The sequence below is a fragment of the Lissotriton helveticus genome, chromosome 6 (genome assembly GCF_964261635.1).
Source record: "Lissotriton helveticus chromosome 6, aLisHel1.1, whole genome shotgun sequence".
In the NCBI taxonomy this organism is placed as follows: Eukaryota; Metazoa; Chordata; class Amphibia; order Caudata; family Salamandridae; genus Lissotriton; species Lissotriton helveticus.
In genome coordinates this window covers 1,821,044,899-1,821,333,256 of record NC_136067.1, presented here as the reverse complement: position 1 = coordinate 1,821,333,256, position 288,358 = coordinate 1,821,044,899, and the positions used below count along the sequence as shown (strand labels likewise).

Sequence of the window (288,358 nt, the reverse complement as noted above, 5' to 3'; positions counted from 1 at the left end):
TCCCGGGTGTGCTGCGACTCCAGATTACTGAGGAGCTGGTATGCTTACTGAGTGTGCAGTGAGTAGTGGGTATGAACGTGATGTTAAAAGCTATGCAGGTGGTCCCAGTTCCCGAGGGTATAAGGATAATTTTAATTCCTGGGCCCCTGTTAGCAGATAAAAAAGGCTTGCGGACGTTGTGGAGTGTATTAAGAGCTGGTCTACATGTTTCAGCCAGGCCTTTTGTTAAAACTGGCTTTCCTCAGGACCAATGAGTATGTGTGGGTGAAAAATAAACTATATTAAGTGATTTAGTGTGTGATAAAAGTGTCGCACTCGCTAAGGTGCTGTACGTGTTAGAGGGGGATTCCCTCTGCTTTACTGTACATAAAACACAGAGACATGAACAGACATACAAGGGAGAACCAATGAGTATGGTGTTTTAGGTAACACAACATAATGCCGACTTCTAAAGTGCGTGAACGACCTAGAGCGGCAGTTTGAACGTGGCCATGAGCGTTTTCATGGCTAGGGTGATTTATAGCGGGGATTTTTATAGCGCAGTGGCGGTGGTGGGCTACACAGCGAAACAAGCATAGCGTGAGGTACAGGTAAGTATGGTACATAATTCCTCACACTTGCTACTTGCTGTTAAAGCCTCCTGGGTCACCTGGCAGGGAGAGAAGACCCTAGGCGTTGTAAAAAGGCATGAATTAGGGCTGACCCTGTGGAAGGAAAATGCTGCTTACCCAGAGCGTCGTGGTGAATCAGCATGGTTACTCACGGTATTTCCAATCAGAGTGCTCCTGCGACCTATCGTCCTGCTCCGGTGTCCCGAGTGAGGCTGCAGAGATCGGGCGCGGGCTTAAATAGCCTGTTTCATTGGCTACACCTGGAGCGGAGAGAGGAGGGTGTGGTCGCGCGGGCCCTATAGCTGTCTTACTTTTAACATTACTCTCTGTTTACTTCCCTTATACTTACTCTTCTTTTTTGTTCGCTCCCGGTTCGCGTACCGGGGAGCGAACGGGGAAGCGAACCAAAAGAAATAGAGGTTGCCAGAGTGCTAAACATTCTAGCAATTTTTTTATAAAGGGGAGGTAGTTCTGAAAAGAACTTTATTTTTTGTTGTTTTATATTTTTTTTGGTTTTTTTGGAGGGGGGGGAAACAAAAATGATTCAGTACAAAGGGCTCAACAGGAGCAACCAAAAAAAAAGAAAATTTAGTTTCGGGGACGTTTTGAACATTGATGATGTTCATATGCTGTATTTATTAGAGTAACACTCATCTGTCCACATGAAATTAATTTGCCACAATCTAAACATGTCATTTTAATTTTTCCAAAGTTCTTCTGAATATTTGGGACCGTTTCCCTTGCCTCTGATGCTGTCAGTGCCACTTCATTGGTGGATGTACTGGCAGGTCGGGGGTTGTCCACCAAATCTCTCATTTGTGCAGCACTATAATTAAGCGGGTGCCACCTCTCCATGTGTCGATGCATGGTATAATTACCATAACTATATTTTTTTTCGGTCCCTCTGGAGAGTTGATCGTGGCAGATCAGGCAGGTAACGTATCTAGCATTTACTTTCTTTTCATGTGGATGCAAAGAAAAAAATTGCCAAATAAAATTGACTTTAACATGGGACGTCCTTGGCATTTCTTTCAAAAACCCCCTCGTCCCTTGCTCCTGTTCCTCGTCTTCCTCTTCTTCCTCCTCTTGTTGGAAGATGACCTGGCCAGTTAGACCTCTCTTCTTTGGTTGTGGTGGAGGTGGTGGGGAGCCACCAGCTGCAGCTACTACAGATGCCATGAGTAAGCACGCAAAAACAGGTCTTTCTCTCATAAAAATGAAAGTCGGAGTGAAGAAAAAAAGTGGGACTTTCATCATTTGGGAAAAAAAAATGTTGTAAACCAATGAAAAGTGATTATTTTACATCATATGATCAAACGTTCCATCATTAGGAAACTAAAAGTAAAATGAACCAATGAAAAGTTTTATGAACTAGTCACATGACCTGTTATGCTTACGTTACGCGCTCCACGCCGCGCCTCGGATCGTTTCCGGGGCTCTGCGTTTCGCGCCTTGGTTCGCGTTCCAGAGCGCTTCCGGGTGCGCTAACGAAGGGTGTCATAAGGCGCATTACGCAGTAACACGATACGTTGTGATTACGCGACGCGTCACGATGTGGCTTTCTAACGTGGTACTTGCACTAACGGGACGTTTACCGGTTCGCGTACCGGCTGGAAAAATAAAAAATTATTTAAATTATAATATAAATTAAATTAAAAAAATATAATACAAAAATATATAAAATATATTTTTCCTTTACAAGAAGAATACATTTTACAGCTTTTCATATTTGCTATTAAAAAACCATTGAAATTCACTGAAAAAACCATAGGTTAGAGACCATATATAGTTAGGAATTAGCATTTACAAAACCTTGAAAATTCACTGAAAAAACCATAGGTTATAGACCATATATAGTTAGGGATTAGCATTTACAAAACCTTATTTTACTCGCACAAAACGATTGAAATTCGCATATATAGTTAGTTGCGCTAACTATATATCGCGCACCCGCAATCCACTGCTGATGATGTCACATATTACATCATTCATGACATGGTCAGTGACATCACTGATGACATCACTGATGACAACCCAAATGACATCACTGATGACATCAATCATGTGATAATACGATCAACCTCTTCAGACTCTAATATAACCTTAGATACATTCAGAGTAAACAGACACTCACAGACTATCACTCATCCATGGAGTTACTCACACACTTAGTCAGTCATGCACTGAATCAATCACACCTCCATTTCCTCAACTATACAGTTATACACACCTTACTTATTGAAACATATTCTAACACATATTTACTGTCTTATACAATCACTGATACAAGTTCACAATGATCCATACAGCCACTCACACATTCACTGGCTCTTATGCACAGTTATTTATATATGTCAACTCTCACATGTACTGTGTTTTACATATGTACTTACTTTGACATGTAGCACTGAGATATCCATTCACTCACCAATACACTCATGCACACAGTCAACCACCCATACAGCTGTTTCCACATGCACCTTTGAACCCATACATCTAGTGAATCAACTGCTCACACATCTATGCACAGAGTCACACACTTCCCAGCCACCCCCACACACACACTCAGTCTCCCATACAAATACTTGGGCAACCAATCAATAACCCATATAGTTACTCATATAGCTACTGATCAACACATGCAGCAGTTTTCAGAACAACAGACATAATGATGCACAAATTAAGACAGTTTAGTCACCAACCCATGCTCTCAGTGAGACACATTTAATCACTCACTCATACAGTCAGTCATGCACCTACTAAATCCTTCATCCAGACACTTATACATCCACTCATTTTTCAATATGTAAGACATATTTTAACTTTACAGAAACATACAGTCACTGGATGTCGTCATCAGTGATGTCATCAGTGATGTCACTGACAATGTCATGAATGATGTAATATGTGACATCATCAGCAGTGGATTGCGGGTGCGCGATATATAGTTAGCGCAACTAACTATATATGCGAATTTCAATGGTTTTGTGCGAGTAAAATAAGGTTTTGTAAATGCTAATCCCTAACTATATATGGTCTATAACCTATGGTTTTTTCAGTGAATTTTCAAGGTTTTGTAAATGCTAATTCCTAACTATATATGGTCTCTAACCTATGGTTTTTTCAGTGAATATGTATATATATATTCACTGAAAAAACCATAGGTTAGAGACCATATATAGTTAGCTGGACATTTTATTGACATAAAACCAATGAAATTCCATATATAGTTAGTTGCACTAACTATATATCGCGCACCCGCAATCCACTGCTGATGATGTCACATATTACATCATTCATGACATGGTCAGTGACATCACTGATGACATCACTGATGACATCTCAAATGACATCACTGATGACATCACTGATAACAACATCCAGTGATTTTTTGTTTCTGTAAAGTTTAAATATGTCTTACATATTGAAGAATGAGTGGATGTGTAAGTGTCTGGACGAAGGATTTAGTAGGTGCATGACTGACTGTATGAGTGAGTGATTAAATGTGTCTCACTGAGTGCATGGGTTAGTGACTAAACTGTCTTAATTTGTGCATCATTATGTCTGTTGTTCTGTAAACTGCTGCATGTGTTGATCAGTAGCTATATGAGTAACTATATGGGTTATTGATTGATTGCCCAAGTATTTGTATGGGAGACTGAGTGTGTGTGTGGCTAGCTGGGAGGTGTGTGACTCTGTGCAGATCAATGTGTACTTGTATCAATGATTGTATAAGAAGGTAAGTATGTGTTAGTATATGTTTGAAAATGTAAGGTGCTCTATGTTTAACTGTATAGACAAGAAAATGGAAGTGTCATTGATTCTTTACAGGACTGACTAGGTGTGTGAGTAACTCCATGGATGAGTGGCAGACTGTGAGTGTCTGTATAGGTGTATGAGTGCATATGATAGTGTTGTAAAGATGAGTGATTGTATGTATGAATGATTGTATGGGTGAATGAGTGAAGGTGTGTGTAGACGTAGCAATCAGTGAGTGCGTATGTAGTAACTAGTATTGGTGTGTCAATGGTTTCAAAAATTATACTCTGTATTTAACACTGGGTGAAACAGAGGTTATATTAAAATGTGAGGAGATGCATTGTATTGTCACATGAATGATATCATCAGTGATGTGGTCATTGATGTCAAATGAGATGTCATCAGTGATGTCATCAGTGATGTCATTTGAGATGTCATCAGTGATGTCATCAGTGATGTCACTGACCATGTCATGAATGATGTAATATGTGACATCATCAGCAGTGGATTGCGGGTGCGCGATATATAGTTAGTGCAACTAACTATATATGGAATTTCATTGGTTTTATGTCAATAAAATGTCCAGCTAACTATATATGGTCTCTAACCTATGGTTTTTTCAGTGAATTTTCAAGGTTTTGTAAATGCTTATTCCTAACTATATATGGTCTATAACCTATGGTTTTTTCAGTGAATTTTCAAGGTTTTGTAAATGCTAATTCCTAACTATATATGGTCTATAACCTATGGTTTTTTCAGTGAATTTCAATGGTTTTTTAATAGCAAATATCATAAGCTGTCGAATGTCAAGTACGTGGTAAGTAAAAACATTTTCGTGTTTATGCACACTGATCTGCTTTGAATGCTGCCCCCCACCCCTCATTTCTATTAGGAGTACTCTCTCTTTGCAGATAGTGAAGGGTAGTTAACGCAGGCCTTTGCCCCCGTTGTAATCCGTTGTGCCTGCTTCTCTCTCCATTTGATTGATTGTTCTCTTTGGTTCATTCTCTATTTACAAACAAGCACAGAGTCGCAATACTCTGTTTAGTCTTTGCAGATAGCGAAAAATCGTGTAAAAAAACAAAAGGAATCGAGCAAAATCAGTAGGCCACTAATGGGATCTCTTTTTGACCTCGCTAAAATAGAAACATTAGGAACAACCTGTTGAAAATAGCAATGTGTATGTACATAAGCGGCGTTCATTTGTGTTCACAGTACCCCTTGTTGATTGTTTGAATCGAGCATTGAATTGTTCGAAGTTGGTTCTCTTAAGGATCTTCTCTGCCTGCAAACGAGGAAGAATAGGAATATTCTCTCTCCCTTTGCAGATAGTGAAGGGTAGGTAACGCAAGCCTTTAACACGTCGTACCTATTTCATTCCTCATTGATTGATTGATTGTCCGAACATTGACTGTTTGGGAATTAGTTCTTTTTGGAGGTATTCCCTGTTTGCAAATAAACGTAGGAAAATCTTTGCAAGTAGTGAAAGGGTAGGTAATGCGGACCTTTCTCCCCCGTTGTAATCTGTCATGCCTATCTACTCCCCACTGATTGATGCACCTGTTTCACCCGGACCATTTACTAGAGATAGGTCATCTGGCCCAACAAGAGAGCACCCCTAGTGAAAAGGACATATGCAATAATAACGAAGTGATCACTGTATCCTGTTAACAGAAACTTTAGCATGAAACAACCTGGAAAGAAAAGAATAGGAAAACGAAAATCAGTAGGCCACTGATGAACTTTTTATTAAATAACAAACAAAGAAACGATAACAATACGTAATGATAAAACCTATTATTGTCCTAGAAACAAGAAACGTTAGAAGTAAGCCCGTAATAAGAAACCTGAAAACATCGCCCCTCACTGCCCCAAAACGTGTCTGTCCCACCGCCTGCCACGGCCAAATAACGGCAAACTGGGAAAGATAGAAGTCAGCAGACATCCGCCCCATTCTAGAAACTTCCTAAGGGCAACAGGTTTTCGGCTACGCCCAGCCGGAAGCAACACATATAAGGCGGGTCCTGCTGCCACGCCTCGGAGATCATCACGTAGGGTGTAGCCGGAGGAGAGGCCGAGGCCGAGGCCAGCGGGACCCGGCCAGGGGGATTGACAACGCTGGAGAGTTGCAGGGGGGGGAATGTCCGTGTCCTCGACCCTCCCCTCTCTCTCCCAGTCCGGCCGCGGTGGCCCTTGACAGTTTCAGGTAGTCCCGCCACATTCTCTACCGGTCCGGCCACCAACGGCCGGGGCCGATGGGATCCGGCTGCAGCCGATAAACCAAGGAACCCGTTCATGGGGCCAGAGCAAGGGGCGTCCGGCCGACATCCACCGGAAGCCCGGCCCGAAGACGGACGGGACACTTCTTCTTTCTTGAATAATGGCTTTGACAACACTGGGGGGAATGTCTTGCACATGCCTCCGACCCCCCCCCCCTCGTCCTCATCGCCTGGTCCGGCCATAACAAATCTCAAGCGAGACGCCGTGGGGTGCACTGGGAGGGAGAGACGGTGCGAACAGGCCTCTCCCGCCTCCCCAGTGGAGGCTTCCCACCTGCACCCTCAGCGCTCCAGGCGCCCGGAAAAGGGTTCTTCCACTGTGGCGATGCTGCAACGTCTCGCCCGGCAGGGTGGAGCCCGTCCGCTCATTTGACCCCGCGATCGCCAGTAGCTACCGAACTCTCAAAATGGCGATCGACCTGGCAAGAGCGGGCCCAGCATAAAGAAATGGCCCGGTCACTGGTTGACTCCACCACCGTAGTCCTCCACGACCTTGAAGATTCTAGAGGAGCCGCGGGAGTCTCCGACCCCCGATGGGGAATGACTGCCATGATCGCCCGTGGAGTGACGAAACTGTATCCGCGGGACGTCGGCGCTCCCATGCTGGCGCCAGCCTCACTTTGAATTACTAGAATCCTGCAAACCTCAGTTCCGGTGAAAGCACACTGTGACCCGGTAGGAAAAATTGTTGCACCCCCTCCCCTTTTTGACTGATAGTTCAAACCACCGATCCTTTCCTTTGCCCTTTGGACTGCCTCCCCCTCTTTTACATTTTCTAGAGAAAACAAAACATTAACCACTACATTAGCATAGCAGTTGACACCAGAACTGTTTTCAAATTGAAAACCAACAACATCTTCAACAGAATCCTTTTTCTTTCTGCTGTGACCCTGCTACAGCACAGGCATTGTCCCCAGCAGTAATTCTGCAATGCCGGTAAGAATAGCTGTGGTGCCTACTGGACTCACTCACCCCCGCGGCGCCCCACGCCGTTATTTGCTGGGCGGCAACTTACTAGACATCACCTTCGTGCCATCTAGATTTCAGCGCGTTCTGCTGCCTTGGAACTATTCGCACAACAGACTGCTACTGACGACCCACCCCCAGGCAACATCTTCTGAATTTTCATAATTTGAAAGAACTAGTAACATGTCCTCATCAGGAATTTCCTCATGAAAAGTCTGCAATGATGATTCTTGTAACTCTATGGTCTCTAAACATTCGATAAATTCGCCATCAAGAGATTGATCAAAAAAATCATTCAAGTCATCTCCTCCTTGTGAGAATATTTCATTATTGGTGCTGTCAATTTCAATAAATGTATTGGATAATTCAAAACAAATTGCCACGGTCTCTTCGTTGTTTAAATGTTTTTACTGTTTTTGTTTTGTTGTATATATTTATAAGTTATTAAAGTTTTATAATCCTACTACTTTGTTGGAGTGCTATATATTTTTAATGTGACACATAAATGTAAAAACTTTGATGTACAAAGAGTCATCCCTGGAATCTTCCGCTTCAGGCTCGGTCCCCTCCCCAATCACAATACAGGATGGTTTTCAGATAGTAGGAACACGTGTGGTGTGACGGATCTCATCGGGTGTGGGCCTTGATCTACTATAACTCCTTTGAAGAGGGGTGATTCTTTACAGCTGGGGCCATAAACTACATCTGCAGGGCTAGCTGATAGCCTGGACAATCGGACACAGAGGAAGAGGAGTGTCAGAGGGTGCGGTAGTGAATAGGGCGAAAGGGAGGTGTCGGGCGGGCACAGAGTGTGATTCTCAGGGAAGAGCAGCGCAGATGGGGAGAGGTTTATTGCCCATGCATAACACAGAGAGCGGGGGTGACCAGTGCCTGGGGAAGATGCTTGCGAGGGTGGGGAGCCATGCTACGAATCGACAGCGTGCAGAGAGTGGGTCTGGTCAAGGCATCTAAAATGGCTGCCGTGCACGACAAAAGTGTGGCATTTCAAAAAAGGCAAGATGGCGCAAACAATGTTTTTCAACACTTCCTCATTTCCTTCGAATCGAACGTTAACAGACGTTGGTGCATATTACCAAAGTTAAGCGATATTTATCGCTAACGATGCTTAGCAACGAATTTTTTACCGCTAAGCATCGTCAGAAATTATCGAAGATAAACCTTGCTATTATCAAGGTTTATCGCAAATGCGATACAAAACGACCGCAATGCATTAATATCGCTGAAAACTCAGCGATATTCATGCATTACCGAGCTAATGCTCTTAGCCATGTTATCCACCTCCCATTGGATAACATGGCTAAGAACTGCTCAGGGCAGGTGTTAGTTTTTGGAGATATTCGCGCTTAGCGCGAATATCTCCAAAGGTTGGTAATAGGAGATATATATCTTGCATGTTGTAATGCAAATTATTGTGGTATATGGAACTCATACCATAATCTCTCAGGAAAGCAGAAACTGATCCTTTTGGGACCGCCTGAGAAGGCCTAGGGGGTGAGGGGTACTCTACTTTGCCCCCTTTTCACGTTCCAAACTATTTTATTTTACTCTCTTCTGTAATTACACAAAATAGCAGCGATAAGATGCATCAGAGACGCACAGTGAGAGAAAGGAGGCCGGAGATGAAGAAGAGATGTCAAATACACATTGGAGATAATATAGTGGGAGAAGGGAAGTAAATATGAGTAAACTTACCATGTAACATAAAAATGTTGCACTCTATTATATAAGTCTCATTTTATACTACAATCACTTCGCTACAACCTCATAAATTAAAAATAAAAATGAATAATGTCTCAAACAATTTTTGATTTCTAAATATAAATTTATTCTTCTGAATTTTCTAAATTTGAAAGAACTACTAACATGTCCTCATCAGAAATTTCCTCTTCAATCATCTCATCTGGAATCTCCTCATTAAAAGTCTGCAATGATGATTCTTGTAACTCTATGGTCTCCAAACATTCGATAAATTCGCCATCAACAGATTGATCCAAAAAATCATTCAAGTCATCTCCTCCTTGTGACAATATTTCATTATTGGTGCTGTCAATTTCAATCAATGTAGTGGAATCATTCAAGTCATCTCCTCCTTGTGACAATATTTCATTATTGGTGCTGTCAATTTCAATCAATGTAGTGGACAATTCAAAAGAAATTGCCACGGTCTCTTCATTGTCAGCCATTTTATTTTGAAATTGCTTGCTGTAAATTGCAGAAAAAAATAATCACTTTCATTTATCGTTTTTAGTAATACATAATATAAAACTAACTTTATCAAGTATTTAGTATAACAGAAGGACTGCAAATAAATAACAGAAAACATTTTTCAAATTATCTTCAAGTGTACAACATAGTTCCCCTTACAAATTAACAACTCACCTTTTTAAAAGTAGGAGAAGTGTTAGTACTGTGTAAATCAAACACCAGAAATTCACCACCAAAAATTCCTCACAAATGTACCTCAGACAGTAGTATCACAAAATGGCTGTGGTTTCCTCTCATTTGAGATATATACATAACCAATTAACTTTCATCACACACAAATACAAAACCAAAGTAACATTTTAATTGGTTCTAAATTTCAACACTTTCAAATGTGTTTTCCCCATGCAATTTTCCATAGGACATTTACATACGTCTACAGCCTGAATGGCTGAACGGAATTACACCAAACTTGGCAAAATGGTACATCAAACCTAAGAGGTCAGGAAGGATCTACTATGCCCCCTTATGGTCATTTGCCCCTTCGCTTTGGCCTCCTCTTGTCTCTCGATCCTACCGAGAGACAAGATGGCGGCCGCTACGGACTGTTTGGAATGTTTACAGACGCCGGAGAACCAATCAGCTTCGCAAAGCTCCGTAACGCGAAAAGTACGCGAAGCGGAGCGCTGTTACAGATATATATCTTTTTCTGAACATTAATTTCTCAAAATCCACTGGAGCACATATATTGAGACCTAGCAAAGGCACATCGGGCTACCAGTCCCTAATATTTTGCCAAGTTTCGTGCAAATCCATTCAGCCGTTCGATTATTATAATTTTTTTTTTTTTTGCCCCGCGGGGCCCTTTTAAAACCTCCACATCAAACCTAGGGGGTCAGCGAGGATCTACTATGCCCCCTTATGGTCATTTGCCCCTTCGCTTTGGCCTCCTCTTGTCTCTCGATCCTACCGAGAGACAAGATGGCGGCCGCTACGGACTGTTTGGAATGTTCACAGACGCCGGAGAACCAATCAGCTTCGCTTCACAAAGCTCCGTACCGCGAAAAGTCCGCGAACCGGAGCGCTGCCCGGTCCGCTGTTACAGATATATATCTTTTTTTGAACGTTAATTTCTCAAAATCCACTGAAGCACATATATTGAGACCTAGCAAAGGCACATCGGGCTACCAGTCCCTACAATTTTGCCAAGTTTCGTGCAAATCCATTCAGCCGTTCGGGCTAAAAGTGAGGCCAACCGCCCTATGGAAAACTCAATGTTAAAAACACGTTTTGGGACCCCCCTTTTTTCTCGGCCCCCCCTTGACGAACCCCCCCCAAATTTTCAAGGGCTACTCAGAAACAAAATGTGCCATTTTCCTGACAATTTCAGCCAATTCCGTCCACAAACGCCAAAGTTATTAGACATAGAATTTTCAAAAATCCCATAGAGAAAAAATCCTAACTATATATACCTACTGGCGACCGCCAGTAGGTAATAGGTATATATATATATATAGGTATACTATATCTAAGTAAGGGGTGATTACACCACCTTACCCAGGCTGCAATTGCAGACCTGTGGTGTCAGTTTGGAAGGCTAACCAGGGGTGGCATAATACATGCTGCAGCCTCTGGTAGGCCTAGGGTGCACCTATGCCCTGGGTACCTAGGGTACCATATACAGGGGCTCACAAGTGTGACCCAGTAACCAATCTGGTATGTACCTAAAGTACATGGAGTCCATTTTATAGAGAAAGCAGATAGTTGGACTGGGACCCTGCTATTCAGGGCCCCAGTCTAAGTCGAAAATCAGCAAAACACCAGGCAAAAAGTGGGGGTAACAATATAGTCAGATTCCACCTTCCTACATATAGCTCGTTACGTGCTGGGTAGTTGTGGTCACCTTCAGGTTTCTGCCATCAGTGGTACATATGTACATGTAGGTGAAATTTCCTTGTGCAGAATGAGAATGCCTGGGTTTCGCCCGAGGTGTCCTTCTAATGGGGTTGCTGCGCTCTCCGTCAGGTCTGACCTGTTGTCTGCGGCCTGGTGTCGTGACTCTGGTGCTCCTTTTGGGTCATGTGTGAGTACCCCTCTCTGTGGTGTGTCAGGGCCTTCTTCACACTCATGGTCGCTGGCCTGGGGGTTAGGGACTCTGTTATCTTGCGAAAAAGCTTAACAAGTATCAGCCAGGAAGACAGTTGAGATCTTGCTCAAAATCCCTTCTGACCCCACTACGAATCCGCACCGTACAAAGTGGGGGACGATCCTTTTCTTTTCTTGCCCCCACCTTTGGAATAAGCTTCCGTCTTACCTCCTCTCCATCACTGATCACAAACAGTTTCGGAAGAAATTAAAGACATGGCTATTTGATCAGAAATAATGCTGGTCAGTCCTTTGGCGTTCTGCAAGCACATAAGACCTTTTGGGGTGATTTGTGCACTCAATAAGTTCCTTTGACATTGACTTTTTTTTTTTTTTTTTTTAAAGACCTTTATTGCACATTACCATCATAACACAGCTCAGGGCCTACAACCTCTGGGGCCGGCCGCAATATTAACATTAGCAAATTATCAATTTAAGGTTGGCACAGCCGTGTAGCCGTTAGCCTTGGGGTCCGGCGGCAAATGAAAAGAATTCGTGCATAATGCAAATGATACAGGTATACGAAATGACTTAGGTCTACGTTTTACTTTTTTTAAAACAAACTGTTCGTTAACTCAAAGGCACAATAAACATTTCGATCTTTGATGACATTGACTTTTGACGCGACGAGGGATGCGGGTGGTGCGGCTCCGCGTGCGTAGCCCGATAGGTCGACTCCGGGCTTCCCTCCCTTCCCAGGACCTGGACGACCCCTGCCCCGCTTCGTCAATTTTATGAAGCGATGCATGCCATCTTTGGGCAGCCCAATCCACCTGTGCGCCTTTGGGCTCGGTGGACTCAGCTCGGGGCCCTGGGCCTTCGATGATGGCTGCTTCGGCTCCAGCGCCGCAGGGTCCCCTTGGATCCAGGCCTGGATCCGGATAGGCGCCGGTCGACCTTGTTACACCTCCCCCAGCGCCGATTACACCGGCACCACGTCTGTAGTCGGTGTCGGCTGTGTCCCCAGCCAACGTCGACCCTGGCCTCCACCTTGATGAAGACACGGAGCCGGATCCGGCGCCAACGGGTACTTTTGTAACCTTGTTCTACCCTGGCTCTTTTAGACCAGATTGGCAGGCGGAAGAGGGTGAGGAGGACTGGGAGGGGTCTGGAGACCCCCTAACTGACCAGTTGGGCTACGAACCGGACAGGAGAGAAGAACTGGGGGAAGCCAGTGGTCTGGATACCTCACCAGATCGTGGTATGTTGTCTCCTACTACGTGGCTATGGAGTAGGGAGCGTCTTACGCCGTGGTGTTGCGTAGGGCGGCCGAGGCACTCCACCTCGAGCTGCCTACGGTGGCAGTCAGGACTAACCTCCTGACAGAGGTGCGTCAACCGGTAGCAAGCTCTTCGGAGCCCCTGCTACCGTTTAATGAAGCCATCACTGACATCCTTTTGGGCACCCGAACCTGTCCAGCCTCCACCTCCTTGCGTGGAGATTGAGCGGTGGCTGTTGACATCCCTTGACTTGCCTCCCGAAGTCTGTGATGTTATCTCGGCAGCCAGGCGTCCCTCCACTAAGACGGTATACGCCTGTAGATGGAACAAATTTGTGAAATGTGCGCAGCAAAGGCTGTGGATCTCCTTTCTGCCCCTCTTTCTGAGGTTCTCTTGTTCCTCCTTTCTTTAGCCCAGCAGGGCTCTGCTCTGAGCACTCTAAGAGGTCACCTCTCTGCCATTTCAGCCTTTCTAAGGCTTCCTGATCAGCCTTCTCTTTTCAAGTCCCCTGTTGTAAATCGATTCCTTAAGGACATTACTCCTCTTTTTCCTCCTGTTCCCTTTGTAATGCCCCAGTGAGACTTGAACTTGGTCCTTACATATCTTATGTGCACTCCCTTTGAGCCGCTACATAACTGTCATCTCAGGCATCTGACTTCACCCCTGCGCGCAGAGTGAGTGAGCTCCAAGTACTTTCTTCTAAGCTTCCTTTTCTGGCTATTCATCCGGACAAGGTTGTTCTTCTAACTCGTCCATCCTTCCTTCCCAAAGTGGTTACTTCTTTCCAGACTGGACAGACCATCACTTTGCCCACCTTCTTTTCGCCTATGCATCCTTCCAAAGAGGAAGAGAGGCTCCACTGTCTGGATCCAAAACGTACGCTTTCATCTTATTTCTGTGCACAAACAGACCATCTCTAGATGGGTCGTTTTGTGCATCAAAGCATGCTACTCCTTGGCAAAGAAGGAGCCTCCAGTGGGGCTACATGCCCATTCCACCAGGGCGACGGCAGCTGTCAACCGCTTTGAGATGTGGAGTCCCCCTCAATAACATCTGTCCGGCAGCTACGTGGGCATCGCTGCACACGTTCACAAAACACTGCTGCCTGGACAGCCAATTCCAGAGAGACGGCTTCTTTGGCCGTTCTGTTCTCCAGGATTTTCTGGTGTGAACTTGGTTCGCAGACCCACCTATGGGGTTGGTATTGCTGAGGTTTCTATTCTAAGGTAAGGAATCTATAACAAACTGTTTCTTTCAGATGAACTAGTTACTTACTTTCGGTAACAATATATCTGTAAGAAACATAGGTTAGTTATAGATTCCTTACCGCTCCACCCATCCTCCCTGTTCTGCGAACTGACTTCTAGGGTTAAGGATTTCCTTTCAGGGCCCTAGTTTTGTGCACCAGTGGTTTGTGTCTTGCATGGCTCTGTGCTTCTGGCGTGGAAAGTCGTGTACAGAACTGACAGCGCGCGAGGGCGGCATCTAAGTAGCTACCGCAACGTCATCCCGGCGACCACGACGCCAACGACGAACGTGGAGCCGACCGACTGCACCGATCGACGCGCAGGGGTACTGCTGCCGAAAAACTTTACGGATCCAGTATGACGCATAGGGGTAATTCCAAGGTAAGGAATCCATAACTAACCTATGTTTCTTATAGTTATATTGTTACCGAAGGGAAGTAAGTTGTTCTTTAGGAGAAAATACCAGTGACTTGACATTGATATTTACTGGTCTGTGTCAATTCTAGCAAGTGCCATGAATGGGTCAGCCAGCAGCGATGACTTCTCCCAGGACAGATGTGCATGGGCCATAGACGGTCCAGAACTCTCGACTCACACAGCATGCATTCATGTCTGTGCACTGCCATACTACAGTGCACTCAGGCTGAGCTGAGGCACCATTCCGCCGGTGGCTGGGTCGCGGTGGGTTTGAAAGTAGTATCAATTATGCCACGCGGCACAACGTGATGCGAGCTGGATATGTGCTGTTTGAAACTTAAACTGTGCACTGCAGGGGCCCGCCCATAGGTGTGTCCCTATGTTACGTGTATCTGAAAGAAACACAGTGAAAGATTCCTTACCTTAGAATTACCCCCAGGTGTCAGAGTGGATCCAGAAAGTTTTCGTCAGCAGTACCCCTGCATGTTGTTCGGTGGCGTCATGCAGCTCTGCATCCGTCGTTGGCGTTGTGGTCGCCGAGATGAAGCGGGTGCTACTTAGCTGCCACCCGAAGAGCAGGTACCCCCAGTCATTTTTTGACTGACTTTTGAGGCTTTTTGTCTCTCTTTTTCATCGAGTCTTCGACTCCTGGTGCAGTTAGGATGCCCAGTTTTAAGTCCTGCGAGGACTGTCACCGCATGTTGTTGGTGACTGATCCCTACCGAGTGTGTCTTTTCTGCTGGGGCGCGTCCACGACTCCAGTCCAAGCCTCTGCTTCCCCGACCGCCTTCCCTTCCGCACCACCAGATAGGGAATCCAAGAAACTGGATCAGTTCGGAAAAAAGATTTTCTCTTCCGCCAGTTCTGCGTTGCGGTCCATGAACACTGCATGCCTCTTAGGACGTTATTCCCACTCTCTGTGGGATACGGTGGCGCAAGTGCTGCCTCAGTGTCTGCAGGAGGCCAGGACAGCTCTCTCCCAGGCTGTTGCTGATGGGAGAGATGCAGCTAAGTTCATGATTTGTTGTGGCTTAGACACCGCCGACTCACTGGGCAGAACGGTCGCAACGACGGTGGCGGTCCGATGCCACGCCTGGTTGAAGATAACTGGATTTTCCGGGGATGTCCAAAACACACTTATGGACATGCCTTTTGATGGCAGTCGCATCTTCGGCGACAAAGCAGACAGCGCATTGGAGCGGTTTAAGGACTCGCGGGCTACGGCCTAGTCCTTGGGACTTTATGCAGTCTGCCCTCCTCCACCTTCTGCTTTTCGTTCCATTCGTGGCATCGGAAGGGGCGGCCCACAGCGTTCGCAACAGAGCCACAAGCCTGCGCAGCAACAATCCCAGCACGGACGCGGGTTCCGCTGTGGCGGACCAAGGAGCCAGCGGGCGGGTCAGTCAACCTCCACCTCCACCCCGGCCACCAGTGCCTCCAAACCTTCACAGTTCAAACTTTCAGGACCATCAAACGCCATCACCTCCCCCACTGGTGCACCATCGCATCGGACAAGTGTGTTTTAGAGATAGTCCGAAGGGGCTACTCCCTCCACTTCGAGAATACCCCTCCAGCGATACCACTGCATGTCGGGGGATCACTTGGTGCTTCTTCAGCAGGAAGTTGCGGCCCTCTTGGCCAAGGGGGCTATTGAGCGTGTTCCTATGCCAGAAGTAGGTTGTGGTTGCTATTCCCACTACTTTCTGGTACCCAAGAAGGACAAGGGCCTGCGTCCTATCATAGACCTCGGGAACGTTAATTGCTTCCTCCACAAAGGGAAGTTCAAGACGCTCACTCTGGCTCAGGTCTTGTCTGCTCTCGATCCACAAGTCTGATGGTAGCGCTGGACTTACAGGATGCTTATTTCCACATCCCAGTCCTGCGGGCCCACCGGCGTTACCTGGGGTTCACGGTAGGCCACGAGCATTTTCAGTTCACTGTGCTCCCTTTTGGCCTTACCAGCGCCCCTTTGGTGTTCAGGAAATGAACGCCAGGGCGGACAAACTCAGCCACAGGTGCATGATGGATCACGAATGGCGTCTTCACTCTGAGATGGTGCAAGGTCTCTTTCAGCGGCAGGGAGAGCCTTGGTTAGATTTATTCGCCACCGAAGAGAATGCGCAATGTCCTCTGTTCTGCGTGTTGGAATTTCCAAGGCAGCACTCGCTTGGCGACGTTTTTCATCACGAGTGGAGTTGCAGTCTGTTGTACGCCTTTCCGCCTATACCCCTTCTGCCCAGAGTGCTGAAGAAGATCAGTCACGGCCAGGCAAAACTCATCCTAGTGGCCCAGGACTGGGCTAGAAGGGAATGGTATCCCGAGCTACTCCGTATGAGCATCGATCTTCCAATCAGACTGCCTCTTCGGGAGGATCTTCTGTCGCAGCAGCAGGGGACGGTCCTCCAACTGAACCTGTCCAGGCTCCATCTCTTTGCGTGGAAATTGAGCGGCGGCAGTTGATTCCTTTCGACTTGCCTCCTGAAGTTTGTGATGTCATTCTGGCAGCCAGGCGTCTCTCCACTAAAGTGGTATACGCCTGCAGGTGGAACAAATGTGTGGCATGGTGCACAGCAAAGGCTGTGGATCCTCTTTCTGCCCCTCTTTCTGAAGTACTACTGTTCCTTCTTTCTTTGTTTGGCCCAGCAGGGCTCTGCTCCGGGCACTTTCAAGGGCTATCTTTCTGCTATTTTGGCCTTTCTCTGGCTCCCTGATCAGCCCTCTCTTTTCAAGTGCCCTGTTGTAAAAAGATTTCTCCAATGCATAACACACCTTTTTCCTCCTATTCCTTTTGTGATGCCTCAGTGGGACTTGAACCTGGTTCTTACATACTTGATGTGCGCTCCCTTTGAGCCCCTTCACAACTGTCCTCTTTGTCTCTTGACCTTGAAGACTGCCTTCCTGGTGGCCATCACCTCTGCTAAGCGAGTAAGTAAGGTCCAGGCTTTTTCTTGTAAGCCTCTTTTCTTATCAGTCCATCTGGACACGGTTGTGCTCAGCCCCCGTCCTTCCTTTTTGCCAAAAGTTGTTACAGCCTTTCACATTGGGCATACTATTACCTTGCCTACCTTCTTTCCGCATCCTTCCAGGAAGGAAGAGAGGCTCCACCATCTGGACCCAAAAGGTGCACTCTAATTTTATCTCAACCGCACTCAACAGTTTCAGGTGGTTGACCAATGCTACGTTGGCACCAAGAACGGTCAGGCGGTACACAAGAGGACTATCTCCTGCGGGGTCGTCTTGTGTATCAAAGCCTGTTATTCGTTGGCTAAAAAGGAACCTCCGGTGGGGCTGTGTGCGTATTCCACCTGAGCTACTACAGCCACTACTGCATTGGGACGTGATATTCCCCTGCAAGACATCTGTCAGGCAGCCACGTGGGTCTCGCTGCACACATTTACTAAGTATTATTGCCTGGACAGCCAAGTCCGGAGAGACGGCTTCTTTCTGGTGTGATCTTGGTTCGCAGACCCACCACCGGGGTTGGTATTGCTGGGGTATCTATTCTAAGATAAGGCATCTATCACTAGGTGTTTCTTTCAGATGAACCAGTTGCTTACCTTTGGTAACTATATATCTGTAAGAAACATTAGTAGTGATAGATTCCTTTCCGCCCCATCCATCCTCCCCGTTCTGCGAACTGATATCTAGGGTTAAGGTCATCCTTTTCAGGGCCCTAGTTTCAATGCAACAATGGTTAGTTTATTGAATGGCTCTGCGTTACTGGCGAGGAAAGTCATGTACAGAACTGACGTCAGCGCGCATGGGCGGCGTCTAAGTAGCGCACACAACGTCATCTCGGTGACCACGACAGACATGGAGCCGCACGACGCCACCTAATGACGCGCAGGGTTACTGCGGATGAAAACTTTCCAGATCCAGTCTGACGCCTGGGGTTAATTCTAAGGTAAGGAATCTATCACTACTAATGTTTCTCACAGATATATTGTTACCGATAGTCAGTCCTCGTCTCACTGGGCAAAATCTGACTGACTCTCATGACGTCAGTGCTGAATGCAGTACTGTTCGGGTGAATGGGTTACTTTGTAGCCAGAGCGAGCTCAGCTGAGCCAGCCCGAGCTCAGCTGAGCTAGCCCCCAAGCCTGCCACTAGCAGTGCTGACTACGCACTGCCACTAGCTTGCTCAATACACAGTGATGCTAATTAGACCGCTCCTGCTTGACAGCTGAAGAGGCGCTACAAATGGGTGACTATGCATTTCAGTGCGGTGATGAGGACCACTATACTGAAATGTGTTAGTCTAATGCCTGATGCATGGTACTTGGCAGGTCTGGTCACTAACCCATGCATGCCAGTAGACCCAATTCTGGCAGTATACTCCTGATTTTCGAACCCAAAATTGCTTTATTTTGGCTGTCTCCCACCTGAAATTGCCTCTCTTGCAATAGAAGTCAATGGAGAAATACATTCTCCTGATTTTTTATTTTAATCTTCCACTTTCCTCTTCTTAAATGCTGGCATGTATGCTAATCTACTACCCCTTAATGCCCCTGCTGATACAAAAATTAGCAAAATTGCCAAAAGTTATTTTTTCCCTTATCTCTACAGACTTTTAAAAGCCTTTCTAAAAAGAAGGCACTTTAAAATGTTTTTTTTAAAGCTAACTTAATCATCCCTAACTGATAATTAAAATAAACAATGACAAAAAGCCATGAATTCATGTCGCTTGAGTCGAGAGTCCTGGACCTCCTACGGCCCGTGCACATCCGGCTCAGAGGAAGCTGTCATGGCTGGCTGACCCCTTCATGGCGCTCGCTCGCTAGAAGAAACACAGACTAGTAAGTGTCACTGTCAAGTCACTGGTATTTTCTCCTAAATGTACTTTAGTGTGTGCAGCCTACGCCTCTCACTCTGTCTCTCTCCTGAGGCATGGCTTGCCCGGTGCTGTGGCGGGCTGGGCAGCCGCGCTCTGAGTCAGTTCGTATTCGCAATTTAATGTACTTTTGTGTGCAGCCTCGTCCTCACTCTCCTGAGGCTTACCTGGTGATGCAGCTGTACTCCGAGTCAGCAAGTCTATCGGCTGTCGTGAGTAGTAGTATCATAATTTATTAGCAGGCTGAGATCTGCGCTGGGGCCTCTCTCACATCCTGTTTCAGTTTGGGTACAGTCGAGTCCTATGTGGAGAACCTGAACAGACTCACGTTAATGCCCTTCCATTTCTGGTGCTTTGCAGCAGTTTTAAGGTCTTAGAGCTCTTGGTCCTCAAATGGGTGTAATTTCTGCTATGTATATGTTGACCACGTCTTCATTGCTTGATTATTGCTCTCAAGAAGGTGTCACTCATAATTACACTGAAATTATTAAAATTTCACACATAAGCAATCTAAAACCTAGGCAGCTATGCACCAATATACCAAGGAATAGTCTACATGGAATGTTGGGCTTGAGTATAAATGGGCAATTCAGCCAGTCGAATGGATTTAAGAACAAGCTCATGCTGTGCAAACATTCTTCATTAATCAATAAATACATAATTCAATTACTGTAATTCTACTCTGCTGAGAATGTTAGGATTTCAAGTGAATTCATGCTTAATAAGAAGGATTACTGTGAGTGGTAACATTGATGGCGACGAGGATGGCTAAACAACACACTGGGAACCCACAAAAAGAATAAAAGAATTAAAATTGAAAGACTTCTGTACTCTAATTTGAATTGGACGCGTGAGGAAAAGCCGAAATTACCTCAGCAGTCAAGTGCGCAGTTCTACAAGCGACATCATTGTGTCAGCACGCACAAAGGCGCCATATTGGAGTTGAAAAAAACAGCAGTCTAGTCTATTTACGACGCAAAGTAAATGTGCGTGCAGCGATTTTGGTGAAGTAAAAAACAACGAGACTGACAAAATAGCAAAGGACATAATTGAAGCATGAAATAATACAGCGAAAGGAAGTAGAGTGCAGCGCTGTAACCCCTGGAGAAAGTAAACAAGTGAGACAATTGAAAACAAATAATAAAATAAAAGAGACTTAAACATTCTGGAGGGGATGTGTAAAATTACAGTTAAAAAATGCTAAATAAAGCTAAGTAAGGAAAAATTTTGAACGTATAAAAAAAAAGGATAAATAAAAATATATATAAGGAGTAGCATTGCCAGAATACATCCCTCACAACATGGCTTCAGGGAACATATAGAACTTATCACCCCCACAGTCATTTTTGACAGGAACCGGAGAACCACAAATAAAGTGGGAAGAATGGCGTCAGTTCTTTAAAAATTACATATGTACATTCGATAAACCTGACGAACCCATACCAGCAGGAGAGAAAAACAAGCATTTACAATGCAATGGTCTCTGCATCATTAAAGGTAGAGCTATTGGCATTGCTCATGACATTTCTTTAAATCATAAATAAATGGCATTGTCATTTACATTGCCAATAGCTTAATCGTTAAATAAATGGCATTGTCCTTTACAATGGGCAACTGCAAGACTTTGTTTGTTATGTAAGCCATGCTTTCGCAGTACTGTTGAATTTCATTATTCTCGCCTAGTGCTATTTTTCAGCCGTATATAGCGTGAGTTTTGTGGAGGTGCACCCTGCACGCTCACACACTGCTCACCCTACACACTCACACACTGCTCACCCTGCGTAATGCGAAAAGACCTAGCTCTGCCCTTCGTCCTGTGTTGTAATCGTACAGTAGGTTGTGAGTAGCTGCGCTTGATTGGTTGAGGCATCCACTCCTTGCTGCTCCCTTCACAGAGGGCTGGCTGCCTCAATGAAGCTCCCACGTGTTCAGCTGTTCTTTGTTTTAGCTCCTGTGTGTCAGTGCACCGTGTAAGCGCACAAGCATACCCTGCTCTCTCTGGAACAGGCACTCGGCACTCACCACTCTGCACTCACCACTCTGCACTCACAACTCTACACACTCACTTTGCACACTCACTCTACACACTCACTCTACACACTCACTCTGCACACTCACTCTGCACACTCACTCTGCACACTGCACTCACAACTCTGCACTCTGCACTCACACTCTGCACTCACTACTCTGCACTCACACTCTGCACTCACACTCTGCACTTACTACTCTGCACTCACACTCTGCACTCACACTCTGCACTCACTACTCTGCACTCACTACTCTGCACTCACTACTCTGCACTCACTACTCTGCACTCACTAATCTGCACTCTGCACTCACACTCTGCACTCACTACTCTGCACTCACACTCTGCACTCACACTCTGCACTCACACTCTGCACTCACACTCTGCACTCACACTCTGCACTCACCACTCTGCACTCACCACTCTGCACTCACTAATCTGCACTCACGACTCTGCACTCACGACTCTGCACTCACTACTCTGCACTCACCACTGCACTCACTACTCTGCACTCACTACTATGCACTCACTACTCTGCACTCACTACTCTGCACTCTGCACTCACACCTCTGCACTCACACTCTGCACTCACACTCTGCACTCTGCACTCTGCACTCACACTCTGCACTCACACTCTGCACTCACACTCTGCACTCACACTCTGCACTCTGCACTCACTACTCTGCACTCTGCACTCACTACTATGCACTCACTACTCTGCACTCTGCACTCACTACTCTGCACTCACACTCTGCACTCACACTCTGCACTCACACTCTGCACTCACTACTCTGCACTCACTACTCTGCACTCACACTCTGCACTCACACTCTGCACTCACACTCTGCACTCACGACTCTGCACTCACGACTCTGCACACACACTCTGCACTCACACTCTGCACTCACTACTCTGCACTCACACTCTGCACTCACACTCTGCACTCACTACTCTGCACTCTGCACTTTGCACTCACTACTCTGCACTCACACTCTGCACTCACTACTCTGCACTCACTACTCTGCACTCACACTCTGCTCTCACACTCTGCACTCACTACTCTGCACTCACTACTCTGCACTCACTACTCTGCACTCACGACTCTGCACTCACGACTCTGCACTCACGACTCTGCACTCACTACTCTGCACACTCACTGCTCTACTCACTCCTCTGCACTCACTACTCTGCACTCACACTCTGCAAAAATTCACAACAGTGGAACATTCAATTCTACGAAAAGTCCGCTATACTTAGGATATGATATGCAGTGTGAAATGCAATTTCATGCAGTGAGACAATTCACTGCCATAGTTATCACTAGTGCTCACGCTACCTCTACACAGTGCACCTCAGCCTATCATCACGTCAACCAGTGTGAAGACTTCTGTGGGCAAAGCATTCCACTACGACATGAAACGCGCGAAATCAGCCATCGTGTGAAATTTCGCGCTTGGACCAGATTTACGCGGCGTTTCGCGATCGCGGCCCCTTCGTGGTTTGTCAAATCGAGGAAGTTTGGTGATCATTTTTGCGTTTCATTCTTTTTAGGTGGCTCGTTTCATGGTATACCGTTGACCGTTTTTTAGTTTTCATCCCTGTTTCGCAAAACTCGCAGCCCTTTGGTGAAAGTGTTCCTCAAAACAGAAAAGTAGTTCTCCTAAGCCTAGCAATGAGCAGATGCATGACTGGGTATACACACTTGTTTTTTTAAGTCCTACACTGGATAGTAGGTGCCATTGGTTCTCGTATTTGGCATCACTGGCAGTGGCCTGAAGTAGGGCAAGCAGCAGTGGCCTCCTCCGAAATATCTTGGGCCCTGGCAGTTATTATGGCACAAATTAAGCACTGCTAACAAGTGATTTTGCTTTCTAGCAACCACGTCACTGCCTCGTTATTTACTGCTCTGTTTTCACTTATTTTCATGGACACATCATTGTTTTGTGCTTCCGCGCCAGTGGCGCTTTCCGTTAATGTACTTGCACGCAAAACGCAACCTGTTGCATAACTTGCAGATTTCAACAAAAAACATATTGTGCCTGACCCGGCAGACTCCTGAGCAGCCTTCGAGGCACGCACCTCTGCCGAGCCGAGGCCCAGGAGGAGAGGCTGGAGTGCACGAGCGCCCAGCATCATCCAGTCCTGACACTAAATGCACACGCTCCAGGAATGCCAGATACAGTTCAGAGGCTTCCGAGAGCAGACAGCAAAGAATGGTGCACACGCGCCGAGCATCTGGCTTCAATTACCGTGGCCCCTGACAGCTGGTAATTGATGAATTATAGCCTTCTGCTGCGCATCTCCGCACGGAATATGCAGAAAGTGGAGAAACTCTACAGACTATGGCCTATTGCGTGCTGACTTGTAAAAACACAGCCATGAGATGGCCAATTGCCATGCAGCTGCCATAAATAATGAACAGAATTCACGCGCTTCTCTGGAATTCATAGGTTAGATTTTCGAAGTCCTCTCTAAAGGACTCTGAAGGCACACCCACTTCGTGGGATGTAGGCCGAGCCCTAAAAAGTTACTACTGCATTGCTTGGGTGCTGGTGGATTGAGAGTATATAACAGCATTCACAAGAAGGTACGTGAAGGAGATCAGGGTGATGTATATGCTAATGCCATGGAAGATTTAGATAATTATTATAAACCCACCATATGTGTAGCGGTAAACCGGTACAATTTTTACAGACGTAAGCATGGAAAAGAGGAGAGTATTGAGGACTACGTCTCTGCGTTAAAAAATGTGGCTATCACATGTAAATTTGGAAACATGCATGATGATTTAATAAGGGACCAGATAGTGATGTGCGCAGCGAATTCAAGCATACAGGATGCATTGTGGGCAAAAGGTGAGAAACCTCTTCAAGAAGTGATTGAAATAGTTAAAAAAGCAGAAATGACAGGCCGATGTGCAAAAGCTGTGTTAAATGAAGGTAAAAGCAAACAAGAGGAACCCAGTGTAGTGACGAAAATAAGTAGCAAAAAAGAAACTGCACATAGTCAACAAAGGTAAAGTCAATGAAGAGCCTGAATATAAAAGGGCAACGAGAAATTTTAGGCAACTTAAATGCTATCGCTGCAGAAGCGAAAGACACTTAGCTAATGACTGGAAGTGTCCTGCAAGGAACAATAAATGTACACAATGTGGACTGGTGGGGCATTTTCAGAAAGCGTGTTATAGGAAAATAAAAGCAAGAGTGAAATTAGTAGAGGAGGATGAAGAAAACGACCTGGATTCATCTGACGAGTCTGAGTACAACTTATGTGTGCTCAACATAAAGGAAGATTCAGAAAATGACACTGAAGAGAAAGAAGGAGCCACCCGGACCTTACGTCATTGCGGCTGACCGCAGCACGCAGCCCAAGGGCCGGGCGCGACCGAGGCGTTAAATAAAGCGGACATGGCCACTTCCGGCTCACTCCGTACTGAGACCCCACTGGTGTGCATCCTTCACTGCAAGACACCCAGCGTGTGTGCTCAGCCGCCGTGCGCAACATCCCACTGTTGTCTGAAGAATAATTACCCTTTATTGACCTCCGATAAAAAGGAAAGATGTGTTCTGCTGAGCACTGCAGGTGTAAGCCGACAGTGCGCACTTGTCCCACATATGTCATAGTTAAGTACAGGATGATAAAAATACTTGGGAGAAACCTTTGTTAAAGGTAAAGGTGATTATAATATTAGTGTCTGTTACTTTAATCTGCTTAGTCTGTCCGCCTTGGGAGAGCCTGGCATCATCTGTAGAGGAGTACATGCAGAAAAAAAAACAATGCCTGCTGTAACTGTAGCAAGGGGATGTAGATTAACAAAGAATTGTATGTAACATTTACCACAAGCAGGAGTTTACTATGGTTTTGCGTAACTCAAAGCCTCGCATCGATTTATGCAAGGCTGTAAGCGCCACTCAAAATAGCACATCACCGCGTGACTACACGCTTATCTCTTAGTAAACAACCCCGGTGCCTTAGAGGACATAATAGGACTGAGTCTGAAAGACAGCCCATATTTTGCTACTACTTGGGCAAATGAGTTCATTCTTTTTAGGTCACTGGCACTGTAACTTAATTAGTACTTCTCTACAGGTATCACATGCAAGTGGTCACCTTTCAAAATGTTTTCTGTACTGGCATCCAATTTAGTGCATGCATTACTATAGTAGGCAGGTACGTGTGGAGGAAAAGTCACAAAGAATGTTTCTGTGCAAAGAAAAATATGCAAAAGTGTGTGTTAATGTAAGGTTTTCTAAAGTATCTAACTTATTTTGTAAAGATTTAAGTAAAAAAAAAAGATGAAATACAGAAATGCATATAAATGATTAAAAGACAACACCTTTATTAATGAGTCGTTGATGGGACCACACTGTAGGTAGTCATTTGTTAACACACGTTTCGTTTGTGGGACATGATTTAAACGTTAATGTTTACAGTTGGATTCAAGAGTGCTTAGGATGGTCCCAGCTTTGAAAAGTCATTTACACTTTCAAACATATTTCGAATTACATATTCAAAGCAGCACATTTGTCCTATTTGATGTCACTTAAAATCCCTTAGTGAACAACATTCCAGTAATTCACTGTTATCCATCTGTAATTCTATCAACTATGCATGGCTTTCATGGAAAGGCTCTATTTACACCAGATCCTAATTCTGGTAATTAACTGCTATAACGTAGCAACAATTAATAACAAAACTTGTTACCCACTATTGCTACTGTCAGCTAAGGGATGGTGTCTGCTTTGACTGAAAGCAGAAAGGCCAGCTGCATAATGGGGAAGCAAGGCAGGAAAGGTGGTGGGGGTTGGTTGAAGATGGCTGGTCAGGTATTTTTTTCACACTTGGGTGAGTGAGGTAGGAGCGGCCATCACTCATTTGCCCCTCCGTAGCGGTTGAAAGCCAGGGCAGATTATTTGGGGGAGTGGGGGGGCATGCATAACAGAATTATAGATGGGTAACCGTGAGTTCCAGGAATGTTTTTCATCATAGGGTTCTTAGAGACACTACAGACAACTCTAGCTTCACACACATCTATTTGATGTCGCTCAGAACTACTCAGGGGAAAAATATCCCTTAACTCACAGTTACCTATCTATAAAACTGAATCTTTTTATTTTTTAATGCATGTTTTGAATGGGTGACAGCACACTTTGTAAGGGAATATCTTTACAGCAAGTGAGGAGCAACAACAGTCCAAGCATCATAATAAAAGTGAATTGCATTTGAAACTGTGAGATCTAGGAATGTACAGAGATACATAGGAAAGTATAATCATTTTTGATATAGGTAAGAGTAAATATGTGCAGTATACATAGATATAAATAAGGTTACATTAATCCTTCTTGAGGGGTTGGGAAAGACATATTTCAGAAATCATGTTTCCAAAAAGAGATGAGCATTGTATACAGAAGAAACCAACAGAATACTGATTCAGGGAGTAGTGACGCTGGAACAATATAAACCATTCCGTTCTTTTTTGATAGTCTTGATAGCCAAGGTTTCAAAATCTGGGCTCACTTCTAAAGAATTAATCATTCAGTGTTCTTTTCTTTATGCAGTGGGGATTACTGATGGATGCTTCTAGCCCAGATTTCTCACTTTAGAATGCCTTCCAGGTGCCAGACAGGATCTGGAACCTTTTTTCTCCAGCAATGATCCCGCCTGCCTCTAGGTGGGTCTATGCAGCTCCACGCTTGCTCCGCATCTCTTCAGAATTGATGGAACTGAGGCGCACACAAGTGCCACCCCTGCGCATAGACATCAGTTCCTTTTTTCCCGTGGATCCCGAGATCTGCCCCAATTTTGTCAGTCTTTCAGTGACTTCCAAACTAAATCCAGCTTTCGTACACTCAACTATAGCAGTACAAGAAGTGGTGACATTCCAGTTCACCATTTGTTACCCACCATGCCCCTTTAGACATAGTCCCACCTTATGCAAATCAATACCTTGCCTGCTCCTCATTGGAACAATCTGTACCAAAATGTCAGGCGAGGCTTCTTCCAGAAGGGACAATAAGCAACCATAGGCACGTTTTGACCTCTTTAATTCTCATTAGTGAGGTATACCTTGAGTCGTCTGGCATAGTGAGCACGGCACCTGTGTCTGGGTGTGAATGAATATCAGTGGCTAAGATAACTTCAAGCAATACATCCATTGTCTTGTTTTTGTTGCAGTTTATGCTCTAAGTGTGATAGGGATACCTAGGCATAGGTCCCACACTCACCATGCCCTAGAACTCGAGCTATATTTTACTGATGAGACCGAAGTAGGTTTATACCGGTCTGGGGGTTGCTCTTGGTCCCTTCTTTAGAGGCTTATGATTTGCATAAGGCAGGTTTATGTCTAGGGTGGTATGATGGGTGAAAATCGATGAACTGGGATGCTCCCGAGCAACTGCCAGATTAATTCAAGCATTCCATCCATGACCTTTTTGTTGTTGCCGTTTACACAGTCCTGTGTTTACTTTGCCATAGGTCTCAAGCTGTACCTCACTGATGAGACCTAAGTAGGTCAAAAGTGGCCTGGGGGCCTCACGAGGCAGTTTGAGACACACTGGGCTCATGAGGAGCAGGAGCGGAACGGATTTGCATAATGTTGGCCTTTGTCTAGAGTGGCATGGTGGGTGAAAGACGATGAACTGGAATGCAGTCCGAGTGATTGCCAGTGATGCAAGCATTCCAACCATCACCTTGTTGTTGTTCCAAGGCTAAACGGCAGGTTTCAAAACATGCCATGCCATGACTAAGCATGGGCGGATTTTGCGGATTGGCAATCCGCGAACTTGCGTATTTACGGATTCGCAATCCGCGAAGATCCGCGAACTCTAGCGGACTTGCGGATTTTTCCATTTTTTGTGTTGGCGCGTGTTCGCGCCGATTTTGGGACAAGTTCGCAATTGCGAACTTACTTTTCGCCTTGCAACGGCCGCGACTATGTTGTTTCTACGTCTGGTTTATCATCACAGGTTCACAGCACCCTCTGTTTCACCACTGCCACCCTCTGGGACACCCATGCCACCCTCTAGTACATCCTCACAGGCACCTATTAGGTTTATTTATTACTGTAGATTATGGTGGTTGAAAAAAGCTAGCACACCTGCCCTTCTTCAACTGCCATCAATTAATTTGTGTTTCATTAATGTGTCAGTAATTTTGAAAGTTCCAGTCTGGCTGGCACCTGCTTCCTTCCTTATCTGTAATTTGCTTTTTGTTGCAGTGAAATTTTTTTTTTACAGGACCTTTATGGTGCTATTCTATGAGCCTGCTGTTTGGGTCATAGCAGGGTCATAGAATTGTTGCAAACTCTGGAGGGGCCCATCAGGAAGCACTACCTTGAATGTTACTAATGTTAAGTTTGAACTTTTGCACCTGCTCATTGCTTTCATTTTAGCTAAAATCGTTTTTTTTGCAATTTCGCGCGTTATTTGGGGCGCGAATCCGTGCGAGATCGATTTCGGAAGCCGCGAATACGTGCGAATACAAAATTGTTTTTGTTGCGACGTGTATGTTCGCGTGATCTTGCGCGTGTTCGCGAGGCGCTTCTAGCTATTCGTTTGCCAAGTTACCCTATCGGTCGTACACGGGCGCGGCCATCTTGTTGGCGTGACGTAATTCCGTTTCCGCCCGCTATGTGTAATCTCGCAAAGTGTGCTGCTCGCGAGTACAATTTCGCGCGTACTCGCAAGGAAAATCTCGCGCGAACTTACCCACGCGGTCGTGAACTGGCGCGGCCATCTTGTTTCTCATTCATTGCTATGGTTCTGGGCATGCTTTCTGTATCCTCTCTCAATCTCTGCCATCCTTTGCTTGTTTGAAGTTTTTTTGATCTAATTTTACTTATTATCTAACCCTCTATTTTTCTAGCTCTATATTTTTGTGTTTTCTGCAGCTTTTATTTACTTTTAAACTACTTTTTTAAACTCTTTTCTTTTCTTTTCTTCTTCACTATTCTATTTCTTCTTTATCATTTAAGTTTATTTCTGCCCAGACCATGGTAAAGGGAGCCGGGAAGCACCCTGAGAAGGGGAAGGGTCCCGCACCCCGTGCCCGGCTCCCGTGCGGGCGTTTAAGGGGGGAGCAAGTGGTCCCGAGGGAGATCTTCAGCGCGGAGGAAGTGGCGGCACTGATCTTCCATGTCCAGCGCCGCCTCCCCAAGACGATCCTGGGAGGCGGCAAGATCGCGACCGGCTATGGCATCCGGGAGCGCCGCCAGCGGTGGGAGAAGGTGTGCCGGGCCATGTACAAGATCTCTGGGGTCCGGCGCACATATAACCAGGCCACCCACCGCTGGACCGATGTCATGGACCGGGAGCGGGACTTGCTGGACGCGCTCGGCGTAGAGGTCCCCGGGCTTGGTGAGTAGTTGTAGTAGTACATTTACTACTCTGTTTTATCCTGCTCTGTTATTTGCAAATCTTTGTTCTTTACCAAGAGCAATAATGCTGCCGATTACATTGAGGTAAATTATATTTCAAAATCTTCTATGCATTTCATTTTCAGGTGCACTGCTCTCCTTCTCAGTAGCCTTGCTTGCTACTATGCTTCTTTGTTTTGTATGTTGTGTTCAGAAGCATTTCATTGGCCTGAGAAATTATGTATCAGTGTACTGTAAAGAAAAGAACTGCGTAATGCTAGACAGTAAGGGTCATATTTTCAATTACCGGCGCAGATTCCCTGCAAAGTAGCAGGGATGCGGCAGTAATTGTGTGCCATGCCACCACCACCCATTGGCCCAAAACGTCACAGAAGCCTTACGCATCTGTGCCGTAAAGGCAGCGCATTGCTGGAGTTGCGTGCCAACGATGGCGCAGCTCCAGCAATGCTCTGGGGTACCCTATCTCCCCAATGCTGCATCAAGCCGTACGTCGGCTTCAAGCGCGCAGGGTTTGAGTCATGCATCATTGTCCTAAAAATGACTGATTGACATCTTGTAGATTTCCCTCAGCCACTTTTAGGATTCGTTCCTGCGCAGGTACGCCCTCCCTTGCGCCGGAACGCCCCCTGATGGCGCAGGGCTTTACAACGTGATGCATCGCCCATATGCCCATATGTGTTTTTTTTTTTAATATATACGCCGCACCAACACCATGGCGAGTCTTTTGTTCTGCCGCTGCGTCAGAAAAGGCACGCAACAATGGAGGAAAATCAGCCGCAACTTCCGCAAGGGACTTATAAATCAGCCCCAACAGACTGAAGTCCAGTGTCCTTCCTTTAGACAGTCACATGGCTATCAGAAGAAATAGTGGCGGTGGTGGCGGGTGGATTGATAGTTTGAGTATTCACTGATCTGCAAGCAGGATGGACTTTGTCTGTCACGTGTTGCGCACTACTGCCTGCAGTGCCAGGCCTAGGCAAACCTCTTTAGTAGTCTGTTTATTGAGTTACATAGGAACTTTCTAAGTCAACGTTCCGCAAATCAGGCAATACGAATAACGTAGTATACCACATGAGATAGATCCCGTGGAATAGTTGTCTATCTATTTGCTATTTTTCCAAAATATGTTGTTATTGTTCTTTTGAAATGTTTGATTTGGTTGAAAAATCTCATCCATGTTTTATGGTTTTTCTTTCTTTCATGTTGTACATCAGCTCCCCCCAAGGGCAAGAGGACACAGGAGGAGGGTGCTGAGGATGCAGGCCAGGATCGGGCAGGCGAGGGCTCCTTTGCTGGCCCCAGTAAGTTTACATTTTACTAAACAGTACCTATTTTTTCCTAGCGTTCCTCATTCGATTTTTTCTAAATCGTCTTTGATCTTCTTGTAGACTGGATATAAATTCTTATCCTGCCTCGAATATGACTCCCTGTGGTATTACTAGACTATTCTTATTAGTCTGTCTGTGTAGCTAACTAAGATTGGACATTTGGCAATTCCATTGGACTCCCATTATATTCAGCAATACCTCTATGCACTGTCTCCTTACTGACTAGATAGTGTGGCAGAGTCATTCAGCTCCCGAAGTCACCGATTATAGATCCCCAATGATCTCTAGATTATCGTACGCAGGACAAGAGAGTAGTACGGAGTCACAGCACAGTCAAGAAGTGTCAGAGGCACTCATGCTTGCAAAAATTCCAAAACCTTTAGCTCATCCACTCTAGTCTAGAGGAACAAAAACCACAGAGTCTATTTAAGTGTAAAAGCTTTATTAAAAGTAAACACATTTATTAAAATCTACTTTGTCATAAAACTATTTAACTGTAAACGGAAAAGTGGTTAGTGCTGACGATTAATTGGACACATTTCTTGTGGTCGAGCCGAACTCTCACCTACTTTGAACTTGATCCTGGTCGTGTTCTTAGGACTCAGGAGTCAAGCTTCTGTCTGTTAGGAGAAAAAGTGGTGCGTGTTAAAAATCAAAAGCAAGCATTCATCAGTTGTGCATAAAAGTGCAGCAAGACAACAGCCTTCCCTGGAAAATGGGACATTTTTACTATGGAGTAGACAGTCACAAATTATTACATTGTATTCTGTTTTTTTAACATTTCTCCTAGACCAAATATTATATAGTAGTGAGTGGTGTATTCTAACTTTCTTAAATGTACTTTGTAGGTGTAACATCTGGTGACGGGGCCAGCGCGGAGGTGGCTGTGTTGGACTTGGACTCGGAGGCCTCTGGGGAGGATGCGGCGTTAGAAGAGCTGGTGGCCGTTCCTGTGGGGGATCAAACGGTGGTGGCGGAAACAGGTAAGCTATATATTCCTTACTTATTGAGATTGAAGACTGCATAGTGTGCTTTCTGCAAGGGTGTATTACAATTACAAATCAACCAGGTAGTAGCCTCCTCGAAATGTACTTCGACTTAGCTGTGAAGTTTTTGGTGAGAAGAATCCCAATAAGTTCTTAGACGAACGTGATGGTGGGATGAACGAAAAGCGAAAGAAGGGTGTAAGTAAGTGGGACGCGAACTTGTATGATGGCTGGCAAAGAAGAACGATATGTGTTTGCTTGGACCCAGAGGTGGCTGGGAAGGAAAGAATATGGTATGGTGCATGGCTGGGTCAATGATGAAGCAAGGATGGGTGGAAGGACAGCAGCCTGGGTGGGTGAAACAGAAACTCTATGTGTGCGTATACTTTGAATGAATGGATGCCTGGAGCATGGTATTCTCTGACTCTTACATAGCAAATGTGTATCTAGAGAGAGTAGATGGTCGCCAGGTGAAGTAAGTGTTACCTTGAAGAGCATGTACCACCGCACCCGCACGTCCGTCCCAGTGCAGGGAAGGCAAGGAAAAGAAATTGTAAATGTGTCCAATACTACCATGAATAGTAGCAGTACTTTGTATTGCGTTTGCATTCACAGCATATATCTGGTTATTACGGTGGACACTCCGTACCTCTCTTAATAACTTTAGTTTACTTGTAGTACGTCATTCATGTGTGGGTGTATCACTGTGTTCACTCAATATTAAGCAAAGCACCTAAAGTCATCTCATCTGTCATTAAATACGTCCCATGTGAAGTGATAGATAATCAAATTAGTTAGCTTCTTCAGTTTCCTTTTCTAGTACTCATTTGCACTGTAGGGTGAAAGGTAAATTAATTAAGCAGTAGCCCTTGTAACAGAGTATTCTCAGTGCCACCCGTAATAGAAAAGTAATAGCTTCACCACCTGCATGTACTGGACCGGTACAGTAACGCAAGTCTGTCTCCATCATCATGGTGTGCAACTTTTTTTCTCGGGTGCAACTTCACTGTGCTGTGTCCATGTCATTCTGCCGGCTTGCATAAGATAACGTACCCATTTCCCTAAACAAGAGAGAAGAAGAAGAATAAGACTGGTGTACTGTCATAGTCGACTGTAATGGAAGTCCATAGTGGTCGTAGAATTAGTTCATTAAACTACCACTACTGTTAGAGCAAGGATGCAGAAGTGGGAGGTTACATAGATACTGTCCTCAATAGTTATGTACTGTGCTTTCAATTTGCTACTTGTACTCTGTGACCCAACTTTCGGCTCAATCACTTTGTGTTATTAATAAGGAGCATTGGTTACAGACTATGTCTTTCTTTCTTCATATAGTTGCTCCTTCCAAATCAACAACAAGGAGGGAGCAGGCTAGATTGGCCCGGCAACGGAGGCTGGAGGCCACAGTCGCCGAGTATCGGCGGCTGGTGGCCCTGGAGGAGGAGGAGGACACGCAGTCGAGCGGGGCAACATCTTCGACTGTGACCACTGCATCCTCCTCCGTGACTAAACCAGCGGGACCGAGCCGGGCTAAGAAAGCCGACCGCCACCGCCAAGCACCCGAAATACCAGCTGCCCCCCACAGGAGCTGCAAGGAACGCCAACGCCGCCTACGAGTCCGCATGTCCAACCTGGAGCAGGAGGTCCTGAGGTATAAGACCTTGGTTAAGGGCCTCCGCTCCGAGCTTGCCACCCTCCGCAAGGAGTATGATGCCCATGCCGCATCATGCACCAGCACCAGCACCCTCCAGTAGTGGAGTGTCCCTTGCCCTTTTTTTATAGACTTTTGGGGGGTGGGATTTGGGAGTTGGGATCGTTTTGGGACGTTTCAGAGACAATCGTTGGGGTTAGGGTGGGTGAGGGAGATTATTTTGTTAGGGATAAATAAATATATTTTTCAACTTTATCTGACCATACCTGTTTTTTACTGCTTTTCAGTCTGGTGGGTGGGGGGCGGGAGTGTAACAGTAACTTTGTTTTCCTGAACAGTCGTAGGACTTTAGTAGTACAACCGTCAATCTCTTGTCTACTCCGAAATAATACTCCATTATACTACCTCCCACCAAACGCTTATCTTACCTGTAATTTGTGTTAGAAATTAGGGCTAGGCCCAGGGCTGGCTCCAGGTGAAATGGGGATTAACGTTGTCATTCCTGGGCGGGTGACATTTCCTCATTGCGGTGTTACTAGTGGTGTGACACAGTGGCAGTTGCATGCCTATGGAAAAAAAGAAAACGAAACCTTGTTTGTACTCCTTACTGTAGCATTACAACGGTTACGGTACGATCGAGAAAATAGCAGGTGACAGTACACTAGAACAGTGCCATAATGTAGCCTAACAAATGGTAAAGTATTGCAAGTATAACTAGTACTTGCGTTGAATTTATTTGACATTGGCTACTACTACTAGAAGATATAGTACTGAAGCTGAGTAAGTCTAGAAGATATCCTCGTATTCCTTCACCAGCCTGTTGCTGCTATCACCTTATCCTCCCCAGCAAGTGTGTGGAATTATTGATGTCATTTTAGTCAGACATCAAGCAAAACAACACAGCCCGGGGGAAGAGGGTTAGGGTTTGTAAAATGGATGGGAATGGGGGTTTCTTTTTGGGTAGGTTTTGTTGAGAGAAGAAAAAAAAAGCAGAGCATGGACAAACAATAATTGAAGATACAGAGTTTACAGACAATCTTTGGTTACAAAGTAAAGGTAAGCACATGCAGTCACACTCATAGAATAAAATACAACAATGGATACTGTATCTGTATTGCGTATGTTGTTGGAGTTGTCCTGTTGAAATTGGTAAGTAAGTTGCATGCAGCAAACAATTCCTCTTATTGGCGGCACTCCTCCATTCCAGCTGACGCTTCGTCCATCAATGTGGTGGTGACCACTGACAGAAGAGACACCCTGTCCACTGCCTGCCGGCGGATGTTGACTGAAACCCGGCCTGTAATTATTGAACGGAAAACAGGAAGTGCTATTACAATACCACTGATAAATAAATAAAAGGTATGTACGCTGTGTGGTTCAAAAAGTGACACTTTGATTTCCCTAATAGACAGTACAATATTTTTGAAATTGCGTGCTCTGTCTGAGTCACCTTTTTAAGGATCAATAAGTATGGCCAAAATATTATAGCGGATCTTTCCCCTCAAGGTGGGTGTACTACTGTGTTTTAGAACAAAATTTGACCTTCCCAGCAATGCTCCCACCAAGACCCTTACTAAAGCCAGTCGCAAAAATGTAGAAGAACCCAATCATATCTCCAAAAACGATGCCTAGCAGAAAAATGGTTACAAAACGTACTTTGAAAGTAACAGTAGACCCAAATACAGACCGTGGATTGTATTCAAACCACTTGCCTGCAAGCAAAAGTATCCATAGCCAGCATCGCTCCAACAGTGCTCTACAACAACAGAACCGCGTTGCAATAGAACCCCCCTAAACACATGCAATCCTGCTGCTAGGGCTAACCCTAACGAACCCTAACTTACAAAAAGTGCAAAAACTGGTGTTTCCTTATGGATTTTGTCCAACAAACTTCTAGCCGGTATTAGACCTTCCCAGGAATGCCCCAGGCAAGACCCGCCAACCCACCCGCAAAAAAGCACGCGACACAACACCACCAAACAGCGAAAAAGCTAAATCTCATACTTACAATGTCTCTCGGCCTTCGGTCCAAACGCGGCGCTGTGCAGCTAGGTCGTCATCATCATCAATCATCATAACTCCTGTTTTCCACCACGGATTTCCTGAAAAGCAAATGCAATCAAGATTAGACTGTCGCAGCAGTGCTTCGACAGAGACCCCGGCCGCAACCCACCCACGAACAGCAGGAAGCCCCCCAAAACGCTACATTGAGCAAGATGTCTGAAGAAATGGCAAAAAATAGGCTTTTCCTTAAGGATTTTGTCCAAAACACTTCTATCCGGCATTAGACCTTCCCAGGAATGCCCCAGCCAAGACCCGCCAACCCACCCGCAAAAAAACACGCGACAACACCCCCAAACAGCGAAAAAGCTAAATCTCATACTTATCTCTCGGCCTTCGGTCCAAAGTAACGCGCTGTGCAGCTAGGTCATCATCAATCATCATAACTCCTGTTTTCCACCACGGATTTCCTGAAAAGCAAATGCAATCAAGATTAGACTGTCGCAGCAGTGCTTCGACAGAGACCCCGGCCGCAACCCACCCACGAACAGCAGGAAGCCCCCCAAAACGCTACATTGAGCAAGATGTCTGAAGAAATGGCAAAAAAAAGGCTTTTCCTTAAGGATTTTGTCCAAAACACTTCTATCCGGCATTAGACCTTCCCAGGAATGCCCCAGCCAAGACCCGCCAACCCACCCGCAAAAAAACACGCGACAACACCCCCAAACAGCGAAAAAGCTAAATCTCATACTTACAATATCTCTCGGCCTTCGGTCCAAAGTAACGCGCTGTGCAGCTAGGTCATCATCAATCATCATAACTCCTGTTTTCCACCACGGATTTCCTGAAAAGCAAATGCAATCAAGATTAGACTGTCGCAGCAGTGCTTCGACAGAGACCCCGGCCGCAACCCACCCACGAACAGCAGGAAGCCCCCCAAAACGCTACATTGAGCAAGATGTCTGAAGAAATGGCAAAAAAAAGGCTGTTCCTTATGGATTTTGTCCAAAACACTTGTATCCGGTATTAGACCTTCCCAGGAATGCCCCAGGCAAGACCCGCCGGCGCCAACCCACCCGCAAAAAAACACCCGACAACACCCCCAAACAGCGAAAAAGCTAAATCTCATACTTACAATATCTCTCGGCCTTCGTTCCAAATGCCGCGCTGTTCAGCTAGGTCATCATCATCAATCATCGTAACTCCTGTTTTCCACCACGGATTTCCTGAAAAGCAAATGCAATCAAGATTAGACTGTCGCAGCAGTGCTTCGACAGACACCAAAAATTACACACAAACCCCCGGAACCCCGCCAAAGAGCACCTCAAAGGCAAGCAAGTCAGCAAAAACGGCAAGAAATTTCCACCTCATATTTGGTCCAAAACACTTTTGTCCATTATTAGAGCTTCACAGCAATGGGCCCAAAACCGTCAACTCACCCGCAAAGAAGTACAACACCCCCACAAGTGCTGAGTCTTTCTTCATTGTGCGTAATCCAGCACTCTGCTTGGAGGGAAATCGCAGTCTGGAGGAGGAGGATAGAGGAGCATGTTCTTCAGAACTTGTGAACCTGAGGAATGTAGACTGCGGCACCTTCAAATCAATAAGCAAACAAGTGAAGACAGTTCTGATGATGGTCTTGTTTTTGGGATTAGGTGATTAAAGTTTGAATTAAATTAACTGTGCAAAACAAAGAAAGAGAGACACAAAGCACACAGGAATAAAAGTGAATAAGGACGAAAAAGAAAGTTCTTGATTGATTGTCTCATTTTCAGGGCTCGGTGTCAGGGAATAAGAACAAGATTTCGTCATCATACTCTGCGAATTCAGGCTGGATGAGGTCAGTGGCACCGAACAGAGAAAAAATCCCCTCATCTACGTTGCTGTCCTCATCGTCTTCATGTGGCGTGCTTTCTCGCACTTTGTAATCTGGTGGTATGAGGTGCTGATTCATCTTGATCATTGTCAGCCGCTCCACATTTTTGGGCGATAGGCGGCTCCGTTTGGCAGTTACAATGCCACCAGCAGCACTGAAAACACGTTCAGAAGACACACTTGCGAGTGGGCAAGACAAATAGTTTATAGCCAGGTTGTAGAGCTGTGGCCACAATTGTTTTTTGCCATGCCAATACTGCAATGGCTCCTCATTAAGAAAGACCACTGTTGAGTCATTCAGATAGTCCTGCACCATCGACTCAAGGTCATCAACTGTTCCTCCACTTTGCTTACTTTTAGCTGTGCCTGTGACATTTTTTCGAGAACCATACCCCATCAAACTTAGCCAATCCTCCTCCCCAGCCACTGTTAGTGTTGTCATTGTGTGTGGTGCAGATGATCCAGTTGCCGGTGTCTTTAACGGCTGAGAGGTCACTTGTGCCCCAGCCACAGGTGCAGAAGTGGATTCTTGTGACTGCGGATGGCCTGCTGATGCTGATGCTGATGTACTGGCTTCTCCTTCAATAACCTGCCGTTCTTTTTCAAACCTCTTGGCTGACCAGGCTAACCAATGTTTGTACTTTTGAACATCTGCATCAGCGAAAGGAAAGAATGCGTTGTCTGCCAGCGCCTTTTTGTAGCGTGGATCCAGAATAGTAGCACAAATGTAATGCTGATCTGAGTTGATGTTTTTAAGACGTTCATCACCACGTAGGCGATGTAATAATTTCTCAGACAAAATGAAATGGTTTTTTTTTTTCATCTTTTTCAAACTCAGAAGAAACCGCCATCAGTTGGTGCTCCAGTATGCACAACAATGGGATAGCTTTTCCCAAATTACAGTCCTCCTGGCTGACTGCACGCGTGAAGAACTCAAAAGGACGAAGCATGTCTGTCAGGCTTTTAACTATGGCCCATTGCGCCTTACTCATCCGCAGGTCCTCCTTCTGAGATGTAGCCTCTGTCAAGAAATAGTGATCGAGTACCGTATACTGCTCATGCAGACGCTCAAGCATGTAGAAGGTTGAGTTCCAACGTGTTGCCACCTCCTGGATGAGTGCTTTCACTGGCATTCCACGTTGAAGTAGCAGTCTCCGCAGATGCTTCCGGGCCTTAAAAGAATGGCTGAAATGGTTGCACATTTTGCGGCAGGTGGCCATTACCTCGAACGCTGGACTCTCTTTATCACTCAAGAATTTTTGAACTACCAGGTTGATACAGTGCGCCAAACACGGCACTCTAACATGGTCACCCATGAACATGGCCTTAACTACATTGGCGCCATTATCCGTGGAAACATAACCAATCTTGCGTTTTAGGGGGGATAGCATTGTCAAGACCTTTTTGTTAAACTCTTCCAAAAGGTTTTCTGCTGTGTGACTTTTCTCCAAGGCAAACATGGCTAGTGTTGCATGTTTCCGAGCAGCTTTGAAAACTTGGTCCGGGTCAACACCTGCGTTTAGCTTTGCTATAACACCTGAAAAAGAGACCCAGTGTGCAGTGATGCACATGTAATCATCGCCTGGGCCACTGGTCCACATGTCTGTTGTCAGATGTATTGTGTGAACAGCACTCTTCTGCAAAGCTGCCCCAATCGCCTGCAGCACATCTTCATGTAGTGCTGGAACCGCAACTCTGGCAAAATAGAACCGGCTCGGAACCTTCCATTTAGGGCAGAGCGTTGCAACTAATTCAAGAAAACCTACCGCTTCTACAAAAGAAAAAGGTAGAAGGTCCACAGCTAGCATTTTAGCCAGCTTAGTGTTATACAGACGCGTCAGTGGGTGGTTGCGTTCATATGGCACGTCTGAAGTAAGCATTGTTCTAATGTTGGCCTGGACCAAGCATTTACGGGCTGATAATGACTTCGTTGACCCAATTTTGCTCGCTGGTGAACTTTTGTGCGTTGGTGTCTCACTCGCTCCAACACTCTTAGTGTGCCTCACATTGGGTGTGCTGCTGACAGGGGTACTGGGTGTAAGGGAAGTGTTTGACACGTCTTCTTCCTGCTCGTCAACATCAGATGAAACATCAACGTTTCCTTGATTTTGGCCTTTCTTGATCGCAGCTAGGTGCGCAAACCATTGGACAGCGTGCTTTCTCTCAAGATGACCACTCTGGCCGCCGGTACCATAGTTGGTACCTGACTTACCACGACTAACTGCAAGCTTACAAAGGGTACAAATGGCAAACTTTGGATTTTTGGGACAAACAGTAAAGAAGTCCCAAACTGGGGACTTGAAGTGTCTGTGGGACCTGGAGGAGGCGGCGATACTGGTGGTGGTGGTCATGAAGCTAATGCCAGATGAAGTGGAGGATCTGGATTGCCCAACTTTTGTACGTTTTCCACTTTCACCGCCACTAATTAAGGTCGAGGTTGACGCAGGTCTCTTCTTGCCAGAAAGAAATATGGAAGCGGGACGAGTTGGTGTACTACTTAACTCCAATGATTGTGGTGTTTCCACTGCCTCCTCATCGACAACATCATCATCATCATCATCACGCGCAGCAGCTCTTCGGGCTAGGGTCAAAATGTCTGTTTGCTGCATGCCCGCTGGGGCTGCAGTGACCTTTATGATGACTGGGTCGTCGTTGGCAGAGTCTTCATCAGCAGCAGTATCCGCCACTTCTTGTTGAGCCTCATCACACTCCATAAGTCTGAGACTTTGGACGAGCTTCCTTTTACGCTTAAGTACCTTTGTTGGATCATGGTGTGCCTCACTCTCAGACGGCTGTGGTGCTGGTTCCCAAGTTTGATCCGTATCATCAGAAGGAGGTGTGCTTGAAGAGGATGTAGACACCACCCTTGATCTCTTCCTTGCTAGGGTTGTGGAAGACAATGAAGGATCAGCAGGAGGAGTGGCTTCCTCAAATGATACCTCGCCTTGATTGTCGATTTCCTGATGTGCCCCTACTTCGGGAGGAACAACTATTGTGGGCACTTGTGACCCTCCATGCACCTCTGCTTGCGCATCTCCTTGCGCTGCCTCTCCTTCCACATGTACTTGGGCTTGTACTTGCACATGTGATTGTTGTTGCGGCTGTGGTTGTTCAACACTCGTCAGATGAGCTACAACAACCTGTGTTGATTGAGGGACATTGCTGCTGCTTTCTTGCGATGAGCCAACATCACTGGTCGATGGTGATTGAACAACTATACTGGCTGCCTCTGCAGCACTCAAGGGCTTGGACTTAAGTTGGCGTGGTGGTGGTGGTGGCACTGAGCCCAATGGAGCGGGGGTGCTGCTGCCAGCTTGGTCCCCAGCAGATCCCGCTGCTGCTGCTGCAGGCATACTTTTTTTTTTACTCCCAAAAAAAGGGGCGGGCGGCACACCAGTCTCCTTGGTAACTTGCTTCTTCTGCTCCTTACTGGCACCTTTCTTGCTAGAGGAGCTACGGGTTACTTTTTTTGGGGCCATCCTCTTCAGAGCAGGTCAGCAGGCAGCAGTTGCACGAGTTGCAGAGGGTTCTGTGTCCAGACGTGACGTCGCGTGACGTTATGCTGCACACACCGCTGCAGGACTTCTTCCTGGCACTGGTGGTTCTCTTGAGTCTTCTTGTGCACCTAAAAGCAATGGAAGACAGAGGAACATCAGTTCAGTTATACACCCCAAAAAATCGACAAAACACAGAAAAATGAGCACAATCCCATGCCCTCCTTGATGTTTACATTGAAGACACCCCACAGAAAGACTACGGACATGCAAGTATGCAACACTCACTACCCCTGGGCATAATGGATGAAAAGTAGGCAAAATAAGTGCAGGCCTCAGACACTGCCTCTCCTCAAAATGGCCCACTTACACCCCAAGCACATGTTGCCTGTACCAGCCAGCACTCAAGATGGCCACCACCACCACCCACATGGCCAGTCCACATCAACAGTACACCCCCAAAAAACAGAAAAACAGCCAGAAATCACCACAATCCAATGCCATCCATGATGTTTACATCAAAGAGAGTGAGACCACACCACAGGCACACTCAGTCCATGCACCACCACCACCCCTGGGCAAGCAAAAGGCCACACCAGCAGCCCCCCAAAAACGACAAAAAACAATAAAATAAGCACAATCCCAGCCCATCCATGGCCTCAATTATGTTTAAATTCAAGAAGACACCACACAGAAAGACTAGGCCCATGCAACTCTCACCACCACCCCTGGGCAAAGGGCCACACCAGCAGGCCCAAAAAAACGACAAAAAACAATAAAATCTGCACAATCCCAGCCCATCCATGGCCTCAATAGAGTTTAAATTCAAGAAGACACCCCTCAGAAACACTAGGCCCATGCAACACTCACTACCCCTGGGCATAAGGGATGAAAAATAGGCAAAATAAGTGCAGGCCTCAGACACTGCCTCTCCTCAAAATGGCCCCCTTACACCCCAAGCACATGTTGCCTGTACCAGCCAGCACTCAAGATGGCCACCACCATCACCCACATGGCCAGTCCACATCAACAGTACACCCCCAAAAAACAGAAAAACAGCCAGAAATCACCACAATCCAATGCCATCCATGATGTTTACATCAAAGAGAGTGAGACCACACCACAGGCACACTCAGTCCATGCACCACCACCACCCCTGGGCAAGCAAAAGGCCACACCAGCAGCCCCCCAAAAACGACAAAAAACAATAAAATAAGCACAATCCCAGCCCATCCATGGCCTCAATTATGTTTAAATTCAAGAAGACACCCCACAGAAAGACTAGGCACATGCAACACTCACCACCCCTGGGCAAAGGGCCACACCAGCAGGCCCAAAAAAACGATAAAAAACAATAAAATCTGCACAATCCCAGCCCATCCATGGCCTCAATAGAGTTTAAATTCAAGAAGACACCCCTCAGAAACACTAGGCCCATGCAACACTCACTACCCCTGGGCATAAGGGATGAAAAGTAGGCAAAATAAGTGCAGGCCTCAGACACTGCCTCTCCTCAAAATGGCCCCCTTACACCCCAAGCACATGTTGCCTGTACCAGCCAGCACTCAAGATGGCCACCACCACCACCCACATGGCCAGTCCACATCAACAGTACACCCCCAAAAAACAGAAAAACAGCCAGAAATCACCACAATCCAATGCCATCCATGATGTTTACATCAAAGAGAGTGAGACCACACCACAGGCACACTCAGTCCATGCACCACCACCACCCCTGGGCAAGCAAAAGGCCACACCAGCAGCCCCCCAAAAACGACAAAAAACAATAAAATAAGCACAATCCCAGCCCATCCATGGCCTCAATTATGTTTAAATTCAAGAAGACACCCCACAGAAAGACTAGGCCCATGCAACACTCACCACCCCTGGGCAAAGGGCCACACCAGCAGGCCCAAAAAAACGACAAAAAACAATAAAATCTGCACAATCCCAGCCCATCCATGGCCTCAATGGTGTTTAAATTCAAGAAGACACCCCTCAGAAACACTAGGCCCATGCAACACTCACTACCCCTGGGCATAAGGGATGAAAAGTAGGCAAAATAAGTGCAGGCCTCAGACACTGCCTCTCCTCAAAATGGCCCCCTTACACCCCAAGCACATGTTGCCTGTACCAGCCAGCACTCAAGATGGCCACCACCACCACCCACATGGCCAGTCCACATCAACAGTACACCCCCAAAAAACAGAAAAACAGCCAGAAATCACCACAATCCAATGCCATCCATGATGTTTACATCAAAGAGAGTGAGACCACACCACAGGCACACTCAGTCCATGCACCACCACCACCCCTGGGCAAGCAAAAGGCCACACCAGCAGCCCCCCAAAAACGACAAAAAACAATAAAATAAGCACAATCCCAGCCCATCCATGGCCTCAATTATGTTTAAATTCAAGAAGACACCCCACAGAAAGACTAGGCCCATGCAACACTCACCACCCCTGGGCAAAGGGCCACACCAGCAGGCCCAAAAAAACGACAAAAAACAATAAAATCTGCACAATCCCAGCCCATCCATGGCCTCAATGGTGTTTAAATTCAACAAAACAGTTGTATCATGCACCCATAACCAACCCTGGTCCTACTGGATACTGTGGCTACCCACAATATAATTTATTTAATTTTCTGAAAAAGTTCAAAAATTGTACTTGCAGCAACTGTAATGCCCCAAACAAACTTACTTGTGAAAGTTGATTTCTAATCCAAAAGTGATCCAAAGACAGTCAAAAAGGCCTCAAATCCAAATATCCAGCAGCACCCACAAAAAGTAATCCTTCCAGCTCCAGATCCAAATGAAAGTGACCAGGAGATGGACAAAGCACTGGGAGGAGCCTGCTGGACAGGAACAGGAAGTTGGAGACTGTGGGGCACTTCCTTACTCCCCCCCCCCCAAAATGGACTCCTTGCAAAAAAAAAGGCCATGCAAATGTCAACCTGAGGAGTGATTCTGATAAAAATCATAATTTTCTGAAGGTTTATCCTGTTTGCTGGTGATTTTCTTGTGCGAAATTGCAAAATCTCTATTTCGCAAGTGCGAGATTGTTCCTTTCCGCCGCAACTACGTGTTCGCAATTGCGAACTCTCGCGAGGTGTGCTGTGCAAGGTGGCAAGCCGCGAGTACGTATTCGCGGGCGACAAACTCCCGCGGGAACACGCAGCAAGATCTAAAATGGCGCGTCACTCGCAAAGAAAAACAACTCGGCAAACGCTAATATGACGGAAAGTGAACGCCGTGCACCACGCCGCGCGCCGCAACCAAGCAAAAAATCCGCCGCGAGCGGATTCACGGATTTTCGACAAATTCGCGAGCGTTCGCGGATTGCGGATTTGCCGAAAATCCGAAAAATCCGCGAGCGGAGCGGATTTTACGCCCATGCTTAGCCATGACCATAGAAAGCAGATATTGGTCGGGGGCCTACATGAGGCGTGTTACTGATGTCTTGGCTTGCGGCACGATTGGAAGTTGTGCAATATATGCACTCTCATGCACCCAAAGGCAATTTCAGGTCGAGAAATAAAGCTTTATGTCGGCGAACATAAGTTGCGGGCCTTGTGTACGTCACACGCCTTTTCCATGTCATGGACATTGACTTGTTCCCACGAGAGGTCCACTTCAGTCAAAGTCCTCCGGTAAGCATAAGTCAAAGTCCAAAGGCAAGTACAAAAATGCAAAGCAGGATTTAACCCTTTCCTGACTCTCAACGATGCTGCAGCAGATTGAAGGCTTCAAGGAGCCCCTGCTGCAGATTTTTACGCACTTCCAGCTCCCTCTGGAATGTCTTGGGGCTCCAAGGTACCGTAGGAGCCTCACGTTGGACTGCCCCGGCAACCCTTTCCTCAGAGCCGTTTGACCGTTTGGAACCCACTCCGGACCCTTACAGACTAAAGTACAGACTTTCAATCCAGATCCAAGATCTGTGCCAGGCCTTTCCATGTCGATGCCAGTAGCGACACAACTGGAAAAGGATACGGTGCGGATTCTGATGTCTAAGACAAACAAACTTCAGTTGGATTACAACTGATATTGCGCTACGAAATTACAAAAGCACAATCGGTAGTTATACTGCACCAGTGCCTCTTCCAGGACGGATGCTTTTAGCTCTGACTCTGAACAGGTACACCCCAGGAAAGAGATTATGATGGGGTAGGGGATGGTTTGCTCCCTGCTCATTACACAGATGACAACATTTACATGGATTTACAAGAAGCCAGTGTACTTGATACTTTTGCAGAGAAAGATTTTGACATGCCACTTAAGCCAGCAATGGAAGAGAGTGCATCATTTGCAAAAGTGTTCCAATGGGCTGCTGAGGTCCAGGATTTGTGACTGACTTCATTTGACACCAAAATGAATGTCCTTACTGACATTTTGCAGCCTGGTTTAGCCACATTTGAGCCCTTGGTTTCCTTAAATAAGGCCCGCACCAATACCTTGATGGGCGCTTGTTCAAAGCTTCATTCCTGCCCACTGATGAATAGGCAGGCAGCCTGGCATCACAGACTGGCTCCTGGTGACCTTGGTTTTCTTAGAAAACATCCTACTCCAGACACCCTTGTGGTTTAGGTCTCCACCAGTACCAGAACCCCCAATTAATTCCCATGGCTTGGACAACCTGGCATTTCAAACAGTGGAAGCTGTTTGTTTATTACGTTGCCATACTCATGCTCTCTGGGACATGGACAAGGAGATCTTGATGGTGCTCCTAGAAGACCTTAGGGTCTCCAAGGCTCAGGTAATTCATTATGGACAAGATGAGGCAAATCTGTGATTTGTGCTGGCCTAGATACTCCTGACTGCCTGGGATGGGCAGTGTTGTGCTCTGCAAACACATGTGGATACGTTCACAGGAGTTTCTGGAGATGTACAAGCCTCCCTCATGGATATGCCCTTTGATGGCTCATGCTTTTTTGGCAAAGAACCTGATTCTGCTTTGGAGCGTTTTGAACAAAGTAGAGCCATGGCGTGCTTCCTAGGTCTTTTGACCCATGTCAAGCAATACTCACATCAGTTCAAAAAGATCAGAAGCTACCATAGAGGGCTGGCATGTACACAAAGACTGTCTCCACAGCCAATACAGCAGTCAACCCCTGTTTCTCATGCACACGTCCTTTGAGCTGATGCATAGCTACGCACTACCTTTCCTGACTTCAAAGACTGACATCCTCATTGCGATTGCTTGAGCTCACTGGGTGTATGAAGTTCAGGCACTGTCAGTGCAACAACCCTATTCCCAGACAAAACTGGTTCTGTGGACTCGGGAGGCCTTCTTACCTAAAGTGGTAGTGCCTTTCCACGTTGGGTAATCCATCATCCTTTTAGTGTTCTTTGCCCCCTTTCATCACTCGCAAAAGGAGGAGAGGCTTCATCAGCTGGACTCCGAAAGGGCTGCAAGCTTTTATTTTGATCGTACCAAGGAAAACCATGTAGACAATCAGCTTTTTCTGAGATTCACATGGGCGAAGAAAGGGAAGGCCGTGCAGAAGAGAAACTTGTTGAGGATAAAAGTCCCCTGTATTAAAATCTGCTATGCACTAGCCAAGAAGCAGCAACAACCCTATTCCCAGACAAAACTGGTTCTGTGGACTCGGGAGGCCTTCTTACCTAAAGTGGTAGTGCCTTTCCACGTTGGGTAATCCATCATCCTTTTAGTGTTCTTTGCCCCCTTTCATCACTCGCAAAAGGAGGAGAGGCTTCATCAGCTGGACTCCGAAAGGGCTGCAAGCTTTTATTTTGATCGTACCAAGGAAAACCATGTAGACAATCAGCTTTTTCTGAGATTCACATGGGCGAAGAAAGGGAAGGCCGTGCAGAAGAGAAACTTGTTGAGGATAAAAGTCCCCTGTATTAAAATCTGCTATGCACTAGCCAAGAAGCAGCAAACTGAAGCTCTTAGAGCTCACTCTACCAGGACTTAGGCTGATACCACCATGCAGCATGCCTGTTCTTGACATCTGCCAGGTTGCGATGTCGATATGTTTACAAAGCACTGCTTTTTTGATAGCCAGTTCAGTGGGAAGGGCATTTTGCCCGCTTGGTTCTAAAATGCTTTTTGGTTGGAGTCCAATTGACAGACCCTCCACTGGGGGAGATATAGTTTTTGTGTCTATTCTAAGGTGAGGAATCTGCAGTTAGAAGTATCCATCAAAAGAACAATTTACTTACCTTTGTTAACGCTTTTTATGGTGGATACTGTAACTGCAGGTTAGTTACAACCCTCCCACCTCCGTGTTCTATGGCATGGTCTTGTTTTACCATCCAAAAAGATTCCTAATTAAGAATCCTCACACTGGTTCCAACAATTGTTCAAGCCCTGCATCTGATGGTGCCGACCCCTAAGTTACCTGGGCCAGTCTTCTGTCTGGTCAAGACGCTCCTGGACCCGGCTGCAGCGCCTTTAGGCTTCTGCCTCCTCTCCTGTGCATGTTCTATCCTGTTCCTCTGTCTGCTACTTTGCCACTCCTGGACTTCCACCTGCTGCCTTTCTTGCCCCTTCTACCTCTCTTGTCTTTTGTCTTTCTTGTTGCCAGCTGCTTTTTCATTTCCCACTGCCTCACATCCGACACTTGCCTTAGGGTCTCTGCTGCCTTTTGCCTTTCTTGCTTTGTCTTTTCTGTTGCGTTTGCTTTTCTTTTTGCCAGCTGCTTATTCGTTTCAACTCCCTCTCATCCTACAGTTGCCTTAAGGTCTCTGCTGCCTTGTGCCTTTCTTGCTTTGTCTTTTCTGTTGCCTTTGCTTTTCTTGTTACCTTCTGCCCTCTTTTGACTAAGGGGGGGCGGAGCAGGCGTAGTGCCTCTACGCAAAGTTCCACAGAGTTGGAAGACAACTGGAATGTAGAACTTCGCCCTGCTATGCGCCCTCCCAAAGTAATTATAAAGTAATAAAAAAGGCACTTACCTGCCGTGGCTGCCTCCTCCTCACCATGGCCGCACTCCTTCCTCGTCATCGCCGTCCTTCTTCTTAGATAACCTCTACGTTGTACGTCTTGTGTGTCCAGCGAAGAGTAGTGCCGGTGTTCACGGACAACACCACAGCCATGTGGTAAGGCAACAAACAGGGCAGGGTGGAGTCGTGAACCCTGTGTCAAGAGGCTCTTCGCCTATGGACATGGCTGGAACATCAGGGCTTATCCCTGGTGTTTCAACACCTGGCAGGTTCACTGAACGTCAGGGCAGACAAACTCAGCAGCAGGTGCATGATGTGTCACGATTGCGTCTTCACTCGGAGGTGGTGCAAGGTCTCTTTCAACAGCCGGGAGAGCCTTGGTTAGATCTATTCGCTACCGAAGGGAACGTGCAATGTCTGCAATTCCACGCATCGGAATTTCCAAGGGGGCACTTGCTAGGCAACGCTTTTCGTCGCGAGTGGAGTTGCCGTCTTCTATACACCTTTCCGCCTACCCACTTCTGCCCAGAGTGCTGAAGAAGATCAAGCGCGACCAGGCCCAAGTCATTCTTGTGGCTCCGGATTGGGCATGAGGAGTTTGGTATCCTGAGCTGCTTAACATGGCCATCGATCCCACGATCCGACTGCCTCTTCGGGAGGATTTTCAGTCGCAGTAGCAGTGAATGGTCCTTCACATGAACCTGTCCAGCCTCCACTTCCTTGCATGGAGATTGATCGCCGGCAGTTGACGTCGTTTGACCTGCCTCCCGAAGTCTGTGATGTAATGTTGGCTGCCAGGCGTCCCTTCACTAAGACGGTATACACCTGCAGATGGAATACATTTGTGGAGTGGTACACAGCAAAGTCTGTGGATCCCCTTTCGACCCTCTTTCTGAGGTTGTCTTGTTCCTCCTGTCTTTGGCCCAGCAGGGCTCTGCTCTGGGCATTCTTAAGGGCTACCTCTCGGCCATTTCAGTCTTCCTCAGGCTTCCTGTTCAGCCTTCTCTTTTCAAGTCCCCTGTTGTTAATAGATTTCTTAAAGGCATTACTCATCTTTTTCCTCCTGTTCCCTTCGTAGTGCCTCAGTGGGACTTGAATTTGGTTATTACTTATCTGATGTGTGCTCCCTTTGAGCCGCTACATAACTGTCCTCTCAGACTCCTCACTCTGAAAAGTGCTTTTCTGGTGGCCATCACCTCTGCTCGGAGGGTGAGTGAGCTACAGGCTCTATCTTTCAAGCCTCCTTTTCTGGCTGTTCATCTGGACAAGGTGGTTCTCAGAACTCGACCTTCCTTTCTTTCAAAGGTGGTCACTTCTTTTCGTATCAGCCAAACCATCACTTTGCCCACCTTCTTTACGCCTCTGCAACTTTCAAAAGAGGCTCTACTGTCTGGATCCAAAACGTGTGCTCTCTTACTTGAATCGCACCAAACAATTCCGTGTGGATGACCAGCTCTTTGTTGGTTACACGGGCGCTAAGAGAGGTCGGCCGTGCACAAGCGGACCATCTCCAGGTGGGTTGTTCTGTTCATCAGAGCCTGCTATTCTTTGGCAAAGAAGGAGCCTCCGTGGGGCTACATGCTTATTCCACCAGGGCGACGGCAGCTACTACTGCTTTGGGACGGGGAGTCCCCCTAAAAGACATCTGTCAGGCAGCTACTTGTTCATCACTGCACACGTTCACCAAGCACTACTGCCTGGACAGCCAAGTCCGGAGAGACGGCTTCTTTGGCCATTCTGTTCTCCAGGACTTCCTGGTGTGAACTTAGTTCGCAGACCCACCTCCGGGGTTGGTATTGCTAGGGTATCTAATCTAAGGTAAGGAATCAATTACTAACTGTTTCTTTCAGATGAACAAGTTACTTACCTTCGGTAATGATATATCTGTAAGAAACATAGGTTAGTTATAGATTCCTTACTGCCCCACCCACCCTCGCCGTTCTGCAAACTGACTTCTAGGGTTAAGGACATCCTTTCAGGGCCCTAGTTTTGTGCACCAGTGGTCAGTGTCTTGCATGGCTCCGCACTTCTGGCGTGGAAAGTCGTACACAGAACTGACGTCAGCAGGCCAGGGCGGCGTCTAAGTTGCTACTGTGACGTCATCCCGGCGACTACGACGCCAGCGACAAACGCGGAGCCGACCGACCCACCTTTCGACGCACAGGGCTACTGCTGACGAAATACTTTCCGGATCCAGTCTGACGCCTGGGGGTAATTCTAAGGTAAGGAATCTATAACTAACCTATGTTTCTTACAGATATATCGTTACCGAAGGTAAGTAACATGTCCAATACATCTTTAGGTAGGAACCGGTTTCCCTCTTTTCTCCACACATCGATAAACATAAGGAAAGATTTGTATAATATTGTGCTGAAGTGCTTAATGCAATCAGTCTATGTGCAACAAACCCTAGTGCTACAGAATGAAACACACACATTTTTGCGCGAGTTGCAATATTACAAAAAATTGAGGTTGCACGCAAGAACGTCACCCAAACTGTTATGTTTTTTAATTAATTTGAACCAAATTCAGTACACTCACCAATATTTAGGACAATACTGAAATAACAGCAAATATTGATCACATTAAAAGATAATATCCTTGGAAAATGTTGTAACTACAGGTTTACTTGTGACACATCATTTCAGCAATACATTCTCATTTTATTCAACAGCCCTTTTTAAGTCAGCGCTGGTCGGACGACATCCATTACTTTCCAAAACATAAACACTGCTCACCAGTATCACCTTCCTCTTCAGATCCCCTGATTGGCCGGCTCGGTTTTAAAATTGCTGCTCAACTCATTCCACTATTCTCAACTTAAACTGCCCATCTACGTTTTTAATGGCAGTTTATTATTCCTACTAACACAGTAGCATAATAAAAACTCATGCACGTCAGCTCTCGTAATTCCAACAGTTTTTTACATTTTAAAAATGTTTGGTACTGGTCCTAACGCCAGACCACATCTGCACCTCAATAAAGTTGTTCCGAACGTTCTCCTGAAAAGTTATCAGGGAAATCCATTCCCTTAAAATATTAAGCAATCTACCTCTTCCTAGCAGCCAAAGCACCTGTGATTCCTGTTGTTTTACTTTGCCAGTCCATCATGTGTAAAACTTTATAAAATATAGTTAAGATGCTGGACGCAGAACTTTATATAACATTTTAATTTTTGATCCAGCAATTTCTATCCTGAAATCCGCTTCCTACTCTAAAATGACCTTTTATGACAACTTCTCATTGTTTAAAAAAGTTTGAAGATATTTAAGATATATTATTTTGTATAATATGCTTAAGAAATTTGATAATGGGTGAAAGTGCTTTCCATTTGAGAAGTATCTCTACAAAATGCTTTAGGAAACAGTGCAAGAAGTTAACCTGGCAGAATACACTATCCATCGAAACCTTGAAATAAGGCGAGCTGTCCTGTGCCATTGATCTCTTGTTGATCCAGTGTTGCTGGAATTCTGTCAGTGTATTCGGAGATTCTCAGCCCAAAGAGAGAACTGGGTTCTCACATGACAGTGTATGTAACCTATTAACGGGACTGCACATCTCTTTCTGAAAGGTCTTCATTGAATTGGGATCTTGAATAAAATCTTCTTTAAATAAAAAAGGGGATCGGCGGAGGTATACAAAATAAAGTCTCCTGCTCTAGAGAAATATGTCATTTTAGTTTTCAGTTTCAGATAAACTTTATTTCGGCTGAAAGCCATAAAAGCACAAGCAGAAAATGTATCAAAAAACACCAATACATCAATTTCAGAAAAATGTAGAAATAGTTGTGTGTACATTTTTGGGGGAGACTGCAGGAAAATGAGCAATGCTAGGGAGATGTTGAATGTATACACAATACATGGACAAAGTGACAGGGCAAATATACACATATTAAGATGTATAAGAACGGTTCAATAAATAGAAGTAAAAATCCAGTAAAAAAGTTAAAACAATTAAAAAAATAAAAATAGCAGAGTAGGAATTCCAAATTTAGACGAGGAATAAAAATAAATTGTATTCCTATATAGGGATAGCAGCATAAACAATTTTATTAGGTGGTTGCGGAGCTCTACGCATGTGCCACTTCGCTAGCAAGAATCTAGAGGTTGCAAAAACAAGTAGTTGACTGGTATTGTATTTTAATAACCTGTAAACCTCAGTGTAGTCTCTTATCCCCAAGTTTTTACAAAGCTGGAGCACCCATTTGGCCCTAAGTCTACTATAAGCTGGACAGAAGAGGAGAACATGAAGGTCTGTCTCTTCGTTCGACCAACACCCTGGGCAGTCCAGCTTGATGCTTCCCTTCCAGTTATTTGTAAAGACTCTGAGAGGTAGCACCCCATGTCTGAATTGCAGGAATAGTTTCTTGGCAAGGAGTGGTTGTATATTATTTAACGCAGGTTCTAACATATACTGCGATTTAACACCTAAAAAGATGTGGGTCTGGGAGCTGGTGTTAGTACTCTGATGTAATTGTGATAAGTTATATACATTAATGATGTGCTTCAGGGGTTTTTTTTAGGTAAGGGAGCAGGTCTCCTCCGGGGCAGACCACATGGTTGACAACCCCATTAGATGGCATCTAGATCTAATATGTGATATCCAAGGTAAATTCCCCGCTCCCAGAATAGAAAGTACTTCCTTCAATTCTTTACTGTAAATTAGGAGCTCAGGCGTGCTCCATAAACGATGCCAAAATAAAAGCGAGCGGGAAGCAATTAATTCACTTACTGGGCCAATCCCCAGATCCATCCTCAAAGGTGTTAAAGGAGTACTCTTCGGTAAATTCAAAAGTTGTCTAAGAAAAGAGCTCTCTGTAGTTGCGAGGACTTTCGGATAACAAGGGCCCCAAAGTTCGACTCCATAGAGGGAGGCTCCCTAGCCTTGATTTTATATATTTCAGCAGGTGGGCCTACAGCTTTTTGTGAGCAGCTTTTATAAACTTTTAAAATGCCCCCAATGGCTTGAGTAAGTTTTAAGTTTGCCTCCTTTCATTGAGTTCCCAATCCATCTTGTCATTAAGGGTGAGACCCAAGTAATCAAAGGTAGAAACCCTTTCCAGGGGCTTTCCATTAATTTGAGGCTGTGGGCAGTTTGAGGTTTTTGCGTTAAAAAACATATATTTTGTATTTTGGATGTTAATTTCCAAATCCCTATTCTTACAAAATTTACAGTACTCCTCTGGGAACCGCTGCATGCCCATTGGTGACCTAGACAGTAGCAGCGTGTCATCTGCGAACATAAGCGCGGGTATTTTGTGGTTGGCCAACCTTGGTGAATCTATATCTTTTATTACCATCAGGGCATCTATTAAACCATTTAAAAAGAGGGAAAACAGGGTCGGTGAAAGCACACAACTCTGCCTCACCCCTTTCTCCACTGGAAAAGGAGCTGACAAGTTCCCTTTTTTGCCATATCCAATTTTCGCATACGTATCCCGGTGCAAACGTATCAGTAGGTGGCATAGATACGTTTGAATGCCCATATCCCGAAGTATATCCCACAGCTGATCACGTTGCACCATGTCGAATGCGGATTTGAGATCCACAAAGGTTAAGTACAGGCTGCCACCGTCCAGAGTGATGGTTTTCCAATGGATCAGTTGAAGTCTGAATAACTGGTCGATTGTTGAGATTTTACTTCTAAATCCAGCTTGGAGTGGGGTTAAGATGTTATATTCATCGATCCATGACTGCAACCGGCCCAAAAGAACGCAAGCAAATAACTTTTGCGTCACATCGATTAAGCTTATTGGGCGATAGTTAGCAGGGTTCATTGGGGAGCCTTTCTTGAAAATAGGGATAATTTCCGCACCTGCCCAAGTTGGAGGGAGTTCCATACCTTGAAAGATGGCATTAAATAGCTTCCTTAAATAGGGAACCCATACAGAGCTTTCGTTCTTAAATAGGTCCCTGGGGATTTTGTCCAGGCCAGGCGCTTTGCCGGGTAGCATTTTAGCCAGAGCTGCAATAACTTCTTTTGCAGAACAGGCGGGAGCATTAGGAACCGAGGGAGTGTTATGTTCTATGGCATGCTGACCATAAAAGCATATAAATGTCCACAGTACATAAAAACTTGGTAAAAACATTAATACAGTTCCTCCATTCAATTTCCGTACACATAAGCAATGGGCATAAAGTGCTAGTGCAAATAATTTGTGCAATTGTTAGAACAAAACCATACTAGAGACCCACACACATATAATAAAATAACTTATTAAAACAGAAGCTAAGGCTTCATTGTTAATAAAATTACAATTAAATTTGTTCAATCATGGGACATAATTAATACATCTTATTTTGTTTCTAAAAAAGGGGAAGGACCATATACTGGGTTCAACCGTTAGGGATCGGGCTCCAAAAACTTCCTTCTTATTCACCACATGGAAAATAAATAATGGGAGACTGAATAGACAATTGGGGGGTGCAACTCAGTTTTGAGTATTCTAAAAGCCTAATTTGAGTGTCTTGTGCCCATATTCTTACACACTTGTACTAACCAGTGTCACCTAGGTGTCCTGTAAGAGTGGCAGCGGAAGAAAACGTGCACCTCCGTTTCCTCTACTTCACCACAGGCAGGGCATTCAATCGCATCATGGTCCCCCCAGCTTTTAACAAACAAATGAAGCGGGAGGCACCCATATATAATCTATAATAGAAGTTTGGCCTATCTTATTGTAGGTAGAAATACCCAGGCTATCTGAAGGAAAACGACCATTACATGCCGTAAGCAAATGTGTCAGAGTAAAATAATTCATTTGAAGAACTAATGGAGATCAGACCCTGGCCGAATAAGTATTACAGTCAGGTATTGACCATACAGAGTCCTCCTCACTGGTGATGGGGATGTTTAGGCCTTTTAAAGGTTCGAAACGGCAATTCAAATCCCCCCAATTATTGTGTGGGAGTTCTCGGGCAGTGTGTGTAAAAGTTGTCAAACAATCTAAAACCTGCAAAGTCAACCCCTGTTTCACTGGACGTGAATAAGTGTTTATAAGAGCTATTTTCATATCATTAGTAAAAGAAAGAAGGGTACACTGGATGTCGGGGGACAATGTTTCTATCACTTTAATTTTACGCCCCAAGTGTGTACCAACCCAAATGCATAAGCCACACAAAGGTCTCCCCCAGGACACTTGTATAGCTGGGATGGAGTATGCTACATACCTCACTCTATGTCATTTTAAAATGAATGCCTAGAAATAAAATGTAATGCTTGGGAAAGTTCAGTCTACCTTCAACTTGGGTCTATGCAGTTACCTCCACAAAACAGTACTTTTTATTCTACCCTACGTAATGTTTCAATCCAACTGTAACTTCATAAATAATGATTTTGGAGTAACAACTGGCAAAGCTGAACAATTTAAAGATCACTCTCAAAGAATGCTAACATTTCATGTTGCTACCCAACCAACCCCCGGACAATGAAGGTTCTACTGCATAAACAGCTATGTTTTGACTCTCCTAAATAGTTGTTGATAGCTGTGCCAATCCTGGTTTCGATTTAATATAATGTGTGTTTAATATTTTGAAAACTTCGTCACTATAACAATCCTGCTCTTGACAGTACTGTATTTTACTGTGCTTGACATAAGTAGGCCCAAACTAGGCCTCAACTCCGTTTTATTTCTAATGCAGCCAAGCTGTGTGTTGTTTCATTTTTCTGTTCATGGCACGTCAACAAAATGTCCACTTGTAATGCTTTGTATTGATTTTGGATCAACATGGATTAATATGCTGTTCTCCAAGCATCATAGCTAAAGCCTTTGTTACATTCAAGGCTTTTCCTGCCAGGAGCTGTTCACTTTTGTGACTTCCATCATTTTGTGATGAGTTTGTACTGCCACATCTGATGACCTTAGGTTGGAATAGGGCATATGAATGTTCAATTAGGGGTCGCTGCTAGGATGATGGAACTAGGTGACGTCTTATAATTCTGAAATGAGATTCGTTTAACTTTGAACACCTTATGCGGACTGTGTGCTTTCCATTGACTTCTGTGATGAATTACCCTATAGAGACTGAGAAATCGGAGTCCCTGACTTTAGAGGCTGAACCCTTGTTGGTCCGTCCTATGCTTTGGACTTAGGGTATTTTTACTAATACGTCTTTTACGTCTGCATTTTGATCATCTTCTTGCCTTCAGCATTGTTCCTGACATTATTTGAATAAACCTTCTTCTTTTACATTTTACTGCTGACTCTTGAGGATTTATTCCCATGAAATAATATTTATGTGCATGGTGCTTGAGTGCTGCTTGTTCTTAGCAAACCACAATATGTCTTGCAATAGACAGCCCATGAGCTGTCTAGTAGGCCTGATCTAAAAAAAATCAATGACTCATTCTTGTAGCAGAAGAAAAATTGTCTGCTTAGCGTGATAGGTTTAAGAAAACATTTTTTCCAGTTAAATCCATTGATAGACTTTTCTAAATTAATAATTGGGGACAGTTTCTACATGTGCTGCAAAAAGCAGGGGGCATTCAGTTCTGGTCATGCTTGGGAGTGGAAAACACATGGTAGTCTGCTTTTTCACTATAATCTTTGCTGCAGTGAAGCGCGTAAACCGAGTTCTGTTAAGGAAGTACCAATTCTGAACGTTGACAACACTGCAGTGAGATTATCACATTCACCTTGATCAGAAACTTGACAGAGTCTAAACAAGCAAGGATGAGTGAACCGCCTTCTTTGTCCCTGATGTCCAGCAGTGATACAATAGTGTGTTAAAAAATGTCAATCTCTCAGGCAGTTTTTTTCCTACTGTAATTAGCTCCCAGTACATTTTACTATTAATATGCTAATAATTTGGCATTAGAAAATATTTTAGGATGTGCATTTAAGAGGAAATAGCCTTGTAAACTCTAAGGAGGAAATAGTTGCTGCTTTCTTTAAAAACAGAATTTAGGTCACAGTTTGTAAGACACGTTATACTTTTAAAACTAAATAGTTTCAAAAACATTTCCATTTTATATATCGTTTGAATGTTTTGTGAAAGCCATATGATTGGCAACTAGTCACATGGCTCTATTCATTGTCATAATTGTCAGGCTAATTCCTTCCTTCGTAACCACTGCATCTACGTTTTGATTAGCCACCTTCAAAATTGTTTGGAAAATAAAGCTCTTTAGAAATGTATCAGGTCTTTCTTGGGATTTATCTAATTCTCACGTATGTATTGCCAAATGTTATTAGAAATGTTTACTCTTAATGAGGCTCCCCTCTGTTCTATTGTTTACGTTCTCTTCTTAATGGCCTCTTCACCTGGCACTGTCTGCCTGCTTCTGTATTACCTATAAAAGTTCTTCTTCATCTTTCTATTTCACTTTTGTTGTAGTAAGAATAACTATAGCTTGGAATATGCTTGTTATACAGTTTGAAGTAAGGATGCTATAACCCAGTTGATGGCTAATCCATTAAATGTACAACAAAATGAAGATTTTTGACCTGGAATGTGAACATGTATCTGTAGTCACTGCATGGGTACTTGCGTGTCATGGTGGCAAAAGTGAGTCTAGCTGTTACACCATACTAATGTGCCATCTGGGACGTTCCTTTTCGTTTGCTGTTAAAAACTACGTTGTGCCTTAACAGAATCAAATTTGGTGCAAGCCATTCTGAGTTTATAATGGCACCCGATAGCTATAAGAAGGTATTTCACAGTGACGTAGTGGGTCATATATCCCTCCGTGTCTCCTGGAAATGTGAACATATAGTAATGAAAATATCTGAGTGGAAAGCAGATGAAAGTATTTATATTGGAGCAGGCAAAATCCTTCCCCTACTTTTTACAGGGAGGGAGTGATTGCTTCATTTTAGGGTGTCTGACCTCAGGGCTTGAGCTAATGTTAGTAACCATAAATGCATAATTAATGGCAGTCTTTCATTTTCTTACCACCACCATTTATACAACCACCACTTACCTCCGGGTGCCTCTCTGGAACAGCTATGAAGCATGAACTACCTTTTGAGCCTCTGTCCCAGCAGGGCAGGCCCACTGTGGAAGAGTAAACCCTCCTAGAGATGACCTTTGGGAGGTAGACAGAGCCTTACAAAGGCATTGAATGATAGACAGACAGACAGACAGATAGATAGATAGATAGACAGACAGACAGACAGATAGACAGACAGTCAGTCTTATCTGTTGAGCACACATAGAAGCAGATTCCACTGATGCTTCAACCAACATCTTGACTTCCCACCATTGAATTTGCTCTGTTTCTTTATTTAGATAAGTCTTGAAATTTTTAATTTGTAGAAGTGTCACTTCCTTCAGGCTACTGTTCATATAATGCATCAACATGTACAATTACTTCCCAACGTTAAGAGTGAAACTCTGCAACAAAACAACATTATGCTACTTGATATCTAAACGTCCCCGTTCTCCATTGATGTTGCTTTGGATTCTCACAAGCTGGTGTTTTTAGGTGGTGTTTGTATGGTGTTTTTGGTACCTTTACAGTAGAAGTATAATGATTGTCAATTCGCTACAATGGATTTGCTTCTTCCCACCACACTGGTTTTCCCATGCATATCTTCACTCTTGGTGTTGATGCAATCCTCTTCAGCTGCATCAGATAAAGTCGCCTAATGATCCATGCTTGACTTGTTTGGGTCAGGGTCACAGAGTGAAAGATGACAGGTTTATTGACCTGCTGACACCAGTGATGCTCCAAGAGATATTGAATAGTATAAAACTAAATAAGTAAAAACAGTTGGTTCCCCTTAAATATAGTAAACGTTGAATAATGAAAACTGACTTTTATTTTCAGGATCAAACCTTGAGAGGGAAATCAGCAGACACTTTTCATTTCGGGTTACCATCTCTTGTGAACTATGGTGAGCTGACTAGAGAACGAGCATTATAGTTTTACCTTAGATGAGCTACATACGGCATTGTTACCACTTTGAAATCAGTAGCAAGATCATTACAGCAGGAGATGCTTTGGAGTGCTGGGTAGCTTTGTGAAGATTCATAAGGTTCCATCTTCATCTGTCCTTCAACTCCACAGCTTTCCCATGACCTACAATTCCAATGTCTATTCGCCTTCAAGAACCTGAGGAAGTAGCTTACTACCTTTTGGTAAAGGACATCAAATGTAGCTCTATCTCTGCTTGTTTCCCGCCTGCCTAGGACCTTTATATTGTGAAGGATTCTGATCCTGGGCACTCCATATGAAGTTCTCCGATAAGCCATTTGTAAAATGTGGAAAATAAACTTAAGATGAAACACAAAGCCACAGTGACCTTGTAAGCAGGAGCGTTTACTGAACATGAGGATTCATCAGCAGTGCCAGGCAAAATTGCCACAATGAACATACTCCAAATTCACACCTGCACATTCTATTAGATAGCATTGCAGCTGGCAGAATAAATCCCTCATCTTTCTCCTACACGATTACGTAAGCCTATAAGACAATCTTAGATTTTTTTCATCCTGTGGATTCCTTCATGGAGAGCTGCATACGGACACTTCACAAAAGATTGGTCATAGAAAGTCTCCTGCTTGGTCAGCTCCAACAGTAAAGTGACAACTGTGTTTGACTAATAACCATGAGGATCACCAAAGGTCGAATCAAACCTCTCACATTTTTCTTATCACCTTTTAAGAGAGGCTAACCCCACTTCATCCTTTTTTCACAAAGCAAAAGTTTCCTGGCTCTGGAGCTAAACACTCTTGAAAGTCTATGATTTTTCCCATGGGTCTCTTCAAGGGCCACACTTGACCACCTTAAACACTTCGCCACTCAAAGATGTAAAATCCTTGCTTAGATTGCCAACAAAGGCTTCTGGCCCTGCAGGGCCTACAAGGTATAAGTCTTCATAGAAAACTATATTGGAGCACCAAGGCACTGACTTGGAGAAGGAGGTCTTGCTGTTGGACCTGCCCTGTGATTACTAAGCAGAGGATGTGCAAGAGGCAGAATCTGTTGTAATTACCTTCACATTGGCAGAAGATAACATTTTCATTAAACAGTTGGAGATTGTTTTTCCCTGTCCTACTAGAACAACACAAAATACAGCCATTTAATATTTTAAGCAGCAGGCCAGACAGAGTCAAGTGAGAAAGTTTTATTGTAAAGAGGTTTATGAACTACAGGAATTACAGGCTTCCCTAGAAAATGCAGCTGTAATCTTGTATCTCCCCCAGACCAGCAAGCTAAACATTGTTTGAGATAGCTAAACATTGTACTAATTTATGCTAGAATGTGTAACTCTCTGCAAGGTATCATGGAAGAGATTCCCACTAATATTCCGGAGGTGCTAATGCATGAGGTGAAGGAGGTGTGGAATTAGCACCGCATCAGCTTACGCTTTTGAATTTTCTGACAATGTACGGGTCGTAGTTCTTTGTTTCAACCATGTACCTTTATTAAAGGGTTTATGGAATACAGTCTGTTTTCTTTGGCTGTTACTTTTTCTTTTAGAAATCAATTACATTCTAAACAAGTACAAAGACTCAAAAAAAGAGAGTTAACGTTTTTTTTATCCCCAACAAATATTCCTGAAATTCCTTCTTTTCTAAGATATTTCAAAACTGCCACAGGGTCTCATTCTTCACACAGAAGGCCATTATCCAAAAATCTCTACTAAGATCTACATCAGATCTTCATTACACCAAGAATGTAACTAGAGAGCGGACAGAAGAGTTATAAAACTGCCAGGCTGTTGCCTCTCACAATCAAGTGAAAGCTTTATCATTCCCTAATAAGGGTTCAGAAGCTGAATATTTCCCATGCAGCGCTAGACAGGAGTGCTGAGATGGATGGAGCAGATCTCTAGCTTCAAACACGTTTCTGCATGCTTCATACAATAAGGGTCAGAGGTTGAGCTTTTTGGGGAAAGGATTTATACTTTTACTTTCTTATAAATGTGATAAAGGGAAAATGTAGGTATACCCCCTGCTTAACCAAGGTCACGCAACTTCTTCAAGAATGTTTACATAATGCACAGGCATGAGAGCTGCTGCTCTGGCCTGTCTGTGACAGAGGGGATATTTAACATGGTATTTTGATTCATTTAAAGAGGCAAACCTTTATTGGAGTAGTCTTAGGCACCTCCCATGGCAAGAACTTCTAAATCGGGGGTCTCCAACCTTTTCAGTAATAAGAGCAACTTATGTTCAATGAAAATCATTCTGAGGCACTAAATCTTATTAGTGTTGTAATAGTGACCACATCAGACAAGATTTCATTATTAGCCACCCTATGCAAGATTGTCATCATTAATCACCTCAGTGTATTAGGCAGGGTTGTCAGCAGTAATGTAAAAAGGCATTGCATATTTGGAATGGCTCTACATGGGTAATACATAACGGCCATAATTGCAATGCTCCTTGCACCAAGGTAATAATAAGTCTCCCAACACATCAAGCTTTATTACGCAAATACTAGATTTAAATATATATTGAAAAGTATGACTTCTGAAAATACAGCCAAGCAAAAGTTTGTAATTTGGTATGCTGGGCTATGTACTGGAGAGCTACTTATTGGTAGCTGGAGAGCTACAAGTAGTACACAAGCTACTCATTGGAGAAGCCTGATCTACCTGCACATTCAATTAGCTAACATGGCGGATCTTAGTTTGTTTTCATTCTGCTGATTCCATTATGGACAACTGCATTCACACATTTCAGAATAGGGTGGCCATGGGAAGTACCCTGCTTCGTCATCCGCAAAAGTAAAGTAAGGTGGCCAACACTTCAAATACTATCCTGCCAGGATTTTCTCCCTTCTACTGGATTTGAGGGTGCATCCTGGTGGCACCCTTCCCAACACAAGAGATGAGGTCCATTTAATGTTTCCTAGAGATATGGTCCCTTAACGTGGAATACATGTGAAAACTTCCTGTTGTTGATTCAGGTGGCCGAAGACTTTAATGATCGTGATGGAAGCTTAGGAAAAGGAGGGGGGAGTACTTCATAATAGCTGACAACACAATTGGTGATAGCTCCTTCACAACATGAATTGGGAGCTCATCTAGGAAAAATGGCTTTAAAATGTCTTGAAGCTGAGAATAGGCTAGAACTAGGAAAATGTGTTTGCTTTTTATGTCTGTTCTAAAATATAAGGGAAGAATATCCTTATTTTGACAGGCAACACTACTGAAATCTTCAACAAGCACGGAAGAGTGGGTCATGGCATCTGTGAAAGGAAACAATTCCTCTGTGGAAATGAGCCTTGCACCATTGTTTTTTTCTCAATTTGCTGTACACGTAACAAGCCACAACACCCCGGCACATCTCTAGGGTCAAATGATGCGAGACAACGTTTTTGGGACGAGATCTCACAATTGCTCTAATAGCCAGAGATAGTCCTCTTTGCTTACTGTAACAAGCACTGTCTTTTCTACCGGTTGGCCAGGAAACTTTGGGGACCTGTGTCTCTAATTTTATAGAGACACCATCCTACCTTTCAACTGAACGCCAATAATTTCGGAAGGATAAATAACTACTTTCCAATATAACTTCCACAATGCCTAGTGGGTCCTGGGATGTTGTTCTCATGTGCCTGCCAGATGTAGCAATTGTGATTTGCTTTGTGTGGATCTCGTAACCAAAACAGAAGCAAGGACTCGTCTCCTTTTCTACAAATTTACAGGGTTACCCCTTCATGGATATAATGTTTGAAGTGCTTGGCTTTACTGAAGAACTTATGAATGTGAAGAATTACAGAGTACATAAAAACAGGCAATCATACGGATATAAACATAATATGTTCTACCTTTGGCTTTCTATGTCTGTGGATCCTCATTTCTCCCTATCATGTGCTGCATTGAGGTTGGGTCTGTGTGTCACCATATTTCCTTATAGCAAAAGAACTGTCCAGCCTGCTTATATTCTTAAATTCAGACATTCAAGCTTTCAGGAAGGGTTTCAGACACTTCTTTTATTCTACTGATGAACTTACTCCCACATTGCAGTTCGTATTATGCTGGTTAAGGAATCCTACTTTTAACACAATTGATCAATATTCACTAAAACATTTATGGACATTTTTAGGTCTGCGTTTCAGCACAGCTGAAAAACCCAGATTGGGTTTTGGATCAACCACTGACTTCCTTCGACCACTATCTTTCAGCCACTGGCTTGAGACTTTGTCAGTCATGTCTTGGGTCAAACCAGTGGAGTATTCGTCTCTCACCTAATGCCATTAGTTGTTTGCGTGTATTATTCCGTCTACTCCCCAGTGCTTTTATTGATTTGCAAAAAGACTACCTCACAACTACAGCCCTATCTGTGTGAGCTCCAGTTGGCTCCCTCCTGTGTGTCTTTCTCTAATTTGCTAATGCTTCATGCATTATTGCATTAAATCCAGAAATATTGGTTGTGCCATCGCTTGTTCTTTTGGCTATTTTGTATGTTGAATGGGTTGATGAGAGCAGAATTGTCTCCGGATCAATAGCTGTTATATTTTCTTTTTTAAATGGAACTCTACACAAACCAGAGCATGGATCTGTTCTAATCGAATATTCTGAAAAGAGCAACCTAATTATTCATCCTTACAAATTATTACACATTCTTTACACACATTTGCTTGTTCCCAGTTGTGTAAACTCCATCCACTTCCCACCCCATATCAATGCAAGAATTTGTGTGCGTGGGTATGTTTTATTAAATAAAAACGTACTTGATTGAATGATTGTATTCTGCAATAGGCGCACACTTTATAGTACATTTTCTTGAGGATTCTGATAAAAGTAAGCTCTCTATACAGGCAATATTTTCTCACAGTACAACAGGTAAGTTTCAGTATTGTACATAACCCACATGAATGCATATATTGAGTCTGAACCACATACACATACAGCGCTCCAGACATGATGTTCCTCTCTGAGGTCTTAGAAGCCGGCTATATCGGGTACTTTAAATAAGAAGATAAAGTGCGTGTGGCTATACCAGAGCTACTTTAATCCTAAGTAGGCTACATGCTGACGCACATAAAACGCAGCAGGGGGTGTTCGCATTAGTCTACTTAAGCATACTCATTCGTTATAGGCATACAACTCAACAAGTCGCACAATTCTCAATTTCTTTGTCTAATACAAGCAATTATTAAATTTAGGTAGAAAATATATACACATATTTAAACCTATAGTTTTAGCAAGTTATTTTTTCTTTGTGCTACATGTTTAATATGTCTGTCTGTATTTCTAGCATCAGAACACTGCAGATAGTGGCTGTGCGTGCTCGTTTCTAACAGAGAATGGACAAATGTCCCTTGCATTAAAGGTTTCTTAGTGCAAATCAGTCGCAATACAGTCAGTCGCCAGTGCTGCTATGAACTGGTACTATCACCTTAAAAATTGATGGTTCCAAATCTCATTCATTTGCGGCCATACATATATTTTACTTTTTGTCGTAAGACACATTTCAGACCTAGAAACCCCAAGTTCTGTACACCGATGTCTTATTACGGCCTATCTTAAATAAACCTTATTTTTCTATTTAAAAAGAAATGAGAATTTTTATTCTATAGGGAGCTAGTAGTAGGAAATGGATGGAGGAGAGAGCTACCATAGTACCGCGTCAATTAAAGTCTATAGCCAACTAGACTTAGTCTGATTAATTAAACCGTACATAAAGGATGACGTGGCTTGTAAACAAAAGTTAGGCTGATAAAAGGATCAGGCTGCTTGAGGTGGAAGGCCGTGTAATGACTGTGTCACCCAGGGTCCTGTAGCTGGCAGCACTCCCCACCCAGTTTTACATTCCGGATTTAGCCTTGGGGACACATTCTGTTTACATGGACCCCAGAAGCTCATAAATCCATTTATGGGCAGGAAATACAGCAAATTCTGGTTTTCTACCATACCTTCTCTGCTTGTTGTGTGTGCAGACAGCCGAGTGGAGCCCATCGAGTTATAATGAAATGTGCAGTAACACCCTTAGCAATGTCAATTTTGAAGGTATTTTGAAAAGTGGCCACTTAGAAAACAATTTAGTTTTTATCGTTAACAACCTGTCCTCAACAGATAAACAGAGCTCCAAATGAACTTTAGGATTATATATGTAGCTTGAATTGGTTAGCCGGTGCAGTTAAATTCCTTTGACTGTTGTATTTTTTGCAGGGATTGGTTGCTACCTGAAAATATTTAACCATAATCAACACGATGACAAATGAGAGCAAGGACCATTGTCGCCAACAAGTGTTTGTTCTTAAAATGATGCTTTTCAGAAGATGTTTTTGTGGCATGCTTCTGTGAGAACCAGTGTCCTAACAAAATATCTTAATTTCTCTACAAATCCTCTTACAATGTTAAAAAAAACCCACATATTTACACAGACAGTCATGGGGATACATACTTGCACATCAAGCCTTTAAAAATTGCACTCTTCGAGAAGTGCCAATAAAGGTTCTAAAAAAAAATTTACAAAAAAAATTGCACTCATTCCATTTTCTTTGTTCTAATTGCAAAAGATCTAAGTTAGCATTACTATAATTTTAGCACACAGTTAACCTACCTCATTTTATCATGCGTTTGCCTAGATTATTAGCTAGATATATTCTAGTTCATTATTTCATTTACAGATTAGCATTAGCATCTTGCTTCATGTGGACAGTCCTATAATATTATATCTGTGTTGAAAAGTATACACTGTGATTTTGATATGCAAAATATACAATTTAAAGTTCCTGAAATGCAGAGGGTTTACAAATATTTGACCTATGTGTTTATTTTTTTATTGCAAAATCTAATTATGTCTTTTTAAAATTCCAGTGCGTATATTTGACTTTCCTCTAGAGTGTAGTCTCTTTCAAATTTACTTTCAATGATGACACAGATGTTGGTAATTCTGTATTTCCACTCAACGGAGTCTAAACATTTTAAAAATGTTGCACCTCCACAGTGTCCTTTCTATACAATATTCATGCATAAATGCCTGCCACGCTGACTTCATACTTTAAGTTGATTTATTCACATATCTTCATCTTACTGATTGTACAAAAGTCAACATCGCCAAGATGTTCAGCTGACTGTAGCAACGGTTGGTGTCTTCCCGCTTTCCTCGCCTTCACCGGCCTCCACCTGGTTAGACTTACCAAAGCCTTTCACTTTTTCCAAAGTAGATTTAAATGTCTCTTTCATGCTTTTCTCTAGTAGCCATCCTTCACTCTCGCATTCTGGGTCTTCAGGGTTTGAAATACTTCCCAGGGATGTGTGCAGCAAGCGCAACCCGACCATCACCGTCATCTGTGGAGGACATAGGTAATATTGTTAGTAGCGCAACATGTTAATGAGTCCTCTCCTTGTTCAGATATCAGAGAATGCCAAGTCTTTTGATATCTAATATTCCGATACTTCTGTACAATGTTCTCTTCAGTCTTACTCACACACCTCAAATTCTAAACTGATTGAAAAATTGAACGTCTACAGCATAAAAAATAATTTAGAAAGCCCAGAGTGTTAAATTCACACATAAGTAGAAGGCATTTTCAAGAGTGACCAGGGTCTTTACTGAAGTACAAGATTCTTGGGCGTTCATAGTACCTGCTTTACTGAAAAAAACTTCTACATGATTTTCTTAATTGTTGACTAAACCAGGGCAAAATATTTTTGTAAGGGAGGTGCCCTCCTTAGTGAATGACAGAATTCTAGTAGTCCTTCAGACATCAGTCCACCTACTCCGCGATAGTAGAATCTCCTCCAGGGAGATTCTCAGTAGGTTCACTGTAGGGCTACAAAGTCCATCAATCCTGTAGTACCATTCTGCTATAAATGCACAGTTCTTGCTGGCCACTAACTAGATCATTTTGAACATGTCACTCCAACCAGGGACAACAACTATTACAAAAGGCTATACCAGGTCTACAAGGTTTCTAGGTCAGAAAAACATAAACAACTTCTCAAATACCAGTTGTCCCATTATTTCTTTGTTATCGGGCTAAAAGAGTTTGCGGATAGTAATCCTTCTCTTACCCAGAGTGAAAGGCATAGACTAGGCCGAGGCCCTGAAAATTATAATCTTGTGGGTCACCACCTCTCGCGCTTTTAGATTCCCAGAACAACTACATTATAGGCCAAATAAGCTATCCTAAATTCAGTTTGTCCTCGAATTATAGCATTTACCCCTTATGTACAAGGTCACAGTTTTGCAAAAAATCCCAAATGTACCATTTGTAGGCAAATGTAGCCTTCTCTTACGTGTATGTTATGGACCTGTTCTGGAATACCCAAGTTATTGGAAACGGGCTAGGAGCATGCAAAATATTTTCAACAGTTAATTAATTTTGGACCAGACGATGATCTTACTTTCTCACAATACTGGATTGCATCTTACTGAAAGGACACACTTCCTATTACCCACCACCAGATGGCAGATAGAAGTATGAGCTTACAGAGCAAAGTCAAGAACCCAGGTTTCTATGGAGGTGCCTGCAGAGCAGCACTGTTCACAGGAATCAATCCGCATTGAGTGGGCTTGTCTCAATCGCGTAAGCTGCAGACCTTGTGCACAACAGAGCTTGTGCCCAACCATCTCATGGTACAATGCCTTCCTAATACTCAGCACAGAACTGGACCATAAGACACCCCCCAAGCACCTTACAGCAAGTAGGGAACGGGGAAGTTTAATGGCTGCTGGCCTCAAATGTGTCCCTCTGCGTTCTCAATTCCACCTGCAGCTACCACCAATAGTGGGAACAGGATACACCCGGCGCTCTCCTCCCACCAGTGCAACGCCTCGTCACCAGTGAAAAAATAGGGCATTGAAGAAGACGAAGACTTCTTATATGAAGTCAGTTCTTTATTTAGAAAGTCTGTTGGGAGGGAGCTTGCCGTAAAACCGCCGTCCCTCCATCTTCTTCTTAAATCCCCTTCCTCGCGCACACAGAACACTCCAACGTTCTTGTGCTGATGGTGGAGGAAATCCACACTGACTTTACATATTGGACGAGTGACTTACTATGCTGAAATGAGATAGAGGGATTTTACAAGGGCCTATTACTTCTAAAGGAAGCACAAACTAATTACTAGTAGGATTTTCATCATCATCCCAGAGTTTCCAGGAGTATGGGGCTAGAAGACAACCTGATCACTCTATATGAACCTGAAACAGAGGAGCAGAATTCTTAAATGTTAAGTGGTATCAATTTTCTAACTTTCGACAAGATGATTTCCACTCCATTGGCCACTGTGATGATGTATGCTAATTACTGTACATTATGCCAATGCTGACTTCTTTCCAAATCCTTAATTGCTCATCTGGTAAGAACCGGAATATGAGTGATGTTGCACCTTTGTTAGAAGATGTATGGTCAAACTGGCACCTCCCAAGTCAACACCCAGGACCACTGGAAGTAGCAGGAATATACATCCCCAACTAATGCTTTCACAAAAGTTGCCTTGATGTAGACAAGACTGATACCATTATGTTCTGGGCCAAATTATTTAGTCATGTGGGTGTAGGATTGCACTAGGCCCAGCTCCTTGTACAATGGAGGAAGGAATACGTGGGAGCTCTTGTGCTCTACCCATGCTATCAGGATTCTCACATCACAACTAATTTTGCCTCTATCTGCCCATCAGAAAATGTGATATGCGTCAGTGTACTACACTCAGCGATGGGAATAAAACTAGTCTGCAAGCCAATGAGAGCTGCTGATGTGTCAATCTGGTAGGCATTGCCTGCAGTATTGGATTTTGAGATGCGCCCTTCTTTAAGTCTCTAAATACAGGAATAGTTTTAATGCTGCACTTGTTCCTAGGAGAATTGTACAGTTGTTCATTGTCAAATCTTCCAAAAATGATTTTTCACAAAGCTAATTTTCTGTGAACTAACATAGTTATCTTCGCTCTTACGGATCTCAAAAGCACCCCTTCCATCTCATCCCCATTTTAAAGTAGAAAGAAATACTTGTAGGAGAATGCTCTTCCCAGTCCATTGCCAACTGAGGTTTAGCCTTAAGCCTGGGGCCTGTCTTTGAGAGTTATGTTGAGATTTTAGCATTGTAAGGGGAGATCTGTGTTGGTTGAAGGAAAATGAAAAGGGAAATCGGAGGAGGCGGGAGGTCCCGCCAACGCAGGGATTCAAAAAGTGCCTGCACCATAAGTTACAGGGTGTCAGAACTGTAAAGGTGTGCTTCCCTTTACAGGTACTTCTGAGCCTAGCTACTAGGATACTGGCTACCAAACTATGAGATAGTCTTCTTTTTCAGAGGCACTGCTGTCTCTCATGCTTCCTCTGAAAACAAATAAGATATTGTATTGATGATATTCCAGATCCTTTTGAAGTTCACAATGTCAATATTCTCTTCCTTATTCTGATGAATCAGGGAATTGAAAAATTTACCCTCAGTCTAATAATGTGTTCTTTGTTTCTGTACTACTTCGACCTGAGGTATATATTTATGTGCAATGGCTCTACTTTTATGCATGATTTTAGTGGTTCCAGGATCCAGCTAGAGACAAACGCAATAGGGCTCGCCTTCTCCGGAAGGTATCATAGTCTTACCTGATTTCCTGTCACTCTGGGGTGTTTAGGGAAGGAGTGGTGCCAGAATACTAAGGAGGGCAAGGATGGATAGGAATACCTAAGTTCCTATCCTCAGCAGCTTGCTTTACAAGCAGCTCCAGATATGGCCCATAACTGGACTGACCAAAATAAAGAAGCTTTAATAAAAGAGTGTTTTGAACTGGTTCAACCTTTCATGCTCTAAGCCAGAAATTTCTATGAACATCAACATCTGATCGCACACCTGCAGAAGAGGCTTTAGGAGTCAAAACTCCTTTTAACAAAGTCACTTTCTATAGACAAAGCAGATCTCAGCAAATGTGTACCACTCTTTAGGGTTGCACATTGAAGTCCCCCTGAAGTGACACCACCCTGGCCAGGAGCTCTCGAGTCACGATTAAACCGCCATACCTCAAAAGAGATAACCTAAGGTAACAATGGGCGTGGGCAATTCTTATCACTCTATAAAGCCCCCACGCACAGCAGAGAACTTAGGCAATTATAAATGAGAATATTAGTGAAGTGACTGCATCCCCCAACAGTGGTATGAAATGGAAAAGGAAAGAAAAAGAAAGCATTAGTAGAAGCCTGCCTTTTTTAAAGGGGCAGGTGCCCAAGCACACCAAGATTTGTCTTGTAGGAAGACAATAAAACACCAGAATGTGCTTTGCTTGAGAGGAAGTGATGCCTTAGGCCTCCCTTAAGCTGAGGTCTTAAAAAAATAGGACTAGTATAGGCCTGTTCTCTGGAGATGGGATGCCTAATAGGTTTGGAAGAGGGATTAGTAATAGACAAATATATTTCTGCCACACAAGCTTTTCTGAAGCGAGGAATAAATAGGAGTGTTTTCCTATAATAATGATAATAATAATTCATATTCATGTGCTAGAGCGAAGTGAGCGATGGAGAATGTACGCCCAGAGACAAGTTCCAGTAAAATACTTAACCGTGCTAAAAACTGACATAGGCACAATGTACAGAACTTAAATTTGAATGTGAACTCAGATTAGGAGCTTTGAACAGAGGCTTCAGAGGCAGAACCAGCAGCAGTCAAGTTCATGTGAGCTACAATGTTTTGTGCTGAATGCCACTTTTGAAGAATATAATGTGGCAGGAACAAGTAAAGTGCATTAGCTTAATCTATTAAGAATCCAGTGATGGATTGATTATATGGCTGCTTGTCTTCGTGGTTTGTAAATGTAATCAGATCCCCTCATTGGCAATATTGTCCCATGTATACAATGTAAACGTAGAATTCATTTATTATTTAATCACTTTAACAGTAATTCCTATGGGGTTCTAGTTTAATCATCTCTCTCCATTGTTTTCTATGGAAGTGTTCTGCAGTACCAATGGATAGCCATGTGTGGTGCTTCAATGTATCCAATGGAGGGCCAGTGAAGCTGCCTCCAACCCGAGCTGCGTTGTCAGGTTGGAGACAGCAGGCGCAGGCTCCCAGTCTCCCTGGGAGCGCAAATCGAGGGCGCTCAGGCCAATCCTGAGGCTGCTCTCATAGCATGAGAGCAGCGTCGGGATTCGCCTCAAGGGAGTCTGGGAGCTGGCTGTGCCTGCAGTGGAGCCTGAAGATCGGATGAGTGTCGATGCGGCAGGTAACTTCTTATTTGTATTTATTTTTGTCATCCTCCATTGTCTGTCATCTCCCCTCCCCCTGCCTCTCTCCCCTGATACCAGCCGCCACTGTCACCTGCTTAGAACAGGTGGTAAAAAGCAGGGGTAATAAGCAACTTATAATGTCTGAGGATTCCAGGTTTTATATCTGTCCAGAGGATTGGGTCAACTACAAATGCAAAGAAGATCATCATATGCCACTTATGTATGCCCTGCTATGGATATACATATGTCAAGATTGCAATCAATTAAAGTGAACTTGGCATGAAGCTCGCCTTGCTTGGCCGGGGAACGTCCCTTGTGGGGCTCTGCATCGCTGAGGTCCCGGAAAGTCGCGGTGTTCTTCTAAAACAGGCGACGTGGGTGTCAAAAATGCATCTGCTGTACACATACTATTATTCAATACCGTACGGAAGCATTATGCTATATGGATAATCAACTTCCCACAAGCCAGCAGCACTGCATTCTTTGAAGAGCTCCGTACAGAGAGGGTATGGGTTATCAGTTGCATTGAGCCAAAATGTAAGGAAGTGTATGACACGTGAAAGTAACAACGAGCACAATGCAATGCAACTTGAAAATGTGGCTAATGAAACTCCAGCAATGAGGCAATCAATAAACTGTGAAAAAACACAACTTCAACGTCCGCAATGCAATGGGAGACAAGAAAGCGAGAAAAGCTAAACAAAACTATATTAGAAAAAAACGATTATAAAACGAGAATCGCTGTGTATGAAAGTATAAAATACATAGATTGCGAAACCAGTTCTGACAATAATGATAATATATTTATGAATCGTATTAAGTGACAACGGCTTACTTTTTTAAAAAAAGCAGCAGTCATGCAGGTGGCCTGGCTGGTTGGATGGCTCCAGCAGAGTGACAATCCAAAAAGAGGTGGCACCCAGGCATTTCAAAAGGTCGAGGTAAGTGCATGTCGGGAGGTGGCAGGCAGGTGCGCTCCTCCATTAGGGCAGAGGCACATCGCCCCACTAAATAAAAATGCCCCAAAAATGAAAAATAAAATGGTAATTTTTTTAAATTTATTCCCATTTCTTTTTTCACAAACCCGATTCTGAGCTGAGTGTCAGGGCGGGGCAGGGCATTGCTGCTGAGTGGCAGCAGCAGGGAGCAGTGGTGGGCTGGATACTGCACTTTAAATTGCAAGTCACTCTGGTTGGCTGACTTGTGACAGCCAGCTAGACAAGCGCACTTTAAACCTCTCCTACCTATTGCCTTAGACAGCTGGGTGGAGAGCAAGCAGAGGTCTCAAGTGCCCTTTGGAGCGCTGTGAGAGCCCCATCCAGGGGCGTCTCTAGGCTCATGGTGGCCCTCGGCAGGGAGCTTAGGTAGGTGGCCCGGAAGAGGGGGTCTGGGCAGGGCGGAGCGAGGAGGCCAGTGAAGAGGGGGGGGGGTCAGGGTGTTTGGAAGTGGAACAGAGCCGAAGGCCGCCAAATCCCTTCCAGGGGCTGCCACGCAAATATGTATCCATCCTCAGAGGGTTATTATATTAAGGATATATATTGGCATGGTGGCCCCTGGGGTTTGGTGGCCCTGTGCAGGTGCACAGCTTGCACATGCCTAAGGCCGCCCCTGCCCCATCCAATCGTGGTGCTTCTTTCATGCTGGTTAACAGCATGAGAGCAGTGTCTGGACTGGTTAGGGGTGTTGGCTGGGGCCCACGCTGAGCGAGAAAAGAACATTGGGACCGGTGCGAAGACTTGCAGTGAATAAGTGAGGTAAGTGAATGTTTCATTTTACTCTACTTTATTTAATGTGCACTAAAAAAAGATAATGTAATGCATGTCAGCAATTTAGTTAATGTTAAGTGCATGCATGCACCCGACCTTTTGCCCGCACCACCACTGTCAGTAGTTGGCAGCCGCATCTGGTGGCAGGACAAGTGTCCTCGCTGGCACCCACAGCCTTTCTAGCTGCTCTGTGGACTTCCGGTGCGGAGAACAACAGGGGAGTCTTGCAGATCAACCTTCACCAACATTTCACATGAAGTAGATAGGAGCTATGTTTATAAAACTTCGGAGATACATGAAACAGAGTCCGGGTGCCAGCGCGCTCAACCAAAGGAGGTCTCACTGCTTACTATAGGAAAACCAAGGTGGCTGTCTGTCGCTGCAAAAAAATAGAGGTGACTTTTGGGTTATAGGAAAAGAACAAGAAATGGGGAAGAGGCATTAAAGGATTAACTATGGATATTTGTTTATGTTCATTAGAGAATATTTTTAAATTTTACTTGCTTCTCTAAAGATTTATATTGACATAAATTATATAAAAAATAATAGTTTTTTCAATGCTCTTTATTTAACAATTTCCTGTATGTTGGTTTGTTAAAATTGTTACTTAAAATCATTCTTCTGAATATTTCTATCTAGTAATAGTTCTCTCCAGTAACTTAATTTCCACATAGAATAATTCCTGTCATTGCGCACACCCGGTAGACGTAAGTGCAGGTTTGATGGCCTGAAGTGCCGGGCAGCACAGGCTTGCTGCAGCCAGCGACTGCCTTGTACTGCGGAGTGGGGCCACCCGATGTGGGCGTTCCCGCGGTCGGCTTCCTTTCCAACTCAGACTCTTGAGTTGTATGTACCGTCGCACTAGTAAACAGGATCATGTCACACCTTTATTTCTTCACAAAGGATACATAATGAGCTAAACCAACACACTGATAATTACCGAAGTGAGAAAGACGGGAGGAACCAAAGTGTGTTGCACGTGCGTGAATACCATGTCGGGCGAGATGGATCAAACTAATAATCACTGACCATATAACTATGAGAATGGCAGCTTTATGAGACAGGTGTGAATTACATGTTCATTTTCCTCTGTGATACCAAACATTTTATGCATGTAAAATGTCACTAATACATACTTTTTCCTCACCATCCATCTGTCCCTCCCTCTCGCTCCTCTGAAGACCACCCTCTTAAACTTCTTGAACTCTAGTCTCCAAGCAACCTTTTCCCCTTCAGAGGTCAATCTGTTATGCCCCACTTAACCAACATGTTAACATGTAAAAAACTGTGAACTCAAAAGTCCCTCCCCTCGTGCTGATCTACCCCATGTTGCAGTGTAACCAACCTTGTTTCTGTCCTGACGGAGGGTCTCGTTTATGAGGTTTTTAACGTAGGACAGCGCCGCAAGGAATCTTCCTCCGCTACTCTACATCAAAACAAAAGGGCAAGAGTGCATCATATCTATAAGATACGGCGCATTCCTGTCCTTTTCCCCAGTGCTGGCGCACAATGGGCTGCCATGCAGGGCACAAATCCTAAAAAAAGAAGTGGGGGGGACTCCCCAAGTTAGGTGGTGTCACAGGAAGTGTCACCACAGCAGGAAGTAACATCACGGCCGGTAGTGACATCACAGCAGGGAGTGACATCACAACAGGAAATGACAACACATGTGCAGCAGATCTATAATGTGCACGTATTGCAAGATTTAACAATTGAAGCTGCTCAGTACTTAAGCCTGTGACTTAAGATCCCTGTATGGAGGAATTAACAGCCCAAATGTGGATGAAGTTTGGCGTACATCTACATTAGTCAAGCCATTAAGTGCTGTAAGCTAAGCATACTAAAACATGGCATGCCAAGTTTTCAGGATGCCTATGTGTAAGGCTCCCCATTTTCACGGATTTTTTACGGATAAATACAGACAGAAAACAATGTGATTTCTGTCTGCATTTATTTTTAAAAGTGGATAAATACAGAAAATTGTCCTACTTTTAAGTGACTATCCGTGCTGTCTTTCATGAATTATAAGCCAGCAGCTGGACAGCAAGGAAATTAAAAAACAGGATGACATTACTTTAAATAATGGCATATATCAACATACATTTATGGTATAATGATAGTATTTAAAGTGGATGTATTGTTATGTAATATTTGCTAGCTTAAATAGCTCAAACTCGACTAACAGCAAAGTATGAGTGCACGTCTATCAGTTAAATAAATATGGAAATGTAGTTTGACAACTTCATTTATATGCAAAGCACAAAATAAATACAGATAAAATGGCCAAAAGATAAATATGGATAAATACAGACAGAAATGTTAAAAGAATTAACATAAAACCGGGAGACCTACTTATGTGTGACATTTTCATGGTTTCAGTGTGTATGTGTGACACTTAGAAAGACAATTTCCACTCAGTGAAAACCAAGCTACAAAGTGCAAAGTAATAGATCGCAGTCATTGCACCCTATTCAGCAATGAGAAGCTCCACAATATTTTGAAACTGCTGCAAAACACATAAAATAAAAAGTTGTGTTTCACACCATGTTCACACATTCAAATGCAATCTATAGTTGTGATAAATTGGAGAGCAAATACTGATTAGCCTACACATGCTTCAAAAAACGAAAATGTAACTATCTAAAAGCCAGCCAATTAAACGCGATGGTAAAGTATCTATGCTTCATGGGAGGGTTGAACAAGATTGTCAAGTCGAGACACAAGTACTGACCACACATCTTACTCTTCAGATTTGTGTTGCTTTCTCCATCATGTGCTTTCTTCACCTTCTGAACACCCCTGCACTCTGTGTTGCTCTCTCTCCTGTGTGCTTTCCCTTGCAAATCCCTGTCTTGCTCATTTCTCCCCTGCCCTTCTACTGTATTTCTCTCCCTCTTGTGTGCTTCTTTCCCCTTCAAACCTCCCTTGCCCCATGATCTTGGTTCCGCCCTATCTATTCTGCACTTCTTCCCCAGGAAGATACTCTGTCTGCTCTGTGTTGCTCTCTTCCTCGTGTACTTCCCCTTGCAAACTCCCTCCATGTTTTGTGTTACTCTCTCCCCCCTCTGTGTGCTTCTCTACCCTGAAAACACCCCCTGCCCCACACTCCTTGTCACTCTCTTCCTTTTGTGGTCCCACAAAACCTGGAAAGCACTTCCCCTGCTCCGTGTTGGTCTCTCCCTCATGTGCCTCCCTCCTCTAACCACCTAAACCCCCGAAACAGCATTGGCAAAAGCAGTAGCCCATCTTGTTGGGAGTTTCTTAGTTTTGCGTACAGAAGCATCGGGCGACATACAAATACTGGAACTAACACATGACGAAGATGTGAGAAAGTTTAGAGAAGCTTGGCATGTGTATAACCTTAATTCGAAGTACAGCAACTACACACCATGGGCAAACACAGGAGAAGATTCCAGTAGATTGACAGAGATAACACGAATAAGCAAATCAATGCAACCTAAGACAAAATTAACAGAGGATCAAGCTGGCCAAAAGAGGTACACCCGATGCTTCCCAAATATTAACAAAATGATAACGCTAGAGACATGTCACAAGGTACCCAAAACAAGGACTGAATACATGGTTATTGCACACACACGTTGGCGTCACTGGAAGCAGCTGCGCAGAGTGCAGTGTGCTTTTGAACAACTGGAGTGGCACAGGGATAACAGTGTGAGGGAAAACTGAGGAACACACAATCTGTGGGAAAAGAGGACCTAGCACAAGAACTGCTGAAGCTAGACACCACCGTGGACCATGTCTTAAACTTCTGTTTCCTTTTCTGTGGCCTCTGATGTGTGCTGAATTTGTCCGTGGATTTCTTTCCTGACACATCTGTATTTCCCCTATATCTCACTTTTTTTGTCACTTATAATTTTAAGACAAGTATAGAGGATCATGGGGTTTAGGGGTAACTACTTGGTATGCATACACCAAGTTTGGCCTCTTTATGAATGCCATGCCACTTACTCAGTGTGCTATGCTGTCATAACCTCACCTTCATGCATGCTTGGGCTTTGAATTTAATGCGCACAAAGTGCACACAATGAATATCATCATAACATTCCAGTTCGGCTTTTCCTGTCATAAATGGCTTTATTCAGAAATGTATGTTTCGCAGACTAGACTAACACTCCCAGGACTCCTTCAGATATTTTCACACACACGTGGCTTGTGATGAAGCAAGGTGCAGAGCAATATTTTGTTCAAACTTGCGAAGTTAATCTCTCATAATTATAACAGAATTAACAAGCATGTGGTGAAAATACTAATCAACATAGTATAAAAGTTTTGCATCACTACACGTGGGTTAACTAATGTGCTTTTATGTCGCAAACGCAAAGAAGAAATAATAAACTAACCTTGTCTATTGTCTTTGTCAGTATTAAATGCGGCTGTTTAATTAATGGCATGTGCTTATTTTGTGTGCTTATGTTATGTCTTTTCTGTGACAAAAACACATAAAAGAGTTCCTGTAATCCTAAGGAATGGTAGATATAATGCTGCCTATTTGTGCTTCAGCTAGGTAACATAATTAATGGGATTAAATAGTAAAGGGGGTGGGTAACAGAATGGGTTTCAATTCTTTTATTAATTGATGTCTTGTGTTTGTTTAATAATAGTTTCCGAAGTGAGGCCTAGAATTGATTTGGCAGACAGAGTCGCAGTCGAAAACTTGTCCAGAGCGATGCTTTGCACATGCGCAGCTGTGAAGACTTTTACTGCATATTCATCATAATTTGGAAAAGCAGACATCCAGCTGAATTAAATGTGCTCTCGGAGAAAAGCTCAAGGACAGGAACTTGTTATGACTGCCAAGGCTAGGAAGTGAATTTTGAAACTCCAGGAAAATGTATCAGTCCTGAGGAAGCTGGAAGACGTTTAAGTGAGAAACAATAGGGCTTATGTGAAGCCTGAACTTGGGCACAATCGGAGGTGACCTAATAGTGGACTGACATGGCTCAGCCAATGAGAGGATCGGATTTTTATGAAAGAATGCAAAAGTTGTTAGTTTAGCTAGAAAGAAAGGTATAAAACCTGACACTTGGAGTGGAGCAAAAACTCTTGCTGCTTGCCATTCCTGATTGACGTGAGATGCTGTCGGACTATTGGCGCACGTAAGGACAGCAGACTTTAAATGATTTTTCCTTTCTAGGTGGATTGAGAATTAGACAGGGAAATAGATTTGGGGAATGGAAACTGTTATTTTGCTATTAACTCATGATTCTGAACTAGCTTTGAAAATGTCAGATTATTAATTCATTTCCGCACTGCTGCTTTCTTGATTGCTTTTAAATAAAGATTTTAAAACGAAAATGCTTTTTCCTTATGAAAATAAAGATAATAAAAATAAGATTTGAAATGACAAGCTGGTCTTGTTTATTCATGATCTAGTTACCATCAGTTGATTCAATCGCCTTAGTGGCTTGATTAAAGTTATGAGATGTTTTTAAACCATGATGAAAATAGATAAACTGCAGTTGTATATAATTTTGTAGATAATATGTGAATAGATCTTATTAATCAGGCTACCTGATTCAGTCGCTCAGAAATTGTCTCATTGGTGTTATGGGCCGTTATATGTGATTCATGATTAATGGTGAGTATTGAGGTGATAGTTAGCGTTATTGAGACAGTTTTTCAATAGGAGCGCTGGATCAATAACTTGGTAGCAGAGTTCGGTTACTATGGTAACTGACATGTTACATGGTAAATACATAGGATCGATGTTTAACATATGTTGAGTTTGTTAAGTTGTTATATGTAGTCGAAAGGTTTTTTCCAGCAGTGTGAAAATTCCTAGTTGTGCCGGCAAGAGAAGTGTGACAGGTGAAGATTACACAGTGCATTTGTTCTGTTTCAAAATAGTGGTATCGTCGTATATCACTAGTGTTGTGGACGTACAGTACAAGTTTAGGGATTTTAGGTGTATAAGGTAGAATGTATAGTGAGGATTGTCTATGAAATCGTAACTTTCGAGTATAGGGACTTGGAGCCTGTTTTAAAACTCACAGTGAAAAGAGTAGTAGAATTTATCCAAGCTTGAGTGAAGGGTAAGGAAGCGTCGTCTATCTTGCTGACGAGTGAGGATTTCTTTGGTGGGTTAGAGTCCTACTAAAGATTTTATGTTTGCTTGGTTAGGGATTTTTCCGTCTGAATGTGCGTAAATGATTTGTAATATACGATCGAGTTAAACTCTGAATTGTCTCTGAGGAGGTGTAAAATATCTCTGTATGTGCATTTAGAGAGAAACAAGTTCGTTATTACCTGCTAGAAGGGTAGAGTAGCCTTACTTTATTGACGAATTTAAAATATTCTGTGAAAATGGCGTAGTCTATTTCACGCAAAAAGAATACTTGAATGACTGGAAAAGCTATCACTTTATTTAGCGAAACAGACAAATGGTTTGTTTATTTGTGGAGTTACTAACTGAATTCGATGGTAAGGATTGTAAATATGGCGCTTTGAAAATTTTGTAAAGGAGGTGTCAGTTTAAGGAGCGAAGCGAGAGACAGAGAAGCTGCAGCGGCAGTATACGTCACAAGAGTCGCGCTGTGATTGGCTAACATACGTCACAGTGTTCGCGCACCGATTGGTTCATGTGACTAAGACAAGCTTACAGCTGATTGACTCTTCTTGAAAGCAGTAATTCTATTGGTTGAACAGGACAGTGACGTAGCTTGACCTGATTGGCTTGTTGGTGAGTTTCGCGCACGGATTGGTTGGTGTTGCGGAATAACAGTTGTTACGATCTTTACCGAAGCAAGGGACATTGTTTAAAAACATGGATTATTATTTCAAGAAAGAGAAAAAGAAGCTTTCATGGTTTCAGAAATTGAAAAATAAACTTAAACCTGACAAGAAAATTGCAACGCGAGGTGGAAGATTAATTCATAAGTACAAAACACCTGCAGCGTATATGTTGGGTGAATATGGTTATCATCCTTGTCTTTGGATTGAGAATTGGATGAAATATACCGAAAATGATGGTGTATTAGCATGGCCGGAAGATGGATCTTTTAACATGCAGTTTTGAAAAACTTAAGAGAAAAAATGATGAAACTTGTACCAAAGCCTAGACCTACTCAATTTGAAGCTCTAGTTGAATGGGAGGATGAAATGTTTGAATTACACCGAGAAAATAGAGGAATATCAAGGGGAACAGGACTAGATCTAAATAGAGAAACACATCAGGATAGAATGCGTCGATGGAGAAGTGCAGACATGTGTGATGGTTTGTACCCAGTGAGACTAATTGATGAGGTAACTGGACAAAAGTGTACCCAAAAGAAAAATAACATTATTGAAGAAAATGAGTTAGAAGATGCAGTTTTAGAAGAAATTTATACCAGAAAACCGCCACCTTATCAACCAGTTTGTACATGGACTTCTCCGAGTGCGCCTCCAAGAGAAATTATTGATGAGTCGTCTCCTAAAACAAATTTGAATAATGGAAAAACACCTGAAAGAGTAGAAACAAGATGTAGTTCACATATATCAGGAGAAAATAGAAATTATGCTGAAACCCCAGTCCATAGAAATGAAACACCAGTACATGAAACTCCAGTCCAGAGAAATGTAACTCTAAATAGAAAAAGAACAGAAAGGTATGAGGAATTACCGAGTACCTCAGAAAATATTCGTTCTACGAATGAATTAATACAGCACTTAACTAAAAACATGGAAGCAGTAACAGTACCAGTAACGATTGGGCCTGTTCTTCCAGTATTTGATCAAAAAGAAATTAGACATTCAGCTTTGACTGTTCCACTAAATTCAGAAATACAGAAAGTGACTGAAAAATTTTATTCAGATTTGTCTGAAATACATCGAGAGAAAATGATGATGCCTGACTTAACTTTTAATCAGAGTTTGATAAGTAAAACTCCATCTGGTGCAGAATCTGACTCTGGAACTCCAGAAAAGAGTCCGAATAAAAAAGATTTAACACACACCCCAGAATGTAAATTACTTGATGTTGCAAAATTGAAAGCAGATATTGAGGAATTAATAATTGGAACAATTGGAACTGACAGTTTGAAGCTATATCAGGATGAGGAATTATTGTTTATTTGCAAAAGCATAACTTGGAAAACGAAAAACAAATATGATCAATTAGAGGAAATGGCTGCTGAATTAGAAGTAGATTTGAGTAAGCAAAAGAATATGCAGAAACATTACAGAGTGGATTTCTCTGAAAAAGACATTGAGAATATGAATACCTCAGAAAGAATCATTCATATAAAAGACTTAATTGTGGTTTTGAGAAAATGGGGTGATTTAGCTAAATGGAGAGTAAAATGGACAAAGAAAAGAGATGAAGACAGAACAAGTTTAGCTTTTCCTGTCAGAGAAAAGGAAATTGAAGTGGTAAATGAATTACCGATGAGAGAAATACCAGGAGGTGGGTATGTGCATGTCCCATGGACAAGGCAGGACATTTTAATGTTCACAAATGATTTTCCCCGATTAAGAGAAAAGCCTGTAGAATGGTATCGACAAGTAGACAGATTTGTGAAAGTTTCAAAAGTTTTATGGGTTGATCTTGATGGATTCTTTGACATAGTTGTCCCATCAGATCTTTGGGCAGAATGTAAAATTACTATAAATTGGCCTAAAGAAGAATACCCTCGACATTTAGTAACAGGTGCTCCTTCTCCAGAGGTAATGAGAAAGTACGAACAGGTAATTACGTTCTTGAAAAACAAGATTCCTCCAAAAGAAATAGATTGGGTTGAAATAGATAGAACAACCCAAGAGCCAAAAGAATCAGTACATTCATTTTATGAGAGACTATTGCTGGTATTCAAACAATACAGTGGTTATGAGAATTTAAGTGAGAAGGATATGAGCCATTTCATATATAGGTTTGTATATGGCTTGAGACCTGAAATTGGTGAAATGATAAGAAATGGAATAGTTGGTTGGCAATCAAACTCAGTAGATGATATTTTGAGAAAAGCAAAATACTGTAGTGATGAAATAGATGCTAAACAAAAGAAGTTAAAAGAAAAAGCTATGTGGGCACAGGTAAAAGTGGCTGAACAACAATTGGCAAATTTGGGAAATAAAAATGTTGATCAGCATCAAGGAAAATTTAAAGGTAATTATAATAAGCCAAAATTGATGGGAAATATAGAAGAGTTAAAACAGAAACTTCCATGTTTTAATTGTGGCGAAATTGGACACTGGAAGCGCGAGTGAAAGAATCCGCCCAGAAATTTTAAAAATGCATCATTAAATCACAGATGCAGAATGAGATAAATGTGCAGTAACAGCTACAGTGACAGGTAGTGAATCAGCAAAGTCAGATACCACAACCGCCACTTCCAAACTGTGTAAATGTGCAGAGATACAGGGCAGAAACAGGATTCAGCGGAGGTGAACAGGTAAACAGACCACCAAGAGTGAATGTGTCAAATGTGTCACAACAATATTGGTTGCAAGAAGATGGTGAGAGTGAATCTGATGATTACTTCTGACGGTGCCTGAGAGAGGAGGAAGAGTGTGTGCTTGGAGACACTCTTGAGGTAGATCAGTCTGGCCAATTTGTAAATGGTAAAGTGAATGATGTAGAAATTACTTTCCTAGTGGATACAGGTGCTACCCGTTCTACTGTTAGATCAGTGGAAATAGAAAACCTCCATCTCTCTGGTGAAAAGATCCAAATAGTTGGTGTAGCTAATCAGCAAATTTAAACAGATCTAACTGAACCAGTTGAAGTTGAAACAGGCAAATTTAAAGACATGCATACATTTATAGTTTGCAATAGCAGTCCTGTAAATCTTTTAGGTAGGGATATTCTTTGTAAGATGAATTGTAAAATATATTGCTCACCGGATGGTATTGAGCTACACATTCCAGAAGATGGGCTTTACAGATTAACAATGTCAATGGTTGAGGCGGAAGAAAGTAAATTGTTTCCTGTGTTTGATAAGAATAATCTACCTGAAGAATTAAAAGACACAGTGAATGTTAAAATTTGGGATTTCACTGGAGATGAAATGGGTTTGATGAAAAATGTAGACCCAGTAAAAATATCAGTAAAACAAGGAGCAGATTATCCAAACATTCCACAGTATAAAATGAAAGCAGTAGTGATTGAAGGAGTAATTCCTGTGATAGATAAATTCATAAAACAAGGTGTTCTAAAAGAGATTGAGAGCAGCCCATGTAATTCACCGATTATGGGAATTAAAAAGCCAAGACCTGAGAAAGGTTAACAAACCAATTGTACTAAACCCAGCTGTAATTTTATATCATATTCCGCATGATGCAGAATGGTACACGGTTATTGATTTATGTAATGCATTCTTTACTGTTCCATTGCATCCAGAAAGCCAACAAAATTTTGCGTTCAGGTTCAAAAAGCGTATCTTAGCATGGTGTCGTATCCCTCAAGGGTATACCGAGAGTCCATCTATTTTTAATCAGTTGCTAAAGAAATCCTTGGAAAATCTAGATTTACCTGGAAAATCTACGTTAGTGCAATACATTGATGATCTCCTTGTGGCTGCAAAAACAAGAGATAATTGTGTAACAGATACTATTACTCTTTTAAATCATCTGGTAGATGAGGGACATAAAGTATCACCTGCAAAATTACAGTTTTGCAAACAAGAAGTAAAATATCTTGGTCACAGAATTGCAAAGGGAGTCAGACAAGTGACAACAGAAAGAATAAAAATTATTCAAGCAATGCAACCTCCAAAAACACAGAGACAGGTTAGAATGTTTCTGGGAATGGTTGGTTATTGTCGCCAACGGATTAGTGGATTTTCAGTGATTGCAAAGCTATTGCAGAGACTGACAAAAGCAGACATAAAAGACCCGAGTAGCCTAACAGATATTGAGTTACAAGCTTTTGAACAGCTAAAAAGAAGTTTGTGTGAAGCTCCAGCATTGGGAATGCCTGACTATGAGAAAGAGTTTGAGCTGTATTGCAGTGAAAGAGAAGGACGTGCATTATCAGTTCTGATTCAGAGACATGGAACACTGAGAAAACCAATAGCATATTTCTCGGTGTTCTTGACCCAGTTGCAAAAGCATTACCAGGTTGCTTAAAAGCAGTAGCTGCAACAAGTGTAAGTTTGGAACAAAGTGAAGGAATAATAATGGGATTTCCTGTAAAACTATATGTACCACACTCAGTTGATATTCTCTTCACAAGAAGCAGAACACAACATTTGACAAATAGTAGGCTAACAAAATATGAAAAGGTTATCCTTGGTTCAGATAATGTCTCAATTGCGAGATGTGTGAATTTAAATCCTTCCACATTATTACCTGACACTTCTGAAACAGAAATCAGAGATGAGGCTGTTGATCATGAATGCCTGGATGTATTAGAATATTGTACAAAACCCAGAAAGGATATAAAAGTTGTCCCGTTAGCTGAATCAGATTATGTTTATTTTGTTGATGGTTCATGCTTGAGAACAGATGAAGGTGTTCTGAATGCAGCATATTCGGTTTGTACATTTGCAGATGTGATTGAAGCCTCTTGTCTCAAAGGAATTCGTTCAGCTCAAGTAGCAGAATTGATTGCTTTGATTCGTGCATGTGAATTGGGTAACGAGCAAAAAATAACTGTAGTGACTGATAGTCAGTATGGTTATGGCGTAGTCCATGACTATGGCCAGCTCTGGTCTCAAAGAGGTTATTTAACTTCTGCAGGATCACCAATCAGAAATGCACAGTTGATTAAGAGACTGATCGAAGGAATTCAGTTGCCAGAAAAGATTGCAGTTGTAAAGTGTACAGCACATAAAAAAGGCGAGGATTACATAACAAAAGGAAATTCATATGCTGATGAAGTGGCAAAATTCTGTGCGAAAAATAATGTGTCAATTAATCGGGAAAAAGCAAATGAACATGTTTTGAACTCACTTATGCTAACATCTGTAGTTGAAACTTGGCAGAGAGTAAAACAGTTGCAAGATGAGACAGATGATGAAGAGAAAAACACATGGCTAAAAGCAGGATGCAGACAGAGAGAAGAAGATGAGGTTTGGGTTTACAAAGATGACAGAGTAGTAATGCCAGACAGCATGATATCTGACATGGCACGCATGTATCATGGTCCAGGACATATTGGCAGAGACTCAATGGTCAGATTATTTAGACAAACATGGTATAATCCAAAATTCAGGATAATTGCAGAATCCCTTTGTCAGAGGTGCCTTACCTGCAAACAGATCAATCCAAACAGAAAAACTGTTGTGAGCATGGAAACCATAGGACGTGAGGGAGGTCCTTTTACCAGATTACAGCTTGACTTCATTGACATGCCACCTCACAACAAACTCAGATATGTTTTGGTGATAGTCTGTTTGTTTTCAAGATGGGTGGAAGCATTTCCAACACGCCGCAATGATTCAATTACTGTGGCAAAACTACTTTTGAGAGAAATCATACCAAGGTATGGATTTCCTGTAACGGTCGAGACAGATCGTGGCACACATTTTGAAAACAGATTGCTACAATTGGTTTGTGAAGCTCTAGACATAAAGCAAAAGCTACACTGTGCTTACAGACCAGAAGCATCAGGTGTTGTTGAGCAAGTGAATGGTACAATAAAAAACAGAATAGCAAAAATGTGTTTAGCTACAGGAATGAAGTGGACTGATGCACTTCCTCTTGTATTGATGTCTTTGAGAAGCATTCCAGATAGAAAAACAGGTTTGAGCCCTCATGAGATTTTAATGGGTAGGGTCATGAGGCAAGCATTTGTTCCAGCTGATAAACTGTTGACCATTAATGATAGCATCATAATGGATTACTGTAAAAATCTATCTGATGTGGTGACTTCTGTGTTCCATCAGGTGGGAACTGAAGTAATTACAAAAGAGAAGGAACAAGCTCATGATCTGTTACCTGGAGACTGGGTGAGGACAAAAGTTCACCGAAGAAGAAACTGCCTAGTACCAAGGTGGCAGAAGGCAAGACAGGTGATATTAGTCACAACAAATGCAGTTAAGTGTAGGGGATTGAAGAGATGGATTCATGCTAGCCATACCATACGAGTCCCAACACCTGAGAATCCTGACGAAGGTGATACAACTGCTGATTCAGATTCAGAAGAAGAACCTGAAAGACATCAAAATCCAGATCCTGAAGATTGACAAGAAAGTCGACATCTGGAAGGTTCAAATGCGAATGAGGCATTGAATGAAGAGATTGTGATACAAGATTCTGAAGACAATGAAAATGATGAAGATCTGCTAGATCAAGAAGCAGAAAAAGAAGCTGAAGAAGTAGAGATTCAAGATCAAGTTCAGGAGAGTATTGAAAAGCAGATTGGAAGCTCTGGAAGCAGGAACGAAAGTAATTGAAGAAAAGAAGAAGAAGTTCCAAGTACCAGCTATAAGGATGATGTTCCTAACAGAGTGAAACTGCCGAGAAAGAAGTTCCTGAATCTGGAAAAGAATCTGACAAAGTAAAATTGATTATCAATGAATCAGCTGAAAACACAGAAAGCGAAACAGATGAAAGTGGAGATGAATCAAAAGTGAAAAGATCAAGGAAAAGAGTTTGGAGGGTGGAACATAATTCAGCGGAAGCAAAAAAGAAATTATCAAGAAAGGGAGATAATTGGCCAAATGAAAACAAAAGCCTAAAGTTTAAATGAGCAAAAGAGCAAGTTAATGAGATTTCAAGTCAAAAAGAATAAGTCTCAAGCAAGAAAGTTCAAGCAGGCAAAATAATAGAAGTGATAAACAGCAGAGCAAAAAGAGTAATAAAGCCAAATCAGAAGTACTAATCGCCTGAGTGGATATACATCATCATACCACCGATGGTAGAAGTAAATAGTAGTCAAAGTAATTTTGATGATGCAAGTCATAATGATTGATTTCATTTATTAGGTGACACAAGGTTGAAGAAATTGTGTTAGGTGACACAAGGTCGAAGAAATTGTGTTAGCTGCAAATATATTGATGTATGACATAAGGTCGAACAAAAGCTGTTAGAAAATAAAATTATTTTAAAGAAAAAAAGAGGGTTGTGTATTTAGTCATTTTTAATTTTTCTTTTAATTTTTTTTTTAAGGTTCTTGTTTGTAAGTAAAGATGCCTTCTTATAATAATAATTAGAGATGTTCAATTCTTAGAAGGTGCTGTAAATTGTCTTCAATATGTGTAAACATGATAATTCTAGTTTGGTTAATTTTAGCTGTCATTTTTCCTTTTGGAATTGATAAAGAAACGTATGAAACTAATATGACTAGTAAAGTTGTGGTTGATCATGTTAAAGCTGAAAAATCTGATAAAATCATTGTACACCGTCCAGAAATTCATCAAGATAGATCTGTAGGAGATTTTTCTAGTAATACCTTTTCAAGACTTTTATCTGAATATGTTAAGGTGATGGATGCAAAAGATTGCACATTTGTGTAAAATTACCTACTACTGTGTCTGAAGGTGTGACTTACAATATGCTTCCTCTTACTTATGGCATTACTTGTAGTGTAATATCTAGTCTGTTTTATCAAACTGGACGTTTGGAATATTATTATTCTAACTATGATGAAATGTTTGCAAATTTAAAAGTTGTAGATAGCTTGAATTAAGTGAAATATGCTAAACAGATGAGGGAATTTTTCCTAGTAACTAATGAACTCACTTATGAGTATGCTTTTAGAAATAATTTAACATGTAAATTGAGAGCAGAAGAAAAGTCGTTCCTAAATTTGGTGGAAGAGAGAAGGGCAATTTACAAGCGAAATGAGATGTTGAAACATACTAAGTCTAAATTTTGGCAAATGGAAGATGAAAAACTTAATGGTAGAATTGAGAGTGTTGCAATTAACATAGATACACTGTTAGTGGAAAATTTTGTATTAGAAGAGATAATACATTGTTTTATAATTATTTTGTTGGCGCAAGACAATGTGAAGACACTTATAGTATAACAGGGGGTTGGAGATTTAAAGGGGGCAAAGATCCAATTTTTCCTGGAATATATTTTGTGTGTGGGAACAAAGCTTATTATAATCTCCCTGACCACTGGTATGGCACATGTTTTATGGGTTTAGTTTTTCCCAAAATGTTTCATGTAGATAGAAATACAAAAGGTTCATTTGAAATTAGCAATCACCTGAACAGATTTAGAAGGGAACATTTTTCAGAAATATTGGGAGACATATTTGGTGCAGTAATACCTATGGTGGGTATAACCCTGAATGCAGTTAAGATAAAAAAAATGTCTACAATTGTTGATAGATTGTCAACTGATACTGCAAATGGTTTTCAATTAGTGAATACAGAGCTTATTGCCATGAGGTCTATGGTAATGCAGAATCGTCTTGCTTTAGACATTTTGCTAGCAAAAGAAGGTGGAGTCTGTGGAATTCTGCATGTCCAGCATTGCTGTACTTATATCCCAGACAAGAGTCAGAATATAGAAATGTATATTAGAAATATAACCGAATTACATGAAGAAACAACTTTTAGAAGATGATAGTTTTTCAGAACGCTTAAGTAAAAGATTTGCAGCAATTAGACACGGGTTTCAAGAGATTGGTAGTTCAATTATTGGTAAAATAGTTTTCCCTTTAATAGTCATAGTCATAGCTATAGTTATACTTTTGTTAAAAATGAGTTGCATGATACACAAGAGAAGAAAACATGTAATGGAAAAGAAAAGAATTTACAAACTGAGAAAGGAGAAAGAAAAAGAAATAGAATTAGAAGAGTTTCGGAGAACTCAATACGAAAGTTGCAGAAAAGTAAATGAAACTAAACTTTAGAAATACTAATATTAAGAAAGTCCAAACATGTTCAAGGGTTGAAAATGTATACATTTTTGGGTATAGTTTGGTGATTTTAAAATCACCAGATGAGGGAGTTGATGAAGCAAGGTACAGAACAATATTTTGTTCAAACTTGCGAAGTCAATCTCTCATAATTATAACAGAATTAACAAGCATGTGGTGAAAATACTAATCAACATAGTATAAAAGTTTTGCATCACTACACACTGGTTAACTAATGTGCTTTTATGTCGCAAACGCAAAGAAGAAATAATAAACTAACCTTGTCTATTGTCTTTGTCAGTATTAAATGCGGCTGTTTAATTAATGGCATGTGCTTATTTTGTGTGCTTATGTTATGTCTTTTCTGTGACAAAAACGCATAAAAGAGTTCCTGTAATCCTAAGGAATGGTAGATATAATGCTGCCTATTTGTGCTTCAGCTAGGTAACATAATTAATGGGATTAATTAGTAAAGGGGGTGGGTAACAGAATGGGTTTCAATTCTTTTATTAATTGATGTCTTGTGTTTGTTTAATAATAGTTTCCGAAGTGAGGCCTAGAATTGATTTGGCAGACAGAGTCGCAGTCGAAAACTTGTCCAGAGCGATGCTTTGCACATGCGCAGCTGTGAAAACTTTTACTGCATATTCATCATAATTTGGAAAAGCAGAGATTCAGCTGAATTAAATGTGCTCTCGGAGAAAAGCTCAAGGACAGGAACTTGTTATGACTGCCAAGGCTAGGAAGTGAATTTTGAAACTCCAGGAAAATGTATCAGTCCTGAGGAAGCTGGAAGACGTTTAAGTGAGAAACAATAGGGCTTATGTGAAGCCTGAACTTGGTCAAAATCGGAGGTGACCTAATAGTGAACTGACATGGCTCAGCCAATGAGAGGATCGGATTTTTACGAAAGAATGCAAAAGTTGTTAGTTTAGCTAGAAAGAAAGGTATAAAACCTGACACTTGGAGTGGAGCAAAAACTCTTGCTGCTTGCCATTCCTGATTGACGTGAGATGCTGTCGGACTATTGGCGCACGTAAGGCCAGCAGACTTTAAATGATTTTTCCTTTCTAGGTGGAGTGAGAATTAGACAGGGAAATAGATTTAGGGAATGGAAACTGTTATTTTGCTATTAACTCATGATTCTGAACTAGCTTTGAAAATGTCATATTATTAATTCATTTCCTCAATAAAATGCTGCTTTCTTGATTGCTTTTAAATAAAGATTTTAAAACAAAAATGCTTTTTCCTTATGAAAATAAAGATAATAAAAATAAGATTTGAAATGACAAGCTGGTCTTGTTTATTCATGATCTAGTTACCATCAGTTGATTCAATCGCCTTAGTGGCTTGAATAAAGTTATGAAATGTTTTTAAACCATGATGAAAATAGATAAACTGCAGTTGTATATAATTTTGTAGATAATATGTGAATAGATCTTATTAATCAGGCCACCTGATTCAGTCGCTCAGAAATTGTCTCATTGGTGTTATGGGCCGTTATATGTGATTCATGATTAATGGTGAGTATTGAGGTGATAGGTAGCGTTATTGAGACAGTTTTTCAATAGGAGCGCTGGATCACTTGCCACTTTCAGTCAACAACCTTCACATCCTCCACCCCGAGTTCAGTTTGCTTCTCTTAACTTTACATGTTGTGCCACGTGTTGTGTTATGCTAGCTGTTGTTACACTGTGTTTTGCTAAGGGGTGTTACATTTGCCGCCAGAGAGAGCGCCCATTGAGCCCATTGAGCTCAATGGGCGTCGCACGCCTGGCCGGCCAATAGTAAATTATGCCCGCTCCGTCCCGACCTCCCAGTCATGGCCACTGCAGAGGGCAAAGCAGACCTTTGATAGGTAGCGCGTTCGCGCGCTACACAAGATTGACAGCCAGCCCTGTAGTTGGGAGATGGATGGGTAAGTATCTTAGAAAGTGTGGGGCGGCCGTGCGGGCAAGTTACTCACATCTTAGATGGTCCAGCTTTTGAGCAGGGGGGACGGCGTCCACCCTATAAAATAAGTGGGGCACGTCGTCCACCCGTGCGGTCCCCCGACTCATGCCCTGCTGCCATGTGACAACGCAGGCACCCTTGTACCATTGTGCAAGATGGCGTGCGTTGCAGGGCTGATTGATTTTGTAGTGCAGGAAGGGACACCTTCCTGCAGAAAATCAATCAATTCAGGCAATTTCCTTATTGTATGTGTGGTGCAGAATGCAGCACACATAGAAAAAGAAAAGCAAGATCAGAAATGAAATTTGTTTTCCTCGTTGCGCCTCCCACCTAAAGCCATCCCTGGGAAGGCATTCGGCTCTAATGCATTCCCAGGTTTCCGATTTCTCATAAATCTGGGAATGTGTCTGGTTCCACGGGTGTTGCGTGGGTGTTCCCACAGCAACACCCATGGAACACCCCTTTAACACCGTTGTTTGCGTGAAAGGTGCACATATTTATAAGGTCATGAAAAGCAGCATAAAGTGGCTTTACTTGGCTTTATAAATATGCCTTGGCACATTGAGCCACCTAAACTTCAAAAAAGTGACGTTCTGGCAGTGTAAATACCTGCCACTCCTGCTCATAAGTTACTATCGCTTATACAATCTAAAATTCTTCAACAACATACTTGTGCCAATCCAGACACCACATTTCTTAGCCTGATTACAGGATGGGTGGTAGGGGCTAAAAATAATGCTTCCGCACTAACTAACTTCTAGTGGCTCATGTGCACTCACCCAAAGAGTTCTCCAGAGGTAGTTGCTTGACCACTTCATCCTTCCAACCCGCCCATGGCCAAAGTGACCAATCATTTTCAGTTGATCCATGTTCTGCTTCACAAGCCAGAAGACCCTGTGGGTCTAGGCTCAAATTGCATGCCCCCCCCCGAACTCCATCAGGTGAGATGGATCAAACCAATAGTCACTGACCACATAAATCTGTGAAACATCACCACTCTACCCGAGCTGATCTGCCTGTACCAACCAACCTTGTTTCTGTCCTTACCTAATGTCTAAAATCCTGCCACACCAGTTCATTAGCAACCAATCCCTGATACAATCTAAAATTCTTGAACAATGCACCTGTGCTAATCAAGACACCACGTTTGTCACACAGAATTAAAATAATCGACCCAGCTAGTCTTATTGTATCTAAAAGTTCATGCCCCCGACCTACCTAGCTTCTGGTGGCCAATGTGCACTCACCTAAAGAGAGCTCCAAACCTAGCCGCCTGCCCACTTAATCCTTTCAACCCCGCCTCCACGCCCAAACTGACTAATCACCTTCAGCAGAGAATTGCCCTGCTTCACTCACTGGAGGACCCTGATGGGCTAGGCTAAAATCGCCTGCCCACCCAAATAGGATCAGAAGAGATGGATTAAACCAATAATCAAAGAACACATAACTGTATGCAAAAGGCCGCTGTAATGAGACAGATGAGCATCACTTGATCACTTTCTTTGATAACACTATACATTTTGTGCATGTAAATCCTCACTAACACATAATTTTTCCTGAAAGCCCATCTGTTCCATTTCCCTCCCCTAAAGACATCCCTCTTGAACTTCATGAACTCTGGTCTCCATACAACCTGTGCCCCTTCTGTTATCAAACTGTTTTGCTCCAATTAACTAGTTATCCCGAAAACAACTCTGAACTTATTAACCCCCACCTGAGCTGACTCAACCATACCAGAGAATCGTCAACCTTGTCTCTGCGCTTACCTAGGGCCTCATTAGGATGGCGGACGGACTTTAGTCCGCCCGCCATAGATACAGATTAGGGACCGGCGCCTATGAGGCGGCCTCTCTCAATCCTGATCACGATGCAACCACCACCACGGCGGTCGCATCACCTATATTTTTCATTGTGACTGGGATGCAGTCAGCAGCCTCCGCCACAATGCAAAATAGAGGGTGCAGACACATCCCTGCACTACGTGGCAGGCACCCTGTAGTGCCTGCCACATGGGGCAGGGATATGTAGGGCGGCACTAGGGTACATGCACCTGAGATTGAGGGGGGCCCCCAAATCCGTTTCTGCCATTCGTTTTGCGGCGGGTTGTCCATAGGTGGAACCAGGGCACACATTATTTTGGGTAGGCCCCTGGGGAGAGGGTCCCCGGATCCACAATCAGCCCAGGGAAGGGAGGGAGCATGCAGCCCCACTCTTCCTTTTATTATTACTATTTTTTTTAAAGAAATGCCTGGCCCCAGGGGACGGGGGTCCCAGGGGCCAAATACAGCCCAAGGTTTATGGCCCCCCCTTCCTTTATAATAAAAAAAAAGAAAGGGCTACTGGCACTATGCCACCCCCTCTCTGCACCACCCTGCAATTGCAACTCCTGATGCGCTGCTTGTTGGAGGATGAGGTACTCTTGGCTGCTGAGGGTTCTTAGGGGCCAACAAGACCGCCTGTTACCTCCAGTAAGTCCCACACAGCAGGATTGCTGAGAGGTGGTCGGATGCCACGACCCTTTCTCCACCACTCTTCAAATGTGCCTCTAGGCACACTACTGGTGGGGGGATGTCCCCTTGCCTCCTGAGGGCCTCAGGACTAAAGTGGACTTCTTCCCCCAACCAGTAGTGCGCCAAAAGCTGTGTTTACAGAGCGGTGGAGAAAGGGGGTGGGGCCTGCACAAAAACAATCCGTGGAGGAGTTTTCCTCTTTCTATATGTGCTGCACGCCTGGGGAGGTGCACAGTTTTGACACATTCACAGATTCATGCTAAGTTATAAATCTGGAAATTTGTCAACATTAATGGGCGTTGTGTGGAAACACCCAACGCAGTGCCCATGGCATGCCTCCCTAATGCAGTGTGAGGCAACGCAGCAACTTTCAGTGCATTGCCTTGTGCCATATCTACGAGGCCATGAAAAGCCACACAGGGTGGCTTCCGTAGCCTCGTAGATATGGGTCTGCACTCTGCTCGGCATGAGCTTCAAAAAAGGTGAAACTAGCAGCACACTGGGGCTTGTAAATAAGACGCTTTGTGCTTAAGGACAAATTGAGAAAGAGGCTGAATGCATTTGGTCTCATAAGATGTATTAAAGAAGAGAAGATTTTTATAAAGTGTGTCAAGCGTGTAATGATACAAGTCAGCCTTACATTCTTCACAGTGCACCCAGACTTATATAGAGCAACACATCCACGAATTATCGATTTAAAAGACTTTACAAAAAAAGTTTACATTAAGGGCAGATGAAGGACATATCCTGAACAACATACAGTGACATTTTAGGAAAGGACTCTCATCTGTAAATCAGGAGGGGTTCCTGTTACGTGACTGTAGAATTTGACACAATGCTGTGTAAGCAGCGATAGAAGAAGCTTGCAAGAAGAAACGTGAAATTCTAGCTACTTAACCTAATTAAAACATCGTAGAAAAAAGCAGTAGCTCAGGAAAGGATCGATCGACCTACTGGTAGAGACAAGCAACCTCAGACAACAGTCGATAGCCGATACGTGGCGGCTCCTTCATTAAGGGGAAGGAGCATCGCCCTACTGCTCTGTGAGCAGTAGTTTAGAGGAAAGGTAAAATGATAATAACCAGCATTATTATCATTTAATTTTTCCATTTCCTGGTGTGTGCGGGGCTGGTCTGCCAGGACAGGTGCCCGGAGGAGGAGTGGTTGCTCCACTCTAAAGTACGCATAACTATTTGGCCGGCCCTCTCGAGCCGACCATAACAGTCATGCTCAATTCCCCATCTGAGTGCCGAACCACGGCGCTCAGACCAATCACAATGCTGCTTTGCAGCGTTCTGATTAGCTAGGGTAGTCAGGATCATGGGTGCTTCCTAGTTCCTGCTTCCCAGGAGCAAAAGGCGGCAATGGCGAGCAGACTGAGAGGCTATGGCGTGTGTGCGGCCGGCCTGAAGGTAAGTGTTTTATTTTTTATCATTTTAATTTACACCCCTCCTCGACCTGCCCCCCTGCCCTGCAACAACCGGTAAATGACGGCCGCCACGGAGCCTATATGGAGACAAGCAGTTGTAGTTAGTGATGTAAACAATCTGAACAAAAATCATTGTAGGAGCAGGTCGTGTTGTAAGCAATCTGAACATAAATCATCTACTGAAAACACTACCCTGCTTGCATGAATGCGACTGAGTCTCCAGGTCCTGACACTTTTGTCAGAAGGACAAGTTGAACAAAGATCCATCAAAGTATAAGGACCAAACAACAGGAACAAAGAGAGAGTCATGTTTTAAGATTAGATTGAATGTATTTCCTTTGGAAAGGAGGAAATATTTTACCTATCTTGGCATAAACATTATTAAATTTGCTGAAAACCCCACAAAGAGCAGGCCATATAAAGAGGCACTGTTGTCACTCTGCGAATACAGAGATATTTTAGAAGGTCAAGAAACAATATTGCAGAGCACATCAACAGCCATTGGTGGAAAAACAGGAGACATCATCAGCAGTGGTGCCAATATATGGTGTTCGATAAAAATACAATTCATAGAGTTGAGATTGAGAATAAGACCTGGAACCAACTGTTTGCAGCTCCCCTGCAACTCCATATCTAAATTGGAGGGTGGCCTGCACACAAACACAGGTGAGCTCTACGAATAACTGCTAGCCGAGTCGTTGTGCAGATAGAAGCAAAACAAATATACAAATCAATCTGCCCCAATGAAAGTCACCAAAGATGTGGTGAATAAACTGGGTATTGAAGAATTGATATATGGATCAATAGAGAAAGGTATCCTAAAAAAGGGTATCACTTGGAAAAATACTATTCGTTACCTTCAATTGCTTTTTTCAGCCACTCAATGTTCATGCATATCTAGTGACACTAGTACATGTAGAGTTTAAGTATTTGTACTGTCAATAATCAACCTGTTGCCATGACAAAAGATGATGAGACGAGTAATGCAGGACACAGGCATGAGTAGCAAGATATCTTCAGCTGCCTCTCCCTAAAAATCATAAAAATGAGTCCCTCTGCAACCAGGCCCAATTAGTCAACTTTATGCATGCACTGTACATTTCTCTATGTAACTATCATTTTACCAGCCCCCACTTTCCTCTTACAGAAAAATGACAATCATAAAAACTGCAACGTGAGAATTATCATTAATCTGTGCAAACGGCACCCAAAGTTATTAATATAACCATAGAGAACGGCAGGAGAGTTATACAGATTGAGCAAAATAGGTGTGGTTCTCAGTTCACAAAGAGGATAATGGAAGCCCAATACTTTCTCTCTGCTTGGTATAATAGAAATAACTACACTCTGCTTAGCCTTTAATTAATCACTGTCAACCTAAGCATCTTAGTGAACTACGAATGTTCCTAGCAATATTGTTCGACAAGATTTGTTTTGAGTATACAGTTTTTTTTATAAACATTTCATTCCAAGAACAAAATCTCCATCGCATATGAAGAATGAATGTTGTGAATTTAGATGTAAAGCTATGTAAGTGCATCATGTCACATAAATGTGGGAGGTGTGAATGCAACATGTGCAAGAGGTGTTTTGACTTCTGATAATTGCCCGGTTAGTTGAGTCTGAAGCTGCAGCTGCTTGGTTATAGGGCTGAGCAGCTTTGAATGTAGCCAGAGAGCCTGCCACGTTTTACAGTCAGACGAAAATTAGATCTGTGATTGGGAGCTGGATGGTAAACACAAAATTAAATAAAAAAATTCCATGATTCATGTTAGTGCAGATATGTATTTGACTCAATTTCAGGTTATAATTAAAGGTTGTGCCCAAGATAATTAGTGTGTAAGGCCAATGTTCAGTTGGTCAGTGGTTATTACAATCTGGCTGTCCAAGTGGCCCTCATGTTATATTAGACTTTTAGAATCGTGCCTAGCTAACGTGCCTATTTTTGACTGGATTTAACTACAGAATATATCTTTAGATAATTCCAAAAGAGGTCAGTAAGGCAATGATTGAATTTACACAACCTGCGGAGCTTGATATGGTTCCTTCAGATAGGGTTCCTTAGGCAGACTGGTGGTGAAAGCCTAAGATCCTTTCTCTCTATTCTTGTGCTAAATCACATCTCAAGAATAATACAACCGATCCTGAAATAACAAAACGAGAAAGATTTCCTAGCAATCTCAATAGAGACGGCAGGGAACTCCACTAGAGAGCTTTGTAAAGCATTAAATAACTTTGTGAAACCTCATGTCTGTGTCTCCACCATTGCGGCCTCCCAGGATATATGTGATAATTTAGCTGACTTTTTTGAAGACAAAATCGAATCAATTTACATGAAACGGTCAGCTATCCCTGATAGCTTTCAGCACGATTTCAGCTTAAATTATCCCCATCATATGGCCACGGGTAGCCTAAGCAATTTACCATCTATCCCACGCCAAGTCTGGCTCACCTCTAGACACCTGTCCTCCCAGAATAACAGCTAGTTTAGCATCTCCTGCAGTCACAGATATTTTCAATCTTTCTCTGACTATAGCCAAAGTGCCCAGAAATCAGCACATCCGAATGTTTTCTCGAACTATCGACCGACTTTGTTGTTAACAACTCACTGCCTTTCTTGAGGAAATTCACATCCTGGACTCTTCGCAATCAGGTTTTAGATAAATCCACAGCACAAAGAGTGCTATGTTGGCCGTGGGTGATAATATCAGGCTCTCTTTAGACACAGGTACCCCAATTATGCTGGTGCTGCTGGATCTGTCGGTGGCATTTGACACAGCCTCCCATCCCATCTTAACCCCTTCTGCGCCGATGACGAGCTCAGCTCGTCATGAGCTTTACCTGTCGTGCGCTCATGATGAGCTGAGCTCGTCATGAACCGCGGGGTTTTAACAACTTCAACGCGCAGCGGGAAAAACCGCCGCGCGCATGTGGTTAATCTGTAGGCTTCACGAGGATGGGCTGCTTGGCAGGGCCCTACACAGGTTCTGCGACTTCTTTACAAATCAAAGGCAACAAGTCTGCTTGGACTCAAAGTCACGTCTGATGCAACTGAACAAGGGAGTGCCCCAGGGCTCGTGCCTGAGGCCTACCCTCTTTAATATCTACGTAGCGCCTCTTGCCCGGATCGGGAGAGTCTGCGATGTGGAGATTGTGTAGTACACTGACAACACCCAACTCCTTATTTCATTTGGCCCCAATCCAGACAGAGTGAAAAACAAATTTGCTAATTGCATGAGGGAAGTCACTGCTTGCATCCAATTAAACAGCGACAAGACAGATTATGCTGCTCTGAATAGCGTCTGAGCTTTGGTCTGCCGACTGGTGGCTGCCTGAACTTGGCCCTGCCCCTTCACCTAAGCAGGCAGTGAATAATCGTGGAGTGAAGTTAGATCAATCACTTTCCATGAAAGACCAAGTTACCGACACCTGCAGCACCTGCTTTGCCACTATGAAACTTCCTCAAAAGGCCCTCCCTTGACTTTCTGACAGTGCTAGGAAAACTCTTGTCCAGGCTCTCATCACCAGCCGCCTGGTCTATGGGAATGCTCTGCTGACATCAGTAAACAACACCCTGCTATCCAAGTTGCAAGTGGTCCAGAACACTGCAGCTAGGTTAATTTGCAATCTTCCTTCTCGCTCACCCCATCCCCTATTCTTCAGATGCTTCATTGGCTGCCAATTAGAAACCGTGTCATCTTTAAAATTTGCTGTCTGATGCATAAGACACTTCACAAATCCCGCCCTGCCTACTTCTCTAACCGATTAAACCCCTTTCTGCCCTCTAGATGCCTTAGGTCCTCGGATAAGTCACTTCTGGCTATCCCTCGCTTTCCTACACTGCCCCCGATCACTCACTAGAACAAACTCCCCCTTAGTCTCCTCTCTTGTTCAGACTTTACCTCCTTCAAGAAGAGACTGAAAACTGGGTTATTTTAGAATTCTACCCCTGTCCTGTCCAGCAGTGCAGCACCAAGATACTCCTCCGGTAGTGATTTGTGAGCTATATTAAATGTTTTTGTCATATCATATCATCAAAGGGAATAATTTAGATTGTGTTCCATTATGTTACCTAGTATCATGACTTAAATCTCCAAACACAGTTTTTGATTATACAGATAAACAATAGGGAAACAAAAATACACAGTTGATTAAAATGTAGTTTGACAATGTGCATTTCATAGATTACTTTCTATGAAACGAGTGATACTGTTGGTTTTCAAAAGAAGTGCAAGAGAGCAGGGTGGCATGCAAAAAATCTCGTTACAGTGAATTACGAAACAAAATTAGGGCACATCAAAATGCTGTAATATTTTTATGTTTCTTATAAATTATACATGTTAACGTTTCAATACAAATTATATATTTTTTTACAAACAATTCAAGCCAAGAAGGTTAATGTTTCGGTTCTGGTCCAATCAATGTTCTAAACCATCATCAGGACAAATACAATTAGGTGAAGACATGACTACCTCAAAAGTCAAGCATTAGGGACTTGGCAGCCAAATCACTCAAGCAGGTATGTAACGTTTACCCTGCAGCCTTTCCCCACATTACCTTTAACCCACAGTTTTGATCCCACAGGTAAGTACTACGCAGGTAAGTGACTTTAATGCAGAGGTCTTCAAACTTTTTGATGCCGAAACCCCCCTGTCAAAACATTTTAAGCGTAAGGACCCCCTCCTGACAAAAATTTCTAGAACTGGGTCCTCCTCATCATTGCCAACTATCGACAACCTTAAACGCCCCCAATTCCCACAGCAAATCATGTTTATATTGGGGAAATAAATTAAACAGTGTTTAGCAAACCAAAGGTCAGTCAGAGAGCTTGGGGGTGTGGTCAAAGCTGTGGCTAAAACAAAAAGTCTTATTTATGAGGCATTGGTGTAGGGCAGCGCCGCAATTAGTCTTCTTGCTGCCCTGCCCTACGCCAATGTGAAAGGGCAGGAATGCACTTTATTTATGAAATATGGTGCATTCCTGTCCTTTCCCCCTGCATTGGCGCACAAATTGCTGCCTAAAGCCGACATAGGCATGATTGTTTTTGTGCAGGAAGGGCACTTACCTGCAAAAAAAGAATCCTGAGAAGGCTTTCCTCTTCCTAGTGTGCTGCATAATGCAGCACACATAGAAAGAGGAACACACATAGAAAGACGAAAAACAAGGAGAAATGAGAACATTTCTCCTCGTTACGCCTGCTGTGTGGAGGCGTAAGATTTTGGCACTGCCCCAGGTTTACATGGTTTTACAAATCTGGGGCAGCGTCAGAATCCATGGGTGTTGCGTGAGAACACCAACTGCAATGTCTATGGAACGCCTACTTGACATAGTGTAATGCAACGCTGCAACTTGCGCTGCTTTGTCTTACTCCATATCTAAGAGGGCATGCAGCCACGCAAGATGATTTTGTGTTGCCTCATATATCTGATTTAGAAGCTTGTGCCGCCAAAGCTTAAAAAAAAAAAAAAGGACGCTCCGGCGGCTCAAACCTCTCATAAATCAGCCCTAAAATATTTTGTTAGTTTTTTAGGTCTTTCACCATTAGGTAGCCACATATAAAATAATTGGATAGCTTAAATGACAAATAAATTTACTAAATGGGTAATGCACTGTAGTACATTACGAAACGTCTACTATTTATTGCACTACAGAGGTCTGTGTGTAACCAGATAGACACAGAATTAAATTTGGTTGCCGCAGTGGAGAATAGTGACTTGTGTATTTTTAGTGCTATGATGTCACAGCCTGTGACAGAAAGCACAGTGAATGTGTAAGTCGTTATTTTATACTTGCATTACACACATAATAATATAGACTGCTACAAACTGTGCATATAGTTTTAAAATAAAATGGAGCTTCTAAAATGTAGATTTAAGTAAGACCATAAGTAATGTTTTTTTATTTAAAACATTTTTTGCACACCTGTCCCTTCAACACCTCCCTAGAGGTACTAAGCACTGTTTAGATGCAGTTATGGTTAAAAGCATACACATCACAGCCCAGATGTTAACTCTTTGCACCACCATGCAAAAAAAAACCACATCTTTGCCATCACAATGCTTGGAGTGATTCAAGCAATAAAAGCCAGACCCACTCCCAAGCACCATTTACATTTGCAGATTAACCCCTATCGCATATTCGAATGTCATTCAGGTAAGCAGCACTCTGGCATGAACTCTTACTTGAAGGATTGTTTTACCAGGCCTTTTCGTTTTACAGCACATGAGAGTCAAATAACTAAAGCTAATTTTTTAACAATCAAGTGAAGTGTTCAGGCCTTTGTCCAAAAGGAAAAGCACATTTTGTATTCCAGGCAGAAGTTAGGCCTGGAAATGTGTGAACCCCTTCCCATGATTCCACACCCCCCCTGGGAGTTGGGCTCCACAGATTGAAGACTGCTGCTTTAATGGGTTTTTACTTTTAACCCACATCATTTAACATGCAATACTTTACTCTGCAGGTAAGTATTTTTTTAAATAACATTATTGTAATGTTGTTTTTAAAAAAAAAGAGGTTATGATGATTGTAGGGTCATTTTAGGGTTAAGGGGTGGCAAGACGTACATGGGGTAAGAGGGATTTTAGGGTTAAGGGGAGGTTGAATGTAAGGGCGATTTTAAGGTTAAGTGATGGGTAGAGAAGGCAAGAGTGAATTTTGGGTTTAAGGGTGGGTAGAGGTAAACGGAGTAGAGGGTGGTTTTAGGGTTAAGGGATAGGTAGAGATAAAGGGGCATATTATCAAGGGCCTCATCTCCGCTTTTTTAGCTTTTAATGCCAAAAAAGAGTAGATAATATTTTCATCCTATTTGCAAGCCGGTGAGACCATGCAGTAGCACATGTTATCAGCCGTTTTGCCGACGCTTCGCTTTGCATTTCTAATAAGATGCAAAGTGGGCTTTACTGGGCGTACCCCTGACGGACTACCTTGTAAATGATCGCTAAATGCACATCGCGATATTGACAAGGTGGCACTCAGGATTTTAGCAGATGTTAGTTTTTGGCGAAAACCGCCAAACGTCTGCTAAAATCCTGACTATTGTATGTTGACAATGGGAGGTGGATTGATGTGCTATGAGCACAGGGCCGTATCATCAAGCATATCGCCATTTTGCAGGGAACATTGCTGGGAAACCAGCGATGTTCCCTGCAAAACCGGCGATTTCCCCGCTATTGCTGGATTATATATTGCCCTTGAGTTATGCGTTGATGATAACGCGCTAACTCTGCAATTTAATTCAGCAATACCCGGCATTAGGGAAATCAGCGCTAGGCGCGCTGGGCGATAATTATCGCTCTTTGTTTTTGATATGCCCCAAAGTAAGTAAGGGTGAATTAAGACTTAGGGTTTGGTACATGTAAAGGAAGGTAAGGGTAATTTAAGGGTTATGGGGTGGGTAGATGTCAAGCGGTAAGGGTGGTTTTAGGGTTAAAGGGTGGGTCGAGGTAAAGGGAGGTAAGGAGATTTTAAAAAGGGGGTATTGAGGGGCTCTCTCCAAAACAGATAAAAAAAGGAAGAGACGTTTATATATAAATAAATAAATATATATATATATATATACATATACCGACGCGTTTCGGTGCAGCCGCACCTTGGTCACCGAAACACGTCAGGCGTTTGTTTGCCATTTTGTTAATAAAATAACTCACGCTTATGGAGTTGGGCTCAAGACTGCTTTTTGAACGTATGGAAAGTATTTTTTTTTAATTTGGGAGAGGATCGCTACCTCACTTGAGCCCGCCACCGAGAAAGGGGCAGGGAGACCAGCGTACTGTTTATGAATATATATATATATATTTTTTTATCCAACAGTTATCCGCTCCTCCACAGAAAGCACTCGGACACCCATGTATGCTGAAAAAAGTTTTAATTGCAGAAAAAAGACGCGGTTTGGCTTACGCCTTGGTCACGCTTTTGAATATACGCGTGATTTTATCCACATCCATTACTCAAAATCAAAAGAGGACGGAACACCCAAAACGTGTTTATACCAAACTTGCAACAATTGGCGGCCATTTTAAAGTGTCCTTTGTGGCATGATGTTCATGTGATAAATACATAATTCAGTACCAATGCAGGTAGCAGTGCATAAATATAAATACAATTTTGTTAATTCATGTTTTTGACCAAATCTCAAATAACAAAGTCGAGTTATCACAGAAGATTAATGCTTCAACAACTGCATACTTCCCGTACTGTGGCCCTTCACCCTAAGCAGTCCAATAATGCCCTCTAGCGGCACCATTAACTATATAAATACCCAGATCGTATAGGTGCCTCACACCGCTTCTTTGTTCTTGTCCCGCCCATGCAGAACACGATATCAGCCAACGCGTTTCGCTCTCAAACTGAGAGCTTCCTCAGGGCAACATAATAACAAACGGTCTGATCAGTTGATATCTTGAGCCGGAACTGCAGATTTGGGAAGCAGCCTACCCACTACCCTTTGGCACCTCTGGGAAGGGAACCTGACATTTAAATCCACAGGAGCATTCCGTCTACTGCGACTCACTTTCTGCCCGATCTACGACTGAAATGAATAACCATATTGTCATACTTCGCTAAGGACTAGTGAACCTTGATCAGACCGTTTGTTATTATTTTGTCCTGAGGAAGCTCTCAGTTTGAGAGCGAAACGCGTTGGCTGATATCGTGTTCTGCATGGTTTTTAAAAGATCAAAATAATTTTTTCTAATAAAGAAGTGACTTTACCACATCACTCTGACTTTTTGGACTTTGTAAACTGTGCACCCCCTACGTTATTCAACAATCTTTTTGATGGGAGCACAGATTCGCCATCCAACAGCTGGCGTAGGGGTTGTTTGCACGCTGCTTTGAGAGAACTTTTGGAACTGGTGTGAGGTGCGGCACCAAGGGCCCGCTGTTGCTTCTATTAGTTTGGTTCTGTATTTGCATATGTATATTTGTATAAATGTCAATTTATTTTATGTTGCAGTTTAATATCAAACTATTTTGTCATGAGCAGCCATGTTCAGCATTTATGCATGTATTATATGAGCAGAGTTGACCTTCTTTTGATTTCCATGTATTTATCAAGCACTAGCACTTTAAAAGGACAAACTTGCTGAGCGTTGTGTGATCAAGGCCGCTTGTATAGCTGAAACGCGTAGTGGCAGAAGACAAATACAATATTTGCTGCAAAAATTGGAGGTCTGTGCTCGTCTTTTTCCAAGTCTAATTGGAGGTGGTACGAGGTGAAAGGATATAGATAGATAGATTATATATAGATATATATACGATATATACATATATATATATATATATATATATATATGTATTACCTACTGGCGATAGCCAGTAGGTATATATAGTTAGGATTGGCTACCATAGGAAATCCGCAACATTCTATTGGGAATAACTTTGGCGCCGGTTGAGGAATTTGTGTGTAATTTTCCAAAATTTTGGCCAGCTCTGCTGCGCTCCTTCCCTGAAAGTTTCGGGGGGATTCGTGAAGTGGGGGCCGAGAAAAAAGGGGGGTCCCAAAACATGTTTTCCCCATGTTAATTTCCATAGGACGGTCTGACAAGTCTACAGCCCGAACCGCTGAACGGAATTACGCCAAACTTGGCAAAATTGTAGGGACTGGTACGCAGATGTGCCTTTGCTATGTTTGGTGAAAATTGCTCCAGTGGTTTTTATGAAAATTAACTTCAAAAACACATATATAGCTATAGCAGCTCACCCTAAGCTTACCCCTAAGCTTACCGGTACGCGTACCGTACGCGTTCGTAAGCGTACGTGCGAGTACCCCTACGTGCACGAGCTGCTTGCTGATTGGCTGCCACTGTCTGTCAACACTCTAAAACAGAAATTGTGGGCAGCCATCTTGTGCCTCGGTAGAGTGAGGTACAGGAAAGCAGAAAAACAAATGTGTAGAACTCAAAAAGGGGGCAGGGTAGAAGCACCCTGACCCCCTAGGCCTGCTCAGGGGGTCCCACAAGGACCCCCAAGGCAAAAAAAAATAAAATTAAAAAAGTCACGGGGTACGCGTACCGTACGCGTACATACGCGACATTTAAAAAAAAATAATAATAATTGCATTGGGGGTCCGTGTGGGACCCCCTGAGCAGGCCTAGGGGGTCAGGGTGCTTCTACTCTGGCCCCTTTGTGAGTTTCACACCTTTGTTTCACTGCTTTCTTGTGCCTTGGTTCTAACAAGGCACATGATGGCTGCCAACACTTCCTGGTTTTGAGTGTTGACAGACAGTGGCAGCCAATCAGCATGCCTTCCCGAAAAGCTGCATGGTCATTGGCTGTCAACACTTCTAACCAGGAGGTGTTGGCATCCATCTTGTGCTAGTGTTGACAGACAGTGACAGCCAATCAGCATGCCTTCTCGAGAAAGCTGCATGCTCATTGGCTGTCAACACTTCTAACCAGGAAGTGTTGGCATCCATCTTGGGTCTTAGTAGACTGAGGCACAAGAAAGCAGAAAAACAAACTTGTAGAACACAAAAAGGGGGCAGGGTAGAAACACCCTGACCCCCTAGGGCTGCTCAGGTGGTCCCACTAGAATATTAATATATTTAAACGTTACCCGCTAATATAATTAGCATTTAAAAAACCTTTGAAATTCACTGACAAAACCATAGGTTTCAGGCCTTATATAGTTAGGAATTAGCATTTAAAAAACCTTTGAAATTCACTGAAAAAACCATAGGTTTCAGGCCTTATATAGTTAGGAATTAGCATTTAAAAAACCTTGCGAATTCACTGAAAAAACCATAGGTTTCAGGCCTTATATAGTTAGGAATTAGCATTTAAAAAACCTTTTAAATTCACTGAAAAAACCATAGGTTTCAGGCCTTATATAGTTAGGAATTAGCATTTAAAAAACCTTGCAAATTTACTGAAAAACCCATAGGTTTCAGGCCTTATATAGTTAGGAATTAGCATTTAAAAAACCTTTGAAATTCACTGAAAAAACCATAGGTTTGAGGAGTTATATAGTTAGGAATTAGCTTTTAAAAAACCTTTGAAATTCACTCAAAAAACTATAAGTTTTAGGGGTGTTATAGTTAGCTGGACATTTCACTCATACAAAACCATTGAAATTGCTCCTATATAGTTAGTTGTACTAACTATATTTCGCGCACCCGCAATCCACTGCTGATGATGTCACATATTAGATCATTCATGACATGGTCAGTGACATCACTGAAGACATCACTGATGACATCATCCATGTGACAATCACATACACTTTTTCATACACTATTACAATTTTTAATCACTCTTTGTAAAATACAGAGTATCATATTTGAATCCATTGTCACAGCAATACAGGTATCTAAAAATCCACTCAGTGATTCATAGATGTATACACACATCTAATCACTTACCTATGGATTCACTCATACATGCTGTCAATGAACAATAGAACACTATCAAAAATACTTATACACCTATATCGACATTAAACAACAGCACGCATCCTATTCACATATGAAGTCATCCTACTCACTTATGCAAACAATGGATCATACTTACATATTTACTTAGCAAAACACTTATACAAACACCACTTCTTCTGTTCATTTAGATAGTAAGTCATACTTAGTGAATTATAAAAATCATTATTACAAGTATACAGTTATCCATACAGTCACTCAAACAATCATTGAGTCTTATGTATACTTATTTATATACAACAACTGCACATACACTGCCTTTCATTTTTCTAGTTTGTTGGAAGTGTACCATTGAGAAATATATTTGCTCATCACCACACCCATAAAGAGATTCACTCACCCAAACTGTTAGAACATGTAGTTTTAACTTCATATATCTACTGAATCAACTATTCACACATCTTTGGACAGTCACACACACCCCACCGAACCACACACACTTTCACACTCCCATACAATACTCAGTTAACTAATCAATAACTAATATAGACTTTCACATAGCTAGTAACCAACTGTAGAATCAGTTTACACAACAACTGACAAAGTGATACAGATATTCACACAGTTTAGTCACTATCCACTATATTTAGTGAGACATTATAAATTGGTCAAGTAAACAGTCAATTACACTGCTACTAAATCCTCCATCCAAATATTTATTTATATATATCCACTCATTCTTCAATGCAAATTGCTATATATATAATGCATATTTAAATAACGAAGCAAACCACATTCACTGGATGATGTCATCAGTGATGTCATCAGTGTTGTCATTTGAGATGTCATCAGTGATGTCACTGACCATGTCATGAATGATTTAATATGTGACATCATCAGCAGTGGATTGCGGGTGCGCGAAATATAGTTAGTACAACTAACTATATAGGAGCAATTTCAATGGTTTTGTATGAGTGAAATGTCCAGCTAACTATAACACCCCTAAAACTTATAGTTTTTTGAGTGAATTTCAAAGGTTTTTTAAAAGCTAATTCCTAACTATATAACTCCTGAAACCTATGGTTTTTTCAGTGAATATATATATATATATATATATATATATATATATATATATATATATATATAGATATAGATATATTCGAACACTTTTCACTCCAATAAGGCTGAAAACAGGCCAGCACACAGGTCTCTGATTTTGTATATTTTATTGCAACCCCGTCACCCTTAACAGACGCGTTTCGCTTAAAAAAGCTTCGTCAGTGTCAATTTGCGTGTTAAACTCGCGCCATTTTAAAGACATTTTCACATTATTTTTCATCGACATAGAAGATGGTATGGTTCATTTCACATTCATTGTGGTGGCCATCTTGTAGTATGTTCCTTTACATGTATTCAATTATGTCATTTTATTTATGGCGTTTCTTAAATAAAGTGCTCAAGTGCTTTACCTCTTTAAAAACATGTGACAGCAAACTGATAACATTTCATGGTTATTATCTGCTTTGAACAACAATAAAGTGCATACTTATTTTTTACATTCATTTCATTTTTGCCCTGGATGGGCTTTGGCACTCTTCTGTATTTATTTTATCGCCCTGAATGGGCATAGATTTACTAAATCTTTCGGTTTAAAAAAATGTCTTTCACATTGCGGAGTCTGTTGCTGATTTTTATTCTTATTTTATAAATTTTCAGATTGTCTAGGTTTCCATCCCCGATGTTTAGTCCATAACTTTTTTATTTTCTATGTCAGATCTTAAAGACATTATAGATGGAGCCACATCTCCTCATCATTGTTGAGCCCCCAGGGTGTCATGGTTTTGAGATCTATTATGTACTTTGACTCTAGAGTACGTAGAGCTTTTATCCTGTCACCCCTCTTTCTGAGCGTTCGACCTGATCTATGCAGTAAAATTTCAACAGATCCCTGTTGCTTTGGTGCAATTCTGCAAAGTGGCGTGCCACTGGGTACGCCCTGTCGTTTTTAGTTATAGCACGCATGTGCTCTAAAATTCTCAGCTTTGTGGGGTTGATGGTGCTCCCTATGTATCGTTTTTCACAGGGACAAATTAGACAGTATACTGTGTACTCTGAGTTACAATTTATAAGTTTCCTGATCTCTCTATTCGGTGCGTTCTCATTCGTTCTTCCTGGGTAGCTAGATACGTTCTTGCTACCTTTACAGGCTTTGCACCGTAGGCAAGGAAAGAAACCTTTTGTTTTAGACAATTTTATCGGTTGGGTTTTCGGGGAGAAATGACTATGGACAAGGTGATCTGCCAGAGATTGGCTACACCGGTATGTTATTAAGGGTTTCTCTGGAAGAACTGTTTTGAGCACATGATCAGTGGTCAGGATGTGCCAATTCTTCTTGAATATCTGCATTATTTTTCCTGCCTGTGTGCTGAAGTTTGTAATCATTCTAGTGGGCTCTTCCTCCTTCTGGGTTAGTTTGGCCACCAGAAGCTCTTTCCTCTGTATTTTAGAGACTTTTTCTTCAGCTTGGTTTAGTGTGTGATTACTATATCCCCTGACCTGGAACCTTTTAATGGCCTCGCTTTTAGCTATTGTGAACTCTGCTGATGATGTACAGTTTCGTTTTAAGCGTAAGAGTTCGCCATAGGGAATGCTTTGGATTAAACTTCTTGGATGATAACTTGCTGCATGCAGCACAGCATTCCCCGCCGTGGGCTTTCTATATAGTTTTTTGTGAATTCTCTTATCTTCTATATAGACTTCCAGGTCTAGGTAACATGCACTACTGTTACTGATAGTGCTCGTAAATCTTAGGTTCCATTCATTGTCATTCAGCGCCGAGATATAGTCCTCAACTGAGGACCGATCTCCGCGCCATATGACAAAAAGGTCATCAATGTACCTTGTCCATAAGAGAATTTTGTCAGTCCATTGTTCATTTCTCTCACCCCATGCCTCATGCTTCTCCCACCAGCCCACGAATAAATTCGCGTAGCTGGGGGAGAAGCACGAGCCCATTGAGGTGCCCCTTGTTTGTTTATAAAGTTTGTTAGAAAAGAGGAAGATGTTATGATACAGACAGAATCTAATCATAGATAGCAGCATGGAATTATGTTGCCTAAACCTCTCAGGTTTGTTATCTAGAAACCATTTTACTGCAACTAAGCCGTTTTCATGGGCAATACAAGTGTAGAGATTGACAACGTCCAGAGTGATTAAGAGCATGTTGGGTTCCCATATGATATTGTCTATCTGTCTTAGGAAGTCCTGTGTGTCTCTCACATAGGAGGGTAGATCTTTCACAATTGGTGCTAAGAAATTGTCTATAAATCGTGACGTATTTCCTAGCAAACTTCCGATCGATGATACTATCGGGCGTCCTGGTGGTCTTTTAGGGTTCTTATGGACTTTTGGCAGATGGTAAAACGTTGGTAGTACAGGTGCCTCACATTGTAAATATAGGAATTCATCCATGTTGAGCATCCCATCTTCTTTCCATTTCTCTAGCATTTCCTGGAAATCCAGTGTGCCTTGTACATATTCTTGTCTGTTAATAATGGTGTAACAGTTCGGGTCTCCCAATTGTCTTAATGCTTCTTGTTTGTAGTTTTCTTTAGAAAGGATTACGATATTTCCTCCTTTGTCAGAAGGTTTGATCTCTATGGAGGCATCGTTTTTTGGGGATTTTATGGCCTCCCACTCTTTTCTTGAAATGTTTGAATTCCTCATGTCCATCTTTTTTGTCGCTAGTTTCTCCAAGTCTTTTTGGATGGCATCATTGAAAACATCAATTGCATCATTAGGAGCCATCGGTAATTTTCTTGATTTATTTTTCATGTTGCTTGGGTCACGTATTTGTACAATGTCCCTGTTTTCCATTTGTGACTCACAATTATATTCCTGCATATTTTCGTGTGAGAGCATGTTACTACTTGGGGGTGTGTTAAGGAATTCATTTGTTGTGTCAAGATTCTCATCCATAAGTTTGATTTCACTGGTTATTTGATTTTTTTCTTGTTGGGCGAAGATTTTTTGAAATTTTAATTTACGAATAAATTTGAATAAGTCAATCCTGGTGTTTACCAGATCACGGTCTGCTGCTGGATAAAAGCTCAATCCTTTTTTTAGGATGTTAGTTTCATCCTTCGTTAGTACTCGGTTTGAGAGGTTAATGATGTTGTTTTCCTCAATGCCTTTCACCACTTCTTGTTTCTCGATACACTCCTCGTAATTCTTGGTGAAGCGGCTGCTGTGTTTCCCCCTCTTGCCCCTCCTTGTTTTCCTCTTTGATTTTGTGGGGGAGGGTGATTCCGTTGTTGTGGCCTTTGTCTTGTCTCCTTGATGACTTGGTATTCGTCGAAAAAAGGAGGAATTTCCTTCCCTTGTTCTTTGCTTGCCCGTGCTCCTGTTGATTCCTCATCTGAAACTTCTGATTCTGAGGTTTCTACACTGCCTGGTCCCGCTGTGCCTTGTGCGAGTCGCTTTCTTGTTGCATCGAATTTCCGGGCAAATGTAAAAATTCTCCCCGTCATGTAGTCCTGCTCGTCACGTTTTTGGTTTGCTTCCTTTTTCTAATTCTCAATTCATACTCCTTTACTCTTTTTGTCATCACTTTTCTTAGATCTACGCTTGTTTTTGTGTCTTTTTCTTTTTTGATTAGTTCTTCTAAGCCATTTATTTCTTTAAGGCAGTCGTCTCGGTCTATCCAAGCATATTTAATTAACATGCAAACCATTCCCTTGGCTGATTCTGCTGTATATTCTGCCCATTCCTTTAGTAGGGCAGGATTCAGTTTCTCATACGAGGAAACGGTGAAGATTCGTAATCCTCGCGGGATCCTGTCGCATTCCACATAACGTTGGAGAGAAGTGGCTTCCCACCACTTCCTCACTTCTCTCTCCATTAGTTTTTCCAGCCTCTGGTACAGTATTTTCAGATTACTTGTCGGTGTTGCCGATGTTGAAGCAATATTTGTACTGGCCGGGCTTTCTGTGGCTGACTTGAACATCAAGTTCGCTGCTGTCTCCCTTTCTTCTCTGAGCTCCGCAGCGTCCGACATGTTTATATGATCGTGTGTTCAAAGCTAACGTTATTGTAAGTCTTTACGTAGGGCGGTGAATTATCACACTTGTGGGGTTTGCAATATTTTTACGGGACCAGTTACGGGACAGAGGCTGAACCAAATAATACTATTTTTTCAATTGCCGCTTCACTCACCGCGATCTCTTCAGGTTCTCCGGAGGCGCCAGCCGACGCTACCAGTACTGAAAATAAATAAATAAATAAAAAATAAAATAAAAATATATATATATATTTTCAAACCAAAGAGGGGGTCCTTCTTGGATTCTTCCCATTGTCAGGTGGCGCATATGCTGGCAGAGCCCCAACGCCGGTAAATTCTGTCAAATTGTCAGAGTTCCAAAAAGGATTCCATGCGCACTCAGAAAGAGGGTAGAATCACCAGATCTTAATCTTGGTTACCGCTACGCGTTTCGAGACCCAACATAGATATAGATAGATATATAGATACACACACAAATACAAATATATGTGTATACACACATATATAAATCAGACTTTACAATAGGGGAAAAGGCATGCATTGTAAATCCCTGCATTGTAAAAGACAATGCCCTGTAAGACCTGTGGAGAAAAGGCATGCGTGGTAAAAACCCGCGTTGTAACACCTGATATCCCTCAAGCAACATGTATGGCTACAGAAGTCCTGTGGTACTAGGAAATGGATCCAAACAGGTTCAAAGGGTGTATCAGGAAATGTCTAGAATCAAGTTTTTAGTAGACTTGACACAAACTTGCACTTGCCAACATCTTCTTGGGAAATAGCTCATTAGTTCTCTAGAAATGTGAATTGACAAAGGATGTGATGTCTCTCTCTACTGTGCTTCGATTTTGTAAAATAATGTGACCTGTTGTACAGGAAGAGATGAGCACTGACAGTATACCTATTCTGGTGGGAAAACCTCATTATTAGTTGTTTAGATCACCATCTCCAAATGAGAAATGATGGAAATTGATAGTCATGGACCTCTTCACTCTCCAGCATACAAACTATGCTGATGTAGGGAAAAGCCAATGTGGTCTATCCTATTAGCACCTTCAATTGTTCACTTGCTAATATGTAGACAGACAGAGAGGGGCTGATATCCTCACAATAACAGTCACTGGTGTGCTTGGAGAGTTAAAAGGCCACTAATGCATCCTACTTGTCTCTAAATTGAATATACATTTCTTATTTTAGTTTATATAATGTTAAAGTTAAATATTATGTATTAAATGTCACTGAGTGGCGAGAGGGGATCTTTCTTCCACATTTTGTGGTGTTGCCCCAGGATTCATAAGTACTGGAAGGGCATTGCCCGAGTAATGGAGGCTGTAGTGGGTGAACAGGTCCCGCTGGACTCCAGATGGCATATTCTTGGCATCACAGGAGAAATTACATGGCCGAAATGGGCCAAAACGTGGTTTGTTTTTGCAGGGTGGTCGCTAAGAGGACCATTGCATGCACATGGGGGGCACCAGAGACCCCGACAGTGGCTGCATGGCTTTGCGATATGGACTGGTGTCATAGAGCGGAGCGGGTGGTGTATCAAAGCCGGGGATGCCCTCGCAAATGGGAGAAAATATGGGGGCCATGGACGTTGTATAGGGGTCTATGAGGGGTCTCATGCCAGAGATTGGTCTTGTCTGCTACATGCCTTGTATATACATACTGAAAGATGCTTATATCTGAAGCTTGTTTTTGATTTAATAAAAATAACTTACAAAAAATATATATATACATGTCGCTGAGTATCGAATTAAACAAATATTCCCTGAATAAACTGAGAATACTAGCTTCAACAGTTTCACGCATTATGGGGCATTTGTGCAAAGAAGTGGCAGAGTGAGGTGTTACCCGTCATGGCTTAACGCCTCACTCCACCACTTCAGAAACACAAGGCTGCACCATATTTACAAGAATATGTTGCAGCCTTGCGGTTCCCCCTGTGCTGTTGCTACACTTAGCTGCCTAGTGCCAACTCAGGCACCCTTGCACCATGGTGCAAGGGTGTCTGCGTGCAGGGGAAGATTGTTTATGTGGAGGAAGGTGTCCTTTCCTGCACATAAATATTCTTTAAATGCTGTTTTGTCACTTCTATGTGTGCTGCTTAATGCAGCACACATGGAAGTTACAAAATGTCATTTTTTTAAAGATTGTTTATGTGCAGGAAGGGACACCATCCTACCCATAAACAATCCAAGGGGCTTTGCTTTTTCCATGTGTGCTGCACAAGGCAGCACACATGGAAAAAGCAAAAATGCCAAGTTAAGACCAGGTTTTCCGTGGTCTTAATTCTGGCGCTGTCTCCTGTTTACGCCACCCTTGTAAATAGGGAGCAGCATCAAAATCAATGGTTGTTGCGGTGGAAAGCCCACTGCAGCCCCCACTCCCTACCCCTTTCACGCTAAGCATAGCATGAAAGGGTGCCTTATTTACAACGAAGCGTTAAGCCACGTTAAGTGGCTTAACGCTGCCTTGTAAATAAGGCGAAGCCCCTATCGCACCAGAAACGCCCTAAAAAGTGACGTTCCCGGTGGCGATAGAGGCTTGTACATATACCCCTGTTCTTTCCGACAAAAACAGGTCAGTAATATCATTTGTTTGCCAGGCTACAACGGCAAGGTCCAGTGTTGGACCGACTAGGAGCCGTGCTGTAATTCTAAGTGGCATCTGCAGTCCAGGAAGCTCCTACCACCAGACACCTAAAAGACACACATCCAGGCAACACCACTACATCACAGCTTCTCGGGGACGATGAAAAAGCACAGCCTAAAGGGAATGTACAAGTTAAGGACACATCTTGGTGATAAATCACATAATTTTCATGCATTCGTATGGGTCACTGATTTTTGGATGCACATTTTCTGAAGAGTGCTGTTTCCCCAAAAGACACTCCAACATTTGTTTTATTGAACATCACAATTTGTAACTATTTATTACATCAATGTCTCTATTTCTTATACTAATCCATGTGCACCGAGTTACATCTGAAAGTTTGGCACAGGCAATCGACCCATCTTTCGTGTACGCACATCCTAGTACGCAACAAAGGCCTGTTCTTTTTTCTTGTTTTTTTTTGTCTCACATGCCTAGATTTTGCTTTGGCCTGTGCTGAGGAGCTCATTTTTGTGAGAGTCCAGCAATGGATATAGGATATTTATTTCTAATGATCCTGTGACTTTAGAAGGTGAAGTGGTGCCTAGAACTAGGAGCTAGTCATCGTTAGGAAACAATAAAAGAAATACTGCTCTACATCAGAGGTTAGCTTAGCAGTGGTGGCCCCATCCAGAATATGGCTCTTCTCTTTCTTACAGAAATCAAGTTTTTGGTTCATCGGGAGAGCAAAGAGTTAGATAGAATAAATATTTCTTCCTGGTTTTCACACTGCATGCCTTGGATGAAGAGGGCTATACATTCCCTCATATGGTTTGTTTGATTCTATCTTCCCTTGACTAAACAGAATGCACTGTGGTGTTTGAGAAGAGAAAGTTCTGTTGCAAAAGTTGATATATGCACAATAGATGCCCTAAAGAACGTCTTTCTGGTATTAATTTGGCAATATGTCGTGATTTTATTTAGCATACAGGCCAGTCATTGCTTACAGACTTTACCTTGTCATTTAAAGCATTGCAGACTGGGTTGGATTGTTAGGATTGCCTAGCTACCATGAAACCACAAGCATTGTCTCTTTCAGATGTCTCTTTGTATGCAATCATTGCAGGTGCTGTAGCATCCGGAACAACTATTTTGGCTTACCATAACTTGGAACCAAAACCTTACCACATTGAACAAGTGGGCAGCTACTATGCTGATTGTCCACTTTAGAAGACTGTACATGAATCCTTTAGTCAGGTGTCTACCATTGCCTGGGATCACACCTCCAAAGACTTCAATTAACAGGTTCTGTTGATAGGTAGGGTACTCCAAGACCATCAATAGTGTTTGACGCCTAGCACCATGGTTATTGTGGTTCTATATTCTTCTCTGCCACCATAGGTCATTAGTACCGATATCACTCTGATTGGAACCTACCCACTTAGGTGGACACGCACTGGACCTGGTGTTCGCAAATCAAACAGAGACTAAGGTGATTGGAATTCTACCCCAATGTTGGACTGACCATTCCCTGATTCACTTTCAGATCACGGTACCTATCCAGGTGAATAAAAATGTTCGCCCTGTAATCCACCGAAAGGGAAGGGACTGGTCTAAATTACCAAAGGACAAAACAAATTTTATCTTTACCAATCAGACTCCCTTCGATCCAGATGAGTCGGTGGGCCAGAACTACCACATCTACTGTAACCATATCACCGAGACCCTTGATAAACTTGTCCCCCTGAAAAAGATAAAGAACAGAAGCAAACTTTCAGCCCCCTGGTTCAGTGAGGAGCTGAAATCACTACGTAATCAATGTAGACAGGCAGAAAGGAAGTGGCCAAGACTCTATTTAGAATCTGATAAGAGACTGCTAAAGATAGTGCAGGCCAAATATAAAGAGGCCATTGCCAAAGCAAAGGCACTTTCTTATGCCACTGCCATACTTCAATCTCCGAACAGCACAAAAACTCTCTTTAATATTATAAGAGACCTTTCTAACCCCGCCTGCATGAGCAATAAGGTGGTTGCAACTCAAAAACTCTGCGACGAAATCGCCGTCTTCTTTGAAGAAAAGATTGCCAAAATAGTGGGGGGGTTTGCTCAGGGTGAGGCTAGCTGTGAGGACGCACCACTTCAGATGGTAGAGGAGGAACTACTGGTAGTATCATCCATGGAGAGCTTTCCTCCTCTCACAGACGAGCTCTTTACCAGCTTGGCGCTCAGCATATCCTCTGGGTCCCCTTTTGATCCCCTTCCTCATAGGATCTGGAAGGAGTATGGCCCAGAGCTTTTTCCTTGGATGCGTCTGATTTGCTGCCAATCCCTGGAGGAAGGAGTAGTGCCGGAGGCATGGAAACAGGCAGTGGTAACCCCTCTACTCAAGAAGCCCTCGCTGGATCCAACAATCCCAGCCCATTTTAGGCCTATATCTCTTCTGCCCTATCCTATAAAAATTTTGGAAAAAGCTGTTAGCAGGTCCTTGTCAAGCTATCTGGAAGATAACTTTCTATTGGATGGGGATCAGTTTGTATCCCGCCCAGGCCATGGGACAGAAACTGCATTAGCAACCATGTTGGACACTCTGCGAATGCGAGCCGACAACGGCAACTCCTCAGTACTTGTGCTGTTGGATATGTCGGCCGCATTCGACACGGTTAGCCATGCAGTTCTGTTAAATAGACTGGAGAAACTGGGCGTGAAAGGCAAGGCTCTGAAATGGCTACAATCATACCTGTCCGGTAGACAACAGGTAGTGACCATGACTCCGTTTGCCTCCCTGAAGTCCCCGGTCCACCATGGAGTGCCACAAGGCTCGTCGATCAGCCCTATCCTTTTTAATATATATTTGCAGCCTCTCTTCCCTATTATAAAATCTTACGGGATCGATTTGATTAATTAAGCTGACGACACCCAATTGGTGTTCTCTCTGGAAGGGAAACATGCGGTGTCCATGGACACATTTCAGGAATGCATGTGTCGGGTCTCCGGCTGGCTTAAAGCAAACTCCCTTCAATTTAATGAGGGCAAAACGGAGGTAGTCTATTGCTCGACGGTCAAACTGAATCAACAGCTACCGTGCAAGCTTAGGCTTTCGCCGGGGCCGACCCCTGCGTCCCAGTAAAGACCGTGCAGAATCTGGGAGTACTGTTTGATGAAAACCTTCAAATGGTTTCGCAAACCAACAAAACAATTGGTGTCTGTTTTGGCTTGCTAAAAGCACTCAGACAGATTCTTCCCCTCCTGCCCGATGACACTAGACCCTTGGTGGTAAGGAGCATAATCTTGGCTAGACTGGATTACTGTAACTCCCTTTACTTGGGCGCCCCTTTATACATCTTGCAGGGGCTGCAGAGAGTCCAGTCGCAAGCGGCCAAGTTGGCACTCAATAGACCACGTAGCTCCTCTACCACAATGGCCTTGAGAGACCTTTACTGGTTGCCTGTACGGGACAGAGTTACTTTCAAATCTCTGTGCATAGTCTACAGAGCGTTACACAGTACGGGTCCTCTACCAATGCAGGAAAGATTCACATGGTACAAGCCCACTAGGTCTCTTCGCTCTTCCAGTCTAAGTCTGGCAACTACCACCATATTCAAGAAATCCAGGATGGGAGGCAGAGCTTTCAGCACAGTAGCATCTCGCCTATTGAACGAGCTGCCCCAGAACATCAGGCAAGCCGACTCCTTGACAGGCTTCAGAAAGAGCCTAAAGACATGGCTATTCGCCAAAGTCTGAGACCCCGGCGCCCATCATCCAGTCTTTCAATTTGTGGTTTCTATCTGATTAAGTTTTTTTCTCGAGAGCGCCAGGATACCCGTAGGGTGGCAGTCGCGCTATACAAGAGTACTATACAATGTGTTGGGAGGCCATTTTCGGGACAGATGGCGTTCTTGGACAATGGTTGTAAATAGCCCCCTGCAATAGGAGGTGGAAGTGGTGGGCTTCGTGTCTATATATGAGAGGAGGTTTCTTTTGGCCTTGGTTGGTTAAAACAAATACGTTTGTAAAAATTCAAAACCTTTGATGCAAATGGCATTCTTAACATCTTAATAACACCTAAACCTTCAAACCACTTCTATACATCAGTTGAGATGGTCCCCACCGTCGACTGAAACTTCGTGAGGGCTGACATAATATATTCTAGTGTCACTTTCGCTGCCCCCTCTTGTGCGGAGACTTGTTCAGGTGTGCCTGTGCGCTCGGGTAGCGCAGGAAAGTCTTTATTGTAGGCGTATTTGTCTAGTTTGACTTGTGGTTGCATGCGAGGGCTCCTGCCCCCCATCTTTGTCTGTGGTACGCCGCTCCGGCCGGTAGTCACCGCTGCCTGCCGCAGGACCCCACTCCACACGCGGCCTGTCTGTTTTTCTGCCGCGCCGTTCACTCCAGACCTATGAGGCCCCAGACCACAATTTATGTGCTTACGCCGGTGCAGTATCGTGCCCAGAGTAAGTCTCCGCTCAGCGTATCCTCCTTTAGCCCCCAAGAGCCACTAGCCAACGAGCCCGCTGTTAACCGCAGTTCAATCCCTTGGGTATGGTGTCGTTGTGCTCAATAGGGGTAGCAGTATGTCCTCAGTGCAGTACCAAGTGGCCACTGTTGAAAACGGTCAAAGCGTTGCAGTGTCTCCCACAGGCCACCGATACTTGAGAAAATTCTACAGTTCCTCACCTTCAGGGAACACGCGGCTGTCCTCTGTTACCCGGATCATCAGAGCGCCTGTGCCTGGGACCCAATTCACTGTCCCCGTCTCCCAGTTGCACAGACTGATAGCTGTTCCAGCCGTGGTGCACGTACCAGTCAGTAGTGGGCACTGCTTATTATAAACAGAAAGCGCTCAGCTACCCCGGCCGTCGGCTGTCATTTCAGGGCCCGCTCACCCTTGTCGCCATTTTAATGTTCAGGTGCACCACTTCAGTAATTAGGGGTCTGCACTCTCCCAGACCAAGCCCCGCGAGGCTCTCTCTCCTCAGCTCTTCCTTGGCATGCACTCACCATATCGGGGCCCCCACGGTGTCAGGGGGCAGCAATACTCGTCCCGCCCCTGAATGCCGCTCAGGCGTCTGACTCAAGCCTCGCCTCCTCTCAGACCACACTTGCCTCTGGTGGTCGCTGTGCCACGCCAGTCCACGACTTCATGCTGGTAAGAAGGCCCCTGTGTATTGGCCCGTCCGGACCTCCTGCCGAATAACCAACAGCGCATGTATTGCCCCTCGGGTCCTTAGTACTGCGGGTGTCCCTGAGGTTCACTTCTTTTTTGTATTTGCGCCAGATTGTCCATGCGCGTAGCGTCAGTAATTAGGGGTCCGCACTCTCCCTGCCTGAGCCCCCGAGGCTCTCTCACCTTAGCGCCTCCGCGGCTCACCTTCAACGCCTCGGGGGTGCCACGGTGTCAGGGAGGCGCGGTATGCGCCCGCCCCGATTGCCGTCCAGGCGTCTGCCGCCCACCTTGCCTCCTCGCAGACCGCACTTGCCTCTGGCGGTCGCGGCGCCACGCCAGACCACAGCTTCACGCTGTTATGAAGGCCGCTGTGCAACGGGCCCGTCCGCAGCTCCTGCCAAATAAACAAATGGCGGTTCCGATTGCTTTGGGTGTCCCTGAGGTTCACTTCTGTTACGGATTCATGCCGGATTGTATGGGGATCTTACTGCACTCCCCGGAGCTCCTCTAGAGTGCGGCCATCTTGATCGGCTGCAGGCCACGTCCCCACCTTGCGCCAATTTTGCGTCACTTTTAACATGTTAAAAGTGATGCAAAAGTGGCGCAAGGGGCTTAATTAGGCCCTTTAGTTCTCTTGAGGTAAACTACAACTTAGAAAACAGATCAAGGATGCACAGGGGCACCTAAGTATGTACTTCAAAGCCACACATGACTGAATAAACCCACTCAAGAAACAAAAATACCAGGTTCAACTACAAAAGCAAACATCACCGATTTTTCTGAAAATATAAAAAAAGAATGCACAACATGCTCAGAAAAAGCTTCCAATCAACCCCCCTCCTACCATGTATAACAGAGAGAGATATTCCAAAATTATTGTCATTCAAAGAACTCAACACAGACTCCTTTTTACAGATGATCTCAATGAAGCATTCATATTATACTGATGACCCCATTCTAGCAAACCTTATGAAATCATGTGCCCAGGAGATAGCCCTCAATCCTTAGAAACATCAAGTGCTCTCTTCACAGTGCCATCTTCCCTCCCTCACGTACATCTGGACAGCCTAATCATCTACTGAAAAACCCACACCTGGATCCTAATGACTTGAAAACCTGAAGTTAGTGTCACATCACCATCTATTTGGAACATAATGGAAAAAGCTGATTCTTTACAACTGTTTTCAACAAACTTCTTAACTGTTATCAATCTGGTTTCTGACCTAAACCGTATCAAAACAGCTACTCTCCAAGTAATTGATGATATATATATATATATATATATAACATGCATACTTGACAAAGGCAGTTTCCCTTTGAGAACAATATGACTTGATAATAGCATTTAACACACTTGATAATAAAATCCTTTCAACTAGAACTGGAATGGAAGACTAAGGCCCTCATTATGATAGTGGGGGTCTGACTGCTGCCCACTATTGCGGCGGTCAGGAGACTGCCCGACAAGCAGGGGGCGGTGCGACTGCCACTTTACGATACGCCCGAAGTGCTCCTTTTCACAGCGGCTTGTGCTGTACTCAGGAAAAGGGCTGCAGCACAAGCTGCTGTGAAAAGAAGCACTTCCTGCTCGTCATGGACAGTGTACCATGTGGGTCATGGCACATGGTGCATGGAGGTGTGTGGGGGCACTACATGTCGCCCCAGGGCCACTTTACAGTGGCCAACAATGGACGAGGGCCCTATTTGGGGCCCCCAAATTCAGTTACTGACAGCATTTTCATGGCGGTCTTCCCGCCATGAAAAGACTGTCTGAAAGGGCTATCGTAATACCGACGGCAGTGCCTGCCTCGGCACCGCCACCATTTGGAACTACGAATCCGACCTCCGTCCTGTTGGGATCACTGATCCTGGTGGAGGCGGCGGTCTTTCCCCGACTGCTGTGGTTCCAACCAAAGGTATTGTAATCCATCCGTCGGACTGAGGGTCTGTAGGTGCTCGGACCGCCACCAATGGCCCGTGAGCGGAAGTCCGCCTGCCATCATAATTAGCCCCTAAGTTCTGAAATGATTCTTATCCTTCATCACCGAAATATAACATTTTATAATAAAGGACTCCTACAGATCAAATCCCCCACCGGTCAACTGCAGCAATACATTCATTCCTATCCTCTCCCGTTCCCTATCCCACCTTATATCAGCCTACTACTGCACACTAAAGGGATAACCCTGCAAGAGTATGCCAAAAACACTTAACTGTCATGCACAATATTTAAGATTTCTGAAGAAGGGGAATACAATTATCATTCAACTCTGCTTATAAAATACCTGAATTATCACTGTTCACCATCCCCTACTACATATTGTATAGGTTTTCCTTTATCTGCACAAAAGATGCTTAAGTCTGGGTGTTTTAAGAGTATCTTAAATACTTATAAAATATAAACAAGGGTTAGCTTGATGGCTGAGCATTGTCTCATGAGAACAATCAGGCTCTGAGGCAGAGGAGCCAGGAACTGGCATGGTAAAATTACAGTGGCCCTCACTTCAGCCTAGAGAGCCCTTAATCAGAAAAGAGATCTATGCCCAGATCAGAATCAGGAGAATAGTATCCACACTACAACCCACACAATCACACAGTAGCCCACATGACCAATAATAGTAGAAAGGGACTTCTGGCTGGTGATATACTCACCCAGAGACAATACACAGAACAGATGTGGAGACGCAAACATGTTGTAAGAGATGGTTAAGGCATGACTTAGGATGTAGAAGTTGTGGATGTGGGCAAAACAGGAATCCTCTGAGGGTGGAAGACAGTTACGCAGGGCTTGATCGCATACTAATAGACTCCTCATCAGCATTAAAAGGTAGTTCAGTAAACCGTGATCCTGTAAACCGAGAAACTTTTAACAAGCTCTCTGTAATAGTTCTCTTTTGGTAAGGTTCTAGAAGCTAAACACGAGAGCATACAACTGCTCTTGTTGTAAAAAGCTAATGCATGAAGGGGTCAAATCAAATTAAATATGGTTATATATTGAGTTCCATGTAGTGTACAACAAAGCACGCTGGCTACCTGTAAATAAGTTGCATGTGCATTAAGCCCTAAGCTACATTACGGATATACAGTTAGAAGGCATATCTAATGGAGAGGAGGACAAGGCAGAGCAGTTTAGGAAGTTCTGTGCTGGCCTGTAATGATCAGATCCAGGTACCCATGGATTACACAGGAATTCATCCAGGATGGATGACTAACCAAGGTGTTTCAAAAGAGGTTCCATATCCTGCACATCCAGTGCCTTCATGTGGGGCTCTATTGCTGCCTCAAAATAGCTAATATTGCCTGCAAAGCTACATAGTTGCTTGTCTTTAGAAGATCTTGGGGAGTATACCTCTGGATAGAAAAGCTGCAGTGGGATAACTGCCTGATTTCTGGGCAACTGAATATTAAATATTGTGTCAACAGTTTGCAGATTTTCTTCCCAAATTAACTTAATTTGGGGAAGTGCCACAATAAATACATTAGGGTTCAACAGCCCCTACAGCAACCAGCAGATTTTGTACTATCCCATTTGAGTATGTTTGCCAGGGTGTAAAAGATCTTTGCCAACAATGTCACATTTGAGAGTCCTATGTGTTCTCTCATATATCCTGTTCTATTCCGCCTCACTGATTTCTCAGCCTAATTCTCTTTCCCACCTTTCAAGTTCTGGGGACTTCAGGTCCGTGACAGTTGTCAATAGTATTTTATATATGCTAGGAATTAAGGTATAAATGAATGAATGAATGAATGAAACAGCATTTACTAAGCGTGTAGTTACCATGGGGCATCCCAGCGCTAATAGCAGTAAACCAAGAATCATCACAGCAACACTAAGAGAAGATCAAAGTTTTTAGTAGTTCCTGAAAGGCCAGATAGCTGGATTCCTTCCGTAGGCGGAGAGGAAGAGTGTTCCACATCCTAGCGGCATTATAAGAGAATAGACCACCGCCACTTCTGGCCTTATTAATCCTGGGAACGACGGCAAGATACAAATCGTCTGAGAGCAGCCATCTATTCACCAGGTACGGCCAGGCAATGGAATGGTTAATCGCTGGTCCAGTCCCTGCTAACGTCTTGTGAACGATACACATAGCCTTAAAGTCAACTCTCTCCCAAATGGGGAGGCAGTGGAGAGACTTCAAGGCAGGTTTTACAGATTGCCAGTTCGAGGTTCTCACAGAATCCTCGCTGCGCAGTATTGCACCGTTTGGAGTTTTGAGAAGGTCGAGCCAGAGGCTCCAAGGTAAAGGGCATTCTCATAGTCCAGGCGAGAGAGAATGAGTGCCTGAACCATAAGCCTTCTTGCCTGGAAGGGAAGAAGTGGAAGCACTTTGCGGAGCAGCCTAAGGATGCCGTAGCAGGAAGCCGCAACATTCGGTGCCTGGACCATAAAGCTGAGATCTTGATCAAGCCAGATGCCTAGACTTTTCATCTGGGTATTGGGGGCAGGGATGGGTCCCATACAGGCTTGCCACATTACTTCCGCTTTGAAGAGAGAGGGATTGCCCAGGAGCATCATCTTGGTCTTATCTCCATTCAATTTTGAATACAAATGGTTCATCCACTTAGCTACCTCTTCTAAACATGGACGAAGGCCGATAGAGGCATTATCAGAGTGGTTCAGTGCTACGACCGGTTGGGTATCATCAGCATAGGTCACTATGTGAACCCCAAAAGGGAGCACAATCTCAGCAAGCGGGCTCATATAAACATTAAATAAGGAAGGACTCGGGGACGATCCCTGAGGGACTCCGCAGCAGAGAGCCATATGTTTTGAAGTGACATCACCCTCAAAAACCTGGAAGGATCTATCTTCCAGAAATGATTGCAGCCATGCTGTGGCTACTCCGGTCACCCCCAACCTTCTAAGTCGATGGACCAAAATTTGGTGGTTGACGGTGTCGAAGGCTGCACTGAGGTCCAAGAGGATAACAGCTGTGGAGCCTCCAGCATCAAGAACCCTTTTAGACTCTTCGACAACTGCTAAAATCTGTTCCTTGACGCGGGCAAATGCCAGTTTGAGAGGGGTGAAAGAGGTTGTGAGATTCCAAAAATGTAGAAAGCGTTGAGTTGGTGTGTTTCTCCGCAATTTTACTAATCCCTCGGGAGAAGCGAGATGGGACAATAGTTACCCAGTAGGTCCGGGTGACTTTACCATCGCTCTTTTCCACAGAGGTGGGACCACTCCAGTGGAAATTGAGGCATTGAGCAACCCTGAAATAATGGGGGAGACCATTCAAGACGCTTTCTTCAGAATATTAAGTGGAGCTGGGGGTCTTGGCGACGAGCTCTTCACGAGTGCTGAGATAGTATGGAGTGACTCAGAGTCCATCAGGGGATATGCCTCCAAGGAGTGTTCCCTGCTTTGCGGACCAATATCTTCTGTGTGGGGGTTGTTGTGGTTCTGTACAGAGGGAAATAACGAGTAGATAGTTTTGTCATAAAAGTAATCTGCAAGTTCATTGCAACGTCGGCTGGTGTCATCAGGTATACCTGGGGTTAAGGGGGCTTTAAGCAGTTTTTTCGCTATGTGAAAATTCCAAGAGGGGAGTTGGTTGCCAAGGAAATTCTTTCCTCATAATATATGAGGCCTGGGCCAATTTAATTTCTGCGTTATATGTTTTTATGGCCTCCCTGTATTCTGATTTCTTATTTAAAGAGAAATCCTTTCGCCAAGCTATTTCGAGTGTTTTGCAGATTTGTTTTAGTTCCCGGAGTTTGGCTAATACCATGCCAACTATTGGACCCAACTTTCATCTGGGTCATTTTCTTCGGGAGAACACTATCTAAAGTGCTCTCCATCCAGTTGTTAAATTTTTTATTGGCAACAATTGGGTCGATATCAGGGATCGGCTTAGTATTTTCTAACTCCAATAGCCACTGTTCTGAAGGAAATTTATGGCTAAAGACGTGACATTGTTCTTATTGGCCTGATTAAAGGAGTAGCACAGGTGGGGGTCCAGGAGAAAGGGATCAAAAAATGTTCAGACCAGGGGATTTGGATGGGTTCCCTTCCGGTTAATTCATCCAGATTGGAGAGTATAGGATCTAGTAGGTGGCCCTTGGTATGGGTCGCATTGGTGACCTTCAGTTTGAACTGGTATGCTGCAATATCCTTGATCATCTCTGCCGCGGCAATATGTGAAGGGTCGTCGAAATGCAGATTAAAATCACCTAGTAATTTAAAATAAGCGGGGGTACTGGCGAGATTAGCAGCCATCTCAGGCAATGATTTACAGAATTTACCCATTGCCCCAGGGGGACGATAACTTAAAATGCCTGACAGGGTGAGCGTGGGGGCAAATCCTATCGTGAATAGAAGAAGATTCTCACAATCTGGTAGAGGACCACCAGAAGTACGGCAGCTGAAGTGGCTTTTATAAATGAAGGCGATCCCGCAACCTTTACGTACAGTCCAGTCTATCCTCTGAATTAGGTAGCAGGGGTGGAGGGTTTGAACAATATCAGGATCGGATCACAAGTTGAGCCAAGTTTCTGTCAGGAACAAGACTTCTGGGCATTCTTCCTTTAACAGAATGAAGATCTATGCCGCATGCTTGGGCAAGGATCTACAATTCGGCAGAAACATTTTATAAGACTTCAAAAGGGGTCGAGTGGTTTGGGAGAGCGGCGACAGTCTAAATGCACAGTGCGCGCAGCCGGAATCCAGGCTACCAGGAACCATGGAATGAGCGCAATTCTTCTTAGAGAGTTCATTTAGCTGTTGAAGCTTCTCTGCATTATAATGATTGCCATTAGTGAGAAAAGATGCAGGTGTTGTTGTCCCTGGCCCCAGCCGGACGCCATTGGTGCGCCAGCGGCATTCCAGCTGCGCTCGTCCGCTGCACGGTTGCATTATCCCGCCCTCAAGTAGCCCAGAACAAGGGTACAGCCACTAGAGCGCTGACCTAAAATGGCTGTCCAAGAAAGCGCTAGTGCTAAGGGTGTAAGTTAAAAAGACGAGATAGCCCCCTGAGCTTTAACACAGCTCACAACAGTAAAAACAGTAATTTTTAAAACGCGCCTAGCGTTGCTCGTAATGATCCGCATCATCCCAAGAAAGTGCAAGTGCTAAGAGTGTTAGTTAAAAAGAAGGGATAGCCCCCTGAGCTTTAACACAGCTCACAACAGTAAAAACTGACATTTTTAAAATGTATCTACATCTAACAAATCAATAAACAAATTTCAAACTTAGCTAGCTTATTAGTGATCCGGATTCTACTAGATGGGTCCAATGCCCAGTGAGGATATGGTTTTAAAGGTGACTCTCAAAGGGGGTGTCATTAAGGATGGGAAATAAGGGGGTCATTAGGATGGCGGCTCGGCGGTGGCGATCCACATGTCATCCCAACCAGATTTACCCCAGCCAAATTATTATGGCGGGGGTATCGCGGAGGATGCAAAGTGAATCCGCCGCTTTTCCGGCAGTCAGCAATCGTTCCGATTGCCAGCTGGGCGGAGCTGGGGCACAATATGGTGTTGGTGCCTAGAAGGAAAAGGCATCCATATTATGATGCATGGTTATAGGCTGGTGGGAATTTGCTTTGGGGGCCAGTTGCGGGCCCCCAGGGGGGTGGGGGACTGCGGGTGCACTTGGGGGGTACCCATGGTACCCCCCTGTGGTACCTGCAGTTCCATGCACAAGGTGGCAAGCACCACGCGGTGCCTGCCACGTTGTGCATGGGAATGCACAACATGTTAATTTGGCATTGCGGCGGTCGCATCCTAATCAGCGTGTGCGGGATCGCCGCACGTCTGGCGGCCGGTCCCAGCACCGTGAGGCCGCCATCCTAACAGGCCCCTAAAGCTTCTTCCTTCAATCCTCTGCACTCACTCTAGGCCCCTTAGTGAAGAATATATAGGATAACATGATAATAAAAGGGATCCAACTGGGCATGGATGAGTTCAAACATACTATATTTGAGGGCCACATCCTGTTGATAGTGGTTGATGCGAGTGACTTGTTACCAGAGCTTCTGACTGAGCTTCACCTTCACCAAGTTTTTGGGTATAAAATAGAGTTGGTTAACATAATTCCGGAAAGAAGTAACTACTGACATCAGCTAAGGTTATTCTGGTTAGATGGTCTATAGCAAGGTGATACAGATTTTGGAATTAGGTGATAACCTATGTTGTAGAAGGTGTGCAGACCGAAAATTGAGTAACAAATTGCGAGTTGCACAAATATCGAGTAATAAATATTGTGGTTCAGAAATATCGACAGCAAGAATATTGTGGTCAAGAATATCGACTTAAAGTAAGTAATATTGATTTAAAAAATATTAAAGTGTTTAATATTGTTTACAAAAATATAGTTAAAAATTTCGTTTTTTTAATTAATGTTATGTGTTTTAGTATATATTTGATGTGTGTGATGTATACATTTTTGTTTAAGAATTGTTTGTATTTTTAATATATGTGTTAAATTTTTTCAAGTTATAAAAAAAATTATTCGAATTTTGTGTTTTTTGCTCAGTAGTGGGTTTTAAGTTTATAGAGGAATAGGGTGTGAAGTAATTAAATATATTAAATTAATTGATTATTTTTTATGTATTATTAATTAATTAATAATTGGTTGTTAATTAATTTCAATTAATTGATTGGTAATTAATTATGGTAATTGTGTGATTAATGTTAGGTGTGTGATGTGGTGTTTATAGGTGTTAAGGGTAGGAAGTTTATTTATTTTTAATTTATGAATTAATAATTGGTTGTTAATTAATTTTAATTAATTAATTGGAAATGAATTATGGTAATTGTGTCATTAATTTAGGTGTGTGTTGGGGTGTCTATAGGTGTAAAGGGTGGGAAGTAATTTATTTTTAATCCATGAATTAATAATTGGTTGTTAATTAATTTTAATTAATTAATTGATAACTAATTTTGGTATTTGTGTAATTAATTTTAGGTGAGTATTTTGGGGCTTATAGGGGTAAAGGGCGTTAAGTAGTTTATTTCTTTTTGTTAATTTTTTTGTTAATTGATATTAATTAAATTCATTAAAATGTTTTATTATTGTAATTGTGTAATTAATTTTATGTGTGTGTTGTAGTATGTATGTATGTATGTATAACACATTTATAAAGCGCTCCTGTCACCCAACGGACATCCTGGCGCTGTGATCTAACAGATCCTGAAACACAGTCAGTACTATATCAGCAAACTACACTATCCGAGGGCACAGGTGAGTTTTTAGTTCTTTTTTAAAGGAGAGAAGGTCTCCTAGACATCTGAGCGGCAGTGGCAAATCATTCCACAACTTGGATGCCGTAAAGCCAAAGGAGCGGCCACCCATCCGCTTTCTCCGGATCTTGGGGACAACTACCAAGTAAGCTGAGGCAGAGCGGAGAGATCTAATAGGGATGTACCAAGAGAACATCTCCTGCAGGGGCAGCGGTCCCAAGCCATGAAGGGCCCGGAAGACCAAGCATAAAGCTTTAAACTCAACCCGCTGAAAAATAGGCAGCCAATGCAAGTCTTTAAGTGCTGCAGATGACGAGTCAAGACGTCGACGGGAAAGTGCTAATTTGGCAGCGAAATTCCGTACCCGTTGTAGTTTGCCTAATGCAGTGACAGGTGCCCCCAGAAGCAGTGCATTGCAGTAGTCGAGTCTGCTCAAGATGATACTGCGCACTACTTCTGGTCTGGCATGGGCGGGGAGCAAAGGAAGAATCTTCCGCAGGGTACGCATCAGCCCCATGCAGGTAGACACTGTTTTATCAATGAAACCGTCCAGTTGAAGATTAGGTTCCATTGTCACACCCAGGTTTCTAACCGAGTCTGCCGCTGCTACCGTGCCCTGAAAGGAGGGGGGCCAGAAGTCCTGCGGTAGAGGTCGTGGGACACGGTCCGCTGAGCAATGCAGCACCTCCGTCTTGGAGCTGTTGAATTGCAGCGAGTTGTTACTCAGCCATGTTGCCATGGTGACCATGCAATGTTGGAAGGTCTCCTGTGACACCGCGTTCTCCCCCTCAAAAGAGAAGATGAGTTGGGTGTCGTCAGCATAGTTGGTGACTGCAATGACAAAAGATTTAATTAGCTTGACCAGAGGGCGGAGGTAGAGATTAAAAGGAATGGGGCTAATGGCCGATCCCTGGGGTACGCCCTGACCAACCCTTCTGATGGTAGACTTGAAGGGAGGCAGGGCAACCACCTGATGTCTATTGGCCAGGTATGAGACAAGCCAATCCCGGGCCAGACCGATCACACTAGCCTCCTCCAATCTCCTGGTCAAGATGGCATGACTGACCGTATCGAACGCTGCCAACATGTCAAGCAGCACTAAAAAGGCTGCTCGTCCATAGTCGGCACGCGAACGAAGGTCACTCAGAACAGTCACCAAGGCTAATTCGGTTCCATGCGCTGGCCTGAACCCAAACTGCGCCGCATCCAGACAGTCATTGACTTCCAAAAAACTGGACAGATGTTTCGTGACCAGTTTCTCCAGGATCTTAATCGGGAAAGGGAGTAATGAAATGGGTCTGTAATTAGCGGGGCATAAAGGGTCCAGTGATTCTTTCTTTAGCAGCGGAGAAACTACCGCAAGCTTCCAGCTGTCCGGGACCTGAGCGGATCCCAGAGACTGGCAGCAGATTGCGTGGAGAGGAGGAAACAACTCTTCCCCAAACACTTTCCAGAATTTGTGCGGAAGTACATCAAGGGGGGAGCCTGAGGACACACTATCCGCTAAAGCGCCGAATTCTGTAAAGGAGGGAAGAGGAAAACTATCCAACCTTGCTTTCCCCACCTCCTTCTCTAATGTAAATGATAGAGCAGCCCCTGGTGTCATGGGACTCAAGTTACTCAAGATGGTCGCGATCTTATCTTCGAAGGCCTTGGCCAGCGAGTCGCATAGTAACTGAGAGGCTGGGATAGCTGTAGTAGCACAGGCCGGTCGTGACAACTCGTTAACGATTTTAAACAAAGCCTGAGCTTTATTTGAGGCTGTCAATAAAGTCTCCTCTAGGAACCTCGCTTTTGCACGCTTAATCTGTGACTTATAAGCTGCCAGCTCCTGCTTAAAAAGGACGTTATCCGATGCCAGATAGTGTTTCCTCCATCTCCGCTCTGCACGTTTACACTGATGTTTAAGTTGGAGGAGCTCCCTCGAAAACCATGGCATGGCAGTTTTTGTTCTGTCTCGCGTTTTTCTTAGCGGGCCAGATTGTCCAGAGAGGCCGTGATTCGCTGGATAAGGGCGTTATAACTTTCATCTGCATTGTTTCCCAGCTGAAAAGCTTCAGAGAGCAGATTTGGTAGAGTTGCACCTCTCAGGAGCCTTGACCATTGTCTCCCAGTCTTAGCAGTTCCCGTGCTACTGTTCTTAGAGTAGCCTACCGGGAGAGCTGCGGAGAAAAGAACTAGGGCGTGGTCCGTCCAGCATTGCGGTAAGATGTTTCCAACCCTCACCTGACTAGAGTCAGCAAAGATCAAGTCCAAAACATGTCCCCTCTGGTGAGTCTTAGAAAGAACCAACTGCTCCAGATTAATGTTACAATATGCCTGGGTAAGGTATGTGAAGGCTGAGTCTGTTGGCCCATCTGGCCACAGATTGAAGTCCCCCAGTACCATCAGTCTGGCATGGGAGTTTGATAGTAGATCGTAGATCAAGTCAATAAGGTCGGACACGGCAGACGTAACGCCAGCCAGGGGTCTATAACACAGGAGGCCAGTGAATAGCACCCCCCCGTCCCCGTCCCTTCAGAGAAAAACCCATCAGTTTGTACTCCTTGATTCTCTTAATTTCTAGCTGGGAAAAATCCAGCGATTCCCTATAAATCAACCCTACACCTCCTCCTCTAGCTCCAACACGAGGATTATGTCTAATCTTATATCCTGGGGGGCAGGCTTGCCCCAGTTCTACTCCACTATCTATCCTCGTCCATGTTTCCGTCATGAATAAGGCGTCTAACTAATGTTGTTCTATGAGTAGCGCTATCTCTGTGTGATGCCTGCACAAGGATCTCACATTTAGTAGACCGCAGGCCAAGGAATTGTGGCTTTTAGCAATAGTGGAGGACTGGTGTTCTACCGAAATATCAGGTTTCAGGGCAAGAAGATCTTCTTTCGTGTAGGTTAAGCGCATAAGGGAGACGGGGGCATCAGTTCCAGCCGCCAGCGCGTCCTGTGCGAACGGGCGCAAACGGGCTTACCTCTGGCGCACCGCTGCGCGCTGGGCCCTCCATTACTATTTACCACCGTAGAGCGCGGGAGACCGCCTATGCGATCGTCTAGCCCGCCAACCAAGATGGCGCCTAGTCACCGGCCCGTTTTCCCAACCACTCACACAAGATGGCGGCTAGCGCCGCGATGTAAGCCTCCCAGGTAGCCCTACTCACTAGATCCCACAAATGCGGGTGAGTTTCCAATTTTTATAGTGCAGGTAAGACTCCCTATTCACACACCCCCAAAATGCAGGCCCAACTGCGCAGGTTACAGCATGAGCGCGAACAGGAGCGAGAGCCAAGCTATGGCGAAATAAAATTAGGATTCAATTTAAAAAGCTGGCAAAAGCAGTGATACGCGTGCAGGTTCAAAAGATCTACCTGTCGATGTAAAAGGATCGCCTTAAATGCAGGATGCGAGGGCAGAGCGTGGGAGACCGCCTATGCGATCGTCTAGCCCGCCAACCAAGATGGAGCCTAGTCACCGGCCCGTTTTCCCAACCACTCACACAAGATGGCGGCTAGCGACCCCAAGCGATGTAAGCCTCCCAGGTAGCCCTACTCACTAGATCCCACAAATGCGGGTGAGTTTCCAATTTTTATAGTGCAGGTAAGACTCCCTATTCACACCCCCCCAAAATGCAGGCGCAACTGCGCAGATTACAGCACGAGCGCGAACAGGAGCGAGAGCCAAGCTATGGCGAAATAAAATTAGGATTCAATTTAAAAAGCTGGCAAAAGCAGTGATACGCGTGCAGGTTCAAAAGATCTACCTGTCGATGTAAAAGGATCGCCTTAAATGCAGGATGCGAGGGCAGAGCGCGGGAGACCGCCTATGCGATCGTCTAGCCCGCCAACCAAGATGGCGCCTAGTCACCGGCCCGTTTTCCCAACCACTCACACAAGATGGCGGCTAGCGCCGCGATGTAAGCCTCCCAGGTAGCCCTACTCACTAGATCCCACAAATGCGGGTGAGTTTCCAATTTTTATAGTGCAGGTAAGACTCCCTATTCACACCCCCCCAAAATGCAGGCGCAACTGCGCAGGTTACAGCACGAGCGCGAACAGGAGCGAGAGCCAAGCTATGGCGAAATAAAATTAGGATTCAATTTAAAAAGCTGGCAAAAGCAGTGATACGCGTGCAGGTTCAAAAGATCTAAAGTAGTGTTTATTGGAGTAAAGCATGGGAAGCAATTTGTGTTTAATAATTAATATATAGTTGTTAATTAATATTAATTATTTTATATTTATTTTGGGTATTTTTTTGTGTGTGTTGTTTTGACTTTTAAAGGGGTAAAGGGTGGGTATTAAATACATTTTATTAATAGTAATAGTTTTTAATTGAATTCATTATTAATTATGTTAATTATGGAATTAAATTTAATTTAACATGTTGAAGTGTTTTGTTTTTGGTGTGGTGATATAGGTTAGGAAAGAAAAGAAATACATTTATATATTAATGTATTTTTTTGCTTGTAAATATTTTCTAGTTAAAACATTTTTTAATGTATTCATTATTATTTTTTTATAATATCTGTAGGTTATTGTTATATGTAATTAATATTATAATATGTTTTCTTTTTATATATTTAATATATTTGATTTTTCATGTTTTAAATATTGTTTCTTTTTATGATTTTTAAAATTATTTTAATATTATTTTTTTTTAACTGTTTGAGTGTGAATAGGAATTTCTGTCTCTCTGCTATCCAACACTTTCCCTAATGTTGCACTCACTGGAGTGGTAATAGTATTTTTTACCTCTCTGCTAACCAGCACTTTGCCTACTGTTGCACTCACTGGAGTGGGAATAGTAATTTTTACCCCTCCGCTATCCGACATTTTCCCTACTGATGCACTCCCTGGACTGGGCATAGTAAGTTTTATCCCTCTGCTATCAAGCACTTTCCCTACTGTTGCACTCACTGGAGTGGGGATAGTTCATTTTACCCCTCCGCTATCCAACACTTTCCGTACTGTTGCACTCACTGGAGTTGGAATAGTAATTTTTACCCCCTCCGCTATCCAACACTTTCTCTACTATTGCACTCATTGGAGTGGGAATTGTAATTTTAACACCTCTGCTATCCACCACTGTCCCTACTGTTGCACTCACCGGAATGGGATTAAAACATTTTGCCCCTTAACTATCCAACCCTTATCCTACTGTTGAGCTCAGTGGAGTGGGAATAGTAATTTTTACTCCTCCGCTATCCAACACTTACTCTACTGTTGCACTAACTGGAGTGGCAATAGTAATTTTTACCCCTTTGCTATTCAGCACTTTCCCTACCGTTGCACTCAGTGGAGTGGGAATAGTAATTTTTACTCCTCCAGTATCCAACAGTTTCCCTACTGTTGCACTTTTTGGAGTGGGAATAGTAATGTTTACCCCTCTGCTATCCAACACTTTCCCTACTGTTGCACTCTTTGGAGTGGGAATAGTAATTTTTACCGCTCCGCTAACCAACACTTTCTCTACTGTTGAACTCACTGGAGTTGGAATAGTACATTTTATTCCTCTGCTATCCAACACTTACCCTACTTTTGCACTCACTGGAGCCGGAATAGTTATTTTTACCATTTACTATCCAACACTTTCCCTACTGTTGCTCTGATTGTAAAGGTATATGTATAATGTATTATGTCTGTGTGTTTATTTTTTTATTACGTTTATTTGTTTTTTTTTTATTAAAATGTATATTACATTTATTTTATTTTGTTACAATTATATATAATATTTAATATATTTAATATATATATGATTTTATATTTATATAAAAGTCGATATTTGATACATCTATATTTTTTACATCAATATTTTTTAGTCAATATTTTTGTACTTACCTGTTTATGTATAGGAGTAGTAATTTTTGTTGTCCACATTTTTTACATCGATGTTGTGTCAGTGAACCGTTGTAGAACACACAGAACAGGAATATATACAAACTAGCAGCCCGTCCCGACCTTGTCCGGGAGCAATCAAGCTTCAGGGCCCCCGCTGACCCCGACCCCCGCCCGCCCCGACATTGTCCGTGGGTCCCCCGGAGTAGCAGTCTGTCCCGACCTTGGCTTCAGGGCCCCCGCACGCCCCGACATTGTCCGTGGGTCTCCCGGAGCCTTACCTCATCCGCCACACCTCCCCGCGCTCCTAAGTTCACCGGTCCGCCTCTAGCAATCAGGCTTCAAGGCCCCCTCCCGCCCCGGCCCCCGCCCGCCCCGACATTGTCCGTGGGTCCCCCGGAGTAGCAGCCCGTCCTGACCTTGGCTTCAAGGCCCCCGCCTGCCCCGACATTGTCCGTGGGTCCCCCGGAGCCTTACCTCATCCGCCGCACCTCCCCGCGCTCCTGAGTTCACCGGTCCGCCGCTCCTTGCGGCTCACCCCGCCTGTCCGCCGCTCCTCTCCGCTCCTCCCAGCCTGTCCGCAGCTCCTCACCGCTCCTCCCCGCCTGTCCGCCGCTCCTCCCCGCGCTCATGTCCGCCGCTCCTCCTCGCGCTCCTGGACGCCGCTCCTCCCTGCGCTCCTGATGTCAGCACACACGTCGCGGCCGGCGCTACTTCCATGGGACTACTTTTTTTTTCTCGTAAATTTTTTAAATAACTTAGATTTTTTAAATTTATATAGCCTATGTCCATCTGCACACCCTGACAATTACAACGATGTATCGGGTGTGTGGATTGGCGCTGTGGTTCCTGAGTTTACCCGCCTCAAAGGTTCAAAGTTCTTCCTTTATAATAGTAGTATAGATATAGATTGGTCAAAACAACTTGCAAAACTGGAAACATCACATGATCTCATGGTTGGAGAAGGTAGATATATTGATGATGTCTCACCTGACGAAAACAATATTTATGGCCTTCAGGAAATACCCTTAACTATTTAGCGGAAGAACACCAAATGTATTTAATATGTATGACTAGATTAAGTCTGGTTAGTGAAAAAGGGACAGGTTTGATGAATTTAAGAGCATGCTCAATATAAGAAGAACGGATTCTGGGGGTGGGGAGTGGGGGGGGTGAAACCTACTGCAGTATTACCAAGTAGCGAAAGAGTGCTACATGATTGAGTAGATCAGGGCTGAAACACAAAGCTTGGTTTATCAAGATCAAAAACTCACAGAATGTTTACAAAGGGAAATTCCTTGGCTGCCAAAATCTCAGAGATACTGTAAGCTCTATCTATCCCTGTAGTTAGGACTACACTCAGAGCAAACGCCAGGCTTCATTGTTGTTGTATCAAAAGGGATGATAGAACTATTGGCATTAAAAATATCTAAATACTCCTTAATATATAAAACCTCTGCCAAGTGAACTCATCATTAAAAGGACGTGGACACCCACGACTCAATTAAAATTATACATTCAGGAAATGTCAACGTGCTAGACATACAAATATACCTTGAGAAAGCTTGGACCTTCAGAGTCACAGATCAAAAAAGTGCAACTCTATGATAAACATCAACACCGACCGCAGTTTGAGTATACATCATGGAAATGTTCCGGCAGACTTTAAGATCCTCATATAGAGAATACGGTTATTTGCGATCACACTGTGATTCCAGTAATTGAATTACGGCAACCGGTAATTTTGCTATTATAGCAATTTCAGTATTAAGGGCCAGATGTGGGAATATCTGGTCGCAAGATACTGGTCGCAGAAAGTGGCGAGTACTCCTGCGACCAGTTAAGATCTTTTAACTGACCTATTTAATATTAGGCTGGTTCATAAAATTCGGAATCAGCAGAACACCATCTCTGTGGTCAGATTTATATAAACATTTTTTAATGCAGCCCACTTTACTTCAAGGTAACTAGGCTGTGTTTAATTTTTTAAAGTTTTTTCGAAACTTCTGTGTATATTGTCCCTAGGACCACTGCCTATTCCCCAACAAACCTTTTTTAACATTCTCAAAGAAGAAATGGTCCGATGGGACTCCTTACCTTTTGCGAATGTGTTACCACCCCAACGTGGGTGTCAGCAACTTTTGCATGGTATACAACCGCTATTTCTGTCCCAACCCATTGATACACATTTATAGGAAACCCTATTTGGAAGGGTAGCCTTCATCACGCTTCTTCCAAATAGCGATTCCTTATCAATTTCTAAACCACTTTAGAAGTCAGTAAAATGTTACCGACTCCTAAAGTGGGTTTAGCACACGTTTTTTCAGTTGCAAACTGCAAATCAGAGTTTGCGAGAAAAAAAATGCTTTGTACACCTTAAAGGGGAACCCATCAGGAGCAGTGCTCCTGTATGTTATTTCACATTTAAAGATGATCAGTCAAAGTGTAATTACCTTCCCTTGCCGGGAAATGGCATCAATTATTTGGTGCAGCAATTCCACTTTAATCTAAGTACATAAATGTTGTTAAATGCAAAGAAATCCACTTTCTTTACAATTAGCACAAGATTTTACACACTCAACAATCTCCAAATGATGGCCGAAGTTTGTTCTGTTAAAACATAAGTGTTTAGAACGGCACATGAAGTTGGGCTTGGTGATTTTGCAAGCAGATTCAGACCCAGCACCATATGACCCATTGGAGAAGAGGTGGACTTTCCTAATTTAAATTAAAAATATTCAGCAGCACGGAAGAGTCTGAGAAAAGTGAATGGAAATCCCTCATAAAAGACAAAAAGGCATTTCGCATTACTTTTAACGTTTTAACTAAAGTCTTTGAAAATAATAAAACATATGAACAACAGAAGAGAACTGAACAATGGCTAAAATATAAGGTACATCTGCAGACTAAACCTAAACATATAAGACCAATTTAATATTTTATTATTCCAGAGCATTGTGAAATGTTGAAATGTGGCAGAACAAATGGAGGGAGCATGGAAAAGGCACCACCTCTGCCAGCCTAGCCACGGTGAGCCTGATGCATTTTACTTTTTCTGCCAGTGTGAGCCACTTCAGTGAAAGAAGCAATTGACTGCAGCATACATGATCTGTAAGTTGTGTTTTTATGTCTCGGTTGACAGAGCAGCTGTCGCCAGACAATTATGTGAGCATCACTGGAGATGCTCTCTTTGAACACAGTCTTGAGCATCTTCCGCAAGAACCTGAAAACATGTCTGTATTCATTTGTTTTTTTACTGCGCTGCCCTACCTGTTGTTAACAGCGCTTGGAAACCCCTTTTGGGTAGCTACACACTTTATAAGATTTTATAATAATAGTATTGGGCTCCGCCCACATACTGGGAGCCAGGAGTACATATTGATTGGTCAGAGGTTGTGTACTTCAACAAAAAAAGGGCTTGTCCTCCACACATCTGTGATCACTTTGTTTATTTATCCTGCTGCCTGAGTTTGGACTTTCAGGGCTAGATACATGATATTGTAATGCTATTAAAGTGTCTAAGATAACTAGCTAATGTGTTTTTCTCTGGCAGCATAAAAAATGGGGGGAGGTCAGTCTTTAACACCTTCTGTGCGGGGGTAATTCCCCTGCTGTGCTGGGGGGCAAGGGGGGGGCGCCCGGTGCTCATGACGAGCTGAGCTCGTCATGAGGCACAGTGCTTGTGTGCTCATGACGAGCTGAGCTCGTCATGATCACACCCGTTTCCGTGGAACGCTCAGCACAGCAGGGGAATTATCCCTGCATGCGAGCATTCCACGGCTCATGACGAGCTCAACTTGTCATGAACAGCGGAGCACCATGCCTCATGACGAGCTGAGCTCGTCATGAGCACGGAAGGGGTTAACCAACATGGTCTGGCTTAACAGCGAAACTGTCACCTGACTTTTTAACTGACACCAATATTATTCTACAGTTCTTTGCTTCCACACACATACATATCTGTTCCCTTGCTATCTACTTGTAATGCTTCACATTACCATACAACATTTCTCTGAAGCCAGCACTACTGGCATTGCCAATGATTGTTTATTTCCCGAAGACAAACCCTCAATGAAGTAGTTTCTCCTCTGTAACAAAAAACGAAGGGGCGTACTTACAAAAATTCACATAGTGCAGTGCAGAAAGTCACCTTGATGCGCTGCACTGCGTGACAGAGAAGGGGCAGGAATGCACCATATTTAGGGCATTTCTGCCTTTTCCCTTGCACTGGTGCCCTTTTGGCAACCTAGCGCCAATGCAGGCCCACTTGCACCTCTGTTGCATGAAGGATTGTTTTTTGCGCAGGAAGGGTCACTTTCATCCACAAAACAGTCCTGAGAGGCTTCTTCCTCTTTCTATGTGTGCTACAGAATGAAGCAGACATGGAAAGAGGAAGCAACAAGGAGGAATAAAGATATTTCTCCTCGTTATGCCTCTCCTGGGAAGACGAATCTTTTTGGTGCAATCCCAGGTCTACAAGTTCTGGTAAATCTGGAAATGCCTCATAAACCATGGGAGTGGCGTAGGAACACCTACGCAACACTCATGGAGCCCCTTCACAGGGCAGTAAATGGCAACGCAGCTATTTGAGCTGCGTTGCCTTTCTCCAGATTATGTAATTACACAGCGTCAAGCAAAGTGGCCTTGCTTGGCTTCATAAACCTTATTTAAGGTTTGCGTCGTGCATGTACCATGTTGCGTGGTGCTAACATGCCGAAAACCATCTCGTAACTAGGCCTCTAATTTACATGATGGGCAAGGTGCTCTTCTTGAAGACAAGAGGAGAAACATTTGCAATTTTGCTACCCAGGGAAGCAAGATGTATATGGCAGACCCGATCAGGAATAAAAGCTGGCAGACGTTTTACCCAAAATAGGAAAGACCTGCTGATACCTTGTTTGCCAGTGGTAGCCCTGCAGAAAGGGTTTTCCCAACGTTGGAGGTGGTGACGGATAAACCAGTCGTCTGTATTCCCAGCCTTGAAATGAGGCAATATGGGATAGGGTGGCAGGACAGAAAATTTGCCAAGTTCTAATAGTTTTCTTCTTTCCACGCACTTCAAAATGAGGTTTTAAGACTTCTCCAATTAATGTTCTCTTAAGTACCAAACTTCAATGCATCATGTACCACTTTTTGACTCCCTAATTGTGGTCCTTTCCTCAATGTATTTGTCTGCTTGTCAATCTATCGTAGTACACCGCTTTACAAAGGGGGGTGAGGGGGCTTTTATAGAACTTACTTAAAAATATATGTCAACAGGTATGAACAACATTGAGCAAAACAGCAAAGTAACAGTCTCAAAATAGAAACAGTTCTAGAGCACAATAAAAATCAACCAGTCGTAGAGAGTACAGACTGAAGGAGAGGGAGACCAATCTCAGATAGAGATTCACTGCTGCGTTTTGTGCCTTGTGTCATCCTCATCACGAAGACCAGAGGAAGTTCTGCACTGTTTAAAGGCACCTCTCACCATGACTATACGGTTGAACCCCCCCTTTAAGACACTGTAGACTACTGAGTCTTAGCAATGGTGCACCATGTATCGCAGGAAGCTTCAAAAGGCATTCGAATGTGTCAATAAATTCCACTTTACTCAAGCTAGTGTGGCATAGCATGATGGGTCGGAAGGAGGGAGATTGTAAGATCGTGAATGATGCAGAGGCAAAGGAAGTTATAACATCACCTACTAACTGACCAATATCTGCCATCAGTATTAACAGAAGTATGACAACATTAACCCTTTGCATCGAGGAAAGAACGGCCTCGGGTTAGAATTTGGGGCACACCTTGCCCTACTTCCATGTAGTCATTTTCACAGTCCTTAGATCTAGAACCTGCAGAGGCTTTTCTTACGCCGGTAGGATTAGAACAAGAACAGTTTGTACCAGCAAAAGAACCTACAGTGGGATAAAATTATTCTGGAATGAGTGTCTGGTCACCATACTTGCAGAAGCCAACACTCTTGTGCTAATTGCTAGTGTCTTCAAGTGAGCCTCAAAGCACATAATACTACGCACCTTCTCAAAAACGCTGATGGCTGTGAAGCCACCTAATGAAATTGTTGAATCATCAGCGAGAAAGGGCCCTTGACAGCTGAACATAAAAAATAATCACTTCAGTTTACGTAATCTGGATGGGATACCACATCACCACTGCTCATCAGTTACCATACATGCCACTCCAATCTCTTGTGAGATTGCAAGATTGATTTGACTTGGCTAACTTAAATGGTTCTAGCTTAGACAGTTGTGTCCAACATTGGACTGTCAGGGCCAGGGCAGTTCGCGAGTTTCAGCAAAGTCACATGAGAAACATGTGCTTCATAGCATGGGGGAATATGCACTAGACAGCGGACAGGATGCACTTGGTATGGGACCACTGTTAGTCAAAGAGCACAGTGAACATGCACAAGCAGGTAGACGTGCACAGGAGAGATAAAGCATTTGTATGTAGTGGGGACATACACATGGCTGGAATGGAATGACACAGCTCTGGTGCCAGGAACAAGCACACGATAGCTTGTGAAGTTGCATGAGTATCATTTTGAGGGTGGGGTCACAAGCCTATATAACGCTGAACTAGTATGCACAGAGCAATGGGGCAGGCTGCACTCCAGCTGCATCCTGAGTTCCCAGGGTCTTTGTCCCCTGCTCCTGGAGTTATCCTTAAGCTCCCTCTGTCTTCTCCTGGGATCACCTGCTTCACTGTCTGAGCTCACCATCCCTTCTCCTGAGTCAACTGCTGATCACTCCGTAGGGAAACTAACAGCCCTGTTCACAAAAAACACAACACTGGGGTATGATAGGTCCAAACAAAACCAGGATGAAATTAACATACAGGATAGATACACTTTTGTATGGGTCCTCAGAAACATTCAATCTGGCTTAGGCGCTTACTTCTGCTTGGAGCCAGTCGACTACTTTGAATCTTAGCGTCTTACAAACCACTTCCCTGTAAACAGACACGCTTATCTGGGGAAGTGGTGCTGGGGGACATGGTGCAATTAAACTATTATTTCTCCTCTAGCTTCTCCTCCAGCTTCACGTTCAGATCCTTGGGGCTCGTAAGATTAGTGTCCTCACCCCAGCTTCCTCCGCTGGACTCTCCCCATCCTGCCTACCAGAAACAAGATCACTTTTCCTGTGATGGCTCTGCTGCTGGTGTTGCCATTAGTTGAGCCTGAGCTCCTGACTACTATCAAATCAGCATTGAGAACCTCAGTGAATGCACTTCCATTTAAATACACGGATGCTTTATGGTCCATACATTAGGATGGAAGCAAAGACGTATGGAAAGAAAAATGCCTTCCACAGATGCACTTACACACCTAATGCACCAATGAAAGGGCTTATGCAAATTAACAGCAAAGCAATAACAGTTAACACTCCAAAGGTATGTGCTTCAGAATGTCAAGGCACTACAGCAAACCATAGCTAAGATGAGGGCGGAATCATTGCCCTGGTCTCTCTATGTTGTGCATTGATTTTATAAACTGTGCAAACAACTAAAGATGGAATTAGCCTATGGGAATTTTACATAATCAAGAGTTATCCTCAAAATCTGGCTTAGCTGCAGCCTCTGTGGACCAAAGCAGGCCACCACTGCTTTCCGCAAACCCAAATATTATCCATTTACGTATCATAATAGCTCTCCTACATTATTAAAATTGTGGTCCATCTAATGTATGACACTTGTGATGGAATAAAACACAGCCTCAATTTCTGAAGTTCTGTAAGGCTGCAATATTCAATTAGCCCCAATCAACGTTCACAAGTCCACATCAAAACAGGGCTTTATTCTCACTTTCAGTAGAGAATGCCCGCAGCATGTCCAAATAAATAAACAGACCATGATCCACTGTTCCTTCTACACAGCTGAGGAGGCTGAGGGAGGAATGCTCTTCCATAAATTCTCGCTTAGTGTTATCCTTGTAGTCTGAATATTCATGCAGAAGATCTGTAGTGGTAGCACTGCCTATGTGTTTGAAATTTAAAAAAAAACACCAAAAACAAGGCCTCACCATTACCACTTGCAAAAGCATATTTTGAATGGTTATAGAACTTGGATCAGCGTCATCTAAAAAGTCTCTCAACATTTTCATCTTCATGGAATTTGTGCTTTCCACCACCATGGGGATGATCAGCCTCCACCAAATGACTTCAGACCCGGGTTTTTCGGTTACAGATCACTGTTTTCAAGGGTGTAAATTCAGTTAGATGCATTGACTTGAACAAGAATTACAAATTTCAACATGCATTAGGTTCTTAAATTAAATCTCTAGGGTGGCATGGAGCCATCTTTAAACTTATATTATGCACAATATCGAATCACACACACCCTATAAAACTGAAAATATACCATTGCTATGCCCACTGAGCAAACTGTGAGCTCCCACTGATCTGCAAAATGCAATAAACACTATTGAATGTGTGTGTAAACTATGGGGCACAGACAAGTATACTTAGCATTATTGATACTTAACTAGAACCCAACTGCAGTTAATGTTTCCTAGCGGATTTTTATCTCCCTTTTGCATTAATTAAAAACACGTGTTATAAAGGAGACTATTGCATGAAGTCACCTTTAAATCTTTCTTAGAAAACCAAGACATATTTCTTATTCACATCGACCAAAGCGTTTGCACCTAACACTTTAATTGCCTATACGTCAGGGGATAGCCTTGAGTCACTCGGAAGCCATTTTGATTCCTGCCTGGTGCAGTTGCATGCATCAAAGCTCACCTCAAGGATCCAGATGAAAAAGACAAGGACTCCCACAGAGCTCATCATGCTGGTATAGTAGTGCAGCAGCGCCTCCCTGCAGCCCCGGTTCCACAGGTTGAGCTCCTCGGTCTGGTAGTCGTAACTGTAGTGAGCGGAGTTGTTTGTTAGCTGGTGCTGGATGCATGGCCTGGGCGAGCCTGGGTTGCAGCAGCTGAAGGGGACTCCATCGAGAAGGTACTTGCCGTCCACATTGCTCTTGAAACGACTGTTGGTGGGGAGAAAAGTTGTTAATGCATGGGTGGGTGGAAATATATAATAAAATACAGGGACAAGAAGCAACAACAGGTTTCCACTTTTTGAAATGAAATGTCCTTGAGGACTGTAAGAAAGAAGCCAATCACACCCCATTAAAATGTAATTTTTTTATAGTGCATTTTTTTTTAAACCATACACTATTGTAATCAGATGTTTTGAGCACCGGGATAAAACATATGTATACAATTAATAACTAAATAAAGCAATTTTACATTTTCAATCAAAGTGATTTTTTATTTTAAAATGCTACAGCACACTACAAAAAGGTTAGCTTCCTATCACGCGTGTACGAAACTCTTTAGTTCTAGAATGTTATTCTACACGTAAAATGCCAAAATGAACACGAGGGTCACGATTTTCAAAACTTGCAAAGTTTGAAATGTTTTTGTTTATTCCAAAAAGTCAGAAATCTGCTCACGTGTGAAGCTGTAAACCTGGAAGTACACATTTCTTACTCTTTTTAAAAATAAGACCCAGAATGATCTAAGCAGATGCGTCAGTTCGTAAACCCCTAAGCTACATTATACCTGTCTCAGGTATAATGTATGCAGGGTGGGCGTTCCCCCGCAAGAAAGGGTCGTAGGAGTGGTGCAGTAAAATCTATGAGATTTCGCTGCGCCGCTTTCCTTTGAATCTAGAAAACAGGCAGTAATTGCTCTGGTAATGTCCAGACTTGATTACTGCAATGCTCTCTATCTGGGAATAAATAAGGGTCTGGTGCGTCGCCTTCAGCTAGTGCAGAATGTGGCAGAAAGATTGGCGATGGCCTTACCCAAGTACAACTAAGTCTCGGCCTCCCTCATCTCGTTGCACTGGCTGCCTTTGGATCGCAGAATCCTCTTCAAGACTCTTTGCCTCACCCATAATGCTTATTATGGTTTGGGCCCTGATGCTACAAAAGCAATGTTTCAGCCCTATGCCCCTACCAAACAGCTTAGGTCAGCCAGCAAGAATGTGCTGGTAGTTCCGAGATATAAAAAGGTTAGGTGGGGAGGCAGGGCCTTCTCCACCACTGCTGCTAGGCTGTGGAATGCTCTTCCTGATAGACTAGCGGGTCTTGTGTCTCATGCTCAATTTTGCAGGGCCTTGAAAACCTGGCTCTTTACTCAATCCTTGATATGAGCATGTTTTCTGGCTGTGCGTGGTCCTCTATAGTGCCTTGATGCCCTTGGGCTGTTTGTGCATTACAAATTTAATATTCATCCATTCATTCATTCACTTCTAGGACGCCAGTGTGTCAAAACCTTATGCCTGCCTCATGGCAGGCGTAAGGGTGACGCAGGCCCTTTCATATGTGGCTTGCCCCATGTGAAAGGAACATTGCTGGAGTTGCGTCACGCTTCTGACACAACTCCAGCAAAGTGCCACTTTTGAGCCAACAGATACGTCAGTAATACTGACATATCTGTCATTCCTTGCAACATGATGCGCCATACTGTAAATTTGATGCATCATTTGTGTCACAATGAGGGCACACTGAGAAGTGTCTCATCGCTGCTTTCACGCAGCGATGTGCCACTTCTCATACATGAGGCCCTTAGAGACATTGATATTTTTTCTAAAGAAATCATGTATAGCATGGGTACTCACAAACATTTTTCCAAGGGCCAAAAAGGTTTGGTCTGTGATGTGCACGAGGGCCTCATTGATACCAGACGGTCGGACGAGGAGGTTGGGGGGACTGGTTGTAAGATGTGTGTAGGCATTGCAAAGGATATACATTTAGTGGCTGAATTGAACAATGTGAAACCAGAAAACCTGGGATTAATCCCAACTTCCCCACTTTAACAAATTGTGTGATGCTAGGCAACTGTTTAATTTCACCTTCTCTTCTTTTTCTTCATTATCACTTATAAGGGGACCTATAAATACATAATTTCAGGGTGTGCATTGTGCAAAACCTTCTCCTGTGTTTGATTTAATAAACTATAATGTTGTTCATGTATAATAGGGAACCCAGGCTACCCATAGAGTGCACATAACAACTGGCTTGCCTCTTAAGTTCACTATTGACGTTGTCACTATTGACGTTGTTGTAAGGGTAGGAAAAAGAATTAATGTTTCTAAGTTCATGTTTGAAACCTATCACTTTTAAATTAATACTTCTCAATGCACTGATATAATAAATTGTACTAAGGTGAAAAGGTTCTGCATGTTAATTCAAAATATTTTTTAGAATTTTGAAGAGACTATCATATTTTTACACTTTTGCTGCAAGATTACTTTATACATTAAGGTGTTTCTAAAGTTAAGTGCTGGACTCCCTAGTTACTTTCTTTCTTTCTTTAACACCAATTAACAATGAAATAAATGCTTGCCTGTCTTTTTAACCTTTTATTGTTAGTGCTGAGTCGAGCAAACAGTAACCCAGTGCTCCTGTTGACCAGGGGGCCACATGTAAAGGTCAAGGGGGCCGAATGCACCCCGGGCTGTACTTTGAGTATCAATGACCTATAGGATTGAGGAAATTTGCACCCACCTTCTGATACATTTTTGAAACAAGTAATGTGAGAACCAAGCTTTGGTAAAGCATCTTAAATAGCTTCTGCCAAAACAGGACACCCCTGTTCCAAATTAAACTTAAGAATCCCAGAATTCACATCACTTCACATCTCAACAACATGTACCTAATCAACAACCTACCTAGACCATCATAAAACAAAAACACAAAACAAAGACTGCATTTTATGCTGATGAACAGCCACATTTCAATCCATCATACTGGTGATGTACCAGATCTGCCAGGTACCACCACACACAACCTCAATGACATCTTGCTCACAGGCATATGGCTCACGTCCATCTTGACCAATATCCTCACAACCATAGGTCAAACAAGATTACAATATCCAGCACTTTGATCTGCACACCATGCATTGTGGTTGCCAACTGATAAAAATCGTTCTTCATGCTTCAGAAACCAGCATCTTCTTCCTCCCCCAGGCTCCATGCCTGCTATATCTGCTCTCAGCAAACACAGACCATCGCCTCTACCTCATCTACCATGCATGCACCAAAATCCAACCTACAGTTCAACTCAGTGACTTCCAGCACCATCCCCATCCCCATAGTCTTGGGCAGCTGTGTAAACAATATATTTTAGGTAACAACAACCTCCCAGGTGATTCTACTATCATAGTCTTAAAGGAAGCCTATCATATTGTCTCACTGAAACGACACGTCAAAGGCAGTATCCTGGCCCTCATCTACTGCTCCACAACCAATCTAATCTGTCATGCCCCCTGAAACATAGACACAAAAGACCACTCTGCCATCACATTTTGTCTTCTCCAATCTTAACATGCCCACTGTGAACAGCTAGTAATTCTGGTAACATGTCCAGTTATTTCAAGATCTTTCCCAGTGATATTATCAATCAATCAATCAATCTGCATTTGTATAGCACAGCACTGTCACCCCTTGGGATATACAGCACTGTCACCCCTAGGGATACACAGCACTGTCGCCCCTAGGGAAATATGGGGACTGTGGGGGTGGCATCTCCTTCAAACTGTCAGGTCTCGAGTTTCTTTATGAAGTCTGCCAGGAAGGGTGCTGTTCGTAAATAGAGGGGCAGGTAATTCCAGGTCTTGGTGGCAATGCAGGAGAAGGAGAGGCCACCAATGTAGCTGTGATGGATGCAGGTTGGTGTGCGCTAGGGCTAGCTAGGAGGAGCGCAAGTGTTGTGTGGGTAGATGGAATTTCCGTTGATGATTGATGTAGGGCGGCCCTTGATCATGTAGGGCTCTGTAGGCATATGTGAGGATCTTGAACTGGCATCTCTTCTGGATGTGGAGCCAGTGTAGGTTTCAGATGTGGGGGGGGATTTGGTCAGTTTGGGGAGGTCCAGGATGAGTCTGGCTGCAGCATTCTGTATGATCTGGAGTCTTTTGAGGTGCTGTGTGGACATGCTGGCGTAGACAGCGTTGGCGTAGTCGAGATGGCTGGTACACGGTGATCTGAACTTCCTAGCAGATGTTTAAGACTCTGATATACCTCATCCTCCCAACCAGTGCCCTAAACTGTTCTGTCCAAATGAATTAAACATCAATACTTTTGATCAAGTTTCACTTTATTTATGTTAAGTTATCAGCACTCTGGTACAACTAGAAGCTCAATGACATTAGACAAGTCATCAGCCCACAGAAGAAGTGGTGCCAAATTTAGTTGCTAATACAAAAACAGAAAAAATAGGAACTCAATATGAATTACCCCGAGATTAATCTCCCTAGATTAATCCTGAAAATGGTTCAGTGATAAACAGGGGCAATTCGAAAGGTAAAATCTCACTCTCACGCAGATTTCCCCAATTGAAATCAGAACAAATGACATCACATGAGACTGACTCATGATGACTTCAAGAAAAGTGACATCACACAGTCTTTGACCACAATGATATCACAGATAGTGGAAATAACTCATACAGTATGTAACTATAACTTTGTACAGAAAAGTTTAAAAGGAAGGTATTGGAGTCAGAAGATGCATTGGGGTAAAAAATGGAACTCCATGTGCTCCCTGAATAATGCCCCCTGCCATTTGCTACTGTTCCACCAAAGTAAATGAATTTCTGTCCATGATGGGTCATTATCTCTTTGCTTTCCTTTTGAGGGGATGGTACATAAAGATCTCCTTAAAGCAAAACCTTAAAGGATGGATCTGTGAAAGTTGTGGGTATCAGGATCAAATGTGTTACAGTTTCGAACATGCACTTTCTATTTCCACTCATAGACCCCTGAAACCCAAGAGGTGTCTGTTGAACCTGTTATGGCAACCCCTCCATGGCACCTAAGGTACTGATTTGATTTGTTTTTGTTGTTTGATGTAGCTAAAACCTAATCACATTTAAAGGGGAATCCACCGACAAGAACGAAGGCATGAAAGAAAAGAGAAAACATGATGTGGCAGAGTCAATTAATTAAACAATCTAGATGAACTTTGATTATGTTTCAGAACAAGGCTTATCCTTCACAGATTGAGTTTGCTTTTGAACAGAGCCCAAAAAGTGAGGACATTGAATATCAAAGTTGTGTAGTTTGGATAATCATAGGACTGTTGGGAGATGGTAGTTTCCGACCTGAGAAAACAAACAGATTTAGTAACAGGCAAAAGTACTTCACTTCCTGACTTTGTGGGATAATGCTCTGACAATTGGTAGAGTGGAGATTTTATTTCATTTTGTAGAAGTGTGTCAAAATCACACGTAGAGCGCACCCGAGCATAATCATTTGTTGTATTAGTGTGAATTATGAAATGTATTAACATGGAAACATGACCACATTTTAGGTCATTGAAAGTAACATGGAGAATCAACATAGAAAATTAATGTAACTAGCAGAAACATCAACATGAAGAATTTGCGCTGTGCAACTGACAACTATTCCTGTATTAAATGTGCCATTTCATACCTTGTGTTAGAAATAGGGGTCTCTAGTTGGCAGAGGTAGGTGCGTTTGTCCAAATAGGGGCCCTTGGTTCTAGTCAGGGTAAGGGTTATACACACTCTAGATAACCCATGCTTACCCCCTTGGTAGCTTGTCACCAGCAGACAGGCTTAGCCCAAAGGCAATGTGTAAAGTATTTGTACCAACACTCACAGTAACACCGTGATAACACCACAAATGAACACCACACCAGTTTAGAAAAATAAAGTATCTTTATCTAAACTAAACAAGACCAAAACGACAAAAATCCAACATACAGTTAAAAAAAAATATGACTTTCAAAAGGTTTCAAGAACGTGTATATTCTGTATTTCTTCAAATCAATGCGATAGGGTCACAGAGTCCCAGATTTGAGGTAGGTTATTTGCAAAGACTGCATTGACTTTAGTAGTTGTATTGTTGCAAGCACATGTCCCTCTGCACCAGAGTAATGGTGCCCCTTTTGTCACTGAAACTCTCCACCCATCATAATACTGACTCCGTGGTAAGTCACAAGGAAATTATGCCCCCTCCCCAGATGCTCTCCACAAAAAGAATAAGGGAAACAGGCCCTGTTACCGCAGATCTCTTGCATGCAGGTACGGCCCGTTGGTGTCACCAGAATCTAAGTAAAGACCAGTTCCCTGCAGACCCGCAACCCCCGAGGTAGCACAACATACAGTGACTCAGAAAGCAGACCTGAGGGTAACCTCGGTAGTCGTTCTCTTTCTCACTATTGCCTGTGCCTCGGAAAGAGAAGGCAGGCACTGGCTCGAGGCTCCTTCGGACTCCGGGCTGGCGATCCCTGATGACGCTGCATGGGGGGAGAAGGGCTGCTCCTGACTGACTGGAGTGCGGTCTCGCTACCTGACATCAAGGTCTGACGTCCCGCTGCGTGGCTCCCGTGGCAGCGGCTGGGCATCGCAGAGGAATCCCGGTTGCCAGGCAACGCCTCGCAGTCGATTACGCTGCAGCACTGCCCTCTCTCCTGCGATTACGAACCTTGGCTTTCAACTCCGGCCAGCGGCGGTAACGGGCACAAAGCACTTTCAACAGTTTCCTCTTCTGGGTGAAGGGCGTCACGGCTTCCTGTACTGCAAAGGGATATGCGAGGCCGGAGGCATACAGTTGCTCAGCAGGCCCTCCGTGTCCTCCTCCCCTATTGCCGCAGACTCCACCCATCCACCCACGGCCACAGGGCAGGCAGGACTGTGTGCAGACACACGCACACAAGACAGCTTTGGAAACTTTGATGTTCCTGAGCTTCCACAACAGGAGGCCAGCTCACATGGGCCCTTGGAGACTCCTCTACAAGCGGGGGTGGACATAGCACACAGCAAAGTGCCTTGTCCTTTCCTCAGCAGCAACAGCAAACTACAGGCCTGCCCCAGACACATAGCAAGGGCAGTACTTCTCCTCTTTGGCAAATGTTTGTCTTGATCACAAAGTAATCTAAAGTTCAGGGGTTTCAGCTCCGATATTTATACCCCAAAACGTCTTTGTTCTCTTTGTGTAAGGGGCTCTGAGCCCAGTCCAAACCAGGTCTGGGTGCACTCTGCCAGTGCACAACTTCTTCCTTTGTCAGTGAGGGCCTGGGTCCCAGACACACGGCAGGAGGTGGAGCCAGAATTTTGTGGAAGGCAGGCACAGCCCTATTCAGGCACAGGTGCTACTCCATCCACCACTCCCAATGCAGATCAGCCTATTCAGCCTAGTGCTGACTCACCCAGAATTCTGGAGCCTCCCCAGGCCCTGTCACTCTAAAGCAAGACAGTCAATAGACAACCAGGCAGAGGCTCACAGAAAGGTAGAACAAGAAAATAGCCACTTTCTAAAAGTGCTACAGAGTCTAAAAACCATCCTTACTAAAAGATGTGTTATTAAATTCTGAGTTCAGGGATACCAGACTCCAATTTTCTATCTTACTCCCATTGGAAGATATGCATGTATAAATGGTACAGAGCACCCCCCATTCTGTCCTATAGGGAAAATAGCCTTTCAATAGTGAAAAACGAAATTGGCAGTATTTTACTATCAGGACATATTCCACACATCAGTACATGTCCGACCTTTCCCATACACTGCACCCTGCCCAGGGTGGTACCTTGGGCCTACCATTGGGGTGTCCTATGTGTAAGAAAAGGGAATGGTAAGGCCTGGCAAGTGGGTGCACTTTCCAAGACGATATGGCAATGAACAAACTGCGCACAGGCACTGCGATGGCAGGGCTTAGACCTCTTTTCAGGGCTACTCATGTGGGTGGCACAGTCAGTGCTGCAAGCTCACTAGTAGCATTTGAGTTACCAGCCCTGGTACACACAGTGCACTTTACTAGGGACCTACTGGTAAAACAAATATGCCAATCAAGGGGAAACCAATCACAATATCGATTTACACAGAGAGCATATGCACTTTAGCCCTGATCAGCAGTGGTATAGTGCCCAGAGTCCTAAAGCAAACAACCACAGGTCAGGAAAAAATAGTAGGAAGAAGCAAAAAGTCTGGGGGATAACCATGCAAAAAGGGCCATTTCCAACACATTGGTAAATGCATTAGTCAAAATTGCATTAATGGTATGTGAATTTGCAAGGCTTATATGGTGTTTTCTAATGTTAGCTGAACTTTGTAGGCCTGAAATGCAAGTCCCTGAAAACTCTCGCTTTAGAATTAACAGTTTGAATTTCATGTGTGCTGTGGAATGATTGCTTCCTCACGTTTTGTGTTGCAGGCAAAAGAAGCGCTCTTGTTAGATAGAATAATGTCTTTGTTTTATTAGTTAGACAAGGAGAGAAGATGTTACAATCGTTAACTTGAGTCGATAAAGGAAGGTCGCTGTGCTTCACCCAGGAGAAGGCCTGGAAACCAAGGACAAATTATAACAAGGTAGGTACACCATCGACATCGTGGAAAAATACCTTCAGAACTGTACCCAGGGTGGATGCCCTGATCTGAAGTGCACCATGGGAGTGCTACGTTCAAATAAATGAATGTTAGAATTAGGGATAGTGCGCCATTTCTTTTTTGACTTCAGCGAGACAGCATTTTAGAATGAGCTCGGTCTTTGGTAGCTTTATGCTACTTGACCATTGATCTTGGGGAGACTTCTTCGGAAGACTCCATAAGCTGACACCTTTTAACCTTCCTTCTGAAAATGCTTATTTAGTGTTAAGTAGGGGACAGATTTAATGCTTTTCACTCACCAACCCTCGATGCAGGGAAACTTGGACTCATGCTTTTTGATTTTCTGTATCCTACTTCTTCAGTTAATTGTAATGCTTATGTTGCACCGTCTAAACTGGATGCACAGATTTGGCTACATACTAATTCCTCTCTATTTCTACACTCTTGTGTTGATGGGTCTTTATGTCCAGTTATTTTTAGCTTTGTGCTAAATCAACTAACCTTCAGTAGTTGTCCATTAGTTATCAGTCTCATAGAGAATTATTGGCTAATTGATTGTTTTCCTAACAACTTTTCTCCCCTTTACACTTTCATGCTACGAAAAAGAACCATCGGAGTGTGACTATAGAACAGGTCTAAAATTTATGGGCCCAGCCCTTTCACCATGGATAAGGCCTGATATGCAATTCAGGATTCTGATGTTATGCGAGGTAAGTGTGACCCAAAGGTGATGACTAGTGACCAAAAATTCACACACTCTGGATTAAAATCACTAACAAATGAAAGATGTTCGAGTAGTCTTGCAAAGCATGTCAGCTCATAAGTGAGCAAGAAAAATCAGCATTACAACAAGTGTGCAATTGATCAAGATAGGCAATGAAGCAAAAGTGTGATAACTGTGGTGAGGGTTATATTAATGCTAATAAACATAACATGAGAAGAGTGTTCACAATGCAATAAAATGCAAATTTCCTAGAGAAACGTCAAATAATTTTAGAATATGTGTACACAAGCAGGAGTTGCTACAACATAAGCTGGAAATATTAAACTGATCAACTTTCAGAAGGAATTCAATAAAAAACAGACAGAACACCTTGGATGACAAACCAAATTCAAATATATGCCAGCTGATGCTAACGTTAAGGTATACGCAAAATCGTTTGCACAAATGATGTACTGTGCCACAGTTATTCAGAAAGCCAATATACAACATGATCATGAGAAAAGGCATGCTCTTCAAAAGAGAGGTTGTTCCATTCAAATTAAAGTCTTTAGAAATGGGTGAGATTCTTTTTAGAGAAAAGACGTTTATATTCAATTTGCAAAATTGTGGATTTTTTCTTGAGAAATGAAACAATTCATACAGATTTTTCAATGAAATGCCATTGTTTTTTTTTTTAAATTGAAGAGGTAATGTAAACTTTTGAACAAGGTGAAATTGTTGCTGTTTCCAGGAATCGCCTAATCTTCCTCTTGCACGCTCCCTTCTTCGTAATAAAGCTTGACCTACTTCAGCGAAAAACAAAGAAGAGGTTTAAAACAGGTGCTCTGTCGTTCAGTGCTCTGCTGTCCCCTGTGCAGGCGCAAATCACCTGCACAGGGGACAGCAGGGGCTTACTTAAGAGAGTACTGCATCACATTTGCAACATATAAAGTGGTATTTGCATGATGCAGGGCTCTCATTTCGATGTATGAAGCCACACAAATCCACCCCGAGTAGCTTTGGTGGCCTCATAAATCATCAGAAAGGCGATGTAGCACAAATCGCTGTGTCGCCTTACTCTGCGGCCAAGAAGTGTTCCATGGGCGTTGTGGTGGGTTTCCCCACGCAACACCCACGGAATTCGATGCTGTCCTAGAGTGACGTAAACCTGGGGAAGTGACAAAATCCATATGCCTCCCAAGGTGAGGCGTAACAAGGAAAGATATATTTAATTCTCCTTGTTTTTCTTCTTTCCATGTGTCCTGTACTCTGCAGCACACATCGAAAGAGGAAACACCTCTTAGGATTGCGTTTTGTGCAGGAATGTGCACCTTCATGAACAAAAACGATCCTGCATGCAACGAAGGCACCATGTTGCAAGGGTGCCCAGATTGGTGCTAGGCTGCCGAAACGGTGCCAGCACAAGGAGAAAGGACAGGAATGCACAGTATTGCTTAAATACGTTGCATTCATGCCCTTTCACTTTGGTGTAGGGTAGCGCAGCAAGGTGCCTTGCTGCGCTGCCCCATGCCAAAGTCCCATGAATAAGCCTCAGCAGTTTTTAGGTCTGACATTTGTCAAGACCTATTGATTTTACTAAAATAATGTGTATATAATAATTAAAGGGGCTTTCAGCCACCCCTCTTCATCGATTGGTCTGTATTTGCGTCATTCACATTTTGCTTCCACCAACTACAGCATGCAGCATGGGTCAACCTACTTAAACCACTTGTTAACTTTACTTTGAGCAACTGAATTTTGCTCTTTTACAAGGTGGGCATTCACACACAAGGTAGTTCCCATCAGTGCCAGTATTTTGTTTTTACTTTTCTTTGGTGTTGCTTCGTGTGATAGCAGGATGCCTTTGAAGTGGGCACAGGGCACATTCCACCTTTATCAGTTCCGATCTCCTGCTAATGCTTTTGTAAATTCCTTTTGGATTGCCCTGACTGCTGCTATTTCACAGAAACCATTTTTTGTTCTTTGGCTCAGTATTACCAATGGTTCTTTAATAAACTTTGCCCAGGAAGGAAACCAAACTTTATTCTGTTCAATTTGCAGCATACTTGTAATACTTTTATTGAACATAGGCAGTGTGTAAAGAGGGTTTTAGTATCTCATATCTTATACTGTAAACCATCTTTCTATTCTTCTTTCAATCTTCTTTCTATCTTTCCTAGTTTCTTTCGTTCCTTCTTTCCATCATTTTCTTTGTTGTCCTCTTTTCTTCTTTATTTCCTCCTTTCTCTCTTTCTTTCTTTTTGACATATTTCTTTCTTTTCATTTTGCTTTCTTTCCATTTTTTTTTCTTATTTTTCCTTTTTCATTATTTTTTTCTTTCCTCGTTTTTTCTTTCTTAATTTTTTTCTTTCCTTCTTCACTTTTCTCTCTTTGCCTTCTTTCTTTTTCTTTTTTGTCTTCTGTTCTTTCTTGTTTCCTGTTTGTTGTTTTGTTCATTCTTTCAATTTTCTTTAATTCTATAATTTTTCCTTCCTTTTATTTGCCTTCTTTCCTTTTTCTTTCATTCTTTCCAATTTGATTTAATTATTTCTTTCTTTCTTCTCGTCTTTTTTCTTTCCTGCTTTCTTTTTGCCTTTTACCATCTTTCTTTTTTGCATTCTATCCTTTTTCATCCCTTCCTGCCTTTTTTCTTTCCTTCCCTTCCCTTGTTCTTCCCTTTTTTTCCCTTTCTTTCCTTCTTTCTTCCATATCCCTTCTTTCTTTATTTCTTTATTTCTTGTCTTCTTTCCTTCTTTCTTTTTTGTCTTCTTTTTTCCTTTGTTCTTTTGACTTCTATCCTTCTTTAGTTTCTTCATTCCTTTTGATTTACTCATTTCTGTCTATTTTGCCTCATTTCCTTTTTTCCCTTCTTTCCTTCTTCCTTTCTTTTTTTGCCTCCCCCTTCCTCCTCTTAGCCTTCCTTCCTTCCTTTTTTTCGTCCCTTCTTTCTTGGCTTTTTCTTTTTTGCATTCTTTCTTTTGTTTTTCATTTTTTCTTTATTTCCTTCTTTTTCTTTCTCTTCTGCCTTCCTTCCTTTCGCCTTGTCTTCTTTCTTCTTGCTTTCTTTTTTGCCTTCATTCCTTCTTTCTGTTTTTTCATTCCATTTTTCTTCCATTCTTTACTTTTTTTTCTTTTCTTTCCTTCAATATTTCCCTCTGTCTTTATTTCTTATCTTTCCTTTCTTCTTTCTTTCTTTTTCTTTGTTTTTTTCTTTAATTCTTTGTTTCTTTCTGCCTTTTTTCAACCCCCTATTACTTTATTTCTTTGTTTCTTTAAATCTTTGTTTCTTTCTCCCATCTTTCTTTCCCTTTTTCTTTTTTTTGTGGCTTCTTTCCTTCTTTCTTTGTTTCTTTGTTTCTTTCTTCAATTCTTTGTTTCTTTCTTTAATTCTTACTTTCTTTCTGGCTTCTTTGTTTCTTTGTTTCTTAAATTTTTTGTTTCTTTCTGCCTTCTTTCTTTCCCTTTTTCTTTCTTTTTTGGCTTCTTTTCTTCTTTATTTCCTTCATCCCTTTGTTCTTCTCCTCTTTCTTTCCTTCATCCTTTTGTTCTTTCTTTCTTTCTTTCCTCCCTTCGCTTCCTTTTAGCCTTCCTCTCATTCTTTTTTGCCTTCCTACCTTCCTTTTTTGCCTTCCATCCTTCCTCTTTTTCCTGCCCTTCCTTTTTTGCCTCCCTTTTTTCCTCCCTTTCTTCCTTTATTCCATCCTTCCTTTCTTCCCTTCTTTCTTGCTTTATTTCTCATAGGCAAGAATCGGCATCCAGTGCCAGACAAATTTGCTTTTGTAGATCTGTGTTATCCAACACATTTTGCTTTTACTAAAAATATGTATAACATAGTTACTTACACAGATTTTCAGCCAGACTTCATTTATTTATTTGTTTTCTATAATGCTAGCTAGACCCTAAGGTATCAGAGCGCTCTACATGTTATGGGACTATATTTAACAATGAATTACATGTGGGGATTCAAGAGGGTGAAAATAGACATAAAAAGTGTAGAAACCACACATAATTAAAGTATTAGAAAATAAACATCAATTAACAAAAACCGATTAGTTTAATAGCAAACAGATAGATGAGAGACTGAACGGGTCAGGGTACCGTCTCTGAGGATCTAGTCGCTGAGGGTAGGGTCTTTGAGAATCGTAGATAAGTTTGTGTATGTATTGAAGTAGTTGTTGAGCAGCAGAGAATTGAGGTCCCACTAAACAACCGCAAAGGTGCACCACTAAATACTTCAAGGAACAATATATAACAATATGATCAATCACAAAAGAAGATGATGTTTTTCTTGTCTTTCTTTATTTTCAATAATGAACACCAAACAGCCGACGCATTTCGTCCACAAGGGACTTCTTCAGGGCTTATTTATGGAAAAGACTATTTCCAAAATGAATCCTCAATGGAAAAGCTCCAATACAGTTCCTAACACCAAATTGCTTGCTCAAAGAAGTTGAAAATATTTACTCTAATGTTCAAGCGTGACTAATAAGAGCTTTCGATCGTCACGCAAGCTGTGAGTAATCCGGATATCCTATGCTTGTGTGCTAGCTCTATGGAGATCTTGCCACGGGGTTAAAAACTCGGTTGGTGAGACTCGATATACGGACCAAGGTGGAATCGAGGGCTCTCTGGACTTATTCTCTGTCGGAACGATTTATTATGATCGACCGGACAGGTCGCCATCGCACTCCTCTTGAATAAACCTTCGGAGTGGGATACCGAGAGGATTTCTTAAGAAACGTTAGGTTGTCCCGAACTCTCACCAACCGAGTTTTTAACCCGTGGCAAGATCTCCATAGAGTTAGCACACAAACATAGGATATCCGGATTACTCACAGCTTGCGTGACGATCGAAAGCTCTTATTAGTCACGCTTGAACATTAGAGTAAATATTTTCAACTTCTTTGAGCAAGCAATTTGGTGTTAGGAGCTGTATTGGAGCTTTTCCATTGAGGATTCATTTTGGAAATAGTCTTTTCCATAAATAAGCCCTGAAGAAGTCCTTGTGGACGAAACGCGTTGGCTGTTTGGTGTTCATTATTGAAAATAAAGAAAGACAAGAAAAACATCATCTTCTTTTGTGATTGATCATATTGTTATATATTGTTCCTTGAAGTATTTAGTGGTGCACCTTTGCGGTTGTTAATTTAAATTTAGTTCCCTAGGGAATAGGCACAGTTACGGTGGGTGTCAGATAGTGTGCACACAAATCCCAATTGGAAATTGTGGGGAAGAGAACCTTTTGGGGAGAAAGGACGTCAGGTGCTGACAACGAGAAGGGTTCACCGTTAAGCTTTTGTTTTCTATTGAGAATTGAGGTCCCGTTAGTCTGTGATTGCATCAGACACATATATCTGCAACCCACTCCAGCATGCATCCAGATGCAACATGTCAGCCTATGCTTCCCGTTCACAAAGACCACATCCACACACAAAGTAGTTCCCTTCAATGTAAGAGAATACTATAGTAATGTGTACTTTTTTAAATCCAAAATAAAAAAGTTGTCTTTAACATTTTTTTTTAGATTTGAGGAGGGCCCACAAGCTTTCTGAACAATAAAGTTTAGTAAATAATATAACAAAAGAAAACAAAAATTGCCATAAGGATGGCACAAAACCACAGACCGCTTGGCATTAACAATGCTTGTTTGTAAGAATCTTCACCAGGCGAACCTAATCAGTATGCGTCCCAGCGCAGACAGGAAATTATGGGGCATATTTATGGGAGAAGGTGCAAAGCATGTGGTTAAGCCTAGAAGGCTATTGACATGCTCTGTAACTTTTGAAAAGCAGATCTGCACCATATTTACAAGAATATGGTGCCGCCCTGAGTTTCCTCCTGCCTAATGTCAACGCTGGCACCCTTGCACCATAGTGCAAGGGTGCCTGCGTTGAGGGGAGTGATTGTTTATGTGCAGGAAGGTGTCCCTTCCTGCACATAAACAATTTTTAAATGGTGTTTTGTAACTTCTATGTGTGCTGCTTAATGCAGCACACATAGAACTTGCAAAACATTTTTTTAAATGATTGTTTATGTGGAGGAAAGCACACCTTCCTGCACATAAACAATCATTGGTGTTTTGATGTTCCTATGTGTGCTGCACAACGTAGCACACATGGAAACAGCATAAACTAGGATACATTTAACATTTCTCCTTATTGCACCAGGGTAAGACAAGGTTTTCCCTCGTCTTAATGTTGGTGCTGCCCCAGGTTTACGCTACCCTCGTAAATATGGGGCAGCGTCAAAACCAATGGGTGTTGTGGTGGAACGCCCACAGCAACACCTATTGCCCTCCCCTTTCATGCTAAGTATAGCGTGAAAGGGGGCCTTATTTACAAGGCAGCGTTTAGCCACATCAAGTGGCTTAATACTGCCTTGTAAATAAGGCAAAGCACATGTTGTAACAGGAACTTCACTATAAGTGACGTTCCTGTGGTGATAGGGGCTTGTAAATATACCCCTGTGTAGCTAATTAAATCATGGAGAGCCTAATGTTTATGATATCTTTTATCATGTTCCAGATTTCCTATAAATGATTTTTTTTTTGCTATTTTCAACAAGAACGGCAACCACTAGAAAAGTTATTTTTATTAATTTTACCCTGCAGAACCTACTTCAACGTAATCACTGTGATGCTAGGAGGGGCGTAGTACCCGAGCCCTGATTTGAAAGCAGAACCGTACCATAGGTCAACCTCGCATTGATATGTGTCACATAGCTAACATTAGAAATACTTTTTTCGAGGTGCCCTCTGTGCAAAACCTCTGTGCTACCAGCACCAGGGCGGTAAGCAGACAATGAATTAGCACATGAGAAATGTAAACTCGACTCCTGATTCATTATTCTCTTAACCAATCACAAACCAATTCTACGGACCAACTCCCTAGTCCCTACTTGTATAGTGTATGCAATAATTTTCCACAAATGGAACAATTACAATAAATCAACCTAAATATTAAAGCAACTCTTGTGCTCATAATTTGTAAAACAGAAAACCTGATTCGAAATCCTCCTGTTGTGAACTATTATTTACATTGTCTAACCATTGTGGTATTTAGGGCATGTGTAGTTTACATTTAGGAATGTGATTTCCACTTTTAAAGCCTGTGAATTTGGTGCACTATACTTACGTGCAAATCATTTATTTACAGATGAGTTAGGTATTTTGGCACACCTTGGGCCATATTATCAAGAACAGCGAAAACATTATCGCCGCTTTCCTGCCGCTAAAGCGGCGATAAGGCGCTAGATAATATGCCCTTGCGAATTCCCATAGAAGCCTAGGTTTGATATCCTTCACACCAGAACCTGGGCTACTATGGGAATTCTCAAGGGCATATTATCAAGCCCCTTATCGCCGCTTTAGCAGCAGTTTCCTGCCGATAAAACGGAGATAATGTTAACGCCGTTCTTGATAATATGTCCCCTAGTCTTATTGCGAATTACACACTTAGTTGTATAGTGAAAATATTGTTTTTACATTTTAAAATAGTTCTTGTGGTGGTCAGGAGCGGCTGGTGGGTTCTAAAAGTGGTGAGTCAATGAGTGATTGAGCAACCAAGTAGGAAATGAATGAATGAATGAATGAATTTGCGATTTGTAAGAGCGCAACTTAACCCGGAGGCATCAAGGCGCAGAAGATGGAAAAAACAGCTGAGTGGTCGGAGGCATCAGAAGGCAGCAGCACTTACGGATATGATTCAGTAAATAGCCAGGTTTTGAGAGTTTTTCCGGAAAAGGGCAAGTGATGGCTGAGTTTTAAGGTTGGTTGGGAGCGTGTTCCATAGTTTGGGGCCGAGGAAGAAAAAAGCCCTCCCGCCCCATCTGGCCTTAGCGATCCGGGGGGTCGCAAGAAGATTTTTGTGAGCAGATCTCAGGGCTCTGCCCGGGGTATAGAACGACACGAGGGACCCAATATCCTCTGCACCCAAGCTATAAAGGGCCTGATAGGTCAGAACCAGGACCTTAAAGTTGATCCTTGCCTGGACAGGAAGCCAGTGGAGGTTTTTCCTGATTTCTGTAACAGAAACACGTCTTGGGGCATTCACCACAAACCTGGCTGCAGCGTTCTGGATAGTCTGTAGGCGATGGATGAGTTTTTTGCAGATACCAAGATAGAGGGAATTGCAATAGTCCAGGCGGGGTGAGATAAAGGCAGTAACCACCTGTTTCCGGGCATCGGGGGAGAGATAGTGCACTAGCTTCCTGAGGATCCTCAGGACCCCACAACAAGTTGACACAGTTTTGCTAACTTGTTTATCAAATGCCAGTGTGGTGTCAAAGGTGACCCCCAGGTTTCTGGCAACTAAGGACGGCAGAGGGCAGGTTCCGAGGGAGGGTGGCCAACAGTCCGTGGACCAGAGATCTTGTTTGCCACCAAAGATGAGGATCTCGGTTTTTTCACCGTTTAGCTTAAGGAAGTTCGTGGACATCCAACCTGCCACGGCTTCCATGCAGTTCTTAAAGTTGAGGGCCGAGGACTCCACAGAATGGGATAGGGAGACCATTATCTGGGTGTCGTCGGCGTACGATAAGACTTCCAGTCTGAAAGATCTAACAAGCTTTGCAAGAGGAGCCACATATATGTTGAACAACGTAGGGCTCAAAGATGAGACCTGCGAGACCCCACTGTGCAAAGGCTTGGCAGAGGAAAGGAAGTCACCCAGTTTGACTCTTTGGGAACGTTGGGTAAGGAAAGATGTCAGAAGACTAAGGGCTGGTCCATCCACACCCATTTCACCGAGCCGCCTAGACAAGATGGTTGGGGACAGGGTGTCAAAGGCGGCTGTAAGGTCGAGCAGGATCAAGATGGTAGGATGACCTCTGTCGACCTTAGCGCGGATGTTGTTGACTACCACTGTGAGGGCTGACTCGGTGCTATGCGCCTTTCGAAAGCCATGCTGTGAAGAGTCAAGCAGGCTAGCTTTGTCCAGAAAGGCGCTGAGATGGTGGTTGAGGTGTGCCTCAAGCATTTTGGCAGGGGCAGGCAAAAGGGAAATGGGACGAAAAATGTTAAGAGTGCCAGGGTCTAAAGTAGGCTTCTTCAAAAGGGGCTTTATGATAGCCAGCTTCCAAGATTCAGGGAAGACACCATTTGAAATTGCCAAATTCATAACCTCAAGGTATGGGGGGAGAAGGACTTCTCTGCAGTCTTTCTGAATTTTGAGAGGGCAGGGGTCCAGGGGGGAGCCAGATTTAAGCTTATCTAGAAGAGCATTTAAGCCTTCATAGGAGAGGAGAGGAAAGTTGGACAGATGTTCTGGAGGTGCTGGAGGCGAAGTGGGGTTAGGCATAAGGTCTGGAGGGGGGACGTGAACTTGAATGGAATTAAGGGTTTCTAAAGCAGAGTGAATATCAACGATTTTGTTGTGAAAAAACGAGGAAATTTGGTCACAGAGTTCTTGAGACGGGAACGTGGGATCTGGGGACGGAGTGAGAGAAAGGGAGTCCACAATTTTAAAAAGATCTCTAGGAGAGCTGAGGGAGGTGGTCAGATCGGTGAAATAGGATTGTTTGGCCGCTAGAATTGCAGCCCTATAAGTTATAATGAGATTTTTATGTTTGGTCTTTTCCTCAGGCTCAAGATGAGTTCTCCAGAGTCTTTCCGGTCTCCTGCATTCCTGCCTACGTAATCTGAGGGAGTCAGAGAACCAGGGGGCCGAAGGGCATTTCCTGGCGCAGTAGTGGGGTTTCATAGGGGCTAAAGTATTGACTGCTTCAGAGATGGTGTTAGTTAGCTCCAGAGCGGCTGCATCAGTGTCGGGTTTGGGAGAGGAGATGAAGTTAGCGATAAAGGGAGTGAGGGCTACTTTATTGATGCCTCTAAGATTCCTTTTAAAAGTCCAGACACTATTTTCCTTGAGCGGTGGATCCCGTGGACCGGGGTCAAAGTCGAAGGGAACTGCCTTATGGTCGGACCACGAGAGGGAGATGGGAGGGCCCACTTCCAATCTAGTGTCATTGGAAAAGAACCCGTCTAAAATGTGGCCTGCAGAGTGGGTGGGGCAGTTTACCTTTTGTAAAAGGCCACAGGAGGCCAGGGAATCGATAAGCGAGCCGGTGTCAGATGAATTGGGGTCTTCCAGATGGAAATTGAAATCCCCAAGGATGGTGAAATTGGGCACATCAATGAAGGTTTCAAGGATTTCCAAGAGGCTGGTGGGGAAGCCTGACCTTGGACCAGGAGGTCAGTAGATTAGAACGCCCGTGAAGGATACAGTAGGGGAGGGGTTGAGAGTAAAATGGACGGCCTGGAAGGCGTTTTGGAGGGAGGGAAGGCAGTCAATGCGGTAGCGAGATGAAGTTTTATGCAGTATACCTATACCACCGCCTTTCCGGCCAGCTCTGTCCTGTCTTACGAGGGCGTAGCCGTCAGGAATAGCATCAACTAAATCAGGGCCAGCAGAGTCTGAACCCCATGTTTCAGTGACAAAAAACCAAGAGGGTATCCTGTCCGAAACGAAATCATTAAAAGCAATATTATTTTTCACCAGAGAGCGGGCATTGATAAGAAAGCCAGTCTCGTTGGATTGGAGAGAGGGGGTATGCGTCTCGGTGATAATGGTCGCGGGAAGATTAGGGGGAATATACTGCTGGTCATTCTCAAAACACAGACAGTTACATCCTTTCAGTAGTTCCTCCGGCCGGAAATTATGGTGACATGGTAACCTAGTGGGTAGGAGTGCTCTCATGGTGCTGAAGGAGTATGTGGTGTGTGGAATGGAAGAGGGAATAAGGTCAGCAGCCTGTCTGGCCCCTGGCGCTTCCTTGGCGCGGACGGGCGCAGACGGGCAGGACTCTAGCACGACTCCGGCATGAGTCCGGCACGTCCGCTACTCGCGTCCGCTGCGCGGAGACATGACTATCCCTTTTTAAAGTAAACTAGAGCGCGTCACAGCGCTAATACTATCCCAAGATGGCCGCTAAATTCACAACGCCCTGCCGAGAGCGATCAGCCTGTTAATCGGCTGAGGCGTGGGTCGGGCAGCGAGGCGAGGCGAGGGGGAAAGGTAAGGTCAGGTTACAGCTTTGTATTCAAGCTAGTGACAAGAAATACATTTTTAAAACGAGCAATAAGTATTTTTTTTAAATCAGCAAGTGCAGAACAGACCTCCCGGCTTCCGCCTCAGGAGGGTAACGAGCACACAGTGAAACACGCGCTGCGTGTAAAGGGACCCCTTTTAAAGTAAACTAGAGCGTGTCACAGCGCTAATACTATCCCAAGATGGCCGCTGAAGGAAATGAAGGAAGGTCTTGGAGAAATGTTCTTGTTGTGTGAAAATGTAAGGAAAAAACAGTGCATTCTCATGTTTAAGTATCAAGAAATCTTACGACAGAAATTGAAAAGGGTTCAAATGGTGCACTTTACAGCTGTCTCCTATACTTCAATACTTAATATTTCATTCCACTGGTCTGTCCATGGCCCTCTTAAGCTACGATCCCCTCAAACCCACATTAACACCAGTGGCCAGCCCTGTCCATTGCCCTTTACAAGCTGGTACTCTGTTGCTTTTGCCCTAGGCCACAGTGATCAGCAAACATAGTGCAACACTGCTAAACTGGCAATTCCCATCCCTCCTTGCTTCACAATGACTTGTGACCAAGGACAAGTAAGAATTCCTGCACTGAATGCTGCCTTAAAAGGATGGAGTGCATTTGAAAGAAAGTCCTGGCATGTGCTTGCATTCACACAGATAGGTGGTATGAAGTCCTGCTATATTACCACCCCAGCCCTTGAATCAACATCAGCCTAATTTTGATGGGAAACAGAAAAACATTAACAGCAAGGGGCCCCATGCATAAATGAAAAAAACGGTCGCAAATGGGCAGATTCTCAGAATCTGCCCCTTTGCAACCGGCATTTTTGCATTTGGAATGCATCATCCCAAATGCAGAAATCGCAATTTAAGTATCGCAGAATTTGCGAATACTTAAATTGCTTTTGGATTTAAGGAATCACAAATTGCGATTCCTTAAATGCAATACATGATGCAAATTGAAATAGCGATTTCGCTATTAGGGGTCTCAAATTACCATCAAATGAAACTGGAAGGTAATTTGCGAAAACTTTGAAAGATGCACTAAAGTGCATTTTTCAAAGTTACATGTTGCACACACGCACATGCCCTTAGGGCATGTGTGTGTGTGTGCAACATGTTGTCACATGGCAATTTCAGGGGTGCAACAGGGTGTCCTTTTGGCACCCTTGCACCCTTGAAATTGTATGCGCAATTTGCGAGTAGCTATTTGGTACTCGCAAATTACGATTGCAATTTCCATTGATTCCTATGGGCCTCTAGACCCATAGGAATGAATGGGTAGCAATTCCTTAATTGTGACTCACAATTTGCGAGTCACAATTAAGGAATGTTTAGGAATCGCAACATTTTTTGCGATTCCTACATGCATAGACAATTGCGATTCTTTCATTGTGATTCTTTAAAAATAGCAATTAAAGAATCGCAATTGCCTATTTTGATGCATGTGCACCAAAGTGAATTAACATCAGTTGTCTCATAATTTATAGTTGTCCTACAACAGCCACTGCTGTTTGTTATATTCTGTGTTTCCGTTTAGGAAATGATTTAGTAAATCAAATGGTGTGGCCTCGAAAAATCTTATCATTGATTGCTATTTTTCCCCAAAGAATACTTGTAAAAACTAAATAAAGATGTTATCGAAGTCAGCATATGGCAATTAAAGTTCCATCCACCAAGCATCTGTGGAACTGTGAAGAGCTTTTTTAAATGAAGTGGTAAAGGGCGTTCATAGTAACCCCTCACCGGCCCATGGCACTGTCTGAGGCGGTCAGAGGGATGGGGACAGATGGGCTGCAAAACCTCTGCTGTTCCAGCAGTCCTGCATTTCAGGTCAAACATCCACCATGGGAAAATAAATTTTTGAATCTGACAGGCAGGAACAGAAATAATCGCTTTCTTAGCAAGTATTTGTTCTCCATTCCTCAAGACCAGTCTGAAAGCGGCAGAACAAGCTCTCTGACTCCTCCTTCAACCCGCCCCCCTCAGCACCACCCACTGCCACACTATTACAATAGGAGCACAGCCCCATTCCATGTATTTGAATGGAGATTTGCTAACTACGCCCTGGGCCACAGCAATAGCGCCCCGGGGGACACTGATGCTACACTACTGAAACAGGCCGTGCCCACCACTCCTGACGTCACTGCACTGACTTCAACCCTAAGGGTGAGGAAACTCTCGAACTGCTGGCACATGAGCAGTAGCACCCACCCCATCCTCCCTCCCTCTCTCTAATAAACATAGTCCCGGCTGTTTCACTGAAAGCAGGCTGCAGCCCTTAGCATTGAACTGCTTGTGCGCCTTCTCCAACCTCCTCATCCATGAATGGTGGGCCGATGCCCCAACACTCATTGACACCAGCCGCCCCTGTTGGTGGTGTGCATTGGTGGGGGGGCTATTTTACATCTCAAAAGGAGACAAGGTGGGAGAGCCTTCATGGTCGAGGCTGCTCTGCTATGGAATGAACTCCCAACATCCCTGAAGAGGTCTGATGAACTAATCCACTTTAGGAAGGGATTAAAACCTGGCTCTTCCCAAACGTTTAGAGTGACAGTTAAAGCAAAACACAATTTTAGCGGATGAACTCCAGGCCATGATCAAATCTCTATGGCACCACATATTTATAGTTGTGTAACACAGTGCCAGGATATCCGTGGGATTGCAGTGCACTTTATAAATGGGCATACATAAATAAATAAGTACACTAAACCATTGCTTGTTAAATTATTTAAATTAATCAATTAAAATGCAATTTCTTTTTGAATTTTCAATGCTACAGGCTTTGTTTGGGGGTGGATTTTGTGTTTCACAGGCAGAGTAGAGTTTGTTGGGATGGCGGAGGACATTAGGTCCGCCATCCCAATAATGCTCTGCCTGTCAAATTTAGAAATTACAGGAGGACTAGCGGTCATCTCTGTAATTTGAAGGAACTGCCATAACTACTCCCTTCAAGATACAACAAGCATTTAGAATGCAACGGTTTCGCCTTTGCAAAAGTTAGAGCTGTTGGCAATGTAAATGACAACATTTTTATTTATGTGTTGATTTTGAAAACAGATAAATAAATGGCATTGTCATTTACAATGCCAATAGCTTACTTAATCTCTCGCAAATGCCACACAAACACACCCACAGAGAGCCCCCCACACACACACAGAGCCCCCCCCACACACACACCCACACACACAGAGCCCCCCACACAGAGCCCCCACACACCCACACAGAGCCCCCCACACACCCACACAGAGCCCCCCACAATCCCACACAGAGCCCCCCAGACACCCACACAGAGCCCCCCCACACGCTGCGAGCCCCCCCACTCACTGCGAGCCCCCCACACACCCACACAGAGCCCCCCCACACACTGCGAGCCCCCCCCACACACTGCGAGCCCCACACACTGGAGGCAGATGTCTTCTTGTCGCATCGCAGATAATCCAAGCACAGATCATGCAGGGCCCCCCTGGCTTCCCAGGGATGGGAATGCAGCTTCTTGTCTCACAAGTAAGGCAATGCCTGGCTGGAACCCAGCAACCCATTCCTAACCAGCCGGAAGAGCACCGCCAGCCGAGCAGATAATAGCTGATGAGCTCTGTGGGCTGAGGGAAGCCGTCATTGTCATGGGTCAAAGCACACTCGTCACCAGACAGGGTCACTGGTCTATGCAGGGGCGTAACAAAGGCCCCTGTAGGCAGTGGAGTGAAGGGGATTGCCCACACAACTGGTGGCCTCCGTTCTGCCCACAAATTGTCATATATATAAGGCACAGGAGTTTCGGAGACCCCGCACCACATTCTGTGTGTGGGTGGTGGGGTTTTTGCGTTACACCACTGGTTTTGCAGCGTGCCTGCGGCGCACATTCACAGACCAGCAATGCTCGTGCAACACACTGCCATACGTTTGGTGCGCAAGCATGTTTCCCTATGCTCTGAAACAGCTCATGACTGTGTAAAAAAGTATAACGTGCTGTCCTATGGTCTCGCGCTATCCAGGACTGCACATCAACACTTTGCCTATCCAGGACTGCACATCAGCACTTTGCCCCATGCATCGTCGAGTTCCAGGCAAGTGCAAGATCCAAGTGTGCTACCTTTTACCACAATGCAGGATTGTGCATGAACATTCGGCCCCCCACACACACCGAATTTGTTGTAGGACGTCAAGCATGGCCCCAGACGCAAACTCCAGTACTGTGCATGACCACACTGTCCCGTGTTATGCCACAATCCAGGACTATGAATCAACATGTCCCCCCTTCCCTATTATGCGCAGTCTAGGGCAGAAACAACAACATGGGATATGAACGACTAAGGGCCACTGAGATGGGGCCTATCACTGGTTCATTTGTAAACAACAACAAACAAGCAACGAGGGGGGGGTGAGGAGCTCGCGCACACAAGCAACGAGGGGCGAGAGGGACGAGCCACGCAAAGACGGCAAACAGACGACAGCCACGAGTTTACACCAATTCTGTGAGCGGCCATACACGGGAACGACAAGACGGAGAGAAGCCACAACAATACACAGAGACGATAAAAACGGAAAGACGTACAAAGTTACAATAAAATTATAAGAAAATGCTGCTTACCTGCTCGCAAATCGAGGAACACATCCCGGCAACAGAAATCACGCAGCCCCCACACACCCACACAGAGCCCCCCACACACTGCAAGCCCCCCCACACACTGCGAGCCCCCCCCACACACTGGAGGCAGATGTCTCTTTTTGTCGCCTCGCAGATAATCCAAGCACAGATCATGCAGGGCCCCCCTCGCTTCCCAGGGATGGGAATGCAGCTTCTTGTCTCACAAGTAAGGCAATGCCTGGCTGGCACCCAGCAACCCATTCCTAACCTCGTCACCAGACAGGGTTACTGGTCTATGCAGGGTCGTAACAAAGGCCCCTGTAGGCAGTGGAGTGCAGGGGATCGCCCACGCAACTGGTGGCCCCCGTTCTGCCCACGAATTATCATATATATAAGGCACAGGAGTTTCGGAGACACCGCACCACATTCTGTGTGTGGGTGGTGAGGTTTTTGCGTTACACCACTGGTTCTGCAGCGTGCCTGCGGTGCACATTCACAGACCAGCAATGCTCGTGCAACACACTGCCATACGTTTGGCGCGCAAGCATGCTTCCCTATGCTCTGAAACAGCTCATGACTGTGTAAAAAAGTATAACGTGCTGTCCTATGGTCTCGCGCTATCCAGGACTGCACATCAACACTTTGCCCCATGCATCGTCGAGTTCCAGGCAAGACGGCAAACAAAGACGACAGCCACGAGTTTACACCAATTCTGTGAGCGGCCATACACGGAAACGACAAGATGGAGAGAAGCCACAACAATACACAGAGACGACAAAAACGGAAAGACGTACAAAGTTACAATATGCTGCTTACCTGCTCGCAAATCGAGGAACACATCCCGGCAATAGAAATCGCGCAGCCCACTCCTGCAAAAGCCACAATGAACTGAACACAACATGCCGTCCCCCCAAAAAAAATAACATCCGCCCACCGCCGCATGATGTTTTAAAAGGGGCGGAGAGGGAAAAAATCGCCGGAACGCCCACGAATCGCCTCGCACAATGACGGACATATCTCTGTTCCAATGGCTAGCCTCCATTTATGGAGCTAGCCAATGGAACAGAGAGGCTGAACAAAGCCCCATACTAGTAAACAAAAGTTTTTGCCTGCGCGAACGCTGCTGCGCAACGGATCGCCAGGCAAAACCTAAAAAGGTTGGAGGATGTCTGCTGTCAGTTTCGATGGCCATTCACTAAACTTTTAACTTTTTTGTTTTTCAGGAATAAAATCCCAAAATGTAAGTTTATTTCTTGGAATAAAACGAATGACCCCTGCACCTTTGGAGTTTTTCCCAGGGAGTACGGGTCATTATTGTGGTTTTTTTAATTCCCTTCAGTGCCAGGCCTTTTCTGGAGTTGGAAAAACCCATCACACAGTCGGCTCTAAATTGAGCAAGCGGTGGGAATGCTTTACTCTGTCAAGCCGTCTGAGTAAGCTTTCCAAAGACATAACCAACGAGCTCTCCAGCAATGTAAAACATATGCAGCCAGATTCATCAACGGAAATTCGGCTCGCAAAGGGCCAGATTCTGAGAATCTGGCCCTTTGCGAGCGCAATTTTTGCATTTGGGATTCATCATCCCAAATGCAAAAATCGCAAAATGCGAAATCGCTAAATTGCGAGGAATTGCATTTAAGGAATCTCTATTTGAGATTCCTTAAATGCAATTCATGAACCATTTCAGAATTGTGAAATCGCAATTTTTGGCCGCTATTTACCGCGAAGTCTGACTTCGTGGTAAATAGCGAAAAAATGCACTTTACACACACTTCAGCATTTCAGGGGTGCTACAGGGTGTCCTTTGGACACCCCTGGCACCCTTGATATCGTATCCTTATTTGCGATTAGCAAATTGCTAATCACAAATAAGGAATGACTTTAGGCCCATAAGAATGAATGGGGAGTCATTCCTTATTTGCGATTAGCAATTTGCTAATCGCAAATAAGGAAGCTGTAGAAATCGCAATTATTTTTGCGATTTCTACATGAATCCCGTTTTGCGAGTCATTAATAGCGATTCCTTAATAATCGCTATTAAGGACTCGCAAAACGGGACATTGATGAATCTGGCCGATGGTCTGCCTGTCTCTAAATGTGGTGGGAGGACCAAGAGTTTGGTCGACCTGGTACACATTTGCATATGCAACAGAGTACCCTGTCTACCAAATGGATCTACTACTGAATATCAACATCAGTGGTATCGTGGTATGAGAATGTTAAAGATAGAATATATTGGGACAAAATATCAAAATGTAAGTGCATATAGGAAAATATAGATTTGCTACTCCTTCGTACCTTGAATAAATGTTATATGTTGAGTTAGGTATAGAAAACCTATACATATCTGTCGATATAATTCTTTTTCAATATTTTGTCCTCTATATTGTGTAACATCTATATTGTGGGTAGCCGTGGCCTGTGCTGGTAAGTGCGGTGGGGCGCTGAGGCTGGGTAGGGTGGGATTTTGACACCTTCCTACACATAAAAAATCTTCCCCTGCAACACAGACACCCATGCACTATGGTGCAAGGGTGCCTGCGTTGGCACTAGGCAGCTTAATTTAGCGTCAGCGCAGGGGCAAACTTAAGGATGCACCATATTCTAGTATATATGGTGCAGCCCTGTGTTTCTAAAGTGACGAAGCGTGTTGTTAGCCTTCTTGGCTTAATGATACGCTTCGCCACTTTCTTGTAAATATGCCCCCACGTTCATTCAGTACAAAGGAACACAGCCACAGATGCAATACATGACTAGATAAACTAGCAATAATAATGGCAAACATAGGCAAATAGGCAGTCGCAGACAAAAAAACAAAAATACAGTCAGTCACAAGTCATGAAAACTGTTTACAGAGACAAGCAGGCAAACGGAACACGCAATGTCAAATCTAAGAGGTCTGGCTTTAAAGTGCTAATAATGTATGGAAACATAGGCATGTAAATATGCGGACAAACTGTGCCGTGTCTCTGTCTCTTTCTCTGCCTCCTCTGCCAGTGCCTTCTTTTATTCCGTAAGCTTCCATGGTTGGTGCCATGCATCACTACAAGTCCGGAGGCTTACAAAAATAGCGTATTGAGATAGGGGATACAGAACGAGGCATGCTGCACAGAGACAGTATAAACAGTTCCATGCTCGCTTGAGCATGCCTCTGTTTCCACACATTAAAGGCAGGCCTATTGACTTTGTTATGTTATGTTATGTTAAGTAATTTTTATATAGCGCCGGTTCACCATCAGGTCTCTTCGCGCTTCCAGGGGGGAGTTTTACAACAAACAGTGCATATGAGCTGATGTGAGCGAGTCATTTCATGGTCAGTGCCTCCAAAAACAAGATGGTCTTGAGTTTTTTCCTAAAAGGAAGGAGGGGTGGTTCCCTGCGCAGGGATTCAGGTAAGTTGTTCCAGAGCTGTGGTATCACGGTGGAAAAGGCTCTGCCCCCTTTAAGGGTGGAGTGGAAGCATGGGGTGACCAGGCTACAGAAGAACGGAGATTCCGGGCAGGGATGTCATTTGTCAGACGGTCCTTGTTGTAGGATGGGGCTTGACCATAAATGGCCTTGTGGGCAATGCAGAGACCCTTGAAAACTGCTTGCTGCCTAATAGGGAGCCAGTGTAGTTTCGCGAGCAGTGGAGAAGCGTGGGCCCGTCTTGGTAAATCAAAGATAAGGCGTGCCGCATCGTTCTGCACAACCTGCAGTCTTCTCGTCAGTTTCCAAGGAAGTCCAATATAAAGGGCGTTCCCATAATCCAATCTGGACATTATTGTAGCAGATACAATTGCCTGTAGAGAAGCTGTAGAGAGGAGGGGAACAAGTTTCCGTTAGCACCTCATAAGCCCTGTACAGGTACCAACCACTACAGACACTTGGTTATTCATTGACAGTTCGGCATCGATTTTAATTCCCAAACTTTTTACCACTGGGACTGGGGTAGGGGTGACTCCCAGCTCTCGTGGACAAAACAGATCACACCATGGGCTATTGGTATGTGGGACAACCAGAATTTCCGTCTTATCTGTATTTATTTTGAGTGAGTTGTCCATCATCCAGCTCACTGTAAAACGTAATACCTCTTGTATGTGTTCCTGAGCTAGAGTGGAGTTGTTAATCTGTACGAGGAGCTGGGTGTCATCTGCGTAATTGAAGACCTGGCAGTCCAGTTGGGCCAGATTCTCCACCAGCGGTTGTAGGTATAAATTGAAGAGCAAAGGGGACAACGCCGAGCCCTGCGGAACACCACAAGTCAGGGAGCCAGAGGTCGAAACCTCAGCACCTAGCTGCACCCTCTGGGTCCGGTTGGACAGGAAGGATTTAAGCCATTGATAGGCAGGTCCCTCTATGCCCACGCTGGCGAGTCAGGACAAGAGGGTTTTATGGCTGACTGTATAGAATGCCGCTGACAGATCTAATAAGATCGGGCACTCGATACTTTCTTGTCAGTCATGACCCTCAGCTCATCCAGAACCGATAGCATCACCAGCTCCGTACTGTGATGAGCTCTAATGTTCCTCAAAGAATGTCGAAAGTGTTTTAAGGACATGCTGTTCAAGTAACTTAGCTAGATATGGGAGCTGGGAAATTGGCCTGTAGTTTTTAAAGATGGAGGCATCCGCTCCTGGCTTTTTAAGTAAGGGAGTAACTCTAGCCTCTTTCAACGCGGGAGGTAGAGAGCCTGTTTCCAGGGAGGCATTTAGTAGCTTAAGAATATGGCCTCCTAGGCTAGAGGCAGCCAGTTGCAAGATTCTCAGAGGACAGGAATCTGCTGGAGAACCTGATTTCACACGGTTCATAAAAGGGTAGAGAGATTGAACGTCCAGAAGGGGAATTTTCGTGAGACAGGCCACGGGAGAATGGGGGGCTATTAATTGAGGGCTAGAGCCCTGGTTAATTGAGGAGTTCTCTATTTCTAATAAAATATTATCGACCTTTTGAAGAAAGAAGGCCTGGAAATCATTGCAGTCTGGAAGGGGGGACTGATACCTTAGCCTCCGCTTTTTGGCTAAGTTCTTTCAAAATTTTGAAGGTTTCTTATTTTCGGCTAGCTGGATTCTGCCCTCATAGTATTCTGCCTTTCTTGCTGTGATGGCGTTTTTATAGGAGGAGAATATAAGTTTGTAGGAGTTAAGGTCCTCTGGCTTGTAGTTTTGCCGCCACCGCCTCTCGGCTCGACGGAGGGTATGTCTTAGTGCTCTGAGTATATCATTGAACCAAGGGGCGCCGTGGCCCTGGTCTCTGACATTTACCTTTCTTGCTGGTACTATTTGGTCGAGGACGGAGTGGATGGTAGTCATGAGCTGGTCGTTTTCCTGAGCCAAAGTGACCGGCTGGGGATTCTTGCTAGTAAATGTATCGAGGGTGGCAGCTAAGTGATTAGCTTCCACCTTTTTCCAGTCACGTACCAATCTCCAGGCTGGTGGTGCCTGTAATGGTTGGGTGTCGCTTGGGATCCAGCAACTGACTAGCGACTGGTCAGACCAGACACAAGGGCTGATCTTTGTTAGCGTAGCCAGTGGCTGTGAGGACCACATGAGATCCAAAATGTGGCTGTCAACCAACTGACGGAGGTCTAATGATTTCATGGCGGAGTCAAACCGACGTGCTGTTGGGTCCTTTTGAATATCATCCCACTGGAAGTTAAAGTCCCCCACTACTAGCAATCTTCTGTAGCGGGTGCATAAGTCAGTAACCACTTCCATGAAAAGGTCAGTAAAAGTAGGGGAAGACCGCGGGGGCGATAGGTTACCATAAGTAGAAGGCAAGAGTTTTTAAACAAAATTTTAACACCTACTATATCTGTCCCCTCAAGATGTTCAGCGAGGATTTTGACAATCATGAGGTGTTTCTTAAAAAGAATGCCCACACCGACTCATCTTGCAGCTCCCTGTCTATTATGCCATAAGGCCTCGTAGCCATTTGGGAGGGCCGCAATAATATCCGGAGCTGAGGTGTCCCCTAACCAAGTTTCTGTGAGGGTAAGAATGTCGATGTCACTCATATGGAGCAGGGTGAACACCTCTAAATGGTGTTTCTGCAGGGACCGTGTATTCAGAACTGTTATATTAAGTCTGGACGGCTTACCCGAAGTAGAAGCCACCGGAGCCGAGGGGATCCTCCACTTGATTTCCCCCTCATCTCTTGGCACCCGGTGCTCCCCAAGCTTCTCCCTAGTCCGCCTGTCTAGGGTATGATTCCCCTGGGCCCGGCTGGGCACAGACGGGCTTGCCTTTGGCGCGCCTCTGACACGCCCACCCGCTGCGCAAGCGAAGCATCCGTGCTGATATAGGAAGTGGGGGAGGGAGGGAGGGAGGGAACCTCTACGCTGACGCTGCAGCAACAACTAGAGCGTCTGCAACTACTGCGCTACTCTTCAGGCGGGTCCATTTCAAATCTCAGGACACCACGTTAGCACTGCAGTTGCAGGTGAAGGTGAGCACACAGTGCGAGTGTATTAAAATGTTCTTTTTTAAAAAATGGCAATCAGTACAATTCCGTAAGAACAAGTATATAGCGTTTAAAACACGAACCCACAGGGGGCGTGGCCAAGATGGCGGCTTAGGAGGACGTGTTTTGCGGAGGCTCCCCGTCCCCGATCCCCTGACCGGGCCTAAAAGCAGATCACCTCGCCACCAAATCCCCTTGCCGACAGCCGACGGTGAGCGGGACATCAACTGGACAACCAGGAGCCTCGGCGAGGCTCGGGAGTGGAGGCGCGACCCAAGAGACGGCAGCGCCGGCCGCTAGCAGCCGGAGGCGCGAAAGCGACGACCCGGCTCCTGAAGCGACGGGAGCGGACAGGCCTCTCACGACCACTGGGAGGCTGTACTGCCGCGCCGGAGGTTCCCCAACTGGTGCAGCGGACCGGGTGGCAGCTGTGGGAGATCCGACCGCGGGCCCTGGGGGTGCGGCCCGCGAGCTGAGGCACCAGACAAGACGGCAGGGAGAACTACCTGAGGCCCCGGCTTGGGCCTACCAGGCGGGGACGCAGTGGAGTCAGACCAGACCGCCACTGCACGCAAAGGTGAGGAGTGCGGCAAAGCGGACCAAGGGGCATCAACCCGGGGGGCAGACACTCGATCCCCCGGCGCTCATCGAGCCTGGACTGGCGCCGCCTGGGCCCGGGGACACACGGCTGCATTCTGAATAGCGGCGCCGCGAGGCCTACCACAGCTAGGCCGCACACAGGGGGCAGTGGATTCGCCTACAAGGGCACGCAACTGCGGCGGCCTTAGGGGCTGAAGGAGAGAGATCGGGGGGCACTAAACGAGCCTCCGGAGGGTGCCCGGGCTTCAAACTGCGACGCAGTGGGTGGCCCCGCATCGTGGACACCAGCCATACGCCAACACAGCCAACCCGTGACCGCAACCTGGGAGCGGAAGATAAAGGGAGCCCTTGGGAACCGCCATAGGGAGGAGGGAGATCGGGGGGCACCAGGCGGGCCTCCGGAAAGTGACCTCGGCCGGACCTCCGCTTCGCACCGCGGCGCAGCGAGAGGGCCCGCATCGGGAGGCATAACACGGGCACCCGGGGATCGGCGGGGGCCTGAGACCGAGAGTGCTGGACACAGCCACCGAGATACGAGGGAGAAGATTGCCCCGGAGAGCCACGGGACAGCACAGTCCAGGACCCTGGGTCGAGGGGCACACGACCCTTACTGCGACGCAGCGCCATCCCAATGCATCATCATTTTGTGTTGTGAAAGTTCCTCAATTTAAGCTGAAGGCTACCAGTCTGACTCGGAAATGGTCCTCTTTGGACATTTCAGCTTTTTTAAACTTGTTAAAGTCTACTTTGCCAGAGCAGAGCTTGGATGTGGAGATTGCTGACTGTAGGCTTCAAGAATGGCTAAATTCGGCCATTAATATTTGTGTCCCCCTCACTCGCTTCGATAACTCACGTGGCGTGGGCGCACATAAGTGGTACACACCAGAGTTGAGGAAACTAAAACTTGAAGTGAGGCAATATGAGAGGACATGGCGTACCAATTACTGTCCTCAAGCAAGGATTGCATACTGTCTAATTCGTAAAGCCTACCAAAAGACACTGCACACTCACAAAACTGATTATTTCTCTTCTAAAATACTTAATGCGACTAATAAGTCGAAAGAAATTTTCAGGATTGTGACTGAGCTGTGCAATGATGAAAGAACTTCTCCCCCGGTTGTCCCGTCACAATCCCTCTGCAACTCCTTGAATGACTATTTTTATGATAAAATAGTGTTGATTAAGGATACTCTATCCAAGCTTCCAGCTTGTATTCCGATAGATGATACCTTTTTTAATCCCCTTACTTTGCATTCTTTCCCTTTAATCACTGACCAAATCCTCCTAGATTTGCTAACTAGAGTTAAATCTGGATCTCCTCAGGATGTCTGCCCTCCTCAAATAATGAGGGAAATTGGTCGGGCACTCCCCAATAGCCTGCTTCCTTTGCTTAATAATTCCCTCATGTCAGGGACTGTTCCGAATAGTTTTAAACAGGCCTTGCTGATCCCTTTAAAAAAGAAACCCGGCATTGATTCTTTAGACCTCTCAAATTATAGACCAATATCGTTACTGCCTTATCTATCCAAAATATTGGAGGCCCATGTGACCAATTGCCTATCAAGTTTTGTGGAAGCCTCTGGTTATTTACAACCTAACCAGGCAGGTTTCCGGCCTGGTCATTCTACTGAGGCAGTGATATTGGCCGTTCAGAACACCTTGAGGTCTAACGCTGACGGGGACCTGCACCAGGCCTTGGTGTTATTAGACCTGTCTGCCGCGTTCGACACGGTTGACTATACCATCTTGGTCAACCGTGTCGAACAGGCCGGACTTCGAGATTCGGCTTTGGCCTGGCTTAGGTCCTTTATTTCAGAACGTACCCAGTCGGTTCGTCTTGGTTCTTTTACAGCCCCTAAAAACATTTCTTTCTGTGGGGTTCCCCAAGGATCTTCCTTGTCCCCTTTATTATTTAATTTGTATATGCGGCCTCTTTTGTTCTCCCTACAACAGTTTAAGGTTGATGTATATAACTATGCAGACGACCTGCAGTTGGTTTTTGTCCTAAACTCACACAATGCGGCGGAGGACTTTCGAGCAACCATGTCCTTTATCCAAAGGTGGATGTCTCTAAACCACCTTAAGTTAAATCCGGGAAAAACGGAGCTCATTCTACCTGGGAAGAGTGGGATCAGTTGGAGCCCTTGTTTTTGGCCATCGGACATGGGCTCGCCTCCAAAAAAATCCCGTACAATAAAAAGTTTGGGAGTGACTCTCAGTGAGGACCTCTCCTTGGAAAGTCAAGTTGGAACAGTGGTTTCCACGGGGTTTTTCCAACTGAGGAAGATCAAGAAAATAGCACATCTCCTTACAGATTTGGCCTTAATTCAGACAGTCAGTGCTCTAGTCCTGTCTCATATCGATTTTTCAAATGGCCTCTATCTGGGGGCTCCTATTGGCCAACTGAAAAGATTGCAATACCTGCAAAATCAAGCTGCGAGACTTATTTGTAAAGTCCCGAAGTGGGAATCGATTAGACATGGACTGGAGACCTTGCATTGGCTGCCTGTGGAGCAGAGAGCAATGTTCAAGGTGGGCTGTATTGTGTTTAAGGCTTTGGAGGGCAAGGGTCCCATGTTTCTCAGACAACTGCTGCGTAGATACCAACCTCTGCGCAGCCTGAGATCTACCCACAAGGACCTACTTGAGGTCCCTCGTTTTAAAAGAAAACATCAGGGAGGTAGCAGTTTTCAATTTTTAGCCGCTTCATTGTGGAACTCACTCCCCCTGACTCTGCGACACAGCAGGGACCTCCTTACCTTTAGGAAGGCATTCAAAACTTTTCTTTTTTCTCAGGCTTATTGTAAGTAGTGATTTGTGTCTTTTATGTACTGTTATGTTTGATTCTCTCCAGCGCCAAGAAGCCTCCGGGCGTATGCGCGCTTAACAAATAATAAATAACATAACATAACATAACATAACATAACATTACTCCCCTTCCCCCCCTCACACGCCTGCCACTGCTTGATTGGGGTCTCGCTGGGGAGCGCGACACAACCGGGAGACAGCCGGACCCGAAGGGGAGTGGATTATGCCTTCCACCAACCGCAAAGAGGGCCGTACTATCCCAGAAATGCTGGCCAAAGGGACTTCTAAGACCGACAAAAGCCCAGACAAACCGTCACCGTTGCTACCTCCTAAAGGAAAGGATCGAGATGAAGGGGAAGCCCCAGCGACTAAAGCGTTCATGGAGGCCCTTTTCACCTCTCTCAAAGAAGACATCCAAACCCTCAGACAAGAAATGGCAGGGGATTACAAAGAACTCCGCCGTAATGTGGATGACCTTGGGGAGCGGGTGGCCGCGACCGAACTCGCTGGGCAGGCCAGGAGCGAAGAGGTAGAACTCTTACAGCAAGAAATCATCAGGCTCAACGAGCAACAAACGGACCTCCAATCCCACACAGAGGACCTTGAAAAACATTCAGGTCCGCAATGTGCCTTCTAAAGCGGAGGGGGACGATGTAGCAGGGTACCTACAAAGCCTATTCCGAACAGTGCTCGACGAAGGCGAGGACTTTGTGATCCGTATTGATAGAGCCCATCGAGTGGGCCTGGCTCGCCGAGCTTAAGGTCCCCCGCCTGACATCCTGGCTTTCCTGCCCGACTACCCGCTCAAGGAACGCATACTGAACGCGGCACGTCTAAAACAGCCTCTTCGCTTTCAGGGCCACACGGTGGAACTATTCCAAGACCTGTCGGCAATTACCCTACAGAAGCGGAGGGCATTCAAAATGGCCACCACCTTCCTCCGCGAAGAGGGGGTCCCATACTCCTGGGGGCACCCCTTTCGGCTGATCTTCAAGTGGAACGGGGCCCTCCATCAGCTAAGATCTCTGCGAGACACTTGCGCCCTACTGGGCATTCCGCACAAAGGGGACCAGTTAGATGACGACGGGGAGAGGCGATCCTCCGGGGCTCCATCCAGATCCCCACGGACGACTGGTGACGGCTGGCAGAAGGTGCGACGTGGACGTTCCTCCAGGAAAGGCCTTAAGCCGAATCCAGAGAAAATGGCACAAGAAAAAGCAGCGGCGATTCAAGAGGTCTCCAAGGACACCGGCGCTGACTCATAAGCGACTGAGGCGAAGGTGATACACAGCTAAGTTGTGGCGACACGGTTGGGGGGCGGGACGGGGGGCGTCGGGCCGCCACTGCCACGCAACCCATACATTTACCAATCCACCACAGGCCTGGACAGACATTACGGAGGCCTGGGACAATGTTCACCAGTTGGGGCTTCATGTTTTGGGGGAGGGGGGAGGGAGCGGGATGGGGAGGGGGTTCCGGGGGTGTGCTCAGGTGTGTTCCATCCATTCAGGCAGCGAGATCAGGAGGGGTGGGCGATTTCGTATTAGAACATTGGAAAAGAGTGAGTAGACTTGTACCCCCTCATGGCTGAAGAGTCTATCCAGGTTCTCACCCTTAATGTTAAAGGGCTAAATAACTCAATTAAGAGGAGAGCCGTGCTCTCCTACCTGGAGAGCTCTGGGGCGGCGGTGTGCCTCCTACAGGAGACACACTTACTGGCCAAGGATTGGCATCGCATGAAGTCCAGGGCGTTCCCAACCCAGCTCTACTCCTCCACCACAGAGAAAAAAGCAGGAGTGGCCCTGCTCTTTGCTAAACATTTCAAAGGCCGGGTGGGGGACAAAGTGGCGGAAATCAAAGGCAGGCTATTAGCCCACACGGTTCACATCGGGAGCCTGTCGATCACGGTGGGGTCCATATATGCCCCCAACACCAAGCAGGAGGCATTTCTTACAGGGGCACTCTCGGAGGTCATGAGTACTAGCTCGAGGCACATACTGATTGGCGGGGACATAAATTGTGTTATGGACAATGAGAGGGATCGGTCAGGTCAGAGGTATGGCGATTCAGGGGCTCTCTCTACTGAGGGGAAGCGCTGGCTCGCTAGCAGAGGGCTCATGGACACCTGGAGGGAAGCCCACCATACAGCCCCAGAATACAACTTTTACTCTCATGTACACCGTACATATGCTAGAATAGATCACTTTCTTGGCTCCACTGACCTGGCCCCTATGGTACGGGATTTGGAAGTTACCCCGGCGGCTCTATCAGACCACGATGCAGTAGTAATGCGCTTACAGGTTCCACGACTGCAAACACACAAGGGTAGTTGGCGCCTCTGAGAAAATCTGCTCTCCCGCAAAGGGGTCACACAGCAGCTCTCCCAGAGCATCACGGATTACTTAGGCCAGAACGACACAGGGGAGGTGGCAATGACAGCGGTCTGGGGGGCGCTCAAGGCGGTCATCAGGGGAGAGCTGATTGCACTTTCGGCTGCAGACAATAGGGAAAGGAAAGAACGCCGCCAGGAGCTCACGGCACAAGTACTGGAACTGGAGCGGGCGCACAGACGGACGGGGGCCCCTAGGATCTGGCGTAAGTTAAAGGCAGCCAGGGCGCAGCTGGCGAGCCTAGACCTAGATCAGGCGGAATATGCGGCACTACGCCTCAAGCCCACGTACTACGTAGGGGGGACAGGACGGGCCGCTTGCTAGCAAACAAACTCAAAGCGAAAATCGTCCGATCTAAAATCCCGATCATCCACGAGGAGGGGGGCCGGGAGCTTCGGGAAGATGACCATATTGCGGAAGCATTCAAGACATTTTACGCCAAACTATACAAGGCTGATCCAGCCTCTGATGCTGAGGCGGGAGTAGCATACCTAGAAGAAGCTAAGGTGTCAGCCCTCAATGAGGTAAACGCCCTAGCGCTCGATGCCCCCATAAGACTGGATGAAGTGGTCTCCGCTATTGCGCGCCTCAAACTGCTAAAAGCGCCTGGCCCGGACGGATTTTCCGGGGGCTTTTATAAATCCTTCTGCCCCCTCCTGGCCCCGGTACTGACGAAGCTGTTCAATTCTTTTCAGGGGCCAGGATCGATCCCTCCAGAGATGTTAGAGGCCGACATTATTGTCCTGCCGAAACCGGGCAAGGACAAGACCCAATGCGCGGCGTACCGGCCGATCACTCTCCTCAACCTAGACCTACAGCTCTTCAAGGGGATTCTAGCTGCGAGGCTGGGCCCATGTCTCCCAGGTATAATAGAGCCGGACCAGGCAGGCTTTATACCCTCCCGCCAAAGTGCAGATAACACCAAGCGACTGATGCACGTGATCGATAAGGCACACTAAAACGCCTCGGACGCGGCCCTTCTGTCCGTCGACGCCGAAAAAGCGTTCGACCGGGTTGACTGGATCCATCTCGACCGGACGTTAATGAGATTTGGAGCAGCTGGCGAGCCTAGACCTAGATCAGGCGGAATATGCGGCACTACGCCTCAAGCACACGTACTACGTAGGGGGGACAGGACGGGCCGCTTGCTAGCAAACAAACTCAAAGCGAAAATCGTCCGATCTAAAATCCCGATCATCCACGAGGAGGGGGGCCAGGAGCTTCGGTAAGATGACCATATTGCGGAAGCATTCAAGACATTTTACGCCAAACTATACAAGGCTGATCCAGCCTCTGATGCTGAGGCGGGAGTAGCATACCTAGAAGAAGCTAAGGTGTCAGCCCTCAATGAGGTAAACGCCCTAGCGCTCGATGCCCCTATAAGACTGGATGAAGTGGTCTCCGCTATTGCGCGCCTCAAACTGCTAAAAGCGCCTGGCCCAGACGGATTTTCCGGGGGCTTTTATAAATCCTTCTGCCCCCTCCTGGCCCCGGTACTGACGAAGCTGTTCAATTCTTTTCAGGGGCCAGGATCGATCCCTCCAGAGATGTTAGAGGCCGACATTATTGTCCTGCCGAAACCGGGCAAGGACAAGACCCAATGCGCGGCGTACCGGCCGATCACTCTCCTCAACCTAGACCTACAGCTCTTCAAGGGGATTCTAGCTGCGAGGCTGGGCCCGTGTCTACCAGGTATAATAGAGCCGGACCAGGCAGGCTTTATACCCTCCCGCCAAAGTGCAGATAACACCAAGCGACTGATGCACGTGATCGATAAGGCACACTAAAACGCCTCGGACGCGGCCCTTCTGTCCGTCGACGCCGAAAAAGCGTTCGACCGGGTTGACTGGATCAATCTCGACCGGACGTTAATGAGATTTGGAGCAGGCAAAAGGTTCAGGGCCTGGGTGGCGAGCTGCTACACTTCTCCCCAGGCGACGGTTAAGGTGAACGGAACGAGCTCCAAGCTGTTCGCCATTCGCCGCGACACGAAGCAGGGCTGCCCGCTCTCGCCCCTGCTGTTCGCCCTCTATATAGAACCCTTCGCCCAGCGCGTACGGGACAACCAGGCCATCACTGGCATTACGTTCGGGGGCGAGGAACACACGATAAGTCTATATGCGGACGACATCCTCGTCGCCGTGGACAACCCCAGAGTCTCGATACCAGCATTCCTGGAGGAAATGGAACGATTCAGGACAGTGTCGGGCTTTAAAATGAATGTTGGTAAATCGGTAATTCTCCCCCTGGGGTGCAACACCCGCCAAGCCAACAGAGGCTCGCTGCAATTAGGAGGACTGTCCATACGAACGGCACTCCCATACTTGGGGATCGAACTAACGCCCACAACTGCTCAGACAGTGGAGCTGAACTACACCAAACTTCTCACGCACATCCAAGAGGATATTCGGAGATGGAGACAGCAACCGCTTTCGTGGCTTGGTCGGGTAGCTGCGGTCAAAATGTCCCTGTTGCCAAAAGCGCTATACCTATTTCAAACCATTCCGGTCACCCCTCCGATAGGCATGATCAAAAAGCTGCAGGACACAATGCAGCACTACATATGGGCCGGTAAACGCCCTAGGATGCGGCGTGACCTGATCACGCGGTTCCCCGCGGAGGGGGGGTTGGGGGTCCCTGATTTACGGCGGTACTTCCAGGCAACACAGATGCGATATCTCCTGGAGTGGTCCAGGCCGACGTCAGAGAAGCGCTGGCTATTCCAGGACAGGGAAAAACCAAAGGTGGTGATGGACGGAGCGTTGACAATACAAACACTCACCCCCAGTCAACTGATCTGGGTTTAATCCATCACCGTTCCTTAGCTCACTCCGCCACCCCAGTTCAGACATGGCCATATGCAAATCAGTCTGACCCTGTGCCTCATGGGAACAGTCCAGCCCGAACTGCCAAGCCATGTCTTCCCTGGACTGGAATCAAGCTTCCCAGGACCGGTTTCTGGCATTACAGCCGTCCTCAGTCGGGCTTGCTTGACTCCAGTGGCAAAGTGAGCAAGGGACTCACGTCTGAGCATACCCTGCCAACTTAGGGCGAACAAAGAAAAACCAAAGGTGGTGATGGACGGAGAGTTGACAATACAAACACTCACCCCCAGTCAACTGATCTGGGTTTAATCCATCACCGTTCCTTAGCTCACTCCGCCACCCCAGTTCAGACATGGCCATATGCAAATCAGTCTGACCCTGTGCCTCATGGGAACAGTCCAGCCCGAACTGCCAAGCCATGTCTTCCCTGGACTGGAATCAAGCTTCCCAGGACCGGTTTCTGGCATTACAGCCGTCCTCAGCCGGGCTTGCTTGACTCCAGTGGCAAAGTGAGCAAGGGACTGGGGGTGAGTGTTTGTATTGTCAACGCTCCGTCCATCGCCACCTTTGGTTTTTCTTTGTTCGCCCTAAGTTGGCAGGGTATGCTCAGACTTGAGTCCCTTGCTCACTTTGCCACTGGAGTCAAGCAAGCCCGGCTGAAGACGGCTGTAATGCCAGAAACCGGTCCTGGGAAGCTTGATTTCGGTCCAGGGAAGACATGGCTTGGCAGTTTGGCTGGACTGTTCCCATGAAGCACAGGGTCAGACTGATTTGCATATGGCCATGTCTGAACTGGGGTGGCGGAGTGAGCTAAAGAACGGTGATGGATTAAACCCAGATCAGTTGACTGGGGGCGATTGTTTGTATTGTCAACGCTCCGTCCATCGCCACCTTTGGTTTTTCTTTATTCCAGGACAGGGCCATGGCTGGGATGCCACTCTGGAGAATCCCATTTCTGGCACGACCAGATAGACCAGCATACATCAAAAAATCACCCATAACCAGGACACTCCTCCAGGTCTGGGATGCGGTAGCGGTAGCCAGAGACCTCACGTCCTTTCCCTCGCCCATGACGCCGCTATTTGACAACCCGGCGTTCCCGCCGGGAATGGTCCCCGGTTCCTTCCCGCAATGAAGACGGACGGAGTGCAACTCAGCTGGCCACTTGTTTGACCCGCAAGGCTTTATGGCACTGAAGGCTATAAAGGATGGGTACTCCGTCGACAAGCCGCAAAACTTCCAATATTTTCAACTACGACACTGGCTTACCCATAAGGATGTCATACCACACGTAGGCCGCGTTCTTAAGCCGTACGAGAAGTGGCTCCTCGCCAAATCCTCGGATAAACGGGCGATTACGGAACTGTATAGGTTGTTGACCCCCCCCCTGCCTATAGCTAAATCTGCGGGACAACAACGGTGGGAACGAGAGTTGGGTCGCGCGCTCTCGAGCAAGGAATGGCAGGACGTCTACTACCGGGCACACCACACGGCTCGTAATGTAGCCAGTCGAGAAGCAGCGATCAAGGTGGCATACTATTGGCACCTGACGCCAGAGAGGCTACACCAAAGCAATCCCAGCCGGGACCCCCTGTGCTGGAGGGGCTGCGGACACATAGGGACCATGCTCCACCTGCTCTGGGAATGCCTGTCGGTGCAGGAATACTGTTAGGAGGTCCTTAGGGACGTAGATGGATGTTTTGAAACCGAAATTCCCCGCTTCCCCGCATACGCGATCCTGGGCCTGCCAACAAACTCACTTTTCCACTTAAGTCCATTCGGGGGCGCCAAATGGGGTTAGCACTAGGAGCGGCAACACAACACATCCTCTCACTCTGGGGCACTCCACGGAAGCCCACACACACAGGGTGGCTCCACAGGCTATGGTACATAATGGGAATGGAGCGGATACAAGCGTCTCTCACGCAGACTTCAGACACCTTTAGGGACACATGGGCACCCCTAATCTCCCTGTTGTCACATGAATTCAATGAGCTTACTTGCCCAAAATATCTCAAAGTCCTCAGACTAGTTGATGAGTTCCACAGGCCACCGGGAGACGAGACACGGAAAGTCTGATGATGGTCTATTTGTATGCCACACACCTACACAGCGGAACACACCGGAAGGGGTGGGAGGGAGGGAGGGGGGCAGTTCCATGGAAGGGATGGTTGGGGTTAGGGGGGGTCTAGTTGGGAGGTTGGGTACGAGAGCTCTCAGAGGCAGTCTGTTGCAGGGCAGGACTCAAACCCTCTTGCATGGACTCATGGCATCCTGCTCCAGAGATCAGCCTCCAGACGCTGGGCACGGACCGGGGGGCTACGGACGCATTTGGTGCTATGACTGTCTGATTGTTGCAATGTTGTACCTGAATGAAAATGAAAATAAAAATAAATTTGATTTTAAAAAAACACGAACCCACCACTCGGGCAGCGTTTGTAGTAAGATCAGCCTTCTAGTCACCAAACACACACCACTTCCGTCCTGATATAGGAAGTGGGGGAGGGAGGGAGGGAACCTCGATGCTGACACTGCAGCAACAACTAGAGCGTCTGCAGCTACAGCGCTACTCTTCAGGTGGGTCCGTTTCAAATCTCAGGACACCGCGTTAGCGCTGCAGTTGCAGGTGAAGGTGAAGGTGAGCACACAATGCGAGTGTATTAAAATTTTCTTTTTTTAAAAATGGCAATCAGTACAATTCCCTAAGAACAAGTATATAGCGTTTAAAACACGAACCCACCACTCGGGCAGCGTTTGTAGTAAGATCAGCCCTCTAGTCACCAAACACACACCACTTCCGTGCTGATATAGGAAGTGGGGGAGGGAGGGAGGGAACCTCGATGCTGATGCTGCAGCAACAACTAGAGCGTCTGCAGCTACAGCGCTACTCTTCAGGCGGGTCCGTTTCAAATCTCAGGACACCGCGTTAGGGCTGCAGTTGCAGGTGAAGGTGAGCACACAATACGAGTGTAATAAAATGTTATTTTTTAAAAAATGGCAATCAGTACAATTCCGTAAGAACAAGTATATAGCGTTTAAAACATGAACCCACCACTCGGGCAGCGTTTGTAGTAAGATCAGCCCTCTTGTCAATGCTTGTTTTTGAGCTCTCAGGCCATGGCCTGGCGATAATAATAAAAACAAGCATTAGAAATGCAATAGGTCTCGCAGCATTAGAGTTAGTGCTTTTAGAATTGTTAATGGGTTTAGCATGAGGGTGAGGGTGAGTGAGGGTGAGGGTGAGTGAGTGTGAGTGTGGGTGAGTGGGGGTGAGTGTGAGTGGGGGTGAGTGTGGGTGAGGGTGAGGGATTGAGGGTGAGGGGTTGAGGGTGAGTGAGGGTGAGGGGTTGAGGGTGAGTGAGGGTGAGGGGTTGAGGGTGAATGAGGGTGAGGGAGGGTGAGGGGTTGAGGGGTTGAGGGTGAGTGGGGGTGAGTGAGGGTGAGGGGTTGAAGGTGAGTGAGGGTGAAGGTGAGTGAGGGTGAGTGTGGGTGAGTGTGGGTGAGTGTGGGTGAGTGTGGGTGAGTGTGGGTGAGGGATTGAGGGTGAGGGGTTGAGGGTGAGGGGTTGAGGGTGGGTGAGGGGTTGAGGGTGAGTGAGGGTGAGTGAGGGTGAGGGGTTGAGGGTGAGGGGTTGAGGGTGAGTGAGGGTGAGGGGTTGAGGGTGAGTGAGGGTGAGGGGTTGAGGGTGAGTGAGGGTGAAGGTGAGTGTGGGTGAGTGTGGGTGAGTGTGGGTGAGGGATTGAGGGTGAGGGGTTGAGGGTGAGGGGCTGAGGGTGGGTGAGGGGTTGAGGGTGAGTGAGGGTGAGGGTGAGTGAGGGTGAGGGGTTGAGGGTGAGGGGTTGAGGGTGAGTGGGGGTGAGTGAGGGTGAGGGGTTGAGGGTGAGTGAGGGTGAGGGGTTGAGGGTGAGTGAGGATGAGGGGTTGAGGGTGGGTGAGGGTGAGTGTGAGTGAGGGTGAGTGAGGGTGAGTGAAGGTGAGTGAAGGTGGGTGAGGGTGAGGGGTTGAGGGTCTTGAATATTAATATAGATATACCTGTTTGTGTGTATATTTTGCACTACTGCTGTACTTGAAATGAATCGTTTTATGTATTGATCAATTGACAAATGTATTACAAAATCTGCAGAATGTAAGGGGTTGAGGCAACACACTGGGTTATAAGGGGTGACTATTATTTACACTTCGCTGTGTTGAAAGTATATAAATAAGATACTAGGACAAACATTTTATTTTTATGTGTTTATATTTGGTATAATTCAGATTTTTTAAATTCATTCTGGGTAAACTCGAGGCATATTCGAGTATTTGCGTGTTATAAACTTGGATATATTACTTTACTTAGAGCACTGCCATGATGAGTGAGTTTAGAGGTATTCGCGGCGCTAGTCCTTTTTTAGTTTCCGCTCTAAAGTTGGGATTGTGTGCCCCGGTTTAAGTCTAGTTGGTCCGCCCTCTATTTCTAAGCCCTGATATGGCGCGAGAGACAAACGCAAAGTTTAATATTAATGCAATCACCAGTCACCCATCAATAAGACCTGTGGGCCTTTGCCGCAAATAATGAACGTTTACTCATGATGGTGCTCTCTCGCCCTAACAATGCTCAGGGACCAAGGGGCAGATTTACAAGCCCCTTGCGCCACTTTTCCCCATGTTAAAAATGACGCAAGGGGCTTGTAAATAAGCCCCAAGTCTTTGGCTACACTTTGTTAGTGACCAATCGCTGCAGTTCGTCATGCCGATGCTTCCAGGTCAGATGGGCAGCTGCTCGTGCCACCAACACATCTTGCTTGCTATGGGACTGGACAGTAGTGTCGTTCAGTCCTAGTTGCGTAAAGGCAATGGCGAAACAAACCCTATCGCCCTCAGCAACGTAAGACCCTGTGCCAGTAACAGTACTAGATCAGGCTCACGGCCAGCCAGGCTCTAAAAAGACCGTTTATCTTCTTGGGGCAGGAACAAACAAATAGAGGCAGGTTATTCACATATATTTCAGTGTGCGCTGCAAACGACTTTAACAGAACCAAGGAATCCTAACTGTCCGACGCAGGTAGTGAGCGACCATACCAGGGTTTTCGGACACTCCAAAAAGACAAACACTCACCTGGTCGCAGATGAAGTGTTTGTCAATTCACACAATCGCGCAGACGATGAGAAAGCGACCCTGGATACGACCAACTGCCCGCTGCGACCCTCTTCGTGAAAGGTGGCACCAATGCCCGGTCTGAGATTTCACGGGACGGGAGAGGGCAGGAGTTCCATACTCGCAGCACTTCGCTTAGTACGTGCTTGTTAACATACAACTGCGCATGCGTCCCGGCGAGCTTCGATTCCCGCAAGTGAACTGTTGAACGTTCCGGGATGTGACGTCACTGGGCAGGCTGCTGTTGAGTGTCTCCAATGGAAAATCCCGAGCCTCACTGATCAATTGTTCCAAGAGTGTCAATCAGAGGGGCCGGAAGTAAGCACCAGCGGCGATTCTGGGAATCTCCTGTGTTTCTCATCACCTAGAACAATAAGAGGGCGGAGTATTGTGAAAGTTGCTAAAATCGTAGCTCTGACCCAAACACGTGGTGGATCTTACAGAAGATCGAGGAGGCGGAGAGTTGAGGCAGGCAGGCAGGCATGGGAGGAGAGGAGGAGGGGGGAGGAGAGTAGGGGAGGCACGGCCTAGCGGCCGTGCAATCAAGTAGTGAGGGGGCGGAGTTGTGGGAAGGCTGAGAGAGAGAGTAGGCGGCTGGGGGCATGTGCACGCGCATTTAAGCTCAATGCGCATGCGCATTGAGCTTAAATTTATCGTGCACTGCAAGGAATCGCCACGATTCCTTGCAGTGTGGATAAAGAGCGGATAAGTGCCAATACTCTCGCCTTGCTCGATGCGCATGCGCATCGACAGGCGAGACCTAAAAATGAATATTGAAGATATATTTAGAGCACAGAAAGGAGCAAGCTATTCACTCATGCAATTTTGCTTGTGTGCAAATTGTGAATACATGTCCTCTGCAAATGTTTTCAGTACATCTGCAGCTTGCAAAGCGCTTATTATTTCCATTCAGGCCCTTTGGAAATCTCTAAGAACACAATGTGTGCATCTATGCTCCATGCTAATATATTCTGCCCAAAAAAGAACAAAATGGCTGCACTTCTAAGTCTCAGAACTTACTAAATATGTACATAGCGTTGATTTTTACCTTTGATCACTGCACGTCCCTTTTTGCTCTGGAAGGCACAGTTGTTGGGGACCGGTGGGGGGGGGGGGGTGACTGAGCCTTAAAGTCAGAATACAAAAGACTTGTGACCAGAATTAAAGCCTTTTCTTTACATATTTCCTTACCATTACTCTATGAAGTCTACTTCCTCTTTTATATCTTTTATTGACATATATGGAATATACCTGCACCATATCAACATACAATATGCTCCATAACTCAATCTTCGAAATACCCACTGCCATTCAGTACCTGAAGATCCACATCTTATCTAATGAGGAGGAGGACTAGCCCCATGCATCACAGGTATAGTAAACAATACTTACCCCTGCCCTACCTTCTACCTCTAACCACAAGATGGAGGACAGAAACTCTAGTCTCTCAGCCAGTCTTCCAGTCACAATCCGATATAATCAACCCTACTTGTTCCTAACAATACTCTGTATACCGATATCCCATAATAACAAAAAGCAATGCACCTCATCAAATCTTACTTTATTTCTCATAATGACAATCATGAAAAGGCAGTCTACCTGGGCAGCTCTAAGATCCCCCTCATTCTACATCAACACCTGGTACCTCCTGCAGGCCCATTAGTAAGGATGGGCGGAACATGCAGAGTTTTACTCCGCGGAATTCTGCGTAAGTTCATGAAAACTCAGCGAAATTCCACGGCGTTCCGCCCATCCCTGATATTCCTATACGTCCATACTAACCCTGGGCGTAGTGGGGCTTCGCGATGCTACACGAAGTGGGCAAAAAACTATGCCCACCCACGCACTTCGCGTATCCCCACTACGCACCACCCGCCTCCCTCCCGCCCTCCCTAAATGCTTAAATTATATTATAAATGAATTATAAAACCACTTACTTTGTCCGCCGCGTCCCCGGGGCTCCCTCTCGTCATCGCGCCGCGCACGTCTTGGATACTAATGCGCATGTGCGGCCGCCCGCGCATCGCATTTCTCGCGAGAAATGCGCATGCGTGGGCGGCCGCGCATGCGCATTAGTATCTAAGACGCCGGCAGCGCGATGACGAGAGGGAGCCCCGGGGACGCGGCGGACATGGTAAGTGGTTTTATAATTCATTTATAATGTCATTTAAGCATTTAGGGAGGGCGGGAGGGAGGCGGGTGGCGGGCAACTTCGCTACGCCCACAAAGTGGGCGTAGTGTTGCCTGCTTCGCCTACTTTGCAAAGGGCGAAGTAGGCAACACTACGCCCACTTCGTGGACGTAGCGAAGTTGCCCGCCCAGGGTTAGTCCATACTAAAGAGGTAAAGGGGGGAATTTTACATCATTTACACAACCTCAATGTGATAATGAGAAGCATGCATCTTCCTTCAGGACTGAACCAAGTTTGCTTTTTGGGCTGGGGCATACTAAATGTGACAAATGTCTCCTGAAAAGCGATGCTTAACCTCTCAACTTTAAACAAGGTGCTGTGTGAGCTTTCTTGATGAAAACATTTTTCTCTTCCAATGTTAGTTTAGTAGTTGTCAGGTGAGCGCTGGCCCTGTCCTAGTTAGTAGCTATCAGGTGCCTTACCCTAGTCTGCAGTAGGCACGTCATGCTAGCCTTGCTCCGCGTAGGTACCCTCAGATAGCCGAATTTCACGGTACACCAACAAGAGGCAGGGCAGGCTTGCATTTTAGTGGTAAGCAGCACTTGGGACAGGCGCACGTTCTCAGAGTCAGCAGCAATAAACACAGATCTTGTTTTAGTCTATCAAAACACCCTCATGAAGCCCTGATAAGTATCAGAACACAGTGGTTAGTAGCACCCTTGTCCTTGCCTGCAGCAGGTAGGAAAACCTTACTGCGGACACGAGTAATCAGGACACTATCGCCTTACCATGTGGAAGAGGTGTGGCGCCGCGGCCAGGGCGACTGATGCTGGAATCTGGGGACCACGGTTCGATCCCCGGCTCCGGCGGCAGGTTAGCCCAGCACCATGTGACTCTGGGCAATAGCTCGCTTAATCTTCCCGACGGCCCCCAGCGCCTAGAGACCCTTACGGGTGATTGTGCGCTTTACAAATGTGGACTTTACTTTACTTTACCATGGACACACCCAGAGTAGACTCAAAATGAGGACGCACTGACTCGTGTGGCATCTTACCCACTGCAATGTATGTCCTCTTCACCCTCGTTTTCTTTTCGATCTTCTCTGGCAGGTCAGCAGGGCATGAGTTGGGGGTACACGCAGGTACACGGGGTCCACCCACTATTATCACAGGGTGGATGCCATCCCCCCTGCCAGGAGGTTGGGCACCACAGAAATATGTTGAACTTGTCCCAGTCTAAGACACCCGGACGGGTTCAGCAGGGCCTGCACGTTGTCTGCTTTTCCACTTCCAGCAGCAATGTGCAGGCAGCAGGGTTTTTTTTCACCTCCAGCCAGGCCGAAGTTAAGGGGCCACCAGGACTCCTTTTTTTATTATCACGACTGGAGGCATCCTGGAACCTCAAACTCAAATATAAATACACCGTAGGGGGAAATAAAGGCACACAGCTTGCTATCTCTTCACAGGTACTTAAGGGAGGCATGCTTTTGCCTTTGTTCTGTCCCTGTATATAAGTGCAGACACTGTAAGACTGTCAGATGGGGAGGTCTGTCCCAGTATTTACACAAAGATTTTAAATAGTATTATTTTATTTCTTTCAAAGCGCTACATCGTGACATCATGGCATGCGTCATGATGTCACTTGCATAGTGTCTGACTTGGTCAGTCCCCCCACTTCTTTTTATAGGACTTGTGCCCTGCAGGTCAGTCATAATGTTCCCGTGCAGCAAATGCTCGAACCTCCGCTTTAAGGACGCAGACAGGGTGAAAGCTCACATTCTTCTGTATGTCCGCAAATGAGTCGGATGGGCCCTCAGGGGGAGCGGCGCGAGCTGTCTCCCCCTGAGGATTTTCACGCACATGGAACAGTCCATGCGCGAGATAGGAAGGGAGCATTAGGGAAGTTTAGCGCGCTAGGGTGTGAGGAGATTAGGCGTAGGCTGAGGCGCAGGTAGGAAAAGACGGCGAGGTTTTCACCTCAAGCGAAATCAACCCCACAAGGTCGTTTCTTCGAGATAATAGAGGGCAGAGGTTGCCATAAATACAGTGAGTTTTCGCCAGCATGAATATGAGTGAGCAGCTGGTGGCAGCTTTGAGAGTCATTCAACAGGAGGGGAGAGAGGACATGCTGACGCAGGCTGCCCGTCAGGAGATGCTCCCTCCCAAACGTCCTCCACAGCGGAAAGCGGCGAAAGGGGTGAAGTTTGCGATAGAAGCTTGTCAGACAGCGCATGTCAAAAAAGGAGCCAGGAGAGCACGCTCGTTGAGCACAGACGCTGAAGGGACGGCAAGACTTGGCGCAACAAGGAAATTTGTGGATATGCGCAGGGGCATTTCCCTCACACCTCAGAAAGCGAGGATGACATACATGACTTTGTGGATGAGAGTGCGCAGGTTCCAGTATTTAAAAAAGGGGTTTCTAGTGGCGCTAAGCAGGCAGCCATCAAGAGAAAAGGGAAGGAAAAGGCTGTGAAGAAACTGGTAGTCACCCAAAGCGGGCTGGGGGTCCCAGGGATGCCTACATTACCCCCATCAATGCGCCTTCAGAAGGGATTTGACAATTCTCGTCAGGATAACTGGCCAAGCGCCATGAGTCAGAATTTTATAGAAAGGGGGCGAGAAGGTTCATTGGTTGATTATTCCAGCGACAGCGAGGAGGGGGAAGAGTTTGCGGCGCAGCCTATTAAGGAGGTGCCCCTTTCCAAGACACGGAGTAACATGCCACTTGACAGGGGTGGGATTGAGGAAAACACAGAGTCAGGAGCAGAATGCCAACCGTTGGCAAAACAGGGGGGACCCCGTGCGCATACACAGATGCACTTAGATCAAGAGCCACAGGGTACAAGTGACTTGGAGGTGGACCTAGAGTCAGACAGTGAGGAGGAAGGAGGAGATGACGAAGGAATTGGGGAAGGAAGAGACACAGTTCGTTCGTGCTCGGCGGTAAGGAGATGGGATACAGAATATTTATTCCCACGCGCTCGCCCGCCACCGTTTGCAATGCAGGACATGAGCGACACCCAGAACAGGAGCTGGGAAGGACAGTGGATATGGGTTGAGCACTCAAACTCGGCTGGTGACAACACGACAGAGGGAAAAAAATTACAAAGATAGTTTCAGCTCTTCGCGAGGTTCTCGCGACCTTTCTGACGCGCAGATGGGTGGTTTCTTTACTGTGCCAACTGTTCAAGCGGCTACCTCTAATGTATCACCGTCCATTGAGGAGCTTGGTTATGTCAATAGTAGCAAATCTAGAGCGGATTTTGTGCGGTCGGGCAGACCTCTGGAGCGGGGTTCTGGCTCGGCTTGGACAACCTTTGATGGCGGGGTTGGGGACGTGGTATGTCCCAGTACTAGTGAGATGCTGTACGAGTCTAGACAGGGTACCAGGGAACAGGATGGGCTGTCGCTAAGGGGCAGCGATACTTTTAATAGCAAAAAGGTTCCTCAACAAACAGTTTCAGGTATGGTATATAAAGCAAAAGGGGGAAAAAAGGGGGGGGCAAAACAAAAATCTTCTTTATCATTTCAGAGGTCAAGTGCGGACTCTTCTAATACAGAACTAACACCGAGAGATTATCAAGAGCGGATGTCTCGAATGGAATTACAGCAAAGAGCGGAACAGTTACCTTACGGTAAGCCTCATTGGTGGGCAGCGTGGGATGAGATGCAAGGAAAAAGGGGGAATGGAAGAATTTTACATAGGGTAAAATCTGTCGGGGAGATGGAAGGTGGGAAGAGTGGGTTGGTAGACGGGTCTGTTTCATCGAGAGTTCTGACACCGCTTAGCATAATGGGTACAGGAGAGTCACAGAATAGGTCAGCTAGTTTAGAAGAAGGGCGGGCACAAGACGAAGCTTCTGATAAGACAGTGTCCCTTAATGTGAAACGAAGGCTTCCTTACATGGGTCTTACGATGCCCTTGGGGACGCACTTATCAGACAAAACCAAACAGAGGATATGGAACCATGAGTTTGTTGACGTTTTCAAGTTACTACACCGGGATGTGCAAGCTAAAGAGGGTTCAAAAGAAGAGGAATGGGAGTTAGCGCGACGTCCCAGGGTTCCTCGTACCATTGAAAACTGGACCTCGGCTTTCCTGATATATGCAAGTATTTATCGTGAGAAATATCCTGAGAGGTCAGTTGCCCTCTATAAATACATGGATATAGTCAGGGAAGCGCAGCTGCGTTTTGGGGGATACTCATGGTTGAACTATGATGAGGAATTTAGAGCTCGTATTAGTATATGCGCTGAGAAGCCGTGGGGGTACGTGGACTCGGAACTTTGGCACCAATGGATGTCCACTTCTCACCCATTGGCAACGACACACACGGCAAGCGGATTGCCAGTGCCTTACCGGCCCTTTCTGTGGCGTCCCGCTCAATCTGGGGCGGGTGCATGGGGAAGGGGTTTCTGCTCTGGGACGGGGGCCTGTTGGAACTATAATAGAGGAATGTGTAGTAGACAATTGTGCCGCTTTAAACATGAATGTTCACAGTGTGGAGGACGTCATCCACTCACACAATGTGGTTCCCCAGCAGGAGGTTTCAGAGGCCAAAGATTCAGTGAACAGCAAAGATTTAACGAACAGAACAACTGGGCATATAGGGGAAGAGGCGCCCCTTTCCATGCTTTTCCAAAAGGCGCCTACACCAGTTAGATTGCCAAGTTTGACGCCTTGGTTAGACATGTATCCAGATACTGACACAGCGGCTAGATTGTTTTGGGGGTTCCATGAAGGCTTTAAGCTTGGATAACAGGGCCCCCGTCATCGTAGGTGGGCTGACAATTTACGTTCTGCTAAAGAGTTGCCAGAGGTGGTTCGTCGTAAGTTAGACGCACAAATCAAGGAAGGCAGGATAGCGGGCTCCTTTCAACACTGTCCTTTACCAAATTTAATAGTGTCCCCACTAGGTGTCATTCCAAAAAAGACAAAAGGAGAGTATAGGATGATACAACATCTGTCCTGGCCAGAAGGTGGCTCCGTTAACGATTTCATCTCAGCAATTGATACTTCAGTGTCTTACACCACAGTAGATGAAGCGATTAAGTTAGTGACACGGATGGGAGAAGGGGCAGAGATGGCTAAATGCGACATCCAATCTGCTTTCCGCTTACTACCAATACACCCTTCTGATTTTGAACTGCTGGGTATGTTTTTTCAAGGCCAATACTATGTGGACAGAGTTTTACCAATGGTCTGTGCGGCTTCATGTGCGCTTTTTGAGATGTTTAGTACGTTCCTTCAGTGGGTATTTTCTCAAGTGCGTATTAAAGGCGTCAGCTGTCATTATTTAGATGATTTCCTTTTTGTTGGGAAGGCTCAGTCGGGCCATTGCAAGGAAGCACTCACTCAATTCCAGGCACTGACAGAGTCTTTGGGGGTCCCATTGGCTCCTGACATGACAGAGGGGCCTCGCCCGATAATGACCTTTCTAGGCATTGAGATTGATACACTGAAGATGACAGCGCGCCTCCCAGAGGGTAAGATTCAAGAAATCATATCATTTTTGCTATTGGTCCTAGACGCACGGAAGATTGAGTTGAGACAAGTACAGCGCTTGTTAGGCTATTTGAACTTTGCGTGTAGGGTAGTGAGAGCAGGGAGGACATTTTGTAGGGGTTTAGGCATGGCGTTATCAGGTGCTTCTCTCCCACACCATAGAGTTCGCATGACTAAGGGAATTAAGGAGGATTTGAGAGTGTGGTTGTGTTTCCTCGAAAGTTGCAACGGAATACCGTTGCAATTCATGGATGAGGATTTCGTTTGGCAAGTACAAATTTATTCTGACGCTGCTGGATCAAGTGGTTTCGGAGTATTCTGGGAAGGGAGGTGGTTGCCGAAAGCTGGCCGGAGCATTGGAAGAATCAAGGCCGCAGTATTGCCTTCTTGGAGCTGTTTCCTTTGATTGTTGCTCTGTTGGCATGGGGTCATGAATTCCATAGTGATCTGTCTTATTTCACGTCGATAATACAGCAGTGGTAAATTTAGTGAATAACCAGAAAGCCAAAGACGTGAGAGTTTTACAATTGCTGAGGATGTTCATGCTATTGAGTTTGCAGTTCAATATGATTTTCAAAGCTAAGCATGTCTCTGGAGTTAACAATTCCATTTCTGACGCCCTTTCCCGCTCTCATTGGCAGAAGTTCCGAGAATTGGCGCCGGGGGCGGATGTCAACAAAACGAGGGTGCCACACAACCTTTGGGCCCTAGGGGAATGAGGATCGTACAGCTAGTCGAGCAGTCCATTGCCCCTTCGACTAGACGAAGTTATGTACAAGCATGGGAAGAATTTTTACACTATAAACAGGTTTTAAGTGGGTCAGGGTCAGCAGAAAAGGAGAGCGTAAATATTTGTGACTTTGTTCTAATGTTAATAGATAAAGGTTTATCTCACACGACCATTGCAGGGAAACTGTCGGGTTTGTCATTTTATGGACAATTGTTGTGGGGTTTTGATCCAGTAGATACTATTTTAGTTAGGAAAATGTTGAGGGGACTCAAGAAGAGGACAGTTAATTTTCAACAGCTACGGGCCCCCATTACTTTTGAGCTACTACAACAGTTGTTAGAGCGTTATTTTTTTATGATGTTTGGGAATTGGGGCGTTTTAGATTGGCTATGATTTGGATGTTTTTTGGCGCATTTAGGGTGTCCGAAGTTTTGGGTTTGGGGAGAGATCGGGGTTTGGGGAGAGATCGGGGTTTATGCAGGAAGGAGATTTCAGTTTTTGAGCATAAACTAGGTATATGGGTTAGGAGGTCCAAAACTGATCAGTTGGGTAGGGGTACATGGGTTTTTCTGAATGACAGCGGGATAGCGCATTGCTGCCTGGTACTGGAATGGGTACAATTTTCTTCTTCAAGCTCTTTTCAGCAAGGCCACATTTTCATTCATGAGACTGGAAACAAAATAACGAGTGCACAATTCTTAGCAGTATTGCGAAGAGCCTTAACGTTCTTAGGAGAGAACCCGCAAAATTTTGCCACGCATTCATTCAGAATAGGGGCGGCTACAGAGGCAGCTAGGTTGGGGCTGGGACTGGACGTTTTGCAACGTATTGGTAGATGGAAATCCAGTTGTTACAAAAGATATGTACAAAAATAAATATGCATTGACAATAAAAAAAAAATTTGCAGTAGATTAATTTCTGTTTTCTTTTACGTAATGTTCTGGGAGTTACATCAAAATTTAAAAAGCAAACGTGGATGGTAGGTCATTCCTTTGTAAAATGGGCGGCGCTTTTTGCGGAGAAACAGATTTACGGAAGATCTCTTGGTATTCCCAGCGCCCAGCATGAATTGGTGTGGAAAGGACAAGGAGGTATGAAATGGGATGATTTGTTCAAAAACGCTAACACAGATGTTTCATGTACGAGGTTGCCCGGATTATCTCATTATCCATCTAGGAGAAAATGATTTGGTGGACTTATCGGGCCTAACGCTCATCAAAAAGATGCAATTAGATTTAGCGGTTTTGAAAAACAATTGGCCGACCACTCGCCTCATCTGGACTGAATTCATTTATAGACAATCTTGGAGAAATGCCAGATGTCATACTGCAGTAGAGAAAGCAAGGAGAAAGTTGAATATAGCAATGAGGGTATTTTGTACAGTGATGCAGATCAAATGTATTGTGCATGAGAATATCACAAGCACCGAAGGTCACCTTTTTAGAGATGACGGAGTACATTTGTCACACTTAGGCATGGCTTATTATTTAATGGAAATCAGGGATATGCTGTCTCAGGAGCTAGAAGTCAATTTGTGGTGTAATTCTAAATTGTGAATCGCTTCAGATTAGGTAGAGGGTGGGGCCAGGAAAACTCTTTGGTTTTCCTGGGTGGCAAAAATCTTGGGAAGGAAAAGTCTAGAGCGGGCTTCTCCAGTCATTAGTTGGGGGTTAGGGGGACTTATAGAGAACAATTGAGGGGAAGGATGTAAAGAAAATGTTGGGGAAGTTTATTTCAGTTTGAAATACAAGAAAAATATATTGATGGTTTCGGTCTGAATTCATATTTATAGTTAAAAAAGTTAAGATGACAAATGGTTTTGTGTTCAATTGCCAAATTGCATATTATAATAATAATAATAAACGGTTATCTGATGGGAATTCATATATCCTGAATAAAGTGGCCTTTTGTGCTATAAAGAAAAGCGAGTGGTCTTGATTTTGTGGGCGATGGGCCCTCAGGGGGAGCGGCGCAAGCTGTCTCCCCCTGGGGTTTTTCACGCACATGGAACAGTCCATGTGCGAGATAGGAAGGGAGCGTTAGGGAAGTTTAGCGCGCGCTAGGCTGTGAGAAGATTAGGCGTAGGCTGAGGCACAGGTAGGAAAAGACGGCGAGGTTTTCCCTCAAGCGAAATCACACCCACCCAAAAAAAAAAAAAAATAATAATAATATATATGTATATATATATCTATATCTATCTATCTATCTATCTATCTCTATATTCACTGAAAAAAACATAGGTTATAGACCATATATAGTTAGGAATTAGCATTTAAAAAACCTTATTTTACTCACACAAAACCATTGAAATTCCATATATAGTTAGTTGTACTAACTATATATCGCGCACCCGCAATCCACTGCTGATCATGTCACATATTACATCATTCATGACATGGTCAGTGACATCACTGATGACATCACTGATGACATCTCAAATGACATCACTGATGACATCACTGATGACATCTCAAATGACATCACTGATGACATCACTGATGACATCTCAAATGACATCACTGATGACATCACTGATGACATCTCATTTGACATTACTGATCACATCACTGATGACATCATTCATGTGCCGCTTCTCGGTACACGTAGCGAAACAATGGAACGCGCTCCCACTGAAACTTAGGTCAGAACCCAGCCTCCCGTGCTTCAGGAAATCTCTCAAAACTTTGCTTTTCCCTTAAACCACTTTCACCCCTGCCTTTTTTATTTTCATCCTTCAGATGCCCTGTACTCTCACCCATCAGGACCATGAGGTTAGCGCTGGGATACTCTTGGGTGACTACGCGCTGTATAAAAACCTAAAATAATAAATAAATGTGATAATACGATGAACCTTTTCAGACTCTAATATAACCTTAGATACACTCAGTGTAAACACAGATTCACAGATTGTCATTCATCCATGAAGTTACACACACACCTAGTCAGTCATGCAAACAATCAATCACACCTCCATTTTCCCAACTATACAGTTATACACACCTTACGTATTCAAACATATACTAAAACATATTTACTCTCTTATACAATCCTGGATACAAGTTCACAATGATGCATACAGCCACTCACACATTCACTGGCTCTTATGCACAGTTATTTATATATGTCAAGTCTCACATGTACTGTGTTTTACATATGTACTTACTTTGACATGTAGCACTGAGATATCCATTCACTCACCAATACACTCATGCACACAGTCAACCGCCCATACAGCTGTTTCCACATGCACTTTTGAACCCATACATCTAGTGAATCAACTGCTCACACATCTATGCACAGAGTCATACACCTCCCAGCCACCCACACACACACTCAGTCTCCCATACAAATACTTGGGCAACCAATCAATAACCCATATAGTTACTCATATAGCTACTGAACAACACATGCAGCAGTTTTCAGAACAACAGACATAATGATGCACAAATTAAGACAGTTTAGTCACTAACCCATGCACTCAGTGAGACACATTTAATCACTCACTCATACAGTCAGTCATGCACCTACTAAATCCTTCATCCAGACACTTATACATCCACTCAAGACATATTTTAACTTTACAGAAAAATACAGTCACTGGATGTTGTCATCAGTGATGTCATCAGTGATGTCATTTGAGATGTCATCAGTGATGTCATCAGTGATGTCACTGACCATGTCATGAATGATGTAATATGTGACATGATCAGCAGTGGATTGCGGGTGCGCGATATATAGTTAGTACAACTAACTATATATGGAATTTCAATGGTTTTGTGTGAGTAAAATAAGGTTTTTTAAATGCTAATTCCTAACTATATATGGTCTATAACCTATGGTTTTTTCAGTGAATTTTCAAGGTTTTGTAAATGCTAATTCCTAACTATATATGGTCTATAACCTATGGTTTTTTCAGTGAATTTCAATGGTTTTTTAATAGCAAATATCATAAGCTGTCGAATGTCAAGTACGTGGTAAGTAAAAACATTTTCGTGTTTATGCACACTGATCTGCTTTGAATGCTGCCCCCCCCCCTCATTTCTATTAGGAGTACTCTCTCTTTGCAGATAGTGAAGGGTAGTTAACGCAGGCCTTTGCCCCCGTTGTAATCCGTCGTGCCTGCTTCTCTCTCCATTTCATTGATTGTTCTCTTTGGTTCATTCTCTATTTACAAACAAGCACAGAGTCGCAATACTCTGTTTAGTCTTTGCAGATAGCGAAAAATCGTGTAAAAAAACAAAAGGAATCGAGCAAAATCAGTAGGCCACTAATGGGATCTCTTTTTGACCTGGCTAAAATAGAAACATTAGGAACAACCTGTTGAAAATAGCAATGTGTATGTACATAAGCGGCGTTCATTTGTGTTCACAGTACCCCTTGTTGATTGTTTGAATCGAGCATTGAATTGTTCGAAGTTGGTTCTCTTAAGGATCTTCTCTGCCTGCAAACGAGGAAGAATAGGAATATTCTCTCTCCCTTTGCAGATAGTGAAAGGTAGGTAACGCAAACCTTTAACACGTCGTGCCTATTTCGTTCCTCATTGATTGATTGTTTGCCCGAACATTGACTGTTTGGGAATTGGTTCTTTTTGGAGGTATTCCCTGTTGCAAATAAACGTAGGAAAATCTTTGCAAGTAGTGAAAGGGTAGGTAATGCGGACCTTTGTCCCCCGTTGTAATCTGTCATGCCTATCTACTCCCCACTGATTGATGCACCTGTTTCACCCGGACCATTTACTAGAGATAGGTCATCTGGCCCGACCAGAGAGCACCCCTAGTGAAAAGGACATATGCAATAATAACGAAGTGATCACTGTATCCTGTTAACAGAAACTTTAGCATGAAACAACCTGGAAAGAAAGGAATAGGAAAACGAAAATCAGTAGGCCACTGATGAACTTTTTATTAAATAACAAACAAAGAAACGATAACAATACGTAATGATAAAACCTATTATTGTCCTAGAAACAAGAAACGTTAGAAGTAAGCCCGTAATAAGAAACCTGAAAACAGTAAGAGAAACCAAGTGTGACATTGCAACGGCCACAAGGCAACGAGGCTTCATCGCCCCTCACTGCCCCAAAACGTGTCTGTCCCACCGCCTGCCACGCCCAAATAACGGCAAACTGGGAAAGATACAAGTCAGCAGACATCCGCCCCATTCTGGAAACTTTATCGGGATTGTACTTGATTGAGTGTGATGTCACAAACATTTGTGCGGATCTAGATTGTGTTAAGGAATACAATAGGTTAAGAAGAGAGTATGCGCCACATTTGCCTCAATATCCTTTGTTTGAGAAACAGGTTTCCGGCTACGCCCAGCCGGAAGCAACACATATAAGGCGGGTCCTGCTGCCAACCGTCGGCCAGGAGATCATCACGTAGGGTGTAGCCGGAGGAGAGGCCGAGGCCAGCGGGACCCGGCCAGGGGGATTGCTACGACCACCCTGGAGAGTTGCAGGGGGGGGGAATGTCCGTGTCCTCGACCCTCCCCTCTCTCTCCCAGTCCGGCCACCATCAACCAGAGGCCGAGGCCGACGGGATCCGGCCGCGGTGGCGGTAACCCTGGAGAATTGCAGGTTAGACCCTCTCTCTCCCAGTCTGGGCCAGCATCCATGGAGGGCCTGGGAGTGGAGAGGCCACTGCACGAAAGGCCCAGGAGAGGCACCACACGCCAAGGCCTGCCCCACCGGATGAGCCAAGGAACCCGTTCATGGGGCCAGAGCAAAGGGCGTCCGGCCGCCATCCACCGGAGGTCCGGCCCAAAGACGGACGGGACATTTCTTCTTTCTTTTATAATGGCTGCGACAACACTGGGGGGGGATGTCTTGCACATGCCTCCGACCCCCCCCCTCGTCCTCATCGCCTGGTCCGGCCATAACAAATGTCAAGCGAGACGCCGTGGGGTGCACTGGGTGGGAGAGACGGTGCGAACAGGCCTCTCCCGCCTCCCCAGGTGGAGGCATCCCAGCTGCATCCTCAGCGCTCCAGGCGCCCGGAAAAGGGTTCTTCCACTGTGGCGATGCTGCAACGTCTCGCCCGGCAGGGTGGAGCCCGTCCGCTCATTTGACCCCGCGATCGCCAGTAGCTACCGAACTCTCAAAATGGCGGTCGACCTGGCAAGAGCGGGCCCAGCATGAAGAAATGGCCCGGTCACTGGTTGACTCCACCACCGTAGTCCTCCACGACCTTGAAGATTCTAGAGGAGCCGCGGGAGTCCCCGACCCCCGCAGACACCCCCGATGGGGAATGACTGCCATGATCGCCCGTGGAGTGACGAAACTGTAGCCGCGGGACGTCGGCGCTCCCATGCTGGCGCCAGCCTCAGTTTGAATGACTAGAAACCTGCAGACCTCAGTTCCGGTGAAAGCACAGTGTGACCCGGTAGGAAAAATTGTTGCACCCCCTCCCCTTTTTGACTGATGGTTCAAACCACCGATCCTTTCCTTTGCCCTTTTAACGGAACTTTGGACTGCCTCCCCCCCAAACCCCCCCCCCCACGGCGCCCCACGCCGTTATTTGCTGGGCGGCAACTTACTAGACATCACCTTCGTGCCATCCAGATTTCAGCGCGTTCTGCTGCCTTGGAACTATTCGCACAACAGACCGCTACTGACAACCCACCCCCCGGGACGCCCCACGCCGGATACCCAAATCAGTGCGGCACCCAGGCAACATCTTCTGAATTTTCATAATTTGAAAGAACTAGTAACATGTCCTCATCAGGAATTTCCTCTTCAATCATCTCATCAGGAATCTCCTCATGAAAAGTCTGCAATGATGATTCTTGTAACTCTATGGTCTCCAAACATTCGATAAATTCGCCATCAAGAGATTGATCAAAAAAATCAATCAAGTCATCTCCTCCTTGTGAGAATATTTCATTATTGGTGCTGTCAATTTCAATAAATGTAGTGGATAATTCAAAAGAAATTGCCACGGTCTCTTCATTGTGAGCCATTTTATTTTGAAATTGCTTGCTGTAAATTGCAGAAAAAAATAATCACTTTCATTTATCGTTTTTGTAACACATAATATAAAACTAACTTTATCAAGTATTTAGTATAACAGAAGGACTGTAAATAAATAACAGAAAACATTTTTCAAATTATCTTAAAGTGTACAACATAGTTCCCCTTACAAATTAACAACTCACCTTTTTAAAAGTAGGAGAAGTGTTAGTACTGTGTAAATCAAACACCAGAAATTGAGCACCAAAAATTCCTCACAAATATACCTCAGACAGTAGTATCACAAAATGGCTGTGGTTTCCTCTCATTTTAGATATATACATAACCAATTAACTTTCATCACACACAAATACAAAACCAAAGTAACATTTTAATTGGTTCTAAATTTCAACACTTTCAAATGTGTTTTCCCCATGCAATTTTCCATAGGACATTTAGATACGTCTACAGCCTGAATGGCTGAACGGAATTACACCAAACTTGGCAAAATGGTACATCAAACCTAAGAGGTCAGGGAGGATCTACTATGCCCCCTTATGGTCATTTGCCCCTTCGCTTTGGCCTCCTCTTGTCTCTCGATCCTACCGAGAGACAAGATGGCGGCCGCTACGGACTGTTTGGAATGTTTACAGACGCCGGAGAACCAATCAGCTTCGCAAAGCTCCGTAACGCGAAAAGTACGCGAAGCGGAGCGCTGTTACAGATATATATCTTTTTTTGAACGTTAATTTCTCAAAATCCACTGGAGCACATATATTGAGACCTAGCAAAGGCACATCGGGCTACCAGTCCCTAATATTTTGCCAAGTTTCGTGCAAATCCATTCAGCCGTTCGATTATTATTATTATTATTTTTTTTGCCCCGCGGGGCCCTTTTAAAACCTCCACATCAAACCTAGGGGGTCAGGGAGGATCTACTATGCCCCCTTATGGTCATTTGCCCCTTCGCTTTGGCCTCCTCTTGTCTCTCGATCCTACCGAGAGACAAGATGGCGGCCGCTACGGACTGTTTGGAATGTTTACAGACGCCGGAGAACCAATCAGCTTCGCTTCACAAAGCTCCGTAACGCGAAAAGTACGCGAACTGGAGCGCTGCCCGGTCCGCTGTTACAGATATATATCTTTTTTGAACGTTAATTTCTCAAAATCCACTGCAGCACATATATTGAGACCTAGCAAAGGCACATCGGGCTACCAGTCCCTACAATTTTGCCAAGTTTCGTGCAAATCCATTCAGCCGTTCGGGCTAAAAGTGAGGCCAACCGCCCTATGGAAAACTCAATGTTAAAAACACGTTTTGGGACCCCCCTTTTTTCTCAGCCCCCCCTTGACAACCCCCCCCCCAAATTTTCAGTGGCTGCTCAGAAACAAAATGTTCCATTTTCCTGAAAATTTCAGCCAATTCCGTCCACAAACGCCAAAGTTATTAGACATAGAATTTTCAAAAATCCCATAGAGAAAAAATCCTAACTATATATACCTACTGGCGACCGCCAGTAGGTATATATATATATATATATATATATATATATATATATATATATATATATATATATATATATATATATATATATATATATATATATGTGTATATATAGATATATATATATATCTATATATATATATATATAGATATATATATATATATATATCTATATATATATATATAGATATATATAGATATATTCGCTCTCTGCTCCAAAGGCGCGGCACTACTGGTGGGCGGGTGCGGTCCAAGAAATAAGGACTGCACACTCGGGATCAGTTTTCCAAATAGCAACTTTTACTAGCACAGACGCGTTTCGGAAGCTGTGCTTCCTTCTTCAATGTGGTTACAACGTCCCGCGCTTGTAGGCGCCATTTTATTACCCATGAGTACACAATTAAAATTGAGGGTCACAAAGAAAGGACTAACGTGCGAACGCCATATTGGTAGTACCAATGAATATTTGCAATGAGTACTATTGTATTATGCACGATTGAAAACCCAAATAGCAAGTCCTTAATAGAACACGCGATTTAAGAAAACAAAGAAAATAATCAATCTCAGATCACGCCGTGAATCGGCAGTTTGTCCTCCCATAGTTTGAATGATGGGTCAGAAACGAAAAATCTTGCCGTGGATCGGCTTTTGGCAACCTTATTTGGTTGCCAAATATTAAAGTTTCCGTGCCCATTATGCAAAAAATATATATCCCCCTCGTAGGTACTCATTGATTCATCATAGGGATAATACTATACATTCTCTTCAGTGTTACCAAAAAAGTTTTTTTACCTTTATAAAAATCCTTAAATCTACGTACATTTCAGTTGTATGTCCAATTCATAGAAGGTAAAATCAAAGAAAACATAAGCGTAAATCATTCATTATACATTACTTCAGTGTTTAAGAGACATAGACCAATTTGATGATTTACTCGAATTCATGCAGATTAACTGCCCAGATGCACCGCCAGTTCCTCCCCACAATTTAATCCGTCCGGATTTTTTGTTTGGTTATCAATTATGTGCCGGGACTCCAATCTTCGTAACTTTTGTAATTTATCACCCCCCCTGATGTTATCGGGTATGGCATCTATACAAAAATACTGTAAGAGATTCCGGTCACCATTGTGTTTGATGGAGAAATGTCTGGCAACTGGATATGAGAAGTCCCTATTAGCTATGGCCCTCATATGTTCCAGAATGCGCAACTTTACTGGGTTAATAGTGCTCCCTATGTATTTTAGCCCACAGGGGCATTTTAGACAGTAAACCGCGAATGGCGTGCTACATGTAAGAAACTTGTTAATCTTCTTTTGTTTATGCTTTGTGATGTCATATGAATAAACCCTTTTACTATTGGCACATGCTTTGCACCGTCCACACGGAAAGAAACCTTTAGCATCTTTCAACTGGCCAGACTTTGGTGGAACTGGTGATAAATGGCTATGTACCAACGTATCTCTTAAAGAGCGCGCCCTTTTAAAGGTAATGAGTGGATTCTCAGGTATGTCCCCTCCTATGATATTATCTAATCTTAGGATATGCCAATGTTTCTTCAGAATCATTCTGAGTTGATGACTATCCTGCGAGTAGGGAGTGATCATCCTGAATTTCTCTTTGTCGCTCTTGGGTTTATGTCTTTTACAAAACAAATAATGGGCACGGAAACTTTAATATTTGGCAACCAAATAAGGTTGCCAAAAGCCGATCCACGGCAAGATTTTTCGTTTCTGACCCATCATTCAAACTATGGGAGGACAAACTGCCGATTCACGGCGTGATCTGAGATTGATTATTTTCTTTGTTTTCTTAAATCGCGTGTTCTATTAAGGACTTGCTATTTGGGTTTTCAATCGTGCATAATACAATAGTACTCATTGCAAATATTCATTGGTACTACCAATATGGCGTTCGCACGTTAGTCCTTTCTTTGTGACCCTCAATTTTAATTGTGTACTCATGGGTAATAAAATGGCGCCTACAAGCGCGGGACGTTGTAACCACATTGAAGAAGGAAGCACAGCTTCCGAAACGCGTCTGTGCTAGTAAAAGTTGCTATTTGGAAAACTGATCCCGAGTGTGCAGTCCTTATTTCTTCCCGGGACCGGGGAGAGATTGAGCTTTAATATATAGATATATATATATATATATATTTGACACTTCAGGACATGATATTCCCTAATAGATAGTTTGAGGCAAAAATCTCGGGGAGGAAAAGTCTAGAGCGGGCTTCTCCAGTCATTAGTTGGGGGTTAGGGGGACTTATAGAGAACAATTGAGGGGAAGGATGTAAAGAAAATGTTAGGGAAGTTTATTTCAGTTTGGAATACAAGAAAAATATATTGATGGTTTCGGTCTGAATTCATATTTATAGTTAAAAAAGTTAAGATGACAAATGGTTTCGTGTTCAATTGCCAAATTGCATATTATAATAATAATAAACGGTTATCTGATGGGAATTCATATATCCTGAATAAAGTGGCCTTTTATGCTATAAAGAAAAGCGAGTGGTCTTGATTTTGTGGGCGAATGATCCACAAAGAAAGAAAGCGCTTAGGTGGCGCGCCCCAGCCTCTGGGGAGGCAGGCCTGATCTATACTTTCTGTGCAACTCTCAGTCTGCGAATCCATGGGAGTGCCAAGAGGGCTGGACTCCATGAGACACAGCCCAGTACGGCAGGTGCCGGCCATCTTGAAATGACCACTTAACTATTGCAGTGCATCAAGTGAAGATGAAGAACCGGGCAAGAGGAGCAACATATTCAATTTTAAATTGTTTAAAATGCATGATTTGCTCACTTAGTATCACAGAAGTGTATAGATTAGAAATATGCGAAAACTTTCTCAAATTACATTTTGTATTTTGCTTAGCCTCATTGTCATATGCATAACCTATACCTCACCAATTAGTCACAAAGGTGCTTTGTAGTCTGTATAAATATGCCGTGTTTTCCTTTCAGGTTAAAGCATAACAAAATGCAAGCACTTTTCAAGAGTGGATGACTTGTTACTATATAGATTGCACCATCAGCCCTTGTATCTCTTGAAAGCTCCTCCTGGCTCAGCTTGATTCTCGTCTCTCCCACCCCTACAGTCGCCACAGATTACTGCAATCGCCACACCCAGTGGTTATTGCAGCTCAACAAACCGATCGTCAGGCATCATTTCTTGCCAAGGTACCACATGTGGACCGCTTCCATGGAGATGGATGAGATCACAAGATGTCAAATGAAGGAATGTTTCTTACAAGGCCAGCTGTTGCTACGTTTTTCACTTCATTTAACAGTGGAATTTAAGATCCTGTGTCTGGTGCTAATTAAATCTCCTGGGCGGAGCCGCAGAATTTAATAGTGCTATGCATATGCCAGAATACAATCAAAAAAGAATAGTAGCAGCCTGAGACTGTACCCAAACAGGGTTTAAATTGTTTTAAACGCAAATGCTTTGCAGCAGCGTGAAGCTGTGTGAAGTGCGTAAGAGCATTTACTGTCCAGTGCTTCCAGCCCAGCTGAGGTTGGCTGGAAACACTGGTGTAACATAACAAAGTTGATTGTTGATTGAATAAGTTTACTATTTTGGAAATGTTATGGAGACTTGATTAAAGTCATGATTACTCTTTTGAGTAATGCTGAATTCACAATTTTCACATGAACTTTGTGAACATAACTGTTGACTGACAAAAGCCACAATCAAGGATCATTTTACCACAAGATCAAGTTTTTTATAGAAAAATTCAGAAGGTTGTTCTAATCAGGATGTGTTGCTTGATAATTATCAGATTTTGTTAAGTAAATCATCACCAACACAGATTTCAAATAGGTCATCATGAGGCCACTAATTAGCAATCTGAAAAACATTGCATGCAACATGCGGAATTAAAGAACATAGCAGCTACTATGCTGGCTGTGGACTCCATGTGATTGGAGATTAAGACATCATCAGAAATAAGGAACTTATGAACTGATAATGTAAAAATGATCTTAGCTCCCAAAAGCCTTCTCTGCAATAATTAGCAAAGTTAAGGAGTTGCAAAAATCAGTTTTAAACACACAATATTGTCCAAAATTATTATCAGTCCTATCTTGGGTGATGTGGTAGATGAGCTAATTGACTTAACCTCTCCTTCACTTCCATCTATGGCTTCGTCATGCAAGGCCTTCAACCTACATGATCCTGACAGAGGGTAACTGGTGGAATAAGGGAGTTTTTCAGTGTCAATTTTTATGCTTCTTTTTTCTGATATGTTGCCTGCTAAACATACTTACGAACATATTTTCTATAAACCAATACGAATAATACACTGATTCCAAAGATCCTTCTATTCAAATCAAAACAGAAGTAAAATAGTAAAGTTCTGAAAAGTATTCTTCATGAATCGAAGCAGAGAAGAAAGCGTTAGAAAAGGAAGCTGGAGCCTTTGTAGAATCCTCTACAAATATTAACCCAAACTAATCTGAATACTAAGGTAGGAACTCTAAATAGATTACATCCTTTATGGGGCAATATACCACCTAAGAGAAAAGGGAATATTGTGCCAAAAAAGATGAGTTCCAGAATAGATTTAACTCAGTCAAATAAAGACTCTGATTCTTTTATAAGTACCATAAATGGGTAAAAGAAATTCATGAAATAAAATCCTATTAATCATTCCAGATTTCTTGAGATTTGTAGTTGTACAATAGTGTTAGAAAATATTTCATTCCATTACATAAAATGTGTAACCTTTGTTAACTATAATGGGCAAAAAGTTACTAAACCAACAGTGTTTTTATTTTTTATTAAAACTGCCATTTTAAAAGCTCATTTTATTGATAGACGTGTGCATATTTGTGAGGAAGCAACGTGTAATAAAGGAAATTCTTCAACATCACTCAAGTTTAGTTTCCTCTCAAACTAATCCTGAGTGGAATGCTAATAGACACGTCCAAAGTGATCAATTACATTTTGATGTGAATGGCGGTAGACAACTAAGGAGCAATCTATTGTATTGTGATCCACAATTCCTTAAGAAATAATCAACTAGTCCTATAAGATACAGCGCATTCCTGTCCTTTTCCCCTGCGCCGGCACACAATGGGCTACCGTGCACCAACGCAGGCACCTTTGCACCATGGTGCAAGGGTGCCTGCGTTGTGGGGATGATTATTTTTGTACAGGAAGGGAAACCTTTCTGTACAAAAATAATCACAAGACGCTTTTTCCTCTTACTATGTGTACTGCAGAATGTAGCAGCCATAAAAAAAGGAAAAACAATGAGAAATAAGCGTAAGCGTAAGCTTTTGGCGCTGCCTCAGATTTACGATTTCTCGTAATTCTGGGGCAATGTCAAAAGGCCATGGATGTTGCTGGGAACGCCCCCAGCAACACCCATTGCACGCCGCTTTAATGCAGAACACTGCATTAAAGGGATTGATATTTAACAGGCAGCATTAAGCCCAAAAATGTGGCTTAGTGCTGCCTAATAAATATCACGCAGGCTTCTGCGCCACGGAACGTCACAAAACGTGACGGTCTGGAGGCACAATGAGTCTCATAAATGAGGCCCTGAGATCTTTATAACAAAATGAAATTGTTTGATTGTCTGAATGGAAGATTCAAGCATGGTAATTCAAGCATGTTAGTCCTTTTGAGATAGATCTTTTCAGATGTTAGTCCTTTTGTGATAGCTCTTCTCAAATATCTTTTGATTATTTGTTTGAGCCTGCAAAACATTTTCATAAGCTTAATAATGTCTTGAGTCAAATGAAAAATGAGGGTGATAATGATCCCTGCCAGTCTCTGTGAGTTTTAAAAAGAGATGAGGGTAGAGTTAACCTTGGACTCCCTACTGTGGAACAGCCTCAATGCTTAAAAGCACAAATCAATGTGGATATATTGGAAAATATAAATATTTTCAGCTCTGATGCCCTGATTATGAAACATGTGACAAACAGCTAACCATTTAGCCTGATATAATAATTTAATTGTGCATATGCAATAACAAATAGTGCAATCTAAACAACCAACTATAAGGGAAAGGAAACATGATAATAAAGGCAATAGCTGGTATGGTGATACTAGTTTAAAAGCCAAAAGGAATATAAATGCACCACAAACGAACGATATTAAAGTTAAATATTTACAATTGTCTGAGTGCAAAATTTCTAGGCAGAAATATAAATATCTGGAGAGGCAAAAGAAGAATCGGGGGCATACGTCTGAAGTGTTAAAAGAAGGTGCAATTCAAATGTTGTGGTGGTTTGTTAATAATGGCATGCCTTCAACAGATTTCCAGCTGGAATGTTCTGTTCCAGAATCTAACTGGATATCATTTTTTACTATCCTTTATTGCCTGAATGGTAATATCTCTCAGTTAGGAAAGGTGGTCTGTAAAAACACTGATAAAGTCTTAATTGAGCCATCCTTGCCTTAGGTTGGCAATGAAACCACCAAGCGCAGAAAACCCTGATAGTACTTCCTGTACTTGCCTCAACTCTAAAGTGGAATGGTCGTCTGAGATTTTAGCTAATTGTTCCTGTTGTTTGATTAAAACAGGATGTAATCTAGCTAGTTGGAGAGATGCTTCTATTAGGCCAGTTTATAAGAGAGTTGATGATTCTAACCAAGCAAACAATTGTCTTATATCTCTGTTGATCTATGCAGAGGAAGTATATGTGAAAATGTTTCTAAATAGATTAGTTGAATGTTGTTCATTGGGAACAGGGAGTTTACGCCAAAACCATAGTACAATGTATCATTGAATTGTTTTGTGGCCTACAGCTGGGAAGTTAATAGAGCTGAAAGGGTAGTGGTGCTGGTAGTTTGTATACTTCTGTGCAGCATTTGATTCAGTTAATTGTGAAGTACTTTGGGATAAACTAGCTAATTCTAAATTTAAAAGTTTGCAATAATAAAGTTGCAACACACTGATAACTGAGCCAAATTACATTGGATGTACAGTGTAGTTTGTCTCAAACTAATGAAATTGGTGGGGAACTAAAACAAGACTTTGTCTTGGCTCTAGTCCTGTAGGGCTGTTTTTGTCTGATTTCTCCGCCTTATTAACTGGGCCTGGGATATCTTCCCTATAAATGAGCTTCAGTTGACATTCTTGTTTTTTCTATGCAGCCAATACAAAGATAGAGCTTCAGAGAAATTTGGATTTCCTGGTTAGCTATTTTGGAACTAATCGATGGCCCATAAATATGGACAATTGCAGGGAAGGAAAGCAGGCACACATTTACAGGAACAAAAGCCGGGACCATCATTTGAACATGAGTAGGTAAATAGTTGTATTGATGTTGAAAGGCCTTTGTAAATTTGATTGGTGGTACAGAAGCAACTCATTTGTCTTGATTTTGAAAACCTTTCAGACTTTTTTAAATTGACAAAGAAAGTTCTTATAGGTGTCCGTTGAAAAAATATTTTCAATGATTTGTGTATATATTTGTTTATTTGTAAGGTTTAAACAAGAAGAGAGGGGCTCTTAGTTACCCAGAGGGAAATGGAGCGCCAATATACTGTTAAGTAAAACAAGGGGTTTCCCACTGGGAAGTATTATAACCTGTTACTAGATCAGGATTCAAACTCACAACCATCAATCACAACATTCATTTTGTGGAACTAGAACACTTACCAAAAAGGAACATATACAAATAAAAATATAAAAAAGTTGCAATTTATTAAAAAGATATTGGTTACACAATTTATCGACAAAGATATCAGTTAAAAACATATAAAAGACAAAAATACCTCAAATCTATACAAATTATAAAAATACAATCAAAGCCACCTAACGTGGACGTGGAGAAATATCAGAAAGACAATACTATCTGTCTTATTCATTTCATTTCGGACACCTAGTTTGTCAACAATGGAAGGAATGTTGTTCCTTTGAACCAGGATTGTTGTTGGCAACGCCGAATATGAATTTAAATTATAGCGTCGACGCGTTTCGGAAGCTTCAACTTGATAACGGCTTCCTTCCTCAGGACCAATTTATATTTTTATTCTCCACAACGTGAACGAGTTACTCCTAATGCACAAAAATATACAATACAATGCAACTGTTATACTAACATGTGGTGTATCATGGATTACATTTTTTTATTTTCCGTTTTGTTTCCTATTCCACAAGATTTATTCAAACTCTGCCATTAGGTCTTAACGAGAGGTTTTTAATAGAACCATAAATCCTGGCCCAACCATGTTCTGGACATTTGTTTCTCTCTTTTTTCTATATATATAAAAAAACTGGCAGTGCACTTGTTTATCAATACAACACATTAAAAATGTCTACATGGCCCTATATATAACATAGTGGTCTATTACCTTTACTATTGCAACAATACTCAAAATGTAACCTTCTGGTTGTGTTGTCCACCTGTTTTTGTCCCATACATAGCCACACACAAATATCATTCATACCAATAAATTTGTTTTGAGCACTGACCAGAGTGGTTCTGTTGCTCGTAGAAGGCTACCCAAGGTGTAGCTCCTTATAGCTTGTGAAGTCATCAAACTTTTTTTACTCCGATCTAGAATGTGGAGGAATATAACGTTTAGTGAGGCATGCCCAGATGTCAATGGTATTAAATTAGCTTCTTGGTGCACATTCTTTTTTTGTTACCTTAAATTTATTTTCAAATGCTTTTTAATTAGCAACTTCTCTGTTCGGAGAATAATTCAAAGACAGAACCGGCACAAACCTGCATAAATTGCAGAAAGAAGATACACTAATCTTCTTTCTGCAATTTATGCAGGTTTGTGCCGGTTCTGTCTTTGAATTATTCTCCGAACAGAGAAGTTGCTAATTAAAAAGCATTTGAAAATAAATTTAAGGTAACAAAAAAAGAATGTGCACCAAGAAGCTAATTTAATACCATTGACATCTGGGCATGCCTCACTAAACGTTATATTCCTCCACATTCTAGATCGGAGTAAAAAAAGTTTGATGACTTCACAAGCTATAAGGAGCTACACCTTGGGTAGCCTTCTACGAGCAACAGAACCACTCTGGTCAGTGCTCAAAACAAATTTATTGGTATGAATGATATTTGTGTGTGGCTATGTATGGGACAAAAACAGGTGGACAACACAACCAGAAGGTTACATTTTGAGTATTGTTGCAATAGTAAAGGTAATAGACCACTATGTTATATATAGGGCCATGTAGACATTTTTAATGTGTTGTATTGATAAACAAGTGCACTGCCAGTTTTTTTATATATATAGAAAAAAGAGAGAAACAAATGTCCAGAACATGGTTGGGCCAGGATTTATGGTTCTATTAAAAACCTCTCGTTAAGACCTAATGGCAGAGTTTGAATAAATCTTGTGGAATAGGAAACAAAACGGAAAATAAAAAAATGTAATCCATGATACACCACATGTTAGTATAACAGTTGCATTGTATTGTATATTTTTGTGCATTAGGAGTAACTCGTTCACGTTGTGGAGAATAAAAATATAAATTGGTCCTGAGGAAGGAAGCCGTTATCAAGTTGAAGCTTCCGAAACGCGTCGACGCTATAATTTAAATTCATATTCGGCGTTGCCAACAACAATCCTGGTTCAAAGGAACAACATTCCTTCCATTGTTGACAAACTAGGTGTCCGAAATGAAATGAATAAGACAGATAGTATTGTCTTTCTGATATTTCTCCACGTCCACGTTAGGTGGCTTTGATTGTATTTTTATAATTTGTATAGATTTGAGGTATTTTTGTCTTTTATATGTTTTTAACTGATATCTTTGTCGATAAATTGTGTAACCAATATCTTTTTAATAAATTGCAACTTTTTTATATTTTTGTTTGTATATGTTCCTTTTTGGTAAGTGTTCTAGTTCCACAAAATGAATGTTGTGATTGATGGTTGTGAGTTTGAATCCTGATCTAGTAACAGGTTATAATACTTCCCAGTGGGAAAACCCCTTGTTTTACTTAACAGTATATTTGTAAGGTTTAACAGATGAATTTCCAATAAACCTATATTTTTGTAAGTAATACCAAGATTACACAAGGATAATCCTCAATCACCATTCAAGATTCTAAGCGGTAAATAAACCTCATGCAAACACTGTGCTTCCAAAACCTACAGCCATTATCGAGGGCCTGCCTTTTTCTTTCCATCCTGGACCATTACTATTCAATTGATCCATTTATGGTAACTCCACTCTCACCTTATCCTGAGCCATACTCAAGCTACTACATTCTCACATTGAAAGCTCCTGCACTGAGGAGGTGTGATGTACAAAAGCAATGTGACCAGGTAGAGAAAACTCATTGTATTGCAGATTAATGGTATGTAATCTGGGCATGACCACATCTTCTTTATTGTCACATTGCTTCATTTACAAGAAGATTACAACCACAAAATGTTGTGCAACACCAGCAGCTCTTTATACAAATTAGCAGTCCAAATGCAGCCTGCAGAACAGAGGACTCGGCTTGGATTCCTGAATATCCCCTATCTCATGCTTGAAATGTTTCATAAAAGTAGATTGAGACGACCAATTCACTGTCTGCAAATAACTGCCCACTCGTGCCCAAGAGATGGACCTTTTCTTTGTTTGTACCACCGGTACATTGACGACATTTTCCTGGTATGGAAGGGCAATTAAATCCAGTTGACCAATGCCATCAAGACCCTTAACTCAATAGATGATCGGATCCCATTCACTTTCACTGCCAGCAGATCCGAAATATCCTTTTTGGATGTACAAATCAAACTGATTAACAATCAATTTGTCACATCTATACATACCAAACAAACAGACCGCAATAACTACCTTCATTATCAAAGCTTTAACCAACCAAGCCTGAAACGTCACTTACCGTATTCACAACTTTTGCGTGCCAAAAGGATTGCATCAACTGATGAACTATATGCTCAAGACAGCCAGAACATCATCACCAAATTTCACCAACGGGGTTACCCTACGAATCTCACTGAAACTGCAGAACAACGAGCATTGGCTCGAACTAGGAAAGATCTATTGAAACCTAAAAATACTCGTCAGGAGGATGACAAACGTCCTGTATTTGTATCCAAATTTTCTACTCAATCAGCTAAAATAAAAGAGTCGATTCGCAAACACTGGCCAATGTTACAGTTGGAAACTGACTTCAGTAACATTTTTGAGAAACCACCAATTTTTGCCTACCAACGTTCCAAAAATATACAATCTCTTCTAAAACAACCAACACTGTCTACTACGACTGTTTTCAAAGGAACTATACCGTGTCACAACTGCGGACATTGCAGCAGTATTATACCTGGCAACATTCTTTCTCACCCCACAAAAGATACTCCGATTCATCTCTATGTGAACGCCACTTGTGATACAACCAATGTTGTATACATGTTAAAGTGCCCGTGTGGCCTCCCATATGTGGGAAAAACGGAACGGAAAATCAAAACGAGACTGATGGAGCATCGTAGTAAAATCCGCACGAAGAACCTGAAGTCCTGCATTGCTGCACACTTTGTTACACAATCTCATAATCCCGGCCAAATTCGTTTTCTAATTTTGGAAGTGGTTAATAAATTACCTCACAAAGACAATAACAAACATCTACTACAAGGTGAACTACATTGGATACACCTTCTTCATGCGCTACATCCGAAAGGACTCAATGACAGATTAGAACTTAGTTGTCATTTATGATTAATGTCTGAGTATTCTGTTTGTATAGATTCACTTGATCTATCTTGCCTGTAAATCTCCTTTTGACCTGTGTCTTTCTAATGTATACCCTCTGCGCATTTTAATTTTATTCATGTATTTTTCAATTCATTGACTTATTATTCTCATGTCCCTTCTTAACCTTTTAATTTTCTTAATTTATTTTCTTGTCTTTTTCTTTTTCTCCCCTTTTCTATCTTTTTATCTTCCTTTTCTTTTTCATATTCACCCCGATTCTTTGCACCCTCTGCATACACGATACTCATTTATCATATATACACACACCTGTATTTTCATCCACGCCTATTTCTGTTTCTTTTAACACGATCCTTCCTTGGTGTACACTCGGGCTGATCACACACCATTTCCAGTTACTTTCTGATCCAAGTTTCACCGTGTAGTCCTATCTTTATGTTTACGGTTTTACTTTCTAATCAGGAGCATGTGCGCATGCTCGGCGTCTTCCGGTTTGCCGTCAGGTCGAACTGGACCAACTTTTCTCACCGTAACCGATCTACTCGTACTTGGTAAGCGGTATTACACCGTGTTTGTTTTTCTAATATACGGACCGGCACCGATTAAACTGCATGTTGGCACTTTTCACTTTATCCTGCATCTCCTCATCAGATTCTGCACCCTGTCGGCACACAATTAGAGTCTCTCACCCCGTAACCTTACTTTTATTACCACTTTCTCTACCGTTCTCACTCCACTAATTTTTAAGTTTGGGTACCGTTGGATGTTATGATCAGAGCGTGGTGCTGCATGCACCATCACACGGCTTTATTTTCATTTGTTGTATACAACTCCATGTTCTTTATGCTTTCCTAAAGTCACGGGTGGACATTACTCTCATTTTTATTTTTATTTTTAACTTTCATGATTAACCGCAAATTCACGGGCACCGGCTAACATATTACTATGAGCACTCTCCCCACCCAGTCTCTTGACTTAATACAGCTACTAGATATCAGCTTTCTACAGTGGTTCTTTTTCTTTTTCTTATTCCTAGACATATTCCCCATGAAGAAGTGCTAATCAGCGCGAAATGCATCGGGGCTTTATTCTACTATGGAATTGTACATTGGAGTAGTCATTGATCCAAATTTTTCAATCATATCGTTTACATCAAAACGCCATTAACATATGATGAAATATGTAAAGATGAGACTGTTTTGATTACCTTTGGATTATACTAATTAAAAACTACATTCGCTCATATATGAAGTACACTTGAACATTTTCTTTTTTACGCACTGTTGTGCATCAAGAGTGTCCAGGGATAGTCCTTACCCCTTGTAAGGCTTTCTATGTTTTGATACTATTTTGCACCTTTGATCTAGAAGGTGACCTCCCTGAGCACCTATATATTTGACTTTTGGCTCACACGTCTATTTTGGAGTGCAGCGGTCAGCATAACATTTCTTCACATCTTCTTTATTGTCACATTGCTTCATTTACAAGAAAATTACAACCACAAAATGCTGTGCAACACCAGCAGCTCTTTATACAAATTAGCAGTCCAAATGCAGCCTGCAGAACAGAGGACTCGGCTTGTAATCCTGAATATCCCCTATCTCATGCTTGAAATGTTTCATAAAAGTAGATTGAGACGACCAATTCACTGTCTGCAAATAACTACCCACTCTTGCCCAAGAGATGGATGCTGCACTCACTGTCTACTTTCTGAACACTAAAGTTCATGTGACCTCTGCAAGGGCTTTCACATTGAACAACCAAATATACATTTTCAAGTTTGTGGTGGCTAGAATAAGCCCAAAGCCATCCACCTCAAATTCACAAAAAAGCACTTATTAAAGAAAACCATCAGTTCTCGCTAATTAAATCATAACTGTCCATTGAAAGTTTAATTCCTGCAGGTCTGGGCCACAGTCAGCTAACCCATCGAGTCCCATGCAGGAAGAACTACTTCTCGATCAAGGTGAATGAGACAAAATGTTTGGCAAACAGATTGACTTGCCTTCGGCAATAAAACATCTGGCAACCAGTTGATATAGAAGGACACAGAGTAAATAATCAAAGTCCTTTAGCTACCTAATGGATGTCACCGTTACCAAAAAAGGATATTTATTTTAATCCACGGACACCTATTTGCATAATTCAAATGGATGTTGCAGGCACCAAAATGTTTTACTTTTTTCCATGGGCGCCTGTGTGTGTAATTCAAATGGTTGTACCTCTTTTATTTTAATTACGATACACACATCCCAGAACTGACCCACCATTTTATAAGAGGTGGAGAGGTATAGCAGCAAAATCTCCCTTCAAGCAATCAGGAACCATAGGGCTCCTTTCCACTTCAGTGCTGCCTGAAAGCTTTGTAAGTGAACTAATTTTTTTTAAGACAGCAACATTTATGGAAACCATTTAACACATAGTCTAGAATTCCAGAAGAAGGAAAGATGAAGTATCCAAAACCTTCCCTAAACCCCACTATAAGGACACCAAGTGGTGCTTGTTTATGCTTGCCTCGTGGACACATTTGTTTTGTGTAGAGCCTCTGCCTCTGACAGAAATAACCTCAATTGGTGGCAGCCATTCCTTTCACCCTTCAAACCAAGGGTTTGAGACTTGTTAGAAAGGAAAGTAGCACGGTCAGGAATGGCCATAGGGTATACAATCAAGTTGAACTTTATTAACCTACAAGAGATGAAAAAGAAATCAGGACGTCCTCAACTATAGTAGTAGGGTGACCAACCGTCTGTAAATTTCACAGACTGTCCGTTATTTGGGCCCCTTGTTCGTTGTCCATGAGCATTTCTTTTACGGACGCCTTTTGTCCGTAATTTTGGGGATGGCAACAAACTGTGCTGTTCCCCTGTGACAATCAGAGCCAGCTCGCACTTCTCTGAGGCTGAGGCAGCCCATCTCCGACCTCGCTCATTCTTTGTACAGGCCCATTGTCATTCTGATGTGGCTGATTATCACCTAAAAAATGACAATGGGCCTAAGGTGTAGGGAAGCACTCAGAGTCAGATAAGTATTTCATGGCCCTTCCTAACTTTCGAGTCACAGATCAGCACAGGACAGAATACCAACCAAATGAAATAAAGCAAGAATAATCACTGTGATGCAGCTGTGTGTGTGAGTGTGTGGGGGGTGGGGGTGTTGCAGAGGGTGCAGAAGAAAATGAAATATGAATTTAAAGAATAGAGAGAGAATGAGAGATGGAATGAAAGGATGCACAGACAGAAATATAGAAAGAAAAATAAATTAAGGATGTAAAGAAGAAAGTAGAAAACAAAGGTGGATAGAAAGAAGGACATAAGGAGAGAAAGAAAATGAAAAGACGGAAAGAAGAAAAGACAAACGTCAATATAAGAAAATGCAGTTCTTGACCACGTTTCTTTCCTGCTGTAAAAAGCATAATTTTGCATTAATTTTGCAAATTTTCGTCAGGGAAACAATTTTCACAGACTTCAAAAGGAAAGACCAGGATAGTTCACTTTGCTCCTTTATTTAGTGCCATATAAAGCGGGGGGTATTTTATTTTTCTGGCAACTCCCTTGCAATGGGCCCTAGTGTAGTTACAGCATGTGGCGTGCTGTCCGCTGCATAGGCCTAGGGCATAGCATGCTGCTTTTGTGGAGGAGCTGTGCTGAAGGACTAAGCTACATTTTGAAATATCCGACAGGATGAATGGCAAAGCCTTCTGAGTGCTTTGCGTGCCTCCAATTTCCAGGCCATAACAAAAATGTCTATTTAACCCTTGCAGAGATCTGAGTTTTCACTACTCTCGGTTTCGACTCATCATAAAGAAGCATAGATGCATAATGCGCCTCTTGTAAAGCACAAAGTGTAACATGCAGAGCAAAGTATTCAGTTATATAATAATTGTAAAGACAAATCTAACCACTATGTTATGTGTTATATCCTCAGTTTGTATTTCGGGATCACTGGAATGATGTGATTGTGCGGCTTCAACAATTTTCGTATGATTATGCATTCGCCGCATGTGCCACATAATCCATCATTAGCTGAATATATCTGAAGATTCAAATTTAAAGACCGTTTCAACCTCAAATGGTTAAAAAATAACTAAAAAGGCAGTGACGTGTTGCAAAGGCCCTTTGTAAAGGTTGACTGGTCACCTTCTTTTGCATATTACTATATTTGGGTGTTATACGGGTACTAATAAGGTGCAACCTATGACCAGAAAGTGTTAAATTGTGCATAAATTAGAAAATGATATGGTAATACATTGACAAAATTTGCAGCATTACACTGCATAAATTCCCTTTTCTTGTCAAATAATTTAGTCAATCCTGCAGCATAATTTGGCCCTCCCTGCTGCATAATTCCTGTGGAACTATATATAGTACCTAACAGTATGAATGCCATGTGACTCCTACACCTTGTAGCCCTCTTTACCTTAAGTAACATTTCATATACATGGATTTACATACTTATTTGAGTCATTCTCTCTGAACAATAAGTGTGTGAGCTAAAGCGCTCAACACCCTACATTGGGCTGAGCAGCACTGTAAAATAAATGACATACACATGACCGAGGGTCTATATAGAAATGAGGGGCAACATGGGAGGTTGATAGTGAGGGAATTTGTGCAGAGAGAGGTCTTTGGTGAAGGGGTGTCATGAAGGCTGAAGGCCTCTGCATCCCTGCAGTGCGGGTGGGACAACACTTCAAAGGAACCATAAACTGTAAACAAAATATCATATGAAATACCACAAAAAGACCTGCACAGTTGCTCAAAGCTGTACACATACCAAAACGGTGAGGTGCACGATTGTCTCAACTTAATATTATTGAACGACCTCCTCTGATGTGTCTGAAAATGTATCTTTTGTCCCAAATTTCTGTCCTGAATTTTGACCTTCTATCCTGAATTTTTGTCCTTAATTTTGACCCTTTGACCTGAATTTTTACACTCACTGCCCTGAATTTGCCCCTATGCCTGTTGGTCACCCTACATAGGAGGGCGACTAAAGTTGTATCAGCCCAATCCATCTTGACCTTTGCAAATACTTTAGGAGTCACAGAAATAGAAGGAAAGGCATATAGCAGACCCTCAGACCAGGGAGTGGCCAGGACATCCACCCTTCATGCAGTTTGCAGGCTCCTTTTCCTTTAGCATGGAGAGCTAACATCGTTTCTCCTAGATGCAAACACCAGATTGGAACGGCTGGAATATCCCTTTAAATCGAGGTCAGGTAACCAAATAACTTTCAACATGGTGAAGACATGAGCTGATCTAAGGCATGGTTCCCTATTCTCTGTATGTTAACTGCAGATGCAGCTCCCACATTGCCCACTACCCACCTCATATCTGGGTTTCCAAAGCCACCAGGGCCTGAGAGTTTGTGCTTTCCTGCCTCTCAACAAACGCTTAACTGGCAGTGTTTGCCATGCAGAACAACTCGGTCTGCCTTGATATGTGCTCTATAAAGGCTATCAAGCCCTCTTAAATTGCTGCAAGTTCTCACTACTTTGGTGAACTCTGTGCCACAGAAAAAAGGCACAGGTCTAAGTTGTGTGATTGTTCAGAGTCAGACTCCCACCACTTCCAGTAGAATTCTCTGTTATAATTTCTTGAAAGGATGTATTCCATTTGCCTCCTGCAACAGGTGTACACAATACCTCACCAGTGAATGCTATCATGAAGATTCAAATTTACAATCATCAACTGATTGAATTTGTGGTAGCCTGTGCTCTATTGTGACAATAGGTACCTCACCAGAAGTTTCAGTTGTAAATTGCCCAAAACACAATGCTGCCACAATCTGACTCTTAACAATCAGCCAAATTCTTAGAGGAGACTGAGGATTCTGTAAATATCAGCATGGAAGCCACTCCCTTTTCTGCCAGGATCGTGACACTACTAAAATCCAGATGTTCGACAGCTGCTATGCATACTTTATTTCTATTGATTACAACTATGTGTCGCCTCAATGCCACAAACATTTACATTTTCATTGGATGATTAGCTGACTAAAGGTCCAGAAATCAGTTAGTCATCTAGGTACAGTTCATGATACCACACCAACAACACAATCACTTAACCCCTTCGCTGCAGGGGTTATTCCCCCGCTGTGCTGGGGGGGAGGGGGGCGCGCACAGCGACCGCATGCTCATGACGAGCTCAGCTTGTCATGAGGCACGGCGCTCCTGTGCTCATGACGAGCTGAGCTCGTCACAGGTGCATTGTGTCCCGTGGAACGCTCAGCACAGCAGGGGAATTCTCCTCGCACCTGAGCGTCCCACGGGCCATGACGAGCTGAGCTCGTCATGAGCACAGGAGCGCTGTGGCTCATGACGAGCTCAGCTCGTCATGAGCACCGAAGGGGTTAAAGAATACCTTGAGGATCTTACAGAATTGTGAACTGTAAGGGGCCCGACATATGGCAAGTATTAGTTACACCTGGTGAGCTGGAAAGACCGAACTGTGGTAATAAGCATCCTGAAAATCAACTCAAGTATAAAATATACCACCAGCTGAACAATACTTTATTACAAAAACATGCATTTTCTCCCCACTCCCCTCATGCCCTTAACAGCCCAGCCCCTATACTACATATTACAATTCAACAATGGCACAAGTTAAACCTGAAGAAGTCTGGCAGTCTTCAACAAGGTGTTTTACATATCCAAGAACTGACCACAGTCCTCCCTTCTGCTGATCATCACTTGGCACTTCCATTTCTCCACATCATGAGTCCATGAAGCGAAAGAGGCAAATGAGGATACTTCACTTGTCCTGCCGCTGCTTGACAGATGTTGGTCACTTCCCGGGTGGCCAAACTTTCCTGCTCGGTAATCAATCAGGACTCTAACTCCCCAAAAATGGCACCCTTGTTATTATCTTTCACCCAAAGTGTAGGCATGTAAATGTAGATTGGTTGTTAGGAACCAAAGTACTGGATGAAGCACAAGCTGCTCCTCCCGTTTCTTTTGACATCTGAACATGTTGTGTATTGTACCACCTCAGCATTCTTAAGAGCACAATATACGACAGACCGGTGACAACATCGACCCAAAAGATTGGTTAGCCAACCATCTTCCCTTCACTTTGTTGATGGGATTGTACATTATGGTGATCAAGCTAAAATACCGACATAGTCCTTGCAAAGACAAGTCCTATGCTGGATGTTTCAGCATTTTAGTGCTGTCATCTGTCAAGATAAGACTATTACCATGGGTACATTTTAACTACCCAATTAACCAAAATGGCTGCCAAGATCATGTCTTGTAGGATTTGGCCTGTAAACCACTCGCTCTCACAATAGTGATCATAGAATCAGCACCCACTGGAGAGCGGGGCATCTGCTTGGTACTGTCCCGGAAACCAAGTGACACGTACAACGGTAGTCATGGTATCCTTGAAATTACAGTAGATAAAGCAACATATGTGATAATGCAGCATTAGCTCATTGAACATGGATGTCCTGTCTACAATGCCCTGGAGGACATGTGGTATATCTTTTGTGCCATAGAAAGTGCTGGGATAGCATGTACAAGGTGGCACCATGGTCCATGGCCTTTACTACTTTATCATCCCTTCCATCTCTCATCTACAAGCTCCAACAAAGCCTCCATCAAAGAAATCACTAACTTCATCGACACCAACTTCAGCATTCACTCACACATCTTCTTTGTAGGAAACTTCAACAGCCCAGGAGACATGACAAAGAAATCATGAAAGTAAAACTGGTTAATATCCTCACAAAAGGGGGGCGTGGCTAGCTGCATGGCGGAGTAAGACGTGCCTCGGCAACGCTCCCGGCAGAGCTGCCTATGATCCGGCGATTTCTATGCCCTTAGCCTACGAAACTCAGAATAAAACACGGCGGAGGAGTGGGCGGAGGTAGGAGGTGCAGGCACGTTCCTCCGATTTGCCCTCCCGTTGTGGGGAGACCGAATTACTCGAGAGCCTTCCCTGGAGACCCGAGGCGCCTAAAGATGGCGGAGGCGATCGGAGCCGGGATCCGGAGCTGACGCGGCTCGAGGGCTGCGACGAAGACGGGCGGACCGCTTCCCCTCCCGAGTGAGTGCGGTTGCTCCGGAATCGGCGACCGACGCCTGAGAGCCCCCCCCCCCGCTGACGGAACGCGGTGGCGGATTGGGGCCTGTGGAGCCGGGGACTGAAGTTGCTGGCCGCAGACCGCCCTCCCTGGGACGGGAGCCAAGTAAGAGGCGCTCGCGCCTGAGCGCAACGCTGTCCCACCGGGGCCTGCACGGGGCTGTGGGGTGGTAGTCCCCCCCCTCCCCCCCCCCCCCCACCGCCTCTACACACGGAGCCCTAGTGGGAATCCCGGACCCCGGTGCCACACGGGCGCGGTCCGTCATCTTGCCTCCCTATTCCCCCTGAGACACGAGGGGACCCGGTGACGGCCTAGCTCGGGGGGAGGTGCCTGGCCCACGACGCCTGGAAGTAGCGGAGGTTGGGGCATCGTAGCGGAGTTTGGCGAGACCCGGGGGTCAGCCTCGGGGGCAACACTGAGCCGGTCTCCCGGCGGCCGGACTGCGGGCATTGGGGCTCCCCCCCCCCCCCCCCCCGGGGTCCAGAATGGGTAAAGGGAACCCGCCACAGCGCTCCACCAGGCAGGGGTCCATTGAGTCCTTCACCACCACCCGGACCCCCAACGATATGGCCGCAGGAGCGCGGGACACGCATGCGGACACCGCCATGCTCCTGGAGGCGATCCAGGCCTCCAGGACTGATATTCAGGACTCCAGAGCTGCCCTTGAAACAAAGATTGGAGAGGTGGGATCAGAAGTCCTACTGCTGCGTCAAGACCTTCGGAACTTATCGGACCGCGTGGGCACAACAGAGACCAGGATTACGGAGACGGAGGAGTCTGTTTCCTCACTGAAGAAAGATATGGCGGAACTACAGGCCTCCCACAGACAACTGCTGTGGCGGGTGGACGATGCGGAGAACAGAGCCCGCCGAAACAACCTGCGCTTCGTGGGCCTGAGGGAGGGAATCGAGAAGAACGATACGGCGGCCTTCCTCCACTCCTGGCTCAGGACCATGTTTCCACAGGCACCCTTCTCTTCGTGCTTCCTGATCGAGAGAGCGCACAGGGCGCTCCTGGCTAGGCCTCCGGAGGGAGCGAGACCCCGCCCGATAATTGCTCGATTTCTGAATTATGCGGACAGAGACCTTATCCTGAGGGAGGCCCGGAAAATGGGGGAACTTAAGTTTGAGAACACGGTTGTGATGATATTCCCCGATTATAGCCAGGATGTGCAGAAGCAGAGGCGCTCCTATGATACTGTAAAGGCTAAGTTGCGGTCCCTGAACTTATCGTACATGCTTCTCTTTCCCGCCAAACTCAAGGTTCTTTATAAGGGAAAATCGCTTTTCTTTGCTCGACCGGAGGAGGCCTGGCACTGGCTAGAGGAACGGCCCTTGCTGAGAGAGGCGGAAGAGGAAGGTCGTAGGATCCGGGAGGAGCTCGCGGCAGCTAACTTCGAACGTGCTCGCAGTGGGTCGCAGCGCTCTCGCCAACAGCGAGTGGACAGGAAATCTCAACGGAACCCGTATCCATCGCGCCAGGGTACCGCTGGTGGGAGAACGGGGGACACAGGCGACGAGGCGGCACGGGACCCAGAAAGGGGATCAAGATTCCGGTGTCTGCTGAACGGGTCTGGCAATGGCGCGGACCACGAGGGAGAAGTGTCTGCATCGGACGCGGAAGACCGCACGGAACCGTCCCTCCACCCACTGGCCGTGGCCATCCACGACTTGGAACAGGGTGGGCCACACGCCGTGGAAGGTACTGATCCTGAGACACAAGATTCGCATTCCTGAGGGGCTAAGGACCTGAGAATCTGTTTTGGCAGTCCCCTTGCCGGGGACGCACAGGTACTCTTTTGCTTTGTTCTGAGGGGTGGAAACACTCCGTACTGCTACGTGACTTTGGACACCTAGGTACCCACTAGGTGGGTTTTGTTTGGAGGGTGGGCGACAGACCTTGCTCCCTGGTATCCTGAACCGTCGATGGTTGCACGGGCGGGATGGCCGGGTGGCGTAGGTGGGGTGGGGGTGGGGGGGATGGGGGTTTGTTTATGTTGTTTGGTTGTTCTTGGGGGGGATGCGGGGGGAGCCATGCTTAGGAGTCCGGAGAAAGGTGTGGTTCCATCATTGCAAATGTGTGCCCGACTACTCGGTCCCATGCCCGGGGGTGCGCTTATCCTATCGCTATACACATGGCCCAAGCAGCGGAGTCTGGGGGGGCCGCACTTCTCACATCAAGCAACACAATGGCAGGTACACTAACTGACCCGTCTCGAGATGGGCCCGGGGTGAAGGTGCTCACTTGGAACGTGAACGGTCTGGGCTCCAAAATCAAGAGAGGCCTGGTTACGACCTACATTAAACGAACAGCGCCAGACATTATCTTCCTACAGGAAACGCATTTGAGAGGGAACAAGTGCGCTTTTCTGGCACGGGGCCAATACGTAGTACTAGCACACGCGGGGTACACCACGGACTCACGGGGCACGGCCATACTCATCAGGAAAACGACCCCTTTCACCTCCACGCGCACATGGTTAGATCCCCAAGGGACGTACGCGGGGGTGCAGGGGACCTGGAGGAGGCGCAGGTATACGCTACTGTCGGTCTATGCCCCACCCAAACTTCAGGCGCGCACACTGCAGGGGATCACTAACATACTACTGCACACGGCTGATACGGTCCAAATTATAGGTGGAGATTTCAACGATGTGATGTGCACGGCACGAGATAGGTCCGGCAACACCCGTGCAGTATCTACAGACACGGCACTGGCAAGTCAAATGGACACGCTTGGCCTCACTGATGTTTGGAGATGGCTCCACCCCACACAGACCGAATACTCTTTCTTCTCCGGGGCACACAAAGTCTTCTCAAGATTAGATTACATCTTCACCTCGAGACAGGAGCTATCGTTGGGGGACCAGGCTGAGTATAGGGCGAGGGGCATCTCGGATCACTCACCTCTGCTTGTGCACATAGGGCGGGACGGGGGTGGCAGACGGGCCCGCTGGCACATGTCGGCATGGGACATACAGACGCCTGAAATTCTGAGAGGCATTAGGGCGGATATCCGAGTGTATGTGGCGGAAAATGAGGGCTCCGTACAGTCCAGGGTTACGTTGTGGGAGGCCATGAAAACGGTCCTAAGAGATCGCTTCCAATCTAGGGTGGGTGAGGCTCGGAGGAAGCGTGATGAGGCAATTGCAACTGGGGAGGCGACCATACTCTCTCTAGAGACCGAATACCATAGCACGAGGAGTGAGTTGGACCTTAGGAAACTGCTCGACGCCCAAAAGGTTCACAGGGAATTGGCAACGAACGAGGCACGCACGCAGGCCTTGGCCACCCTACACCGTCTCTACGATGTGGGTGACAAATCAGGGAAGCTTATGGCCTGGCTGAGTAGGCGGGAGAGAGCTGCTAGGTGGGTGGACGAGATCAGGCTCCAAGGGGGCGCGCGGGCGTCCACAGATGACTCCGTGGCGGAGGCCTTCGCGGCCTACTTTGAGAATTTTTATCGGGCTAGAGACCTAGGGGGAGCGGAGGTGGTGCGGGCCTATCTGGGAGATATGGAAATCCCGCAGTTGACCCCCGAGGATTGTGAGACCCTGGAGGCAGACTTATCACTTACCGAAATTACGGAGGCGCTGGCGCTTTTGAAGCCTGGGAAGGTGCCGGGCCCCAACGGTTTTCCGGCGGAGTTTTTCAAACGGACGGGAGACCTCCTCTCGCGCCACCTGCAGGGATTGCTCGTCGAGGCGTTTGATGCCGGGCGACTCCCGCCAGATTTGACCCTAGCCACCATAGTCCCAATTTATAAGGAGGATAAACCCAGGGAGGAGTGCTCCTCCTACCGCCCAATCTCCCTCCTTAATATCGAGACCAAACTGTTGGCCACTATTTTGGCGCGACGCCTACGACAGGTCATTCCAGATCTAGTGCACCCGGACCAATCTGGGTTTCTCCCGGATAGGGCCACCAAACTCAACTTACGGCGAACCCACAATTGGCTCCAGGAGGTCTGTGACAGGGATGAACCCCACTGGTTCCTCTCCCTGGACGCGGAGAAGGCGTTCGACGCGGTGCATTGGCCCTTCTTGATGGGCACGCTCGAACGCTTTGGGTTAGGGCCTAAGTTCTTAGGATGGGTGAAGCTGCTCTATTCGAACCCCAGAGCGAAGGTGAGGGTCAATGGAAGGCTATCCAGAGAGTTTGCGATAGAGCGGGGGACAAGACAGGGGTGCCCGCTATCCCCACTGCTTTTCACCCTCACGATTGAAATCCTGGCGATTCGCATTCGATACAACCGGGACGTGAGGGGGTTTCACTGGGGGGAGTCGGACGCGGACCAGGAGAAAATCTCCCTCTACGCTGACGACGTTTTATTGTACATCACGGAGCCGACTAGGACTATCCCTGCCCTATTTAAGGAGCTGGGAGACTTCGGGGCAGTGGCAGGCCATACCATTAACTGGCACAAATCGGTCATTTACGATCCTCAGGGGGCCCCTAGAGGGGAGTGCTTGCCCGAACAGCTCCTGCACACCACAGAGGGCTTCCGATATCTGGGGGTTTTCATCACCCGAGACGCCCGTCGTTCCTATACTGCTAACATTGACAGGATCCTGGTGGCCGCGAAGGCGGAAATGGAGCGATGGCGACAACTCCCACTCACCATCCTGGGCAGGGCCGCCCTGTATAAAATGATCCTTTTACCGAAATTCTTATACGCCCTCCAAAACGAATATTACCCGCTGCCAGCTGCGACTACATCGAAAATACACGCTGACCTCCGCTCCTTCCTGTGGCTGGGGAAACAACCGAGAGTGGCACTGACGACTTTGCAGCGGCACCAATACAGCGGGGGCATCTCGCTACCCAACTTAGAGGCCTACTACTGGGCCGAACACCTGGCCCCGGTCAACGAGTGGATACATGCCACCGCAGATCACCCGACCTATGCGCTAGAAAAATCCAAATGGGGCGCAAAGACGGTGCTACACTTCCTATACGGGGGTAAGGGGGGTCGTAGGCTTCTCCCGGCAACTAGAATCACCCTAACGGCGTGGCGTAAAGCTACGGTGAAAATGGGATGGCAACATAGACCCACCCGGCAAACCCCCCTGTGGTCCTGCAGCTGGCTGACCGAACTCCACAAACTGAGGGGTTTCAAACAGTGGGATGACATTGGCATCTCTACGATCGGGGATGTCGTGGCGAGGGGGGAGCTGAAGACCTTCCAGGCACTGCAACAGGACTTTGGTCTTCATAACACACAATACTTCCGATACCTGCAATTGCGACATGCGTGGGGCACACAGAACATCTCCCTTACTGACATTCCCCAATATGCACCACTTGAGGGGCGCCTGCTCCAGGAACGGATACACAGAGGGGCGGTATCCATGATCTACAAAACACTGACAAACAATATGCTAGGTGACCTACAGGCCTTGAGGGAGAGATGGGAGGGTGATGTGGGCACGTTTGAAACCCTGGATTGGGAACTCATTCTCATGCACCCTAGGGAGGTGGCCATCAAATCACGGCTTCGCCTCATCCAATTCAAGGTTCTCCACAGGGCCTACTTTGATAGGACACGACTCTTCCGGATGGGGAGGGCCGCTGATGCCGCCTGCCTGAGGTGCCAACATCCTCAGGGTGATTTTTACCATATTATTTGGGGTTGTTCCGTGATTCGGGGGTACTGGAATGAGGTCTTCACAGAATTGTCAGCAGTTCTGGAGGTTGACGTCCCCAGGGAACCTAGGCTGGCACTCCTGGGCTTGTCGACTGAGGTGGATGTCACACGATACTCTCTTATCTTCCTGTTGTTGGCGCTGGTGGTCGCCAAGAGAGATATAGCTAGAATGTGGGGGGCACCTGGACGGCCGAATCTGGATGACTGGAGACGAGGCCTAGACATGTACATGGCAGCTGAGAGGGTTACGTATAAAGCGAGGGGGTGCCCGAGGAAATTTCGTAAAATATGGGCCAAGTGGAGGCACTATCACGGACTCGAATAGGGGGATGCACTGTGGAGGGGGGGGGGGGAAATTGAGGGTTACGATATGGCCCACAGAGGTGGTCTCACGTACGAATGTTTTGCACCTGTTGCACCTGGAGGACCCGGAGGATGAGTCGAACTAATGCTTGCGGCTTCTGCCATGTGGGGTGTGGAAGACACGAGATCCGGGGGCTGGGGGGAGGTATGGGGGACGAGCTGTTTGGGGGGGGGGGGGGTGAAGGGCGGGAAGGGGGACCTCGGATAGAGGCCTCTCAGTTGCCCGGGGAAGTTCAGTGTGAAAGTTGGGAGGGGGGGTTTGGGGTGAACAGTTGGAACACGAAATGATCTTATCATGATACATGCTGTATGCTAATATGTTCAAAAAGTTGCGTATAACCGGGGGTTGCGGAATGTTGACGCCCCCCCGGGTTGCCACACTGCTTTTCTTGATGATCCGTATGTTGCAACAATAAAAAGGAATTTACAAACAAAAAAAAGAAACTGATCACGGGGTTTAAAAAAGTCACCACAAATTATGCATCTTGGTGCTTTGTCATTCTTTTTCTGTCTTTGGCTTCTCTATACTATTTTCAAGTCTAATCACTATGTCTTTGATTCTTTCAGAACTCCTCGCACTCTCCTGGTGTATCCTGGATTAATTGTTTTATTTAATTTCAACATGTCATTGTCTCTTTGGTCGCAATAAATTCTTATTTCTGGAGTATTGTACAAATAGCTTTGTTAACTGTGATATCAATGATTAATAGCAGTTTTATTTTTTTCTTGCATCTGTTGTTTTTCTATTTCTTCTTTATTTGGTACTGGTCCATATTGACTGCTTGAATTTTGTGATTTTCCAATACATATATGTATTTGATTCCTGCACTTGTTAGTTACTGTCAATGGTCCTGAGGAAGCGACATTTGTCGTGAAACACGTGTTGACCAGTGTTCTTTATTGTCTCAAGAATAATAAAACTTTTGAGTTTCAACAATATCCTCACAAAAATAAAACTATACTGCCTTCAGAGATGACACATCCACAACAAAGAAAACGCCAAGGACTGTATTTTCACTGAAGAAATCTTGCCACTCCATAACACATTCTTCACATACTAACTACAATCTACAGCCAATTGAAACCATCCACACAGCAATAGCACTCCTTCAGAGACTACCTCAAAGACACATTTTAACATAGTCTCAGCATTCTTACAAACTGAACAGCAGCTCCTAGCAATAACCACTTTAAAAATAAGAAATATGTGACAGTATAACATCCATCTGCAAACAAAAATTTAATTGCACAAATTCCTACTCCCTGATGAGTTAATCTCCTGGAAGATTTGGGTACTTCACATGGAAAATTCATGACCACAGACAAGACCACTGCAGAAGCCTTCAACAAAAGACATGAACAAATGTTGAAGCCCTTCTTCTCAAAGCTGATACAATCAGAAAGCATATGTCATTGAAAGAACAATGCATTCATTCGGTGCCCCATCTATATCGTATTGCATCAGACACAACTGGGCACTCTTAGAGTCCTGTCAGACATCCGTACTACCCCCAAGGTCATCACTTCGGAAGATGACAGACTTCCACCCGTCATCAGAAAGCTCCTAAAGCTCCACTAAGGAGTACCACTGCTGCCCCTTAGCTTCGGAGTCAATGTTCACTTTCACAAGCATATTCCCTGAACACTCTAAAGAGGATGGATCCTTCCATTCCTGAAAAGAGTCAGTATGAAGTATAGTGAGGCTGATAGTCTTGTAAGGCAATTTACCTAGGGTTATTTAATGTTTTGTGATGTGAACCTGCTCCATTAAAGTGACGTTTTTCACACTACAAGCTGTCAGTCGTCTGTGCTGTACTCTCTCACCCAATATGGATTTGGGGGGCAGGCGACCTGGGAGGTGAGCATCCCAGGCTTTTTGGGGATAGTGCAGCCCAGAGAACTGCCAGCTGGGAAATTGGGATATTTGGGTAAAGGGGCAGTGAACCTTAGTTGAGTGAAGTTTATTTGGACTACCAGTAACCATTTTGTGATAGGTGCGCATGGTGCGCCAGCACCATTTTACAAGGGTCAAAGGGCATTTTGAGTGGAAGGAAACACTATCCCATACTACCAAAGTATTGAAACAAGAATGTAACTCCGGACTACCCCATAAGGAAGGCATAAAACAAACATAGGATGAAGATGATAATAGGCTCAGATTTTGAATTATGTAATGAGATGCTGATGAATTAGGACATTTTGGCAAGCAATATAGGTGCTCCATCGCATATAAACCAAAGATTAGATGCATATATTTAAATATCTAGATTGAGGCGTCTTTCTAAAGCAAAGAGTGGGAGATAGAGTGGATGACCTACCTTCTACCTCTCTGGATCAGACAGAGCCTTTTGGGTGAGGTCCATAGCCAACAATGTTGATTTATTAGTTGCACCTATTAGATAAGAGTTAGAGGAATTCTGTGCTTCATCGGGATTAGCCAGAGATTGCCCCAGCTGGCCCTAGCAAGGCCTTCTCACCATCAGCATCAAGTGAGATCATGGCCAAAGAGTTACCCTTGGCTTGTGCAATATCAGATAAGGAAGTAGGTAGGTTGGTGTGCTCAACAGTGTCGTTTCCTGCCCTAAAGCCATGTTGCTGGCCTGCAACCAATGAAACGCTCCCTATGCTCAAATAATTCGCCACATTTTTAGAAACAAAATTGTAGAGCAGAAATAGAGGTCAATGGGAACTGCACCTGAGACAGTCTTATTTTTTTTTTTAATGAAAATTAGCCTTCTTCCAGGATTGTAAGGTAAGTAGGCAGATACAGTTGACAGTCTTTTTCTGACAGTTTTCTGTATTTTTTCCAGTCAAATATTAAGTGGCATATTTTCTTATTAAGTAACAAAATAGTGGTGTTATATGCTTTTAAGTTTTACTTTAATCCTCTGATCACTGGGGCCGTATTGAAATAGAAAACGGCAAATGAGTTAGTCATCTGACTGTGCCATATTTAGACTTTGTACTTCTTTATTAAAGTAATGTGTCTATGAAGAGAACTTAGGGAGACACAATTGAAGAGAAGAGAAGGGTATAGCACCATACGTCCCTTCATATAACATCTAACACAACATAAATGTACGGTGACAGTGGTATACAGAACCGTCTGCTCAATATCCCAAAATGTTGGCTCTGGCACATATGCAGACTTTGCAGGACTAAAATCTTAGATTCCTGTCTTCAGAGAAGTCATCCTTAGTGGAAGAGGAAACCTCACACACTTATTAGTGTCATGCTTCATCATAGGAGTCCTCTCCCCTCCCCGGTAGGACAGTGCCACCTGGGCGGACTCGACCTCCTCGAAGACTGACAAGATAGGAGATCTCCTTCAAGGAGGGGATACAGCACACAGCAACGTCCTTCTCCTTTCCTTGGCAGAAACAGCACCTGCAGGCCATCCCCAGACACACAGCAAGGGCAGTACATCTCCTCAGTCTCTCCAGCTCTTCTCCTTGGTAAAGGTTCCTCTTGAATTCCAGGAATAATCTAAAGTCTGGGGTTTTGGGTCTGATACTTGAACCCCAAAATGTCTTTGTTCCCTTTGTGCAAGGGGCTCTGAGCCCAATTCAAACCAGTTCTGGGGAGCACTCTGCAAGTGCACAACAACATCCATTGTCAGTGGGAGCCTGGGCTCCAGACTCACCACAGGGGGAGAAGGACGTTGCTGTGTGCTGTGTCCCCTGCTTGAAGGAGATATCTAAGGGCCTGCGGTGAGCTGGCCTCCTGTTCAGAAGTCTCAGGGACACAAAGACTTCACCCCCAGCTCCCCTGAACTCTGCTGTTGTGAGTTCTGGCCTGCTTTTAGGTGCCTGTGCCAGTTTTGGGCCTCTGGAGGTTGTTGCTGCTATTTGAGAGCTGGAAGAGAGAAGAAACTCAAAGAACTACAGAAATCGACGCATCGCTCTTCTTGCGGCTGTTTTTTCCGACGCATCTTCACGGCACAAGATGAATTTCCATGCATCGACGCACACTCCCCATACAGACCGGAATCGACGTGACTCTTCCTCTGCGTTCAGCGGGACTGTCACAGCACCTACTCAGGGCCTCGGGAGTTTTTCATCTCTTGGTTTTCTGAAGCTGCGGCTGTTTGACTTTGGTGAAAAGTCACATATCCATACTTTTCTATGGTACAGGTTCTTGAAACCTTTCTAAAGTCATATTTTTAACTGTGTATGTTGGATTTTTTGTCGATTTGGTCTTGTTTAGTTTAGATAAAGATATTTTATTTTTCTAAATTGGCATGGTGTCCATTTGTGATATTTTCACTGTGTTACTGTGTGTGTTGGTACAAATACTTTACACATTGCCATTGGGATAAGCCTGTCTGCTCGTGCCAAGCTACCAAGGGGGTAAGCAGAGGTAATCTAAAGTGTGTATCCCCCTTACCCTGGCTAGAACCAAAGTTCCCTTATTTGGACAAAAGTACCTACCTCTGCCAACTAGAGACCACCATTTCTAACACACATACACTCTAGCCATATGCGCCTGGAATCCCCCTGATGGGACAAATTAAGCTCAAGGGGTGATTACCCCAGCTTCAGACAATATGACCTAACAAAGACCTCAAACAGACGTGAACAGGCGCAAGACCTGTATGAAGGTATATGCATTAGACAATGCCAGGACAAGACACTGGTTCAATTCTCGACCTGCAGATTTTTTAGCCAGATGGTACGATGAACACGAGAAAAAGGTGATTCAAAAGGCCCACCCTCCATGAAGTGTTACAAGTACTGTGCACACTGGGACAGGGGAGGATAAGAATCTGCGTTTTAAACGGCTTTCTTGGTTTTGTGGTTGAGCTCACTCTGAGAGATTGTGTGAGAGGTGGGCAACTGACCTGAACAGAACATTATTTAGTCAAATTGGGACATTATACTGAGGGTGTTTCCAAGGTGTCCAGAAATATCTGGTTCAAATGGATTCAGTTCAACATTATCCACAGAACATACCTCACTCCCAGAAAAATAAGCAAGTGCTAATTGGGGCCTAGTTCAGCACCGTAAGATGTATAGGGAAGCTAGGTTCTATCAAATGCCATGGGAATGCCAGGGCCCAGCAACTACTTGGCAGCGTGTCATGCAAACGCTGAGAAAGATACCTGAATGGTCAATCGTGAAGCATCCGAAGATAGGCCTACTAGATATATTCCCCCACCCCAAGAAAGCCAGTAACAAGTTCATAGAATTTGGACTGTTGATAACAAAAAAGCAAATAACTAGAAACTGACAGGGGGACAACATTTCCTGAAATGGAGGTCTGAAATGCTGAAACAGCCTACAATAGTGTATGATGTTACATATGGAGGTTAAAAAAGGCCAAAGGAAACTGGATATAGCCCAAGGTTGGGATGAGCTTGTCAAGGCGCAATACACACTACGGAAGAGGTAGATCAGCGCAAACCACAGGGGTCAAGAAAAGGAGAGATATGCAAGGTGGATGAGACTCAGAGGAAATGAGTAATTGAGATAACAGGGTATGCTAGGACACTGTGTCTCCATCCAGCATCTGTGAGGCAGGCAGGACGAACCTCACAAGATGCATACAGTAAATGGATCCACAATACCAAATACCATAACAACATTTGCGCCGCTTAACTTCCCCGTCAGTAGGAGATGCCACAGAACAGCCCAGATAAGTTGCTCAGCTTTCCTTCCTCCACTAATACCCCCATTATTGTTCGAGTTGTATTATTCTAGATTGATAGTTGTTTATGTGTATGGTGGACACGTATTATTTTTGAACAACAAAGGTTCTCGATCAATTTCCGACAAAACTGAATCCAGCCAAATAAACTTTGTGATACCTACTAACACCCCACTATGTATGTAATGCTTGGAAACATTTCTATGTGCTATGCAAATGCGTGTATTAAAAACCAATACAATGTGTTCAGAGAAAAGCCAAACAAGCAAGAGTTTGTTTAACCCACTGCTGCTCTCGGCAGGCTTGTTTTAATTTCCTAGAACACTACAGAACTGGCACTCACTTGATGTAAAGTTTATATGATGGTCAAGTACCTCATCATAATGCCCTTTAGGACATTCATTAATACATTAATGTTTTAACTTTTCACAGCTGTAATGAGAGGTGGTGTTTTAAAGACTATCCCTTTCTTGTGAGTGTTTATGCCAATAACTTGATTTGGGATCACTGTATTTCCATGGGGTCCATTTTCACATGTGCTATGAAACTGACTCTTCCTTATCACTGACTTGCATTGGAACCCTGGGTCTGTCTGTGTGGACCATCCCCTATGACCCACTTTCACCCTCCTAAGTCACCTTATTTTCCTTTGTGGCGTTGACCCTCTCCTGAGGGATTAAGCTGCAGCTCACAATCCTAACTCCTGGCAAACGGATCTCATTAGTCATTAGGCTTTCAAGGGGCTATTTATATCTGCTAAAGCCCTTTTCTGCTCACGCAGTGCTGTGCTTAAGAAATAACACACACCCTTGAAGACCGAGAGAGACACTGTCCTTGGGAAACTGACCAATATATTCTTTATCCTTCGGGCAGTGCCAACTAGTAGCAGAGCAAGGGGCACCGGAAACTGTGTTTTTTATAGATTTAAATTCTCCTCGGTTTAGTATAGGCGAATGTACCTGTCTGTAAAATGTAATAAAATACTTTGAAATAAAAAAAAGAACAGGAAGACCAGCGAGTCTGTCTTTGCTAATGCTGAGCCTCGGATTCACACACCAGACAAGAGTGAAAATAGATAGAATCGATGCCCTAATCTGTTTGGATCAATTTCAGTGTATCAAAGACCTGAGAAAACGTATAGCTCTCACAAGTTTGTGTTTTTACATATTGCCTGTACAGGAACGATAACACACAACGGGCCCCGAAACTTGTATTCTAAATGAAATCAGGTTAGGCGGGAGCTGTAATGTGCACACAAGAGGCTTATTGACTTATCCCAGACAAGATTTTGCTGTGCTCCATTGTGCTAAAGGAAAGAGGGGATGCACCCCATGCAATATTACGTAGTTCTCTTGAAAACTAAAACAGCTGAACTGGTTTAGAATAAATCCCTGCACCATACAAAGTACAAAGTACATACAAAGTACAAAGTACAAAATCCCTGCACCAGGACACCCTGCTAAGAATAGGTCATGTTTTACTAATAACCAGTGCATTCATTCATTCATTCATTTATTCTTGCATTAATTTATTATTTTTGTAATTCACTGGTTTTGTCTTCAATACGGACCTATATAGACAAGCTGCAACTTGTAGTAATGGAAGAACAACTCGGAGAAAAAAGAAGATGCTTGCGTAGCACAAAATTGGCATGACACTAAAACATAAAGCAATATGGGATGGAGAACATTCAAACTCATCCAGAGACGAGCTCAGTAGCCTGAGTGATTGAAAGCAATGCGGCTCAAAACTCTACCTTCTCAAAACTTACACGCAGAATAGCAGATTGTTCCCACAATCTACAGAATGTTTACAAAGTTGCTCTGCTTAGTGATCCTATAATAATATTCATCAAATCAATTAATCAGAAGATAACCCGAAAGGCAGCAATTTTCCCACTTTTCTAAACTATGCGCAGTACTTACTCCTTCACGTCCTTGGAGCTGAAGTCCAGGTACCGGTTGCTGATCCACTGGATCTCAAACCAATCTTTGAAGCCATTGTTTCCACAGCACTTGAACTCAATTTGGAGCAGGTCGATGGTCTTCTTCATGAAGCACCTGCCGGGGGTGTCGGTGTCTTTGTAGTACCTCATGCCATTCTTCAGGCCATGGGACAGGGTGGTCTCCAGCGAGCCCCTCATCACGAAGCACAAGATGGCGGTGAAGAAAATAAAGAAGTTGAAAAGAATGCACACTGCCATGTACGGCTTCAGCATGGGCTTCCATTTTGCAAACTTTGAGGGATCCAGGGAATCGTAGCAAATCTTGCCTGCAAAAGCGTTGAGGCCACAGGCGAGCGCTCCCATCAGGATCAAGGAGTTGGGCACGGCGTGGCTCTCGTTGTCGTCCATTACCTCAGTGCGTTTCCTCAGCTCTATTTTCAGGTATATGCCCAGGCCAAATAGAATGATGCCTGCAATAACAGAAAACCAGTTCATGAGCCACAGCCCTTGGGCCAGCTTGACTCTCTTCTTCTGAGTAAATTTAGTCTTCATGGTCGCCATTGTAGAAGTGTTGATGGAGAAAACACGGATGATGCAAATACAGGAGTCCAAAACTCGATAAGGACCTTCAAATCCAACCTTTTCAGTCCTGTATGAAAGACTCTAAATGGTTTGTTTCCTCCATATCGACCAGGATAATCCCACCATGCAATATCAGGTATCGGGACCTCCTAAATAACGACAGGATATTAATAGAAATAATTGGAAAACGGGCCCTCCAACTATTTCTGGTGGTCCCTTCCCACCAAAGGAGAGGCAGCCGCAGAGAGTCAACTGATTAAACCTGGATCTGCAAGACGTCACTCTAATCCCCCTAATCCGCATCATCCCATTTGCAGAAATCTCTGTCAACAGATGAGCAGAAGAAGTAATCCACATTTTACTGTTTAGGGGATTTGCGCTTTCACACTACAGAAACACCGAGCCAGCCACTTCTTGTCCAAACTCAGAAGCTGAGTTCATTCTGCTCAGTTGTTCTCCATGATTCTGCCAATCAAATCTTTCCATCCGGTGGGTACAAATCTGAGAAGTTTCAGAAGCCTGTCATTTAAAGGGCCTGTCACTGACAGCCCATTCCAGGGGAGGCCCTTTGTTACACGTCTTGCTTAAATTAGAATTTTTTTTATGAGAAAGTAAGGTGCACACTCTTTATCGTCGCTATAATATATGTTCTCCATTCCAGTATTCCAGTGGGGGGGAGGGGTTGAGAACACCGTGTGTCCTTAACTGTGCCTCATTTTTTAAGAAAGGCCTTATTAGTCTTATTGATCTGCAACGCTCAGCTGAACAGTTTATTCACATTTTCCCAAATGTTCTTCCAAAAAAACCTGCCCTATATTAAGTGAGACAGTCAGTTTTACAGATTTATAAGTGGAGCACATCTTTTGAAATAAGCATTCACGAAATCATAGGCTCCGGTTTTTATAGTAAAAACTTTTGTGGGTATGTGTTTTTCGTATATTTGTGGGGAAGCAGTGCGGTCATTATTTTATGCCATGGCAGTGCACTGCCCAGAGGTGCTGCTATCAGGTAGTGGCGTGGTTCTATGAGGATGGGGAACAGTGGTTTGTGGGGGGGATATTGCAATAGTGTGGGGTGGCAGTCTAGTAGTGTGTGGTGGTAGTGCAGTGGTGGTGGGCAGCCGTTCAATAGTGTGGTGGTATTATTGTGGTCGTAGAGAGATTTTCTGGCGTGGGAGAGTACTGCTCAGTCATACTGATTCAGCTTTCTGTTGTAGTGAGGAGTTGCTAATAGCATATTGTGGGTGATGGTATGGTGTTGACTGTGGTATGTGGTAATGTAGTGGTGGGTGGGTGCTGTGTTGGGAGGTAGTGCGGTGGTGGTTATTAGTGTGGTGCTGTGAGCTTGAAGTGCAGTTGTGGAGGTAATGTAGTAGTGGGAATGGTTGTGTGTTGACACATGAGTTGGCAATTAGTCTCAGTGGGTGGAGGTACAATGGTGGGGATATGTGTTGGAGGGTAGAGTGATGGTAGTGTAGAGCAGTATTACAAGTATGACAGTGTAGTTATGTAGGTGTATGGTGTAGGCAGTGGTACACTGTGGGGTACTAGTGTAGTGGCGGGTGGTAGCAGTGTATTTATAGGAGTATGGTGCAGTAGTATACCCATATGTGAGGTAGAGATGTGAGAGGTTACAGTGGTGTTAAGTATGGTAGTCTGGTGCTGGAGGGTGGTAGTACAACAGTGTAAATCACTAGTATCATAGTGTGCGATAGTGGTGCACCGACTGAGGTGGTAGTGACATACCTTGTGTTGATAGTGAAGTCCTTGAGATTGTAGTGCAATGTTCATTGTGTTAAACTGCTGCTGCACAGTTGAAGGGTGGTGATGGGTGGTAGTGATAGGTTTTCTGGGTCAATACTCCAGGACAAGGCCCAGGATCGGCTTTCTAGACCCCCTGACAGTAAGAATTGGTCAGTGCCAATCCGAAACAGAAAGTCAGTTGGACTGCAACCACCCTGCAACCCACTGAACAGTATCTATGTGAGATGTGTTTCGGGTGATAAATTACATAAATGATTAATAGAACCCAGCCCCTCTTTCATAATAGAAAGGCACACTCAAAAACACTAGGATAGTATGGATATATAGTCAAAATATTTATTTTAAAATTAAAGTACTATCCTCGTGAATGCAATATGAATAGTAAGTAAGATAAAAACAACAGAATAGTAGCCGCAACATCCACAAACAGTGTGAAGAGCAGAAAATATTGCAACATATTGTTTAATGCATGAATCTTTCTTTATGTCAATATTTGCAATTCCACCCTCTCTCATTGGCTAACTAAACTAATATTAGCACCAGATAATGATCCTAATTTCAGTTTCACAGATTTATTACACAAGCTCAGTCCTGTTGTGAAAAATTAAGCCTATGCTCAATGTAATAGCATCATCTGATATTTTTATCTGTGTTGGCAGGCAAGCTGAAAAGTTCAGCAAGCAAAAGCTAAATATGCCTCTCATTATACTTCAGTAAAGGTAGGTGATGTGATTCAATATGGCTTGTCTCAGTCTTCTGAAATATCAAAACAGTGGAAAGCTATGTGAATAGATCAAGACCTATGGTATTTTCTCACAATGAAATTATCATTTAACATTGTCTGTCTGATTGTATTAGTACCTATGGTATTTTATCACAATGAAATTATCATATAACATTGTCTGTCTGATTGTAATCAGTATTGCCAACATGTCAATCATAACTTATTCACAACCTCCAGTGCAAAGATACATCTCACATTTTCTTCAGACTTTATGACTCTAGACAATTCACATACATTACAGCACACACACACACACACACACACATATACACACACACACGCACACACACGCACACACACACACACACACACACACACACACACACACACATATATATATATATATCCATCAAAGTCTCTCCCAGTTCAAAGAGAAGAAGAGTCGCACACGTTACATGAAATGCTCACAGCATTTATTTATGGAGCAGTCTGAGGCACCTAACGCGTTTCGTTTTTCCTGAAAACTTTATCAAAGGTCTCGCCCCAGTTGGTAAAAGTCTCAAGTGGTTTAAGGGAATAGTTTTTAAGTCTGTGCCAGCCCTCTGGTGGATGCCCACAGTGTGGCGGTTGCTAGGCTTGATGGTCCCTGTAGTCCCACGTGATACTGTGCCTTTTGCGGTTTTTCTGCACAGCGTTGGTGTTTATATGGACTGTCTCCCTGGAACGTGTAATCGTTTCCAATATTGTGTAGCTCCTTGTTGCTTCCCGTCATTTGTGGGGGCTGCGGGGGAACCATACCCGACTCCAGTGTCAGGCGGCAACCTGTTTCCCCTTGATATCGGTTTTGCCGAGTCTTGCAGTTGTGGTCCAGGTCGGGGGAATATGGTGCTCTGGCTGGCGGTGCATGATCTCTGCGGCCGGACCAGGTCACTATGTATCCATCAAAGTCTCTCCCCGTTCAAAGAGAAGAAGAGTCGCACACGTTACATGAAATGCTCACAGCATTTATTTATGGAGCAGTCTGAGGCACCTAACGCGTTTAGTTTTTCCTGAAAACTTTCTCAAAGGTCTCGCCCCAGTTGGTAAAAGTCTCAAGTGGTTTAAGGGAATAGTTTTTAAGTCTGTGCCAGCCCTCTCGTGGACGCCCACAGTGTGGCGGTTGCTAGGCTTGATGGTCCCTGTAGTCCCACGTGATACTGTGCCTTTTGCAGTTTTTCTGCACAGCGTTGGTGTTTATATGGACTGTCTCCCTGGAACGTGTTATCGTTTCCAATATCGTGTAGCTCCCTGTTGCTTCCCGTCATTTGTGGGGGCTGTGTATAAATACACAATATACACCATAGAACAATTTAATTTTTTTTGTATTGGTCACTCATTGACCGCCTTTAAGGAATGTAGGTGTTTATCTAATTATTTAATTCATAATCCACCTGGAGGTACTCCAGAAAAATAAAGAGTCAGATGAAAAGCCCTCCATTCAGTACTTGCTTCTGGAAGTCTAAATTAAACAATTCAAACTCCATTTTATCTACAAAGACTACTCCAAATTATAAAGTTCAAAGCATTTTGGCCATATTAAATCGTGGCCTCCTCAGGACCAAAGAAAGACAAGGAGGCACATGCATCAAAGTAAATACCGGTCGCAAATGGGCAGATTCTCAGAATCTGCCCATTTGCAACCGGTATTTTTGCATTTGGGATGCATCATCACAAATGCAAAAATTTGCAATTTAAGGAATCTCTAAATTGAGATTCCTTAAATTGCGATTGCATTTAAGGAATCCCAAATTGAGATTCCTTAAATGCAAAGCATGAAAGTAAAAAAAATAGCGAATTCGCTAATAGGAGTATCAAATTACCATGAAGTTGAACTTCATGGTAATTTGCTAAAACTTTGAAAAAAGCACTTTTGTGCATTTTTCAAAGTTTCATGTTGCGTACACACATGCCCTTAGGGCATGTGTGTGTGCAACATGTGTGTAGAGATCAATTTCAGGGGTGCAACAGGGTGTCATTTTGACATCCTTGCACCCTTGAAATTGCATGAGCAATTTGCGAGTACCTACTGGTACTCACAAATTGCTCATGCAATCTCCAATTCATTCCTATGGGCCTGTAGGCCCATAGGAATGATGGTACAGCATTCCTTAATTGCGACTAGCAATTTGCGAGTAGCAATTAAGGAATGTTTAGGAATCGCTATTTTAATAGTGATTCCTACATGCAAAGGCTTTTCCTATTACTAAATAACGATTCCTTAAAAATCGCTATTTAGGAATAGCAAAAGGCTACGTTGAAGCATCTGCCAGCTGGTCACATATTCCTGCACGGCTCTATGCATGCCATGCGCAGTCAATAAACAACCCGGTATTTGTAAAGCACAAACTAATCACACCTAAGAGTCTCAAGGTGCTGGGGGCTGTTGGGAAGATTATGTGAGCTATTGCCCAGTGTCACATGGTGCTGGGCTCAGCTGCCGCCAACACCGGGGATTGAACCGTGAGCCCCATACTCTGGAGTCAGCCACTATGGTCACTGCACCACACCTCTCCCTATCAGAACTGAACCCTCTATAAGGTTAAAACCAAGAAGCCATACACCCAGAGCAGGAGCACCTTCCTTAGCAACTTCAGAAAGTTATCTTTGGCTGTGCCATGACAATCTCTATGCCTCTCTTTGGATACTACAGCAGCGGAGTACAGCTTCTTGGAGACATGCTGACCTCCACTGCAATTGCAAAATCTGAATAATCAACTTTAGCTTGAAACAATGATCATTTGTCAACCAGCAGTACAAACCCCTTTTTGCCAACTGGGAATACAGTTCTTGCAAAACAATGAAATGAGATACCAGGTCTTTAATTTACACCAAAATGTCTCCTTGGAAGAATTTGACAAAGGAATCAATCACCTTCAAAATATAAAACTTTGAAAACTGAGAATGCCAATGCTAAACCAAATGACATCATCCTAAATCAAAATAACATATAGGGGATTATGAAGGTGGCTAAAGGTCTAGAATGCTATGTCAGTTCAACCTGATTGTATCTAATATCACTAATATTTGGTAATGGGTGATTGTCTATGAGGATGTAGTTGTTTAAAGCTCTAAGATTTTACAATTCAATAGGTGTCACCCACTAAGGTGATGCCCTCTGTTACCACATCATCCACATCAATTGAAGTTTCTGGCGACACCAATAGGCATTTTCATCTAATGTCTTCTTCACAAGGGCTACATTTTCCTTTAACACTCTTTTTGTGTTGGAACTCCTGATGCCTACCTAACGCATCACAAAACGCTTTGGCAAGCCTCTCACCAAATATTATTTTTTTTTTTTTTGAAAACCTTTATTTGTACAAAAAGGATATACAGGTCAAGGCCTACAACCAAACTGACCGGCCACAATTCGAAAATCAGACGAAAAATCCAAAGAGAGCAATACAGAATCAAACAGAATGGAGCATGAGCAATATAATCTTAAAAAGGGGGAGAAGGAGAAAGGAAGTACGACACGGCCTGCAAACAGGAGCAAAGAAGGTTAATTTTATAATATAGGGATAAGGGGCATGACAGGCTTAGTGACAACATAGAAGGATCTGGAGTCCCCAAATAAACCGTTGGCAACAAAGAGGGGAAGGGGCCATAGTACAGGAGTGGCAGCACTGTATACATCAATATGAAAAACAGGTACAATAAATACAATCAATATGCAATAATTAACAACTTCGTCGGCCCACCACCCATAAATACAGCGGAACCAGAACCGAGGGGCTGGAGGAGTGACTTCACCAAACCCAGCCCATCATACGAACCTAGGAAAAGAAAAGAAGGGGGGGGGGGAAGGGGGAAGGGAAGGGAAAAAAAAAAAAGAAAAAAAAGAAGAAAGGAAAAGAAAAACACAGACGAAAGAAGGAGTGCCGCGCAGAAAAGCATCCCGTAGCGAGGGATACAGAAGAGAGCAGGAATATTAACAACAACAAGGGGGGCTCACCAAATATTTTACTTCAATTGTCTTCTCTCAATACAAGACTCTCCTCAGCAAGTCAAGGTTTCAATATTATGTGCAATCTGCATTGATCATGCCAACCCAAAATGCACACCCCGTTACGTGTCACACATTTATTGAGCCCTGGCTACATTCCTTTAAACGTCTGAGGGAAAATAACCCCAAAAGACAATTGCCAATAGAATGCATTAGGGAGTAGGTGTCTTTAGAAATATCTTATTTACCAGAATAATGATTGGTTAACCTTTTTGCCACATTGCTAGTTGAACCCTGTCATGTCGTCAGTCCTTGACATGTGTGTGGCTTTGTACTCTGAAATGTTATGACAACTGTTTTATTTTGAAGAAGAACCAGTTCTTTCTGGGCTTCCTTGGAAGGCAGACTCTGTGTTAGTTTATTTTTTGATTTATGCTTAACCCCTTGCGTGCTGCCGCCCATTTTGCGGAAGTGCCGCACTGCCGCGAAATCGCTGCCGCGGCAAAGGGGTTAAAGCTTGCTTGACTTTTAGCTGAGCATAATCTATGTTAATCTTCATATCTGATTTACACTTAGTTCTTTCCTTGGGTTTCCTTCAGAGGCTGAGCTTATTACTACTTTTTTTAAATATCTTCATTTGCATTTTTGATATAAGTAACAGTGTACATATAGGAGGTAGGGTTCTGACAACATCGTTAAACACTATAAACATTGCCATGTGCTTATTCATGCATAATGATAATTTACTAATTCAGGCTCAGTGTACCGGTTAAGTTGAACACAGTATTACAATGTTAATACACAGTAGCTTTCTTACACTCTATATGGGCCACAGTTGTAGGTTCATTGGACTGCCAGTATATTGGCCTTACCCTTCCCCAATGTTGTAATTTGCCCATTTGCCTATCTGGCGTTCCCTTTTTCTTTCTTCAGAGGCTGACCTTATGTTAGTTGTGTTGCAGAATTATACTTTGACTATTTTTGATGAGGTTAACTCCTAATTAACTAACAAATTACTTCTGCTTTCTGTATTAATTATATTTTTGACTAAACCCATTACGCTTCAACTTAGAGTCCTTGTTTTGCACTGGTTTGTTCATTAGCATGTACTAATTTTTTATAAAAACTCACAAAGTCTTACGAATGCTTCGAAAATTTTGATGTAGCACATTGAACATCTTAATGGATTAATTAGAGTATCAACAGATTTCTGGTGGAGAATGTGAGCAAAGGGCTAATAAAAGAGATATCCATGAACCTACTTCATTCTAACATCCCCCCGGAGAGGGAACTACACTCAACTTTCTTACATGAAATGGTCGAAGGCTTTATAGCCCCGTGTACCTGGGTCTGGTCGCACTTGGCGAGACAATATTGGGGTGGTACTCCTTTAGGAGACTTATCTCACACCCCATTCTGAGGAACAGCTTCAGGCTAAGTGTGCCTCTCATGCTTACTTTTCCTCCTCTACATATGCCAGGGGATTAGCAATGCTAGTAAAGAAGGGGACCACATTTCAACATATATGCACCAAATCAGACACCCATGACTGGTACCTCATAGTACAGTGTTCTTAGAGGGACACCGCCTTACCTATGTGAATATCCATGGCCAGAATATTGATGAGCCCCACTTCTTTCAAACCATACGTGCGGCAGTAGTCAGCTCCTCCCCCAGGTCTCTACTTTGGGTTGTAGACTTCAACACTGTCATGGATATAAATAAAGATAAGTCACATACCGAAAGGAGGCGCACATTGGCTGCATCCATGATTCTCTGTTCAATTGCAACAGATCAGCGCTCACAGACATTTGGCACACACTTCACCCTGAGCTGGATGAAGGCACATTTGTATCCTCTGTACATGGTATGTGGTCCAGATTAGAATACTGGTTGACGTCTGCTGATATTAGTACATGGGCCCTTGGAATACACCACTTTGCTCGCACCCTAGATCATGCACCAATGCTGCTGCAGTTAAGCATCCCGGAAGCAAAAGTCTGGCATCTACACTAGCACCTACAGCCACATACATTAAAAGACAAGCTGATAAGCACAGAGCAGTGCAAAGAAATCCTGGAATACTTCAAATTTAACTCTGGCCAGATCCAGAAGTGAGCCTTCTGTGGGAGGCATTTCAGGTGGTCATTCGAGGATACCATAGCTCGAAGAGCCATGGAGTGCTGAAATCAATCCGGGATCAGCTGACAACTTTGCAGTGCCATTAATGAGCTCAAACAAGATTGGCGAGAAACCCCCGAACTGGTCACCTTAGCTGCAATCTGACTGAAAATGTCTTAAAGTACTGCTGTACTTTACTGCAGAACACGAAATTAAGCACGTACCCAAGAACGCCAATGCACTTAGCTATGACGAGGGGGCATGCCCTAGTAGTACACTAATGGTATGCAGCCCTTGGGCAGAGGGGGGCATAACACACATAGTGGGTGGCAGGGGCGCAACTAGACCTGAACTCGGGGGCGGGGGGGCTAACACTCCCAGCCAGGGCTGGCCCTGCCACTGGTCCCACACGGTGCAAAAGCCTTTTTTGGCAAACCCTACCCCATTTCCACCTTCTCCATGAATTCCCTAACAACCACTCACCAACAATGCACCTTATCTCTCTATAGCACCTTTCTGACAAACATTTCAATTTTTTTATAGCACTACTCATATTTTACTCTCACTCAGTTCTATGATCTGCATGGTACACGTTCTTTGTAGCAGGCACATTAACCCTCTGTCCTGTGTGTGTGGCAGGAGTTCCCATGTGAGTGCACGGTGAGCAATGCAACATTGTGAGAGTAGGGTAAGAGGAGTGACTGCAGGGTGAGTGAGGTGACCATATGAATTTGGGTGCCGATGTAAGTGCAAAGTGGGACGAATTAATGCATGGTTAGTGATGGGCTTGTTTGAGTGAGATTGCTGATTGAGCTGTAAGGGGGACAGATGAGTGAAGTGCCACATGAGTGCAGGGTGAGTAGGGGGCTCGTGTGACTGCAGGGTGAGGTATAGGGTGAACAACGCAAGTGCATTGCGAGTGCAGAGTGATCACATTGAGTGCCGGGTGAGTGGGTGAATGGTGTGAGTGCATGGTGATCAATGTGAGTACATTGTGATCGCTGAGAGTGCAGGGTCAGCGGGTGAATAGTGTGAGTGCATGGTGATCAGTGTGAGTGCATTGTGATCGCTGTGAGTGCAGGGTGAACCTGAAAGTGAAGGGTGAGAATGAGGAGTGAGTTGACTGAATGCTTGTTGACTTGAAGTAACTCAGCATGTTATTGATGGCGGCGTAGGGTTTCAGCTATAAGTTAAACTATTGCTTTTATGCAGGGCTTTAAGTGGGATGCAAAAACTGGGGGGGGGTCTCTCAAAGGGGTTTGGCCGATATAATTAAGGGTGTGGCTTAAACATTTATGCTAAAATTCTGTGCTCAGCATAATGTGCCGCCCGACTGGTGTTTTGTTGCTTCTGTTATTGCTTCCACATAAGTAACATTACACTTACAACAAGCCAGGACTATTGGCTTTGTCAAAGGTTGTTAGTTGCATAAGATAAATATACTACATGCATACATACAACTATGGCTTTGTTGTACATAATATTGAAAATGCTTTAGTTCTTGAGCGATAGGTTGTGGCGTAATGGCTAGAGCTGTCAACTTTGGAGCTGTGGAAGCAGGTTGGAGTCTCAGCGTTGGCTCAACATCCTGTGTTTCTGGGCAAATCTGGGCAAATCCCTTAATCGTAGGTGCCTACCGAAATATAAATGAAGTTGTCCATGTTGGTGCTCATGTAAAGCACTTCAAGTTTAGCAATACAGAACTGCAAAACAATAAAAGTTACATCAAAACAGTGAACTGTAATTAATAAATTAAATTTCAGCACGGTCAGAGGGGCCAATTGGCAAAGGATGCTATTCTTTAGTAAGTGGCTACTGTATAGAACTCCGAGCTTTATAGCTAAGGCCTATCCAAATCAATCGGGGCAGTGTTTTCGGTGCCACAATCACCCTTCTGCCAATTGGACGCATATAATATTACAGTGCACCCTGATCCAGAAATTTTAGTTCGACATTTTTGATTAATTAACATCAGAATGTATATTAATAAGTGGGCCCAAATGCTCTGTTGATAGAGCTTGGTTATGATTCAGACCTCAGCCTATCTGACAAAACGATTAAACTCCTTTATATTGCAAAGGCAGTTGCCAGATCACTTCTACTTCAAAGATGGCGATCGGATTTAATACCATCAAAATATGAATGGATCTGGAAAATGGCACAGGTTAAAAGAAGTGAACAAGCGTATGCCTTACGAACGGATGGCTGAAAAAGATCGATAAGATCTTAGCGGAGTTTTTCAATGGGGATACTTAATTCGCAGAATTGGTATTGGAATCTATCATCAGTGGTATCCCGGCTTTTAGGACTCTCGGGGAAAAGTTAGTAGCACTACATTTCATTTAGAATAGTTTTCGGGATCTAAGTAAACTATTTAGGATCAAGTTACACTTTTGAAATATGTTTTTACTAGGTTCATATTTTAGGAATGTATGATCTGAGAAATGTTTAAAATTGAAGGGAATATGGGGCAATGGACGATGTTTTAAGACAATAGGTGTTTTATCTCGTTGGACTTGAAATGTAGTTTCTGATTTGTTAGCTTGGGGAATTCTTGATTAAGTGTTTCATGTTAAATTATAATTCCTGCAAATCCGATGATATTGATGAATTTTGACGTATGAATTTTTGATGTATGAATATTAAGATGCTAATTTATGTAATATATGGATTTCAGTGAACTGCTGCAGAGTTAAGATTTTGAGTTTGAGGGTGAAAATGGAGAGCCCAATAGGAACCCATCTTGTTGCCTGCTTTTAAGAACTGCCAGTGCTGAACACCGGCAGGACCCGGCCCCACTTAAAGCCCTGCTATAATGGCATTAATCAGAGATCGAGGGTGGAGGAAATAAATAATGTGCTGATCCTGCAACAAACTTACAGTCTTATGATTAGGGTTCTGTCGGGTATGAACCTAGTTGCCTTAAATCATGTGTGAATCCGAAGTATCTTACAACCTGTACATCATCATATTCTGCTTCAAATGAGATTATTTACATAAAGTCAACCAATACATACAAATCCAAACCAGCAGAATAGGGTCATAAAGGTTTTAATCACTTAATCATAAGTCGTTTTTTAGTCAGGACCCAATATGAATGCATAAAAAGAAAATCAATCTTCGCATGTTACTTTACAATAAACGGCGCAACAAAAGAAAGTGAGTGAATTGTGACAATTTGTGCATAAGTGGTACAAAAAGAAGTGATTTATATACAAGTGAGTGAAGAATAGGGGGAGAAGGAAGGCAATTTAATTTAATAGGCCAGTTCTTTCGAAGTTCAGTGATCATGTAGTCCAGTGTGCTAAATTATTTAGCTTTTGTATCCTGGATTCAGTCCACTGGTCCTATAGTCTAGTATCGTCGACATTTCGACCCTATTGACGCCTGAATTGTGGGTCTGTACGGGTCTTCCTCAGGACAGGAGCGTGGGGAGGGTGTGAGCGCCTGTTGATAGGATGGAAAAACCGTCAGGGTTTGGATTTGTAATCGGTATTTGTTAAAGAATATATACATTTAAAATCGCAAGATGCGATGAGGTGATAAGCGACTCACCTATTAATCCATTGGTTGATTAATGCTAAGGACGTCTCTGTAAAGTTGTCATCACATCAGGAAATTAATCTGTGGGTTATAATATAGATTACAGGACGAGTCTTCTACCTAACATTCAAAGTTCAGTAAGTGGCCTTTGGCTTCACTATCACACACTCACCCTGTAAGTATATTTTCAAGGAATCAGGCTCGCTTTACTTTGCGTGATTCACCATACAATTAGTCACTTGGAATTACTGAGGGGGAGCCGGTTGCTTGGTTATTTGGCCATCTGCAAATAAGATGGGTAACCGTTACTATAATATTTTAATATTACATTTCTTAGTGCAGGCATATAATTGGGCTGATATCTTTAAAATTGGACTTTCTCTATTCCGTATAGACTTACCGAATCCTTCTCGGTGTTTATTGGCGTGTAGATCATTACTAATCATGGATCCGCCGCATTGAACTCGGCGATCTGAAATAAGTATAAAGGACAGGCTGCCGTCAGTAAACGTGCCTCCAATTGTCATCTGGATCAGACGATCAATTCACTTTTCTCGGAAGCGTTAAGGGCACCCCGCACTCACCGTTTCAGGCAGGTTCTCAGGCCGCTCGGGAACCCACTCGCGGTCACCGTCCAGTGAGGTATCCAGCTGCAATGAAGCACCGGATGATTCAAAAGCCGGTATATACCAGCCAAATCGCCTCGAGGACGCAGCCTGGTTGCTAGGTAACTTGACGCCACGTATCCAAACAGGCGTCTGGTGGCATGACGTCATACCGTTTTGTAGAATTAGGCGTTTCTCAATGAGGCTAGGGATTTTGGTACGTGCCTTGCTAGGATTCTAAATATACCTATGGCATGGTTCCTATCTTTGAAAATACTCGGGGAAACATAAGTTGTAATGATGTTAAGATATAATTTGCCAACTATAAGCGGGATTGTGAAAATTTTTCCGTATTTACAACATTCTAAACAACATTATAGAATCATGTGCTCTGAATGGTGCATTGTTAAGTACATTCATATTCATCTCGTTAGTACATGTCAATCACGTGGAAAAATATATGCATATTATTTCTAAGGCATTCTAAACCGTCAATGGTGAGCAATGATGCCCGCGTATAAATAAGTGCAAATGTACAAATACAGTAAATTGACAAATATATCAACCCCAATACTAGAAATTATGTTGTATCATGAGCCGTAAGTATATTCATGGAACCTACATAGTAGTATTGGTGCAGTCACTTGACAATGCCACAATCTTTTCATGGTAAACAATCAGACGGGGATGTCAGAGGAAGGGACAGGTATGTCACAATTGGCCCATCTGTGTAGCTGTCTCCTCCCTCTCGTTAAGCCCTCGCTGTACGGTGTCTAAGGAATGTATCCATCTGCACTCCTTGTAATTGAGCGATTTGGATAAGGAACCACCTCTATTGCCTATGGTTACCTTCTCCAATACCCTCCATTCAATGTCTTCTGGTTTGTGTCCATGAGTGTTATAATGCTCAACTAATGGAGACCCCACTGTGTTGCATCTAATCCTGCTCATGTGTTGCATAATTCTTGTTTTCACTTTCTGCATTGTCTGCCTCACATAGACCAATGTGCATGGACAAATGATGGCGTAAATCACATGGGTACTGTTACAGTTCGTGAATTGCGTTTGCCGATATGTTTTAGTGTTATGGGTGAAGCTAGATCCCTCTAGACAAAAATCACACTCTTTACAATTCCCACATTTGTGATGGCCCACCACCGGGTGGAGGTTGAGCATGCCTCTTAGGTCTAATTACTTCGGGGGTTCAAGGAAAGCCCTGACAACTGAGTCTTTTATGTTCCTTCCTCGCTTGAAGGCAAACATTGGTTGTTCCTCCATTTGTAATTCCGTTGCCACTAGCTTCCAGCATTTTTGTACAATTTTCTTGATACCTGAACTCCTTGCGTGGTATGTGGTCACACACACCATACCTTTAGTTCCCTCTGGTTTCTCCTTGGTCTCTAGAAGTAGGTCACGTGGTTGGTACCATGCACGTTTCTTGGCACATTTGAGCAGGCCCGATGGATAACCCCGCTCCTTCAATCTGATCGTTAGGTTGTCTGCTTCACGGAAGAAGTCTTTCCTCTGGTAGCAATTCCTTCTTAGTCTAAGGTACTGCCCGTAGGGCAGATTATCCCTTAGATTCCTGGGATGTTGAGAGTCATACATCAAGAGAGTATTTCTCTCCATAGGTTTCCGATATAGATCGGTGTAAAGTCGTCCATTCTCTGCTCTAAATGTGAGATCTAAAAAGTCAATGGTTTCACTGCTGTGGGTCATCGTAAATTGAATATCAACGCTTCTGTTGTTCAACCAGGTATGGAACTCATTCAGCTCTGCTTCATTGCCCGACCAGATCATCAGAACATCATCGATGTATCTTTTCCATACATCAATTTTATCAAGATAGGGATTTGTCAAGTCATATAGAAATTCTTCCTCATATCCATCCATGAATATATTTGCCAGGCTTGGGGCATAAGTAACCCCCATGGCAACGTCTTTGCACTGGTAGTAGAATTCTCTTTTGAAATAAAATAGTTTTTTCTCATCGCGATTTCTAACTGTTCAATCAAAAATTCAGTTGGAATCCAGTGTGGTCTGTCTCTCCTTTCAAGAGTGGTTCTGATGATTTCTATCGCGGCATCTTGAGGAATCGATGTATATAGAGATGACACGTCCAATGTGACCAGAGTCTGTTTTTCTCCATTAAATGCTTGGCCTTCTAGTAACTGGATGATATGGAGACTGTCTCGCACATAGGATTTTGTAGTCGGCACCCAAGGCTGCAGAAAATGGTCAATAAACTTATTTAAGGGCTCCAGAATTGAGCCACAGCCCGAGACTATCGGCCTGCCCGGTGGTTTTTCCAGTCTTTTGTGTACTTTGGGTAGTGTGTATATCGTTGGAATCCTCGGGTCCTGTTGGTTCAGGAAATCATGTTCGTGTTGACTCAGGAGACCTTTGTCGATTCCAGATTTGGTTACTGCTTTGATCAGTGCCTTTATTTCTGATGTAGGGTCTCTGGAGATCTTCTTGTAGCTTTCCTGTACTTGGAGCTGTTGTTCTATCTCACAATATTCAATCCTGCGTATCCTGTACTACGATTGCTCCCCCTTTATCCGCTGCCTTTATGACTATAGCCTCATTTCCTGCGAGTTCTTGTAATGCTTCTTTTTCTTCTTTGCTCACATTGTATTTGATGTATTTCTTTTCTTTCATCAACTGCATGGTTTCTTCCAAGACTATTTTCTCAAAGGCCAATATCCGTTCGCTCATCATAAAGGAGGCCGGTGTGAATGTAGATATTGGTCTAAAGGCTGTAGCCGCTTGTGCTTGCGTAGAGCTATTGTTCGCAAAGAAATATCTTAATCTTATTTTTCGAAAAAATCTTTGAAGTTCCAGTTTGGTCTGGAATGAATCTGGGAAAGCCGTAGGTACAAATGACAACCCCTTGAATAAACTGTCTTTCTCCACATCTGTCAGATTGTGGTTTGATAAATTAATCACCGGGTTCAAGTGTGATAATGGCTCCATTAGTATTGTGGTAGTTGGTGCATTCATCTCAGCTGGAGTCACAGTAATTCCGTTGTTCGCTATATTTATTTGGTCCATGTCGTTAGCGTCCTGTGATGGTTTTTCCACTTTAACCCAAGTGAGATAGATAAAGTATGAGCTTATGGTCTTGTATTGAGACACGGTTCTCTATAAATTAAGTAGAATTGGCTATTTATTTCAGAACAGACAGTTGGAGTGCAGCAAGGTTCGCCACGCAGAATAAACCACTTTATCCAGTAGTTTCCTTGTTCTAAATCACAGTCTTTCAGGATGAGCAAAGTTCGTTGTCCAGGCTGGTTCCACTCTTCTACTCAGGCCGGTATTTCCCCAGAGGCAAGGCAAACCGAGAAGAGAAAAGGACACTACAGTCACTTATCTGTTCTACTTATTTATATTCTCTAAGGTGCTCCCATTCACCAGCTTTCTAGGTTCACCACAAGTGAGGTAAGGAAGGTAGTGGGGTTGACTGAATGGAGATGACAAGGAGGGTGAGAATCATAACATGCACTTATTTGCGCCAAAACCCCCACCACCCCTTTGCCTCCAACCTCTGTTTCCACCCTTCTTTTCCCGTTACTCGCCTGGGGCTACGGTCCCTGGTGACCGTAGCAGTCGGTATCTCGGCGTCCTGTGCCTTCAGGGAATCACCGGATACTAGGGCGGTGTACTTTGGGGTTCTGGTCTTCTCCTCTCGCTTCTGGGGACCCTACGACACTTCCGACGTCTCCTCCTTCGTTCTCCTCTCTTCGGTTTCCCCCCTTGCCGCGTCCCGCGCTCCTCCTGATGAACTCTCTCCCTTCCACCTGAGATAACCGTCGTTCTCTCTCCCCTCGTCCTCCACCACTAGACCGCTGCGTGTTGCATTGTCGGGCGCCCAGCCGGGCGCCATCTTGGAGTTCCCGGCGTAGTCCACATCACATTGCCTCTCTTCTTGGAATGGACGGTCGGGCCATTCTGAAACAGGGAACCTGGATAGGTAGTCCACATTTCCTTGTAATTTTCCGGGCATGTGCAAAGTCTGAAATGAAAAAGGTTGTAAGGCCAGGAACCAGCGTAAAACCTTAGCATTGGTGTCCTTGTTAGTGGCTAACCATGTCAATGGGGCATGATCTGTTACCAGGAAGAACGTGCGTCCTAACAAATAGCACTGCAATGATTCCATGGCCCACTTAATGGCAAGACATTCTTTTTCCATTGTGGCATATCGGGTTTCTCTTGGAAATAGTTTTCGACTTAAGAATAGCACTGGTTTAAGCAGTCCTTGGGAATCCGGTTGTGATAAGACTGCTCCTAACCCTCTGTCTGAGGCATCAGTTTGGAGAACAAACGATTTCTTATAATCAGGACAGGTTCATATTGGAGCTTGACATAATAGGGCTTTTAAAGTCTCAAAACTCTTTTCTTGTGCTTGACCCCATTGAATCTTGGCCCTGGAGGGTTTGTTTCTTAACAGATCTGTGAGGGGGCTTGCTACCTCTGACAATTGGGGAATACATCTTCTGTAATACCCCACTAATCCCAGAAAAGCCCTCACTTCTCTTCGAGTGGTAGGTGTAGGAATCTTTTGAATGGCTTCTAACTTGTTTATTTGGGGTTTCAGGGGTTCCCTCACTGATAGTGTATCCCAAATAATCAATTTGATGTGTCCCCAGTGTGGTTTTCTTTGGGTTCATAGTGAGTCCTGCCTGAGTCAAAGTGTCAAATAAGTTCCTACGGTGTTCCAAATGTGTCTCCCAGTCTGGGCTGTACACTACGATATCATCCAAATATGTAACGGCATATTTCTGGTGTGTTCGTAGTAAAACATCCATCAGTCTCTGAAAAGTAGCTGGAGCCCCGTGTAGTCCAAACAGCATGACTCTAAACTGATATAACCCGGAGGGGGTCGAGAAGGCTGTCTTCTCCTGAGCCGGTTGGGTTAGGGGTATTTGCCAATAACCTTTGGTCAAGTCGATAGTAGACATGACCCTAGCCGTTCCCAGTCTCTCTATCAATTCATCTACTCTGGGCATGGGATAATTGTCGAATTTAGAGTTAGCATTCACTTGGCGGAAGTCTATGCAAAAACGGATGCTTCCATCCGGTTTGGGCACTAACACAATGGGAGAACGCCAGTTACTCTTGGATGGTTCGATTATACCAGCTTGTAACATTTTTTCCACTTCCTGTTCAACTGCCTCTCTCCTAGCCTCAGGAATACGGTACGGTTTGATATTCACCACCCTTCCCGGGGGAGTGATGATGTCATGAGTGACTAAAGATGTCAACCCCGGGTTGCCTGAACTAAGCCCTTGGTACTGGTTCAACAGTTGTTCTAACTGTTGCTTTTGTTCAATAGACAGTTTAGGTCCCATGGTTGGTTTTTCGTCTTTTCCAATGACTTTAAAGCTTTGGGGTGAGTCTAGCTTTTTATGAATAGTCACCTGACTGATTGTTTGGACTGGTCTCTGGTCCGTATTGATAACATCGGGTTCTTCTCATTTCTTGAGCAAGTTAATGTGATAAGTTTGCCCTATTGTATTGGTATGAGGCACAGCTACCCTGTAAGAAACTGGAGTTACTTTCTGGACTACAGTATAGGGTCCCTGCCATGTTGCCAACAATTTCTTATCTGAGGAGGGAAGGAGTATTAGAACCTTGTCTCCTACTGCTAACTCCCTCATGTGGGCAGAGCGGTCGTACTGGGTTTTCTGTCTATCTTGTGCCTTTTCCATGTTCTGGTGAACTGTGTCCCACAATGTAGCTAAGGTCTCTTTCAAAGTTTGTATGTAACCCAATAAAGGTTTGCCCTCATCTTCCTCCTCGGTCCACTGTTCTGCCGCCATATCTAATAGCGTGCGGGCTTTCTCCCAAACAAGAGTTCAAACGGGGAAAAAACCAGTGGACTTTTGTTCATGTGTTCGAATTGCAAATAACACTAAGGGCAACTTTCGGTCCCAATCTTTTCCTGATTCTCCTATTAGCTTCTTGAGTATAGTTTTAATCGTCTTATTGTACCTTTCTACTAGCCCATCTGTCTGGGGGTGATATACTGCCGTCCGAATTTGCTGAATGCCTAGAACCTTACATACCTCCTTCATTAGCTTAGCCATGAAAGGAGTGCCCTGATCTGTCAACAACTCTGCAGGAAATCCTACTCGAGAAAAGAAAGACACCATAGCTTGGGCGACTGCCATTGTAGTCATACTTGTAAGAGGAATGGCCCCAGGGTATCTTGTGGCGTAATCTACCAGGACTAGTATGTACTGGTGCCCCCTAGCAGATGGAAGTAGAGGACCCTCTAGATCCATCCCGACCCGTTGAAATGGAACATCAATAATGGGTAATGGTTGTAAAGGTACTCTTTTGTCTGTGGAGGGGTTAACTAACTGACACTGGGGACAAGTGGCACAAAATCTTGCGGTCTCTCGATACACCCCTGGCCAATAGAACTTCTCTAACAAGTACCTCAATGTCATCTCCTGTCCATAGTGTCCCCCCCTGCCTGGTTATGAGCTAACTGCAGTACCTGCTCTCTGAAGGCCATGGGTACCAGTAACTGCTCCGTCTTAACTCCTTTTCCTTCACTGACTCTGTACAACAATCCGCTTTTTACAAAGAAATAAGGTCCTACCTTTTCTGCTTCAAACTCCTGCACTTGACTCCAGGCATTCGTGAGAGTACTGTCGTCCTTCTGGTCTGCACGAAAACTCCGAGCCGGAGAATTTCCATGTTCTGGAGAAGAGAGCAGACATGAGGCAAAATTTTGACAGGCAGAAGTATATCTTTCTTTGTTTCTTCTCTTTTCATTTTTAGATTTCTTTTCTCTATCTTGGGGACTAGTTATATTTTCACTGGAAAATGGAGCTTCCTGTAACCATTCCGGTCCTACCTCTTGATTGGATACCGCCACCAGATACTCATTAAACTTGGGTAGGTCAGTACCTAACAGAATAGTTTCGGGTAATGTGGGAACCACTCCCACCTTCCTTACTTGGGGATCTCCATCTATTTCCAACATTACCTCTGCTAAAGGATACTCTTTAACGTCCCCATGTACGCAAGAAACTAAGACTGTTTCTTCCTCACAAATAGATTGTAAGGGTACTAAATCTTGCACTACTACGGTTTGATGGCAACCGGTGTCCAATAGGGCTTCAATGGTTTTACCATTAAGGCGAATGGTCTTTTTGTATCTTTTTCTAGGGACCCCAGTGACTAGTACTCTGCCGCGGGTCCACCCCACCTCCATGGGTTCGGTACCGTCATTATTCAACGGACAATTACGTGAAATGTGTCCCCACTCGGCACATCTGAAACATTGGGGGCTCATGTTAACTGCATTATTAACTTTTGGAAAGGGTTTTGGACTGATTTTGGGAGTAAAAATGGGACGTTTCTCTCCGCTCTCAATGGAGGTTCTCGGGGTAGGTTTGGGAAAAACAATAGGTGCTCGGCCCGGGGGAGCCTTAAAATCTGGGGACCGATGGTATGCACAAGCCAGCTAATGGCTGATTGAGTGGTCAGTCCTGGATGCTGCTTTAACCACGCTCTGGTATTTGGGGGCAAGGCTTCCAGATATTGCTCGAGGTAGATGTGTTCAGTGACCTCTTCCATTGAGGAAGCATGTGGTTTCAACCACCGATTTCCCAGGTCTCGGACTCGATAATACAAGGCTCGGGGATTATCTCCGGTAACCCACTTTTCTTTTCGAAAGCGGGACCGATAATACTCATGGTCACAACCCAATCTTTCTAATATTGCTTTCTTTATGTCCTGATAGGGGGTCACTCCAGCTGGGTTAGCTGCTTGATATGCTGCCTGTAATTCTCCCGAAAGGAGGGGTGCTATATATTGGCCCCACCGCTCAGGGGGCCACGTAGCAGTGGCAGCTACTCGCTCAAAGTTGGTAAAGAAGAAATCAGGATCCTCTCCTTCCTGAAACTTCTGTAACACACTGCCGGGTATGTTGGGTTGTACGCGAGTATTAGAAATTACATCCGTGAGTCGAAGAATGGCTGTATCCTGCACTTTTTGGTTATTAGTTAGTAGAGCAGCCTGTTCTTTCATCGGGGTTTGAAAAGACTCTCTTTCTTTTCGGGCATTTTCATTCTGCTGTTCAAATACCAATTGCAAATGTCTCTGTCCCTCTGCCAATTGGGTTATCATCTCCTGTACTGTTACAGGCTGCGTCATCTTGTTTCAGACGACAGTATCCCACTTCTGACACCACTGTGATGGTTTTTCCACTTTAACCCAAGTGAGATAGATAAAGTATGAGCTTATGGCCTTGTATTGAGACACGGTTCTCTATAAATTAAGTAGAATTGGCTATTTATTTCAGAACAGACAGTTGGAGTGCAGCAAGGTTCGCCACGCAGAATAAACCACTTTATCCAGTAGTTTCCTTGTTCTAAATCACAGTCTTTCAGGATGAGCAAAGTTCGTTGTCCAGGCTGGTTCCACTCTTCTACTCAGGCCGGTATTTCCCCAGAGGCAAGGCAAACCGAGAAGAGAAAAGGACACTACAGTCACTTATCTGTTCTACTTATTTATATTCTCTAAGGTGCTCCCCTTCACCAGCTTTCTAGGTTCACCACAAGTGAGGTAAGGAGGGTAGTGGGGTTGACTGAATGGAGATGACAAGGAGGGTGAGAATCATAACATGCACTTATTTGCGCCAAAACCCCCACCACCCCTTTGCCTCCAACCTCTGTTTCCACCCTTCTTTTCCCGTTACTCGCCTGGGGCTACGGTCCCTGGTGACCGTAGCAGTCGGTATCTCGGCGTCCTGTGCCTTCAGGGAATCACCGGATACTAGCGCGGTGTACTTTGGGGTTCTGGTCTTCTCCTCTCGCTTCTGGGGACCCTCCGACGCTTCCGACGTCTCCTCCTTCGTTCTCCTCTCTTCGGTTTCCCCCCTTGCCGCGTCCCGCGCTCCTCCTGATGAACTCTCTACCTTCCACCTGAGATAACCGTCGTTCTCTCTCCCCTCGTCCTCCACCACTAGACCGCTGCGTGTTGCATCGTCGGGTGCCCAGCCGGGCGCCATCTTGGAGTTCCCGGCATAGTCCATATCACAAGTCCATTGTCACAGGTCTAGCCACTTGGTTGTTAATGAGGTCTATCTGTGTTTGATTCGTGATCGTTTCAACAGATGGTAACAAAACATCTCTATCTGGTGGAAGAACATGTGAAGGTGCCTGATTAGTTTCAAAGTCTGATGGATGTATTATGTTAAGACTAAGGGTGATTTTTTGCAATAGTGGGGTCTAAAGAAGTCATGTGGGGTATTACCACCTGTATGTTTGCCTTCTGGTTGAAATCTCCCCATGGGTTTCCGGTTGGTAAAACCTGACCCTGGATGTTCCTTGTGTCGGACTTGTCCGCCCCCATCTCCTTGGGCGATCCCAGTTCTGCTGTCTGCCCCCGCCTCTCTTCCCCCCTCTGTTGGCCGTCCCCTAAAAAATGGTGAGGTGCCTGGTATTTGAGTTACTTGTGGAGGGTCTGTTAGCTTCTGAGTCCGAGTCACTTCCTACGGAGGAGTTAGAGAAGGTATAAAACCTACGTGGACCTTGTCTCCCTTTGTTGGTAAAGAAGCCCTGACTGTCTTGTTGGTAATAATTGTCTGCGAGGTAAGGGTAAGTTAATTTCTTGTCGTAGTTTTTAACGTCTTTGGCAAGTTTGTCCAATTTCCTCCCTAATGTGATGGTATTGAAATCAACTAAGGCTATTCCGCACGTTCCAATGCCTCTTTTGCATTGGTGCGTGCCGAATCCCCCAGAATTTCGTTTTTAAGGTCTGCTATTTCTTGTATCAGCTTCTTCACGTAGTCGATAGCCGTCTCAACTCCAAGCACCATCCAGTGCCTGGAGCAATTGTTGGCTACGTAACTAAAGCCTTCACGGAACTTCGGAACGTCTATAAAAATGGCTGGTTCGTTACGCACCTGAAGGCCTTTTGGTATTATATTGGCTTCAAGGTATTTAGTTAGGACATGACCATGTAGTCGTGACCTAATCAATTTCTTCTCAAGACGTTCTAACTTTGCTAGCTTCTCACTAAGGCCAGCATCTGCTGGTAATCTCTCATTCCCCAAAAGGAAATTGGAGGCCCCTTGCTTAGTTTGGCTATATAATCCTCACTGTATGATAAGGTATCTTTGTCGGACATAGTCAAGTATACAGAAAGACAGTACGAATCGATCACTTAGAAAAACAAAATACAAATACAAATAAAAATAATTTGATAACTCAGACAATACAACAATAAATGAGAGTAAAACCCTCGCAGGTATCCACCTGCACTCAATATATAAATCTCTTACGGGGTAACCCAGTATCCCTCAGAACCTGGGCAGTGTATTTTCAATATAAACAATGGTTCTGTCGGGTATGAACCTAGTTGCCTTAAATCATGTGTGAATCAGAAGTATCTTACAACCTGTACATCATCATATTCTGCTTCAAATGAGATTATTTACATAAAGTCAACCAGTACATACAAATCCAAACCAGCAGAATAGGGTCATAAAGGTTTTAATCACTTAATCATAAGTCGTTTTTTAGTCAGGACCCAATATGAATGCATAAAAAGAAAATCAATCTTCGCATGTTACTCTACAATAAACGGCGCAACAAAAGAAAGTGAGTGAATTGTGACAATTTGTGCATAAGTGGTACAAAAAGAAGTGTTTTATATACAAGTGAGTGAAGAATAGGGGGAGAAGGAAGGCAATTTAATGTAATAGGCCAGTTCTTTCGAAGTTCAGTGATCATGTAGTCCAGTGTGCTAAATTATTTAGCTTTTGTATCCTGGATTCAGTCCACTGGTCCTATAGTCTAGTATCGTCGACGTTTCGACCCTATTGACGCCTGAATTGTGGGTCTGTACAGGTCTTCCTCAGGACAGGAGCGTGGGGAGGGTGTGAGTGCCTATTAATCCATTGGTTGATTAATGCTAATGTTCGTCTCTGTCAAGTTGTCATCACATCAGGAAATTAATCCTGTAAATATATTTCCAAGGAATCAGGCTCGCTTTACTTTGCGTGATTCACCATACAATTAGTCACTTGGAATTACTGAGGGGGAGCCGGTTGCTTGGTTATTTGGCCATCGAATCCTTCTCGGTGTCTATTGGCGTGTAGATCATTACTAATCATGGATCCGCCGCATTGAACTCGGCGATCGTTTCAGGCAGTTTCTCAGGCCGCTCGGGAGCCCACTCGCGGTCACCGTCCAGCGAGGTATCCGGCTGCAAATCGCTGGACGTCGCAGCCGGATTGTGGCAGCTAGGAGTGGCACGGGGGCACCGCCGCAAGCCAACAGAGAGCACGCCACACGGGGGGTTCCTGACCGGGAGCTTAGACTAGAGGGATGCGGATGCCCATTCCCCTCGATGGCCAGGCAGTGAGGAGAGTAGAGGCCCGAGAGCGGTAGACTTCCCCGAGGGCCTAGGACGCTTGGGGCCTAGCCGAACATGATTGTGATCTCTCCCGTTTGGAGTGGTGCGGTGCTGTGTGATACTTGTGGAGACGGCTGGCCCACGTGGCGGCGGTGAGTGCAGGGCAACTGTGGGCTGGTGAGCCGTCATATCTCTTCTGGAGCCGTTTCACAGCGGGACCTCCGGGGACATGGTGCTTGGCTCGCCATGTCGACGGGGCCATGCAGGGGTGGCTGCACTATCACGGACATGCTGACGAAAGGGGCCTCTAAGGGGGAGAAGAGCCCGTCGGACCCGGCAGTAGCCAAAGACACCGCAGGGCGGGAAGATGAGGGAGCCCCAATAACCAAAGCATTCCTGGAATCCCTATTCAATTCCTTGCGGGAGGACTTCCAAACCCTGAAACAGGATATGGCGGGAGAGTATTGTGAGCTCCGCCGGGATGTGGACGGATTGGGGGAACGGGTGGCCGCAGTCGAAGATACTGACCAGACGCGGAGTGAGGAAGTGGAACACCTACAGCAGGAAGTGTTACGCTTACAGGAACAACAGGTAGACTTACAGGCCCATGCGGAGGACCTTGAAAATCGTTTCCGAAGGAACAACATAAGAGTCCATGGTGTGCCATCCAAGGTGGAAGGGCATAGTGTCACCCTTTATCTGCAGGGCCTTTTCAGGGAGATCCTTGGGGAAGGTGAGGACTTCATAATCCGCATTGATAGGGCGCATAGGGTAGGCTTGGCATGCAGAGCGCCCGCTCCTCCCTCGCATATCCTAGCGTTCCTGCCTGACATTCCATTGAAGGAACACATAATGAAGGAGGCACGTCAGAAACAGCCTCTCCGCTATCAGGGACAACAGGTGGCACTCTATCAGGACCTCTCAGCCATCACCTTGCAGAAGAGGAAGGCCTTTAAAGTTGCCACTAAGTTCTTACATGACAAGGGGATTCCATATTCTTGGGGTCACCCCTTCCGACTTGTTTTCAAGTAGAATGGCGCCCTACAGCAGCTCCGGTCATTGAGAGACACATGTGCCTTGTTAGGGATCGACATGACCGCAAATTCGACAGGAGGCGAAGAAGCAGGAGGTTCCTCACAGGGGAAATCTCCCCTTCCCTCGGGGGATGGATGGCAGCGAGTGCGGCGCAGACGGTCATCTAGGGTGTCACTCAGACCCGACGACGATGGCACAGGAGCAGGCGGCGGCCATCCAAGAGGTGTCCAAGGACACAGCAACATCGGATTGATGCACTTCCTCACAAAAGAGGGGGGCTTTCTCCTTTTAGCTCTGCTACCATGCGGGTCTGACGGGGGCAGGGTGGGGGCCATTGGGGTCGCCAGTGCCACGTTACCCTCTACTAACTTATACCATGGGCCTGAACAAGGTAGTGACTGGTCCGGGACTATTTTGAACAATTGGGGGTCCACGGTTGGGGTTAGGGAGGGTACTGGGTGGGTGACGGGAGTTGGAGGGCAGGGGTTGATACGTGTTTTCAGGGGTAGCATTGCTGGGTTGGGGGGGTTCCAGGTCCGAGTGTGGTTGGATGTGTGCGATGAGGTGACCCCGGAGGGGGCTGGTAGTGGTACGTGGGAGAGGAAGGGGTTGGAGGCATGGCCAGGGGCAGGGGGGGGACAGGCTGTAGACAGGGCAATGAATACGGATGCAAAGCTTGGGGTGTTGATGATTGCCTATGCCGATGACTGACCTGCACCTCCTCACTTGGAATGTGCGTGGCCTTAACAATCCGGTAAAGCGCAGGGCGGTCTTGTCGCTTCTAGAGAACTCGAAAGCAGATATTTGCCTCCTCCAAGAGACACATCTGTTGCCCAAAGATTGTCATAGATTGAAATCTCGCCACTTTCCAACGCAATTTTTCTCTTCTGCACCCACGAAGACTGCAGGAGTTGCCATATTGGTGTCCCAACACTTTAAGGGTAAGGTCCTACAGAAGGGCGCTGACATTGAAGGGCGGTTGCTCTCCCACAGGTTCTCACTGGGAGATGACACTTTCACAGCCAGCTCTGTCTACGCACCTAATGAGGGGCAGGAGAAGTTTTTTCACCAAGCGCTCAGCGAGCCGGCTGCGTCACCCGATAGACACATTGTGGTGGGGGGCGACTTCAATTTAGTCTTTGATAACCTTTTGGATAGGTCAGGGCAGCGCTCCTCACAGTCAGGCACCCTATCAGAGGGAGGGTACTGTAGGTTGAAAGAGTTGGGGATGACTGACATCTGGCGGAGTTTTTTTCCAGTAGTCAGGCATTACACATACTACTCTAACGCTCACAAGACATATGCAAGACTGGACTATCTATTGACATTCACTTCGCTCACGGCGCTGGCGTCCCAGACAGATGTAGGGGCTATGGCGCTTTCAGATCATGCGCCCCTTACGGTAGTGTTCTCATTGCCACCCCTTGCTCGCTCTCCGCGCTGCTGGAGACTACGCGACACGTTACTCCACCGGAAGGAAGTCGTAGAGAAAATCAAGGGGGCCATAATAGAGTATCTAGCACACAATCAACCCACTGACACCTCACTGGCCACGCGATGGGCGGCACTTAAAGCGGTCCTATGGGGCGAGTTTATAGCGCTATCGGCGGCGGAAAACGTGGAACGGGCGCGCAAGGGAGGAATTGTCGGCACGCACTCGCGAATTGGAAAGGATTCACCAGCGAACTGGGGCGCCGCGGGTCTGGAGACAGCTGTGCCTGGTGCGCCAACAGCTGGCGGCTTTAGACCAAGATCGGGCCGAATACGCGGCTCTGAGGGTGCGTCACATGTACTACACAGGCGGGGACAGGTGCAGGCGCCTGCTGGGATGGGCGCTCAGAGAACTGCAACAGCGACACGCGGTACAAGAGATAACCACGTCGGAGGGATGCAGGGTAAACGGGGGACAGGGACATAGCGAACGCCTTTAGCGGTTTCTACTCCGTGTTATATGCCGGAGCCCGGCTTGATCCCGCGGACAGTGCAGCTTTCTTACGATCGGTCATTCTGCCAGCCCTGTCAGCGGAACAGTCGGAATTACTGGAGGGAGCGATCCGTCCGGAGGAGGTGATATCAGCAATATCGCGCCTCAAATTGGCTAAGGCACCGGGCCCGGACGGCTTCACCTCAATTTTTTACAAAACCTTCTGCTCCCAGCTGGCACCGCTGCTAACGGCTCTTTTTAACTCATTCTCAGACCCTGGTGCTATTCCGAGTGACCTGATGGACGCCACTATCTCGGTTATCCCTAAACCAGGGAAAGACCACACCCAATGCGAAGCCTACCGGCCCATATCCCTCCTTAACGTGGATCTCAAACTTTACACTAGCATACTTGCGGCCCGGTTAGCGCCACTCATGCAAGGACTGGTCGATCCGGACCAGGCGGGATTTATTCCTGAACGACAGACTGCCGATAATACTTAGAGGGCGCTCCACCTTATTGAACGGGCCACGAGATTGCCCGGTGAATACATGATGCTGGCGATTGACGCCGAAAAGGCGTTTGATCGGGTCCATTGGCCGTATTTGGAACAGGTGCTGATAAAGGCGGGCCTGGGTGCCAAATTCCGCACGTGGGTGCTGAATTGTTACACCTTGCCCACGGCGACGGTGCGCGTTAATGGGTGCTCGTCGCCCCGCTTCCCCATAGAGCGCGGACCCGGCAGGGGTGCCCACTCTCCCCTCTCTTTTTGCACTATACATGGAACCACTGGCGCAGGCCTTGCGGACAGACCCCAGAGTTAAGGGGATCAAATTTGGAGCGTACGTCCATATGATCAGTTTATATGCTGACGATGTACTCCTGTCTTTGGCCGCTCCGAGAGAGTCTTTACCGGCCAGTGTCGAGATTCTAAATGCGTTTGCAGGGGCATCTGGTTTTAAGGTTAATATGGCAAAATCACTGGCTCTTGATCTCTCCCTGGAACACCAGACTCGCTCCTCCCTGGAAGAGTGTTTTCCCTTCCGCTGGTCATCGGAGGCGGTCCCCTATCTGGGGATACAACTGGCAGCAACACTGCAGGAGACGGTGCGTATCAACTAGGCCAACCTCCGCCACACCATCCGCAAGGAATTGGGGCGATGGCGACATTTACCGCATTCCTGGCTGGTGCGGGTGGCGGCGGTGAAGATGACCATTCTCCCACAGGTCCTGTATATCTTCCGGGCTGTTGCGCTTCGACCCCCCCCGAGGGCTGGATTCGCCAAACCCAGTCGGAACTCACACAGTTTATCTGGAACGGGAGGCACCCTAGGATGAAGCCTCGGCTGGCAATGCTCCCCCCCGAGAAGGGGGGACTGGGGCTGCCTGACTTGATGCTGTACTACCAGGCGGCGCAACTTCGAACCCTGGTGGAGTGCAGTAAGTGGGAATCGGAGCGGCACTGGCTTTTCCAGGACCAGGCGGTGGCGGGCCGCCCACTACAGGAAGTCCCCTTCCTCCGTAGACAGCACCGACCTCCTAACCTATATGCCTCTTATAACACCAGAGTACCATTGGAGGTGTGGGACCAGACTAGCGTCCGGCACGACCGGACGATTTTTCCGTCTCCACTGACGCCCCTGTTGGACAATCCGGACTTCGGGCCGGTAGAGATGTGCGGGCGTTCACTCAGTGGCGCCTGGCAGGTTGTCGGTTCTTATTCCACATATACTCCAGTGAGGGAGTGGCGTCCTTTGAGTTCTTACGTCGGGACCATGGTCTACCAGAAACGGAACGCCTCCGCTACTTACTGGTGCTTCATTGGGCGCTCAACCCCCAGGTTTGAGAGGGGGCTGACCGGAAGCTCAGCCGGTACGAGTACTGGCTCATTACACGGAAGGCGGACAAGAGACTCATTTCAGACCTCTATCGCATGCTATTGGAGCGATATTCCCGTGTCTATAACGCGAGAAGGTCGCGCTGGGAGAGGGAGCTGGGAAGGGGCCTGAACAATAAGGAGTGGGAGGACATTTACTATCGGGCCAGACACCCTGCCTATCACATGGGACTGAGAGACACTTTCACTAAGTTGGTGACGTACTGGTATTACACGCCTGAAGGATTGCATGAGATGGACCACACCAGGGACGCGTCCTGCTGGCTGGGCTGCGGCGAGACAGGCACGCTGACACACCTCCTGAGAGGAATGCACACACATTCAAGGTTACTGGAAGCTGGTCCTCGATGAGATAGATGCTCACTTCGAAACAGAGGTCCCAAGATTCCCGGCCTATGTTCTTCCAGGGCTCCCCAATGCTATCACTTCCCCCTTAAAAGCACACAGAGGTCGGTTGATTGCGATAGCGCTGGGCTCCGCCACCCAGAACATTCTGGCCTTGTGGCGCACCTCCCAGGTCCCTACTCTGCAGGTGTGGCTGTGCCGGCCTTGGTTCATCTTAGGTATAGAAAAACTGTCTCTGGTTAAAGCAGGGGAAGGGGCTAAGTATGTGGAGCTGTGGCAGCCCTACTTGTCTTTGTTGGCCACAGAATTCAGGGAAGTGACATGCCCCCAATACCTGCGGTTGCTGCGACTATCACAACCCGATGCTTGATTTAGAGTTGAAAGACTGGATGCGTGATTGGTGTGGGGGAACTGGACCTGGAATGAGGGTGGAGGGTGGGTAGGCCGGGGGTGGTCGGGGTTTTGGGGGGGGGGGTTGGGGATGGGGTTGTTTCTTTTTCTGGCTCTTCCGATAATGGTTCTAAACCAGCTGCTTTACCGACTATATCAGGAGTCTTTTTGGCAATATGGGCCTCCTCAATCAAAAATATCTTTATTTAGATATAAAACAAATATCTTTAAAAGAGAGTTTCAGGTTCACATTATTCATAACAATAAAAGCGGTACAAGCAATCAATTGTTAAAACTACTCCCCTGAGCTGCGAGTCCATACATAAAACAACCCCATGCACATGAACTGCTATTTAAACCATTGTCAGCATTGTTAGCCCAGTACTTTGAGGTTATTTAAAATACATTGATTAATTTAAAACAGGTAGGGGTAAAGCGGTGGCAGGCTGATTTTGTTTAAAATTGCGATAAGCATGCTGGATCAGTTTTGTCAGTCTTATATTTAAGTCTGTATTATCTGGACTCAGTGCTGCAATAATAGCTTGCCTGCAGGTCCGAACACTCAGCCGATTCCATTCCCCCTCAGCTTAACTCTGCGTTGGAGGTCGAAGGCGGGACAGATGCAGACTACATGCAGTAGCGTTTCTGCTACTTCGCCACACCCTCTGCAGGTTGTGTCCTCCTCCACGCGACGCCAGGGGGGTATATTTTGTAAGAATCGCCAGTCACCCATTCTAATAGTGATGAAACTGCGTTTTAAGTACAGTGAATAAGGCCTGGAAAAGTAAGTGGCAGGGGGTCAGTCGATTGTAGGAATTAATAACTGCCCATGCATGGCTTCGTTTTGAAAATAGTGCTTTGTCAGTAATGAGTGATAGCGATCTTACACATTTTTTGATAGCAAGCTTAAATGCAGGCTGACTAGGATTAAGGGCCCAGAGGCCTTCTGCTGAAATTTGTCGGGTGTAGTCCTTAAAAAGTCGACCAAATGATCCTCCTGGATTTTTTTCAGTTATTTCTTGCCAAACTAGGGTCTCTAGAGTGCCTGGATTGGATTGTCGTAATTTATGGCAGAGGTTAAGAAATACCCCAATACAGGAAACGTCATAATTCAATAACCCCATCTCTAATCTGATCTGTGGAGGGGATGCGGAGTATGGCAAGTGGAAAACCTTTTTATAAATTTTGATTGTGTGCTGATTTAGAGCACTGTTCAGTTTTCCCTTAATGATCCCTATGCCATACGACAGGGTGGGGCCAATTTTCGCTTTCAAGACTTCCAAGAGAGGAGGCCGCGTGGGACCTGAAAGGTTTCTTGAAAGCTTAGTCAATGACACCGCAAGCGTCATTGCTTTAACCGCAATCTCTTTGCGCTGCTTTATAAGGTTGCCCCTGGAGTCCAGATGGACCCCCAGGTATTTGTACAACTGGCCAATGGTGAGGCTGTTGTTGTTGTTGGACCATCCGCCACCGGTATATCGCTTCTTCCCGAATGGGACCACCTGAGTCTTCTTCAGATTGACTTCTAATTGGTTCTTGATCGTGTATTGCAGCAGTGTGTCAAGCAGTTTTTGCAACCCCACCCTGGTGTGGCTAAACAAGGCTAGATCATCGGCATATAAAAGATTGCTCAAGGCCGTACCTCCTACTTCTGGTGAGTGACTATTTACGCCGTCCAGGGTACTAGACAGATCCGCAATGAACAGGTTGAATAGGAGGGGGGCCAGCACGCATCCCTGCTTGACCCCTCTCGTTGTGAAGATTTTTCGCGAGAGATGCGTGCCGGACCCCAACTTCACTCGAACCGAAGTGCGTGAGTGCAGTTGGATAATTGCATTCAGTAATTTGTCAGGGATTCCCCACTTCCTCAGCTTTTCCCATAGGGCCTCCCTGGGGACCCTGTCAAAAGCGGATTTAAAGTCGACAGAGCAGCAAAACGCAAACCTAGATGTTAAAAGGGCTTTGTCGACAATGGATGACACCACTAGTAAGTTGGTCATGGTCCCAGAGTTGGCAGTGAACCCGGTCTGGTTCATTGGCACCCTGTTGTGATCATTTGCCCATTGCCTCAGGTCCTCCAGGAGGAGCCCTTCGTAATGTTTCGCCTCAATGTCCAACAGGGATATAAGTCTATAGTTGTTAGGGACAGCTCGCGAGCCTGACTTATAAATCGGATGAATAATTGCACCCCGCCACGAGTCTGGGATTGTTGCGGTTCTCAATGCATAATTAAAAAGATTAGTTAACAATCCAGACCAAAAAGTTATGTCCGATTTAAACAAGTTTTGTGGGAGGCCATTAGGACCTGGTGCTCCATCTTGTCTAGCCTTTGTCACAGCTGTAATAACCCTGTCTTCGGTCACCTGATGAGCCTCGTCAGAGAGTGGTGTTGGGTCGATGGAAGTGCGCCCTTTAATTCCAAGACCGGGACCCGATTCTGAAGGCAATACCTGTCCTGCTGGATCTTGGTGGACTTGTGACTTGAAATGATCCGTAAGATAGATTGCCCATTCTGCTTCTTGAATATTAGCGGGTCCAAAATTTGAGGAACTCGAGGTTGATTGGTTGATTAGGGCCCAAAATTTCCAAGCGTTTATCCTCTTACTCTCCCACACTAATTTGCACCAGAACTGGTTTTCATATGTGAGCTTGTCCTTGGTGATCGCCAACCTGAAGGCCTTTTGAGTTCTGTGATATCTATTTGAGATTTCAAAGTTACCAGGGAATTTAACTAGTTGCCGTAGCACGTTGTTTCTTGTCTTTTTAAGTAATTTTGCATTTAAAGATGGTACAAACTTTCAAGTCTGAGTTCGACTGTGACCCTGCATTCTAACTGGAAAACATCCGGTCAGGTGGGAGCAAAGCGACGTCCATATAGCAGTTGGTGAGGCGTCTGGGTTGTTACTACCGTTTGTAAAGTCCTTACACACTTGTAAAATTTTTGGGCCAGTGTCATCACTCCACTTCAAACGCTTTAGATTTTCAGAGTATATTCCCTGACAGGTTGGGGGTGCTAGTTTATGCGTCCCTGGTCTTATGTTGAGGGAGAAAACCTGGGGCCTGTGATCACTTTCAGTGCGTGGGAGAATACTAAAGGCGTCTAGGTAGTGTAGAAGGTCAGCGTTGCAGATGGAGTAGTCCAAGTGGGAATATTTACTGCCATTTGACCAGGACCAATTTGGTGGAGTGTCCCCTGCTGTCCTCCCGTTCATTACCAGATAGCCCGCACTATGCAGCCTCGATACGCAGAGCTGTCCCAATTCGCTATGGGCTTGATTCAGTGGCCTGGTTTGAGTTATGGCATCAATGTTGTTGAACGAAGAGGGCTCATCAGTGTCCGCAGTTATTCCCTGAAAAAGGTTATTGGTAAAGTCACCCGTGGCGATACAATCTGAATTTGGGTGCTCAGCGGCGGTGTTGATCATAATTTCTGTAAGGCGAGCCAAATGGGCTTTTTTGGTGCGAGAGCTTGGATTAATATATACATTTAAGAGGAACAATGAGCGCTGGTTTCGCCATCGATCGATTTTAACCCCTAGAATCCAGTCTTCTTTGATGGAAAGTCGTTTAATTGTGCCTTTTAAGTTGGTTGATATATAAGTTGACAAACCGCCTTTAGCATGGCCATGGGGGCTATCCCTGAGGGCTGGTTTCCAAAGTTCAATAAACCCAATGATAGGGTGGCCATCGGCTGCCCAGGTTTCCTGCAGGGCTATTACTGTATGCTCACATGGGAAGGAGAGTGTTACTTGATTCTCAATTTTGTGGTGAAGACCACTGATGTTCCAGGAGCATATTACATAATTCGCGTGACCTTGGTGTTCGTCTATAATTGATAAGGCTACTGGCCGCGTTGGTCTATACAAGGGTTTATTTATCTTAACCGCGCGCCCTGCCACTGGGATTAATTCTGTACTTTTGTTTGACAAGATCGCGGGCAACCACTCCCAACCTTGACTGAAATCGGCGACAAGAACCTCTGTTTGTGAAATTTTACACTGATCTTGTGGACCTGATGCGTTTTTTAGGATCGAATATGGTCTGGCGTTAACAGCCAGTCTGGTGCTCGCAACATGTTGGAGTGATGGTGATTGAGTTAGCAAGGTGGTTGGGTAGCCGGGAATAGTGTATGGATAAGCTCTGATGCCCCAGTTTCGCAGGGTGGTCTTGTGGTCCAGAAAGGCTCCCACCCAGGTGGCCGGCTTAAAGGACACCAGGGTTGCCTCAGATGGTTGGCTGCCTCTAGGGGGAAGGAACTCTACAGATTCAATGTGCTCCGAGGCCAATCCTTCAAGCCCCGGTATACCCATCACCAGTTTTAGTATGTTCGATCTATTGAGGATATCTTGACGGCCCTTAGATTTATATTCTGGGACCAATAGGAGCTGATGATTCTGAGGGTCGTATTCATTCGCATGCTCAGACTTGATCATTTCATTGGAGAACTGGCCAACATCCAATCCGTGCTTCTGTTGCGTCTGCCGTTGGGCGGCCTTCGGCGGATGTTGTGTGAGACTAGCTGAATTTACATGTTTGTTGTAAATGGTTTTTTAAAGAATCATTCTAAGTGTGTCATTGACCACTCCAAGTTGAATTAAACCCGACGCTGGGTTAGTTTCTCCTTGTTTTGTCATGTGCCTCATTGGATTTGCCTCGTTGATATCAGTGATTTTCGTCCCTTGTATTTCTATTGCTGTGCTGGGCTCGTCTGTGACTGTTTCCGTAATTGGTTCACTGGAATCAGGGGCGCTCATCATGCCCTGTTGGTTGTCAGGCCCTGGAGTTTCTTCTTGAGAGTTCGCCGAGGGTGATGGTGCGCTCGTCTCACTTTGAGGCTTGTTGTTTGCTGGTTTCTCAAAAAGGGGAAAGAACTTCCGGTGAGCCGTGTTGACGCTTGCCCTAATTTTGTTTCTGTTCTTGCGCTGTCGTTTGCGTTCTCTCTTACTGCACGGTGGAGGGAGGACTGGGGGTTCATCCAGAATGGGCCCAGTAGAAGGCACTGAACTAGCCTTTAGCCCTGTAACAGGAAAATCGGCGTTAACTGGGCGCTCACTTGGAGCCCTGCCATTTTCAGTCGTTGGTTTGATTTGAGCTGCACTTGTCGACAAGGTTTGTGTTTGCCCGCTGTTCACCTGCCCATTGTGATGGATTGAGCAGGGAGCTATTCCGTCGGATAACTCCGTTTCTTCATTTGTAATAGACCAGGGATTGGCTGAGTGCTGAGACGGGGCTGACTGTATTTGATATTGCGATCCGGTTTTTGTGGATGGATTACCTCGCTTCACACACTTAACTTCCTTTATAATACTAGATAGCAGTTCAGGGAGCGAAGAGAGAGAGTCGATAATTGATGAGCAACAACAAACCGATTGTACAAGCTTTGTGGACGCTTGCGCCCCCACAATTAGGTTATTCAATTTGTCGAGTTTGCTGTCAATCCCTGACGTAAATAGCGTTAGTGTGTTTAAAAGGTCAACCTGGACCTCCAACTTTTCAGAGTGGTAGTTTAGAGCGGTGACTATTTGTTCAATTGTCTGAAGAAGTTGTGGTCAGACACTATTTACTGTGTGCTCCGCTTTGTGCTGTTTTTTAGTGGATGTTGGGTTGGGAGAGTTTTGGGTGTCTTTAAAAAAGAGTGATAGATCCGCTAAAAGCTGCTCGCTAGGGTCGGGAGATCGTAGGAGTTTTTGGGGTGATACCATGATTGCTCCTTGTGAGGGGGATAAAGTATACTCGGAGCATTGCACAACTAACTGCTCCTTTGAAATAGTTGTATTTTGAGGTGAGTCAGGCGAATGACTGCTGTTTGTACATACATTGGTGTTTTGCCCATGGATTTGTGCGTAAGTTAGTTGCCCAGAAAAACTTTTACAGGGTCCATTGGCGCCGCCAAATTTTGTTTGCTGAGTGTTAAATCGGTTTCTGGCAGCTGTGTTAAATCAAGAGGGAGGCTTGGTTCGGGCTGTGGGCCCACCAACTGGGTCTGTGCTTGGCCTGATCCCCCTGTAACCAATGTAGAGAAAGAGGGCAACTGACACAATGGCGACTGAACTTGTCGGTTAACATCAGGATGTTGATTAAAAATTGCATCCCCCAGGCAAACCGTGGGCTGGTCGCTGGGTGATGCTCAAAAGAAAAAAACTCCTGGGGGTAGGGCCACATTTTTAGGTTCAGATGGCCATGAATGGGAGGGTAGCGGTTGTGGTTGCCAAGAGGAAGCACTTAGATCCCCTGGTTCATCCGAAGCTCCGAGCCTCATTGACTCCAGGGACTGGGGCTGTCGCTGGATTGACGAGATGTTTGATGATGGGGCTTTTTTAAAATAGTTCAGCAAACTCGAAGATTTTAGGGCTTGTGACCTGTCCGTAGTGCTATCTTTGTGTGTGTCGCTGCCGTGGGTCAGTAATGGTTTTACCACTTTTACTGTTTCTGTCTCCACCTGAGACGTTCTAGGCAGTTTTTGACTGCCCGGGTTGGACTCCTCTTCCATGACGGGTTGTTTGGGTATCCTCCGCTTGGGAGCCGTTGCGTACTTCCTTACTTTCCCTGATCTCATAGTTCCAGCTGCTGGAAATGAGGCTAGTACTGCACAATTCCCAGTCTGGCACACTGCCGGCAGACTGCCGGGGAGGATGTGGTTTTGAATTGTCCTGTCTTCGAGAGAAGGAACCAGGAGTTGGTTGGTGGCTGGATGGCTGGTGGCTGACTGACTGACTGGGCCTCCTAGAAAGTACTGTTCTGATGTTACTGCTATTGGTATGGGACTCATTGCTTATGCATTGTATGCTGGATATTTTCTGCACTGTATGAGAGCCTATTTTTCAATAAAAAGATTTAATACTAAATATCCTTAGTAAATACTAATTTACAAACACTTTTTTAAACATCAGTTAACACGTGACCCGACGTGGGCATACACTAACGACAAGGTAGGGGACATGCTAAAAACATACCAACTATACATATAGTAAACTTATCTAAACCTCCCTCTTCTCTCCTTGCAATAAATGTCACTCACACCATCATTCACAATTGTATATAAGTTTATAAAGTTTTTTAACCTGAGCGCAGGTCTCCTTGCTTCTGCTCTGTCCGGCGACGCTCCTCAAAATGACTGCCTTCGTGATTCACGTATACGCGTATACGTCATCTGGAGCTACAAAAAAAGAAAATGGACAATTTATTTACTATTTATGCTGAGTATTAATTTATTTTCTAAATCAATGTTATTCGTAAATAAAGTTTACCAATATGTTTTTAAAATATTTTATAATTTTTTGAAAATATCAAATTTCAAAATAAAGTATTTAAATAAATGAACTAAATTATACATTCTCGCTTTGTATATTCTTTTTTTAAATTTAAATTTGAAAATGTACTACCAATTTTTAATATATGTATTTTAGTTTTAAATAACATTCTTACCTTTAGGATGCTCCATTAGGCTTCTTTTCCCTCCCGCGTTACTCTTAAAATGACTTCAAATAAGATAGACGCGGCAATCACCTAGACATCTATGGAAATAAAAGAAGGACATTTCCTTACATTGTAATCAATGTAAAAACGTGGGAAATTAGTTTAAAATATTTTTTTTAAGTAAATAATTATTTTCTATAATTTTGTTTTAAAACATAAATTCAAAGATATTTTATTTCAATAATTTTTACAAGAGTTTGAATTTTTTTTATGAATATTATTTTTTTTTGTTAAATTATAGTTCTTTATTTATTTACTCTTAGGAGTATCAATTACTATTCTAACTCCAGGGGGGTGTAATAGTAGGGTAAGTGTTGGATAGTGTAGGTGTTAAAATTTCTATTCTAACTCCAGGGGGGTGTAATAGTACGGTAAGTGTTGGATAGTGTAGGGGTTAAAATTACTATTCTAACTCCAGGGGGGTGTAATAGTAGGGTAAGTGTTGGATAGTGTAGGTGTTAAAATTACTATTCTAAAACCAGGGGGGTGTAATAGTAGGGTAAGTGTTGGATAGTGTAGGTGTTAAAATTACTATTCTAAAACCAGGGGGGTGTAATAGTAGGGTAAGTGTTGGATAAAGGAAGAAGTATAAAAGATTGAAACAGTACCAAAATAAATGAAGGAAGAAATTCAACATTCAAGAAACCCAACACTAATTTATATGAAAATAGATACTATTGTTATGAATTTATGGACACCAAAATGAAAAAGATCCACACATGGGCGTAGGAAGTGTGGGGGACGCGGAGGATATATCCCCAACAGAGTTTGGAGTGGGGGACACAGGGGACAAGGGTGGAGTGGGTGAGAGGACAAAAACATTTCCCCTCTCCCTGCTGTCATTCGCAGGGCTATTAGCACGCGTAAGCGCTACCTAATGGCCCTGCATTTGACCTACTTGAGTCAAAGAGGCCACCACCCTCTACCTTTTGTTATGCTGAAGTAAGGCTCGGCTTTCTAGAAAGGGCAGAGAAGGGAAAAAAACTGTCTCTTTTCCTTCATGCCCAGAGAAGGCAAGGACAGTGTCCATGTCTCTTGCTCTGGCAGCTGCCCTCCTCCCCTCTCTCTCTCTCTTTATTCCTCCATCTCTTTCAGTCTCTGTCTCGCTCCTCAAGTGCTGATTTCAAGAGACAGCTCTTACATACTCTCTCTTGCCTCTCCTTTTCTTTATTTGTTCCCCTGTGAAATGGATCCAAAAACGAGCAGAAGAACACTTTGGCTGGAAATGTCCTCATTTTCTGACCGTTTTCTATTCCAAAGAAAAACCTTGGGATGGAGAGAAAAAATAATTAACTGGCAGATGCATCAACGTAGCCTTTTGCTATTCCTAAATAGCGATTTTTAAGGAATCGCTATTTAGGAATAGCAAAAGCCTATGCATGTAGGAATCGCTATTAAAATAGCGATTCCTTAACATTCCTTAATTGCTACTCGCAAATTGCTAGTCGCAATTAAGGAATGCTGTCCCATTCATTCCTATGGGCCTAGAGGCCCATAGTAATGTATTGGAGATTGCATGAGCACCAGTAGGTACTCGCAAATTGCTCATGCAATTTCAAGGGTGCAAGGGTGTCAAAATGACACCCTGTTGCACCCCTGAAATTGATCTATGCACATATGTTGCACACACACATGCCCTAAGGGAATGTGTGTGCGCAACATGAAACTTTGAAAAATGCACAAAAGTACTTTTTTCAAAGTTTTAGCAAATTACCATGAAGTCCAACTTCATGATAATTTGCTCCCCCCATTAGCGAATTCGCTATTTTTTTTACTTTCATGCATTGCATTTAAGGAATCTCAATTTGGGATTCCTTAAATGCAATCGCAATTTAAGGAACCTCAATTTAGAGATTCCTTAAATTGCGATTTTTGCATTTGGGATGATGCATCCCAAATGCAAAAATACCGGGAGCAAAGGGGCAGATTCTGAAAATCTGCCCATTTGCTCCCGGTATTTACTTTGATGCATATGCCTGTAAGTAGCTAAATAAAGCAATACAGAGTGGTCAGTAGACAGGCCAGATTGTTATTTATACCCACACACATTAGCACCACTTTACAGAGTTTGTGAAAGTGCTACTTTATTTTTATCTTCTCTCTTTGAACAACATTGTTTTCCCAGGGTGCGGAAGTGCACCATTCCTTAAGGGACTGCAATACCTGGTTGATAGGTGGATCATTTTCAACAGTTTTAATTATTTTAGCTTATAAAATGTGTATTGCTGCTCTGTGTTCGGGGATGTGGTCTTTGTTAAATCTAACTGCTTACATTTTGAAAGGATTTAAGCAATGGACATTGAAACAGGTCCCTTCCTGGTCCTGTAGCCATGTCCTGAACTTTTCAGGCAAAATCACTTACTGATTTCTGAATAAAGAGTTTAAAACCGTTAAGGTAACCATGATGTTCCTGATTACACTTCACATGCTTTGCTTATTCTTGCATTCCCTATGAGTATTTGTTTTTCCAGGGTGTTATTCATTTTTTTCAGGCAGCATTTTACTGTTGTCTAGTGCATAGTTTGAATTTAGTCGTAGCACAATTGAGTTGTAGCTGAAGGCAGTACGAGATTCTCTCGGTGGGGCAGTATGGTGTTCAGTGTGGAAGAGGATGTGCCACTCTGGCCAGAGCTGCTGAATTTGGAACTGGAGAACCATTTCAGCTTTCATGACCAGTCCACCAGACCACACTCCTGACGGAGCTCATTCCGATGCTACACCTTAGAAGGCCCGATAGACCTTAGAAACCCTGGTGTCTTAGCACCCGCAGGTGGACCCTAACGGTGGCAAGTGTGAGTTAACCTTGAAGGCCTGTCCACCACAATCCATACGGCAGTTTACCTCCAGTCTTGCAAGCAGGCATACGAAGAAGCACACCCTAGATCGACAGTGACTGTCACTGAAGTCACAAGACCCTTCCAAGTCCCAGACCCAGTCCACCTCACCCATTGTTATCTACATTTTCCTTTTTCAGCAGTAGTAGTGCAACTTACCAGGGGTTGGCAATGTAGGATTTGCATGCACACTAAACTTAGGGGGTGATTATAATGTCGGTGAGACCGCCACGTCAACCCGTCGGTGGCGTTCCCACCGACATCGGTGACTGCATCACCGCCCGCCATATTGCAATGGCGGGTGGTTCCCTGGCGGTTGGAAAGACCAACCTCCACACACCCGACTGGCTCCTTGAGCCTGCCACTGTGGTGGAGGGGCTCGTGGTTCCTACAATGCTGGTGGTGCCTACCCAGCACCACGGTAGGGATTACGATGTCCCTTATCCGCCAGCCTATCCATGGTGGTTCACCCGCCATGGAAAGTTGGTGGAAAGGGACATTGGGGGCCCGTAGCAGGCCCCTTTCTCCCCAGCCCCCAGCTTCCCGCGATAGGTAAGTGGAAAACATTTGTTGTGGATACCGTATATTTGTCGTTTCAATACTGTTCGGCTCAATTGATTCATAGGTGAGAATCTGATTTTAATTAGTGTTAGGTTATGGCTAACTTCAATCTAACAATGAGCTTTGTACATTATTGTATTTTACACGCATTTTGGGTTTTCTCATCTTTCTTGTGATTCTCTCATTTTGGCTTTGGGTCTCAGGTACATGTTGGATGCTATCTCAAACACATTATCTCAAACACATTTTTCTTAATTTTTCTTCAGCTTTTCTCCCTTCCTCTTTTTAGACTGTTACTTCTTGGTTTAATTGCTGATTATTTGTTAAATACATATTGATGATTAATAATTGGTCCCCACCTATCACTATGAAATTTAAGTTTGAATATGTCACAAAAAGAATATATTTATTTAGAACTAAAGGGCGATTCATTAGGTTTTAATGGGATGTGTATATTTCAATTGATTGTAATGTGTTTGTTATATTTATGTGATGTTTGTTTTTGTTAATATGAGGTATGTGGGTTGTCTATTTTTAATATGTATGTCTTTTATGGTCTTATGTACGGCTTGAGCTTATGTCATGCTTTTATGTTCTTGTCGTAATGTCATTGGTTTTTATGTAACTTTTACAGCCCTGAAGAAGTTCCTTGGCAATAAGGGGCGAAACGCGTTGGATGTTTGCCGTTCAATTTACGATTTCTTGGAATAAAGGAAGATAAATGGAAACTACGTTTGGCTTTATCTGTCTCTTGCTGAGTGCACCTTCCTTAGTTGTTAAATTCTTTGAACTCTGTAGCATCAAACAACGACGGATACTGGAAGTAGTTGCACCTAATCCGACTATATAAAATTGGGAATTGAAGTGCTTAACTTTGGTCTGTCGTTGGTGGCTTCTTGTGTTTAAAGAAATCAGCACTTTTCACTCTACCAAAAACAAGCATTGGGAAATTCACCAAATTTGACACATTAAAACTTTCTCAAGAAAAACTTTGGCAAGTTAGAATGCATTTACTTAGAGTTACTTTGGACAGTCTCTCCAGGAAGGAGCCAGCCAATGGGGCCAGCAATGTCCAAAGAAACAGTTATCTCCTGAGGAAAAGCATACTTCATTCCAGTTCGAGGGTCAGTGGCCCCTGTTATTGACTTCTATGGAGTAGTCTTAATGTAAGAGATACAGAATACTGACGACGAACAAAGATGCTATAATGTTGTGCAGTCAACAGGGATCTTCTTGGGGATATTCCTCAGCCCACGGTCCTGGTGAAGTAAATCTGGTCATAGGGGTCATGTCCCACAAAGTCCTCTCGGGGTCAGCAGAAGTCCAGTTGCCAATGGGCTACCAGTCATCTGGCACAGGGGTTTCAGTGGTTTTCTTTTTTGGGCGATAACTCTTCTTTCAGCGTCCAAACGTCACTCCGACAACTCTCACAGGTCCATCAGACATGGTGCAACTACTGAATATCGAGACCTGGTCTCTTAGGATGCACGGCGGTGAGGAGCGGCGATTCGATGATCTGGGCACCAACTCGCTCCAGCAGGCTTCTTCAGCTGTGGCCCTGTGCTGTGCACAGGAAGTCAGCCAAATGGCTCATGAAGTCTCTGCTCTTCACAGGGCAGTCTAACTTCAGTGCAGCCTCTTCTTTAAAGGTTCCAGGGTCAACAGGGTAGTCCTTCTTTGGTCCTTTTCTCCAGTCAAGCGAGACCTGAGTTCTGCATGCCAGGAGTGCCCCTTTTATGTCCAAAAAGTGCCCTCAAGGGAGGTCTTGGTCACTAACCAATGAGCTACCAGGTTTCCCCCTGCATGATGATAACTTCCTGTGAAGTGTGGCACCTTGATATCCCAGAGTACTCTATTCTGCCCACTCCCAAGATGTCAGGAGTGGACCCCTCACTTGGTGTGTGGAGCTTGTTATCCCACCCTAGAGGTGTGGCTACCTGTGGGCTTCATGCCCATGGGAAAAAAACAGTTTCGCCAGTGTTTACTTCCCTCTGTCCACAATGCCAACATGCCTTCCTGAACAAAAGAGCAGCCCCTCTCTAGTGTGTTCACCTTTTGCCCTTCAAAGGCAGCTTCGACTTTGTAGCTTGCCGTTTGGGACAATTCTTGTGGCTTCCTTCCAGGAGGAGGTAACACATTCTTCAGCTGAAGACCTTTATTGTTTCCTGTCCTAGTAGCCATTGGCAAAGTCTCCCCAGGTGGGTAGAAGGCTGTCTCTTGACCAGCCTCAGCAAATGGCAACTAGAAAACTGGGCAACAGAGTGGTAACTTTCTAAAAGTTGCATGTGGCAACAAATTACATTACTTTCGACTAGAGAGTCATGTCCGGACTTACTATAACAAGTTGTTTGATAACTTGAAGTACCAACTTTGGTGGTCCAATTCGCCAATGGGGCTACCAGTCTCCCTCCCAATAAAAATTAATTTGCTGTTTTTTACTGCTAGAATATGTTAAACATGTTGTACTTTTTCAATATGCTGCATTCTGTCTTATGATTCAATAGACCTGCTGTAGGGGTAGCTTACAAATATTAACAAGCATTTGCAATGCAATAGGTCTCACATTTACACGATTTTGAGCTATTGGCATTGTAAATGGCAATGCTTTTTATTTATATTTTATAAACCAAACCATAAATAAAAGGCATTGTAATTTACAATGCCAATAGCTATAACTTGCGTAAATGCGAGACCTATTGCATTGGAAATGCTTGTTTAGTTGATGTAGGCTGGCTGGTCTGGCGTCCGTCTTATCGCAGCCACACCGTGTACTTCACAGGTCTTTAAAAGACCATTTACTTGTTAACGAGACTTTGTTGTTTTCTCACCTCTTCTTAGAGCCCCTGCATCTCCACTTTGCATATTGCTGGAAGATTTAGCCCCGCGCCCCCGAAAGTTTTATTAGCCCCCCTGCCCAAAATTTGGCTCTTGTTGCGCTGCTGTGGTGCAGTGAGAAAAGGCCAAAGACAATCACGAGGAATGCATCATTCTTCAAAAAATACTAGGGTCCTTCATTAGCCCGCAAAGCTACACTCACATAGTGAGAAGAGTGCATACAAATGCGAACATTTCCTTTTCACATCACATCTTTAATCAAGGGTACTCTGGCAGTGCTTAATTCTTATAGCTCTGGGTGGCCTGGAATAGTCTGAGTTGCCACACTTGTATGAGTGTTATGGTTAGTAGTTGTGTTGGTACTGTCATTGGTAGCTTTAGTAGGGGCAGAGAGTGTGCAACTTGCATGGGCCTCCTGACAAGTGACCTGGCACATATGTTTTTTATTTCCTTTTTCACAGATTAAGCACTGTACTGCACTGGATCTGGTACCAGGGTGCTAAGTGCTGTGCACTGATGTTTGTTCTGGTGCAGATACACGTACCTAAACCTCTCTATCCCTGACTAAGCTTGGGGAGGGAGGTGATGGGGGAAGGGCTCAAAAGTTTATAGTTGGAGGCAGCAGCACTATTAAGGCAGGCCCTTTAAAAATACAGTGGCATGATGATAAGGCGGTTTTAGACCTCGGAAAGAGAGGAAGGCCACATATCACAGGAAGCCTATCCTCTATCCAATACGTTCAACTACAGGGAGGCCAACTTTAATTTTTTTTAAAAAGTGAAATAACTTTCAAAATGGTAATTGTGCAATTACATGAATACGTAATTCGTATACAAAATCACGTAAAATATGTTCACATAAACAGGAGTAAACCGCTAAATCGTGATTAATACCTGTATGCTGTAGTGAAACTCAATACATCACAAACCAGGAACTATGCCCAACACCAAAACCACTTTTAATGCCGAACGGCACCTAGGCAGTAGATTAATACACCATCTGTCCTCGTAGCGCCATTGTGCTATTTACGAGAGAGAGAGCACCCGTTCCTGCGACAGCAAATGGAGAGAGATGGGAATGGGTCCTCAGGGGGAGCGGCGCGAGCCGTCTCCCCCTGGGGATATTCGCGCACATGGAACAGTCCACGTGCTGTTTGGTTTAGGTAGCGTCAGGCAGGGAAGCGCGCGCAAAGGATTTCTCTTAGGTGCGTAGGCAAGGCAGTTAGAGGCACGAGCAAGGCGGAGGTGGCAAGGGGCGATTTTTGACGCTAGATAGGTTAGTGAGGTGGCGTTTCTTGTCATATTATTTGACAGAGACTGTCACATTTAAAATTAGCCTTAAAAAATGAATATGAGTGAAAAGCTGGTGGAAGCCCTGCGGATTATTCAGCAAGAAGGGAGAGAAGATATGCTGACGCAGGAGGCGCTTCAAGAGATGCTCCCCACCACACGGCCACCACAGCGCAAGGCGGCAAAAGGAGTGCGGTCTGCGGTGGAAGCATGCAAGAAGTCACCCCTGAAGAGAGGAGCCAGGAGAACACGCTCTTGGAGCACAGGTGCTGCCAAGGCCTCAACAACTGGCGCAGTTTCGGCGGATATGGCGTTTTGCAGGGGACTTTCCCTCCCACCTCTGGGGACGGTGAGTAAAAGGGATGCCCTGGCCAAATTCCACGACGTCAGTGCCAAGGGCGCTGTTATGCAGGTGGGGGCTCCCAGTGGGGTGAAGGCTGCCGCCACCAAGAGAAAAGGGAAGGAGAAAGTTGTGAGTAAAACATTGGACAGCAAAAGTGGGTTGGTGACTGCAGTGATACCTACACTACCCCCAGACATATGCCGCCAGAAGGGAATGGATAACACATTTCAGCATACTGCACTAAGCGCCAGTGGACAGAATGTACTGGTTGGGAGGCAAGAAACTTCGTTGGTCTCTTATTCCAGTGATAGCGAGGAAGGGGAGGAGTTCACGGCACAACCTACAAAAGTGGTGAAATTTTCAAAGGCTCAGAGCAATTTGTCGCCGGACAGAGACGGGTTTAAGGAGAATGTAGGTTTAAGAGAGGTTGGTCAACCATTGGCAAGGCGCGGGAGACCTCGAATCCGGACACAGACTGACAGAGATCAGGAGAATTATTGCCCTAGAGACATGGAGATCGATTTGGGCGGGGACAGTGAGGATGACGGAGAAGATGAGGCCCCGTTTGAAGAAGAGAGGAACACATTTGCTTCAGGCGTAGCAGTTAAAAGATGGGACAGAGAATATTTATTCCCGCGCGCCCGCCCGCCACCTGTTCCCGGGCATGATGTAGGTTACCCCCAGCTAAAGAACTTGGAAGGACAGTGGGTCTGGGTAGAGCACTCAAGCCCAGTGGTGGCCGACGTAGCAGAGTGGAGCACTCATAAGACAAGTTCCAGTTATTCACGGGGTTCTTGCGACCTTTATGACAAACTAAAAGGTGTTACACCTAACATACCATCTGGCAAAGCGGTTCCTAACACTGTTCCAGTGACAATGGGGGAGCTTAATTATACTGATAATGGCAGATTTTGTGCGGTTGACCAGACCTCAGGAGCGGAGAGCTGTTTCTGCTTGGAAAACCTTTGATGGTGGGGTTGGGGACGGAGCATGTCCCCGCACAAGTGCGACGCTGCAGAATTCTATTGAAGGTGTTGGAGAGCAATATAAGATGAATTTAGGGGGCAAGGAAAATTTTAATAATAAAACGGTTTCTGTAAAAACAACAGGTACGGTATCTAAAACCAAAGGGGGTAAAAAAGGGGGGCAACACAAAAGTCTGTTTTATCGTTTCAGAAGTCAAGTGCAGACTCATCTCATACAGAACAAACGCCGAGAGATTATCAAGAGCGGATGTCTCAGACGGAGTATCAGCAAAGAGCAGAGCAGTTACCTTACGGTAAGCCCCATTGGTGGGCAGCTTGGGACGATATGCATGGAAAAAGGGAAGCTGGGAGAATACAACCTGGATCAAATAATGTTGTTGATATTGAAGGTAGAAAAGGTGGGTTGTCTGACGGATCAGTATCACCTGGGGTTTTGACACCGGTTAGCACGGTGGGTTTTGAAGGGTCACAAAATAGGCAATCTAGTCTAACTGATGGGTTGTCCAGAGAAGACGGGTCTGATATAACTGTATCCATTAATCTTAAGAGAAGGCTTCCCTATATGGGTCTAGCAATGCCGTTGGGAACTCATTTAACTGACAAAACCAAACAGAGGATATGGAATCACGAGTTTGTGGACGTATTCAAATTATTACACAGAGATATCCAGGCTAAAGAAGAGTAATGGGAGTTAGCGCCACATCCCAGGGTACCTCGTACCATTGAAAATTGGACTTCGGCTTTTCTGATATATGCGAGTATTTATTGTGAAAAATATCCCGAGAGGTCAGTAGCTCTTTATATATACATGGATATAGTCAGAAAAGCGCAAATGCATTTTGGGGGATATTCAAGGTTAAACTATGATGAAGAATTTAGAGCAAGAATCAGTTTATGCGCTGAGAAGCCATGGGGGGGATGTAGACTCAGAGCTCTGGCTACAATGGATGTCCACGTCTCACCCACCTGCAACGACACACATAATTAACAACAAGGGGTGGTGATGGACAGAGTCTCTGAATTAAGCAGAAAACTCTCACCCAGTCAAGAGATCAGGGCTAGATCCAACACCGTTTTTTAGCTCACTGCATCATCCCAGTTTCAGAACCTGGCTGTATGCAAATTAGTCTGTTCCTGTCCCAGTGCATGATGGGAACAGGGCAAACCAAACTACAAAGCCAATTCTTACACTGGAAAGGAAACAAGCTACCGGGGACCGGTTTCTGGCATTTCAGCCTCTTCGGCCCGGCTTGCTTGAATCCTGATGGTGCAGTGAGCAAGGGACTCATGTCTGAGCATACCCTTCCACGCTTAGGGTGGACAAAATAATTAACAACAAGGGGTGGTGATGGACAGAGTCTCTGAATTAAGCAGAAAACTCTCACCCAGTCAAGAGATCAGGGCTAGATCCAACACCGTTTTTTAGCTCACTGCATCATCCCAGTTTCAGAACCTGGCTGTATGCAAATTAGTCTGTTCCTGTCCCAGTGCATGATGGGAACAGGGCAAACCAAACTACAAAGCCAATTCTTACACTGGAAAGGAAACAAGCTACCGGGGACCTGTTTCTGGCATTTCAGCCTCTTCGGCCCGGCTTGCTTGAATCCTGATGGTGCAGTGAGCAAGGGACTCATGTCTGAGCATACCCTTCCACGCTTAGGGTGGACAAAATAATTAACAACAAGGGGTGGTGATGGACAGAGTCTCTGAATTAAGCAGAAAACTCTCACCCAGTCAAGAGATCAGGGCTAGATCCAACACCGTTTTTTAGCTCACTGCATCATCCCAGTTTCAGAACCTGGCTGTATGCAAATTAGTCTGTTCCTGTCCCAGTGCATGATGGGAACAGGGCAAACCAAACTACAAAGCCAATTCTTACACTGGAAAGGAAACAAGCTACCGGGGACCGGTTTCTGGCATTTCAGCCTCTTCGGCCCGGCTTGCTTGAATCCTGATGGTGCAGTGAGCAAGGGACTCATGTCTGAGCATACCCTTCCACGCTTAGGGTGGACAAAATATTTAACAACAAGGGGTGGTGATGGACAGAGTCTCTGAATTAAGCAGAAAACTCTCACCCAGTCAAGAGATCAGGGCTAGATCCAACACCGTTTTTTAGCTCACTGCATCATCCCAGTTTCAGAACCTGGCTGTATGCAAATTAGTCTGTTCCTGTCCCAGTGCATGATGGGAACAGGGCAAACCAAACTACAAAGCCAATTCTTACACTGGAAAGGAAACAAGCTACCGGGGACCGGTTTCTGGCATTTCAGCCTCTTCGGCCCGGCTTGCTTGAATCCTGATGGTGCAGTGAGCAAGGGATTCATGTCTGAGCATACCCTTCCACGCTTAGGGTGGACAAAATAATTAACAACAAGGGGTGGTGATGGACAGAGTCTCTGAATTAAGCAGAAAACTCTCACCCAGTCAAGAGATCAGGGCTAGATCCAACACCGTTTTTTAGCTCACTGCATCATCCCAGTTTCAGAACCTGGCTGTATGCAAATTAGTCTGTTCCTGTCCCAGTGCATGATGGGAACAGGGCAAACCAAACTACAAAGCCAATTCTTACACTGGAAAGAAAACAAGCTACCGGGGACCGGTTTCTGGCGTTTCAGCCTCTTCGGCCCGGCTTGCTTGAATCCTGATGGTGCAGTGAGCAAGGGACTCATGTCTGAGCATACCCTTCCACGCTTAGGGTGGACAAAATAATTAACAACAAGGGGTGGTGATGGACAGAGTCTCTGAATTAAGCAGAAAACTCTCACCCAGTCAAGAGATCAGGGCTAGATCCAACACCGTTTTTTAGCTCACTGCATCATCCCAGTTTCAGAACCTGGCTGTATGCAAATTAGTCTGTTCCTGTCCCAGTGCATGATGGGAACAGGGCAAACCAAACTACAAAGCCAATTCTTACACTGGAAAGGAAACAAGCTACCGGGGACCGGTTTCTGGCATTTCAGCCTCTTCGGCCCGGCTTGCTTGAATCCTGATGGTGCAGTGAGCAAGGGACTCATGTCTGAGCATACCCTTCCACGCTTAGGGTGGACAAAATAATTAACAACAAGGGGTGGTGATGGACAGAGTCTCTGAATTAAGCAGAAAACTCTCACCCAGTCAAGAGATCAGGGCTAGATCCAACACCGTTTTTTAGCTCACTGCATCATCCCAGTTTCAGAACCTGGCTGTATGCAAATTAGTCTGTTCCTGTCCCAGTGCATGATGGGAACAGGGCAAACCAAACTACAAAGCCAATTCTTACACTGGAAAGGAAACAAGCTACCGGGGACCGGTTTCTGGCATTTCAGCCTCTTCGGCCCGGCTTGCCCACATGGCAAGTGGGCTGCCAGTGACTTACCTGCCCTTTCTGTGGCGTCCCGCCCAAACAGGGGCGGGTGTTTGGGGACGGGGCAAAGTTCAGGGACAGGCGCAAAGTTCAGGGACAGGCGCCTGCTGGAATTTTAATAGAGGGCTGTGCAGTAGACAGTTATGTCGCTTCAAACATGAGTGCTCGCAATGTGGAGGGCGGCATCCTCTCACGCATTGTGGTTCCCCAATGGGAGGTTTTGGCGGCCAAAGATTTAGTGAACAGAGCATTGGCGCATATAGGGGGAGAGGCGCCCCTTTCCATGCTTTCCCAAAAGGCGCATACACCAGTTAAGCTGACACATCTAAGACCTTGGTTAGAAATG

General features: G+C 44.5%; 1 protein-coding gene and 1 pseudogene across 1 annotated transcript; both read right to left on the bottom strand.

The window, feature by feature from the left end:
- Positions 1–60,392: 60,392 nt before the first annotated feature.
- On the bottom strand, positions 60,393–238,848 carry PRPH2 (peripherin 2). Its single transcript, XM_078649713.1, has 3 exons — positions 238,033–238,848; positions 142,752–142,998; positions 60,393–66,530 (listed from the first exon to the last, which is right to left on the bottom strand). Exons 1-3 carry the CDS (start codon positions 238,611–238,613, stop codon positions 66,306–66,308), a joined length of 1,053 nt encoding a protein of 350 aa, XP_078505839.1. The 5' UTR covers positions 238,614–238,848; the 3' UTR covers positions 60,393–66,305.
- An 18,978-nt stretch (positions 238,849–257,826) lies between these two features.
- Positions 257,827–259,547, bottom strand: LOC144762890 (uncharacterized; annotated as a pseudogene).
- Between the last annotated feature and the right edge of the window lie 28,811 nt (positions 259,548–288,358).

Excerpts from the sequence above, each read along its gene's own strand:
- PRPH2 (XM_078649713.1), bottom strand. The coding sequence starts at position 238,613 with ATGGCGACCATGAAGACTAAATTTACTCAGAAGAAGAGAGTCAAGCTG. Across the intron at positions 142,999-238,032 it reads AGCTCCAAGGACGTGAAGGA|TCGTTTCAAGAGCAATGTGG; the intron begins GTAAGTACTGCG and ends CCCCACCAACAG. Across the intron at positions 66,531-142,751 it reads TTTTCATCTGGATCCTTGAG|ATGACGGTGATGGTCGGGTT; the intron begins GTGAGCTTTGAT and ends TGTCCTCCACAG.